The 288,358-nt window shown below is 42.0% G+C and overlaps 3 protein-coding genes and 2 long non-coding RNA genes across 7 annotated transcripts; 3 read left to right on the plus strand and 2 right to left on the minus strand.

The window, feature by feature from the left end:
* Nucleotides 1-1,797: 1,797 nt before the first annotated feature.
* cant1a (calcium activated nucleotidase 1a) lies at nt 1,798-22,660 on the minus strand. The gene is made up of 4 exons (XM_052033154.1): nt 22,489-22,660; nt 14,431-15,091; nt 8,581-8,784; nt 1,798-7,271 (listed from the first exon to the last, which is right to left on the minus strand). The coding sequence occupies exons 2-4, from the start codon at nt 15,062-15,064 to the stop codon at nt 6,901-6,903; spliced, it is 1,209 nt and encodes a 402-aa protein (XP_051889114.1). The 5' UTR covers nt 15,065-15,091; nt 22,489-22,660; the 3' UTR covers nt 1,798-6,900.
* A 163-nt stretch (nt 22,661-22,823) lies between these two features.
* On the plus strand, nt 22,824-55,409 carry cog1 (component of oligomeric golgi complex 1). 2 transcript variants are annotated; one of them, XM_052033149.1, is made up of 15 exons: nt 22,941-23,484; nt 26,058-26,302; nt 30,262-30,443; nt 30,652-30,822; nt 31,689-31,845; nt 34,959-35,169; nt 36,310-37,107; nt 41,176-41,322; nt 44,558-44,719; nt 46,097-46,224; nt 46,342-46,450; nt 47,447-47,556; nt 49,450-49,528; nt 50,103-50,158; nt 54,047-54,263. In XM_052033149.1, exons 1-14 carry the CDS (start codon nt 23,170-23,172, stop codon nt 50,118-50,120), a joined length of 2,832 nt encoding a protein of 943 aa, XP_051889109.1. In that variant the 5' UTR covers nt 22,941-23,169; the 3' UTR covers nt 50,121-50,158; nt 54,047-54,263. The 2 variants fall into 2 exon arrangements, with proteins under 2 accessions (XP_051889108.1, XP_051889109.1); XM_052033148.1 differs by lacking the exon at nt 50,103-50,158 and having other exon boundaries at nt 22,824-23,484; nt 54,047-55,409.
* Nucleotides 55,410-61,684: 6,275 nt separating this feature from the next.
* LOC127579834 (uncharacterized) lies at nt 61,685-66,344 on the minus strand. The gene is made up of 3 exons (XR_007957736.1): nt 66,229-66,344; nt 62,906-63,091; nt 61,685-61,939 (listed from the first exon to the last, which is right to left on the minus strand). It is a non-coding gene; the product is annotated as an uncharacterized LOC127579834 (long non-coding RNA).
* map2k6 (mitogen-activated protein kinase kinase 6) lies at nt 64,649-170,124 on the plus strand. Of its 2 annotated transcripts, XM_052032802.1 has the most exons (12): nt 64,649-65,290; nt 96,456-96,522; nt 103,903-103,951; nt 115,058-115,171; nt 128,456-128,575; nt 130,527-130,643; nt 134,791-134,842; nt 135,502-135,629; nt 139,323-139,400; nt 141,914-142,053; nt 158,199-158,244; nt 169,917-170,124. In XM_052032802.1, exons 1-12 carry the CDS (start codon nt 65,272-65,274, stop codon nt 169,992-169,994), a joined length of 1,008 nt encoding a protein of 335 aa, XP_051888762.1. In that variant the 5' UTR covers nt 64,649-65,271; the 3' UTR covers nt 169,995-170,124. The 2 variants fall into 2 exon arrangements, with proteins under 2 accessions (XP_051888762.1, XP_051888763.1); XM_052032803.1 differs by lacking the exons at nt 158,199-158,244; nt 169,917-170,124 and adding an exon at nt 143,898-144,236.
* Nucleotides 170,125-170,243: 119 nt separating this feature from the next.
* On the plus strand, nt 170,244-194,287 carry LOC127579968 (uncharacterized). The gene is made up of 3 exons (XR_007957749.1): nt 170,244-179,228; nt 189,136-189,250; nt 193,948-194,287. It is a non-coding gene; the product is annotated as an uncharacterized LOC127579968 (long non-coding RNA).
* The last annotated feature ends 94,071 nt before the right edge of the window (nt 194,288-288,358 follow it).

Raw genomic sequence — 288,358 nt, forward strand, 5'->3', positions numbered from 1 at the left:
TAACCTGCTTGAGTTTTTTGACAGGGTGACGAGATAGATTGACGAAGGTACAGCTGTAGATGTCATCTATATGGACTTCAGTAAGGCATTTGACAAGGTCCCACATAATTGGTTAATGAAGGAAGTTTGGATGCATGGGGTCAGTGGAGAATTGGCTGTGTGGATCCAGAAGTGGCTTGCCTGTAGAAGACAAAGGGTGGTGGTTGAAGGGACTTATTCAGGCAAGAGGCCTGTGAGTAGTGGTGTTCTGCAGGGATCTGTGCTGGGACCTCTGCAGTTTGTGATGTACATAAATGACCTGGATGAGTATGTTGATGGATGGGTTAGTAAGTTTGCAGACAATACCAAGATTGGTGGAGTTGTGAATAGTGTAGAAGACTGGCGATGGATACAGGGTGATATAGATCAGCTGCAGATGTGGGCAGAGAAATGGCAGATGGAGTTTAACCAGGATAAATGTGAGGTGTAACAGTGTTGAAGAGCAGAGAGACCTTGGGGTGCAAGTCCATGACTCATTGAAAGTGGCTACACAGGTAGATAGGTTGGTTAAGGCTGCTTATGGAATGCTTGCATTTATTGATCGGGGTATTGAGCATAGGAGTCAAGAAGTTATGATGTAACTCTATAGAACTCTGGTTAGGCTGCATTTAGAGTATTGTGTGCAATTCTGGTCACCTCACTATAGGAAGGATGTCACAGCTTTAGAGAGGGTGCAGAGGAGGTTTACTAGGATGCTGCCTGGATTAGAGGGCATGTCCTATCAGGAGAGGCTGGACAAACTTGGGTTCTTTTCTCTGGAGCGGCGGAGGCTGAGGGGTGATCTGTTGGAAGTGTATAAAATTATGAGGGGAATTGATAGGGTGGACAAGCAATATCTTTTTTCCATTATTGAGCGATCCAATACCAGAGGGCATGCACTTAAGGTGAGAGGGGGTAGGTTCAGAACAGATGTGAGGGGTACGTTTTTTACTCAGAGTGGTGGATGCCTGGAATGCGTTGCCTGATAGAGTGGTGGAGGCAAATTCACTGGGGGCTTTTAAGAGGGGCTTGGATGGGCACATGAATGAGAGAAAAATGGAGGGATATGGGCATTCTGTAGACAGAAGAGAATAGCTATGTCAGCACAACATGGTGGGCCGAAGGCCTTGTTCTCTGCTGTACTGTTCTATGTTCTATGTTAACACCTTTCAAACCCATGACCTCTACCAACTCGAAGGACGTGGGAACACCACCGCTTGGAAGTTGACCTCCAAGCCACACACCAACCTGACTTGGAAATAAATTGCTGTTCCTCCATTGTCATCTGGTCAAGATCCTGGAACTCTCTCCCTCACAGCATTGTAGCTTTACCCACACTTCAAGGACTGCTGTGGTTCAAGATGGCAGCTCAACACCATCTTCTCAAGGGCTACTAGGGATGGGAAATTAAATATTGGTTCAGCCTGCGAAGCCCACTTCCCTTGAATGAATATTAAAGAAAAGATTTTCTATTGCTTCATTCCAATTATTTATTTGGAATGCTGGTATTTAAATTAAATCTCTCAAGTTGAAAAACCGTTTACCTATTCACAAATCTGAATTCAAGTCTTGGCTCTATTGTTTGCTACACATAATATAGTCATAATTCTTTAAGTTTGTAATATATCTCCATTCAGAATAAAGTTACTCTTGGTTCAATATTGGGCTGCAGCCCTGTTGCTGACAAATTTGATTTGGCTAGTAATTGAACATTTTCAAACTTGGTGAAAGTTTTCAAAAGGTGCAGTCTGAAGTGAACAAAGTTAAACACTATCTAAATTGTTGGATGTAGATTTATTGGTGTAGGCATGAACAATTACATGAAGCCATTCAAAAAAAAGTCAACCATACATTCTTTTGTTTCAAATACAGGAGAAATTAGAGCAGAACTGGTGAACAAGTCACATCTATGTATAGGTCACTCTCTCTTTTTATTATTGAACTTTAATTTTAGGTAAACACATTTCTTGAAAAATTCCCAGTGCCTTTTTCACAAACCATTCTTGTCTAAAGATCCAGTGAATAATATTAAAAATTCCTTTTACCGTATTGAAAGACAAAGATACAATAGCCTATGGCAATAACCATTACTTGAATTACAGAAGCCAAAATTAAAATTGATCAACCAGTAGACAACCACTACTACTGACTTACCATAAGACTTAAATGTATTTTCACATCAATCTAATAAGGTGATTCAACCTGGTGATAGACATGATCTATTCCATAACTCAAAAGAACTTAAACCGTAACCATCTTAATACAATTTCCAGAGTCTTAAATTCAAGTCAAAATAAAGATGATACTGGGGTAGGATTTTTACTTTGACTGCAAGCTGTAGTACAAATTGTGCTTTCTTTCTTAAGTGTTATGGTGCAAGATTCACTTTAACTTACCTCTCACTGATGCAAAATATGCTGCAAACAAACATAAGATATCTTTATTAGTTGCATGTACATCGAAACACAGTGAAATGCATCATTTTGCGTAGGGTGTTCTGCGGGCAGCCCGCAAGTGTCATCATGCTTCCGGTGCCAACATAGCATGCCCATAACTTCCTAACCTGCATGTCTTTTTGGAATGTGGGAGGTAACCGGAGCACCTGGAGGAAACCCACGCAGACACGGGGAGAACATACAAACTCCTTACAGACAGTGGCCAGACTTGAACCCGGGTCGCTGGTGCTGTAAAGCATTACGCTAACATGAACAAGCTGTATGGTAAATAAGTAACCTGGTGTACTTATTGAGCATAAAATGGTTTAATCACAAAGAATACACATGATTTTCTCATCTATCACCTGTAAGTAATTCAATTTGATATGACAGAATATTACTTAAACTATGTAGAACCAGTTAGTAGTTTCATTGCTTTCACAAAAAAATTCGATCTAAAGATTTAAATATTTAATTCTTCAACACGTATGTTATCTATTGGAAATAGGAGGAATGGACTGCATGGCCCTTTGAACCTCCTCTACCATTGGTCAAGATTTTGGCAACGCTTTTACCTCAACTCCACTTTCACGTCGAATCCCTATATCCCTCATTTCTCATAGATTACAAACACTTTTAATGATTGAGCAAGCACAGCCTTTTAACATATAAAATTCAAAAAGTTCACAACCCTCTGGAGACGAACCAAAATCCTAAATGGCTGATCCTTTATCCAAGGACTATGCCTTCAATTCTGGATTCAATAGTCTGAAGCAATCTCTTTGCTTGCAGATTTTTAATGGGATTATTTCCATTCTTCTGAACCGGAGGTAATAGGCTCACAATTTTACTTCACAGGACACCCCTCTAACCCCAAATATCAATGTAGTTTTTTTTATTTCAGTGCCTTCAAGACAAGCATATTCTTTAAAAGATAAAGAGACCAAAATCGTACACAGTATTCCGGGTATGCACTATAATCCATGTTTGAAAAATCAGTTCAATTTCAGTGATCATTTGCACTGGTTTGGATGATATTGGACAAACTATGCTGGAAAAACTTTTCTGCTGGAAACCCGGCAGAAAAGCTCCATCATTACTTTTGAGAGAGTGCAACGCCAAATATTAAATACACATACAAAAGCACAGTATATTGAAAGCTACTTAAAAGATCTTCAAGAGCATCTATTCTGGTATCTTGGCATTCAATGGTGATACTCTTACTGAATCTTACACCATCTTCTTTGGAGGAGGGGTGAATGGAGGAAGAGTAGGTTGAAGCCTTACTTGGTTAACTACATCGAGTAGGTCAGAACTTATCAGTGTCTTACTTTCTTACTCTCCGAAACCTTTCAATAAGTAGAAGGCATAAACTGGGACAGTGGTGGAATATTCTCCACCAAAGCCTGGCTCCCTAACTTGAGCCCAACTGTATGTGTCAGGTTTGGGCGGGGGTATATATTGTGTCATACATTCAAGTTTGAGTTGGTTAATGCTTGGATGGCTCAGTACATTATAAATAAATGCATTATTAATACATTTTAGCAAGTCTTGTTTCTTGTGTGCAAATACCACCAAAATTGAATTCTGGCTTCATTAGAACTATTCCACGTAAGAAGAGCATGAAGTACAAGGTATGTTGTGTGTAATACGTCTGTGTTCATGGTGGTTTATCCTGCAAAATACAATAGAGAGACTCTCCACGATGTGAAGCATGAATGAATCCTGATGGTACAAAAATAGTTCTCATTGGATATGTTTTGCAGATTACAACTCTGTAGCCGGAAAGGATGACTCTTTTGTTGGGAAACATTTTTATTCTGTCGATTTGCGTGATGTTAAAGAGTTAACGTGGCTTTGTTTAGAGGAATCTTGCAAACCACTGAAATATGACAGCAGAAAAAGGGGCAATTCATGTTTGAAAAGGATGTACTCAACCTGCAGCAGAGCCTAGTTAGTTGTACATCACATCATTTTAACAAACTGATTAAAAATATAACTGCTTACAAGAAATCAGAAATTATAGACAAATATACAAGCCTCTGCTATTAAGGATATTCCAGTCTTCCAAACCATCTCTGGAAGTGCTTCTCAAGTTAGCACAACAGCTTGTCAATGTGAATGTTACTCAATCTAGAGTACAACTTCAAGTGGAAGAAAATAATCAAAGAATAGATTTCTCAGAGTAAAGATATGCTGAAGGATGTGACTGTGGGAACTGACATAAGGAATGCCCACCATAAAATCAATCAGTTGGCAATGACTTGCCATTACATTGTACCAGAATTTAAACCCAGTCAAAATCTCAATAGCCCCAATGCAAGTTCTGGCATAAACATCGGGAATTGTATTTTAAAGATGTTGGTGAATACTTTGAATTTGACCCAGCTAATTTAAATAAATGAGTCTGGGTAGCAGATCAGAAATTGTACTTGATCTGGGACTAAAAAAAAAATCACTGCCTGAATTGTCAGGTCCATGAATACATGACTGTGTCTTCCAAAGTGTATTAACTTGAGGCTCCAGGATGTTGAAGAAGCTATAAAAGATGCAAAATCCTTGGTTGAGTAGAGGAAAAAGTGCAGCCTTGCAGCAAATTTGTCTAAAACCGTAAACCAGATGGAAGTAACAGGATACAAAGCAATTCAGGAGAGTAATCAAGAGCTGCAAAAGACATTAATCAGCATGGAGAAAACTACAGATTGGAAAACAATCCTGCAATGTTGCAATTTTTGGTGGATTTCCTGAGCATTTTACAAAGCTCAAAGAGAACTTGAGCTTCTGGGAATATCAATGGTCAAACAAAATTGTAGGCTACTTTCTTCTGATACACCAATGCAAACAATTGTCAATGGACCAGTTAATGGCTTGAGAAGAAAGTGGAAGTGAGTGACCTGCACAAGAGAGCAATGTTTGCCTGGACTTAATCAGTTCTGATTGTTGTCTACCTAAAGTATTCTGAAGTGAACAGGCTTTAAAGACATTTTCCCTGTGAAACAAGCAATTGGGTTCAGGCTATGCCAAGGCAGCCTTCATTAACTTGTTGGGTGGAAGAATACATATTAAGAATGGGATACATGCGAATTGCAGCAGCATTCAATACAGAGGTCTCTGTGATGGAGACAGAGTGGGATATGTTGGGTTGGTGAAATGGATACACTGTTATATACCACTAGTTCCCAACTCTGGTTAGACATATACATTGCATTCTGGCAGCAGTGAGAGCAATTTCACCATGACTGCAAGGTGCACTGGCAGCACAGGAGTGTTCTTAAGCCATCAGAAGACTTTTTTCTTTAAATGCTTCTTTGAGTATTGCTCCTTCATTTATGTTTTAATTGGAAATCAAGAATACACACATTCTGTTTCAATTGCACATTCGAGATTATTATATTTACAGCAATGATCAGGCCATGAATGAAAAACATGTGCCCTGGCTTTGATCACATTTGGGTTGGCCACTATTGGGTTAGGTTTTAATTTTAAAACTGAGCACACCATTATTCCCCACCCTGCCTGGATGATTCCAGCTCCAACAAAATGGAAGCTGCTCACCACTCTCTCGATTACATCAGTGCATTTGAGCGCCACTTCATCCACCACCTAAACTTCATTCCTTTCACCACCAGATACAGGCTACATCAGCTACAACTTGCATGCAGCAATTCACCAAGGCTTTTCAACAGCACACCCACAAACTGTCATGGCTCTAGGCTCATGAGAACATTACCAGCTTCAAGTAACATATCTTGACTTAAAAATATTTTGCTATTCCTTATTTGCTGCTGTGTTAAAATTCTGGAACAGCACAGTCGAAGTAGCTGGTAAAGTACTGCATGCTTTATAAAGGATGGGGCAATACTGGCTGAGCCAGTGACACTCATTTCCCATGTACAAATATTAAAAAAAAACATGCTGGTGGAGTTCAGGATTTCCTTTAAAAAAGTCACTGATATTAATGAAATTTTATCCTGCAAATTACTTTGATATTCTACCCATGTGAGATAGTCATTTTACCAATTCTTTCTTGTTCCAACATATGCAACTTCATTAAATTTGAAGTTAACAAATTCACAGATTAACAAAGCAATCAGTATTGATTTGAGTTTGTAGGAAAGGGGACAAGTAAACTGTGGCATGATTGCAGATTTTATGGCATGTAAATACAAGGCAACATCCCAGGTATATATTTTTAATTATGACAAGAAAATTTGAAAAATATCTTCCTTATCTTCAGGAAGAGTGCAGAAGTGCTAATTTTGCAATATCTCAGATTCAGTTTCTTGAATGTAAACAAAGAGGGTATTACAAAAGAACACAACTTCAGATCAAAAGCAACCAAGAACCATTGTAAAGAGGAAACCAACATTGGGAAATGCCTTTCTGAATATTCTTGGAAGCAGTAGCACTTTGATCCAGATCCTTGCACTTTCGATCAGGAGGAATCTTATATGAATTCTATTCCTTCATATTTTATGTCAGCCACTTTTGTTTCCTCTAAAAGGAAGTGTCCATCTAAAGTAAAAGCCATAATGTAAGTAGCTATTTTCCCATTATCTTCCTCAGATTTCAGCGACACAATGATCTGATCGTCTGTATCAGGAATGAACTTGAAGGAGGAGAATCCACGTGTTGGGTTAACCTCTCCAATCTTGCTCACCAAGACCTCTTTGAAATCTTGAGTAGATTTAATAATGAGGTTTGTTCCTCTGTGCTCATCATCTTTTTCATTATAGCGTTCACTGCTGGCTCTCCGTGGCAGAAAGAACCAGCGTTGCAGCCGATCACTCCAGGCAGCAGATTCGTGAATCAGATATCCTGTGTTAGGAAAAGAGAATAATAAGATTTCATTCTCAATCCAGGAGAATCGTAAATCACATTGTGAAGACTCAGTTACACCATACCCTTCCTTTGTAAGCTTCCTAGAAAATAAACTTAATAATTAAATTTAATGACCAAAGTAGGAAGCTTAACAAAAGGAAAATTGTGCTCAAGTTATAAAGCCAAAGTTAACACTTGCTATCAAAAAGATAAAAAGAAAACAAACACCAACAAAGCTATTTTAAAAAAGCCTCATAACTTCAGATTTCACACACAAAACACTATCTCTACAGAGTTAACCAACATTTGAAGGAGATAAGCAATAACCGCTGCATTATATTATATATCTATCAGACCTTGCCTCGAATGTAGCCCCCAAGCAGTGCTGATGACAAAAGAAGCATTGGATAATTGACTAGCAATGATATCAATGATCCTCCCAAGGTGGTTAGAAGCTCCTTTTGGTAGATCTAATCAATACTACATATATAATCAACATTCTGCTCCTGAAGGAGATGCTTTCAATAAAGAAGGCTTATCATTGTTTCAAATAAAAGGAATGAAAAAGGTGCGGCTGACAATATAGCCCTTGAAATAAGAACTGATATCCACCATCAGATTTTTTTTATGGTTGCTTTTCAACCCTCTTCTAAAACATCACAATTGTCATAATTAGCAAAACAAAATAAAGGCTTGTTATTTGGTAGGTGCAATTTCCAACTGCAATCCAGTTCCAAGCATGTTAAGTCTGCCCTCCCCGTCTTTGCATGGAAATACAATTTTAATTTGTTCATTTCTCGTGCAAGGCAGAAAAGCAAAGACAATTTACCCATGTGGTAATTCATGCAGGCAAGCCATGCCAATGGCAATGTTCCAGTAATTGATAAAACAAACTGCAATGAATGCCATGGTTTAATAAAAGTAAAATCTGATTTTTTAGAAGCACAGTGGAACCAAGTTTAAGGAATAGGTTACTTAGTGAGCAATTGGCTAATTTTATTATGTAACTAAACAACCATTTACCCCAGTGATACAGTAGATCACAGCTTTAAAGAGGCTTATGACCCTTTGAGGGCCAGTGATAGGAATACTTGATGGAAATTGGAGCACACCCACATTAATTTCCAATTTCTGGGCATTTTACTTTCATGATTAAGGATTGTTGTTTTCCTGTAAAGGATGTGAGAAAGAGCAATCATGAATGACTAACGCTGTCACACCCTTCACACAAAGCCAAATTACACAACAGGTTTTTCCACACACATGTTGAGTCACCAAAGGCACGAGTCCTCTCAATCTTTCTTACCTGGAGATTTGATCCCAGCAGCTGTGCGGAGGGCATTGTAGTGAGGCACCCAGTTTTCATGATTTACATCACCTTTGTGGCCAATAACTTTAACCCACTCTGGATTTTCATTGACTACCTCTCCTGTGGTGGTCGTCCATTCCTTACCAAGTCCACCTACATAAAGGTGCTCATCTTTTACTGCCAACCATTCAGCTTTGAAGCCTTAAGAAATAACACAGCAGTTCATATTAAGGATTTATACAAATGTTTTGAATGAATGACATACATCAAACATGAATCAGTCTTATCCTTTCACAGATGCTCACTGACTCACATATATCCAGCAAAATATATTTTTATATTTGCACATTAACCAAGGGACTGATTAAAGAGTAAAATGAGAACCAATTGAAAGTAGGTCTCCAATTTACCTTCAAGACATACTAAGTGTAAAAATACAGTTTTGTTTGGTTACTACTGTTAGTTTTGGAATATTGTTACAGTAGGGGTCTCCCATGACTGATCTCATGATACCGTTAAAAATACAGTGAGAAAGCTTTGGTTTAAGGTTTAAACCAAACTGCCTCAAGTAGTTCAAGAATGTTTTCCATGGAATAATTCCACTGTAGAATATTTTTCTGGTCACTATTTTAATTCTCCAGTAAAAACACTTTTGTTTACATAAATCCAATGTGCTGCAGAGTGGTTTTGGAAGGGACCAGAGGTTAGAGACTTCTTATAATGAAAGGGAGGGGGGGACCGCTCAATTTAGAACCATAGAAAACTACAGCACAGAAAACAGGCCATTCGGCCCTTCTAGTCTGTGCCAAAACATTATTCTGCTAGTCCCATTTACCTGCCCCCAGCCCATACCCCTCTTGTCCATGTATCTATCCAATTTACTCTTAAAAGTTAAGAGCGAGCCCGCATTTACCACATCAGATGGCAGCCCATTCCACACTCCCACCACTCTTTGAATGAAGAAGTTCCCTCTAATGTTCCCCCTAAACCTTTCCCCTTTCACCCCAAAGCCATGTCCTCTCATACTTATCTCTCCTAATCTAGGTGGAAAGAGCCTACTAGCATTAACTCTGTCTATGCCCCTCATCATTTTGTAAACCTCTATCATATCTCCCCTCATTCTTCTCCGCTCCAAGGAATAAAGTCCTAACATGCTCAATCTTTCCCTGTAACTCAACTCCTGAAGACCCGGCAACATTCTAGTAAATCTTCTCTGCACTCTTTCAATCTTACTGACATCCTTCCTGTAGTTCGGTGACCAGAACTGCACATAATATTCCAAATTTGGTCTCACCAATGACTTATACAACCTCACCAAAACATTCCAACTCCTATACTCAATACCTTGATTTATAAATGCCAGGATGCCAAAAGCCTTTTTTTTTACAACCCTGTCTACCTGTGACTCTACTTTCAGGGAATTATGTATCTGAACTCCCAGATCCCTTTGTTCCTCCGCACTCCTCAGTGCCCTAACATTTACTGTGCATGTCCTCCCTTGATTTGTCCTTCCAAAATGCAACACCTCACACTTGTCTGCATTAAATTCCATCTGCCATTTTCTGGACCATTTTTCCATTTGGTCCAGATCCCTCTGCAAGCTTTGAAAGCCTTCCTCGTTGTCCACTACACCTCCAATCTTAGTGTCATCCGCAAACTTACTAATCCAATTTACCACATTATCATCTAGATCATTGATATATACAACAAACAACAAAGGCCCCAACACAGATCCCTGAGGCACACCACTAGTACAGGCCTCCAATCTGAGAAACAACCATCCACAACCACTCTGTCTTCTCCCACTCAGCCAATTTCGAATCCAGTTTACAATCTTTCCATGGATACCCATTGACTGAACCTTCCGAACTAATCTCCCATGTGGGACCTTGTCAAAGGCTTTACTAAAGTCCATGTAGACAACATCCACAGTCTTACCTTCATCTGCTTTCTTAGTGACCTCCTCAAAAAATTCCACAAGATTCGTTAAGCACAATCTACCACGCACAAAACCATGCTGACTATCCTTAATCAACCCTTGGCTATCCAAATACTTATATGTCCTTTCTCTCAGAACACCTTCCAATAATTTACCCTCTACTGAGGTCAGGCTCACTGGCCTGTAATTACCTGGTTTACTCTTTGAGCCTTTCTTAAACAATGGAACAACATGAGCTATCCTCCAGTCCTCTGGCACCACACCTGTGGCTAAGGACATTTTAAATACATCTGCCACGGCCCCTGCAATTTCTACACTAGTCTCTCTCAAGGTCCGAGGAAATATCTTGTCAGGCCCTGGGGATTCATCTACCTTTATTCGCTGTAAAGCATCAAGTACCTACTCCTTTTTAATCTCTATATGTTCCATGACGCTAGTGCTTGTTTCCCTTCCTTCCATATCCACGATGCCAGTTTCCTGAGTAAATACTGATGCAAAAACTGTTTAAGACCTCCCCCGTCTCCTGAGGGTCCACACATATACGAGCACTCTGATCTTCTAGGGGACCAATTCTGTCTCTTACTATCTTTTTGCTCTTAATATACCTGTAGAACCCCTTTGGGTTTACCTTCACGTTATCTGCCAAAGCAGCCTCATGTCTTCTTTTTGCCTTCCTGATTTCCTTTTTTAGTATTTTCTTACATTTCCTATACTCTTCAAATACCTCATCCGTTCCCAGTTGCCTATACCTGCTATACACCTCCCTCTTTTTCTTAACCAGCTCACCAATATCCCTTGAAAACCACGGTTCCCTATGCTTGTTACCTTTGCCTTTAATCCTGACAGGAACATACAAACTCTGCACTCTCAAAATTTCATCTTTGAAGGCTTTCCATTTACTGAGCACATCCTTGCCAGAAAATAACTTATCCTAATCCACCCTACCTAGATCCTTTCTCATTTCCACAAAATTGGCCTTTCTCCAATTTAGAACCTCCACTCGAGGACCAGACCTATCCTTATCCAAAATTATCTTGAAACTAATTGCATTATGGTCACTGGACCCAAAATGCTCACCTACACATACTTTTGTCACCTGACCTACCTGGTTCCCTAATAGGAGATCAAGTATTGCAATCTCTCTCGTTGGTACCTCTATATATTGATTTAGAAAACTTTCCTGAACACATTTGACAAATTCCAAGCCATCCAACCCTTTCGCAGTGTGGGAGTCCCAGTCAATACGTGGAAAGTTAAAATCCCCTACTATTACAACTTTCTGTTTCTTACATCGGTCTGCTATCTCCCCAGAGATTTGTTCCTCCAATTCTCTGACTATTGGGCGGTCTATAATACAACCCTATTAGTGTGGCCACACCTTTCCTGTTCCTCAGCTCCACCCATATAGCCTCTGTAGACGAACCCTCCGGGCTGTCCTGTCTACGCACAGCTGTAATCTGTTCCCTGACCAGTAATGACACTCCTCCCCCTTTCATTCCTCCCCCTCTATCACATCTGAAACAACGGAAGCCCAGAACATTAAGCTGCCAGTCCTGCCCCTCCTGCAACCATGTCTCACTAATAGAAATAACATCATAATCCCACGTGCCAAGCACCGGAGAACATTACTATCATGTACAAACCTTTGATCTCTGTCCATACCTGCAGACCTTGCACAATCATTTTCCTCCTCACTTTCCTCTCTAACACTCTGGTTCCCCTCCCCCTGCAAATCTAGTTTAAACCCACCGGAGCAGCACTAGCAAACCTACCTGCAAGTATGTTAGTCCCCTTCCAGTTCAGGTGTAAGCCGTCCCTTCGGAACAGATCCCACCTTCCCTGGAACAAAGCCCAATTATCCAGAAACCTGAAGCCCTCCCTCCTGCACCAACTCCTTAGCCACGTATTTAGCTGCATGATCCTCCTATTTCTAGCCTCACTAGCACGTGGCACTGGCAGCAATCCTGAGATTGCAACTTTAGAGGTCTTGTCCTTTAACTTTGCACCTAATTCCCTAAACTCTCTTTGCAGGACCTCCTCCTTCTTCCTATCCACGTCATTGGTCCCTACATGGACCACGACAGCTGGCTGCTCACCTTCCCTCCTGAGAATATCAAGAACTCGATCTGAGATATCACAGACCCTGGCACCAGGGAGGCAACAGACCATCCGGGATTCTCGATCTCTCCCACAGAACCTCCTATCTGAGGTGAGGGTCCCACCTCGGTGCCAGAGACTCGACCATTACAACTTGTCCCTCGTAGGTCGTCCCCACCAGCAATATCCAGAACGGTATACTTATTGTTGATGGGAACGGCCACAGGGGTGCACTGCTCCTTCTGTCTAATCCCCTTCCCTTTCCTAACAGTCACCCAGCTACCTGCCTCCTGACTTTTAGGTATAATTATCTCCCTGAAACTCCTATATATGTCTGCCTCTACCTCCCAAATGATCCGAAGTTCATCCAGCTCCAACTCCAGTTCCCTAATACGGTTTGCCAGGAGCTGCAGCTGGATGCACCTTTTATAGGTGTAGTCATCAGGGACAAGTGTGCTGTCCCTGACTTCCCACATACTGCATTCGGAACTTCCCACATACTGCATTCGGATTTGTTCAAGGCAAAATTCCAAATCCAAGAGCATGGTACATTAGCAATAATACTGAATTAGCTGTAGGTCATTGGCCCATTCTTGCAGAAACCACACAAAAATATAGTGTTACTGTCACTATCACACATACAAATAACAGCTTGTGTTAAGCAACATTTAATAATCCAAGAATTGACTGCTGGTAATGGTTATCAGAATAACTTAAAATTATTAAGCTTCATGGCAATAAGCTCCGTTTGAAGAAACATACAGCAAATGTTCCACCCGTTTCTTCATTCTCACCTCAAGATATCCCAGGGAGCTCCTGGACTCATTTTTCACTGAGGTATAACTGCACCTCCATTCAATCTTTTCTCTGATTTCCTTATTCTCCTTGCCCATCAAGTTCAACCCTTCCAGTATAGACCAGTTTCTCTCCTATCTTCAAGCTTATTTCTGTAAGGAAGATTACTGCCTATCTCCTGAATATCATTCCATGAACTGTCCATCCAATTTTTTTCCCCAATCCATGCTAGCTCCTTCTTCATGGGTTCCTCTACTTTCTTTTCCAACAATGGTCATCATCCACTTATGAACATTTTGCCTTTGCAAACCATGTCCCATCACAAACATCCATTTCCCCTGTAAAGTCTTAACTATTTTTGTTACCTTCCAAACATACTTCTCACTGTTTAAATTTTGGTCCCTCGACAATATACAAATAGGAGTAGCTACTTGTGTCCAACCTTACAATAAGCCTGGCTCACCCATTAACCTTAGCTGAGATGATCCTGATGGTTCCGCATCTCTAAATGCATAGACTTGGAAATCCTTGTCTTTGTTCACAATGACTTTTTTTAATCCCCCTGCAATAACATCCTCCAATTTATGTTTCACATCACATCTGCTGCTCTGTTAACTATGGCTTACTCCTTTTCCACTTATCCATCGCAATTCCTTTCACTATTGATTATAGAGCTTTCCACCTTTACTCAATACATTCTGAAACTCAGTCTTCCTTTTTATTACGGCTTTCTCCATCTCAGAAAGCCTCAAAAATCTCTTTTCAATTTTTCCCATCTCTTTTTCTTGAAGCAGTGTTAACACTTTGCTGCATTACTGGTTATATGAGATGAAATTATTTTCCAAATAATTTGCTGTTCACTGCAGGTTTTAAGCAAATGTATCATTATAAAAACAAACATTAAATAAACCAATTTTTACTCGGGATAAAGACATAATGAATTGAAAGCTACAGTCTTCCACAAGGCCAGTAGCAATTTATAGTGCATAAACAGAGAGAGTAAATTACTGCAGTACCTTTCTCAACAGTCCCGTCACCATCAGATAGGATTACCCAAGGGACAGCCTTATCCCCGTCAATATCATATACTACTCCTGTCCTGTCGTCCACAGTGTAAAGCTTTCCATTAAATGCTATTAGCTCCGACAATTCCATGCCACGTCCTTTTTCTGACAAATGCGTTTTGAGGATTGAATCATTTTTGTCCCATTCTACAGTCACTTTGTCACCACTGTTTGATAAAATCAGGTAGCCCTTCTTTAAGTAACTGACCCAAGTATCACTGTTCAATTCATTCTTTGAGCTTGTGTCCAGGTCAGCAATCAGCCCGATACGGTATCGGACGCCTTCCAGGGTTTTCTGTGGGGGCGAAAGAGGGTAAGTATCGTTGTACCTGTCCCTTGGAAAATTATCAATCTGCCAGTTGTGGACATTTCGTAGATAAGGATTATTTGGGGAACTCTTGTGAAAATATACCATGTACAGTATGAAAAGAGTGACAGCAACTACTAGTATAGCCTTCCATTTCAGGTGAAAACGAGAGTCTCTTGTTTTTGTCATGGAAGCTATAACAGGAAGACCACCAATGGAAATGCGAAGGGAGCTCATAGAATCATTTCCTTCAGGTAAACCATAGAGGTGACCAGACATGAGGCTGCAACATAGGCGGAATTATACCTGAAAAGAGAAAGGAAGTTTAGGTGAAATAAATGGTAACATTTCTTCATTCGGTATCAATACACAACCAAAATATTCAAATAATGTTGCGAGATGGCCATGAAAGGTGATAATTATATATAATCTCAGTCCAATTGCAGTATTCAGCAAAAGTATTATTTAGAGAATTGTGGTTTCAGCAAAATAAGTTACTTTTACAGTAACTGGCACTACTACACACCACAAAACATTTTCACCACATATAGGAAGTCTATAATAAAACACGTGTCTACTAATACTTAAAGAAATAATTAGTTAAGGTACTTTACACACACTTACAGCTAAGCTTTTCTGTTGACACCTGAAACAAAACCTAATTTTACAATGTCTTCTCAAGTGCAAAAGATGAATTTCCAGCTGTAATATTGACCTACACAAAAACCACATACGCTCTCTGATTTACCAAAATTTGCTTAACGTGGTCTTAAACAATCCATTTCTTTACTTAGATCACTTTAACTTTAAGGATAGTTAACTGAACTATCAAAAAAAAACCAATTTTTAATGATTCATTTGTGTCATCTTTTCTCTTTCTGATGATGGGTCTCAGACCTGAAAGGTTAACTCTTTCCACAGATGCTACCCGATTTGCTGAGTGTTGCAAACATTTCCTGCTTTATGTCTGATAAATAGAACCGACAACCCAAACATATCTAACAAGCTTGGTCTGTTTGTTGAAGTAAGGAAAACAAGAATAACTATAATATATTTATACTGAACTCATGACAGCAGTTTCTGAATGTTAAAAAATGCCTTTCAATCAGATGTACACAACTTAGAAAAGCCTGCCTTGAGATCTAAATAGGCTAAGTATTGATATGACTGTATGCAGTTGTTAGCTAGAAAGCTTCAGTACATTGGAAACCCACTTCAACAGACTACATCTGTCTACAAGACACAGATTTCTGTAACGTCAGACTCGCCCAGGAGCAACTAATAAAAAGGGCTCATTATTCAGAACTCCCTTGGGGTTTTAGCCCTAGTGGCTGAATCCAGCTTTAAATTTACATCAGTTTTTTTTTCTCTCAAAGAAAAGCTTCAGTTCTGTGCTCTGTGCTTCACTCAGTGGTATAACTGTTAGTAATTCACCTCAAGTTCCTAGAAGTAAACGTGCAAACTAATGGTTTGAACTCCTGAAACACTGATTTGCTCTGTCAACCTTTTTGTTTGAAATGAACAGTAAGAAATACATTTGCATATATTGAATAAAACGTGTTTATTCAGAGGAAAACTGTTGATAATAATAGATTTAGTGGTCAAGTTCCTGGTTCAATTTTTCTACATCCGTCAACAGGAAATTGCAGGCTAATTTGCCTTGTAGATAATGGTGTGTCATCAGCTTGCTAGCATTATGGATGTACAAAATAGGAAGGCAAAGACTTTTCAAATTATCAGTTGAAAATTCATACCTGAAACAAAAAACTGTCAATTATCTCATAAAAGTTTGCCTATATTAACCTTGGGTAAAATGCATTACTGAAATTATAGCCTGGAAGTCAGTGAGCATTGCTACTGTGTATTTTCATCACAACTTCCTCAGTTATTTAAGATATTAACCCTTTTACTTCCAAGGGACTATGGCCTCCACTAAAATACCACTGAAAAATAATGAAAATGACTAGGCTTTGCTTTGTGTAATTTGTGGTTCTACAGAGTGATCCATGGCTGAAGTAATGCTGAATACCAGGGAGTAGACCATTCATCATCTTTTATTGACCTCAGCATTGCTTTTTTAATTCCTGCTCTCCACCACCCAAAGAGGTTGTTTCACAAATTATACAAAAGATCACACGTAAACCTGAGACCTGGTGAGTTTAAAGGGAGCACAGGAACCCGTGGCATTAGATGCTGAACGATTGTGATTTCTGAACAACGGGATAGCAGTTTATCAGGGTTTTACTGTCATTAAATTCCCAATTAATTGATTGAAATGCTTGACTTATTTGGCACTTGTTAATTTGTTGAAAAACAAAGCCTGTCAAATCATTAAGTGAACAACAACTCTTTTTTGGGATTAATACATAATTAAAAAAAATATTTTCCATCTCAACAAGTTTCAAAACAAGTTAAAGAGCTTTGCTTAATGATTTAAAAATTTCTGCTATCAGTAAGTTGGAAGTTTTCCACCAAGGAAAACCCTTTTTCCAGAAAGCCCTCAATAACCAATTTTGTGCTGAGACCTGAGCAGCCAACCCCCAAAAGAGGATTTTACATCTTATATTCAATCATGCAAATGCTCAGAAGGTTCATACTAGCTGCAATTTTATATTTTCAGCTCTAATATTTCTCAGATCCCATTCACCCAGTTTGCTCAGTCCTGGTTGCCCCATCTCTTCAGATTACGCTTTCTGTAGCTTTTGTTATATCCCAATTATCCACCTACTCGAGTTAAAGAAGAAAAACTTGCATTTATATATTGCCTTCCTTTCATCTGAAGAAGGGCATTTGTTTTTGAAGTTTTGCCATTGCTAAAATGGAAGGAACATAGCAGCCAACTTGCTTAAAACAAACTCCTACATACAGCAACGTGGTAAGGACAGGAAATTCTGCTTTTTAATGATCTTGATTAAAGGATAAATATTGGCCAGGTCACCAGCAAGATAAGAGCAATTAGATCTTTTACATTCACTTGAGGAACTCATTTAATATCATATCTATAGACAGAATCCCCGATGACACATCACTCCCTCAGTGTACTGAAGTGTCAGCTGAAGTCCGTGGAGTGGGATTTGAATCCACAACATGTGATTTGGAGGAGAAAGTGCCACCAACTGAGCCACAGCTGACACACTACTATAATTAAGTTAACCAAGTAGAAAAAAAATGTCTCTGACCATTCAATTTTTTTCTCATCTGACAAAATGTCAGTTTACAGTTCATAACTCTCTGCATTCTCCACAAAGAAATAAATAACACAAGTGGTTTGTTAATTACTGACTGTCACTAGGAATGTGTAATGTAGCTATTATTGATTAGATCAGTGGTCTTGAACTATTCCAGGCTGGAACTCACATCAAGATTTTAGCTTCCTCTACTTTCTAGAGTGATAGCAGAATTAAGTGTGGAAAGATTAAAAAAAACTTCTCCGGTTCTACTTCACCTCCCTCTGCTCCCCTTCCACAACAGCAGGTAATGCATTTATCTCAATTTCTCCATTACTTCTCTCTCTCCTTTCCTGATCCTTACCCTCACCTCTCCCCTCCTGTTGCAAGTACCTCGGTTTAATTCTTTGAGCACTATTGGTTTACAATCAGTTCAAAGTCTTGTTTTAATTCCTTTCGATAAACAATGTGAATTGCCTTCCTGTTTGATAGTGTTAGGAGATTTCATGATCATATATGAACTGCAGTTAACAGCTGGCAAAGTCTTGGCAAGAAGCTTTGTAAGCAGTCCCAATTTCCCTTTTTGAATTCACATATGGATTGAGCAACTGACTTCAATTTCATAGGCCACGGGGTGATTTTTTTTAAACAGTACTTTCATTTCATTTTCCCTTAGAGTTCAGCTCAGATCATCTCTATTGCATTTCTGAGTAGTATATCTTGCCAGAAAGTTAACTGGAGAAAAGATATTCCAAGTAACCTGCAAATAAGTGGTAATTATAGTATTATCATGGGGCAACCAAATCCACTATTATCTAACTCTTACCCAAGATATAATGAATTAGGATATTCCGGGTTACTAGAAACTAACAAGATCATTTTAAAACTAAATAAATTTGTTCACTCTGGTGATACAAATGTACAGTGTACATTAAAATTACTGTAAGTAACACTAACTTTTGATCGCAACTTACTTGACCCAAAACATGCATTTATGTAGTGGTACAGGGAGTCGTGCATAACAAAAGGGAAGCAGGTAACAATGCTAATGTTACAATAACATGAGTTACTCAAACTGTTGAGCATTTTTCCCCAAGGCTGGGTTGAAGAAGTTGTGATCGGCTGGAGAGGATAGGCCAGTCCTATTTATTCACCAAAAAAGTTACATGTACCCTCGCTTTAGTGAGAAAAGCTCAAATTTCACCTTCCTATAGATTCATAACATTTAAAGGAGTACTGCCATAAAATATGCTCTATTGGTTTTGGTGATGAGGCCATACCTGGAGTACTATGCAAGGTTGGCTCTTTAATTTGAGGAAGTACCACTGTTACTCTGTACTGTTACTGTTTTTACCTGTACTACATCAATGCACTTTGTATTACCTCAATGTAACTGCACTGTGTAATGAATTGACCTGTACAATCAGTTTGTAAGACAAGCCTTTCACTGTACCTCGGTACAAGTGATAATAATAAACCAATACTAGAGGCAGTCCAAAAGAGATTCACTGGACTAATTCCTGGAATGGGAGGGTTGTCATGAGCGGTTGAAGAAGTTGGATCTGTATTCTGTGGAGTTTAGAAGAATGAGGGGTGATCTTATTGAAATGTACAAGATCTTAAGGGGGCATGACAGAGTAGATGTTGAGATATTTCCATTAGTGCACACTCAAGCAAGGGTACATAATTTCAAAATAAGGGTAGGATCATCTTAAAATGAGATGCATTGGAATTTCTTTTCGCAGCAAGTGGTTAATCTCTTAAATTCTCTACTCTAGAGATTGTGAAGTATTTAAGGGAGAGATAGATGAGTTTTTGTAAGGTTGGGCAGTAAGGTCTTTGGGAAACTGCCAGAGAAGTTGAGGCCTGGGCCAAATCAGCCATAATCACAATGGATATTTTTGTTAGACTCCATCTTCCAGCTTGAGGTCTGTAACCCTGCATATCACAAGCTCTTCAAGTACACCGCTGAGAATTTTTTAAATGTGGTGAGGCTTTCTGCCTCTATCACCCTTTCAGGCAGCGAGTTCCAGACCTCTATCAGCCTCAAGGCAAAAACACTTTTCCTCATCTCCCCTCTAATTCTTCTCCCAAATATTTTAACTATGGCCCTTGGCTATTGATTCCTCTGCTAAGGGGAAAGCAGGTCCTATTTATTTACTTTATCCAGGCTCCTCATACTTTATACAGCTCAGTGAAGCCACCTCTCTGCCTCATCCATTCCAAAGAAAACAACCCTACCTTTCCCAATCTTAAAAATCACAATTATCCAGTCCTGGCAACATCCTTGTAAATCTCCTCACCATCCTCTCAAGCGCAACCATATCTTTTCCGCAACCTGGAGACCAGAATGCTATCCGGTGTTCACGTCATGCCCTATCTAGTGCTGTATACAGTTCTAGTATTATCTTCCTGCTCTTATATCCTATGCCTCAGCTAAAGGAAAGCATCCCATATGGCATGTTAACTATCTTTTTGACCTATCCCACCATATGCTGTACAGAGTCAGAGTGATACAGCATGAAAACAGGCCCACTGAGTCTGTACCACTCAGTATCCTGACATTTATTGTACATTTACCTGCCTAGTTACATCTCTTTAAATGCATTACCTCACATTTCTTAAATTCCATTTCCCATTTTCTGAACAATTGATCATAGCATCTCTATTTTCCTGCAAGAACCTTCCTCCTCAGGGGAAACCACAAAAATGTCAGTCAGCCATCTCTTCCTGCTTTTCCTCTTCCACTGAGCTAACTCTGAATTGAATTTGCATTCTCCCTTGCATCACATGGGCTTTTATATTTTTGAACCAGTCTGCTGAAAAGACCTGCTAAAATCTATGTAGATAATGCACTAAACTCATCTACCATACTTATTAAAACATCAAAAAAATTACATCAGTAAACACAAGGTTCCCTGAATAAACTCATGCTGACTGTTCCTGATTAATAAATACCTTTCTAAATACAGATTTATACAGTCCCTTGGAATGAATTCCAATAATTTGTCCAATTCCAATAAAATGTCCACCACTCAATTTTAAATGGCCAGTGATTCACTTTGTTTAAAAAAGGAGGAAGCGACAAGCCAAGTCAGCAGTCCAACAATCTTCTGGCACCACTCCTGTAGCCAGGGGGATTCAAATATTGTAGTTGGGGTTTTAACAGTTTCCTCCTTTGCTTCATTGCGCTACTTTTGCTGAGGAATGAGCCATTTTCCACTTTGGTGTATCACAGAGGTTCTTTCATATTCTATGTTAAGCAGTAATGTGACCTTGAAAATGTTGCACCAAAACTTCAGGCTTAACATTACTTGGAAGTTGAATGCCAATTGGGTATCAAGCCAAGTTGGAAAAAAAACAGGGGATCAGACGGGCATTTGGATCATTTAACAGACTTAGAGAAAATATTTTTGCTTCAAGTGTAGTGATGTTGTTGATTGTGCTCTCAAAAGTTATGAGCTCTATAGTGGGCAGAATCTGCCTACACAGTTGATGAGAGCTGGGTGGATGGAGTTGACAAAGATACAAGAAAGATTGAGATTCAACTCAGATACATATAAATGTCAGCAACCTTTCATTAACTCAAAAGTCATCATGGTTTGAAAGTCAACCACTAACTCCACAGGCACAAAGGATCAGCAGGAAATGTATAGCTTGGCAGAATCACCCAAATTCCAAATAAAATCTAGTCAGGCAGTATCTATGGAGGAAAAGGGATAGCCAAGGTTTTGGGTTGAGTCCCTGTATCAGGGCTGACAGTTTAAAGGACAGATAGTCATACAGATGTGAAGGGGAGGGTTGAGGCAAGAGCAGGCCTTCACACTTTCAGTCCTGATGTAGGGTCTCAACCCGAAATGTCGACTATCCCTTTGCCTCCACAAATGCTGCCTGACCCTTGAGTTCCTCCAGCAGCTTGTTTTTTTTTTGGTCCAGATTCCACTATCTGCAGTCTCTTGTGTATCCAAAATCTGTAGTCCAATGGATAAGCCTTCAATGTTGGATTTTTAAACATAATGATGAAATGTACAGAACAAGTAAACCCGTGTCATCAATCATATCAAGATCATAACGTAAAAGATTTTAAATCTGTCAGTCTGTGCCTAAGGCTTATGAGCATGGGATACAGGTGTTAATTTCCAATGGAAAATATCAGAAAGGTTTAATTGATGTACAATCTATGCGTTAAAGGAAGGGTATTGTTGAAGGGCACGCAGTGCAAGGGGAACTTAAAAATAAAAGCTGTTCTTGAGTTGCAATAAGCAATATCGACTGGCAGGGAATTACACGCAGGTATCAGAGAGCTGACAATCACACATAGACCAGCTCGTATTCTGCAGTAATGGCACAGGGTCTGGGCGATCCGGATTCGCTGTTTTTATTGCAGTTGGGCTTCCTGGTAGAGACAGAAGTTGCCCGAGTCCCGCAGGCCACCGTCCCGTCACCCTGGTAACGCCGGCGGGGGCCCGGGCTCCGGACCCGTCACCTTCCCTGACCACCAACCTGGAAAGCAACTGAAGAACTGCCAACACTTACCGGACAAGGTAGATGAGTGTCACCGTCGCCGCCGTCCCGGAGCTTCACTCCGGCATCAGAGCCGCGAGTGAGGAGCCGTCACGCCGCTCGCTCACCTGTGAAACTTCCGCTGCAGCAACCGCACCGCCCCCATCTCACTCCCCGAAGCAGGGGAGAGCCACCGTCACCGCGCAGGCGCAGCCCGAGCACTGCACCCGCGCATGCGTCCAACGGGAAGCTCCAAGCAAGTCGAGCAGGAGGTGTTGTTTCCGCGCATGCGTCAAGCTGACAGCCCCCACCCCCCCTCCGAGCTGGAGGTGTTGATTTCGCGCATGCGTCAAACTCCAGCCACCTCGAGGGGGAGGTATTGATTTCGCGCATGCGTCGAACGGGAAGCTCCAGCCGAGCTGCTGGTTTCACGCATGCGTAGTCCTTGCCAGGTTCAGTGTCGCGCCTGCGCAGTACACCCAGCTTCCATCCTCCCGGATAAGCCACGTCTCTGATCCGCAGGGAAGATCCTGCGACTTCTGTCCCGGGCCGCTGTTGACAGGATGGTGCGCCCGCCATCGCGTTGTGTTCTTCAGTCGGCAGCTCCGTTGCTCGGGCTGGTCTGACCGTCCTTCAGCGACAGGCGGAGACCGGAGACCGGAGGCCGGTGACCACCTTCCCCTGGGGATCGCCGCCGCCGCAGGCCGCCGAGCCATGGCCGTCCCCGCCAACAGCCTCCGCGTCAGCGACATCCACGACACGGCGTCGCTCTTCGAGCGCTACAGCACCGAGGAGATCCGGCAGGTGGAGCGGCGGGTCCGTGCCGAGATCGAGCAGAAGAAGGAGGAGCTGCGCCAGATGGTGGGCGAGAGGTACCGGGACCTGATCGAGGCGGCCGACACCATCACCGACATGCGGCTGTGCGCCGAGAAGGTGGTGTCCTCGGTGCAGGAGATGTTCGACTACTGCACCCGGATCAAGCCGTGTGCCGCCGGCAGAGCCGCTGCTCTCTCCTCCCGGAGCAACCAGGTAAGTGCCGGCTGGGGTCCAGCTTCCGCCGAGTGCCGGCATCAAGGGTCGCTCCTGTTGCACTGCGCCTTTCACTGTAGGTTGCTTTCCTGTTGGGATTTCGCCTTCTCTGTCTAATCTTTGAGATGGAAGTGTCCAACCGAAAGGAAAGACATCCCAAAGCGTTTTACAGTCAATGACATATATTTGAAATGTAGTCACTGTACTTTGGGAGACTCGCAAACTTCCCCAAAGAGCAACGGGATAAAGACCAGGTAATCGTTTATATGCTTTGTTATGTGGGATGTGGATATCGCTGGCAAGGCCAGCAGTTGTTACTTGTCCTAATTGCCCCCGAGGAGGATGGGGTGACTACCTTGCGGAACTGCTGCAGTTCTCCGGTTGGGTTTGCTGTGCTGGGATTTCATCTGAGAGAACTATGACAGATTTCCAAGTTAAGATGGTGTGCGAGTCGCAGGGGAATCTGCAGGTGGTGCTTTCCCTCGTCCTTCATTTTCAAGGCAGTGTGGGTTTGTAAGATTCTCGTAGAAGAGACTAAACAGATCCCTGTAGTGTGTTTTCTATATGACAAGTGAGGCATAAACGTTGGGTTGGATACTACGGAGAACTGCTCTGCCGTTTGAAATAATGCATGGGATCTTTTTATACCCACCAGAGACAGAAGACAGTCTTAGTTCATTGTCTCATCTGATATGTGCCATCTCTGATAGTGCAACACACCTTCAGTACTGCACTGCAGTGGCTGTACTGTCTCTGGAGAATTCGGAGGCAAGAATTTTATCAACTGAGCTTGTGGCTAATAGGAATTTAACCTGTGCCTCCAGAGGATATTACTATTTGAATGCATCTCCATAGACCACTTGGGCTTTTTCACTTTGAGCAGTATTTCATGTTTATCATTTTTCATTTTGTCTTTTTGATATTGTTTACAGTTCCATACAAGTTTACATTGTTATGGTACCTATTTATAAAAATGGAAAGTATTTCCAGGTGTTGAACCGAACACAAAACTACTTCCAACAATGGTAGTTAAATTAGGAGAAGTGACCTTGTGTGTGGCCAACAAGGGTTACTTCTGAGGAAGCTTTTGAAAGGGTAAATCATGCCAATGGTTTAGACATAGGAGTTAGTCGGATTAAGAATGTTCCCAGGTGAAAGTGAAAATGGAAAACCGAGCAGTATTATGTGTTTGAGTTGATGTTGAGTGACTCCTTAAGTTACGGCAAAGTTGATCATACAGGTATTGTTGTGGCAGAGGTGTGTAATTTCTGAAGAGGGAAAAGGGAATCTTTTCAATCGTGATTCAGTCCTGACCTTGGTCACTGTCTGCATGGAGTCTGCACATTCCACCGTGTGCTCCGGTTTCCTCCTGCATGGGTTAATTGGCCACTGTAAATTGTGCTAAGTCAGTGGTAGAATCTGGGGGGAGTTGATGACACTGTGGGAGGAATTTTTTTTTAAAAAAAATAGGATTAATGTAACTGGAATGCTCTGTCTGGATGGCACGCAAACAGAAGCTTTTCAGTGTATCTCAGTACATGTGACAATAATAGACCAGTTTCAAATGGGTGGTCAGTGGTTGGCATGGACTCGATGGGCTGAAATATCTATTTCCGTGCAGTAACTCTCTGACTCTTGAGTTTGGGTTTAGGAAGGGAATTACTGAATACTTCATATATGGTGGAAGGAATAAGGATACTAAGAAACCACTATTAAAGGAACAGAGATTTTCCTAAAAAAGGTTAAAATTTAGGAGGTTGAGAGGATGGAGGAGCTGAACACAAGGATACTGATTTTAAATTTGGTGTGTTCATGGATGTTGTACCTGATCAGACATTGCCAGCAGCACTTTGGGTAAAAAGAAGTTTACGTACAGGTTGTTGAAAGGTGAACTGACTGAGCGACCCTAATAGTTGAGACTGGATATAATAGAGACATAGTTGAGAGCTTTGGAAGTAGGTAGCATGAGTTTGGTACAGAGGTGAGTGATGAAAGTGACTTGCGTAGTCTGATAGAGGTTATGAGATAGGAAGCTTGCACCATACAGTTGTAGAATTCAGAGCTAAGAATAACAATGGAGCTTATTGCAATTCAAAGGAGGGAAAGTTTGTGGACAACTATCAGGTTGGGGTCCATCTTGCATCAATATTGTATTTGGTTTGTTGTTAATTTGTGAAATTCTTCATCATTGTTCAATACAGTTAGGATTGCTCTGCAGACGGGGAGGTAGTGGACTTGACAACCAAGATGTTCATTTTATAGCAGGTGTTTAACAGGGTGACATTAGTTTTGCAGTATTAAATTGAAGAAATTTCTGGATTTGGGACAGAACTGACGCAGGATAACAGCAGGTAGCTGAGGTTAAGAGATGGATTCTTTGGCCACCAGGAAAGCAGGTAGATCCAAGCAAAAGTAAAAACAGGAAATGTTTGTGATACACAGGTCAGTTTGTATCTGGAATGTTTAAAAAAGGTTATCGTTATCCTGGAAACTTGACCTTCAGATTATTACATGTGTACCAATAACATGCTATGGAGATGCTGATTTTTTTTTCTCCACAATTTCTGCTTCAGGTTCAGCAGCAGTCCCAGGAGAAATTCTACAGTATGGCAGTGCAGATTAAACTCCTTCTGAACATGCCAGAGAAGATTTGGAGTGCCTTAGAATCATCACATTATCTCTATGCTACTCAGATGTACTTGCTATGCTGCCACATTCATAGCATCCTCCAATTGGACTCCTCAGGTTCCCATTACAGTCCTGTCCTGGCACGTTTTCCCATCCTTGTACGACAAGTAGCGGCAGCAGGCCATTTCAGGTTAGCTGGTCATGTACCACTGGCGCAAAGTGTACTATTTTATTCTAATTTGTTTTGAGATCATTCACTGAAAATATTTTAATTTTACTGTGAAATTGCGACCATCTTGAGAAAATTGTTTCAATTCAGATTTATTAGCTTGGGTGGAGTGAGGGGAAAAGTCAGTGGTTTTGAAATTAGACCTAATGGTTGAGTGTGTGGAAACAAAAAGGTGTTTACTATTGCAGAAGTAGAGAAGACTGGGCTTTTGAATGGATCATGAATTTGTTAAAATAATGTTTGAAGCATCCTAACCAATAGAGTTACACAAAACATGGATTTGAAAAACATTCCACTGACTGAGCACTGAGTAAATGCATTAATAGGGAACACTGAGGAGGAGGCTGTTGCTTTATTATTACACGTACAAATGGAAGAAGCATTTTACATGTTGGTACCTATTGTGTAGTTTCTCTAATTGTCTTACATGTGATGGTTTGTCTTTCATCATTAAATGGATATTAATTCATGGATTCTGAGAATTAGTTTTCTTAGGAACTAGGAGACTTGCATTTGTTTTCATGGTCTCTTATACACAGTGGGCTAGATCCCCTTGCTGACTAGGTGGAAAACAGTTGCTTAAAAATAAAACATCCAATTCCATTTCCATTGGTTTCAGAGGAATTGAAGGTCAGGCTCTTTTTTTTAATGGGTCACTGATCTGTGTTGTCATTTTTACCTTTGTTTCAAATGTAGTAATCTGATGAGGGTTGGATAGTTTCAACTAAAGAGAGAGTGGTATCTATGTGGGGAGGTAAATGTGCAATATGCCACCATAGTTCTCAACCAAACCTGTAGCAATGAAGATACTGTAGTAGGGGAGAGGGTGGGCGAAGGATGTGTAGAACAAAGGGAGTGTTTATGATAGGATGAGTTGAAATGGCTTAATTATTGTAATTATCAGCACATTAAGCTCCTGAGTCTGTGTAATGAGTTGAAAATGATAAGGTACTACGAGGCTAGTCTTAACAAGCTGAAGAGGAAAAACTGAGCCAATGTGATTAAAAGAAACCCACAGAAATGGAAACTACTGGAAAAATTAAGCAGGTAGTGCAGTGTCTATGGAAAGAGAGAGGTAATGTTTCAAATGAGGGATCTTTCTTCAGATCTGAGAGAAAGAAATAAGTTAGTCTGGGTAGCAGCAAAATGTGGGTGAAACGGGGGGAATTTCTCTGGAGTGAAGACTTGCGGCATCACCTGTACTCAGTCTGCATGAATGACCCAGGTCTGGTGGCATAAGACTTGGGCTGTGTACTATGTTGCTAATGTGGTCTCAGTAAACTAGGACATGTCCAGCGTGCCAGACTATTGAGAGGAGAAGAAATGGCAAGCAGAAATGTATATTATAAATGTATAATGTAAATGGGGAAGGAAAAGCATGTTATCTAAAGTTAGAGGATTTGACATTAAGTCTGGAAGCCTCTAACACACCTTTCAAGTTTTCTCTTTTGAATAATTAATGGAATGCAAAACATGGGCAACAGGTTCCCCAAGTGAGGTGTTCTTTTTTACCTTGTCTTACAGTCAAACATCATGCTTGGTATCCTTTTCAGGATAACATCAAAAAGCTGTACAAATGAGGTTCACATGGCTAGATTGTAATTTTAGAGTTTTTTTTTAGGGGTTTATGAAAATAGCCAATCAGAGATTCATGGATATTGCCTTGAATTAACTAGCTTAATATCTTACAAAAAAAGTGTACAACTTTGCCATTTTGTTTCTTTATGTCATAACGTTGCTCAAAACTAATCAGAATTAAATAATTTGATTTTAGGTGATCAAATCTGATGGGATTTTAAAGATGGGTAAAAGATGTCCTTTATTTTGGAGAGCACATGGAATTATAAATCTCAGTTCTAACAAAATTACTAACTCATGCTTGGCTTATGAACTAGGTTTCTGCAGAGTTGGGTTTGGTTTAATACACTACCTGATTTTCTGGCATCCTGAGAGTCAAGACTGTCGGTGGCTTTATGAATGAAAAGAACCCAATGCACATAGGAAGTTTGCTGCCAAAAGACATAACCTTTCTAAACAGTACTAGATCATAGGATACATTGTGCTGTACATTTATGATCTTTTCATCTTTATATTAAGAAAATACTGTTTAATAATTACATCTCTATTCCTTCAACCATACTTGGTGTCCATTGGGTGAGGGTTTTCTCTCTCCTACTCATCCATAATACACTCGGGCTATGTAATCCACTGAATACTGTACACAAATCTATTTGTTGTTCTACTCCTTCTCCAACCCACCCCCCCGCCCCCGAAAAAATACAATGACCCATTCTCATTTTCATGTGCTGTTTCAGTAGCTGCTTGTTTTCACAAAAGATTGTCCAGAAGAGGAGAATTAGGCCATTCAGCCCTTTGAGCCTGCTCTGCCGTTCAGCAAGATTATGGCTGATCTGTCAAAGTTGATCCACGCTCTGTAATAAATCAGACAACAGCAGAACCAAGGAATGTACAAAAAGTTCTTTATTGTTTCATGCTAGCGGGAGTGGGGGTACATGGAGGAGCAAACGGTCAGTGCTGCTCTTCCCTGCATGTGGCCTGACTCAAGGAATACAGGTGCTAACAAACTTAAATACATTGTTCTCCGGTGGGTGTCCACCTACTCTCAGGCATACCCATATTTGGGTATGCTTGACCAGCTCACGCTACCATTGGTCAAGCCGAGGCTGCTGTGTGCAGCCAGACAGGTTGACACATCTTTCACGGTTAATCTCAAAGAAGCCTGTTCTTTTGGCCTTGATGGACAGCAACTCCTTACAAGACCAGGTGGCTCAAGCTGTTTACCAGTAGAGAGAGAGAGAGTAACCCTTTATTCACCAGAGCTCCCTTCCCATTGTCTTCTACAGATCTTCTACCTCATTCACCATTTTGCTGCACTATCCTCATACCCCTTGATTCCTTAGATGTCCAGAAATCTATTGTTCATTGTTTTGAATACAGTGACTGAGCCTCCACCAGGGTAGGGAATTCCAATGATTTGGCACCCTTCGACTGAATAAATTTTTTTCATCTAGTTCTATGTGGTCTTTCCTTGACTTTGAGACTGTGACTCCTAGTTCTTGACTCCTTGGGTAGGGGAAATATCCTTTCTGTATCTGCCCTTCAAACCCTTTAAGAGTTTTGCACATTTCAGTAAGGTCATCTCTCATTCTTGGAAACTCTCGTGAATAGAGGTGGAGTCTATTCAGTATCTACCCATGTGACAGACCCACCAAGTGGAACTGGTGAATATTTGCTGCACTCCACCCAGCAAATATGCCTGGTTTTGGTTAAGGACAACAAAATTGTATAATGAAGACATCAACACAGAACACAAGTTACAATTTTTTTTGCCCACTTTTAGAATTTGTTCTTAACTCTAAAACAAAAGCATGTCCAATTTAAAGATCAAATCTCTCTGGCATCTTTTGTTGTCACACAAGCTATCATCATTTGAGAGTTATTTCTCTTTACAAGTTCTCTCATCTTTGTATATAAAGTGCATAACAGGTTTCTGATTTGGTGCAGTTTTAGAATGAATGCAATATTTTTGGTAGGAAATGGCAGGCGATTTTGCATTTCTGACAGTGGAGTTGACATAGAACAACTGAACTGATGTTGGCAGAAGGCAGGTGTATGTTGCACAAATGGACATTGAGACTGCTAATAAATAGTGGATGCAGAATTAAACTTCCTTTTTAATACATGGTCAGCAATGAGCAATGTCTTCAAGTTTTATATGTACCATTTTACTGGATATTAGTCGTATTGGATATCATCATGACCTTTAGTATAAGAATGGAAAATCAAAATATTTGTTTTTATGAAGGTTTCTGAGTTATTAATTGCATGAGATAAAGCTTTATTTTGTTCTAGAATGGAAAGAATATAGTTTCTTCAGTGTGCCTGTTTTTTTTTTGTAGATCATCCATTTTGCAGGAAAGTAAAACACTTCTTAAGGGCCGTGCTGTATCGGACCAAGCTATTGCAGAGGCTCTCTGTTCCATTATCCTACTGGAAGACAGTTCTCCACGCCAAGCTCTCACTGATTTTCTTCTAGCTAGGAAATCAGCAATTCAGCAGTTACTGAACCAACCCCACCATGGTGAGTACCAGTGTTGGTCCCATTTCTGTAGACTGTTTGATTCTAGTCTTTGGATAGATGAAAAAGTGTTGGTTTTTATGACCAGTTACTGGGGTTGATGCCGATGGATTGAGAGTTCTGTTTTACCTTTTTTAAATGGTCGCTTCGAGGAATGGAAGGTTAAATCACATTTTGAGCTTTGTAGAACTTTATTATTGTTACTTTTTAGGAGCTGGTATCAAGGCACAGGTGTGTTCTTTGGTTGAACTGCTAGCCACTACGATGTATCAGGCTCAAGCTGTGTTTTATACCCCAAGTCAAGGAAAAACACCAGATTCTACACTAACCTGTGGCCTTCTCTTTACTACCTTAGAATCCATCACAAGTGAGTCCCCAACAGGTATGTATGAGTCTTTCAGTTTCAGTTACGATTGTCTTCAGACGTGTATTATGTTTATAAAGAGATCTTACCCTTTTGTTTCCTTCTGAATCTAGATTATTGGGCAATGAAAAAAAAAATAAATGAAATTAACTCCGAATGAGATATGGTGTCTAGCCCTGTTTTGTAGGATCCCATACTATTTACCTTTTTGTAAATAACATAGAAGAATCCTTATTTCAATGCAAAATTTTCTCAATATGCTTGTTTGGAAGTAATATCTGTGCTATACAATATCAGACCAAGTTATTGCAGAGGTAACAATTAATTAACTTCTCCGAAGAATTAGTGGTAACTATAATATCGTGTGTAATATTAAACCATGTGGACCAGGTTGGATCATGATCTGGGGTTAAATTAATTGATCTTCACTGAAACGGTGAATGTAGGGAGGAGATAAGTGGTGCCTGAGAAGGGGAAAAATATCCTTGGTTGCTCCTAATAACCATCTGTTGACTTGTTGAAAAAAAAGTTTGTGCAGTGTTTTTTCTGTCCCTGGATCTTCACACAAAGACTGACTACTAGGCCAAGTACAAAAGGAACACCAGTACCAATGGATGGGCATTACTACCTGCATGAGTTTGCACACAAGTCAGCAGCAGAATGTGAGGTGATTGCCCACGCAATGTTGGGGAAAGGTCCACTGCTTAATGACAGTATCAAGTTTTTGAAAATCTTATGTGTGTAAAAACTTGGGTTTAAACTATCATTGTCAGTGATTTAAAAACAAAATCACCAGCATGCGTATTTTAAAATATCAATGAGAATTTGATGCATGTACTGTCTGTGCACAGGCAACTAAACATATCTTTGATTAATCTGTGCAGAAAAAGGAATCACTGTGTTAAAAGAAGAGGTGAAATCTGAGAGTTGGTTCAAGTATTTACCACCTTCCATTGTGAATTTTCAGCCATCTCTGAGGACCCTTGCTCATCCAATAAGCCATGATTATTTGAGAGACACTCTTCAGCAATGGATCAACATGTAAGAAAGTGGGTTTTTATTCATGCTTTGTTGAACTCTGTGAAGAGTAGAAATTGTTATCATTAATATAAATTGCTTTCAGATGGCCTGCCAATATTGCCTTTGAAATCACATGCCCTTAGTTTTCTTCAAGTCTACGAGTGAGAGCATTCAGCTATTTTTACTGCCTTCTCTCTGTTAACTACCTATATGAATCTCAGAAGCTTTTTTTCCAGGTGGAGTGAATATCTTTTTAAGATTAAGGAGTGCTGAATCAACACTTGGAATAATGATGTTAATGCAGTCATGCAGAAGTGGTTGAGGGAAGGGCAGGACTGATGGTGTAATATTCAGCTTCAGATGTGACGGAAATGGAAAAGAGGGAGAGTCACACTATTGATTTGGGAGAACCTCATGGCAGTACTTGGAGAGGATATCCTGGAGGGACTGTCAAATGGGGCATGAGAAGAACTTAGGAATAAGAGAGGGGTGGTCACTTTGCTGAGGTCATGCAACAGGCCTCCCAATAGGAGTTAGAGGAACAGATATGCAAGCAAATCGCAGAAAGGTACAAAACAAAATGTGGGGGATCTTTATCTTTCTCAATATTGACAGGGGATTACCTTAGTGCAAGGGGCTTAGATGGGGTGGAATTTGTTAGTGCATCCCAGAAAGTTTTCTTTTAAGACAGTATGTTGAGAGTCCTACTGGAGTCAGGGCATTACTCAACCTTAGGAAATGAAACTGGTGGAGGTTGGAAGTGTCAGTAGAAGAACACTTTGGGAACAGTTATAATTCTGTAAGTTTCAAGGTAGGTATTGAAAGGGATAAGGTTGCTCCCCAAGTTAAGGTCTTGAATTAGGGTAAGGTTGATTTCAATAGCATAAGAGAGGACTGGGTGACAGTAGATCGGGAGCAGATGCTTCTAGGTAAAATGGCAGCTGTCGACTGAGAGTCTTTTAAAAGAGAGCCAGTAAGAGTTCAGTGCCAGCATGTTCCTGTAAGGGTGAAAAGCAGAGGTGGTAAGATTAGGGAGTATTGGATGACAAAGGATATTGATCAGGAAAAAGAAGGAAACGTATGGCAGGTATAGCCAACTGGGATTGAGTGAGTCTTTTGAGGAATACAGTGTGTAGGAGAGAACTTGGGAAAGAAATTAGAAAGGCACAAAGGGGCTGTGAAATATCCTTGGCAGGTAAGATTAAGGAGAACCCCAAGACATTCTTTTAAGTATATCAGGAGCAAAAGAGTAGCCAGGAAAGAGTAGGTCTCCGTAGGGACTAAAAGGTAATCTAGATATGCAGCCAAGTGATCTGGCTGAGGTACTAAATGAATACTTCTCATCTGTATTCACCAAGAAGAGGAACATGGAAGCTAGTGAGTTTGGGGAGGGGTACTTGGATAATCTGGAGCAGGTCAGTATTAAGAAGGAAGTGTTAGATGTTATGGGACATACAAGGGTTGATAAATCCCAGGGCCGTTTGAGATCTATACCCGGTTGCTTTGGAACCAAGGGAGGAGATAGCTGGGAAAGTTTTGCATCTTCATTAACCATAGGTTGAGGTGCCAGAAGACTGGGGGACAGCTAATGTTATTCCATTATTTAAGGCGGACAGTGGGGATAAGCCAAGTAACTGACATAAGGCTCACCGTTCTGTAATGGTAGGGAAATTACTGGAGCGAATCTTAAGGGATAGGATTTATGTACATTTGGAAAGGCAGGGACGGATCAGGGATAGTCAGCATGCCTTTTTGCAGAGGAAATCCTGCATCACTGTATTGGTTGAGTCTTTGAAGGAGGTAACTAAGAAGATTGATGAAAGCAGGTTGGTAGACGTCTATGAGGACTTTAATAAGGCATTTGACAAGGTTCTGCATGATAGGCTGGTTCAAAAGGTTAAGGTACATGGGGTCCAAGCTGAGCTGGCTAATTGGATCCAAAATTGGCTTTGTGATAGGAAGCAGAGGGTTGTGGTGGAAGGTTGCTTTTATGATTGGAAGTCTGTGACCAGTGGTTTACCACAGGGGTCGGTGCTGGGACCTTTGTTGTTCGTGATGTACATTAGTGACTTGGATGTGAATGTAGGAGGTATGATTAGTTAGTTTAAGGGTGACATAAAAGTTGGTGGGGCTGAGGATAGCGAGGAAGGTCCTGCTACATACAGCAGGGTAGAGATAATTGGAAAGGTGGGTGGATCATTGGCAGATGGAATTTAATCCCAGCAAGTGTGAGGTGATGTATTTTGGGGAGTCAAATAGGGGTAGGATGTATACAGTAAATGGTAGGGAGTTAAGGAATGTTGATGAACAGAGGGAACTTGTGGTTCAAAGATCAGGGTGGTGAAGAAGGCATGTAGCATGTTTGCCTTCACAGGTCGGGGCATAGAATATAAAAGTTGGGATGTTATATTACCTTTGTATATGCTTCTGAGATTTGGGCTAACTATAGTGGGTTTCTCAAAGCACTGGAAAAATACTGTAAATACTTTGCAAAATTCTCCAAATGTGCCCTCTATTGAGACCCTAGTTACACTCCATTGGCTGTGATGGGCAGGCTACATTGTCGGCATACCTAAAACAGATACTCTCTTCCAAGTTCTCTCATTTGAGATTACTTGGCAGACAGTGGAATACATTCAAGGATGCGCTCAAAGTCTCCCTTGAAGAAGTGCAACATACCCACTGACTTGGAATCTTTTGTTGTGGAAATATACACTAAACTGTTACTTCTGTACATTTTTACTGTCTGAAAGCGATGATAATTTAGCTGCTTGCCTGTTTTATGGACCTAGGTAGCACCTATCCTTTTACTTGTTAGTAATATATTGGCACTACACCTGAGTGATATGTTTTGTATCTGCCATGTAGGTGTAGATGTATATTCTTTTTATCAGAAATTTTTCCCAAAGAGCCACTCATAGTCAAAGCCTGTATTTGCATCATTTTAGTCAAACTGGTAAAATGGAATGATGAATATTGGTATAACAATTTGATATTTAAGCTCTTTATGGCAAAAAGTGGTGCAAGAGGGGAGGTTAAACATATGAAAAGTGTGTGCCTTATGTAGAAATTTTTAATAAGATAGATTTACAAATATTGTGATTTGAATCTTAAGACTTTCACTTTTATTAAAGGTGTAAGGATGACATAAAAATGGGAATTGGGAATCTGCTGATCTATGTGAAAAGTCTGAAGGGTCTTGCTGGAATTCGAGATGCAGTGTGGGAACTCCTCACTAGCGAGTCGATATGTCAGAACTGGGAAACTGTTTGCTACCGACTCTTGGAGAAGCCTTTCTCCTTCTGGGAAGATTTCCTTCAGCAGCTCTTCCTTGACAGATTACAGGTAGAATACCTTCAATGTTTACCAAACAACTTTTATTACATTCACATTCAAACTGAATGATAATCTGTTGTAAATAATTCCTAAAACTTTTCAGTTTGCCTTTTCCCTTTTTCATTCTCCAAACACTAAGATCCTATCTTTATGAATGTTTAAATGTCTTTATCTGTGACCTGCAAAGGAATAAACTGCTCCCATTATGGCCTGTTGAGTGGGCGGGTTTCAGTAGCTCAAGCTGGGAGCACTAATGTTTGTTATAATTGCTAGTGTTTGAAAAATCAAATCTAGAATTTTGTTCTGTTTACTACTTGCAATTCCAGTAATGTAATACTACATAAAAAGACACATGGTATTTACTTCATCAGATAATTTGAGAATATCTGCAGAATGTGATGGAACAAATTGGCACAAGAGTGAGCCATCATCTTTGGCCCTGGCAAATGACTCCATTATCTTGGTGACATATTTGACGTCAAGCTGGACTTCCTATCTCATATCCTCCATCTTAATTTTAACATTGGCATCTGCTTCAGTCCATCTTTCTCTAAACCCCTAACTATCTTCTGGATGCAATGATTTCGATGTATTTTTGTCTAGCCTTGCATCCTTCTATAAAACTCAGCCCATTTATGTCTCTACCAGCTATTCAATTTTAAAATTATTTTCCTTGTGTTAGAGTATCCAGGGCCTTGCTTCTTCCTGTCTCTGTAACCTCCTGTGTTGTAACTCTGGCTGCACTCCTGCTTCCATGGTCCCAGTGCCTCTCATGCTGCTGTTTAAAATACTTCTATCTCAAAATGAGAGCTGAGCCATCCACCTCTAAGTCCCATGATCTGGAATTCTCTGAATAAACTTGTCTCTCCCTTACCTTCTCCCCAATTTTTAAAACTCATTAGATTTGGTTGAGTTTTTGGGCATGCCTGCTTGTTTATCTTATGCCTTTGTAAAGAGGGATTTTTTTTTGTTAAGAGTCCCTGTATTAATCTGGATTATTGTTTTTGGTAAGACCAGAAGTCAAAGAAATAGTATTTCTTTTTAATACAATTATCATGTAGTTAGAGAATATCAAAGGAAGAATGTTTTGGGCAATTGGAAAATTTTGTTCTACAGGACACATTACATGAAAAATTGTCTTCTTTCTAGGCACTGACAAAAGAAGGTGTGGAATCCATCTCGAACAGTTCCAAACAGCTGTTGATTTCAGCTCTACAGGAGCTTCAGGCCAAGAACAGCAGCACTGCTCCCAATAAACCTGTTGAGTTTGAATACAATGTTGCTGCATATCTTTGGTCAGAGAGCAATAATGATCTTTTACCAGATACTGCTTGGGTCAGTGTTACAAATCGTAGTCACTTTGTTAAGAGTGGACTTTCCATGAAGGCTCAAGCTCTCACACTTTGTGTTCAAAGTTTCTGTTCAGCACTTGATTCCAAATTAAAACTTAAACTGGATGATTTAGTAATGTACCTTCCACCAGCTACTTCCACTGCAAAGGACAATGTAAATGACTACTCATCCTCACAACTACAGAACTCTGCATTTGACAGGTATGCTGATACAGCTAAGGTGGAAGAGATGCTACAGACACAGTGTCTTGCTTGTGTGCAGTACATTCTGAACTGTGTGAGAGCAGAACTTAAAATGGCAGAAGAGAGGCTGCAAAACTGCACTTGCTCTCCCAATGATTGTAATCTGAATGCCATCCTTTTTATGGCACGATTGTGTCAGTCCATAGGAGAACTCTGCCCTCATCTCAAGCAATGCATTTTGGGCAAGTCAGGTAGTAATGATCTTGTGTGTGAGCTCCGTCCTGTCAAGAAGCTGGGCAAGGGGAAGCTGCAAGAAGTGAAGCCAGCACAGGCTAAGTGGCAGGAAATAAAAGATCAACTGTTGCAACAAAGCACGAGTGCTTACAGAATTTGGAATGTTGCCATATCAAAGGTCAGTGTCTACTTTTACCTGATATTTGTTTGTTTATAGGTGAATTTTACAATGCATTGATATTAGAGAATTTTTACAAAGCAACTCTATAGATTCAAATTTTCATACCTGTGCGTTTTTTTAAAAAAAAAGTGTAATCTAAGTTTAGAAATACTGGTACCCACAAATTTGGTGGTCAGTTACTTGACTTTTTTTGCACTTTTGGAAAGCATGTTTGTCCTGAAGTGTGTTCAGTTCAGTCACATTTCTTTGCTCCTCCAGTGCTGTGCTATTTAAATGATAACTTATGATTTCAGATCAGTCTTGTGCAATTAATTTTAAACTCCGTCCTGTGTTCTTCTGGGCTATCCCTAATTTTAAATAGGTTGTGGGATTCAGGATTAAAATTGTGCTTAAGAGTGGCTACATTGCAGTACTGTAGGGAACTAAAACATTTCTACCTTTTATTGCTTCACTCCTCTGAGACTGTATCTTTAGATCAGGTTTCGGCTTGAACTTTGCGATCATTGGTGAAATAGTACCATGTTGCCAACTTTTCACAAAGCTGCCAAAAAGGTCAATAGATGTTGGTCGCATGTATTCTTGACATTAGTTGCGCACAACCATCAGCTATGGGAGATCTTTGGCATCCAGCAAGAGTGATGATCGTCAAGTAGGCTCAGCCAATTGGATCGAAGAATCTACCATTTACCAAACTAGGAAGTAAAATGTTCCAATATTTAAACTAACTTTATAAATATTAAAGAGAGCAAAATAAAGATGGAGAGATTCACATGAGGTTAAGGTGAAGCTGTGTAATTTGAAATAATTGGAGGAAATGGATTCCACACAATTTTGTTTAATGGCCTGAGCTGTTGTAAAGCAGGAATTTTGGCTTCTTAATGCACTTAAAATCTCAGTAACAACAAAGTTTTAAGATAACATTCATCTTGAATGATTTTTTTATACACATGGTTACAAATGAAACTAACAGAAATAAGAGATATTTGTTCTGTTAGAACAATTCCACCTCTTCCTGCTTGTTATCAAAATCCAGTAGGATACACAATTGATTCTAGTTAGAGATTCCCCTAATGTGCTTTTCACAGCAAGGAGTATTTTATAAACCCTTGCAAACTAGTCAGTTCTGTATCTTGAACATGGTGATTTTGTTACTCTGACTTTATAAATAGCAAAAAAAAAAGAATGCTGGAAGAACTCAAACAGCATCTGTGGAGACAAAAGGTGGAAGGTGATGTTTCAGGTCAAGACCATGCATCAGGACTTGGAGAGTAGAGGAAAGATGCCAGTACACGGGGAGAATAGAGGCTAATAGGTGATAGGTCGATGGAACAGGTGGGGGGAAGGGGAAGGGAGTAGGGAGTGGTGAACAAAGGGAGAAGAAAACTAGCTTGATGGGTGAGCGTGTGTGTGGGAGAAACTAAGTGTGTGTGTTACCTGACATTGGAAAATTGAGTATTCATACCATTGGGTTCTGAGCTATCTAAGTGGAATATTGGCAGTTTTGATGAACTCTGACTATAGACTGTCTGTAGTGCAGGTGGGCAGACACAGTAGTGTAGCGGTTAGCGTAACGATATTACAGTGCCAGCAACCTGGGTTCAATTCCGTCTGCTGTCTGGAAGGAGTTTGTACGTTCTCCCCGTGTCTGGGTGGGTTTCTGCCGGGTGCTCCGGTTTCCTCCCACATTCCAAAGACGTATGGGTTAGGAAGTTGTGGGCATGCTATGTTGGCACTGGAAGTGTGGCGACACTTGTGGGTTTCCCCCAGAACACTCTACATAACAGATGTATTTCACTGTGTGTTTTGGTGTACATGTGACTGATAAAGATGTCTTATCTCTTCAGATGTATCAGTTTAAATACCCATGTTTAACAATCTGCAGTCCTTGCGTGCAATTGGTCTGATAAATTGTACTTATTTTGCTCTGTTATCCCCAGTCTCTCTCCAATTCTTTCTGCTTTTTCAATTCTACATTCCCCAACCCCAGTTCTCATCCCATTCATCCTACAGACCTCTGATCATGTGACCAATTACTAGCCACTGTTAACTTAAATCGTGCAGTATTGATCAGCCTCGTCTTTGTTTGCAATCTTTTTAAGTGACAAACAGACAATTGATTATGTTAATGGCTGCTGCAAGGAATGCAAAAACTGGCAGCTTTAACAAATAGCTACCTGCATCTTGTTTTGGTTCTGCAGCATCTCAGGTAATTATGAAAAACAAAGATTCCAATTGGATTTCACAGAAACACCAGCACGTGCATGGTTTTGCATATTAGCTATACAGTTCTTTTAACATTTGACTTTCTTGGTCAAACTCCCCTTCATGCCTTTGATTATGTTTTACCATTTGATCTAGAAATATCAAAAATGATTTGTTTGATACTACAATGCCTAATGTGCTAATAGAAAGGTATGGGTGATACAAGATATTTTACAATTTATGTGTAACTGAAAATGACTTATTTCTGCTCAAGCTCACCGGATGTGAAAGTGTTCAGTCCAGAACAGAGCATCAGGTACCAATAAAACAAAATGCTACATTACAAGGTTATTAAAGACCATGTAGGTAGATTAATTGGACAGAAGAGCTCCAACAAAAGGAGATTTGATTGATTTTGGCTCAAGCTGCACAATATTTGCAAAGTGTATTATGGCTGTGAGTGGATACCTTTTCAATTAGCTATTGAATAAATCCACATGTTGTAATAAGTGGACATTCTCCTGACGTTGTTAGCTGTTGTGGTTCAAGAAGGTAGCTTACTGACATTCATGGGTAATTAGGTGTTGAGTTTTAAATTCCTACCTTGCCAAGGAAGCACACATCTTGTACATGGATAATTAAATAACAATTGGCACTTATAACTGGTGTTTTTGTTAAACGTGATTAGAATTTTTGTATTTTTTTTAAATTAACTGAGATACCACTGTATAGGATTCGATGCATTTTGGGAAACTTCAAGATTGTAGATTTAAGTAACCTTAAATGGTGCTGTTCGAGTCGTGCCCTGATTTGCTATTTTGCTGAAATTCTGGGTTCCACAATATTGGATCTCTACACAAATTTTGGTTTGGGCTGAGAGTGCTGAGTGCTGTCTTATTCACTCCCTCACACAGACACTCTGTTCTGGATGCACAGACTGGAAAGGAGAGGTGGTGGGGTAAGGGGATGAGCACATGGAATAATTGGTATACAGGGAGTCTGGGCCAGAAATTGTCAGAAAGCAGGGAAAACATAGGATGTACTGGAAAGCCTGTGGAGTTTTCAGGGAGTTACCCTGGCCCACCAGAGCGGGTGGCCTGGGAAACCTGCTCTAATGGCTGGATTGGGCCATATGTTGGTGCCATCCCTTCTCCAACCTGGGTCTGAGAGGGAATGAAGCAACACCATCTTCCCTTTCATGCCCACTGCATACCTCTTCCACATCTGGGCCGTCAATCCCAAGTGCCACCAAATTGCTCCCTGATCCTTGCTGAAAAATGATGGCCGACAGCTGAGGAGAACAGCAGCTGGTTGTCAACAAGAGTTGCAAGGCATCACCATTCTTAATGTCCATAACTTTTTTTTAGAAAGCAGTTTTGATGGAGTTTAAACTTTCTTCCCTCCCCTGCCCCCGAAGCAATACCTATATATTTCAGCAATACCTATATATTTCTGCAAATTTCCATATTCATAAAAAGTTGCGACTGCTCTCCTGCCATGTCTGGTACGCAGCCACAACCCTTTGATGTTATCAATATATGGGAAGCACATTAAAATGAGAAATTTCATATTGTGTTGTATGAACATGATTCATTGGAATTGTATTCTGAGAATGAAAATGGAAACATCTGTGCCATTCTACCTCTTTCCTCCTTCAAGATGTTCCTTAAAATCTTGTATTTCATCCAAGTTCAGTGTGAAATGCTTGATACATTTTATTGAGATAGCTTTAGATGTTTTGCTATGCTAAAGACACATTTGTAATAAATAAGTTGTTGTTGGTTCATGCAAATACTAGTCAGTTTATTTTTTTTTCAGTGATTTAATAGCCTCTTTATTATTTCTGATTTCTTTTTCTTTCAGGCTCTAGTTTCCCGTTTCACCCAAACATTGCACTCTCATACAGCTGGAGCTATCTTATCCACAGCCACCAGCTGGGATGAAATTGAAATTCAAGAGGAAACAGAAGCTGGGAATAGTGTGACATCCAAAATTCGTCTTCCTGTACAGGTTAGAAGGGTTATTTGTTCTTCTCATTCAAATATTTTTTCTTGCACAAGAAAAATCATGTACACAACCGATCACTGAAATCTTTATTAACAACTGATTAGTAGTTAAAACCCTCATTTATATTTTATGGTAGTTTTACCATTAAGATGGAAAATGTAGTAGTCAAATATTTAGGGGCTGCCCACTTTTCCCCTTCCATTTCCCTGGACTACCAGCGCCAATTTCTGCTCCTCCCTCCATACATATTGCACTAATTGAAGGGATGTTTGCTGTTATGAATGATTATATTCAAAATATTAAATTAAGTGGGATTGGTGGTGATGGTATTTTTTTTCTTTTATGCAAATTTTCTGCAGCTCATGTGCAGTGTCCATGTTCAACATTATTAGCACATCCAATCTCTTTTTTAAGACATTTTCCCTTGATAGAGGACAACTCATTTCAAATAAATGGTCACAAAATCCACATGTCCTAATTTGGGTCAGTGTTTTGGTGTTGTGGACATTGGTATGCTAATGGATGCAAAATAATGCATTTTAATTTAACATTCTTGTTAAATAAAAATTTGATTGTAACTATGCCCTGATTACATTGCTGCAGCTAAGCATAAATGTGTATATGAAACATTACTGGATTTCAACTAGCTGTAAAATTTTGTTCTTACCAGTGCAGAATACTTTTAGATTTCCCACCATCTATTTACATTGTATGTTACATAAGGAGCTGCAAAAAGGCTATGATCTGGGGTTATCTGGAAGCAGAGGATAGGCATTTCAGTCTCCAATACCAGATTTGGCCTTTAAACTGGCTCCTGCACCCCACCTGTGAGCCAGTCTTTGTGGGTCATTGGCCAATCATCAATAGCTTCCTAGAGTATTGTGGACCTCCCAGTCGTAATTACTGGGTTACAGTGACTTCCATGGAGCACTGACTAGATTTGCTCTGCTAACTGAGTTGTTTTAAATAACTTGCTCTACTCACCACCTTCCCAAGGAAGTTAGTGGCTATTAAACAACTATCATGTAGCTTTAATAACCTTTTAGCAGAATTTTCCAGTGCAATTGAATTGTGCATAATTTTTCTTGTAAAACTAAAACCATAACCTGCTGATATTATTTAAAGCTATTTTTGGCCCAGAATTTAAGATGAGTCCAAAGAGTAGCATAGGATGTGAACCATTGAATTGTTAATTGGCAGATAATTATTTGTCTATTCTTGGTGTATTATCTGCAGGAATTTGGGAGGGATGGGGGGAAAATGTTCAACAGATAAACTTCAATCCATGGTCTTCAAAAGATGTGTTATTTATAGCAAAGTACAACTGTTACTTGCTGCGGCCAGAATTTGTTGGGTTATTTCTGAGGTAATAAAAGCAGTGCTCATGGTAACGTGAAACCACAGATGGCTGTAATGTAATCTATCAGCATTAGACATGGAGAAGTCTTAAATCCTGACTCCACGTAATAGTGAATTGAAATGAAGATTGCATTAGCAATTACACCATTAGTGAACCCCCCCCCCCCACCGAATAATCAAGATCTACCAGAATAAATCCACAAGGTTTTCAGTTTATACTGATTTCCTTTTCTAGCTACTCTCCTGTCCTATCTGCAAAGGTTTGCTTTGGAAAAATGCAAAATTTATATCGTCAATGAATGCCACTGGTAATGCATTTAGACTACAAAATTTTTTTGAGGCTTTGGGATATCAGGAAGCATGTTATCACAAGTTAATTACAAATGAATAGTACAAATGAAATTGTAGCATTCAGCCAATAAAATATTTCAAGATTTTTGTCCAATAATTTGTTCATACTTTGTGTGAGGAGAATTTTCCTTAATACCAGCAATAGAATGAGTTATTTTGAACCCAAATATAATTTGAAGTACTATTCTAGATTTTTTTCCTTTACCCTTAATTGTCCTTTGCAATTTGTGGTAATTGATAAGTCTTGCTCATATTTTGACCCCAGATATTATGAATCAGCCATTTGGTTGGTTTCTGCACTGCCTCCAGCCCATGGATCCTCTTTCTCGGGAACCAGAAGTGGATGCAGTTGGCAAGCTGCAGTCTTTTAACTAGTGCACCGTGTGATTTACTATTACCTCCTCCAACTTGTATTGTTCTTCTTTGAGGTGTTTTCCATAGCTGTTTCGATACCATTTATTTATTTTTCAATACCATTTATACCATTTCAATACCATTTATATATTTTTATAGAATTGTGAAATATTTTACAGAACATGTGTACACATTTTGACTTATTTAATATGTGTAGGGAGTTTGACTGGTGGACTTTACACTGAAAGAACTGAACTAATATAACTGAAATGACAAGATTATTGACGTACCACAGATTCATTACAGCCTCTAAAGTTTGCTCAGCTTCCTCTTATTATCCACCTCTGCAACTTTTCTGAATCTGCTCCTTGAATTTCTTGTGTACATCATTTTATACTTATTTAAAATGTCCATTGTTTTGTTAAAATTCTGTTTAAAATAACTTGCAATGTTTTGAGCCACTGCCTACATTGTACCAACAACAAATCTGAGATTGTGATTCCAGGTAATTGACATGATCAACCTATTAGTGTGGTTTTTCCTTCTGCCAGATGTGCAAGAAGTGTGCCATCCACTCCACTTAACACTATATGCTTTACAATTTTTTTCTTCAAAAAAGCATAAAATTGTGAAATATTTTACAGAACATGTATATACATTTTGACTTATTTAATATGTGTAGGGAGTTTGACTGGTGGACTCTTCACTGAAAGAACTGAACTAATATAATTGAAACCACAAGGTTATTGAAGTGCCACAGATTCATTACAGCCTCTAAAGTTTGCTTCCTCTTATTATCTACCTCAGCAACTTTTCCGAATCTGCTCCTTGAATTGCAACAGCAGTACTCTCTGCTAAATAAAAAAACCTTTCCTTTTTGAAATAAAAAGTGAGTTGGAAAGTCTATTTCGGACAGTTATATTTTGAATATTTTCCATAGTTACCAGTGGTAATATTCCATATTTTATTCTGTTAACTGGCAATATTGGAAGTTATAAAAGAAAAATTATAAATTTATTTTCCGTTTGTACTTAAGTTTCCATGCAAGTTGGTGACATTAGAGTTCCTTTGGCCATTGCAGTTTTAATACTACATCTCTTGCTTGTTTAAAAAAAAAATTCAATTATTCCAGCACTTCATTTGTTTACACCTTTGTTTTTTTTTCCCTCCATAGCCTTCTTGGTATGTTCAGTCACTTCTCTTTAATTTATGCCAAGAAATAAACCGGGTTGGAGGTCATGCTCTTCCTAAGGTCACGCTTCAGGAGTTGCTGAAGTCCTGTTTGGATGAGGTGCTTTCTGGTTATGAAAGACTATGTTCCACAAATTCTGATAAGGTATGGATGTGTAAAACAAAAAGTCACCAGATCTTGTTTGGTGTTGCTCCAAAATATTGAAAGGAAGGGTCCATTCAAAACTTTGAATCACATTGATTAGCTACTAATTGTAAAAGTACCAAAGGTATCAAGGATTCTTTCAAAATGATGTGGAGCTTTTTATTTGTTGCATCTGTTAATTGCCTAGCTGAAGAAGTTGTACATCCACTGAGTCATTTAAGCTTGGTCACAATAACAGGCCTGATAGTATGAGCATTCACCCTTTCCTGCCATGGTAACTCAACTTGCAATATCTTCCATGTTTGGTTATTTAATGATGACATTTCTAATCCAAAAGCTACTGATATGTCATTATTCAAAGAAAATACAGAAATCAAGCATTCAGTGCAGTCCATTGCTAATTTGATCTCAGTGTGTGAAAGATTTGTGTGTGTAGTATGCATGAAGTCCTGTATTCCGAGTATTACTAACTTGCTGTTCAGTTGCTATACCCATGCACAAGAACAACATCTTTGTTGTGCCATTAAACTCAAAAGTATAAGACTGAAATTTAAAAAATGATTTTCTGCTGATGTGACGTGAGCTTCAAGGACATCAGCTCACTCGGAATTCTTGTTTAGTCATTATAACTGAAGTCAGAAGTGTTGCAGAAACTTTTTTTTTGGTGAAAATGGACTCTCTGTCTTAATTCCAGTAAAGCATTCGAAAAGCAGGAGATTACATAACAGCAGTTTAGTGCCTTTCTAGGCACCTGTTTCTGTTAATTGCTTTGAAACTCCATCCTCTTCTGCATCAAAGAGCAAATATAAAAGACTTTTACAGTGCCAAGTAATCACTCTTTGTTTGATTTGCTGAAGGATGAATGCAGTTTGGAAATTGCTAGTTCCTCATTGCATTGACAGACCTTGTTAGCTTTCCTTGCTCTTTCCAGTTGCAATCTGATCCTAAAGTATTTGAAGATGCTAAAGTCCACAGTGGACAGATAACCATGGTAGAGTATGGATTGAAGATTACTTTTGTTTTTTTTATATTTGTTTAATTCTCCTATGATGCTTGTATTCTGTTTTAGATCTATATAACTTCAATTTTTTTTGCCCTTTCTTGAGGGTTGGTAAGCAATATCACATTGTTAGAAGGATAAAATCTCTCCTGGTGGCCCTTCAGATTTAAATGTCTTTTTCCATGGGGAATTACTGAACTCTGCTATTTTCAACAACAACATGGTTGAGAGACTTTGATTAAGATCCAAACTATTTAAGGATCAAAAGTTTTTTTTTATATACATCAAAAACTTTCTTTGACATAAATGATAGCTTGCTGAACTAACTTTGGAGCATATTTGACAAACATGACTTCTGCCATTTTGTCTTGTTTCAGGTTGACTCTGCATTCCCTTTAACCCAGAACAGAGCTTTGCAGCTGCTTTTTGATCTTAGGTACCTCGGTTCAGTTTTAACAGCTAGGAATGATGAGGTGAAAAGCAGCCGGCACCAGCAAGACCCAAGGTACTGAACTTCTTTGGAAAAAGCCTGGATATTTTGTGCAAAAGCTCTTGGCATTTGAAGAGATGTAAGTAAAACATCTACCAAGACTGATATTCTTCTCTGCTTTTACTAATCTAGGGTTCAAAATGTGGTAGATACTTTGGAAAGCCACATTGATCCATTTGATTTGGATGTTTTCACTCCACATCTTAACAACAACCTGAGTAAGCTTTCTCAAAGGACTTCAGTAAGTAGAACAGCTACATCTGAATCAAATCTTTTGTGTTTTTCAGATTCAAACCTTGGTTGGATTTTTGGGCAAAGCCTTAGTGAAATGCAGTTGTTTAATGGATGAAAGGAAGGGGAAGTTGGTGGAAGTTAGTTTGGTCTGTACTTGGCTGGTCCCAAAATGATCATAGTGAATGTATAGATATATCAGGATGTGGGCTACCCTTCTGAAATACAGTATACTAATGTCGAGATAAAATGTACTGTGGCAGATAATAAATACACAAAGTAAGAAATGGGGAAAAATGTATAAATATTGCTTTAGCTCAATACAAGCTTTGCACTATAGTTAGCAATGCTGGTGATAAATATTGCCAAAGCCATTACTGTTTATAAGTCCCATTACTTAAATGAGTACAGGCTCTGTGGAGGATTTATGGAAAGCTTTTGTAAGCCTGTGTGCTGCTAGATATCAATGTAAAATAAACACATGTACTTCTGCCTCCTTACACTAATCAGTTTTGATTTACCATAATGTTGAAGCAAATCCGTTTTAAAAAAAAATCAGCTGCAGTCATCAGAATTAGCCTTATTTTAGTTCTGCTAATCATGCCATGGTGAAGTAAGACATCTGGAGCACAGCCTCCTATATCAACTCCTGCCCAATATATCATCCCCATTTATTCTGTCATAAATTTGTTTCCTGTCCTCCAGTGCCCAATACTTAAAACTAAATACCTCCTTCCTAAAAACGTTTTCATTGGCTGAAAGTGGGCTTAAAGACTTGTCTTCCTGTTGCTGAAAATCTAATCTCTTGCAACTGTATCAAATCATTGAAATGCAAAACCTTCCAAATCAGGGAAGGGCTGTAATGAACATGTTGAAATGATTTTGTGTCATAATATTTTAAAAGAAAATAGAGTTCTGCAGTGCACAATTTAAAGGGTTGGTTGATTTCAGAATGCTTCCCTTGCTCTGTTTTGAGTCTGACGACAAATTTGGTTCTGTCCTTTAGGTGCTTTTTGGGTTATTAACTGGCACAGAGAAACAATACACCAGCAGAAGTACGACATTTAACTCGCAAGAACCTCATAACATCTTGCCTTTGGCTTCCAGTCAGATCCGGTAAATGAGTCCTTATTGCATTTCCGTGGCAAGCTTGGAAGGGTTTAACTGTTGTAAAGTTATGTGCCTGCTTGTGGGTCCAACTTGAATTGTTAGATATTACCAAGCTATTCGGTATTTAAATGGGAAATAGTTAATATTGCATAGATCAAGTTTGCAATATAATGTTGTTTAGATAATAAAAAGTTTGAGTGTGGACACAGGACCTCCATCTTAGAGAATTGCTTGTAAGGTTTTATTTGAAGCTTTTGTGAAGCATGTTGTTAAAGATGGCAAAGGCAAAATCCTGGAAAGAGAAGAAATCTGAAATAATACCAGAGATGGTAGAAATACATTAAAAGCCCAGTTATCAGACAGGTGCTAGACTTAAATTTGTTTTTATTGGCTGAAAGTTGGCTTAAAGACTTGTTTTCACATTACTGAAAATCTAAAATCCTGCAACTGTCTAAAATCATAGAAATGCCAAAGCAGGTAAGGGCTGTAATGAACATACTGAAATGAAAATTGGTGGTGGTGTTGTTGATAATGGGGATAGTCTTGGGTTACTGAATGAGATTGATCAACTGATAAATTGAGCAGAGCAGTGGCAGATGGAATTTAATCCTGATGTGAGGTGATGAATTTTGGGAAGTCTATTAAGAGTAGGACATACACCATGAATGATAGGACCCTACAGAGTGTTGAGAAATTGGAGGGACCTTGGTGTATGTCCATGGATCCCTAAAGAGAACAGCACAGCTAGATAAGGTGTTGAAGAAGGCTTATGCTCTTCATTATGCAGGATATAGAATGTAAGAGTGTGGAGATCATGATACAATTTAAAAAAATCTTTGGTTAGCCTACATCTGGAGTATTGTGTGCAGTTCTGGTTGCCACATCTCAGAAGGATATGAATGTAGTGGAGAGGGTGCGGAGGATGTATACCAAGATGTTGTCTGGGACGGAACATTTCAGTTATCAGGAGAGAGTGGATATGCTGGGGTTTGTTTTCCTTGGAGTGTAGGAAACAGAGGGAGGACCCAAGAGAGAGAGACAAAATTGAGGGTGAAAAGACAGGGTGGACAGTGAGGAACCTTTCCCTATAACAGGGGTATCTAAGACCAGATGGTACAGATTTAATGTGAGGAGTGAGAGGTTCAGAGGAGATTTGAGATTTTTTTTCACCCAGAGAGTGATTGAAATCAAGAACACACTGCCTGAGGAGGTGGTGTCTGATACGCTCGCAACCTTGGAGAAGTATCTGGATGTTCACTTGAATTAGCAAGGCATAGAAGGCTATGCTCAAGTCCTGGTAAATAGGATTAGTATAGATGGGTACTTGATGGCTGGCACGGACATGGTGAGCCTCAGGGCCTGTTTCTGTGCTGAATGGCAAGTTAATAAAATATCTAATAATGAAAATTTAGTTTGCACTTCCTTCGTGAAATTTTATTTACTTGGGATTTTGTTGCAGTTCCTTCGGGTCTTCCTGCAGTTCTGTAGGACTTGGAAGTTTTCTCGAATAAATCAGAATACCAGTGTACTTAATTGAGAGATCTCAGGACGTCAGTTACTAGAGCGTGCCAGGTGGTGAATTTGGGTTGGCTAATGATGATAATATTCAGCTGCATGTTGACTACCTGTATTTTTGACAACTTTCTTTCAATGATTTTGGTATGGAAATCTATTCTCTGTTTGCCAGTTTGCACACTGGCTGTGGTATAAATTAAGAAATATTCGTAGCTGGTGCAAAGAAGCAAAATCCACTTTCTGTTTCAGACACATTAGTAGCTTACTAATTCAACTAACTTGCATTTTAATACACCATGGGGTAATTTGCTCATTCGTCTTAGTTTGACACTATTGGTTGACTGAACTATACATGTCATCGATATTGTGAATCTGTGATTCCAGATTTGGTCTACTGCCACTTAGTATGACAAGTTCCCGAAAGCCTAAATCATCTGTCCGAGCAAGTGAAGTTAAGAATCAGGTTAGTGTGGACTTTGTTTAATGTTTACTGTAATTATAGATATGGTTTGAATTTTAACTCTTGTACTTTAAAAGTAAAGCACCTGAATCCTTAGTTTTTACAAGTAAGTTTATAGAACCGAAGAAACTTGTTTGTTTAATGACCTGTTTCATCATAATAACAGTGGTTTTAGTGTTCTCTCCTAATCACTGTTACAATGTGTATAACAGTGGGCTTTATAGAAATGGTGGATAAAGTCTACTGTATTGTATATTTTACACGGTGCACAGCCCCATAAAGATATTGCTAATGATCGACTCAATATTAATTTTCTGAAGGTGGTGGAGACCTTTTCTACTCATAACAAACACTATCATCATCTTATTGAAACCAGTCAATAGCTCTTCACAACATCCCTTCATCCAAATGACCAAGACTCTGGGATGATTTTGATCATGTCTTGGTGGCAACGTTAAATTGATCCCGGTGTATTTTAGTTTCTTTAATACTGCACTACATGAAATATAACATATAAGTAAAACTTGCATTATTATTTGTACGATGTATGCAATTTAACTGATTTTTGTAAATTCAGTTTCAGCTGAAGCATTGACCTGTCACAGCTGCAACCTTTTGATGAAGCTTCACTGGGTATTTATAGTCACATGTGCAGCGTATTTAGCTTTGCATTACGTTTGAGTAATCATACAATAAGCAGCATTATGATCAGGTAACCACCAATACCAGTGTATTTGTGATGAGCAAGTGTGAAGTTAGTCAAGCCTACTTAAGGCTAGTTCTGCTAAAAGCACATTGAACTTTGATCCAGCCTAATTCAGAATTAGATATGCCTGTCTGAAAAGAATTACCTTGTATTCTCTGCTCAAATGAATAATGAGTTGATATCAGCTCTGAAGCTAAAGAAGTCCTGTTTTCTGAACAGACTGACATTGAGTTTTCAACTGACTCTGCAGTCTGAAAAAACATACAATTTAAATCCCGGGACCCATTCCATTGGTGCAAAATTGATCTTAAATTGCTAAAAAAAAATAAAAATGGGTTCTATTGAGTTCTTAAAAGAAAAATGTGCTTGGCTTGATTTTCACTTCTGTCTTAATCTCCAGTGACTAGTCTATTTTCTAACTTTAAATTATTTTTGGTTACCATTTTTCTTGGTTTTCTTGGAGTTCAGCAACAATACTGAAGAAAAGGAAAGGCGATTGCTGGCATCTCCTGACAAATGTTTTTTAACAGTTCCTGGTAGCAGTGCAAATTTTGTGATTAACTAAATAAGCATCAAAGTTACAAGTTACAAAAAACTGGAGAGATTATGTCTACATTCATGATTTGGTTGTATTTGCATATCTAGAGTTATTAAAAAAGAATTGCACCATGGATTCACCAGTTCAATTCTTATGATTTTAGTTGAAGTCTTTTGCCATCCAACACACACTCTAAAGGTTAATAGTACAAACATGGAGGGTGGTGTAACTTTTGACATTATTATGCATAAGAATTGTTTTTGTTCTTGAGTAAATGTGAGTTATTTGATAGAGGCACTGATGCTTTACCAAAATTCAAATACACTGGTTTTATTGTTACCTAATTTTTTAAATAATTTTTTTCTGTTGCCCAGAAACTACTATTTGTGGTTTGAGTGTTCTGCTTTACTGCATAGCCATTAAACACTTTAGTTGATCCTGTAAAGAATCACCTGGATGTGGCAAGAGTGACTTGAAGTGATAGACTGATTGCTTGCAGATTTGCAGAAGTTACTGCAGAGTTGGTGCCAGAACAGCTTTTCCCTTTTCCTTTGACTTACAACATAGCAATTTTAATAGTTGTCTGTGGTTGAATGTGCCCAATCCTTCGAGGACTGAATTTTTATATAGCTTTCAAAGTACCCATAACTTTTATCTGCTAATATACACAGAAACACTTAAGTTCTATGAATAAATGTCAAGAGCTGAGTGCCATGAAGTAAAATTTAACGAGGAACCACAAAATTACTTAGTCATTGATCAATCAGGTCAAAATTTTTAACTAAAATGGTTCACATAGAGTTGATAGTCTTTATGGTACTCACTACATACCACACATGAATTATTTGCCGATCAAATTCATTAATGTAATTTATTACTATGGAAATTATGCTTGTACTTTTTGTTCCTGTCCTTGAAGAGTTGCTGGTAGAGCAGCTTGTTTCAATATCCATCAGTGTGCATGTGAGGTGTGTACTTTTATGAAATGCTGAACAGCTGTGACATTAATTTCTAATAGATAATAACACAAATCTGTGTTGACATTGTGGAGGCTCTGTTCACTCAGGGTGATGAAAGGTATTAAACAACTACCAATGTTACAGGAATCTTTTGGATAAGGAGTGTTCTAAATTCAGATCTTTCAGTTTTATGGAATGAAAATGATCACTTATAATAGAACTTTCTAATCAGCATCACATTAGTGATCTGCAGGAGTTCAGACTGTGCTGGACTAAGTCTGCCAGCTGTCCACTCTATCCACGGTCCCCACGTGCCAGGGTCAGATGCAGAAAGGCAATCCCTCTGGCCTTCTGTATCCTTGAGTTCAGCAGCAGTGTCTGAATAGCAACTGGGCTGATTGTTGTAAAGCACAAAGACCCATCCCTGAAACACCTAGAGTCATAGATCTATACACCATGGAATCAGGCCCTTTGGCCCAACTCATCCATGTGGACCAAGTTGTCTATCTAGCGGTTCCATTTGCCTGCATTTGGCCCATATCCCTCTAAACGTATGAGAGAGTTTTGCAATTGGCAGAGCTTAGATGAGGTTTGCATCCATGAGGCCTTTTATTAGTTGAGATATGTGTCTGAATGTCAGATGCATCATTTCAATTTTTCAGTAGTTTGATAATTTTTAGAACATTTACACTAAAAAAAAAATTGAAGCTGCAAATAATTGAAACAATAAATTCACAGGCCAAGAATTCTCATTGAAATCAGTAGGGCTCAGGATTCGAGTGGCATTTTTCTACATTCAGCTGGAGGATCGCCGCAAAACTGGGCCCTATCGTTGAAGTGAAGTGGTAATTCTAGGCTTCCAGATTGAAAATTGTGTGCATGGAACTTCAGGACTTAACAGCCATTCGAACTCTGACAGTTCCTATCTGAATTGCTGGCAAAATTCGCCAAGATCTAGCCCAGCATGCTGTAAATGTGAACCACTGGGAAACGATCTGTATTCAAATGAGTAATAGTTTTGATGACAAAATTACTGCAAAGTTTCATAGCTGGTTCCATTTTATTAGTCTGCAAGTTGCCCTTCTGCTGCTTAAATTGTAATGTACTAAAGCATGTGAATGCATTGTCAAGAAGACTGCATGTACCACTGCTTAAATTTGACCTGCAGGGATGGAGGTAGTGTGGTGGAGGTGACTGCATTTGCTGACAGACATGGAATAAAAAGAGCTATGCTCCAAGTATTAACTATCCTCTGTTTATTACCTTCAGCCAATGGAAATTTCAGTTGGAGCCAAATGGGTTTCATATCTCAGTCAGTCTGTCAGGTGAACAGCTGTGCCCGGCCAGAACAAATCCGTACTTTATAGCTTTTAATGTCATTACTGGATGCCTGAGTGATAGCCTTCACCATTTTGTTGTAACTAAAAGTTTAGTCAAGTGGAGTTTATTGTCATGTGCACAAGTACGGTGAGGTACAGATTCATTGAAAAACTTGCTTGCAGCAGCATCACAGGCACAAAGTATAACACAAAATATAAATTCTACAAGATAGTGAAGAGAAAAAAAGACTGTGCAAAACAAGATATTAGTGCAAAAAAAACACGATCAGAGACAAGTCCATGGTAGTGCAAGTGGTCCGTAGTATTCTGTTACTGAGGTAGGGTTAGGGTTGTGCAGGTCAGTTCAAGAACCTGATGGTTGTAGGAAAGTATCTGTTCCTGAACCTGGTGGTGTGGGACTTCGGGCTTCTGTATCTCTTGCCTGACAGTAGCAACAAGAAGAGGGCATGACCTGGATGGTCATAATAGAAGGATCTGTCACATGATCTTATTTATTTACCTGTGTGATTTCTTTTATTCCAAAAATGAGTCTGCATCATGGCACATCAGGTTGATTTCTGCTTTGCATGTTTTTTGTTAGTAAATAGTGGCAACCATATTACTTCATCTTTTAATCTTAAGGTAGGTGTGCATAGAATATTGTGCTTAGAAACATAATGATCCCTCTAAACTGTGAAAAGAAATCTCTCCAAATCAGTCTAGCAGTCTATAGATAGATGTGCTCCCTCTATAAACAATCTTTATTCAGGGACCAAAGAGAAAAAGAGAAAGATGGTTGAGAATGTAATTGAGCTTGCTGACTTGCAAAAAGTGATCATGGAATTACAGTAGGATATTTGTTGCCACAAGTATTGTTGGCGTAGCGGTGAATAATTAATGACTTTATTTGCACGGTTCCCTATTGTACCTTCTGTCTTGCACAGTAAATGTACATAGGAGGTGGTACTTAAAACATTTTTTTTTCTCTTTTTGTTGTAGATGTTGGTCACAGAAGAAGCAAGTCTAAAGCCTGGCGCCTTATTTCATCAGCTGGCTTCTTTTCAAGATGATGATACATCATCATCATCAGCATCGTCGCTTTTTAAATTAGGGTGGCTATCGAGTATGACCAAGTGATAATGACAGCTTTGGGGGAAAAAAAAACTGATGCAAGCTTTGATGTAGAAATAAATTAATAAATACGAAAACAAAATCACCAGCCATTGACTCTAAACATGTATCGATGTCTGTAATGTACAATTCTGAATTACTGACCAGGAGCAATTGCTTTAATACTGCTACGACTCCATCTGTGGCCGTTGTTAAGATGCATTTTTTTCTATAAAAAGTTACCAGTGTCGTGGAGACTTCAGTATGCCAACTTGGACCTTCAGTGAATTGGAATATATTCAATTCCTAATGACGCTAAATTAAATAACAAAATGGTAATGTGAGCTTGTCTCCAGAGGCAACATTTTAACGAGTGGATTCTTCAGCTGTTCATTTGTGTGGACATTCTCTCTTTCAATGTGCTGTTCTTGGCAGTACATATCCATCAAGTTGCAATCCTCCATTCCATTTGGATATGTGGTCTTATTTTGATTAAGTCCTTTATAGTTCTAATGTTTACATTGCTACCCTGCTACAGGAGGATGCAACAAAATAGAGCTTGCAAAATACCTGATAGAAGTTTATAAAATTATGAGAGGCATTGATAGGGTAGACAGCCAGAATCTTTCTCCCAAGGTAGAAATGTTGAATACTAGAGGACGTAGCTTTAAGGTGAGAGAGGGTAAGTTTAAAGGGGATGTATGTAGCAAGTACTGTTATTGTTTTTACCTGTACTACATCAATGCACTCTGTACTAACCCAATGTAACTGCACTGTGTAATGAATTGACCTGTATGATTGGTATGCAAGACAAGTTTTTCACTGTACCTCGGTACAAGTGACAATAATATACCAATACCAAGTTGTGTTACACACAGTGGTAGGTGCCTGCAATGCTCTGTTGGGGTGCTAGCGGAAGCAGATACTATAGTGGCATTCAAGAGGCTTTTACATAGGCACATGAATATGCAGGGACTGGAGGGATATGAATCGTGCAGGCAGAAGGGATTAATTTGGCATCATTCTTGGCACAGATATCGTGGGTTGAAGGGTGTGTTCCTGGACTGTACTCTTCTATGTTCTAAAAGGTATATGTTGTCTTCCATGTAGCACAACAATAACATTTTTTTATGGTAAATTTAAATTTTTGGGTCAGGCAGAAACTAGACAGCCTTCATTATTAATTAAAAAGAGTGGCTTTTTTTCTGTCCAGAAAAATCAACATTAAAGTTTGTTGCTCAGCTGGTTCAAAGCATTATTTCCTGTGTTCATGGAAATGGTTAGTTGGATTATTGCCGTGATTACCATTTTTGTACATTTGTGCTAGAAGCAGTACAGCAGAGCAAAAGAAAAAATGCACATTAAAATGAAGCTGTGTAATTAGATGTAACAGCCAGTTACTACACCTGCTGTTTAATTTGTGTTATATCCCAGGTATGCAAATTGTTCAGCATTTTGTTACAATCGACACCAACTTACAAATGTCAGTAATACTAAACACTGCATGTTCAAGGTGCATTTCTACAATAGACTTACGCTTGAAATGTTTCCCAAAGAGTCATTTAATCTTGGGAAACTAAATCTTCTCTGATCGTAACATTATAATTTGACAATTCCTGTTCAAATATAGCAGTATTTACTCTTTTAGCTAATGTTAGTTTTGAATTGTGACTTACTTCACATTAAATGTAGCTTAATATATGGTTGGGGATAATTTATTGGTAAATGCCATTGATTTGATGCTGGTAAATATGTGGTCACAGTCAGGAATAACTATGATCTAAAACTGTTGGTTTAGTATAAGAATTATATCTTTCAGATTTTCTGATGAGAGGGAAGATGCTGGGTAAAAAACGTTTAGTATTAAATCCAAATATACAATTGATTAGCTCTTCTTTGGTCAGCTCCTTGGGCCAATGGAAATTTGTGTTTGAATTCAGTCTGGAACCAGTGCAGTCTCTCCTGTCAAGCGAATAGCTGTATCCCTGTCCAGGAGCTGAAAAAACTTTTGTTGGTTGTCATTGTCATGGAAAGGATAATATTGCTTACCAAATTACATTGTTACCATAAAGCCCCATAGCTCATCAATATGATTTCCATTTTAAATAGCAATCCATAATTTTTCATACTGGTTGCACTTTGAAACATTGGGGGAAAGAAATTTGTATTCCTGTTTTGGGTAAACAGTAGGAATGTGCTCGAAAGAGGAGGTTTGGAGTTCAGTGCGTTTTAAATGGAAAAAAAACTTGGACTCTGGCCTACTTTATTAACTTCATTCTTTATATGGTTCTTAATGTGACCCTGATTATATAAATAACTGGAACAAAACATCTTGGACTTGCAAGGACTCGGCATAGTTTGCACAGTCAGAAGAATAAAAACTGTCTTGACAATGGGATGAGTGAACAATCCGTGACTCTCACCGTTTCCCACTGAAGCTACTTCAGATGATTAGTATCCCGTTGTTCAGCTGGAGAATATTCTGACTATCAATAAATTGAAGTGCCAACACAGTGAAGGTAATGTTGGTGTCAACAAATAGAAAACAGACGTCTCGGTAGCTGATTTCCTCTAATGGCATGTACAAGGGAGAAAGATGGCATGTTGGTGATACTGCTGTTGGTGATTGCATGGATATACAAGATATCACTGCTGGAGATAGCTGTTCCATTTGGACAGCTGTAATAGACGTGTAGTGCAAGGTGCTATTTGACACACTCAGCCTAATCCCAACTCTAGCTCTTGATCTATGGTCTTGAAGATTATAGCATTTAAGAATGTGTAGATGCTCCAAACATGACAAGGCTTTCTTCCTTTACCACCAACGTGATGAATTCCGTACCTAAAACACACTTAGAAAATCTCTAACAGGCATGAATGAGGGAGGATTAACCTGTAGTCACAGATACTTGATTTCTAATGATGGGTTGGGCTTGAATTTCTCTCCTAAAGTTTTCCTTTATTAACTGTAACAAGATTACTCAGATCTATAATACAGTTCAGAATTCTTAATGTTTGACTTCTACATGATTTTCTTTTGTCCCAACTACTGAAAGAATTTGAACTTCGAGATGTCCTGCTGGAAGCTGACAGCAGAACCAAGATTTCAGCTCAAATCTTCCCTATGACGTTTGTGATGTTTCCAAAGCTGTATCTTCCAACTACTTCCATAACATTCCTCGTGATCAGAATGATCATGAACGTCCTTGAAGGCCAATTTATCAGTGTATCTCCCCCCGAAATTTGGAATACTGACTGGTGTTTTTCTTGCCTGCAGTATCGCCTGTCTTTATTAATTATTCTTGTTATCTTTTTATCCTGATCCTCCTCTGTCATATTGTATGACTTGGTGGTGACCTATTGCCCCCAACACCACTGCATCTTCCATCCTTAAGATGGGACCTTTACTCAAAAATCAATACCCCATCTGTTCCTCCTTCACGCCAAACCTCCTTATCATCATCTGCACTTAATACCTAAATGCCTGTAACTACAATTTTTCTTCTCTGTTTCCTCTAACTCATCTTTATTGATACCTCCTTAATGTCCAAAATACTGCACTTGTGTATGCTTTCTTGCCAAAAGAATTCCTGACAGACTGTCTTCCAGTAATGCACTGATTTTTTCACTAATAAAACTATCATGCCCATCAAAAAACTGTTGTGCTTTCTACCATTCCACATCATTCTTATGCAGCAGTGTATCTCCCCCCTGAAATGTGGAATACTTGTGTTTTTCTTGCCTGCAGTACTGCCTGTCTTCATTAATTATCCTTGTGATCTTGTTATCCTGATCCTCCTCTATCATGTCAGCAGGCATGGTAGTGCAGCGGTTAGCGTAACGCTTTACAGCACCAGTGACCCGGGTTCAATTCCGGCCGCTGTCTGGAAGGAGTTTGTATGTTCTCCCCGTGTCTGTCTGGTTTCCTCCAGGTACTCCGGTTTCCTCCCACATTCCAAAGACGTACGGATTAGGAAGTTGTGGGCATGCTATTGTTGGCGCCAGAAGCGTGGCGACACTTGCGGGCTGCCCCCAGAACACTCTACGCAAAAGATGCATTTCACTGTGTGTTTTGATGTACATGTGACTAATAAAAAGATAGCAGATATGATACTTGGTGGTGAGCTACTCCCTCTATAGGTTCCTTATAGTTATGCACCCTGGGCTCTTACCCCGACTCCTCTCTGCTGCTTGTTATAACCTTTTGGTCACCTATTTAGGCTTCTAAGGTTCCTATTTCATCTCCTCAATCTTACATGAAATCAAAGCAGCTTAACATATTCATCAGGTCAGGTTACATCTGTGGGAAGAGAAAAAGAATTAACATTTCAGCTTGAAGATCCTTCATCAGAACTGAGAAGGAAAGAAAGGAAGGTTGTTAAGCTGAAGGAAGGTTGGGGGTTGGAGGATGTCTCTGATAGATAAAACTGAGGTGACCATGGGATAAGCTGTAAACAAGGTTATTTGGTTAGTTGGAGAGTGAGAACATAGACAAAAGAACTTAAAGCAGGAGTTGTGAAATGCAGAGCAGGAAGACATGCACAGCAGGTTAGGCTGGGCATGTCCTCCCAGAGGAAGAAAAAAGGCGATTTTAAAAATAAACAAGCTGAGCCAATATCACAGATGATGACTATACAGGCAGAGAAATCAACTCACCTGAAGTTGTAGAATTCAACCGTGTCCAGAAGGCTGCAACGTGCCCAGATGGAAGACTAGGTGCTGTTCCTCAAGTTTGAGTTGGGCCTCACTGTAATCATACAGGAGACCACAGATCGATGGGTCATAATGGGATGGGGGAATTAAAGTGGCAGGCAATGGGAATCTTGGTTGCCCCTGTGGACTAAACACAGGTGCTCCGCAAAATGCACACCCAATCTGCGTGTGGTTTCTACACTGTAGACGAGATCATATTGCGAACATCAAATCCAGTACGTTAGATTAGAAGAAAATTGCTCATTGACCTGATAACCTTGTTTATGGCTTATCCTGGTCACCCTGTTTTTACCCTATCAGAGACGTCTCCCCTCCCCCCACCCTTCCTGCAGCTTCATGAGCTGCTTTTGTCTCCATCCCAGCTTGGATATAGTTTTTGACCTGAAACATTAACTCATGCCTGACTTTCTGAGTAGTTCCAGCATCTCCTGTTTTCATTTTAGATTTTCAGTATCTTCAGTTTTTGTTTAATCAGTCCTACATTTGTACTTTTCTTCCATCCCTTGGGCTCCATTATTATTGTTACATTCAAGAAGTCGAACTGGAGCTGCTTTATTTCACACCTTTCCCTTTTTTACTTAAAAGATAAGCTGTCTTTATCGGTCATATGTAGTGGTCCGGGGGGGCGGGGGAGCCCGCAAGTGTCGCCACGCTTCCGGCGCCAACATAGCATGCCCACAACTTCCTAACCTGTACGTCTTTGGAATGTGGGAGGAAACCGGAGCACCCGGAGGAAACCCACGTAGACAGAGAGAACGTACAAACTCCTTACAGACAGCGGCAGGAATTGAACCCGGGTCACTGGCACTGTAAAGTGTTATGCTAACCGGAACAGTGCAGCTAGCCGACTGCCACAATATTTTTACACCAAACTCTCCAATTAACAAAGTAGGACTGGACGGTATACCCCCTTGTGCCTGTTTCACCATCTATCTCAGGTCCACTTTCACCTCCCCATTCTCATACTTGTCCCATCCCACACTGTTAATTAGCCACAATTCACATGGAAGAAGACTACAGTCAGTAAGTTAATTGGCTATTGTAAATTGCTCCTAGAGTGTAGCTGAGTACAGAGGTGGAGGTAGAATCCGCGGTGAGTTGATGGAGATGTGAGGAAAATAAAATGGGTTTGGTGTAATTGGTAGCCCTTTGTGTTCCTGCTTATTTCCCTCCAGCAGCTGTCTCCAATCTTCACACCCCCTTCCCCCCACCTTACTCCATCTGCCTCTCCGTGTATATATATATATTTTCTCCCCCTCTCTCTGCCTCAATCTTTCATCCACCTGCCACTGTCTCCCAACTCCACCCCTACTCTCCTCCCCTACCTGGCACCACCTGCCTGTCATCTTACACCCCTCCTCAGTCCACCAATCACCTCAGACTCCTGCCCACCACTCCCCTTCCCCCCCCTTTATTCTGGCCATCCCCCCCCCCCTCTCCACTCCCTGTCCTGATGCAGGGTTTTGACTTGAAATGTTGACCATTCTTTCCCTCCCACAGATGCTGCTTGACGCCTTGAGTTCCTCCAGCGGATTGTTGCTTAGTATAGATGGGTGCTTGATAGTTGGCGTGGAAACTGTGTGCTGCAGGGCTTGTACCATGTCAAATGACAGAATGACTATGAGACTGAGCTCGCTCTTGATCTTCACCCACACTTTGCTTATGGTTGAAGCAACTGTCAACAGAGACACATGAAAAGATTCTCACCACTCTGTCACATCACACTACACTCTCAGCTGACTGATCGACAAAGCATTTAAAAAGTTTGTTAAATAGTTTCGATATTATTTTGAACATACTCAAAAGCTTGTCTATTTCTGAATGATTATTTGGCAGATTCAGAAAATAAGATATCTTTATTAGTCACATGTACATCGAAACACACAGTGAAATGCATCTTTTGCGTAGAGTGTTCTGGGGGCAGCCTGTAAGTGTCGCCACGCTTCCAGCGCCAATATAGCATACCCACAACTTCCTAACCCATACATCTTTGGAATGTGGGAGGAAACTCACGCAGACACAGGGAGAGAACGTACAAACTCCTTACACACAGTGGTGGGAATTGAACCTGGGCCGCTGGCGCTGTAATAGCTTTATGCTAACCGCTACACTACCGTGCCTGCCCAACTTGCTGGGGATGTTCCCACAGATGCCACCCTTATTGTTACTCGTCATGTAGTGGTAATGTTTTATTTCACAAATACAGGAAAGGTAGCGAGTCACAAATCTACAATTACAACAATTTCATTTTACATGTTTTTACTTTATGTTGATGTTTCAACAGAGCACACAATCCCTTACTTTTGTCACTCTGCAGCCCAGCTTTAAAATTGTTCTTATAATTTTATTTGCTGCCTTCACGTTAATTTTAAAATATTAAAGTGAATCCTTTAAAACATGAGACTTGTGGAAGTGTTTTTTTAAAATATGATACCTGAAGTGTGGAGAAGGAATGCTTGCCCTGCTTTAAGGCAGTAAACAACCACTCAACATGGGGACAACATTTAATTGTAACCTTAAATAAAAACAGAAAATGCCACAAATACTCAGCAGGTCAGACTGTATCTGTGAATAAACAGAGCTTCAGGTCAAAGACTCTGTGTCAGAATTGTAACCTTAGTTTTCCTTTGCAGTTAAGGAGGTAATAAATAACTAATTATTTGGACTATTTTTAGTTTTAAATATAATTAATAAAAAGGAAAATAATTTTCAGGAAAACTGCATGAGTAATACCACCAGGCAGCTATAAGAGGAATGGTGGTAATGCTGTGGTTAAATTACCAAACTAGTAATATAGAGACTTGAGCACTTCCCACTGCGGCAGCGATGGAATTTCAATTCATAATCCAGAACTAACAAAACAAAGTCAAAATCAAAACCCCATCTGGTTCACCAATATCCTTCAGGAAGGAAATTGCCATTCTTCCTCGGTCTGGTATATATGTGACTCCACATGCACCAATGCAGTTGATTCTTAAGTGCGCTCTGAAATGGCCTTGCACACCACTCAGTTAATGGGCCAATTAGGGATGGGCCATAAGTGCTGGCCTTGCCAGTGACACTCCAATCCTGAAAATTTAATCAGAAAACATGTTTTCATGTGTATGAAATATCCCCATGAGATAAACTGCCCAAAAACAATATGTAAAAATAGCTCTGGCATTGTCCATCATTAGACATCACTATCATTTAATAATTATTGTACTTTAAAAAAAATACACATCAATGTGACTTCCTTCACTTCTGACGGCCCATGGTTGACTCCCTAAATAATGAATCTTGGTCTGAAGGGAGTGCTTGCATTTAGAATTTTGTAAATGGGCTTGTTAACAACCGCAGATTATTTGTTCATCTCCTTCTCTCCAAAGTGACTTGAATGGAAATCTCTCTCAATGTTACAAAAAAAATGGTGGCATGATGTGAATCTATTTAATTCAACTCTAAATAGTATTCACTGACAAGAGTTCCAGATCAATCCCAAACCAGTCCAGCAGAAGCCTGGTTGGAAAGTCAGTAAATGAGGTTAATTGCTGTTATTTCTTATCAGCAGCTATGTTGCAATACCAGCACATTATACCCCTAACAACTTTCTACACAGGATGGCATGTGTACATTGATAAGGATGGTCATTTAGATCTTACCAGGAACATTATCCATAAATTCAGGATTCAGGCCTCTTCTGTTTTTTTTTAATATTGTGGATTATCAAGGTGGTAGGGAGATTGAGTAGGTGCAATCTAAAAGCTCTAATATTGACTTTGATTTTAACTAAAGCATTGCCTTGGCAACAACTTTGATACTGCTCTTCTGTAACTAATACAGAGTCTTCAGTTTATTGCTGTTCCTTTGGGATACAGTCTGTCTTTTTAATGCAGTTTTTATGAGGATACAAATTGCTCTCCTGCAACTATCACTTCCTCTTCCTAACCTTTAGCAATCTTCAGCTCTTCGACTCTGCAATTAGAAAACACACAGCAAACACAGAATCACCTATTTTACACCTATGGAAATGTGTAAATACTTGCATCAACTCACAGTTGCAGGACACTGGACCCAAGTCAACACCAAAGGAACCTGCAGAGACGGGTAAACACAGCCCAGTCCATCACAGACTCATCGCTTCCATCCAGTCCATCTTCACGGTGCGTTGCTTCAGGAAGGCTAACAGTGTCATCAAGGATTCCCGCCACCCTGGCCATTCCCTTTGCTCTCTTCGACCTTCTGGGAGAAGATACAGGAGCTTGAAAGCCGGAACGTCCAGACTTAAGAACAGCTTCTTTCCCACTGCTGTCAGACTCCTGAACCAATCACCTCTTTCCCACCCTATCCCGGTGGTGCTGCCACGTTCCTGGATCCTTAACTCTACCTCTCTCGGTTATTCTATTATTGCCACTTTAATTTTTGTTTGCACAACTCCAGATCACACCACGACATTTGCACCATTCTGCTGTAATTTGATTGCTCCTTGTATTTATTGATGTGTTTATGTATACGATTTACTCTGTGAACTTCATGCGAACAAGGAATATTACTGCACCCTAGTGTACATGACAATAAATTAATCTGAACCTGAAAACCCCAAATGATAAATATCTTTTACATTGCATTGTAAAAAATACATTACTAGGTTTTACTTCCAATAAGGAGACACAAGAGATTCTGCAGATGCTGGAATCTGGAGCAATACACACAATTTGATGAAGGGTCTCGACCTGAAACGTCGACTGTTTATTTCCCTCCATAGACGCTGAGTTCCTCCAGCATTTTGTGTGTATTTATTTCCAATAAATCTATTTACCAAGCCACACACACAAAATGCTGGAGGGACTCAGCAGGTCAGGCGGCATTTATTGGAGGGAAATAAACAGTCGCCGTTTCGGGTCGAGACCCTTCATCAGGACTGGAAAGGAAGAGGACAGAAGCCAGAATGAGGAGGTTGGGGGAGGGGGGAGGAGGCAGGTGATAGGTGAGTCCGGGTGAGAGGAGGAAGGTAGGAGAGTGGGGGAGGGGGAGAAGCTGAGAGGTAATAGGTTGAAGAGGCAAAGGGCTGAAGAAGAAGGAATCCGGATGGAGAGGGCAGTGGACCATGGAATAAAGGGAAGGAGGTGAGGAATAGATGGGCAGGTCATGAGGGCAGGGGAAGCAGGCCTCTTTTCCCCTTCTCCCACCCTCGTGACCTGCCCATCTATTCCCCACCTCCTTCCCTTTATTCCGTGGTCCACTGCCCTCTCCATCCGGATTCCTTCTTCTTCAGCCCTTTGCCTCTTCTACCTCTCACTTCTCCCCCCACCCTCCTACCCTCCTCCTCTCACCTGGACTCACCTATCACCTGCCTGCATGTACTCCTCCCCCTCCCTTCTCATTCTGGCTCCTGCCCGCTTCCCTTCCCAGTCCTGATGAAGGGTCTCGACCCGAAACGTCGACTGTTTATTTCCCTCCATAGATGCTGCCTGACCTGCTGAGTCCCTCCAGCATTTTGTGCGTGTTGCTCCAGATTCCAGCATCTGCAGAATCTCGTGTCTTTATTTATCAAGCCAAATATTTGACAGGAGACCGATAGCACATTTCACAACGTCCATTGGCTATTTTTAAAACATATTTCTGCAAGATTATGCAATGCATACCAAGATGTGCAGGAGAGATATTCAACGCAATCTTATAGTCACTTGAATAATCACCTGATTCTAGATTGCAACACCCACATTGGTATCAGTGTGTGGGTCGTACCGGCCTCAGTGTCCTGAACTGAGTGGAACAAAACTGGCCCAAACAGAAATCAAATCCCGTGCCCGTTATCTGCAAAAGTAACAAACTGCACAAGATTGACGTGATTGGGACGGGAGTGCAACGACATTCAAGAATTACCTGCAAGTTCTGCAATGGATTGTTCGTGGGATCTACTCCAATCCCTTTGCAACTGTTTTAAGCACAATTTTAAACAGCATGTCTTCATATATAATTCAAGGCAACTGGCGTTGAAAGGATAGAAAGTGTATTTTATGAAATATGTTCCTCCCCCTAGTCTGAGATCAATGTTCCTTCTGCAGTTGGACTACAATTCCCAGAATGCCTTCTCCTCCAGCAGGAAGAACGCGATGACACGCTGAGAAGTTTGGAGCTGGTGAACTGAGCTCCGGCCGATCATGTAGCTGCAGCTCCGTAATTACCGAAACGGCTTTTTGCAATTGCAAACCTTCTGCTGTTTGCAGCTTGCTTCCGAGTTGTGCAACCGGCCATTCCCTCTGCACAGCTCGCAGCTGCAAGAAATCGGTCAGGATTCCCAGGTGGATGAAAATTGGGAGGCAGCAAATTTTTTGCATCTTTGTTGCAAAGCTGAAAAGGCAAAGTCTTTTGTGATCCCCTCCCCCTCCCATTCCCAGCAGGGGGAAAAAAGAAAAAAAATGTCGCTGTCAAAAGGAGGTAAGGTTTGCACAGATATATGGGGCGATATCTGAGGAGAATGCAAAAAGATTAACATTTAATGCAAAATGCATTGATGCACCTTGAGCTTTGCAATTTCAGTGCTAAGTTTCAAGGCTTGCAGAGCTGATTGCATTTCCTGTTTTAGCTGAACATACTGAATTTGCATTTTGCAGGCAGGATCTTGAGGCTGGGTTTTGCTGTTCAGCTGGTCTCTGACGTATTTGCATTCCGATTACTGAGCTCAGGGTGCTTTTTTGCAAACAGATCGAGGTGCTTAGGCATTACGTAAGCCGCTGCTCAAGTGGGTGGTGGGGTGGGGGGAAGCGTTTAAATGCGTTGCATTGATAAGCAGAGATGCGTGCAATCGTAATAATTTGGATCGAAGACGTTCCTTTTAAACGCGTACTAGATCGAAAAACTTTGCAAAATGTTCGCCAACACAAAAGTGCAGTGCACAAATCTAATTTGCAAAAGTAATTTTAAAACTTGCAAAAATAAAGCAGCGACTATTGTCGCAGTGTATTTGGAATGCGTAAAAACTAATGCATTTCATATCAAGTTGCAAACTAATGCAAAGTATGCCGCCTTCGAATTTAATTCTGTGTGCGGTAATGTTATTCGCCTCATTCAGTGCCGATTACACATGATACTTGGAACGATTCGAAGAGTTAGACTAATATTAGACTTCGACACTCTCCGGTTTTCTTGCCAGTGTAAAATCATCTCATGTCCGCCGCTATTTGTGTGAATTGGCCATTTATCGCCAGCAAGCACAAAGACTGGGTGCATCTGTCGCCGCCTTTTGCATCTGTTAATGAGATGGTTGTGGAGATATCACAAGCCCCGGCAGTTCTTTGCTGACCGATTGACAATAGGGGAGTGTTGCCTCTGGACACCCTTCGCGGAGACTCCCCGGTCAATTAATTACCACTCACCTTTGACCATCGCTCACAGTAACCCGCATTAGTAATCCGAGCCCTTGTCCTTTCAAATGTGTGTTTAGCAAGGCGCAGGGTGCAAGTGTTGGGAATGCAAAACTTTCCTATTGTTTTGAAGAGTTTGCATCCGGCTCCAATATTAACAAGAGTTTGAAAGAGTAAAGAACCGCCCCAACATTGCGATTCCCTTCCCGCCGCACGCTACAGAGTGACAATCTTCATTACCAGACTCCTTTTTCAAGTAAAATTGGTGCCAGGTTCCGGGCGATTGTAATCCAGTTTTATCACACTAGGTATTTTTTTCAGATTTATTATCACTGACATATATCGTGAAATTTGTTGTTCTGTGGCAGCAGTACAGTGCAAGACATAAAAATTACTATAAATTACAAAAGTAAATAGTGCAAAAGAGGAATAACAAGGTAGTGTTCATGGGTTGATGGACGGTTCAGAAATCTGATGGCGGAGGGGAAGAAGTTGTTCCTGAAATGTTTAGTGTGGGTCTTCAGGCTCCTGTACCTCCTCCCCAATGGTAGTAATGGTGAGTTATGTGCGTGACGGAGCTGGCTGAGTCTCCAACCATCTTTCAGCCTCCTGCGATCCTGAGCATTGGAGCCTCGATACCAGGCGGTGATGCAACCTGTCAGAATGCTTCGAATCATCTTAGAATTAGGAGATAATTATTAGCCGTGACGCTGCAAATGATGGAAACGCCCAGCAGGTTAGGCAGCATCTAGAGTGGAAGGGAGAGAAACATTGGAAAAGCTGGAGATAAATGTGCAGAGGCATGGAAGGGAAGAACAAAGGGTTTAGAGTAGAGATGCTAAATGATTAGATGGTTCTCTTGGTGGGGAAAATCATGCATTGGGGCAAAGTCTCATGGTAAAAGGCCACTCGTTTGAGGAAGAATTTCTTATCAGAAAACATTTGGAATCTTTGGCATTTTTTACCCCAGCCAGGATGCTGAGTAATTTCAGTATATTCAAGGCTGAGGAAGACAAAACAAAGAGGACGAGGCAGGTAAATGTAGTTAAGGCCAATGATTGGATTAGCAGGGCAGAAGCGTAAGGCCTACTATCAGAATCAGGTTTATTATCACTGACATATGATGTGAAATTTGTTGTTTTGCAGCAGCAGTGATAAAAATCTATAAATTATAAAAATAAATAAATAGTGCAGGAAAAAAAGGAATAATGAGGTAGAGTTCATGGATCATTGAGACATCTGATGGTGGAGGGGAAGAAGCTGTTCCTGAATCGTTGACTTTGGGTCTTTAGCTACTGCTTGCCGAGTCCTTAAAAGAGATGACGTTGAATTAAAATGGGATGAGTAGAGACGTAAATGGGACAATAGGTACGTTTTCTGAAATCACTGAGGGCTCGAATGTACCTGGTTGGAAAAATCACTCCTCTGCTCTTCAGAATCATGCCATGAGACCTTGTGCTTCACGAGCAGGCAGGCAAAGTCACAAACAAAGAAGGAAACTCTGGTGCAGCACATCCTCGGTACTGCAGTTAAACGTCAGTCTGGATATTTGTGCTTGGGTCCCTGGGCCGATCCTCTGACTTAGAGGAGAGGGTGGGCGCTCTGTTCCTTCCACTTCAGATTCACCAAATCCAGCCTACCCTTCACACTGTAAGTGGGCCTGTTGCATCAAACTTACCTTGGAGAAGGGAGACTTCCACTATAACTGAGGGAAATCAAATCTGGATCCTGGAGGTGAAGGACAGAGTTGTCAGTAATGGAAGAGGGAGAACTGCTGTAACAGTGAGGGTGACCTAGATTGAGACTGATTTAAAAAATAGAGCAGCATGTTTTAAGTTGTATGTTTAACATAATAATACTTGTAATAGTTGGTAAATCTTTTGTAAGTCATATCCCGCCCATTGCATTTATATATTGTCTTTAACATCCACATGGTGAGCCAGCTGGTGGATAAGCAACAGAAAGGTCCCATAAACAGTAGTGCTATAAATGTAGATAATCTCTTTTGGTGTGTTGTTGGGAGGCAGTAATCTTAACTAGTACTTTTTTTTAAAGATAATGTATATAGAATCATAGAAATTTGGAGGCAGAGGGAGATCACTCATTCTATTGCGTCTATGAAGGGCAAATAAAAAATATTGATACTATTTCTGCAGGTTTGTAGCTTTGGAGGTAATGCTCACCCATGTTTTCTTAAAGATGAGGGTTTCTGCCTCCATAGTTGAGCTGAAATGTCTCACCACCCCAATTCTTTCATCTATTATCATAAGCCCACAGTTATTTAGTTATAGTTAGTATTTCATTCAGAAACTTGCTTGAATTTTTTTGAATCTATCTTGGGCTTGAGTTTTCATTATTTTTGGCTCAATTTAGGGTTTCTTTTGTCTTTTGTTTGGTAAAATTGTCTCTTTGTTTTAAATAAAAGCCTTTAGGCAAATGCATTAATTTTGCTTCAATAATAAATTGCAATTAACTGGGGAATAAAATCATTACTACAATGTCTTCCATTTCAGTTCACATTTTTATTTACCTAGATTGTATCCCCACACCCTGAGTGACACAGACAGGTATTGCCTGTCTGCAAACAAATGTGATTAGTCAATAGTCTGTGCTACTTATCTGCATTTAAAAAGTTGCATTCTTGAAGCAAAATGCATGGTTGGCATTATAAAATACATAATAAGCACAACATTTTATGAATGTTTGTTTGAATTATTGGTTCAAAATAAAAATTAAATCCAACCATATTTCTATTTTCTTCCTTTAACCTCTCATTTGGAGAGTGGTCTGATGCTCATCCCTCTTGGGAATGGACAAAGGTGCTGTGTGCAAGTAGAACTTCATTTATCTACTTTCTTCGGGCCTGATGTTGTTGCTATAAAATCAGTTCTTAATTGAATAAATGATTCTTTGAGTAGTTAAGTTGTAAACACACAAGGAGGATTCAAGATTTTATTAAAGGATTATGAATCTGGTACAAAACATTTCAGTTGAGTAACATCTCAAATGTCTGTTAAGTAATCGTTTCAATTTATTTTTTAATTGTTTGCTTGATTTTACTGTTGGAATGGCTTGGCAATTTAAGAGAGCCCAGTGGTATGAAGAAATCGAAGAGCAAATGTTCTTGGGTTAATGTTAGTGATGGTTCACGTAAAATACTGTGTTCTTAGAATCTCTGAGGATGGCATTGGTACTTAAGATTTAATGTAAAATAATTATAATTAACATGAATGTTTGTAATTTTTTACTATCCTCTGTGAAAGAATCATAGTATTAGATCTTCTGCAGTTTCCCAAAAAACAAAATTGATACATTTTCTCTGAGGCAGATGCAGAGAAACTTTTACTTCATCATGAATCAAGTCTGAAGTGGATTCTCCATCCACTTACAGAATGTGACATCTCCTCTGTCCTCTTGAACACTGCGTAAATTTTCTTTAAGGAATCTTCTCCCAGTGGAATACATAGTTCACTCTTCTGTCATATTCAGTAATTTAGTTCTTAAAGAACCTTATTAACTATCTTTTCGCTGTAAATGCTACATTCAGTACAAAAACCATAGAACAATCCTGCTGAAGGAACTGTCCTAATTGTGCCCTCATCACAGGGGTTTTGATATTTGCAGGCATCTTTCAGCTTGCGTATTCAAATTTGGAAGTAAAGAATGAGAAAATGTTTTGGGATTCTGTCACAAGGTTAAGCTAGCCTATTCGTTATTGCTTTTGGAATTGTATAGGATAAGATACTATGTTCACCATATATGAAAGTATTGAATACACATTCCTGAATATGTATGAACAAGCAATATTGGCATTTGCATTAGCTGTTCTGTGTAATAATTTTCTTGCACTACTATATAGTTCTTCTCCCAATGACCTATTTTCTTACACAGACAGGTTTTAATTTTGTGCTTTTTTAAAATGTTCCAGTAAGTACTGTCTAGTTTTATGTTGTAGTACTCAGTGCTTTTTTTCATAGTGAAAACTCTTCTTGCAGTATTTTAAAACAGTTTCAATTTTTCAAGTGGTTACTACAAATCTGGTCAAAAAAGAAGCTCCAGTAAGTACAATTCAGACTTATTGGTCTCTTCTTATACTGAGGTTTTCTTGCGATGTTTCCACATGAGTGTAAATTAAGTAAAATGATGAATTTGCACGCTTTATATTTGATTCTGTTACTTGGAATCATGATTGTTTTAACTACAGTGTTCGGAATGTTTTAAAGTGGACATTAGGCTGTCCCATTTAATATACTATGACTGTGGAATTAGCAACAATTTTCAGGCAAATGTAAATCATTGGTCTATCTAGGGTACTTCTTACTAAAAATGATAATTCTGCATCTTGTTTTTTGTCATCAGAAATTTTAGCAGGTCTTTCTTTGAATTCTGTCATTTCTTAGTTTGTCAGCTTTACAAATTATATTTTCCACTAGAGAAACATTACCTGCCTTCATCATTTCTTCTGTTTCCCTTAACTTGAAACATCATTCTTCACTTGTAGCCTTTTATTAGTCCATATTTTCCAAAATTGTAATATTAGAAATATTTCTATAAACTTTACACAATGGGTTGTGTTATATCCTTTTCGCTCCAGTGCATTCAAAATTTCTCCATAAATCCGGTTCTCCTACACATTTTTCTAATTAAGATTTTCTTCCAGAAGTAAGAATAGTATTAAGAAGAAAATCTGAAGTTCTTAAAGGTGGAGTTACGTGCATTATATTTTTGTATTGTGAAATTCTTAAAAGACAGATATGTTTAGAATTAAGAAAATGTGGCATAAATCATTGGAATATTTAGGAATAAATGTTTGGAGACATTTATTTTTCAATTGAAAGTTACTTTCAACTTCAAAACCCATTTCTAGGTGCCATTCAGTTGCACAATGTGGTAGCTACCAATTTAGTGGCATTTTCTATAGTCCCAAAAATTTAATAAGATTCCTCGGGGCTTGGAGGATGATATCATTCCCCATGCAGTGGTCATTTTGGAGGATTACAGGGAATGTGGACCATGTCGTCGTGGAAGTGACCAGCCCCACTGTCAATATGTGCTAGTTATCTGAATTTATATCCCCCATCTCCTGATTTCTCTTGCATTCCAACACCCAGTCCCTCCCACCTGTAGATCCATCAATTCATCTTTATGCAGAGGTTTTGTTGATATTACGTTCCTTAATTTCCAGGCAGCAATCATTCCTGAGTTTTTTTTCCTATGGCTGTAACAAAGACAGAATGGGCAATTTTTGATGTCATGAGCACTCAGAAATTGATAGCAACTTCTAAAGCACGGGCAGTTCAAAGTAGAAATCCAGGGGATGCTGTTGTTAGTTGCTTGCTGCTCTACAGTATATGCTGTTTTGCGGTTCTCTCCCCTGTATTTAGTGAAATTATGGGAACTTCAGGTATATACAAAGTATTCTCATCGTAAATTGTCTTGCAAATATTTGATGCTTGAAATCTCAGCTAGTTTTACAGATATCTGAGCACGAATTAGTAACTTCTGGCTCTTTAAAAACAAAACTAATGTGGATTATAATTCTTTTTTATTTTAAGTATTTGCTCCAAGTTTTATTTTGTGCTCTGTAAAATGTTGAACATATTCCTTAAAAGTTTTGCTTTTAGCTCCTTTTGCTTTTAGCAGTACAGGGACTCCCCAGGATACGAATGACTTGAGTTATGGAAATCTGATTTTATGCAAATTCGCCCATATAATTTTTAAGAATATTTCAAGCTAGTAATAATCATAAAATATTTAATAGTATTCATTAATAACTGAATACAGTATATATTCCATTGATTTAATTATTAATAATGTTAGGTTGAATATTCAATGAAATTAAAGAACTGTAGCAAGTGTATGTAAAGCGTTACAATATGGGTAGTTATTGGAAAATGGACATTTCTGACTTATGGAGAAATCAGCTTGCGTTCAGTTCTCAGGAACAGAACCCTTACGTAACCGGAGGACTGCCTGTGTTTGATTGTCCATTATAATTGGCTGCTCAGCATGTTTGCTACTTTACTGTTGCAAAATGCCGGTGATCCTTTTGAACTGAGCTACAGTTGACAACACCGTTAAAAGTAAACATAGACATGTAAAATTTGTTAAAATTTGTGCCATAAAGTTGCTCGGATACTTGATGCAGGTGCTTTTAACAGAGATCGTTGTAACTTTTAAGCCTGTCTAAGTAATCAGGACATTGACGATGTCCATATGACTTTTAAGGGCAGTGCTTCTTCCTCATCACTACCTTCCCTTGTGGAAATAGTTTTCAGTTGACTTGGACCTTATTTTAAGTTTGGTAGTTTGTTCAAGAAAACAACGCTGTGTAGCTTCAGTTATGAGTCCACATACTGTATCTAACAATTTACATAACTCAGAGCTTAATAGGGCTGGGATTTTTCTCACAGAAAATTTGTGTCCAAAATATGGAGCAGTCACAATATATTAGAAAACTCGTCCATGAGCGTATAACTACAAACTTGCTGGAAGTGGTACACATGCATAGACCCTTCCTGATTTAAGCTCCTCTATTTTGTTTCTGGGACATGGTCTAAACCTTTGCTGCAGGTTGCTTTATGTGTATGTGGCCTACTGGAGCATTGTACAGTGAGCAAGGGAATAAACCTCTACCTTCCTGAAAGGAGATTATGCTTTTGTTTTGGTATCTGCCGTTTTACTCAATTTGTTGGTGTTAGTGTCGAAGGCTGAGGTAACTCCCGTTTAAAAGCAAAATATGTTGCTCTTGAATGTCATGAAGATCATCACAAATGTTAGTAAAAGTAACAGCGTCTGTGATACCATAGTCATGGTCATTAAGTTTGGACAAAGTGGAGGATGGTTGAGTTGTTGGTGGTCCATCATCTCAGCCTCTGGGTTTTGCTGTTCAAGGTCCCAGGTCCAACCATCTGCGTTACTTCCCTTGCATAAAGTCAGAAGTGGGGACATTCACTGACTGCTTGATGGTTATGAGTCATGTTAAGTCCAATGCAACTCCTCAGCAGATGAAGTGGCCTAGGTCTGCATGCAGCACGATCTAGACAGCATTCAGACAGGGGCTGATAAGGGGTAAGTAATATACACTCCCTGCCTAACCATGCAGGCTGTAGTGTTTCAAGAAGGGGGCTCGTGATCATCTGCTGTAGTTATGGCAGCAAAACCCAAATTCCATGTATACATCAGAGGTGGAGTGTGTATTTGAGTCTATATTAGGAAGGAATTGAGGATGGCTTTCCACAAACCAGCTGAGGAGGAAAAGATGATATCTTTATTAATCACATGTACATCGAAACACACAATGAAATGCACCTTTAGCCTAGAGTGTTCTTGGGGCAGCCCGCAAGTGTTGCCACGCTTCCAGCACCAATGTAACGTGCCCACACCTTCCTAACCTGTATGTCTTTGGAATGTGGGAGGAAACTGGAGCACCAGGAGGAAACCCATGCAGACGCCGGGAAAACGTGTGAACTCCTTACGGACAGTGGCCGGAATTGAACCCGGGTTGCCGGTGCTGTAATAGCGTTACACTAACTGCTACACTACCGTGCCTGCATTTTAACTTTGAATTCCCTCTGTTGTGCTGGGTTCCCATGTTTGTATTACCAGCTTTCCCTGTTTTGGATAAAGGAGACATATTGGTCTATTCCATTGAATATTGAAGCTTCTAATTTCAGGTAACTCTCACCTCCAGTTTCCCACCCCACCTCGCCCCACAACTCCTTCCAATCCTCCTCTGATCCCCTTTCCCACACCTGCCCCCTCCAGCCCTCACCATCCATTTCCATCCCCCTCCTCCTCCCAGTTCCATCCACCTACTGGCTCCCCCCTTCCCCCATCTGGTCCTGGTTCCTTCTGCATTTCACCTCTCCCCTAGTGGTTCCCATTACACTCCATCACTGGTAGCCTCTGTGTTCCTGCTTATCACCCTCCCCTCCCCTGGCTGCATCTTTTTTTTGTCTGCCTCCATCTGTCACGTCTCCCAACTCCACTCCTTTCCTCCTCCCCTACCTGGCTCAGTCTCCCCTCCTCGGTCCACCAATTGCCTTTGTCTCACTGCTCCCCCTCTCTTTATACTGGCTATTTCCCGGCTCCACTCTCAGTCTTGATGCAGGATTTCCATAAGACACAGGAGCAGAATTAGGCCATTTGGCTCTTCGAGTCTGCTCTGTCACTCGATCATGGCTGACTTATTTTTCCCTCTCAACCCCATTCTCCTGCCTTCTCCTTGTAACTTTTGACGCCCTTATTAATCAAGAACCTATCAACCTCCGCTTTAAATATACCCAATGACTTGGCCTCCACAGCCGTCTGTGGCAATGAATTCCACAGATTCAACCACCCTCTGGCTAAAGAAATCCCTCCTGATTTCTGTTCTAAAGGGACGTCCTTCTATTCTGAGGCTGTGCCCTCTGGTCCTAGACTCTCCCACTACTGGAAACATCCTCTCCATGTCCACTCTATCCAGGCCTTTCAATATTCGGTAGGTTTCAATGAGATCCCCCCTCATCCTTCTAAACTCCAGTGAGTACAGGCCCGGAGCCATCAAACGCTTCTCATACGTTAACCCCTTCATTCCTGAGATCATTCTTGTAAACCTCCTCTGGACCATCTCCAACACCAGCACGTCCTTCCATAGATGTGGGGCAGAAAACTGCTCTCAATATTCCAAATGTGGTCTGACCAAGGCCTTATAAGGCCTGAGCATTACATCTCGACCTGAATCATTGACAATTCTTCACCCCCCCCCCCCCCCCCCACCACAGACGCTGCTCAACCCACCTACTGAGTTCCTCCAGCACATTGTTGCTCCAGATTCCAGTACCTGCAGTCTCTTGTGTCTCCTGGTGTATTTCACTATTTGCCCATGGAAAGAGTCTTGACTGATTTGGAACGAGAACTTCCCTGAGGCAGCTTTAGGCTTCCCACATGGTATTCCTGAAAAGTTGGTTGCCTTGAGGCATTATGTGGACATATAAATGACATTGCATTCCTGTAGAGACGTGTAACTGGCTGAAAACATTTGGCTGTGTTTTTGAGTGATGTCTCACCGGGAGACCTTTTAAGTAATGCAATGTATGACTAACCACTTGGGCAGGTTTCATGAGAGGTTTGTGGGTGGCATCTGCAAGGCAGTCAGATTCAGTAAGAATGCTAATTCTGCTGGAAGATTTTAGAGACGAACAGATGTTACTGGCAACCGGGGCTGAGAATATCGTGAGCAAGTAGAGCAAATGAATTGTAAAATTACCAAGACAGATTGAAACCATGGCTTGTGGCTCTTATTGTCACACTTACAGTGATAGCAGTTTCCATTATTCTCTTGTTTCCTGCTGCCTAGACCACATGGTGATTTACTGCAGTCAAGCTTGTTTTTGTGATGTTTTCTGGATTGTGGAGCAATTTCTGGAACCAGAATATTATATATTTTCTTCCTACGCGCTATGTTTAAGGGTACATTTAAGACTGAGATGTCCATCTTACCTCTTGTATGATAAGATAGACTCTTGACCTCACAATCCACCCCCTAATGGCCTTGCACCTTATTGTCTACCTGCACTGCACTTTCTCTGTAACTGTAACACTTCATTCTGCATTCTGTTATTGTTTTCCCTTGTGCTACCGCAATGTACTGATGAAATGATCTGCATGGATGGCATGCAAAACAAAGTTTTTTAGCGCACCTTCATACAATCTTGACCAGCTAGGTAAATGGGCTGAGAAATAGCAGATGGAATTTAATGCAGACAAGTGTGAGGTATTGCACTTTGTTGCACAAACTAGGGCAAGACTTACACAGTGAATAGAGTCATAGCACACTACAGCACAGAAACAAACCCTTTGGGCCATCTAGTCCATGCCGGCCTGGTTTTCTGCTTAGTCCCATCTTCCTGCACCCAGATGATATCCCTCCAAACCCCTCCCATCCATCTACCTATCCAAGCTTTTAAATGTTACATCTGAACCCGCATCCACCACTTCCGCTGGCAGCTCGTTCCACCCTCTGAATGAAGAAGCTCCCCCTTAGATTCCCCTTAAGTATTTCACTTTTCACCCTAAACCTATGACTTCTAGTTCTCGCCTCACCCAACCTGAGAGGAAAAAGCCTGCATGCATTCATCCTATCCATACCCCTCATAATTTTGTGTATCTCTATAAGATCTCCCATCATTCTCCTGTGCTCCAGGAAATAAAGTCCTCACATATTCAACCTTTCCCTATAACTTAGGTTGTCAAGTCCCAACAACATCAGTCTAAATTTTCTCTGCACTCTTTCAAGCTTACTGATATCATTCCTGTAGGTAGGTGACCAGAACTGCACACAATACTCTTAAGTTTGTCCTCACCAACGTCTTGTACAACTTCAACATAGGACATAGGTTTAGGGTGAAAGGTGAAATATTTAAGGGGAATCTGAAAGGAAACTTCTTCACTCAGAGGGTGGCGCGAGTGTGGAACGAGCTGCCAGCGCAAGGGATAGATGCGGGTTCCATTGTAGTATTTAAGACAGATTTGGATCGGTACATGGATGGGAGGGGTTGGGAGGGATATGGTCCGGGTGCCGGTAGATCAGAATAGGCAGAAAACCAGGCTGGCAATGAACTAGATGGGCCGAAGGGCTTGTTTCTGTGCTTTCTTGCTTTATGACTCTTATGTGACAATAATAAGCTAATTTAACTTACCAATTTCTTCTTGGGTGGGGGGGGGTGTGTGGAGAATCTTTGGGATTCTGTACCCCAGGGAGCTGTGGAGGCAGAGTCATTAACTGTACTGCAGGCTGATGTAGGTAGAACTTTAAGTGTTAGGGGAAGTTAGGCAAGAGAGTGGGGCTGAGGTCAGATCAGCCATGAACATAGCGAATGAGGAGAGAAGATGATTCCTGCCCCAGTCCCTTGGCAGGAGATGTAAGTGCCCAGTGTAGCAGTGTCAGGCTCCATTGTAGTTATTCAGTAATCTGATCTTAACCCCATTCAAGGGATAGGCATCACTAGCACGGATGTCTTTTTATTGCCCATCACCAGATGAGTGGCATACTGGGCTATTTCAGAGGACAAACATAGAACAGTAGAGCACAGGAACAGGCCCTTGGGCCCACAATGTCTGTGCCGAACATGATGCCAAATTAAACTGAATTTCCTCTGCCTGTACATGATCCATGTCCCTCTATCCCTGCATATTCATGTGTCTCCCTAACAGCCACTATGGTATCTGCTTTCACCACTACCTCTGGCAACTTATTCCGGGTACCTCTGTGTGGGGGGGGGGGGGGGGGGGGGGGGGGGGGGGGGGGGGGGGGGGGGGGGGGGGGAATTTGCCCCACACGTCTCCTTTAAACTTTCTCCCTCTCACCTTAGTGCATGTCCTCTAGTACTTTGATACTTCTACTCTGGAAGAGATTCTGACTGTCTACCCTATCTCTGCCTCACCTAATTTTATAAACTTCTCTCAGGTTTTTGCTTAGCCTCTGACGCTCCAGAGAAAACAACCCAAGTTTGTCCAACCTCTCCTTATAGCTCGTACACTCTAATCCAGGCAGCATCCTGGTAAACCTCTCTGCACCTTCTCCGAAGCCTCCATATCCTTCCTGCAATGGGAGCCAGAATTACACACAATTTCAGAGGACATCAAGATCCTACCTTGGCAGTGGAACACTATGGACCACATGAAAAACACGATGATGCTGGAGGAACTCAGCAGGCCAGGTGGCATCTGTGGAGAAAAGCAGGCGGTCAACGTTTTCGGGTCAGGACCCTTCTTCAGGACTGAAGATAGGAAAAGGGAAGCCCAATATATGGGAGGAAAAGCAGAGCAGTGATAGGTGACAAAAGAGGGGAGGTGGGTGGGCACAAGGTGGTGATAGGTAGATGCAGGTAAGAGATAGTGATAGTGTGGGGGAGGAGGGGAGAGCAGATCCACCAGGGGATGGGTCCAAAGGTAAGGAGAGAAAGGGGAAAAAAAATGTAGAAAAAAAGGCTAGAAGGGAAGAAGAGAAGAAGCACTTTGGGGGGGGGGCGAATTACTTAAAGTGGGAGAATTTAATATTTATGCCGTTAGGCTGCAAAGTTCCAAGACAGAAAATGAGGTGCTGTTCCTCTAGTTTGTGCTTGGAATTCTCCTGGCAGTGGAGGAGGCCACGGACTGACATATCTGTGATAGTGTGGGAGGGGGAGTTGAAGTGACCGGCAATGGGGAGATGCAGATCGCGGTTATGGACAGAGCGCAGGTGTTCTGCGAAAGGTCACCTAGTCTGCGTTTGGTCTCACTCTGGACCACATCTTGCACTACCAAGGACTTGTCTCTGATTGTATCATTTTTTTTTATACTAAAGTCTTATTTTTGCACTAAAGTCTATTTTTTCTCTCGCTCAGGAAGACAGAACAGCTCACTCAACTGAAAATAAGTGGATAGTATATAATTGGTTAGCATGAAGATATACTCTGGTTGTTTATCCAGGTCACTTGGACAAAGATAGTCGCAGTGCAAGTCCAAATGTAGCTTCTTCTGTAAAGATGAAACAGACAACATAGAATTATTCTGTACAGAAGGCCATTGGGCCCATTGTTCCAGGACTGCTGTTTGAACGAGTAAACTAATTTGCTGCCCATTTCCCGGATCCTTTCAGTCCTTTTTCTCCGGATTTCTATCCAATTTCATTTTGAATGTTCCTGCTAAATATATTGAAGACATGAATGAAGGGAGTGAGAAAACGGGACTACAGATGAGTTAGCCTAAAATCAGGAACAGGGAAAATGCTGGGATTGGGGATTGAGGGTAACTGGGCACTAATGAAGAAGTATTAAAGGATTGGACAGATTCCGCATTAAATTTTGAAAGGAAGATCACATCTGCCAATCTGTTGGAATTTTTTTGAGGTTGTACCTGGAAAAACAGATAAGGGTGAAGGGTTGATGTGTTCTGTTAGGATTTGCAGATGGGTTTTGATAAGGTGCCAGACAAGAAATTATTAAACAAAAATTAGAGAGCACAGTATTGAGAAATCATTGATATGCACTGAGGATTGGTTAAGAGGCAGTAAAGAGAGTTGGAATAAATCAGTCACTTTCGGGTTGAGAGGCTGCGACTGCTGCAGGATTTGGTGCTGGGGCCTCAGCTGTTCATAATCTATCGGTGATTTGGAGGAAGGGGATCATGTGCCAATATCCAAGTCTGCCGGTGATACAACATTGGGTGGCAGTGTGAGCTGTGAGAAGGGTGCAGAGAGGCTTCAGGGGGATATAGAGACGTTAAGTGAATAGACAGCGACGTGGCAGAAGGACTCTATTGTGAAAAAAAATGAGGTCATCCACTTTGGGGAGAAATAGAAACGTGGAATACTTTTTAAGATGTTGAGAGTTTGAAAGGTGTTGGTGTTCGGAGGGACCTGGAACCTGATGAGAATGCATCTGGAATATTTTGTACAGGTTTTGACTCCCTATTTAAGGAAAGGTGTGAGAGGGAGTGCAGCAAAGGTACACCGGATCGACTCCTGGGATAGCAGATTTGTCGTGTGATAGTCCCACTGTGCAGAGTGTAGTGAATCTTTGAAGTCCTCTAGCCGAGAGAGCTGAGGAGGTTCCGTCACTAAGTATGTTCAAGAAAGAGATGGATTTTGAGATATTAGGGGAATGGGGATTTGTGGTTAAAGCAGGGAAATGGCACTGAGGTAGATGATCAGCCACAAATGGTGGAGCAGGCACAAGTGGGCTGAATGGCCTACTCCTGCTATTTACATTATGATCTTAGAGAGTCATAGAGCTGTACAGCATAGAAATGGGGCCCTTTCAGCCCACCTTGTCCACACCGACCTTGATGCCTATCTAGGCTAATCCCATTTGCCTGAATTAGGCCCATATCTCTCCACACCTTTTCTATCCAAGCACTTGTCCAAGTGCCTTTTAATTGTATCTGCCTCTATCACCTTCTCTGGCAGCTCATTCCAAATAACCACACTGTGTGTGTGGGGGAAAAAAACCTGCCCCTTAGATCTCCTTTCAATTTCTCCCCTCTCACCTAAAACCTATGCCCTCTCATTCTGGACTACCATGTCCTGGGAAAAAGACTCTGAATATCTATGCCCCTCATAATCTTATGAAACCTCTATAAGGTTACCTCTCAGCCCTCAGTCTCCTACGCTGCAGTGAGAACAAATCCAGCCTATCCAATCTCTTCTTGTAATTAAAGGCTTCCATTCCAGGTAATGTCCTGGTGAATTTCTTCTGCACACTTTCTAATGCTACAACCTCCTTCCTGTAGTGTGGTGACCAGACCTGTACACAATAATCCAAGTGCGATCTAACCAATGTTTTTTACAGCTGCAACATAACATCCCAACGCTGCTACTCAATGCTTCGTCAGTGAACGCAAGCATGCCAAATGCTGCCTTCACTATCCTATTCACCTTTGTTGCCGTTTTCGGGGAACTATTAATTTGCACCCTTTGTCTCTTTGTATATCAACATTCTTAAGGACCCTTCCATAGTCAAACACCCCACCCATAATCACAGACCCCACCCACCCGGGTCATTCTCTCTTCCCTCCTCATCCATACAGGAGCCTGAGGGAAGTACCACCAGGCTTAAGGACAGCTTCTAACCCACTGTGATAAGACTATTGAACGGTTCCCTTATACGATGAGGTGGACTCTGACCTCATGATCTACTTTGTGACCTTGCACCTTATTGCACTGCACTTTCTCTGTGGCTGTGACACTTTACTCTGTACTGTTATTGTTTTTACCTCTACTACCTCAATGCACTCTGTACCAACTCAATGTAACTGCACTGTGTAATGAATTGACCTGTACGATCGGTATGCAAGACAAGTTTTTCACTGTAGCTCGGTACAAGTGACAATAATAAACCAATACCAATACCACTGTATATGTCCTGTCAGCATTTGGCATCCCAAAATGCATTACCTCACACTTGCTTGGATTAAAATCCATTTGCCACATCCCTGCCCATCTTTCCAGCTGATCTATGTCCCTCTGTACCCTTAGCCTTCTGTGCTGTGTATGACTCCACCAACTTTCATATTGTCAGCAAACTTAGTAATCAGACCACCTGCATCCTCTATCCAAGTCATTTATATAAATGACTGACAACCAAGTTTCCTGCGGTACACCACTGTTTATAGACTTCTAGTCAGAAAACCAACCCTCCACCACTACCCCCTGCCTCCTACCACCAAGCCAATGTTGGATCCAGTTTGTCTGATCATATGTGCTTTAAACTTCTGGATAAGCCTACTATGGACGTAAGGCTCACCAGACTAGTTCCCTGGCTTATCCCTTCTGCTCATTTTGAATAAGGGAACAACTTTTGCTATTCTCCAGCCTTCTGTACATTACCCAAGGCTAATGAAGATGTAAAAAAAAATCTCATTCAGAGTCCCCACAATCTCTTGCTTTCCGTAGCATCACGGGATAGATCCCATCAAAGCCTGGGGATTTATCCACCTTAACGTGTGCCACTTTCTCTAACACCTCCTTTCTGATACAAACATGATCCACAATATCAGCATACCCTCCCCTAATTCTCCATCCTCTGCATCCTTCTCCCTGGCAAACCTGCTTTGATCACCCTTTCAGGACATAGCATGGGGTTTATCATTTCTCTTGGGTGGTGTGGCAGGTAATCAGCTGAAGCCCACCTCTGCTGCAGGGTTTTGACCCGAAACGTTGACGTTTCCTTTCCTCCCACAGATGCTGCTCGACCCACTGAGTTCCTCCAGCAGATTGTTGAAAAATATACGTTTCCCATTCATTCCACTTTAGTCTTCCTGTGGGCCTGAATATTGGGAAGCCACTCCTTGCTGAGTTTACTTGACGTGCAGGCATGAAGTCTTTATTTTCAATGTGGTTGGTGTTTGTGATTTCTGGCACATATGATGAGCTCCACAAATGAACTGCCTGTATTTTTAATGACTTCATTGCAGAAAAACATTGAAACCTCTTATCCTTTCAAAACTTGAACAACAGGAAAACATCTGAGCCCAGAATGCCATCATTTTCTTTTCCTGCCTGTATATACAAGCCCTTTTGCTTCACCTTTGTCATTTCCCTTTCCTCACATTTGAGCAGTAAAAACTACCTGAGTTACAATGTCTCCGTCATTCACAAAACACACGTCAGATCACACCCCTTTACATTTGGTGATATTTTTGTAATTTCGTGTCGTTTTTGTCGGTTCCTGTTTCCAAATTTTTTTCCTCCAAATATCTGCCTTGATTTTCCTTTCAGAAGTGTTCAATTATACCCCAGACCTCTTGTGTTGTGTTTTCAACTTGCTCCTGTCTCCAAAGTCTAAACATCCTGCTGAATAAGTTGTTCACAGCCTTTTAATCAGAACCTTCTGATGTTAAATGATAACAAAGTTCAAGTGCCGTAAAGCTAAAATCTGAGTTTTTTTTCCCCTTTCCTGTTTCATTAAGCTTCTTGCAGTATAGTTCCTCTTGTTCTGGTGTCTGAACTTTCTTTAGGCGTTGTTTCATTCAGTGGTTCTGTTCTCAGGAAGGGTACAGAGAGACGGGGCAGAGAGGAACTAAAATGCAAGTGAATTGTGCTGGGGGAAGATTGTGAATAACCTCTTTAGGAAGGCCAAATAAAAGGTAGTGTGATTTTTTACATTGATAATATCACTTACCACAGTTTGGCTAGTCCTGTATTATATTTGTGTTTTGTAACTATCTTTTAATCGATAAATGTTGACATCACCTTGCAGCGTTTAGGCCATCTTTCCAGGATTATTTTACATGCAGTGCATGTATCAAATGCACCAGTATATTGAGATCTTGTCAAGCAAGGCACTCGTGGATTGGAAAAAAAATTACCATAATTAGTAATGGGGATGCATTACTAAATTAACCATCATTCAATTGTTTTAAAGTGGAGCAAACAGGTCCATTTTTCTTGTGAATCTAACATTACTCCTGAATTAATGCTGATTTAAAGCTGATAAGATTTATATTATTGATTTTATGCATTATTTACTCTCCCATTCTGGATCAGTGATTATATAAACCTTGTAAAGAGTATAATGTCATCAGTCTGCCCATGGTACTAACTTAGTGCAATCCTGGAAAATGAAGTCAATTAAAAATTGAAATAATTCCTTAAAATAATTATTTTCTGAATGTCAAAATGATTAGAAAATTAAATCAAGATGTCACCTCATGATGTTTGGTAACAATATCTTTATAATTCTGCATATAAAGCAGCTGAAGCAAAATGTCACAAGGTTCATAATAAGTCTTGTGTATAACTGGCCTGTTATTTCTCACTGGAGCTGTTTTTGTTTAACATTTATTAACTACAATTTGTCGCTGTAGTTAAGATGTTAGACTTGCTTTGTTTCATGTTCCAAATAGAATTGGGGTTTACAAAATTGCAACAATGTATGAAACAAATTTGATGAATCAGCATTGTATAGATCAACTGATTAAGTCAAACTTTGCTTAATTAAGTATATTCCAGTTTAAAAATTCACAAATTTCAAGGCTTTAATGCAGTTTCTAAATATAACGTTTAGTAGGTAGCAACTGTTTATTCTCTTGTCGTCTACAAACTGTGGTTAGCATTGCAACTTCTGTGATGCACTCTGCAAGGGTACATCACACTTGATCCTTTTTGATACAATCAACCCCCATGGGTAATGGAAATTCGCCCTTGCAGAATTCACAAATCACTACCAAAAAAGAATTCTGGGATACAGAATAAAAATTTGCTCTTACGAAGTTCACGTGAAGAAAGAGTAAATAAATATAACTTTTTTTTCATCTCGCACTTCTTGAGGCATGTGCAGATGACACAGCTTCGCATTGTGGGAAATTGTGATGTGGACCATTTTCTAGGAATGCAACCTACCCATGACACGGGGATCGCCTCTGCCTATTGTTCCTGGAGTTTTGATAATGGGTAGGACCTGGGGTTCATTTTAAGCTGGCGTGTTAGCCCAACGAGTGTGTCATTGGAGAATAATTAAAGATGTTGATCTGAATACGACAAACTCCATTTGGTGAAAACAAGAAAATCTGCAGATGCCAGAATTCTGAAATAAAAATAGAAAATGCTGGAAACACTCAACTGGTCAGGTAGCATCTATGGAAAGAGAAATGGAGTTAACAGGGTCATAGAGTCATGCAGCATGGAAACAGGCCCTTTGGCCCAGCTGTTCATGCCAACCAAGATGCCCATCTAAGTTAGTCCCACTTGCCTGTATTTGACCCATATCCCTCTAAGCCTTTTTATCCATGTACCTGTTTATCTTAAACCTATGCCCTATAGTCTTGATTCCCTATTTATGGGGGGGAAAAGACTGCATTCACCCTATCTGTGCACCTCTATAAGGTCACCCTCTCAGTCTCCTACACCCCAGCAACTAAAGTCCTAGCTTTCTCAACCTCTTGCTATAACTCAGTCCCTTAAGTCTTGACAACATCCTCGTAAATCTTTTCTGCACTCCTTCCAGCTTGATGACATCTTTCCTGTAACAGGGTGACCAAAATCAAACACAGTATCCCAAATAGGGCCTCGCCAACGTCTTGTACAAATGCAGCATGCCAACTTCTCTACTCAGTGCCCTGACTGATGAAGGCCAACGTGCCAAAAGCCTTCTTCACCACCTTGTCTACCTGTGACGCCACTTTCAGCGAACCATGTACTTGTACTCCTAGGTCCCTCTGTTCTACAACACTCTCCAAGGCCCTACCGTTCACTGTGAAAGTCCCACCCTGATTTGACTTCCCAAAATACAACACCTTGCGCTTATCTGAATTAACGTCCATTTGCCATTCCTTGGCCCAGATCTCCCTATAATTCCTGATAAACATCTTCATTGTCTTCGACACCACCTATTTTACTGTCATATTTAATGTTTCGTATCAAAGACCCTTGGTCAGAAAGTTATTTCTTTCTCTTTCCATAGATGCTGCCTAGAACGTTGAGTGTTTCCAGCATTTTCTGTTTTTATTTCAGATTTCCAGCATCTGCAGCTTTAATTTGAATGAGGTTGTTGAGTTGGAGAGAGAAGGTGGATTGCAAATGGTTTTTACTTTATCTAATTTTAATTTTTTTTAAACACATTAACTGATATATAATAACAGCTGTTATTTTAATTGAATTATTTCATTATTGAAGACATTGAGAAACAGTTGACACAAGCTGTCAAAAGTTTATCGGTACAGTCTGGGGAAGGGTGTGAGGTTCAACCTCCTGGGGCCAGGTTGTTGCTCACAGACACTCTGCTTCACAGGATGGCCACAGCAGTGGGACCTTCAGCTCAATTTGGACCAGGGACAATTGAACTGAAGCTCAGTGTACCCTTGAGAAATGTGGGGTGAGACTCATTGGCCATGATTTGGCACAAGAATGCAATTTCTTTACATTTTGATTCCTTTCATTTGCTAATTTGTCACTAAATTGATATTTTCCATCTTTTATATTTAGTGGCCCAGCCCCTTGGATTTTTTACTTTTGCCTCTTAACCCAAAATAGAGGACTGGACACTGAAGGCCCTTCCTGATTTTGAATGTGAACTGTCAATCAAAAGTACAGTTCCAGAATGGGGATACAAGAGACTGCAGATGCTGGAATCCGGAGCAAAAAAAACGAGCTGCTGGGGGAACTCAGCGAGTCAGGCAGCATCTATGGAGAGAAATGGCCAGCCGACGTTTTGGGTTGAGACCCTTCATCTTGTCTGACCTGGTCCAGATGAAGGGGCTCGACACGAAACGTCGACTGTCCCTTTCCCTCGACAGCTGCTGCCTGACCCGCTGAGTCCATCCAGCAGCTCGTTTTATTCTGCAGCAATTCCAGAATTTTGGGAATTTTCCTGTATGCATAACACCGGAGTCAAGCAAATACCAGGATTCTTTTACATTTCTGAGATGGGTAGATCTTTGGCGGAAGTAGTCAGTATTAACTTATTTGTGTCTGGTTGTTATTTTCTAAAGAGATGGGAATCATTAAAGCAAAATTAGTCTGATGACCATCTCCAAATGTAGAGATTATCTCCAAATAGATTTTCATCTAGATTCCAGCATCTGCAGTCCTTTGTTTCTCCAAATGTAGACCATTTACATTGGAGTGAGACTAATTTAGCTTTTCCTGTGGTTTGTATTCAATTTAGTTCCTCCTTTTTCTTGAGGGTTATGGTCCCACTCATTAGCACATGCCATTCTACACAACGACTGAGATAGGAGGGGGTCCAGGGATTCACTGGCAAATGGCTGGACTGTATATTTCACTGAGGAAACAGAGGTTGGCCGTTCTTTTTCCCTCCCCTCAGGTGCAACGGTTTGATCTGTGCTGAAACTGGTTCAACCAGTAACAGCCCCTTGACTTGCCTTGGATCTTCCAGTCAGGATTAACTGCTTATGGCATCAGCGCTGTTGAATTTACTAAGATGTGAAGAGTGCATTATGTGAAGCAGTGCATTTTTAACACATGTGGCTTGCATGTTTATAATTACATTGCACGGATAAAACTTCCTTTGAGCTTCAGCTGATTTGAAAATCGTAGCTGTTAATGCAGTTTAGAGCAACAGCCAAGCCCCAAATGTGCCAACTGTGATACTGCTTTGGTCACGTGCTCTGATATGTGTATGCTTGCTTGAACACCTAACCCCAGTCAGTAATCAAGGAAATAAAGTGCCACAATGATCAAAAGCATTCTGTTTTCTAGTAATAAATTTCATTGATGTGTTCTGTGAAGTATCTGAGAGGATGTTTTATGCCAGACGTAAAACAAAGGAGAGAGAGAGAAGAAATAGGCCCCCTCTGCCTCACCCGAGTCCACACTGACAACCATCCAATTACAATAACCCTACATTCTCATCAACTCCCCCAGATTCTACTACTTACCTGCACACTAGGGACAATTTATAATGGCCAATGAACTTACCAACCTACATGTCTTCAGAATGTGGGAGGAAATCGGAGCACCTGGAGGAAACCCATGAGGTCACAGGGAGAATGTGCAAACTCCACACAGACAGCACCCGAGGTCAGGAATCAAACCTATGTCACTGGTGCTGTGAGGCAGCGGCTCTACCAGCTGTGCCCCTGTGCCGTTCTTTTAAAATCCAAAACGATCTGCGTAACACTGTCCCCCTCAAGAACAAGGGTACCCTGGAAAACAGGGCTCAATTTGCACATCCTGGGAGCTGCCTCTCAACAAAAGTAGATGTGGATGATGAGATTCACCATCGCCTTCAGTGTGCCAGCACGGTCTTTGGTCACCTGAGCAAAAAAGTGTGTGAAGATCAAGACCTCAAACCAGGCATAAAATTCACAGTCTGTCAAGCAGCTGGGAGCCCTGCTCTTCTATTTCTTTTAGAGACATGGATTCCCTTAAAAAGGCACCTCCAGGTATTGGAGAGGTGCCACTAATGCTGTCACTGCAAAATCCTCCGCATCCACTGGCAGGATAAGTGAACCGATGTCAGAATAACCTCCCACAGATCAACACCTTGGCCTTGAGTCTTTAAGTACATACAGTTGGTTCCTTTGGACAGGCAATGTTGTTCAAATGCTCAATGCCAGACTCCCGAAACAGACACTCTATTCTGTCACATCCTTGAATTACACGAGGGAGTGATTCAAGGATATTCTCAAAGCCTCCTTGAGAAAATGTGACATTGTCATTGACTTGTGGAAACCCCAGGTCTATGACCGATCAAAATGGAGGAGGGACGTCCAGGATGGCACTGAGAATCTTGAGTCTTTTTGGGCCTCTGCATGTTTCCATGGAAAACTGCACAAGGAGCACAACAACGGAACTGCTGTAGAGATGGTCGACAGCTTCAAGTTCCTAGGCATCATCTCACCGGCAATCTCTCCTAGTCCGTCCACACTGATGCAGTGATCAAGAAAGTACATCAGCGTATGTACTTTCTTAGGCTTTCTTCTGAGAAGATTCGCCTTGTCTATGAGAGTTTTCTTGAACTAATACAGGTGCACTATAGAAAATATCCTGATGGGTTGCATTTCAACTTGGTATAGCAACTGCTCTGGACCGTCAGAACCTGCAGAGAGTGGTAAACACTGCCCAGTCCATCACAGGCCCGTCACTTCCTTCCATCCTCTCCATCTTCACGGTGCGTTGCATCAGGAAAGCTTAAAATATCGTCAAGAATGTCTGCCACCCTGACCATCATTGCTTTTCTCTCTTCCTCCTCCTCCTCCTCCGAGAACATACAGGAGCTTGAATGCCAAGGTGACCAGATTCAAGAACAGCTTCTTCCCCACTGCCATCAGATTCCTGAACCAGTCACGTCTTCCACATCCCCTTCCCGGTGATTGCTGCCACCTTCTGGAGCCTTTAATTCTGCCTCTTCTGTTGTTGTCACTTTACCAGTTTTTGCACTACCTCAGTTTGCACGACTGTACTTTGCTTCATTCCGTTGTTTTGCACTTGTTGCTGTGTTTTATTGTTGTAGTTATTATTACCATTACCTGTTTACTCTGTGACCTTCACACGAGGATGGAATTTCATTGCACCCTGGTGTATATGACAATAAACTAATCTGAACCTGGCATCTCCTGTAATACCTATCTGCCTGCCCTGCCAAGCTCTCCTGGCCCACCTGTGCCTGAATCTGTGGATCCCATATTGACCTCATCAGCCATCTCAGAACTGGAGTGGGAGAAGTTCATCCTTGATGTTGAGGGGACTGCTGACAAATTCTGTATGTTGAGGTTGAATTTAGCCCCTGCCTCCATTCCCCCCACCCACTGGGCAACCATTAGTAAACTCAGATGTCAGTCATTCAGTAGTCAAAACACAATTCCAGGAGCACACAACAGGTACCTAGAATCCATTTCCTGTCTCAGACAGTGGAAAACCAAATTAGAAGGGTTTGGAAATGGGTGGCTGATCTGATGCTTTTGGTTCTTTATGAGCAGTTACAGCAATGTGACTCCCTTTTCCCCTCTCCAGTGGATCACGTGGACAGTCAGAGACTTTTTCCCAGGGAAACAATGGCTAGCATGAGGGGACATCATTTTAAGGTGTTTGGAGGAAGATATAAGGGGGACGTCAGGGGGTAAGTTTTTTACACGGAGAGTGGTGGGTGTGTGGAACGCACTGCCGGTAGAGGTTGTGGAGGCAGATACATTAGGGGCATTTAAGAGACTCCTAGATAGCCTCATGACTGATAGAGAAATGGAGGGCTATGTGGGAGGGAAGGGTTAGATAGATATTAGAGCAGGATAAACTATCGGCAGCACATTGTGGGCTGAAGGGCCTGTACTGTTATGTTCTATGTTCTAAGTCCACTCCTTAGTTTTTGGGGTTACAAGTTTCCCCCGAGTATTTATATTGTTGACTTTAAAAACAACACCTCTGGTCTGGAGGGGAACCACTGATGATTATTGTAGAAGATCCTTCCCATCAAGTGGGAAGATCACTGCAGTCTCACTGAAACCAACGTGGGCGGCACTCAAGCTGAGATCAATCTGCACCATCTCAGCCGGGCAGGACATTGTATGTCGATGCCAGATTTTTCTCATCTCAAACAAGCAGGGGAATATGCACCCGATGAGCAAGATGCCGAATTATTGGCATTTCTGAATAGTCTGATGACAGATTATCAGAGATTTGCTGTATCTAGAATATTACCCTCCAACTGGTATTGTCAATGCTACTGGGTTGATAGACTAGAAGTCTAGTTCATTACATTGGAGAATGTGGGTTAAAATACCAGGATAGCTACTTGAGAACCTGAATATGGATCTCTCTTACATTGTTTCCATTTGTTCTCTTTGGAAAAGGAAGTTTGCTGGTGATGTGATGCCAATGTCTTTTGAGGATAGGTTGAGCGAGCTAGGGTTTTTCTCTTTGGAGAGAAGGAGGATGAGAGGTTACTTGATAGAGGTGTACAAGATGATAAGAGGCATAGATCGAGTGGACAGTCAGAGACTTTTTCCCAGGGTGATAATGGCTAACATGACGGGACATAATTTTAAGGTGATTGGAGGAAGATATAAGTGGGGGTGTCAGGGGTAAGTTTTTTACATGGAGAGTGGTGGGTGCGTGGAACACACTGCCGGCAGAGGTTGTGGAGGCAGATACATTAGGGACATTTAAGAGACTCTTAGCCACATGACTGATAGAGAATTGGAGGGCTATGTGGGAGGGAAGAGTCAGATAGATCTTGGAGCAGGATAAAATGTTGGCACAACATTGTGGACCGAAGGGCCTGTACTGTGCTGTAATGTTCTATGTTCAGTGTGATGCAATGTGGTTGACTGAACTTCCCAACAGGGCATTCAGTTTCACCAAATCACTGGTGTATGAGTACTGTCACCATGTAGAATGGCAGTCCTTTGCTACTTGCTCTGCAAGATTAAGGACAGGCAACAACTGCTGGCCATGGCAGTGACTCTCACATCCTGCCTAAGAACTAAGAAAAAAAAACATTGGTGTTGAAGATTTGTTTTTACCTGTTTGCACCTGGCTCAAGATTTGGAAGCACGTGCACATTGTACTCCACTTCTGAATTCTGCTCTGTTGAACTCATTTTAGCCTCATTTCAGCAGTGGGTAGATGATATACTTGCTATAATATCCTAATACAACTGCGGGATGAGTTTCTACTCCATGTCTTTGGTGTTAGGTGCTCTACTTTTAGAAGGATGTTGTGGATTATGAAGATGAGAGAAGAGATTTCCTGGGATGTTGCCGGAGCTGAGATGCATCAGTTGTCAAGAAAGGTGAAGGAACTGGGCTGCAATTGAAAAGAATGGAACAATGATGGGTGTTCAAAATTAGATGATGTTTTTAAGAAGTTAAATAGAGACACTGAGTTATCAAGTTGACCAGAGAAAGACAGCATAGAAAATTAAGACTTGTGACAATTTCTTTAACAAGCTGGCTGGTCATCATGGAGTGCAAGAACCCCAACCTTAAGCATGTAATTTCTTGTGACTTGTAGGGTGCAGTAGGAACTGTGAGAGCATCTGTGAGATGGAGCATTTGAAGCATGTCCATTAACACACACTTGGAGGAACTGTAGACCTGTCTGGAATCAGTCACCATACACTAAACCCACTGATATGTGGCTACACTCAGTGATGGAGTTAATCCTGGGAATGCTGTGACTGATGTCTCTAACTTGGTTCCCAGTCCAGTGCAACACTTGGGAGAAGTTACAACCCGCAAGCTCAATTATTGACACAACATCATTGCAGTTGAAAATGTAGGTCAAGTTCTGCACAGCAGAGACCCTCTGGTGCTAGAAATGACTTTTGACATCACCGCCCTACGTGTTCCCTGTCTAGCTCCAGTCCTCCAAGCTATTGCTGAGCCTTGGCGAATAGGTTATGGATAGGACAAGATCCGCAGATGGCTAACCTCCACACGGTAGTCTTTGCGATAATCCAAACTGTGGCTGTAGCAAATCTCAACCCATGTCACTTTTGAAGCTGACTGGAGTACAAGTTCTTCCTATGAACACTGAGGATTCTATTGTACAGCTTGGCAATTGATGCTAACTAACTATCTAATAAGGATTAACTACTTCCATGGAGCAGTTAACTGCTCTGTTCACTGTTACAGGATAATCCACATCCAGGTGTTTTTGGATGAGTTCCCTCTGGGCATCAGATAGTGGGGCTCAGAGCCAGAGATTTTGTAATTAGCTGGGAAACTCCACACTGATTAAAATAATTTCACATCTGCATCTGTAAAGAGGAGATCACATGAACAAGAGTTGACTGTCTGGTCTAGTGAATTGGCTGCTGTAGCTCCTTGTTTTTGTGACCAACGTTTTTGGAACTTCTTTCTTGATTCTCAAAGTCAAAGTAGAGTTGTCAGGTGCAATGAAAAACTTGCAGCAGCATCACAGGCACATAGCATCAGATAAGCAGCATTCACAAGAAAATCATAAATTAAACATAAATTATACATAATTCTCAAACCAGATTCAGTGTTCACTGTTCTCCTTTATCTGTCTCCCCTTCCTCTGTCCCCTCATCGGTGGCTGTGTGCTCCACTGTCGGGACCCTGTGCTCTCCAAGTCCTTTCCTAACCACCACCACCACCCCCCCCCCCCATATCCCTCCCCTCTTCAGACCTACCGTAAAACTAACCCCTTTGAATCAACAGCCCCACCCCCAAATATTTCCTTTGGCTGGAGGTCTGTTTCTCTTTGGCTGTGTTTCCATGCCGTGTGTGTTAAGGGCCATGGGTAAAAGGAGTCTGTCACATCATCTATGTGTTGCGTTTGAAGACAGAAGACACACTGGTGATGACTGTACAGGACATGTTACCAGGATGTGCAACCAGATGGCAGAGCATTTGATTGATGATCAGAAAAGTTTTTGGTTCAAATCTGAATGGCACCAGTTATGAAAAAAGCTGGTGAGTGTGATGTGCTTCAGGTTTAAGGAGGAGAGACATGGCCTTATTTTTAGACGTGGAGAACTGGGTGTATAGGATACAGAGCTTGCAGAAGACACAAAACACAGAAATGAAATGAGGATAGCAGTGTACTTTAGAAAGACTGAAACAGGCAGAAACATGGTAGAGTAAATTTAACCCTAATAAATGCAAAGTGAAATATTTTGGTTGGAAGAATCAGAAAGGGAATATAAACCAAGCGGCAAAATTTTAAAGGATTTTCAGGAATAGAGATCAAGCTATGTACATAAATCTCAAAAGTGGCAGGGCCAATTAAGGTCTATTTTAAGCATACGGGGCATAAAGTAGCAGGATGCATATGCCACACCTTCACAAAACCCCGGATAGGCCTCAGCAGAAATACTGTGTCCAATTCTGTCCACCTTGCTTTCGCAAGAGAGGTGTTGCATTGCAGAGGTTGGGGATTTAGAGCAGAGGATATCAGTAGAGGGCTCAAAATCATGATTGATTTGGATGGAACAAGTCCACAGAAGCTGTTAACAGAAGAAGGATCAGTAATCAGAGGACATAGATTTAGTGTGATGTGTAAACAAGCTTGGGATTTTGTTTTGCGCACAAGTGAATGATCTGGAATGCACCTTTTCGTGGTAGAATCAGATTAAATATGAGCTATCAAATGGGAAAGGGTAAACACTTTTGCAAGGATGTGGGAAATGTGCTTTAAAGAACTTGCTGCAAGTGGATGGGATGGATGCTTCCTTCCATGTTGGATTACTTGGTGGCTCTATAACCAACCTTTCACTGAGGGAATGTTGAAATGTGTGCGCAATGTCACTTTTGTGGATCAAGTGTTAAACCATCACTTGCTTTGGATGCAAGATGTCTTGTGATAGTATTAGAAAAGGAAGAGGGAGGATTTCTCCTTCTCGAGGCCAACTTTGTTCATGTTACATTGCTATTCACTATTTTGGACTTGTGAGATCTTGCTGTGCAGCAGTCACAATTGGTGGAGTGGCAGCAAATTGAAATTCTCATTCTAATTCCATTGCAGTGAATCACCGTTACCAGCCGCCTGCCCATGGTGTCCAGTAAGTAGGTATTCCTAGGGATGGCAACGGTCAAGAAGGTTGTTCGCTGCACTTCGTTCCTAACCCGGCACTGTGTGCTGACTCATTGCCATCCCAAAATGGCCCCAGGCTGCAGCTTGGGATAATGTTTGATCATGGAAGGCGCAACAATATTTTGAGATCTTCTTTCTCGTTCAAATTTTGCCCTCTTCAAGTTTCCCTTTATCCTCGCCCATGCTCTCCTGAAGATTCCAACCGCTGCTGGGTTAATGTTTCCCAGGTACTGACTAAAATAGATCACGGGTTCAACATGGAGAGCATGAGAGATACCCTCTAACCCTGCGATGGTCAATCCCCGTGTCATGGATGGCAGGAGAGAGGACCTATTTCTGGCCATCTGCAGTTCTAAAGCACTTGGTGCTGTTGTCGTGACCGAACGCAGACCTCTGTCTCAATGCAGTATCTTTATCCAGACTGGTGATTGTATTCGTGCTAACATTTGGGTTCTTCCAAACTATAGGAAGCTAGACTAAAACCTCAACAAAAACAGAACATGCTGGGACACTCAGTAGTTTTTTTTCGCTCCAAATACACTAAAACCTCCACTTGCCAACACAGCACTCCCTCTGAAATAGTGAAACTTCTGCTGACAGCGTTCCCTTGCCTTGACTTCGTTGAGGGAATCAGAGTCATGAGCTGACCACTAAGGCCAGGGGTGGAGAAACAGTGTCCATTGCATGCAGAGTGTGGAGCCTAGCGGTGTTTTGTGTCCCCCTCTGAAATTTGGCTCCATTTAAGACAAAGGGCATTTCTGCTTTTTCAATATGATTGAGTTCAGTTAGTTTAACATCTCCCTGAAATGATGCACTTGAGACAGTGCTGAACTGCTCCATTACTGCTCTGGATTTTCAGACTGGAAGTAGATTTCACAGGGTTGCCCACGACTCAGTGCAGCACTAAAGGCAAGCTCAGATGTCCCTCACTGCAGGGAAGAGACTGATGGTACGGCATTAGAGGCTGGAGAAAGGAGTAGGTGTTCTGTTATTTTACTGCATAACTGCTGTGCTGTGGCTAGAGTTCTATGCAATAACACACAGTGCAGTTGGCAGCATTTCAATCACTTCCAAAAACCAGTAATACCTGAAGTGCTCTTGCAAGATAATTGAGGCAAAAATGTGAGGACCGATAACTCCTGTTGCATAATCTTATTGTTTTAAACTGTGACCCACTTCCTAACTACAGAAACAATAGGAAGCATGATAAGCTGGCTTGTAAAGTCGAGTGATTCAGAGTTTTTTGACTGCAGTGTTTGGTTGCAGTCAGATTAAATATGGAACATTCCATTTCTTAAAAATATGGGCAAATAATAATATAATTAATCAAATATTGGTTAGGTTGCAATTATTCTTTTAAACCTAGGTAATTATGTAGAGTTGGCCTGGCTCTGAGGAGAGAAATAATCTTATATTTATTTCCTTAAAGATTGAATTGCTTAATTGTCAGACTTGATAACTTATATAACACTGGTCAATATTTAGTCTACAGTAAAAATAGAAAATGCTGGAAATACTCAGCAGGTCAGGCAGCACCTGTGGAGAGAGAAATAGATTTAGCACTTTAGGTTGATAACCTCCACCAGCCTGAAATATTAACTCTGCTGCTTTCTCCATAGATGCTGCTCGACATACTGAGTAGTTCCATAATTTTCTGTTTTAATTTACGTTTCCAGCATCTGCAGATTCTTGCCTTTTTGATGGGGTTTGCAAGGAGTGAAGAAACAGCACACCCCTAGCAAAAGACTTCCATTATGGAGTGTTATCATCATTGAATTATACCCCTTCGTTGCAAGTCCCAGTACCCTCAAAGTGATTGTAACTCTGCTTACTTTATCAGAAGCACAATTATGTCTGTGCACCGAAGAGAGTGTGTTGACCAGGTGTATTCCCTGTTTGATGTGTGGAAAGAGGAGCTTTTCATTCAGTGTATCCTGAGTTGCTATAGGCTTGAAGTAACAGGAACGATGTCTTCTGTCTATTTAGCAGCTTTAACGACTGGGTCAGGTCTGAAGGGTACGTGAGGTGAATGGGGGAATCTACAGAGCTTGAAAACACTTTCTTGTTTTTAAAAGCACTTGAAACTGCGATTTCTGCTTGCCCAGAAGGATTGAAAACTCTGCACTCCCTCATGATAAATCTGCCTTCCATCGGAAACTCTGCAGGCAGGAGATGATGGGAGGGGAATGTGATTTGATCGGCAGTGTTGAGCATTTGCGAGAATATCAGTTGCCGGTTGCAGTCACGGAGTTGTACAGCACAGAAACAGGCCCTTCAGCCCAACCAGTTCTCTGCATTTATTTCCATTGAAGTCCACTGTAGTCCTTCAGTACCCTTATTTTAAGTTTAGTTGTTAAAATATAATGACTGAGTCTAACTGTGTAACTGGTAAGGAAAATGCACTGGCAATCAAACAAAATTATTAAGCATGGTACTTTTTTTTTCTTTGTTCTTGCCAAATATTTGGGAGTGGTACGTAGTGGATTTCCTCCCCTCCTGTTTCTTATGTATTTTGGGTCTTCAATGATTGGTGGCTACTACACTGCCTGTTCAAGGCAGACACAAATCCTCCAGAGCCCCAGTGATTTTTGCAAATAACTGGAAATTCCAGAAGTCTGGAGAAATCCTGGGTGTGCCTACAATGTGCCAGTTACTGCAGCTGACTAATCCAAAATCAGCTGTGTCAGTGGGACCTGGGAGGAGTAAATGTGCGAGGCAGCAGCTGATTGCCCCCTCTGTCTCTGTAATTGTGTCTCCACAGGTAAGAAGAAGAACCGAGGGCTGAAGTTGTCAAAGGAGGTTTTCGAGCAGCCGCAGGCAAGTCCCACGTAAGTAACCAACCAATGACGGTCACTCAAAGCTGGTGGTGGGGAGGGAGTGGGGCGGGAGGGGGAAGGCTGTTCACTTCTGGACTGGACTGCCCAGGTTTGTAAATGGAGTGTGGAGATAAGGTGGAAAGTATTGCCTGTAAAGAAGGGAATGGGACCAGCACTTGATAAGTTTGCAGATCTACTGGGCAGTGGGACTGAATAGGCCTACAAGGAGCCAGAATACGTTTGATGGGCCGAACGCCCACTTCCTGCATAGTGACAGTTCAATGATTGGGACTGATCAGGAAGATGGGTTTTGGATAATACTTTGTTCAGTGGAAATGTTATTTCATTGTTATGGTTAATGAAACACCACTGCCATCTCTGCTGTTGCATGCAATCCAGAACAAACTGGTTATCAGTTGCCAAGTTAGACTTGCTCTTCCTGTAAGATATACTCTCCCTGTGAACTGAGATCGTAACTCAAGGAAACAGCCGACCCAGCAACAATTGATCTGCTGGAAGGTGACGGGGTTGTGAAGGGTGGGGATGAAGTGAATCAAAATTGGAAGAATACATCTCTCTACTTCGGTGATTAACTTCCAGCTGATGGATTTAAATGTACTTTCTTCTCTTAAACTATTATCCCTTTGAGAAAGGTTCCTAGAAATTTGGTTTGAGTGCAAATGGACATGGAGGCAGTGTAAGAGGCCCAAGGCATCACTGGGGTTTTCCTGGGGAACACATGAACTGTGGTTATAGACCCAGGGAGCTGCAGAGAGAGAGAGAGAGAGGCCGGCTGGGGATAGAGGTGGGGGGCTGGAAGAGTGGGTAAGTTCACTGATGACTAGAGGTGGAATGATTGGCTGCTGGTGATTGGTGATGGCTGGCAATGGAGGCATTCCCAATGGTGGGGGTAGATGAGTGGATGGTAGAAGGTGGAAGGTTGTAGACTGAGTCTCTTAGAAGATTGCTATTTTTGGGGGGGGGCAGTAAATTAGTGCAGGCCAGTGGTTACGGATATAGTCTAGTGAGGGTCTAGAGCTTTGGGGGAGTGGAGCAGAAGGGGTGGAGGTAGGGCTCAAATGAATGTTTTTACATCGAAGGGGACCTACTTGAATTGGGTTCCCCGCACTGGTCCAGTGCCTACTTGGGCAGGTCCCCTTTAAATCACACTAAAGCAGGACTCGGGTATACCCAGGCAGCCGCCAAGGTAGTGACCAACACAGGAGAGTCCTCCCATGTTGCTGCACGCACTGGGATCTCCATGTGTTGGTGCTTCAGATGCACGAGGGCCTGAAATGAAACTTGTAAGGAGACACAAGAAATTCTGCAGATGCTGGAATCTGGAGCAACACACACAAAAAAAAAGTGCTGGAGGAACTCAGCAGGTAGGGCAGCATCTGTGGAGGCAAATAAACAATCGCCGTTTTGGGCCGAGACCCTTCATCAAATTGTATAATCCCTGTTTTTTTTCATTGATTAGATTCCATTTAGTTTCTTTTTGTTGAAATTGGATTGCGCAACACCTCAAACGTGGGACGAGGCAACCAGATTTCTAACCGACTGTGTTGAAGTAGGGACAGTTCTACGAGACATGGGCTGTGTTTTGAGGGCATTTGTCTCCTTGCATGGTTCCTGCTTAGAAGCCTCTCTGGCTTTCTGGCTCAGGGCTGGCTTTGGAGAGGGTGCAGAAGAGGCTCCCCAGTTTGCTGCCTGGATTAGAGAGTATTAGTTATAAGGAGGAAGGTGCACAAACTTGGATTGTTTTCAACAGTACAACATAGGCCACATGGGCCGAAGGGCCTGTTGCTGTGTTGTACTGTTCTATGTTCTAGAAAGAAGACATTTTTGTAGTTTAAGGTTTCAATTCAAAGCTCGTTGATGATGAGAGGTCATTTAAATTTGTTCCACTTGGAGCAATCCCATGTTGGTTCTCTCCAGGAAAAGGGAAACAATAGTGAGCTCAGGATGTGGGAGCTCTTTAAGGCCTGGCTATGTGGAAGAGTGATTCCCCCACCCTACTGTGTCCCTAAGCTTTACATGGATTACTGGTGAGGAGAGTGGATGATAGCTGACTGATGTGCTCTGAGAGAAAGTTCACCACCAGCCCCTCAACTGACAGAGGAATTGGATCCAGAAAGGTGGGGATGGTGAGGAGAGAGTACAGCAAGTTAGGGATCAAATGGTCTCATAAATTACATGGGGATTGTACCTAATGTGGAGAAACTGCAAATACTTTTTCAGGGCTAATTTTGCCCTGGACAGAACATATCATGCCTCATAACTTGATTTGTCTTTACTGTGATTTAACATTCACCCTGTACAGAATGTGTGCTTTCATCAATAGAGTTTTGTCATCACTTTCATGGAGTGCATATAGTACTGTTGACCAATGGATTGGTAAGGGATTACTTGTCATTAATAGCGACCTTACACTTGAATCTCACACACTTGGAGAGATGGGCATTGGAGAACAGGATGGCACCTGCAGGACGGACTGTGTCCAGCTTTGGTGTTGTGTAGTTAAGGCCTTGGTCTAGTAAAGAATCATGCAAATGAGGTGATATTCACTGAATTAAACACGACTAATTCTTTGCAAGTAGAACTAACATACTTTATTTCAAAATTTATTTTGTGCTGCTGATGTGATATTCCCACTTGACATGATAGTTGTCAGATTTTCAGCTGGAATTATTTTGGGCTTTGGACAGAGTTCCCATTTTACATTTCTCAAATAATACTATAACCATTTCAACAATCTATGTAAAGTGACTCTGCTGTTGAATATTGTCAAAGTGGAGTTTATTGTCATATGCACAGGTACAAGTATGCCCAGGTGCAATGAGAAACTTACTTGCATCAGCATCACAGGCACATGGCATCATAAGAGCAGAATTTACAAGAAAAGCATAAATTAAACATAAATGTATACACAACTTTTACAAGAAAGAACACAATTAGAACAAAAAAAAACAAAGTCCACTTTAGTGCAAAGTGATCAAAGTGGTCATAGTGTTGCTAAACTGCAGTGATTAGGGTTTTGCAGGAGTTTGGTTCAAGAACCGAATGGTTGAAGGGAAGTAGCTGTTCTTGAACCAGGTGGTGTGGGACTTCAGGCTTCTGTACCTCCTGCCCGATGGTAGCTGTGAGAAGATGGCATGGCCTGGATGGTGGGGATCTTTAATGGTGGATGTTGCCTTCTTGAGGCAGCACCTCCTGCAGATACTACCGATGGTTGGGAGGGATGTGCTCGTGATGTATTGGGCAGAGGTCCACTACTCTCTGCAACTTCTTATGTTCTTGCACATTCAATTGCCATACCAGGACCATGATGCAACCAGTCAGGATACTTCTACTTTTTTGATATCATTATAAAGTTAGTTTTGTGCTGTAAATTATGTGAGGAAAGAATAAATTGAGTTTATTATGTGTTTATAAATAGTACATTGCTTGTGCATATTCAATATAAATAGGGCTTGATAATTATTCAGTCCAGATGTGCTTGTACTTAGTTTTCTAGGCTTCCTTTCAAATTATCTTGAGATAAAATACCTGTTGTTTGGAAACCATGATCATTGATATCTTGTTCAGAGTTGCAAACGTTTTGAGACTTCAGCATTTTTTTTGTATGGGTTTAATTCATCCACGTTGGACTGCATGCAGACTTTCTGGTACAAACCAAACGGGTTCAATTTAGAGAGTTCAAGGGCCACTGTTGGGCTATGTGCTGCCTCTCCTCGTGTTCAAGTTTCAGATGTACCGGTTTCATGTGGCAGGTGAAGGGAATGAAAATCAGGTGGGTTTGAAGGGCTGGGGGTGAGTAAGTTGTTGGAACATAGAACGTAGAACAGTACAGCACAACAGGCCCTTCGACCCACAAGGTCTGTGGTGAACACGATACCAAATTAAATTAATCCTTTCCGCCTGTACATGATTCATATTTCTCCATGCCCTGCATATTCATGTATCTATATAGAAACCTCTTAAAACGCCACTATCGTATCTGCTTCCACAGCCCACGTTGGCAGCCCATTCCAGGAACCTACCACTCTCTGTGTAAAAAAAAAACTTGCCCCGCACATCTCCTTTAAACTTTCTCCCTTCCACCTTAAATGCATGTCCTGTAGTATTTGACATTTCTACCCTGGGAAAAAGACTGACTATCTACCCTATCTATGCCTTTCATAATGTGATAAACTTCTATCAGGTCTCCGACTCTCCAGAGAAAACAACCCAAGTTTGTCCAACCTCTTCTTATTGCTCATATCCTCTAATCCAGGCAGCATCCTGGTAAACCTCTTCTGCACCCTCTCCAAAGTCTCCACAGCCTTCCTATAATGGGGCCACCAGAACTGAATGCAATACTCCTGATGCGGCCTAACCAAAGTCTTGTAAAGCTGCCACATTACTTCCTGACTGTTGAACTCAGTGCCTCAACTAATAAAGGCAAGCATGCCATACGCTGCCTTTACCACCTTATCAATTTGTGCAGCCACTTTCAGGGAGCTGTGGAGTTGGATCCCAAGATCCCTCTGTACATCCTTTATCTCTGGGATTCAGTGATTCTCGTATCTTCTTCAACATCCAGTGGTGAGGAGCATTACCACTTTGTTGCTGGGCAGTAGAATGGTGCTGGCCTCCAGGAGATATGGTGAGCTGTTTGACTGCAGAGCTACTCATTTGTATCAGCTTACGGGCACTTACGTTCAGCTTCATTGTTCATAGGCATTTCCAGGTTTGTGGGAAATCGCACCATGGGAATGTGAAAGAACATTGTGGAAACCCTCCCGTTAGAAGTGGGGGGATGGTTGCTGGAGTGTGAGGTGCAAAGTTACGAGCAAAGTGAGATGTACTTCCAGCAGAAAGGAAGGATGCCCATTGCTGCTGTGCTTGTGAGCCTCCTTGTGGTGAGCATGTAAAGTACAGGCTTGAGGCAAGGTGGCACAGTGTTGCAACAGTTCGTGTTGCTGTCTCCACAGCTGGACGTGGAGAGGATGTTTCCAGTAGTGGGAGGGTCTAGGACCAGAGGGCACAACCTCAGAATAACAGGACGTCCCTTTAGGACAGATTTGAGGAGGAATTTCTTTAGCCAGAGTGTGGTGAATCTGTGGAATTCATTGCCACAGATGGCTGTGGAGGCCAAGTCATTGGGTATACTTAAAGCGGAGGTTGATAACTTCTTGATTAGAAAGGGTGTCAAAGGGTTACAGGGAGAAGGCAGGAGAATGGGGTTGAGAGGGAAAAATGAGTCAGCCACGATTGAATGGCGGAGCAGACTCGATGGGCTGAATGGCCTAATTCTGCTCCTGTGTCTTGTGGTCTATAGCTGTAGCAGCCTGGGTTCAATTCTGACCTTGGGTGCTGTTGGTGTGGAGTTTGCATGTTCTCCCTGTGATGGCGTGGGTTTCCTCCAGGTGCTCTGGCTGCCTCCCACATCCCAAGGACGAGTAGATAGGTCAGGAGACACGAGACTCCAGGTGCTGGAATCTGGAGCAACAAGCAATCTGCTGGAGCAACTCAGCGGGTTGAGCAGCATCGGTGGGGGGGAGGAATTGTCAGTGTTTCGGGTTGAAACCTTGCATTAGGACTGGTCAATTGGTTGCTGTAAATTGCCCCAAGTGTAGGTGGGTGGCAGGATAATCCGGAGGCATCCAAGAAAATGTGGGTTACAGGGAAATCAGGAGGAACGGCTTGGATGGGATTGCTCTGCTGGGTGCTGGTATAGACCCAATGGGTTGAATGGCAGCCTCTTGTAATGTAATAAGTAAGTCATGTTTGAAAAGAAGGAAAACAGCAATAACTAAGGAGAAAGTGCAGTGACTTGTGTAGTGTCTGTTTTTCTAAAGTTGTTTTGAAGGAGTCGGAAAACTGACATCTGCTTGGATGTGGCATAGAGATGGTCTTTATTCCTGGAACAATTCCAGTCACCCTGTGTGTCTTGGAGAATATTTATTATCGGAAAAACAAATGAAATGTTTTCTCTCCTCTTCCTGTACTGTCTCTCTGTGGGAAAGTGAAGAGGTACACAGCCCATTCTCTGTCCCCTTAGCAATTGGTTCAAGGACCAGTGGGTACAGATTGGACATTTTGGGCTGAAGATACAAGGGGGAGGTGAGGAAGATGTTACTAACTTGGAGACTGCTGATAGATAGTGAATTCCAGAATGTAAGGCTGGTTGAAGTGAAATCAACCTGTGCCTTCGGAAGGGAATTGGATCGGAACTTGAGAGTAATTTGGAATGGGAATGGAACTGGTGGGGTTGCTCTTCTAGGAGGTGGTATATGGTTGAATGGCCTCTTGCTGTGCTATGATACAACTGATGAAGCTTACTGCACTTTATTTTCAAATAAAACCATAAATGGATACTTATGGTTTAGAGTTTTAGCTCCCTGTGATTTTTAAGCCTCTGAATATTCTCTTCTTGGCAGATGGTAATTCTATCAGAACTCCCCACCATCTTGGAACCTTCTGTCTATCTTCTGACTACTTTAGTCTATCCTCCTTATGAAAGTGATTCCCATCTCCCTACTCTTTGTATCACATTGAATTTTTGTTTTTATTTACCCCTTCCTACTGATGTTTTGCTTCAAAATTTTTGTATCTGGAATAAAATCCTTGGTTCCTGCTTTCAATTTCTAGCAACGGTTTCACGCACTATGGTTCGGAACCTGTTATTGCAGCCAGGCTATTAGCCAGTGGAACTAGCTAGCACTTCATCCAAGCCCTGCTCACACTGGGCACCTCCATTTGATGTCCTTCATTCACCTTGCCCGTGGCCTTGAGGGTTTTGCTCGTTTTTAAAACAACGTTGAAGTATGTTTGCTCAATGACCTGGGAGTTGTAGCAAACTATTGAAAGAAGTTCCAGAACTTGAACAATCGTTCACTTTTCCAGGCATGTTCCAGCCTTCTGGATTCAACATTAATATGAACAATTTCCAACAATGAGCTTGATCAGCATTTGCTATTTTTGTTATGAATTTGCAGCATTCACTGTATTTTCCAATGTAATTTCAGATAACGTTTTCTACTTTACTCCTTTTATTTCTTTTATTTGTTCTATTTCCATTCTCTTTCACTACACACCATTCGTTCTGCAGCTCGAGGTTCTAGCATCTGCAGTTCCTCGGGTCTCTGTCATTCCTGCTTGCCACCCGAACCCTCCTACCCTCTCCCTTCTCTCCTCCCCGTCCTCTGCATCTTCAAACTTCTTTCATCGCTAGCTTTTCCCAATTCCGATCAAAGATCACTGAATTGAAATAATTACCCTGCCCTTTATCCGCAGAGGTTGCCCGAGCTGCTGAATGTTTCCAGCGTTTTTTGTTTTTGTTTCATCTTGACTTGGTTGTTGGGAGGATGTTTGTAGCTGAAACCATTTTGTTTCTTCTCTCTGCAGCCCTCCCAGGGACCTGGACTCAAAGGCCTGCATTGCCATAGGTGAAAAGGTAAGATTCACTCTGTTTCTACCGATGATTTCACACTGTGCCATCACTTTGAGAGCAGGATCATTGCGTAGGCTAACAAGTCATTATTTTGGGGTCACTGCATCACAGCAAAAGCTTTAGAGTAGAAATGTTGTTTTATCCATTTCTTTTGGATCTTTGGAAAATAAATATCACAGTGTATAGAATCCTTAAAATGAAAATAAATCCTGGATGATAGTGTGACGATGCACCTTTAGGAAGTTTAGGAATGGCAGTAATGTGGTTTCAGGAAATGAAAGCCAATAAAACCACAGATGTTGGAAGTCTGAAATAAAAACAGGAAATGTTGGAAAAACTCATCAGGCCAGGCAGCATCTGAGGAAAGAGAAACGGCCAATGTTTCAGGTCTGCGACCCCTTGTCAGCACTGGGAAAGAGGGAGATACAAGTTAGTTTTCAGTAGGAGGAATGGGTGTGTAGAACATTTTCAATTGGGGAATGGGTGTGTAGAACATAGGGAATGTCTGTGATAGGATGAGTCAAAATGGCTTAACCGGGGCAGTCACTAGCACCTTAAGCTAGTTAGTCTGTGTAATGTGTTGTTAAGGAAAGTGGAAATCCATGTGGGATGATTTGGAGTCCGAGATGTTTGCTAAGGAAAGAGATATGGCTGCAGAAACAAGTTTTGGTCAACATCTTATCAAAGGCAGGGAAGAAAACTGCTGAGGGTGAACTGGTCAGGTGGAAATCCTGCCACAGAGTAGAGGAGAACTTCTTCAAGGATGGCATTCGTGGAGAAGTGACGGTGAAATCAACAGTCGCTTCAGGAGTTCGATTGTCTGCCTCTTGTTCTCTGAGGGCAGGTTTGCGTGTTGCTTTATTGGTTCCAGGATTTGTTAGTGCTCCAGGTCAAAACCGAGGTTGGGATTGAAGAACTATGCGTTTCACAGCTTGGGATATCCATCGAGCCCAGTGTCCATCGTGGGCCCAGGCACCCACCACTTCCACTCTCCGCCCTGTTGAGAGAGATGCATGTTTGTCAGTGCACTGTAGATCTGTGATTTTCAACCAGGTCATTGCTTTGATGGATTTTTCCAGATTAAAACCTTGTAATAGAACATATAACATAGAACAGGCCCTTCGGCCCACAATGTTGTGCTGAATAAATCAAGCTAACGATGCCTAATTACATTAATCCCTTCTGCTTCACATCCCTTCATTCTCTGCATATTCATGAGTGTATCTAAGACCCTCTTAAATGCCACTATCATATTTGCTTCCACCAGTCCCCCCAGCAGCGCATTCCAGGCACCAACCACTCTGTGTAAAACAAAACTTGCCCTGCACGTTTCCTTCGAACTTTCCCCCTCTCACCTTAAATGCTTGCCCTCTAGTACTTGGTTATTCTAGTACTTGAGTATTTGTCTGAGAACAAAGACCTGTGGAAGAATTTGAAGTGGAAATTAGTTAAAGAGTAGCGTTGGTTTGGAAATTAACAACTATTGGGTGTTGGGTTCATTGTTAGTTTTAAATCTTAGCTTGATATATTTTTGTTAACTGAGGATATGAAGGGATATGGAGTTGGTCACATCTCAGCTGTGAATGTCAGAACAGGCTCAAATGGGCTGAATGGTCTTGTCTTCCTTTATTATACTTATGGATGTCAGATCTAATTAAAAACCTGTTTACTGCCTCACCTTGGAAACCAGAAGAATTTGGTGCCCACGATACGAAATGCAGGGTAGTACAGTGACATAGTTGGTAGAGCTGATTCCCCACGACACCAGAGACCCGGATTCAATCCTGACCAGCGGTGCTGTCTGTGTGGAGTTTGCATGTTCTCCCTGTGACCACATGGGGTTCCCCCTGGGTGGTCCGGTTTTCTTCATATCCCAAAGACGTGGGTTGGTCGGTTAATTAGCTGTTGTATGTTGCCCCAAGTATGGAGGTGAGTGGTGGAATCTGGGGGGAGTTGATAAGAATGTGGGGAGAATAAAAAGCCTGATGAATGTAGGATTAGTTTTTTCTTTATTTTATTGTTTTAAATTTATTTACAGCATGGTAACAGGCCCTTCCCGCCCAATGAGTCCGCGCCACCCATTTTAAACCTAAATTAACCTACCCGTACTTCTTTTGAAATGTGGGAGGAAACCGGAACACCCGGAGGAAACCCACGCAGACACGGAGAGAATGTACAAACTCCTTACAGACAGCGACGGGAATTGAACTCCGATCGCTGGCGCTGTAATAGCGTCGCGCTGTTGGTGTAAGTGGGTAGTTGATGGTTGGTATGGACTGGTTGGGCCGAAGGGCCTGTTTCTGTGCTGTATCGCTCTGCGACTTCCTGAGTTTTGTTCTGCATTGTGGGACTGGAATATCACTTCAGGTGGCAGTGTGACAGTTCAATGCGCAAACTGTAGGAACAGCACCATTTTGGAACCTTACAGCCTAATGGCATGAATATTGAATTCTCCCACTTTAGGTAATCCTCACCCTCTTCCCCACACCACCATCCCCCCCCCCCCCAACACCGCCCAACATGTTTCGTCTCTTCCTCCCTTTCCTAGCCCTTTTTTCCCTCTCTCTTCTTACCTTTGACCCATCCCCCAGTGGATCTGCTCTCCCCTCCTCCCCCGCACCCGCCTATCACTGTCTCTTAGCTGCATCTACCTGTCACCTCCCTGTGTCCATGCTGCCTCCCCTCTTTTGTCCACCTATCACTGCTCTGCTTTTCCCTCCTATGTATTGGGCTTCCCTTTTCCTACCTTCAGTTCTGAAGAAGGGTCCTGACCTGAAACGTTGACCACCTGCTTTTCTCCACAGATGCTGCCTGGCCTGCTGAGTTCCTCCAGCATTATCGTGTTTTTCTTAAAGTTCTTCTGACCCCTATGTAGTTGCTTTAGCTGCTGTGCTTGCTTTGACCACTTGAGGGTGATGCATCCCTATTCCTTGTCCAAAGCAGAATAGTTCCCGTTTCCAGAATAGTGTGCGCTTTGTTGCTTCTCAGAAGTGCTTTAAGCATTTCTCCATAACCCAAAGTAAAACAAAACTGTCTTTTCAAATTTTAGGATTTAAATCTTTTTGTAGAAGGATAAATGTGCAAGCTGTATGATTGTGTCAGGTCAGGATTTATATAAGATATCTTTATTAGTCACATGTACATCGAAACACACAGTGAAATGCATCTTTTTTGCGTAGAGTGTTCTGGGGGCAGCCTGCAAGTGTCGCCATGCTTCCAGCGCCAACGTAGCATGCGCACAACTTCCTAACCCGTACATCTTTGGAATGTGGGAGGAAACCGGAGCACCCGGAGGAAACCCATGGAGACACAGGGAGAATGTACAAACTCCTTACAGACAGCGGCTGGAATTGAACCCGGGTCATTGGCACTGTAATAGCGTTACGCTAACCACTGTACTACCGTGCCTGCCTACTCTGTGCGTCTAATTGAGCAAAAGAAAGAGCCCAGCTGAGATTTTGCTTATCCCGCCCAGCGTTGGGAAGTCCCTGTAGAATGGAGTATTCCAACATGTCTTCATTCGGAAGGATGTGGAAGCTTTAGAGAGGGTGTAGAGGAGATTTACCAGGATGTTGTCTGGATTGGAGAGCATGTCTTATGAGGATAGGTTGAGTGAGCTAGGGCTTTTCTCTTTGGAGAGGGGGAGGATGAGAGGTGACTTGATAGAGGTGTACAAGATGATAAGAGGCATAGATCGAGTGGACAGTCAGAGACTTTTTCCCAGGGTGACAATGGCTAACATGAGGGGACATAATTTTAAGGTGATTGGAGGAAGGTATAAGGGGGATGTCAGGGGTAAGTTTTTTTTTACACATGGTGGTGGGTGCTTGGAACGCACTGCCTGCAGAGGTTGTGGGGACAGATACATCAGGGACATTTAAGAGACTCTTGGATAGACACATGAATGATAGAAAAATAGGGGGCTATGTGGAAGGGAAGGGTTAGATAGATCTTAGAGCAGGATAAAATGTCGGCACAACATTGTGGGCCGAAGGGCCTGTACTGTGCTGTAATGTTCTATGTTCTGACACCCTCCTGGCCAGCCTCTTTGCTTTCAAATCCCTCTTGGTTTTGCCCCTCTTGTCATTTCCAGCCTCTCAACCTTCCAAGGTATCTGTGCTCCTCCAAATCTATCTTCGATCCATGTTTAATTGCAAATTTAATCAACGCCCATCGCTCTGGAATTTCCTCATGGGCCCAAAGGGGTCAGAGTGGTTCCTTCAGACCCCTTGTTTTTTCAATCATTCTTAGGATGTGGATGTCACTGGCAAGGCTGGCATTTATCGCCTGTCCCTAATTGCCCATGTGGAGGAGCAGTTAACAATCCACCGCACTGAAGGGTCTGGAGTGGCATATGCACCAAACTGGTTAAGGATGGCGGCATTCCTGCTCTGAAGGACATTAGTGAACCAGGCGTAGAGGTCACATGGCACAAAAGCACACCCTGCAGCCCATCATCCCCATGCCAACTATTTGTTTTTATTCCTTCTTTGTCAATATTTTTACTCATTCCAAATAAAAAGTACAAAATGCATGAAACAAAGGAAAATAAAACAAAATGTTACAAAACAAATTGTATTGAATCACACTAGAAATCACAATGCTTCATATTAATAAACAAAAATGATAACTAATTAGTATTGATAAGTTGGAATAATTTTATTATAAAAAAATCTAACTCCACTATCAAAACCGAAGCTGTTGAGTAACATAAAATAAAATAAACTTTATTCATCATCAAAAAACAAACTATATACAACAATAAAACAGTGCAAACCTTTACATTCATGTACGGATCAATCATTAGTGTTACCTTTTTATAAAAAACCCACTGTGTGGCTCCCTGGGGTGATACCCCAATCCCATATTCACACCAATTAAGGGGCTTCCTCACCTGACCCCGCCCCTCCATCTCCAGTGGCAGAAGAACCCTAAACTCTAGTCCTTCCGCACCGAGCCTTTGCGTTGGCTGCTCCCAGCTTCAGTGTGTCCCTCAGCACGTACTCCTGCAGCCTGGAATGTGCCGGTCGGCAGCATTTTCCCCTACGGACGTGCCAACTGTTGTGGACGCTGTGGCAAGGGTTAAGGTCGTGTGCAGGCAGAGATGCTTTGCAGACGGTCTGCAGTCACCCGTGCTGAGCAAGGTCCTTGAGAGCAGAGCTCCTCTTTGTACAGCATGGGAGCCAAGGTTAGCAGGCACACCAAGGCAAGATAAGGATGCAAATGAAGGATTGCAAGGCAATACACTAACGATTGTACAATTACTTTACTAATTCTAAGGTATTATTGACTATTAACATGTAGTTTCTATTGGTCATAACACACATATTAATGGGACGTGATTGGTATTTTATATATGCAAATGAGGTGCTCAAAGATTTTAATTGGTCAATATATATTTAAAAACGACAACCCTTTGTTGAAACTTTAGAACAGTTCGGTGACAAGGTTTGGACTGTTCTCCTTGTGCACAAGTGATTGACAAACGAGTGCAGGTTGTCAGCGTCCAGTTAATCGGTGACAACACTATCAAGTACTTCTCTGCACTAATCTCATTTACGGGCACTTAGTCCGTCACCTTTGACACCTTGACAATTCAAATGCTTGTCCAGATATTTCTGAAGTGATGTGAGGGTACTGGCCTCCACCATGCACTCCGGCTGTGCGTTCCAGATTCCAGCCAATATCTAGGTGCAAAGGTTCTTCCTCAGATCCCCCCCTAAAGCCCTTATTTCTTTCCCCTTACCCTAAAACTACCCCCTCCAGTTTTAGCTTCCTTTGCCATGGGGCAAAGTTTCCTGCTGTCTATCCTATCTACGCCCCTCATAACTTTGTACACCTCTTTCGGGTCCCCCTCAGCCACCTCCCCTCCAAGAGAAACAAACCCAGCCTATCCAATCTCTCCTAATGACAGAAATGCTCCATCCCAGCCGACATCCTGGTGAATCTCTCTGCATCCTTTCCAGAATGGATTTTTATTGCAAATTGTTGAATGGTTACCTTTATTAGCAAGAAATTTTCACTCCAGACTTATTTAATCAATTGAATTTAAATTCCCTCGATTTTGAAACAGGATTCGAACTTGTGTCTCTGGATCCAGGTCAATGACCCATTCATTGCCTGGTTCTCTGGATGCTAGTCTAGTATCTTGACCATAATGCCACTGCATCCGTCTTCTGTCAATGGAAGGGAACTGTGAGCTGAAATGGGCAAATCCTACTTGGATAATTTAGAATTCCCTTCCATAAGGGACGTTGGTGCTGGGACAGCTGCTAGTTTTAAGTCTGGGGCTGGTTAGATCACTGATAACCAAGGTGTTAAAGAAAGTGGAGCAAAGGCGGATGTGTAGAATTAGATCATCAGTCAGCCTTGATCTTATTGAATGGTGGAGCAGGCTCGAAAGTCTGAAAGGCTTCCTTCCCTTTCCTATAAGGCAGGCACGGTAGTGTAGTGGTTAGCGTAACACTATTACAGCGCCGGCGACCCGGTTTCAATTCCGGCTGCTGTCTGTAAGGAGTTTGTACGTTCTCCCTGTGTCTGTATGGGTTTCCTCTGGGTTCTCCGGTTTCCTCCCACATTCCAAAGACGTACGGGTTAGGAAGTCGTGGGCATGCCATGTTGGTGCCGGAAGCGTGGCGACACTTGCGGGCTGCCCCCAGAACACTCTATGCAAAAAATGTATTTCACTGTGTGTTTCGATGTACATGTGACTAATAAAGATCTTATCTTATGAATACCCACTCTGCTGTGATCAGAGGGGGGCAAGATGCTGCAATAGGATTCGTTAAAAACCTGCCAGTAACAATAGCCCAGCAAAGGAATTGTCTTTGGCGTCAGGTAGGGTATCCAACTGGGCCAAACCTCGTCATCCTGCAGGCAACAACTGCATTTGTCCTGTCTTTGACTTGAGAGAATTTAGCAGATGGCTTTTAACATTGTGCTTCTGATTTAAAAGGCAGTAACTTGTGTTGCAGAGTGTTTGCTGATTCTAAGTGTTGGACTCTATGCTAATGTTTACTTTCACAGTTGTATGAACAATTGTTTCTGGGGCTTCTGTTCTTGGATGCCTTGTTTGGTTGTGTGCAAAGTCCCATCCTAGCGCTTGCTGTTGGACGTGGTCTGTGTGGAATGGTACAGCATGCTGGAGTGGCTGAAATTGAGACCAGAATCAGAATCCGGTCTATTATCGCTGACATATGTCATGAAATTTGTCGTTTCATGGCAGCAGTACACTGCAAGAAATAAAAATTACTATGAACCACGAAATAAGATTTCTTTATTAGTCACATGTACATCGAAACACACAGTGAAATAGTGCAAAAAAAGGGATAATGAAGTAGTGTTCATGGGTTCATGGACCGTTCAGAAATCTGATGGCGGAGGGGAAGAAGATGTTCCTAAACCGCTGAGTGTGGGTCTTCAGGCTCCTATACCTCCTCCCCAGTGGTAGTAACGAGAAGAGGGCATGTCCCGGGTGGTGAGGGTCCTTAATGATGGATGCTGCCTTCTTGAGGCACCACCTCTTGGAGATATCCTTGATGGTGGGGAGGGTTGTGCCTGTGATGGAGCTGGCTGAGTCTACAACCCTCCACAGCCTCTTGCGATCCTGTGCACTGGATTAGTACTGAAGGGATGATGGTGTTGAACACCGAGCTGTTATCGATAAACAGCAGCCTGACCAATAAGTATCCACAAAACTATTTAACTTCTGGTATAATGTACAGGCAGATGGGATTAATTTGAATTGGCATCATGCTCAGTACAGACACAGTGGACTGAAGGGCCTGTTCCTGCGCTGTACTGTTCTGTATTTTATGCTTGCACATGGAAAGGGAGGGAATGTATCTGTGGCCCTCTGAGATAATCTGGCCTTGACGCAGTGGAGCTCTGTGGCCTTGAGGGGGCAGCAACAATCCATGAGTACACTGTAAAGTTGCTCATTGGTCTCAGTACAAGTATCACACGGTGCCCGAGCAGAATCCCAACCATGAAATGTTGGGATACAGCAAGACGTGCATAGTACCAAGTCTGAAAAGTGAAATTAGTCACATCAGTTCCTCACGGTGGTGCAGATGTTGAAATACTGCAGCTTTACCAAGCAGTCATTGCATTTTAGTATTGGAATGTACTTCACCGTGAATATTGATTCAGTGCCAGACTTGAGGTGCAGCGTCAGGACTTCTTTTGGCAATGTTGAGTGAGGGATAAATATCGGCCCTCCGAGGGACCAGAAGGGGCCTCTGTTACTGTCTCATCTGAAAGAGAGTGCAGCTGTCCCTCTGGAACCTCAGCCTCGATTTTATGCTCAACTCGTCGGACTGTGGCAGAACCTGGGACTTCAGAGGTGTGTGTGTTTGTGAGATCTGCTGAGCCTCTGCTGACAGCTCCACTCTGGGACAGGTCTGCACGGTTACCACACAGGTTGTGCACTTTACCTGGTCACTAGAGGTTTTATTAGACAAAATTCACCAGTTATAAGGAGCTTGTTATTCACCACACAGGATGATTTACCATTTTCATAATGCTAATAGCCCACATTCTCTATATAATTGTCAATATTTTATACTAGAAGATCAGTTAGCTGCCTTCTTATCTGTTGGACATACTTATCACACTTTAAGGGAGAGTGACTTGGAATGAAAATTGGAATCCATGCCAGCCTTGCTTCAAGGGCCAAATATTGTTTGCAACCTCTGCCTGTCTTTGTTCCCAGGAGGCCTGAACCACAGGGAATTTCTGACCTTGCCCAGCTCTATCACCTAACAGCAATTATCCCCTTATCCTTAAGGGATTGTCAGGTCACCTGGCAGCATAGTGCTTTATACGGGACAAAACTCCTGCCAAGATGAAGCAGCATCTGACACGTCAACTGACTGAGTTATGGCAGGATCTCTGGATGTGAATATATATATAAATAGCTGAACCACATACGTCTTCTGTCAGTTGACTCTCTATTGACAGGTGCCTTGCCTCCGCCTTCGTATTCCTTTGGGATTGGCTTAAACCTTTATATTCTTAAAATGCTGGAATCCATCGCATCTCTAACTCTGGAAACCCTGTCAATTTTCTTGTTCAGATGCCAACCATTCTGTTTGAAATATTTAAAAAGAAATCTTTGCTTCCTTTTGCATCAAAGTGTTTTGGGAAATTAGCTTTCGATAGCCTGTGCTGCAGTATTAGCTGCCCACTTTTGACGGTTGGTGCTATTACTACGTGGAGCCTGATGTCAGGAGCACAAAGTGGGGGTGGTGAGCCGGTGGGGGTACAAGACTAACGCTCCCATTGGTGACCAGAAGTAAATTTGCTGCAGATTGCAGGGAAACTTCTTGAATAAATGAAAATTACCTCTGAATTTCTTTTGATGTTTCGAAAGAGTGGCAAGTCATCATTTATGAACTTCTGAATTAGAAGCAGGAATAGGCCATGCAGCCCCTCAAACCTACTCCACTGTTTAATAAGAACATGAGAGAATGAGAGGCAACCTTACAGAAGCGTTTAAAATTCTGAGAGGCATAGATAAGGTGGATGGTAACAGACTTTTCCCCAGGGTAGGGGAGTCCAAAGCTAGGGGGCATAGGTTTAGGGTGGGAGGGGAAAGGTTTAAAAGGGACCTGAGGGGCCAACTTTTTCACGCAGAGGGTGGTGAGTTTATGGAATGAGCTGCCGGGGAAGTGGTTGAGGCAGGTCCAATAGTATCATTGAAGAAGCACTTCGATAGGTATGTGAGGGGCGGGCTTGGAGGGATATGGGCCGAATGCAGGAAATTGGGACTAGTTGGGTGGGCACCGTGGTCGGCATGGACTGGTTGGGCTGAAGGGCCTGCATCCATGCTGTATTGCTTGATGACTCAAAGATCTGATTGCAACCCCAACTCTGTATTCCTGTCCACCCACAATAACCTAACTCATCAAGAACCTATCTACCTTTATATTTAATATTCAATAAAAATATTTAAGAACTCTGCTTTCACCGGCCTTTGAGGAAGAGAGTTCCAAAGACTCTCAACCCTGAAGGAAAAAAAACTAGATTTATCTTAAGTGGACTCCCTTATTTTCAAACAGTGACCCCTATTTCTAGATTCTCCCACCAGAGGAATCATCCTCTCCATTTCCACCCTGTCCTGACGTCTGAAGATCTTTTAATGTTGCAGTCAAGGCACCCCTCACTCTTCTAAACTCCAGCGGATTCAAGAGCAACCTCAAGATGTTGGAGGAACCCAGCGGGTCAGGCAGCATCTGTGGAGAGAAATGGACAGCTGACGTCTTGGGTCGAGACCCTTCATCTGGATTGGTCCAGATGGAGGACCTCGATCTGAACCATCGACTGTCCATTTCCCTCCACAGATGCTGCCTGACCCATTGGGTTCCTCCAGCAACTTGTGTGTTGCTCCGTATTCCAGCATCTGCAGTCTCTTGTGTCTCTAGCAGATTGAAGCCTAGTCTATCCAACCTTTCCTCATGGAACAATGGGCCGTTCCAGGGGTAAGTCTAGTAAACCTCCTTTGGACTGCTTCCAAAGCATTAACGTTCTTCCTTAAGTAAGGAAACCACTAGTGTATGCAGTACTCGAGGTGGGGTCTCACCAATCCTATATGAAACTGAACCATTACCTCCTAACTTTGCTTTCATTTCTCCTAGCACTGAACGGTAATGTGCTGTGAGCCTTCCTAAGTACTTGCTGTATCTGTATACTAGTCTTTTGCAAATTAAGCATTGAGAAGTCAAGATCCCCACTGTACCTCAGATAGCCTCAAGATCTATTTGTTGCAGTGTTAATGTTGCTATGGATTTCTTTGGACAGAGTGTAGTACCCACCCTTTCTCCATTAGCATCTGGAGAGCACTGCTTGTACAAGGTGTAATATTCCTGTCTTTAAAATTACACCGTGTTATCTGACTGAGGGTGATCGGCCTTGCTGGAGATGTTTGTACTTCATTGGACTCCCAGTGGATGACACACAATGTCTGAGGTTCCACCTGCTTTAATCACCACCTGTGCAGCCCATTTGGATTAGCTGGTCGATTTGAGATGGTAATCCGCTGGTCTGCACTGTGTTTACCCGCCGGCCTGTTTACTGTAGACCATTAAACTCGAGTGTTTGCTTCCACAGAACTTTGAGGTGAAAGCTGACGATCTGGAACCACTCTCGGAGCTGGGCCGCGGCGCGTACGGCGTAGTGGAGAAGATGCGGCATACACCCAGTGACACGCTGATGGCTGTCAAGGTAGGGCCAGTTGGCCAAGTTGTGTCTCATTTGTGGTTCACTTTGAGGGAAGGAGGCCACGGCTTTTGACTCTGGTGCGATATTGTAACTCGAGTTGTGGGTAGCTGGCTGGAGGTTCTTTCACTTGGCCTGGTTCTTTCCGTTGTGCCACTGTGCACCAGGCTCCCTCAGTGTGGAGAACCAGTAGAGGGAGACAGAAGAGACTGCAGACACTGGAATCTGGAGCAACAGCCAAGGGAGGGGACCTCATAGAAACATGTTGAATGTTGAAAGGACTGGACAGAGTAGATGTGGCTAAGTTGTTTCCCTTGGTGGGTGAGTCCAGGACAAGAGGGCACAGTCTTAGAATTAGAGGGTACCCATTTAGAACAGAAATGAGGAGAAATTTGTTTAGCCAGAGGGTCATGGATTTATGGAATTCGTTGCCACATACAGCTGTGGAGGCCCGATCATTGGGGGTGTTTAAGGAGGAGATTGCTAGGTATCTAATTAGTCAGGGTATCAAGGGATATGGGGAAAAGGCCGGGAATTGGGCCTGGATGGGAGAATAGTTTAGCTCATGGTGAAGTGGCGGAGCAGACTCGATGGGCCAAATGGCCTGCTTCTGCTCCTTTGTCTTGTGATCTTGTGATGCTGGAGGAACTCAGCAGGTCAGGCAGCATCTGTGGAGGGAAAGGGACAGGCGATGTTTTGGGTCGAGACCCTTCAACTGGACTGGAACATAGAGGGGAGATAACCAGAATAAAGGAGTGGAGCAAGAGCGAGCAAGCGATAGGTGGGTCCAGTTGGGGACGAGCAGAAATGGGGACAGGGGCTGGGAGGTGAGAGGTGGAGCGACAAAGGACTGCAGATAATGGAATCTGATAGGAGACGAGAGTGGATAGGACATAGACGCCTTGACCATTACTTTTCCCTTCCTGGAGATGGGAGCTGCACCAACTTCCTAAAAAAACTGCGTAGCAAATTAACTCCATTCTGTACCGTACCTTCCTCAAATCTGAAATGACAACTTGAGTAACAACGTGGGCAGTTTTGGAACTTGGATCTTTTGGTTAAGATGCTGGAGGCAAGTCTGCCAATGAGTACCTGAACAAAAAAGAAAAACTTTTGAATCTTTTCAGTGCCAGTTTGCAGTGTAAGCGTTCTGCAAGGTCCAAAACGCTGTGTTTCCTGGTGCAATGCCTGGATAGGATATTAAATGATGATAACTGGGTTGGAAAAGTTGACTGCTTTATTCATTGGTAGTGGGACCCCATGGAGTAGAAATTTGCCCTTGGCTGCATGTTGTAAAGGCTGAACTTCATTGGGCTGGGTTGTGCTTTCTGTTTGCTGATGGTTCAGTGAGGAGCTGCTAGCTGGTATTTGGTTTATTATTGTTACTTGTGCCGAGGTACAGCGAAAAACTTGTCTTGCTTACTGTTCGTACAGATCAATTCATTACACAGTGCATTGAGGTAGTGCAGGGTAAAAACAATAACAGAATACAGAGTAAAGAGTCACAGCTATAGAGGAAGTGCACTGCAGGTAGACAATAAGGTGCAAGGTCATAACAAGGTAGATTGTGAGGTCAAGAGTCCATCATATTGTATAAGGGAACCGTTCAATAGTCTTATACAAGTGGGATAGAAGCTGTCCTTGAGCCTGGTGGTATGTGCCCTCAGGCTCCTGTATCTTCTGCCTGATGGGAGAGAAGAGAGAATGACCCGGGTGGGTGGGGTCTTTGATTATGCTGGCTGCTTCACCAAGGCAGCGAGAGGTATAGACAGAGTCCAGGGAGGGGAGGCTGGTTTCCGTGATGTGCTGGGCTGTGTTCACAACTCTCTGCAGTTTCTTGTGGTCACGGGCAGAGCAGTTGCTATATCAAGCCATGATACATCCAGATAGGCTTTGGTGTTCAGATAGTCTCTGACTTCTGCACTGCTGCATTGAACTGCAGGGGTCAGAGGTGAGCTGGTGCTCGGTTCCTACTGTATCTGATCTGCTGCTCCACTGCAGTCCAGAGTAAGGGCTGGATGTGCTTTGCATCTGGCCCCTCGGCTTTCTCCCAGGGTGATTGGCAGAAGTAATTTGACCCCACTCATTTGAATAGGAACAATGACCCTGAGTGAAAGGTTAGGCAGTTTTCTTTATTTTTCTTTATTTGTTGATGTTTTTGACCAATTTCTACAGCTTAAGGTGCTTTTAATTAAATATTATTTTTACATTTTTTACATTTATTTAAGGCTTTTGAATTGGGTATTCATGCAACTGATTATTAGTGACAATTAAAACAGTTCAAAGGCCTTTTGCAGCAGGGAGCTGTCAAAAGGCTGTCAGGGTGTTTTCCAGCAGTCAGGCTTCAGTATGTATTGCCTGGGGCAAGTCACTGCTCCTGAACCACTCCAATTGGTGGGAAGGTTCTTGGGTGTGCAGGGTGGCCCTCTGGGTGAAGATTCAGGCTGGGCCTCCTTGCTCGGTTCAGGTGGGTGACCATTCACATTGACCCTCAATATTTGGTTCAGGAGTATGGACACCCAGGCCGTAGGCGAGAGCCAGTGTGATCCAGCTTGATAGAATAGTATGGAAAAGTGGAATACTACACATGGTTGCTGTTATATTGTATGTTTAATATGCACAGTTGAGGATGAATTTCTGCTCCTCTGTTTGACCATATCTATCTTCATTGGCACTTTCTTGTCAAGAAATCTTCCAGGAGCTCTCATGGAATGAGCAGTCCCTCCTCCACTTCCTAACAATGTCTGAAAATGATGGAGAGTAAGTGTATAGCCAGCCCAGAACCCTTCATTCAATGAGGTTACTGAAAGTGCTATGCCACTGTGGCTTTGATTCCAGCAGAATATGGTTTAAGATAAATTAAACAATTAGATAATTGAATTGCAAGAGCAAAGGACTGTGCTTGTTCAACCAAGGGATGTTTGTAAGCAGTGAGGAGAATTCTGTCAGCTCATTCATATGGCGCTGGCCAAGAACAACTACTACTTCCATTTATGTAGTGCCTTTAATCTAGTTTCCCCAGACTTTTCAGGGGAGCATCATTAAAAAAATATAGACTCCAAGCCACATAAATATATCTTAGCTCAAGTGACCTAAAGTTTGGTGAGAGACTTTTTGAGCAATATCTTTAAGGAGGTAAAGGAGGCAGAAAGGTGGGGTTGTTTAAGGAAGGAATTCTAGAGCACCAGGGACCTCTGCAGTCATTTTTCTTGTTATAGGTCTCATTGTTTCCATCCTCAGTACAGGTAGGTAGCCTTAAAACAAAGCTATCAGCATGTACTTTATGAGGTAGAAATTTATCCTCGGTAGCATGTAAGGAGGAGTGCGTGTTGTGCTCTGTGGTGAGCTTCATTTCAGAGACACGTGCTTAGCAAATGTGTGTAGGCAGTTCTTGTAGCCCACAGTGTTTTGGATGTGAAATGTTTGCTGTGATGCGTTGTTGACCTGGTCAGGTCAATTGCTAATCTGAGTGTTAGTTCCAGGCTGTCTGATATGGAAATAAGTTTCCTTTCCGATTGTTGTTTATTAGCCTGCTCTTTATTCCAGATGCACTTTATTGGCCTTTTCTGTTTCTCTGTATTTTTCATAAAATGTTCTCGCTTTCTGTGGCAATCACAAGACCAATTTTTCACATTCCATTACCCAAATTTGTCTTAAAAGAGGCAGCTCATAAAAGTGTTATTTATAGCAGGCAGAGGTAATTCAATAAACAACCAGCTTATTACAAATGAGGACAAGCTGGAGACTGCATTTCTAATTTAAGATAACTGCTCTGTGTGGAAATTATGTCAGTAATGCAGTCACATAGCTAATTTTTCTGGTAACCTTTGACTTAAGGGCCAGTATAAAGTCTTAAAAGATGGGGGTAGGAATGGCTTTTTTGAATTTGGAATACTTTTTTTTAAGGGTGTTGTTTTTTGAGTTTTGTGCAATGTTTAGGTTTATTCTGGTATCTACTTACAAAGGGCTTAAAGCTTCTTTGATCAGTTTGTTCCAATGTCTGAATTGGAAATTTAAAAAAAATTGCTGATGCTGGAAATCTGAATTATAAACAGAAAATGCCGGAAATACTCAACGTCAGGCAGCATCTACAGAGAGAGAGACAGGAGTTAACATTTCCAGTCAAAGACCCTCCACAGAACTGGGAAAGCATCTGATAGAGTTTCTCTGGTCCTCATTTTCCACCCTATCAGCCTAGACATTCACAGATTAGCCTTCTCAATTTCTGCCACCTTCAACAAGATTCCACCATCTGTAAGAGTTATTTCCTCTGTCCTATCCATCCCTCACCCAATTATCTACAACTTGAAAATTGGCTTGGTTTCTTACTTTCGCAGTTCTGATTGTCTTTGACTTGGAACACTGGTGCTGTTTCTCTTTCTGCAGACACTCTCTGACCTGCTGTTTCCAGCATTTTCTGTTTTTTTTAGTCTACCTGGTATTTGAAGAAGGTAGAACAGACCACTTATTTTTGAGAGCCAGTTGATTGTATTACCAAATTTACCAAAAATATTGGAATGGACGTCAGGAATTATTTTTATTAAGAAACCAAATTGAACTTGGGTTCATCAATTTTAAAGAAAATACTTGACCAAATTTAACACAGGCAGTACTTTATTCCACCACTGTGAGCTAGTTCTTTGAGGCGTTATTTATTTGTTCACAGGATGCGTGCACATTGCTGGCAATGTTGACAATTATTATCTATCTGTAATTGTCCCTAAAATGAAGAGGCAGTTAAGAGTTGACATCATTGGTTGGTTTGGAGTCACATATATAGGTCAGACCAGGCAAGGACAGTAGGTGTCCAGCCCTGAAGGACATTTGTGAGCCAGAGTTACGTTTATAATCTCATGACCATTAATACCGAGACGAGCTTTTTATTCCTGATTTATGACTTATTGTGCCATTTGTTGTGGAGAGGCAGTTCACATTCTGTTAATCAAATTTGCCATCATTACAAGTTTTGAATTGGACATCATTAACAATTTTGCCCAGTCCGTCGTCACTTGGAGTATCTGGTTCAGCAACTCCTCAAACTTCAAGTCCTCATCCTTGTGTTTGGATCGTCCTGAGGCTTTGCACCCCAGGAAAACATCCCTCTACATTCGTTTCTGCAAATTTGGCCTCTTGTACATCCCTGATTTCCTTTGTCCTTTCACTGGTACCCATGGCTTCAGCTGCCAAGACCCAGGCTCCAGACTTTGCTTCATAAACCCAACACCAATCTCTCCTCCTTTTGAGATACATTTTAGCATCCATTCTCTCTGACCAAGCTTTTGGTCTTGTTTGTAAACCATCTTGAATATGACTCGGTATCAGATTTTGCCTGTTAATTGCTTTTACCCTACTTGTGTCGTGGTTCTACTATTTTAGTTACTCACAGATACACTTTGTTGCTCTATTGCCTACCAGAGGTATCATTAATTGGTTACTTCTGGAAGACCTACTGGGTCATTCATTGCCAGAGTGCCCTATTTTACCATGGTCACTATTTTTGAAGTGGACGGTGACAACTTTTACAAAGAGGCCAAATTACTATGTGAACATATCAATTTTAATAGTAAAAAGCCTTCACTTAATTTTAATCAAAATCCTGTGCTGTAGGATTTTAACCAATTTGGAATGGTAGTTATGCAAGAGATCAGAAAGATAAATCAGCATAGCTCAAAAATGAACATTTCATGCAAACTAAAACTAAGTGGAAGACGCTCCTTATACAGGATGTTGTATCTTTTCTGCTTTCAGCATTCTGTCATGCAAATACAATCTGTATCATATCAGAAGTAAGGTTTGACATGCTCGTTGGTACCAATGCTTTGTCATAATTTTCAGTCCTTCGGATCTATATTTAAATTTCAAATTAAAGCCTTTAGTTATAACCTTTAATAATCCTGCTTGTGTGTTCAGTGCCTGTTTTTAGACTTCTGTATGTTGAAGGCCAAAGAATTGGAGGAATGTGTCTGCAAAGTGCAAAGTATCTGTAAAGTCTTAAAAATCAAAGATTTAATTGAAATGAGGAGACAGTGGGTCCAGGAAAACTGCACATTTCCTCTCTCAAGTGTAGGGCTAATTTTATTCAGATTTGCAGACTCCTGATCTGTGTGGAAAATTGATGGGGGGTGGTGGGGGGGGGGGGGGGGAAGATCTCTTGTTGGCATCTTCTAATGAGTCCCCTATTCTAAATTTTTCTCCACACCAGTAGGGCAGCCATGGCTATCAACAGTTTGTACTGGTCAGCAGTGTTCCATGCTTCCCGTCTCTGCCTTGGAGCTAATCGCTGCAATTCTACAGGCTGCAGGCTGTATCTACTCCATTCTTATGCAAAATTGTATCAGTCACTGTCGCAGTCACAAGGCCACATTACTTAATTTGTTAACCAGCACATTTGAAATTGATTTATGTAAAGGCAGAGCTAATTGAACATAGAGAAACCTTATACTAAGATATAGAAAAGTCTAAAGAATGGACCGTTGATGTTCTACGGAAATAATATCATTTGTACCATGGTAAAGCTGATAGTGGGTCTTAGTAGGATTGCCCACAAATGTGCGCGCGCGCACACACACACACACACACACACAAATTGCAGTGCAACAAATTTGTCAACGCGTTAGGCTGCACTGAATACATAGCTAATAGACCAAACAACAGAGGGTCGATAATGACAATGGCTAGTACATGTAAAGGGACATGAAGCCTGGCATTTGGTAGTGATTAGTTAGCGTGTATAGAATATGGTATGAGCCAATTAAAGCTCTGGTTGGAATGGATTTTCCTGGTGGCTGGGCAGATTCTGCGGTTGCTCGTGGCGGAGGGAGGGTTTAGTGCAGGACTGTTTCTAGGTGGGGATCCGGGCTTGCCTGCAGCCTATCTAGGAGGAATTGTTTATGCACTGCCTCTCCTCAGCTCACACAGCAGCCCAGCACCCCTCATCAAATTCCATATTTGCTTACAACGTAGAAGAAAGCCATTCAGCCCATCAAGTATGTTGGACCACATGTCACTCCCATTTCCCCCATTATTTTTTCCTGTAGCTATTTATCCCCACATCCTCATCAATTCCACCACCTAGCTGTACTGGGGCTCATTTCACAATGGTGCAAAAGCCATGAAGTCAGTATAAAATAAGATCTCCTCTGGAAGTTATCACACCATTTCTTGTAGATTGAAGGAACTCAGCGAAAGACATCAAAATGCTTGCAGAATCATAAGCAATGGCTTAAAGAAATCAGCCAACGACTTACCTGTGAATAACGCTTTAGGGAGCATTGATGACTTCTGAAGTCTGGTTGGAACTGTAATGGAGGAATGGAGGCAATCATGAAGATCCAACCAACAACGTGCAGATGATCTGTGTTTGAGGTGGTTCTTGAATAGAGCTATAAAGTTGTACAGTACGGAAACAGGCCATCAGCTCAACTCATCCATGCCAACCAAGATGTCAATCTAAACTAGTCCCATTTGCTTGTTTTGCCCCATTTTCCTCTAGGCCTTTTTTACCCATTTATCCAAATGTCTTTTAAACATTGTAATTATACCTGACTGCAGCTTCCTCTGGGAATTAATTCTATGCACCCACCATGCTGGTGCTGGTTGAAGGATAAGTTTTGAGGAAACACTTGGATTATCTTCTCCAGTTTTCTTTGACGTGCTGCTTTGGTCTTTCACACCTACCTGAGGCTAACGGAGTCTAGTTTTAATGTGTTATCTGAAGGAATGTGAAGACACAAGAGACTGCTGGTGCTGGAATCTCAGTGGGCCAAGCAGCATCTGTGGGAGGAAAGGAGTTGTCGTTGTGTTGGGTTGAAACCCTGCGTCAGGACTGAGAGGGGAGACGGCCAGTGTAAAGAGGGGAGGGGGAGTGGTGAGACAGGAGTCTGAGGTGACTGGGGAGGGGTTACTCCACTCCCCCTTCCTCCTCTCCCTGGTGCAATCTGCCTATCATCTTGCACCACTCCTTAGTCCAGCAATCACCTCGGACTCCTGTCACACCTCTCCCCTTTTCTTTACACTGGCCACCTCCCCCTTCCACTCTCGGTCCTCATGCAGGGTTTTGACCCGAAACATTGACAATTCCTTTCCTCCCACAGATGTCGCTCGACTTGCTGAGTTCCTCCAGCAGATCGTTTTGTTGCATCTAACAGACTGTACCTTCCACAGTGCAGTGCTCCCTCTGTACCCCACTTGGAGGTCAGCATAGGTATTTGTCTCTGGGGTGGGGATTGAACCCTTAACCTTCTGACTCGGAAATGGGAATGCAGCCAATTGAGCCAGAACTGAGGCTTTAAATTTGGCAGAAAATGGAAGACCTCAAGGAGTCAATACAGAAGATGGGAATGGAAACATAGTGCTCTTTAAGTTTGGTTAGCTAGGGGATTTACGCCACATGTACACTTTATTTTATTAATTGTAAAACATAAGGATCATTGCTCAATGAGTCATTGGAACAGAGTACAGTATTGGACAGTGACTACTGCTTTGTGCTTTCCACCTTTTCACTAAACGAGCACCACAATCTCTCTGTAGCCATTGTCCACCCTTCCAACACGTTAGATGGTAAAATAACATCATCTCGTTGTGTCAGACCCTTTATCTGGTTTTTAATGGAAATTGTCTTATGTTGGTGAGCTGTTAAGAAAACACAGATGTTCTGATAATGGAAAAAATTACGAGCAGGATAATCAAGACCATTCCAAGGTTTAGATCATTGAATAATGAAGAGAACATGAGGGATGGGTGATTTTTTTCTTAAAAAAATAAACAAGGTGACATAACTTAATTTTTGACTGGATGAGGGGGACTTTAGGGCAGTGTCCTGGAGGGGTAGGACCAGGTGATCAGATTATAAACTGAAGAAGCCAAGAATTAGACTTACAAGTGGAATAATATCACACTTTGAATTACCAACCTGCACAGTAGATGGATTACTGTTGCAGAAAGAAAGTTGATTTTCTTCCCAATTCAGACCAGTTAATAGGGGTGGGAGAGGACTCTTAAATTGGTCACATGACAGCGAGGAGGATACAGAAAATGGCTTTTTCTCAGTTGTATCTTTTTATATATACTAACATGAAAGGGAAAGCTTTGTTTTCTCATTCCTGAACATGCATTGAAGGGTCATTGGGCACAGTGAACCTGCCCCATTCACCCCGGCAGTCTAGTTTACCCCGTAACTCTCTTCCTTTTTGGCAAACAAATCCATAGGAACAGGATTACATCATTCAGCCCCTTGGGCCTGTTCCACTTTTCAATTAGTGACTAATTTGCAACTCAACATTTACCTAACTCTGTTGCAAGTCCTCAGTATGCTGCCTGACCCACTGAGTCCCTCCAGCTTTTTGTGTGTTGCTCTCAATATACTTGCCTGCCAGCAATCTATTGATCTCACAACTGAAGCTTCACAGGGATCATAGAAATCAACAGCACAGAAGTGGGCCATTCAGCCCACAGGATCAATGCAGGCCAAAACAAAAAGTTATTTAGTCTGATTCCAGGTCCCAGTCTTCCAGCCCTCACATGGGTACATGTAATGCGGATTCCTTTCTCTACCACCTTTTTAGCCAGTGAGTTCAGTTGGGAAATGATTCTGGATTTCCAGTACCTTTTATCTGTAAATGTGATTTCCTGATTTCACTCCCAAGTTCGATCCTGTTCTGGATTTCACCACTAGATGGAACACCTTCTCTATATCTACCCTTCTGCATCCCTCAATCGTTTCAAGCATCTTGATTGCATCACCCTGCACCCTTTTAAGTTCAAGGCACTGCATACCACATTTCTGTAACTTGTGCTCTTACTTTAACCCTGTTAGCCCCGCCTTTGTTCTGCTTTACAACTTCTAAGGCTGAAGTTTCATTCCTGACATTTAAGGATTCATTAAATAAAACAACCCTGGCCTGGTTCAGGGAGAAATCAATTCTGTGAAATTCCTTTCAGATCTCCAAAAATGAGCTGCAGGAGGTGTGATCACTTGCTTCATTCAGACCCGGGTTCAATCCCGGCCACTGTCTGTAAGGAGTTTGTACGTTCTCCCCGTGTCTGCGTGGGTTTTCTCCGGGTGCTCCGGTTTCCTCCCACATTCCAAAAGACGTACGGGTTAGGAAGTTGTGGGCATGCTATGTTGGCGCCGGACGCGTGGCGACACTTGCGGGCTGCCCCCAGAACACTCTACGCAAAGATGCATTTCACTGTGTGTTTTGATGTACATGTGACTAATAAAGATATCTTAGTCTTAATAACCATTCACTTGTTTTGACCCCCTTCCCAAGGGTGCAGTCTGCTTTACAGCCTTAAGTCTTTTTCCTTTGATAGATTTCTTTTAATAAAAATCTGAAAGGGTCCCCATAATAATGCAGGAACACAAGAAAATAGAAGCAGGAGTCAGCCACAGAGTCCCTCAAGCCTGCCCCATTGTTCTATATGAACTTGACTGATCTACCCCAGACCTCAACTCTGGAGGAGGTGGGGAAACTCTGTCTGATATTGGGAGTGTTTGGCGAAGTGTATTTGTAAGTGCATTTCTCCTTTACTTATGCAGTCCTTCAGGATCATGGACAACTTGCTTCCATTCTAATTCTGTGGGTTCTGAGCTGGCTGGTGGGGCCCACAGACTTCCCCGCAGTAGAGGAGGATGGGTGGGTAGTGCGGGAAGTAGGGCACTCCTACCTTTTCCCCTGTACATAGAGGCAATTACAAGGAAAGCACGTCACCGTCTATACTTTCTCAGAAGGTTAAAGAGGTTCGGCATGTCACCGAAAACAGGTGTACTGTTGAAAGTATCCTGGCTGGTTGCATCGTGGTCTAATACGGCAGTTCAAATGTGCAGGAACATAAAAAGCTGCAGAGAGTAGTGGACTCTGCCCAATACGTCACGGGCACATCCCTCCCCACCATTGGCAGTATCTGCATGAGCCGCTGCCTTGAGAAGGCAACATCCACCATCAAAGATCCCCACCATCCAGGCCATGCTATCTGCTCGCAGTTACCATTGGGCAGGAGGTACAGAAGCCTGAAGTCCCACACCACCTGGTTCAAGAATTATTTCCCTTTAACCATTTGGCTCTTGAACTAACCTGCACAATCCTAATCACTTCCTCAGTATTGCAACACAATGACCACTTTGCACTACAATGGACTTCGTTTTTTTTGTTCTAATTGTGTTTTTCCTTGTAAAAATTGTGTATAATTTATGTTTAATTTATGATTTTCATGTGAATGTTATCTGATGCTATGTGTGATGCTGCTGCAAGTAAGTTTTTCATTGCACCCGTGCATACATGTACTCGACTTTTGACTTTTTTATGCTGGGCTTTTGGGTGCTCTCGACGATGTAGCCTGGGCTTCTCGGTGCCATCCAGGATGCTCATTCTCCATTTTGAGTGGTCATGGACAAGGAATTCCCACAGAATGAGTGAGGAGGCTTTGAGAACATTATGTCCTGGGAATTTCTTGCTGCGTTGGAGCTCAGAGTAGGATGCCTGTTTTGGGGGAACAGTGTCAGCCACATGAATGGAATGGCCTACTGACTGGAGCTCGCTGACGTAACTAGAGCCTCACTCTTGACATTGTTGGCCTTGGAGAGGATCCTGATGCTGCTTCACTTCTGACAGTGAATTCAAAGGATTTTACAGAGAAAGAGTAGTTGGAGGTTCTCTCCAGTGCTGTAGGTTTGTCCTTGTCTCAGATGTACACACACTGTTAGCAGATAGCCCATGAGTTTGGTTCCAAATATGAGCTCTTTATCTTTTTTTTCTCAACAGCCAAAAACTGCTAATAAAAACAATTTACACTTATAAAATCAAAAAGCTGGCAATTAGAAATAAAAACAGAAAATGCTGAAAACTCTCAGCAGGCCAGATAGAAAGGGAAAGAGTTAAACTTTCTCTTTGTCCTAACCCTCCCTCGCCCCTCTCTGATGAGGGTTTTTTGACTGAAATATTAGCACTGTTTCTTTTTCCACTAATACTGCCTGACCTCTGCTGAGTGTTTCCAGCATTTTCTGTTTTTATTTTGTACTCAGTTAGAATTCCAACTTTGCAGGAAGTTGCATAAAGAAAACACAGCTTTGTTTCAAGTAGTAAGGAAGATCTTGATTAGCCTCAATTGGAGTCTTGGATGTTCCCTGGTCTTTGTTGGCGGAACTTCACCTACCCTTTCCACCCACCATGGCCAGTGGTAACTATTTCCAGCACTAAAAGAGACTTCACATCAAGAAAAACAAATATCACGGTTCACTAGGCTCTTAAGTTTATTATGAAACTTCATGGAGTACTTGAACTGTGGTTTAGAATTTACTGAGTATTTTCTACAAATGATCAAGGGAGTGAAAATTTGACCTCTGTTACGTATTGCTAAATCTGTAACACCGTCGTGGCTGGTATCGTGCTTTGCTTTTGAACTTCAATTCCATTGATTTGAGTGGAGAGGTACCCATTAATAACTATGTCGTGCATATCACTGAGGATGTTTCTATCCCAATCAATCAATTGTATAAAGATAGTATCCTCTAAGTGAATAATCCAGTGAGATTTTACTTAAGGAACATGGGCTATAGCCAATTGAGTGTTTATTGAAACTGATTCAATTCAGTATATGTACTGTATATAATGCATTTCCTACAACACTTTGTATGGCATCTATTTATGTGTGTGGGAGTAATTTGTGATTGTCTATAAAAGGTCTGTATTCAATAGAATCTTTCCATAGAGTCACTTTACAGAAAAGCTATTTCTATAGAATGTCTGATCACTTTTTCATCGGTTTTGCTCAATGGCATATTTTAACAATTAGGCAGCGATCATGCCATTAGCAACAGAGTTTTATATGTTAACATTTAATTATAGAATGAGACGGTACAGATGGAAGTCCTTTTGTCCCATCGAGTTGATACCATCATTTTGAATTTTTCCCGTTCCCGTATTGTTCCAAAAAGCCATTTGCCATTCCCTTGCCCACTTTCCCAGATGATCTAGACTTCTACACCAGGGACCCCCAGTTTCACATTACATCCGAGGATCTTGCGATTCATTCTGTATGTCCTATCTCCCTAGAACCATTCTGGTCAATCCCTTCTGTCCACACTCCAAGACTCTGCTTAAAGCTTCACTCTAATTGCTTGTTTGTGTGGAGCAGGCCTTCCTGAAGTGTAAGGAATGCATATTGCTGGTGGTATCTTTCTTTTGACCTCAGAGGATAGCTGCCTGTTGTCAGAGTGTGAAGATCAGCCCTAAACTTATTGCTCCACTTGTCCATCTGGGTTGTAACACCTGACTGTTTTGTCTTTTGCAGAGGATCCGTGCCACGGTGAATAGCCAAGAGCAAAAGCGGTTACTGATGGACCTTGACATCTCCATGCGCACTGTGGACTGCCCCTTCACTGTCACCTTCTATGGAGCACTTTTTCGCGAGGTAGGGAAATCGCCAGACTACACGGAATTGATGCCAAGTTTTGGCGTCAAGGTTTACAGAATTGGTGGCCGCTCATCCATGCGAGATCTAATTAGCAGATAACCCAAATTTCATGGAAACACTATTTATTTTATGTTCTGCAGTCTAACTGTATCTGAACATTGGGCCAGGAGTAAGCTTTTTCCCCTTTGAGCCTGTTCTGCAACCTACTGATCTGTAAATTATCTCCATTTACCTACCTTTTCTGCATCTCCCTTAGTATCAAAAATCCATCAATCTAACATCACCTGCATTTATGGAAGAATGTCCAAGGTTTTCCCTGCCCTCTTTTGGAGTCATACAGCACCAAAAAAGGCCCTCTGGCCCACCATGTCCATGCCAACCATCAAGTATCTACACTACCAAGCCTTGGTGATTCAACTTCTTGTCCAGATCTTCTCGGTCAGTGTAACCACCCCTTGGATGAAAGAATTTTACCTCAGATCCCCTCTAAACCTCTTTCCCTTCAACTTAAACCTCTGACTTCTAGTTTTAGACACCTCTGCCATGGGGAAAGGTTTCTGACTACCTACCCAATCTATGCTTCTCATAATTTACTTCTATCAGGTTCCCCCATCAGCCTTCCCTGTTCCAAGGAAAACTCAGCCGATCCAGTCCCTCCTCATCACTGAAACATTCCAATGCAGGCAACATCCTGGTGAAATTCTGTCCCAGGCAATGTTGTTGAGGAAGGACGTGTTGTGCGGAAGGGTGTGTGGGCTTCACTCCTGAACTGCCTGTTGCTCAGCCTTTTGGACAAGAAGCCCAGTCCTCGACTCTCCTAGTGGCAGGATGAGTTCCCTTCTCTCGACAGTGTCACCTCCTTCAGAACTTCCAATCAAATTAACCATCTGAATCCCAGGGAATACCACCTGTGCATGCTAGAAATGTAGCCCTTTGCATTCAGGTTGAACTCTGGCTCTACTCTCTCTGTGTGTCCTAAGCAATGGAGCGCACAACCAGACCCAGTGTACCAGGTGTGGTCTAACCAAAGCTTTGTTTAATTGCAGAATACCCACCTTCCCCCAAGTTCTTGTTCTGTGGTTATAAAGGGCAACATTAAATTAGCCTTTTTGATCATTATAACCCCATGGCGAGGTGTAGGTAATGATCTGTGTCTTCAGACAACCACCTCAATTGCCCAAAATGTGTCTGGCACTCACCAGTTGAAAACTACTCTGCTCTTTCCTTTTAAGGTCCAAATTGGATGAGCTCATGTTTGCTTATGTCCAAATCCATTTGCCAAAATGTTGCTTATTCTGTTAATATCTGTGATTGAATATTTCTGCCCACACAGCTGCCTGCTGTTGTGTTATTGCCAAGCTGGTATATGCAACCTTTTGCCCCAGGAGCTATGAAAAACATGAATGGTTTTGACCTCAGCTCCAGTGTTGTTGGTTTTTTTGCGCGGAGTATTGTGCACAGTTCCTTTCTTAAGAAAGGATTTACTTGCCATTGAGTGCAGTGAAGGTTCACTCATTGTTCCCATGGTTGGCAGGTTTGCCATACAAGGAGAGATTGAATAGACAAGGTCTGTATTGTTTATAGTGAGAGGAGATCCCATCAAAACATACAAGGGATTGGTGGGCTGGGATGCAGAGTGAATGTTTCCTGGGATTGGGAGTCCCGGACCATGGGGCAGAATTTCAGAATAGGACTGAGATGAGGAGAAATTTCTTGGAGAATGGTGAATCTTTGGAATTTTCTACCCCAAAGGACTGTGGAGGTTCAGTCCCTTTGTTCATTCAGAACAGAGATCGATAAATTTCTGGGCATTGAGGAATCAATGCGATCGTGCAAGAAAATGGTATGAGTTAGAAGCTATGATCTTGATGAATTGTGGAGCAAACTCAAATGGTTTACTTTTGTTCTTATTTATTATATCCTTATATTCTTAATACGTTTGTCACAGGGTGATGTGTGGATTTGCATGGAGTTAATGGACACCTCCTTGGACAAGTTCTACAAAGAAGTCATAGACAGGGGCATGACCATTCCTGAAGACATCTTAGGAAAGATAGCAGTTTCTGTAAGTCCCTTTCTAATATTATTAACTCCTCCTGTGCTTCTTTCCAAGAGCACCCATTGGTGGAACCCACTGTTAAGTTAATGGATGAATGGTTCTGGCAGACTGCAGCGGACATTATTTGCCATTAAGTTTTTTGCACAGTACAGAATTGCCTAGAAAATGGATCTTGCAGTGCTCTTTATCTTCAGCAATACACAATCCAAAATCAAGTTAACCTGGATAAATCATGTTAGTGATCATTTCTGGGCAAAATCACTCCAATCATGAAACTGAACCAGGATCTTCCCTCTTGCAATCCCTATTTCCACATCTGACTCGCCATTCTTAATGAATTGCAGGCTTTTGCTCCTCCAACGGGAAATGGAGCTCAGTGCTCCACGCTGTAAACAGCTCGAGGAGAACCATGTGCTATGTTCTTAGTTTAGTCATAGAGTTATACAGCTCGGAAACAGGCCCTTTGGCCGAACTCACCCATGCTGACCTGTGAAAGTCGACCTGTGCTGTAACAAAACAGACAACAACAGAACCAAGGAGCGTACAATAAGCGCTTTATTATTTAACACTAGCGGGAGTCGCTAGCGGGAGTGAGGGATACAGAGAAAGAATAAACAGTGTAACCTGACCTCTGTACTGATCCCCACTCAAAGATTTACATGTTTGTGTCCCTCCTTTTATACTTAATCTAAAGATGCCTACGTGCGGGGTTGCACACACTTAGGCAGTTGCTTACAGCAAACTTTTAGCAAAACAAGATATGCCTTAAGCACTCCCAAGCACCTGCACATCTTGCAGTCATAAATATATTCACGCCATAGTTGAAGTAAAAGACAGCTGTACATTATTAACCCTTACATTTCCAGTTACCTTTACAGACCCATTTGCCTGCCTGAGCTAGTCCCATTTGCCTCTAAAGCTTTCCTATCCATGAACCTGTCCAAATTCCTTTTGAATGTTCCAATTGTTCCTGCCTCTACCACTTCGTCTGGCAGCTTGTTCCATATACCTACTACTCTGTGAAAAGCTTGCACCTCTTTAAAGTTTTCCTCTCTTACCTTAAACCTATGCCCTCTAGTTTTAGACTCCCTCTCGCTGGGAAAATGACTGTGACCATTCACCCTATCTATGCCCCTCATGATTTTATACACCTCTGTAAGGTAAGCCCTCAGCCTCTTATGCTTCAGGGAAAAAAGCCCCAGCCTACTCAGTCTCTCCCTGTAACTTATGATTGGCAAGGGGGTTCTCCAGACATTGGGACTTCTGTCTGGGCAGCTTTAGAGCTGACGGCTCAAACACCTGCAGAAAAGATTTATGAGAATGTTGCCAGGACTCGAAGGACTGAGTTACAGGGAGAGGTTGGATGGGCTAGGACTTTATTCCTTGGAGCGTAGCAGACTGAGGGGTGATCTTACAAAGGTGTTTAAAATCATGAGGGGCATAGATAGGGTGAATGCACACAGTCTTTTTTCCAAGGCTGGGGAATCAAGAACTAGAGGGCATAGGTTTAAGGTGAGAGGGGAAAGAATTCACAGGAACCTGAGGGGCAACTTTTTCCACACAGAGGGCGGTGGTTATGCAGAACGAGCTGCCAGAGGAAGTAGTTAGGGAAGGTACAATGACAACATTTAAAAGATATTTGGACAGGCACACGGATAGGAAAGGTTTAGAGAGATACGGGTCCAACTTGGGCAAATGGGACTTGCTTAGATGGGCATCTTGGTCGGCATGGACAAGTTGGGCTGAAAGGCGTGTTTCTGTGCTGTATGACTCTGTAACCTCCCAGAGTGCACAGAGTGTGTTACAGCTAGCACAGAGTGTGTTACAGCTAACACAGAGTGTCTCTCCAGATTCGGCTGCTGATCTGCTCATTCAAAGGTTGCCTTAATGGTAACACTCCTAGTAGCACTCCATTGCTGGAGACTTCAGGACAAGGGTGACAGGCCACGTAGGGAGAGTTGGAGATGACGGTGGGTGGGGGGGATGGGTCCACTGAAGGACCTATCCCCAGAGAATCTGCAGCAGCACCACCTTCTTTCTGGACTGCTCTGATTAGCAGCATCTCCTCAGCACCAGGTTTTCTCGGGTTGTAGTAACAGGGGTCAGTGGGCAACCTTCAGCCATGCTTGTGTGCCTGTGTCGGGGTTGTGGAAATTCTCAGCCTCCTGGCTACTGAATCCCTCCAGATGGCCGTTGCTATCTGCCTTATTTAAAGTTTGCTGCTTACCACAGAATCAGTGAGGTCATCGGGGCTCTGCACCTGCAGAAAAGCACCTTCATTTTTTTTTGTTTCAGTGAGTTGAAAGTGACTTCTTCAGCTTTGGTGAAAGTTCAAAATATTGCAGATGCTGGAAATCTAAAACAAGAACAGAAAATGCTGGAAATACTCAGCAGGTCAGGCAGCATCTGGGGGCATAGGAACAGAGTCAACATTTCAGTTGGAAACCCATTGTCAGAACTTCGCATTGTTGCATTGGGCTTTAATGTTTTCCCGTATTGCTGGATTCCCATTGGTTCAGGCTGCAATTGACTACACTCATGCATCCATTACAGATCCAGAGGAAAAGCCAACCTTTTCATCAATAAGATATCCTTATTAGTCACATGTACATCGAAACACACAGTGAAATACATCTTTTGCGTAGAGTGTTCTGGGGGCAGCCCGCAAGCGTCGCCACTCTTCTGGCGCCAACATAGCATGCCCACAACTTCCTAACCCGTGTGTCTTTGGAATGTGGGAGGAAACCGGAGCACCCGGAGGAAACCCACACAGCCACGGGGAGAATGTACAAGCTCCTTACAGACAGTAGCCGGAATTGAACCCAGGTTGCTGGCGTTGTAATGGTGTTACGCTAACCGCTACAATACTGTGCCTGCCTTTAAAAGTTGACACATAGTCAGCAGGATTCGAACCTGCGCAAGGAGACCCCAATGGATTTCTAGTCCATCGCTTTAACCACAGTTCTCCATTCCGTAATATATTGGTCGTTGTGGATCAGGAGAAGAATTTTGTGATGGTGTATGCCTTGCTTCCTGGCAGCTCCCACATGTTTTCCTGATGGGTCTGGGCTGGACATTCCCAGCGGCTTTACTCTGCTGAGGAAAAAGGCTGCTCTCTATTGCTTTGGCATCTCATACTAGTTCATCTCCAGCCACCCCAGCTAAGCAGCAAGGGAAATTAGTTTTCCATTTTGACAGCTGAGTGAGGCTGTCAAAGATCACAGGCTGTCAAAGATCGCAGGCGTAGATCTTTGGGAGCTTCTGTACTGTACATGGCCAGAGGGAGAAACAGCACGTCAACAAAAAACAGAAAGGTTAAAGAACACAGTGGGTCAAGCAGCATCTGTGGAGGCAAAAGGTGTAAATTGATGTTTTGGGTCAAGGCCCTGCATCGGGACTGAGAGGGAAGAGGAAAGATTGCCAATACATTGCAGTCGAGGTTGGGTGGGCTGGGTCAGAGGGTGATAGGGGGAACCAGTTGGGGAGGGGATGATGGGCAGATGCAACCGGGTTCATTCCTTTGTACCATCTACAAAATACATCACAGTTACTCAACTCAGCTACTCCATATGGCATGTCCCAGATTTGTTGCTGGGTCTAAATTCTGGAGCTGCCTGCCCAGGCACTTCGGGAGCACATTCAACAGAAGTTGTACAAGCACACTGCTCACCACTACCTTCTTGGCAATTAGGGATGGGCAGACGCTGGCCTTGCCTGGAAAAATTAACTCCCTTTCTCTTTCCACAGATGCTTCTTGACCTACTGAATGTTTCCACCATTTTCTGCTCTGTTTTTAACTAATTTCTTTTTTTGAGTGAATCCAATTTGGCACTAGTTCTAACTGCATCAAGGTTTTAGTGTGTCAAAAAAGGATGCCATCCAATTTCTAGGCAAATATTTTTTTGTTTCCTTTTCCTGATGGAATTTTAATTTGATTTAATTCAACACACCCTGCTCTAATATAATTAATGAAAACCTGACCCAATTATGGATTTCATCTTCATCCAATTTGGCTGAAGTCTCTATTTTTGCATTAAGTTAATTCTTTCTGTCGACTTTCAATCAGTTGTATCCCATAGCATTCAAAAAACAAATGTTGCTTCTGCACCAGTCTACATTCTCGTGGTCTAATCGCACTGGGCTTGTTTTGCAGATTGTGAAGGCCTTGGAACATCTACACAGTAAGCTGTCTGTGATACACAGAGGTACGTGCCTGACATTAATCCATTTAAGCATTGAACTGCCAATAACAACTTTTTCCTTGAGGGTTTGAGAGCAGGAAGTAGTAATGGAGCAGTCAGACTGTCTATGGGACCATTGATAGAGAGTTAAAAGGTTTGGTCTAATGTCTTCCATTGCATTAAGTGAACAGCTCCCTTCCACCCACCTTATATTAACATTCAGTGAATCACACACAGTGCCTGTTGGGACTCCTAGCTTTTGCTATTGCAGTGGTGGCTGTCTGTTGACAGCCCATTTGCAATATGAGCCCTCGTACCTTGTGTACTTTAGAGTTCCATTATGTTGTTTTGGTCTGTGATTCAAGTTCTACAGGTCACAGGCATGACCAATTTCTTGTGGGTCAAAATAAACTCTTGGAACACCAACAAATAAACTAAAAATGGCAGATGCTGAAAACCTGAAATAAAATTAGAATGGTGGAAATACTCATCAGCAACTGTTTCTCTCATCACAGATGCTGCCTGGCCTTCTGAGTATTTCCAACATCCTCTGTTTTTTTTTATCTTGGAACACCTAATCCTTTTCTCAAAAACACTTTGGTTTGATCAAGGTCCAGTTCATTTCACCAGCTGCGCCTCGGTCTCTTTTGGGAATTCCATCAGCTTGTTGCGTTTTCTTTCAGATGTGAAACCGTCCAATGTCCTCATTAACGTCCAAGGCCAGGTTAAGATGTGTGACTTTGGCATCAGTGGCTACTTGGTGGACTCGGTGGCTAAAACCATGGACGCAGGCTGCAAACCTTACATGGCTGTAAGTCAAAATCTTTGCAGTGTGAAGAGCTAATCGGGGCCAGCCTAGCTCGGAGCCCTGGGCCAGTCTGAACAATGGGCAGGACGATCACTCTGCTGACATTGCGTGGATTTTGAGTTGAAGTGTAATTCCTTGGTTGATGTCAGAGAGAGGAGTTTTGAAAACATCCTTAAAAACTCAGCAGCTTGTTTTGAGATTTTGGTCCGAGGCATGTTGGCTTAGAACAGAGACGCGAGAGAATGCAGATGTTGGAATCTGGAGCAACACACAAGATATTGAAGGAGGGGAGAGTGGAAATAATGACAGAGGCTTGCAGCATGGAACCCCCCCCCCCCCTTCATTCCATGCTCCATCTCCCTCTCCTATTAGATTCCATTATCTGCAGCCGTTTGTCACTTCCACCTGTCACCTCCCAGCCTCTGTCGCTACTTCCACTCTCCCCTTCCCTATCACGTGCCAGCTCTTGCTCCATCCCTTCCCCCTCACCCCTTTATACTGGCTATCTCCCCTGTAGCTTTCAGTCCAAATGAAGGGTCTCAACTTAGACTGTCCATTTCCCTCCACAGATGCTGCCTGTTCCACTGAGATCCCCCACTTTTTGTTGGTTTAGAACAGAACCTAATTCAAGAAATTGCTGGAGTAAATGGGGTTGCGGGTGTTGCACTGAACTTCCAAAGTCAGCTAGTCAGCTCTTCCTGGTTTGTGCTGTTACTGCTGGCCTGATTGGCAATGTATTGTCGGGAGCACATAACAGTATAGCTGTAGCTTCACCAATATAGAGCACATGTGATCATTTCATGACTGCAGCTACACAGAGAGTACATGATGATATAAACAAACTTCACTTAGAACATGTGATATGTCATGGCAGGAGCTTCACAGCACACATGACATTGTAATTGCAGCATCACTAAGCATACATGATAGTGAAATGATAGCAGCTTCACTGAGCACACGTGACTATAATGTCAAGCAGCTACATAGCATGTAACTACAAAATTACATGTGGCAGTGTAATAATGGCAGCTACACAAATAGCTTTGTGATACTGGCTACATGGAGCACCCTTGACCTTATAATAGAACATAGAACAGTACAGCACAGAACAGGCCCTTTGGCCCACAATGTTGTGCCGACATAGCTAATCCCTCCTACCTGTAGAATGCCCATATCCCTCTATTTTCCTCTCATTCATGTGCCCATCCAAGCCCGTCTTAAAAGCCCCCAGTGAATTTGCCTCCACCACCCTATCAGACAACGCATTCCAGGCATCCACCACTCTCTGAGTAAAAAACCTATGCCTCATATCCCCTCGCACCTTAAATGCACGCCCTCTGGTATTGGATCACTCAATAATGGGAAAAAGATATTACTTGTCCACCCTAATCCATGCTCCTCATAATTTTATACACTTCCAACAGATCACCCCTCAGCCTCCGCCGTTCCAGAGTAAAGAGCCCAAGTTTGTCCAGCCTCTCCTGATAGCACATGCCCTCTAATCCAGGCAGCGTCCTAGTAAACCTCCTCTGCACCCTCTCTAAAGCCTCGACATCCTTCCTATAGTGCGGTGATCAGAATTGCATGCAATGTTCTAAATGCGGCCTAACCAGAGTTCTATAGAGATACATCATAACTTCTTGACTCCTATACTCATTATAATGACATGAAATGTCGTCCTAGCAGTTACATAAGGCAGATGTCACATGGTAATGTCCTTTTTTGCACTATTTATTTATTTTTGTAATTTATAGTAATTTTATGTCTGTGCACTGTACTGCTGCCGCAAAACGACAAACTTCACATCATCTAAGTCAGTGATAACAAATCTGATTCTGATGACACCAGCTACACTGAGCACATTATAATTGAATGACACTGGTTGTATGAAGCATGCGTGACATGGTATTTTCATCAGCCACATGTGACGAGGTCATAAGAGGCTACATAAAGCACTCATAATGATAGCAGATACTTGCAGCACTCAGGATAGTAAGGAGAATCTTGCAGCTTTTTAAAAATTAATTGATTTCAAAGCAGCCATCCTCCAGGTCAAGGAGACTACATTCTTCGCTTCTACTCCATTGAGTAAAATTTCTCCACTCTAAGAATCTTGATCTGCAGAGGTTGAAGAGTGAAACACTGCAGCTGGGTCTGTGCCTTTCATCTTCATTTGCTCCAGGGCACAGCTGTCTTTGGGATGGCTAATCGAGTATGGACGGTACGCTCAGATCAAAAGTCCGTGCCCGGTGTTCTCTGATCAAACCAAGAGCTTTCCCTGTTGGGAATCGTGCAGCTATCCATTACTGCTGCCTGAAGCCAGAGCTAATTAGCTGGAAAAGGTGCATGGGCTGAATTTTGAAGTCAAGGACTTATTTCATTTGCCCAAAATGTGCAGCAAAAATTGTGGTTTAGGTGGATTATGTAACCGTGAAACCAGTTTTGACTCCCATATACCTCTTGTTCTTGGGGATGGTTAACTGTTTCGAAGCTTCTTGCAGACTGCCTCAGCAGTTACCACAGACTGCTTCCTGTGGGGAATATTTCAGCTTAAGTCCCACAGCTCTCTGTATACTGGCTTCTAGTCCTGTGGCTCTGGATGCCATTCGGCAGTGGTTGGGGTTGCTAATTCACTTCTCGGGTTTGAATGATCTGCAGCAAACCTGGATTAGATCAGACCACTTGGCATAGGCTGAGCATCCACATAGAGCTTAGAGCAGAGAACATAGCTCAGTATGGCACAGAAAGAGGCCCTTCGGCACATTGTGGCTGTGCTGAGCACAATGCTGAATTAAACTAAATCTCTTCTGCCTGCACATGATCCACATCCCTCCATTCCCTGCACATCACGTGTCTGTCTAACAGCCTCTTAAACACCACTATTGCATCTGTTTCCATCACTACCCTGGCAGTCTCTTCCAGGCACCTACCACTCCCTGTGTAAAAACAAAACTTGCCCCGTACATCTTCTTTGAATGTTACCCCTCTCACCTTAAGTGCATATCCTCGAGTATTTGACATTTCTACCCTGGGAAAAAGGTCCAGGGAAGATAGTTTTAAAGTGAAGAGCAAAATATTCAAAGAGAATTTGAGTTAAAGATTATTTTATGCGGAGAATAGTTAGGAACTGAAATCACTGTCTGGAGGGGTGGTGGAAACGGAACAGTAAGGGACTTCAAAGGGGAGTTGGACTGGCAGCAGAGGGAGAATCATCAGTGGGTCTGTGGGGAGATGAGACTGACAGGACTGCAATGCTGGGAGCTGGCAGAGGTTCAGTGGGCCAAATAGCCTCCTTACACGTCCAAAATCAGATACAGAGTTCGATTTATTTTCCCTTGGAGAAATTGTAGGAATTGGAGAAATTGTGCATTGCAGTTCTCAGAAAACGTGATGACATTTTATATTAAAGTTCACTGTGATAGTTACTGAAAATAATCTGGCCCTTTAATGGAATGGATCAGTGAAATTCCCAAATTACCAGCAATAAAGTTGCTTTTAGCAGCAATGATGTGACAGCAAATTATTATGGGACCCCTTTGATATAAAAAGCATATTTTATTTCCAAGAAAAAAGGTGCGGCTGTCCTCTCATCCAATACTTCTGATGACGGGCATGAGCTGAGAATCTCTTTCCAATGCAGATGTTGTGTGCTTGGGTGCTGAATGTCACCTCAGCAAACCTTGCTTTTTTTTGCAGCCAGAGAGAATCAACCCCGAGGTAAACCAGAAGGGTTATAGTGTCAAGTCTGACATCTGGAGTCTCGGAATCACCATGGTAAGTGTTCACCTGGGAGACCCCGCATCAGGCCTGTGACTTGTAAATTTGTCGCTATTTCATAAGGTAGTCAGTGTGCACACTCTCTTGACAGCTCACTGCCTGAAATGCTGTATTTTCTATCTATCTTGTGCAGTTATTTTTAGGCAGCGGTGTACAGGACTTTGCGAACGAAAAGTTAAAATTAAAAGCAGTTATTAATGCTAAAAGGTTAAAGGATATTTGAAACAAAACAAGTAGCACAAGAGCTCTTGTAACGTCTTGAAATGGGGCCTCCGCGGGCTTCATTTTTGCAAGGGTCCTTGAGTCAATTTTTTCCATGTCAAAAAATACACAAAAATCACTCAAAATGGTAACCGTACCGCCACAATGTTTTAATGACTGGCATCAAAAATACATAAGACTGATAAGAAAGAACAATTAACAAACGTGGAGAAAGAGGAAAATAGTTCTGCCCTTCGTAGGAACAAATGTATGCACATATGTTGGACTTTTGAATTCAATAATATTATGGAGTCCATTTGTATGTCGGGTGTACGTAACCCGAGGATGACTTGTATTCACTTGGAATGAACAATAATGACTCATACCACAGGATCCCTCTATGGGTCCATATTATTATGTGGTTTTCCAAGACTTATTGTCATTGTCAGTTTGTTCCTATTCCCTTTTGAACCTTGAATGGACAATGGATTACTGGCTATGTTTACTGATGCTTTTGATACCTAATTCCATTAGAGGAAGGATGTGGAAACTTCAAAGTGGGTGCAAAGGACATTTACCAGGATGCTGCCTGGATTGGAGAGCGTGTCTTATGAGCGAGCTAGGGCTTTTCACTTTGGAGAGAAGGAGGATGAGAGGTGACTTGATAGAGGTGTACAAGATGATAAGAGGCATAGATCGAGTGGACAGTCAGAGACTTTTTTCCAGGGCGACAATGGCTAACACAAGGGGGCATAATTTTAAGGTGATTGGAGGATGTCAGGGGTAAGCTTTTTACACAGAGTGGTGGGTGCGTGGAACGCACTGCCGGCAGAGGTTGTGGGGGCAGATATATTAGGGACATATAAGAGACTCTTAGATAGCCACATGAATGATAGAAAAATGGAGGGCTAAGTGGGAGGGAAGGGTTAGGTAGATCTTAGAGCAGGATAAAATGTCGGCACAACATCGTGGGCCGAAGGGCCTGTACTGTGCTGTAGTGTTCTATGTATTATGTCACTACACTTAGTCTGGTTCAGAGGATAGAAATAAGTAATTCTCACTTGCCTCTAAAAATTTTTTCTTTTAGCCACTGAAGATAATGCTACACCAGTGTCTAGAACAGGTTGCAAGTCATACAGTTTATTGGGCTGGGGTTCCTGCATCAGTAAGACCAGTGGAAGCTGGACAAGCCAGTTCAAGACATTATAGAATTGTAAATACTGGGTTACCCCCTCAAGAACTTGCACTCAAGTGTACCATAACCTTTCACACAGGGTCGGGATACACTTCGCCCAAATCAGGCTCCAAACCCCAGTGTGGAGTTGTGAGATTCTACGGATTTTGTTTTATTGTCCACTGATCGTGATCATTTTCTTAGCCTGACAGCCACCTGTTAAAATCTTTTTAATATTTAAAATCTGTAATTAACTGAAGAAACTGGTTTGTTTCTGCTGAGAAAACTACTAAATGGCTCAGTGTGCTTCTCTTATGTCATTTTAAATCAGTTATTCACACATTGAGGTTAGGGCACCCCTTTTTTTTTAAAAGACCACAACCATCTTGCAGGAATGTATTTGCTTTGTGGCCGTATCTGTTGTTTAGTTGAAGAAATATTCATGCAGGAATGCTAGAAGTTGGACCAACCCACCGGTTTTTGAAGAGCAAGTTGTGCATAAAAGTCCTTTGGCATGCTGGAGATTGCCTTCCCAGGTCGATGTGACCTTCGGGAAATTGGTCTGGGCATGCTTCCCCTTAGCGAAGCAACAGTCACACAGTTAATGACATTGTTGACTGCACAGTGCATGTTTCTTCCACTGCCAATGGAAATTGGAGCATTGTGCTAAATCCATGGTCACTGTCATAAACTTACCAAATGCCAGTAGGCCGAAGACCCCTTTCTGTACTGCATGACTTAATGACTAGCAGCACGTTGTGGGGGGTTTGGGACTAAGCTGTCAATTGAATGGTCTCCACTGTCCTGCACATGGTGACTTCCAGCCTCATGTTTCATTGGTCACTGTTATGTTAGATAATTCATAGGAGTTCCCTTCATTGGCCTTTATTTTTCCACTCCCTCATAATATGTGTGCAGTCATTACTGGCCCAGTATGTGTGATGTAGGGAGCTCCAGAATTTTGACCCATCGATGGATCGTGGTTAAAAAGATCGTGTAGTTAATGGATTAGTTACTGCTGTGACAATTACGCCACTGTCTCAGTCAGCCCATGTGCATGTGAGAATACTTGAAATTTGCTCACTGCCAGGAACCTCCAGTGCATTAACCCTGCCTGTCTGTATGATCTGTTTAGATTGAGATGGCGATCTTAAGGTTCCCGTACGATTCGTGGGGTACTCCTTTCCAGCAGCTCAAACAGGTGGTGGAAGAGCCATCTCCACAGCTTCCTGCTGACAGATTTTCCAAAGAATTTGTCGACTTCAGTGCCCAGTGGTAAGAGTTAGGAATGTCTCTCTCTTTTGATGCTCTCTAACTCTAGGAGTTTCCTATTCTCTTTCCCCACCATCTTTAGGAAGAGGTTTTCTTTTTGCCTTGGAGTGTTCTAGTGCTGTTTTAGTTTTGATATTTTAGTGCTAACCAAACTGTAACATTTTAAAATTTGAGGCAACGATTTAGTTATTTGTGAATGCGTGTAAAGCAAGGGAGGGTCTTACAGGTGAACGAGAATTGAGCAAACACTCTAATTACCTCAGTTGTCATAGAGTCATGGAGTTATACAGCACAGAAACAGGTTCTTTGACCCAACCCATCCATACTGACCAAGGTGCCCAACTAAGCTAGTCCCACTTGCCCGCGTTTGGCCCATAGCCCTCCAAACCTTTCCTATCCATGTACCTGTCCAAATATCTTTTAAGTGTTGTTGTTGTTGTATCTGCCTCAACCACTTCCTGCAGCGGCTCATTCCATATACACACCACTCTCTGCGTGAAGAAGTTGTCCCTTGGGTCCCTTTTAAATCTTTCCCCTCTCACCTTGAACCAAAAACTTGAGGGCATAGGTTTCCTTTCCCTGGGAAAAAGATTGCGAGCATTCACTCCATCTATGCCCCTCATGATTTTATGCACCTCTATAAGCTCAATAGGCAGATGTAGATGGTGTCCGTAAGGATGTGCATTAAGAAGTAAAATGAGCATCTTACATTGTGCCTCATCATGTCTCAGGAATGAGGTTAAACCAAGGATACAGGCCAACTCAGGAGGATGTTAAAGGTCCTATTTACAAAACAATGGAGGAGTTCTCTCCAGTTTCTTGTCAATGATTATACTTTTTCCCCATTTTCATCCTGCTGTTTGTGGAAACTTGTGACAGTCACAGTACCTCCACCACAGCAGTTCAGATGTCCATCAAAAACTGCAGATGATAGCAATCAAATCAGAAAATGCCGAAAATACTCAGCATGCTAGGCAGCACCTCTGGAAGCTCATTCCATTTACTGACCACTCTCTGGGTGAAAAAGTTGCCCCTCAGGTTCCTATTAAATCTCTCTCCTCTCACCTTAAACCTATGCCCTCCAGTTCTTAATTCCCCAATCTCGGGAAAAAGTGGAGAGAGAAACAGTTAACATTTTGGTTCAAAGATCCTTCATCTTGAGGTTGTGCACAAATGAAAATTTCTTCTTTCCATCCATCATGAAGGTCATCACATACTGAATGATGAAGGATTAGACATGGAAGATACTTCAATTACTATCATAAAGTCATGAATAGCCATAGGACTACCAGAACAGCTGAGGCGATCTTGGTTTAATGTTTGGTCAGCAAAACAGTACCTTCAGTGCTCACCCAGTACTTCATAGCCCATGCTGTGGTCTACCGAAAATGAATGCTGTGGACATTAACAATGCTTTTAAAAAAAATAAATTATTGAGTACCTTGTATTGGCAGAGGCCATTTGATCTATGAGGGGCATAGATAGGGTTAATGCGTACAGTCTTTTTCCCGAGATTGGGGAATCAAGAACTAGAGGGCATAGGTTTAAGGTGAGAGGGGAGAGATTTAATAGGAACCTGAGGGGCAACTTTTTCACCCAGAGAGTGATCAGTAAATGGAATGAGCTTCCAGAGGAAGTAGTTGAGGCAGGTACAGTAACAATATTTAAGACACTTGGTCAGGTACATGGATGGGAAAGGTTTAGAGGGATATGGGCCAAATGCGGGCAAAATGGGACTAGCTTAGATGGGAATCTTGGTTGGCATGAACCAGTTGGACTGAAGGGCCTGTTTCCGTGATGTATGACTCTACAAGGGAAAACTGGAGAAATATTTTTTTTATTTACAGCATGGTAACAGGCCCTTCCGGCCCAACGAGTCTGCGCCGCCCATTTTTTAAACTCAATTAACCTACCCATACATCTTCGGAATGTGGGAGGAAACCGGAGCACCCGGAGGAAACCCACGCAGACACGGGAGAACGTACAAACTCCTTACAGACAGCGACGGGAATCGAACCCCGATCGCTGGCGCTATAATAGCATCACGCTAACTGCTACGCTACCGTGCGGCTTGAAGAACACATGGATTAGTTCAGGTTGATTGAAGGAGCTGGTTGGGCTCCTTCTGTGCTGTAAATTTCTTGGTTTCATTGAATATTCTGTGAAATAAATAGTCTGACATGCGAATGTAACAATTGTTCTCCCAGCTATTTTCTCTTCAGTGGATTTGGCAGATTCCCTCTCAGCTATAAGGTTTGGTACCAAGAACAACCTTTTTTTTTGCAAATACATTTATATTTTTGGCAAAAAATAAAAGTAGAGGTACCCAGTGTTTTACTACATGTCTTGAGGGTGCTGATTTTAATGAATTCATTAAATATACCTTGCCCGTGTTGACAAGTTGATCTTTAGCACATAGCTGAAAATAGTAAGGTTGTTTAATCTAGTTATTGAAAATATCAGCCCCTCCAAGTTAGTCTTTGTCTGATCCTACTTACAGTTGAAAGTAAAGGTCAGAATATAATTTAGGTAGCTATTGTGATTTTATTTAATGTCACAAATTGCAGAAAGTCTTTCACACCACAGTAACTACATTGATTCTTGCATGATTTGTTTTTTTGAGAATAGCTGTTTCATTTCCAACATACATTCAGCCACCTAAATTTGTTTCAAATGCCCCTTTTGTACATATAAGAAAATCAAAATAGTTTGGTACACAGGAACCATTAGGACAAAGTACTGGGTGAAACTATTAATGTTTCAGCTCTGAGGGTCATTGTACTTAAGCATTTCTTTTTAACATTATAAGAAAAATATCTCTACAATACTCCATAGAGCCAAATGTAGAGTGAAAGAATATAGTATTGGGAGGGGTAAGACTGTGAATGTGGTCCTTGATGTTGTTTAGGTTTGCAAGTGGTTAGATTGATGGGAATTGCAATAAAACACAAGAAATTAATTAAACAACAGGCAAAGATGACATTAGACATTTTTCTTAATGGCTGGTTTAGCTGCCAGACCTCAGCTTTTGTGGTCACCTTTGGAAACAATGAACAGCTTGTTCCTAGTAACAGGGGCTAGTTCGCCCAACGACCCACAATGAAGAGGTAAGTGGCTCTGGAATCCATGCTTCAGAGATGCATTTTGATGAGAGGACGGCATCCTGACTGACACAGGGCTGAATTTGCAGTCAAGTAAACTGACTGAATTGATCCATCATTGTGATTATTTGTGGCATGCAGGGGTGCACACACTTTATGTGTTAGTTTGAAGTGCAACTCTCCACCCTTTATCGGGAGGCATTTACAGTGTGTACGGAAATAACAGAGAGGATTCTTAGATGAATCTCCAGCTCTCTACCACCTTTTCTTCAATTAAAAGGATGCCTGGATTAGAGGGCATGTACTATCAGGAGAGGCTGGACAAACTTGGGCTCTTTTCTCTGGAATGGCGGAGGCTGAGGGGTGATCTGTTGGAAGTGTATAAAATTATGAGGGGCATAGATAGGGTGGACAAGCAATATCTTTTTCCTGTTATTGAGCGATCCAATACCACAGGGCATGCATTTAAAGTCAGAGGGGGTAGGTCAGAACAGACGTGAGGAGTAAGTTTTTTTTACTCAGAGAGTGGTGGATGTCTGGAATACATTACCTGATAGAGTGGTGGAGACAATTTCATTGGGGGCTTTTAAGAAGGGCTTGGATGGGCACATGAATGAGAGGAAAATGGAGGGATATGGGTGTTCTGTAAGTAGGAGGGATTAACTATGTCGGCACAGCATTGTGGGCCGAAGGGCCTGTTCTCTGCTGTACTGTTCTATGTTCTATGTAAATTGGTCCTTAGAACCCATCTCTTTGATCAAGCTTTGGTCTTCAGCCCTAAAGTTTTGTATCACATTTTGTTTGCTAAGGCTCTGTCAAGTACCCTGAAATGTTTTATTACATTAAAGATATGATATAAAATGCTGTGTTATTGCAACCCACGAGCGAGTACAGTTATGGTCTCTTGAAGCACGGATTCCAAAGCCATCACTCTCTCTCTCAAATTGAAATGTATAGAGGGATTCCCACTATTTTATTGCAGTTCATGCCAGATGATTCCCTCCCAATGAAAATAACAAAGTCTCTGATGGACACACATTGGAAAAAAACTTTTTTAATTATTAAGGAAATTAGTGCTGTTATTTGAACAGCACATCATCATTGCAACAAGGAGCCAATTAAAATGAGCAATTCCAGCAGGGGATTGTACATTATCCGTGGAGGGAAAAGGATTGATGGGCCAAATGGTAGTTTGTGCTTTAAAAAAAACAAGGTGCTGGAAATTTGAAATAAAAACAGAAAATGCTGGAAGCTCCCAGCATGTCTGGAAAGGGAAGCAGAATTAATGTTTCATGTCAAAGACTCCTTCATCAGAACTGCAAAAGAGAGAAAAACAAACTAATTTTAAGTTCTAGGGAAGGTGAAGGGAGGAATGGGCAGGACAAAGGGAATATTTGTGATAGGGTGAGGCCTGGGTTGCCATAGGAATAAGTTGTGGAGGTCCTCTGGTCAAAGCGGACAGTAACGTGTTGCAATACCGTAACCGGAGGACCTTGTTATCATTTCTGCTGCTTCCTGGCAGCCAGCCAGCCAGATTGACAGGTTGCTCATTTACTAGATGGTAAGCTCAACAGCAAGGGCCCTTTGGGACAAATCTGGGTGTTTGGGACGGTTCAGGCCTTGATGGGACAGAACCTGTTCATTGCAATGGAGGATTGTTGCAGACCAAATTATTAACCTTTAACCCCCAACCCTCTCCTATGCATTGTGCTGGTGGGTAAGACCAAAGGGTGTGTGGCTCAGTTTGAAACTGTTTGCCAACCAAGAGTTGGAGTGTAAAGAAAAAAAAATATATACCACTGAGAAAAACAATGTAGATCATGAGAGGAACTGCTTGTGGGTTGTGATAAGGTAGGCTCAAAGTGTAAGGGTTTCATTGGCACCTTTGCCTCATCTTGATACTTAATCTGCCATGTCTTTACACCATCATCCTCGCCCCATGCATTGCACTCTGATCTGTAGTGCCTCTTGGTACAGACAGCAGCAAATGCTAATTGGTGTGAGAGTTAGAACTAGGCCTACAAACCAGGGTGGTATTTTGTGACGTTGCTGGTGAGTTCTGGTCTCAGCAAGCACACACTTCTATTTAGCTGTACTTGCCTGAAGTCCAATATTTTGTTTACAGCAGAAAGCTGATCACACACTTTGGAAAGATGTCAGGTGCATTGCAAAACTGGAGCTACTTCAGTGTTATAGTGAGTGCAGATACAGCTAGCAACCTTTCCTTTTCAATTGTTGGGTAAATACAAAACCCACATAATGTTAAGCACTGAACAATGTAACAACAGTATACATGCTGCTTAATTCCATATTTAAAGAGTTAAAATCATTAGAGAATATTACAGTCTGTATGGGTTTTCTTTAGTTGCCATTTTCAAAATACCACAATGCGTGAATTTTGTGTTAGCCAATCTAAACTACTAAACAGAAACATGACCTTGAATGGCAGTAGATTCAGAGTTCTAATCAATTCCTGACCAACCTACAGGGAAACTTGTTTAAATCCTTGTGAGGAAACAGCCCAACTAAATATGTATTAAATTGCTAAGCGGAAAATTGTGATTTGTAACTTCTCAGACAGTTAAAATGAGCTGGCGCCTAGCAACACTCAAGAACTTCAGTACACCATTCTTAGATAAGCTACATTTGAACTATAGTGACTGCAGGGATGTGAGTTTGAGATTTATGCTGCTGAATACATATTTGTAGAAGGAAAAGTGAAGATATTTAAGGCTCAGCTCAGTTGTAATGCACAGTTCTCAGAATCTGTGATTCACAATTGACTGTGCGGACTAATCTTACGTAGCTGTATGCAATCGGTTAGCAACCCCTTGTGATGTGAGAAGGGTTTTGACATTTTCAAAAACAAAACAACAAGGTTATGAAGACCACATTCTTCCATGCTGCAAGTTACTCATGTGATCTTTTGTGATCATTCTGTAAAACAAATTTCAAAATAATGTGAACTTAAGCTATTCCCAGTGGACACAGTCCAAAGCAAACAGTCCCTCCACCTTTCGCTGGAAAATTAGGTTCTGAAAGTAAAAGTCCCACACAGTTCATTTTCCATAGAAATCTCAAAACACAGATAGACATGGACTAGTGACACAGCCACAACCATACTGAATGTTAAGTCCTGATGGAATGCCAGTGTTTGAAGCAGATCAGGTTGATTTAAAAAAAAGGTGTGAACATGTACACACCCGTCATTAATGAATGTCCCAGTTAAACAATACCTTAGGTTTAAAATTCTCATCACTTTCAAATCATTCCCTGGATTCCCAACTCCCCATCTCTGTATCTCCTCCTGCCGAATAACTCTGGCCCCTGAAATCTCAGCTCTTAAGCATGCCCACATTTGATCATTGTCTTTTTATTTGATTCCACTCATGTGAAGAGCTTTAATTTTATGTTAAAGTTGTAATCTAAATGGAAGCTGTTGTTACTGAATAGACCTACCTATGTACATAGGATAGAATGGAATATTGTGTAAACTGGGATATAGGACGCTGTGGAATTCATAAAGGTTTAGGATCAAGGGCTATTTATTCATTGGAAAAGAGCATACATTCTGATGTACTCAGCTGATGATGATACATTGGTCTTTAAGAGAAAAGGGAATGCATACCAAACAATTCCTGTGGTGTTTTGGCATGCTAATAAATGAAAGTCTTCGGCCTTTGGATTGTACTTCCAGTACTGCAGTGCACACCTTTTATGCTAAACTGCTTCAAGACATTTCCATTGGACTTTCACTCCTGTTTGCCATTGTAGCATCTTGGAAGGAGTTCTGTTGGATGCCAACATGTCTAAAACCTGCGTCACAGCTATCTGATGTAACTGTAGTTAGCTTTGGTTCTGGGTTCATCGTAATACTATTTGGAGTAAGGCTTAATCAAGGCTTGTCTAAGCAACAAACCAAATGCAAGTTCACTACAGGATCTGACCTTAGCTTTAGTGTGGAGTTCTTGAGTCTACTGTGTGCATGATGAACTGCTACCGTGGTACAAAAGGGCAGGATATCTTAAAGTAAAGGAATGATCTCTTGATGGATTCAGCTGACATCTGTTAATGTTAGACAACAGGTATAGGTGCTGGAAATCTAAATGTGGAAAGAAAAGGCTGGAAATATTCATCAGGCCAGGCAGCAAGTGGAGGGGGGGGGGGGGGGGGGGGAGAGAGAGAGAGAGAGAGATAGGACATTGAGCCAAAATCTATCATCAAAACCTTCCGGCTGCTGAGAGGCATCTAACCAATAAGGCTAAGGTGCAGATTGGGCCTTAATGAATACAAGTGGTAGAACAGGATCAGGAAGCTATTCGAGTATATAAAAATTATGAGGGGGGTAGATGGGGTTGATAATAAAAATCTTTTTCCCATGGTGAGTGTGTCTGAGTCAAGAGGACGTAGGTTTAAGGTGAGAGGTTTAGAGGAGATCTAAGGGGAATATTTCACAGATTGTGGTTGGGCTCAGGAATGTGCTGCCTGTAGAGGTGGTGAAGGCAGATACTCTCACAACATTTTAGAAGCACCTGTACCTTCGGGATTCAAGTAAAAATCTAGAAAGCGACAGACCTAATGTGGGTAAATGGGATTAGTGTGGATGGGTACAGCGAGCAGCAGGAACAAAGTGGGCCAAATGGCCTGTTTCTGTACTGTCTGACTGTATGGACCAATCTTTACATTGCAAGTTGATGCTTCAAGTTCAAGTTTTAGGATTATTGTCGTGGGCATACATACTCAGGCTGTAATGCCATGAAAGTTAGCTTTTTGTAGCAGCAGTACGTACGTTAAGCATGACAACATAAATAGCATAAATTTAAGTTAACGTAAATTATACATAACCTACATGATAGAATAAACAAAGATAAACATAACAACATTAGTGCAAGTTGAGAGAAATATAATCCAAGGTAGAATTGTGGTTTTTCAGGTCAGTTTAAGAACCTGATGGCAGTGGGGAAGAACCTTGAGGTGTGGGTCTTCAGGCTTCTGTACCTCCTGCCAGACAGTGGGGGTCCTTAGGGATGGATGTCGCCCTCCTGAGATGTCGCCTCTTGCGGATGTCCTCAGTGGTGGGGAAGGCTGTGCCCATGATGGAACTGGCTGGGTCCACCACTCTCTTTAGCCTCTTGCGTTCCTGTGCATTGGATCTTCCATACCAGGCCATGGTGTTAGCCAGTGGGAATGTTTTCCACCGTACATCTGTAGACATTTGTCAGAGTCTTCAATGACATTGCCAAATTTCCTTAAACTTACTGAGGTTTGAAGTGGTAGAGTCACACAGCAGGAAGGATCCAAGCTCACTCCTGGTTTCCTTGAAGAGTCTGATGGCACCAAGACTTTGACGTTCAAAACACATGGAAAAAGGGAGGGAAGCTGAAATTCCCAGTCTTCCTGACATCGAGGGTAGAGATTGCAAGCAGAATCTGGCTGCAGATCTTATAGCTTAAAAGATCTGGTGTCAAAGGTTACAGAAATGATAGTCATAGGCCAGGTGGCATGACTTCGAGCTCAGCTGAACATCAGCAAGGAATCAGGACGTCAAAAAGAACAAGACATTTATTAATAACAAAAAAAGCCCAATGGAGCCAAACCTGCCCTAAAATGTCTGCTGATTGCATCTTGTACCAACAAACATCCCTTCCTGACTGGTTTAGTCGTGTGCATTTACCCCGTCACTTTTTAAAGTGTTCCTGTAAAACAGCAGGTGATCTTATCAGGATTTAATGGGAAGTTTTACAATGGGATGATATATCACAAGACTGTAAACAAGATACTGTTGAGCTGTTCAAAGAACTGGAAGAAAGTAACGCCATAAATAATCCAAAGAACAACTGCTCTTGAATCAAGATTAAACTCAAAGGTTTGTTCATGTGGTGTGGAATGTTTTAAGTGTATTGTGCTGAGTGATAGGTATGTTATTCACAGCTTTGGCATAAATTAAGATGCACAGCTGTGATTTACAAACTGAGGAGCTGCCTACAGATGAGAGGCATGGTCAAGTTGAACCTGCGTAGGTGGGGTGGAGGGTGCTGTAGTTACAAAGACAGATGTTTGATATAGTGTTAATAATTAAGTTAATAATTGGAGCGTAGAATGGGGGAAGATAAAGCAAATATCTTTGAAGTGGGGTGCAATAACAACAGTACTGGGACCTCTGCTCAGAAATGTTGAAGAGTAAGACCACAAGAAACTACAAAGAGCTTTCAACGCAGTCCAGTCCGTCGTGCAAACCAAACTCCCCTCCCCTCCATCCACACTTCCCGCTGCCTCGGGAAAGCAGCTAACATAATCAAGGACCCCTCTCACCTCTGTCATTCTCTCTTTTCCCCTCTCCCATTGGGCAGAAGATACCAAAGCCTGAGAACGTGAACCACCAGGCTCAAGGACAGCTTCTAATCCACTGTTATCAGACTCTTGAACAGACCTCTCAAACGTTAAAAGGTGACCTCTTGATCTCCCAGTCTACCTCATCGTGGCCCTTGCATTTTATCTGCTACCTGCACTACACTTTCTCTGTAACTGCAACACTATGTTCTGCATTCTGTTTTCTTTATACCACCTTGATGTAATTATGTGTGGCAAAATCTGTCTGGAGGTCATGCAAAACAAAGGCTTTTTCATTGTATCTCGGTACATGTGAGAATAATAAACCAACACAAAACCAATACCAAATATTAGAAATGTGAAGTGATTTTCTTTTATTCATTTCTGAGCATAGCTGGCAAGGAGAGCATTTCTTACCCATTCTTACTTGTCTTTGAAGTGAATGATTTGCCAGTCATTTCAAAGGGCTGTTAAAGGTCTGGGATCACGTGAAGTATTGAGGTATTGGTTTATTATTGTCACTTGTACCGAGGTACAGTGAAAAACTTGTCTTACATACCGTTCGTACAGGTCAATTCATTACACAGTGCAGATACCTTGAGTTAGTACAGAGTGCATTGACGTAGTACAGGTAAAAACAATAACAATACAGAATAAGGTGTCACAGCTACAGGGAAGTGCATTGCAGGTAGACAATAAGGTGCAAGGTCAAGCAAGGTAGGTTGTGAGGTCAAGAGTCCACCTCATTGTATAAGGGAGGGCAAATTTCCTTCCTGAAAGGATAATCCATATTAGGAAAATCCTGTAGTTTTACTGTTACTATTACCAAAGCCAGTTGTTGTTTTTATCCCAGGACGAATTTGAATTTGAATTCACTGGCAGAAGCAAACAGAATGACTTTTGAAACCAGTGCACAGTACCTGTACATCACTGTACAGAGATTCTTTGACAATACCACTCACCCATTGGCTAATTAGACACTGCTGTTAGCAAATGGAAGTTTAATTCAAAGATGATCAACAGTTGCAGATTTAACATGATAAACCATTGCTTCCAGCTAAACTGCAAAGTTCCAATCAAAATGTATGACTCATTGTGTTGTGATATTTCTAACCCCAGTGAAGAATGTGACTGATAAGCAGTGCATAACTTGCAGCTAATGAAGGGTACCAGTTGCATCAAAACATAATAATTTGGAAGTTCATACCCGCGGTTGAGAAAATATGCTTTAGATGCAAGAGAGATTTGGTAATCCTACTAAAGAGATTTTGTCAGAGATTTTATCCTGTATGTAATTGGCCAGAGTTAATGAAAGTGAAGGTGACTGGATTGTAGATCAGATGGCTATCCAAACCTATTAGATCCTGCCTGATTAGTTAGTGTAAGATCTGGCGTGGATGTAGGAGATGAGTTGCTGGACTAGTATACAAAGGCCTGATCCAGAGAGATGGATTCGAATCCCACCTTGGCAGCTTAGAAATTTAAATTCAAGTAAGTAATTAAATAAGGAGTTTAAAAGGAATGTCACCACAAAATGAAAAGAGTGGATTAGTGTAAAAATCCATCCAACTCAACTAACGTCCTTCAGAGTAGGAAATCTTCCATCTCTACCCAATCTGGCTGTGTGCGATTCTGGACTCACGAACTTGTTTGCCTGTGGTTCAGGGTAAATAATGGATGTATTAAATAGCTGGCCTTGTCTGTGACATCCATATTCCCATGAGCAAATAAATAAGAAAACAGCTCCCCACCTGCCCTTGGTTACTTGGGAATTTCTGATGTTCCCTATGGCCCACTTGGCAGCAAAGTGGAGCATTACTGCCATACAGCTGCATTACGGGAAAAAAAAGTGCTGGAACCTGCAGAGAAATGCCAGCAGTTCCATGCCAGGCTGCCTGAGTTTCCTGCTCATGTCAGGGGATTTGCGTCTGCCACACGTTTGTGGATTTGTGAATTGGAGGGGATCCTGCGGGTGCGGTGTTGCTACACAGCTGCAGTCCATCTTCTCCTGGGTGGCGGGTATGGTGCTGCTCTCGAGGAAGACTTGGCAAGTTGCTGCAATACATTTCGTAAATGGTGCATGCTGTGATTGTCATTTCAACATCTTGTGTCTGGCTGCTACAACACATCGTCTGAGAATCAGGGCTGGAGAATAAGGGAGCAGGTTGGAACAATACGCCTTTTTTTTCTTGTTTTCCTTCTGCCTCACTCCATGTCCTCGTATGGTAAAGAGGGAGGCCACTTCAGCCCATCCATTCTATGCTGGCTCACAGAGAAATCCCAATCTCTAGGGGCAATTTACAGTGGCCAATTAACCTACCAACCTTCCATGTCTTAACTTCAGGTAGAGTCATAGTAAAGAAGGCAAATGCAATGTTAGCATTCATTTCAAGAGAACTAGAACATAAAAGCAAGGATCTAGTGCTGAGGCTTTGTAAGGTGTTGGTCAGACGACATTTGGAGTATCATGAGCAATTTTGGGCCCTGTGTTTAAGGAAAGATGTGCTGGCCCTGGAGAGGGTCCATAGGATGTTCCCAGGAATGAAAGGCTTAACCTATGAGGAGCATTTGATGTCTCTGGGCCTGTACTCGATGGAGTTCGGAAGGATGAGGGGGGATCTCATTGAAACCTACCGGATACTGAAAGGCCTGGATAGAGTCAACGTGGAGGTGAATGTTTCCATTGCTAGGAGAGTCTAGGATCCGAGGGCACAGCCTTGGAATAAAGGTACGTCCCTTTAAAACTGAGATGAGGAATTTCTTCAGCCAGAGGGTGGTGAATCTGCGGAATTTTTTGCCACAGAGGGCTGTGGAGGTCAAGTCATTGGGTGTATTTAAAGTGGAGATTGATAGGTTCTTGATTGGTAAAGGGGGTTGAGAGTTACGGGGAGAATGGGGTTGAACCAAAAAAAACAGCCGTGATTCGATGGGCTGAATGGCCTAATTCTGCTCCTTTCTCGTATGGTGTTTGGGATATGGGAGGAAATTGAAGTATCTGGTGGGAAACCCACGCAGTCACAGGAAGAATGTGCAAACTTCACGCAGACAGCATCAGAGGTTGGATTGAAACCAGGTTGCTGGAGTTATGGGGCAGCAGCTCTCCTATAGCTGTACCACTGTATTAGCCATCACACCCTCCCCACCCGCCCCTAAATAATGTTGGATATGTCTAGGATATTGGTTTAAAGAATATAACCTCACTGTCAGGTAGAGGGCATTGTTTAGTCTTTCCACTGCAGAGAAGATGTTGCTAATTTAACTTAAGTGCTGGTGAGGTTACGTTGTTTGACAACATCAAGGCAATCCTGCAGAAATTCACTCTCTTTTAGATGCATGAGGTGCACAATGCAGTAGCATGTGCATTTCTTGAATCTTGTTCCACTGAAGTCAATAGAATGAACTTCAATCAATAAAATAAAGTTCAGAAGTGGAGCACAAGATGTGTATGTTACTGCCTTGGGATTCTGGTAACTGGAAATCTAATTCATTAATAGGTGATTGGCAAAATCTGAGGCAAAATGCTTTGTCAGTAGTTGTCAGTAGGAGGTTTCTAGCTATCTAATTTACCCTTTTGAACCGGGAATATTCAATGTTCCAATTCTCCAGGTCACGAAGAACAATTACTTTGGTGTTATTTCCACTTGCGGTTTTCGAAGTGCAGGCGTTGCTGAAGTAGGAATGCTTTTTCTGATTCATGGAAGTCTGAGACTGTTTTCATGAATGACTATTTCATTTTGAACTGCAGTTTGCTAGAAAGAGATCACAGGTGAGCGGTGCAGGATGTGCGTTGTGTGCACATCCTCGCCTGCCAGTAGCTTGACGGGTGCAGGGAAGGAAATGTTTTATGGCATTGTACTTCAGTCTCCCACCCCACCCCCATTCAAACCAGAAGCCTTTTCATCTTTGTCCGTGCAATCCTTTACTTAAATTTGGGCAGGCAATGAGGTCAGATTGTTTCCTGACTAAAACAGTAAATGTTTAAAGATATTGAATCTAAAAGTCATGCAACTATGATTTAAAAAAAAATACATAAATCAAGTCGTGGCTGGTGACTGAAAGTCTTTGACCATTTTTAGTATCTGTCCTTGTTTTAGCTCGAAGAGGATGTGCATCGCTCAACGTTGTGCCTCAAGTAAAATCTCCTGCTGAAAGACCTCAGGCTGTTTAACAACCAAACTGCTATACTTCCACCATAATCTTTCTTGTTACGTTCTCTTGTCCTTATCCCCTACGGGCAGGCACCTCACTATACCCACTCACATCAGTGACTATGGTAATGGGAAATGCTGGGTTCATTATTTTCTCCTTTGCACTTTAGCCTCTTCTTCGTGTTCATCTCCTCCTTCCTTCTCTGTTCATGGCTTGTTGTCTTTGATCATCCAGTCGAACCATTTAGATTTCTTTTTTTTTCCCTCTTGCAGTCTGGCAGAGAGTTGATTCTTCATCTTAATCTGAGGATAATTTGTATCCCTGTGTGATTTTCAAACACTGCAAATGAGGACATTCCTGGCAAAATGCACAGTGTGAAAGAAAGGAATTTGACTAAATTGAATAATTCTGCCTTTGAGTTGAAGTTGGCTTTGCAAGAATAGGAGCTATTCAGAATGACATACTCATTGTGTTTTGAAAATCAAAGAACTATAAACGCTGGAAATCTGACGTAAAACACTGGGAACAGTCAGCAGGTCAGGCAGCATCTGTGGAAGGGGAATTAGACTTAACGTCTCAGGTTGAACAAGAAAAGTTGAAAGTTGCACTGGAGTTGGAGGAGGGATGGATGGGACAAAGAGAATACCTGTGATAGGGCGAGCCCAGCGCTGCCGTGGGGATGCACTGTTTCTGACATCACCTGGTCGATAGATTAACGAGGGCACTTGGAGAGAGGGAAAACAAACAACTGGTCATGTTAAAGCTGTGACATGGAGCTCAGATAAATTGCAAAGAACTGAAGCGAACTGGAGAATGTTGGAAAAGACCAACCCATCAGGCAGTGTTATTCATTATGTTTTTGGTTTAACTGAAAGCATGGACAAACCACCTCTGGGTAACTGGCTTTTTGCTCCTGGGGGAATCTGCTTTCTCTGGGAGCTGAGCTGCAAGAATACTGGCTTTCTGGTTTATATCAGGGTATGATTCAAACTTTGCAGATGTGACGCAGCTTGTAAGTGTGGTGAACGGTGAAGAATGGTTCAAGAGAACATGGACAGACACCTCATGATGAAATCCATGCAGTGGGCAGCATGGTAGCGTAGTGGTTAGCGTAACGCTATTACAGCGCCAGTGATCGAGGTTCAATTCCCGCAGCTGTCTCCCGGTGACTGTGTAGGTTTCCTACGGGTACTCTGGTTTCCTCCCACGTTCCAAAGGTGTGTGGGTTAGCAGGTTAAAATGGGTGTAATTGGGTGGCGCAGGCTCATTGGGCCAGAAGGGCCTGTCGCTGTGCTTGCATAAATAAAGTTTAACATTTTAAGAGTGTGAGGTGATAGATTTGGCTGGAACTAATGAGGAATACGATACAACTAAGTGATATTTTAAAAGGGGACAATGACACAGAAGGGGAGGGGGGATGTGTTTCCCAAATCTTTGAAGGTGAAAGGACAGGTGACCAAAGCTGTTCATTAAACACAGTGAATCCTGGGCTTCACGAACGGAGACATGGAACACTAGACACCAGTTTGGCTGGAGGGGTGTCGTTTCTCTGGCTATCCAACCTCAGCGAGTGTGTAAAGCCTTTGCAGGGACTTCAGAAGTGAGTTGGTGAGGCGGTTCTAGGAAGGCGTCAGCAGGAGTGGTTCTCTTTGGAGCAGGGAAAGATGAGAGGTGACTTGGTAGAGACATTTAAAGTGATGAAATGTTCAGATGGAGCACCTAAAGGGAAATGCTGGTAACGGGGCCAGGTGATATTTAAAAGATGAAGTGAGGATAAATGACTTTTACTAAACAGATGGTTTGGGTTTGGAATGTACTTCCTGCTCGGGTAGTGGAAGTGAATTTGGTAGAAAATCTGCAATGAGAATTAGATTAAAAATTTTAAGGAGAAGAAATTGCAACAGTGTGGACAAAGGAATGGGACCACACTTGAGAGGGCAGGAGGATGAGAGGTGACTTGATAGAGATGTACAAGATGATAAGAGGCGTAGATCAAGTGGACAGTCAGAGACTTTTTCCCAGTGCGACAATGGCTAACACAACGGGACATAATTTTAAGGTGATTGGAGGATGTCAGGGGTAAGCTTTTTACACAGAGTGGTGGGTGCGTGGAACAAACTGCCGGCAGAGATTGTGGGAGCAGATACATTAGGAACATTTAAGAAACTCTTGGATAGACACATGAATGATAGAGAAATGGAGGGCTATGTGGGAGGGAAGGGTTAGATAGATCTTAGAGCAGGATAAAATTCTGCACAACATTGTGGGCCGAAGGGCCTGTACTGTGCTGTAATGTTTTATGTTCTGTGTTCAGGCACAGGTCACCCTGTCTAATGGCTTGGTAGTCTTCACTCCTGCCAGTCATTGAGTCAGCCTGAGTGCAGCACAAGCCCAGAACGTCTGCCCAAGACTAGTGGCAGCTCCTAAAGCTCAGACCTGGCTACCAATCCTGTGGTGATTCAGGATTTGACACCTATTGATCAATAGGGAGCCCAATCCCAGTCACGACAAGTGACGGACGTGTAACACAGCACTTCACTAACTATGATGTCTGTATTTCCATTGCAGCTTGAAGAAGAACTCCAAAGACAGACCAACGTACTCAGAGCTTATGGTAAGGACGTGTTGACTAATTCTTACAAACATAAATTGGATTTGCTATACTGAGGACTGACTGCTATGTTGGGGTTCTAGTGATTTCATTTAGCAGACTGATTGAGAGTGACAAAGCTATCATATTTTCAGTTAAACTGAAACATTAACTCTCTTTCCCTTTTCACGTCTGCTGCCTGACCTGATGTCATACAGTGTTGTTACTCTCACCACTTGCGACTGGTACGTTTATGGATTTTTCAGGGTGTACCTTGGGTGAGAAAAGTGAGCCTTTCTAAATGCTATTGGACAGATTATCCTTTGTTAAACATATGTTGTGTGAATCAGCAGTACCGTTTCCTTCTGGTGGTGAAATCAGCCCCATTTGAACTATGGCGTAGTTTCATGTGGCTGTAGCTGGAAAAACTGCAGACAACCTGAACCTACCCTGGTTGGTTCACTTTCCCATTGCTCTGTGTGTGGCTTTCAATGGAATGAATCTTCCAAAGAAATCACAGAGATATCACTCAAGGTTTACTGGTTTTAGGCCCATTTTATACCCAGTTTGGCTTTCAATCAGGTGGACACCATGGCCAAGAAAGCTCACCAGCATCTCTACTTCCTCAGGAGGCTAAAGAAATTTGCCATGTCCCTGGTGACCCTCAGTAATTTTTATAGATGCTTCATAGAAAGCATTCTATCTGGATGCATCACAGCTTGGTATGGCAACTCTTCTGCTCGACACCACAAGAGATTGCAGAGTTGTGGACACAGCTCAGCGCATCTCGTAAACCAGCCTCCCCTCCGCAGACTCTGTCTATACTTCTCGCTGTCTTGGTAAAGCAGCCAGCATTATCAAAGACCCCGCCCACCCCGGACATTCTCTCTTCTCCCCCCTCCCATTGGGCAGAAGATACAAAAGCCTGAAAGCACGTACCACCAGGCTCAAGGACAGCTTCTATCCTGCTGTTATAAGACTATTGAATAATCCCCTTGTATGATAAGATGGACTCCTGACCTCACAATCTACCTTGTTATGGCCTTGCACCTTATTGTCTGCCTGCACTGCACTTTCTCTGTGACTAACATTTTATTCTGCATTCTGTTACTGTTTTCCCTTGTACTACCTCAGTGCACTGATATGATGAAATGATCTGTATGGATGGCATGCAAAACAAAGTTTTTCACTGTACCTTGGTACATGTGACAATAATAAACCAATGTACCAATTAATTTACCAATATGGGGGGTTGATTAAATTCCGGAGAGGCAGTGCCCACCATATTGATGTGACAGCTAATGAGGCAGCAGGCACCCACTCCAAGACACTGCCTCCTCTCTGTATCCAAGTATTGGAGGAAGGGGGTGCTTTTTTTTTGAGTAGTGATATTGAGCTCCCCTGAACATCTCTGGCACTGCTCCAGCAGCATTCAGGAGGTCCGGGTCTATGGTATTGGTTTTGGTTTATTATTGTCACTTGTACTGAGGTACAGTGAAAAACTTGTCTTGCATACCGATCGTACAGGTCAATTCATTACACAGTGCAGTTACATTAAGTTAATACAGAGTGCATTGAGGTAGTACAGGTAAAAACAATAACAGTACAGGGTAAAGTGTCACAGCAACAGAGAAAGTGCAGTGCAGGTAGACAATAAGGTGCAAGGTCACAAGGTAGATCATATGGTCAGAGTCTATCTCATCGTATAAGGGAACCGTTCAATAGTCTTACCACAGCGGGATAGAAGCTGTCCTTAAGCCCGGTGGTATGTGCCCTCAGGCTCCTGTTAGTTTGGTTGGGCTATGGCTATGCCTGATTAGTTAGTATAAGATCTGTGGGTGTAGGAGATGAGTTGTTGGACTATTATCCAGAGGCCTGGACTCCCCAGATCCAGAGATGTGGGTTTGAATCCCACCATGGCAGCTGGGAAATTTAAATTCAAGTAAGTAAGTAAGTAAACACAGAGTTTAAAAGGAGAGTCACCAGCAGCAATGAAACAGGGAGAACAAGCAAACATCACACCGACAGCACCCGAGGTTAGGATTGAACCCAAGTCTCTGGCATATTTGGAGTATTATATACAGTTCTGGTCGCCACACTACAGGAATGATGTGGTAGCAATAGAGAGAGTGCAGAAGAGATTCACCAAGATGTTGCCTTGAATGGAGGGCTGTAGTTAAAAAGAGAGATTGGTCAGGCTGGGTTTGTTCTCACTGGAACAAAGGAGGCTGAAGGGTGACCTTCTAGAGAATTCTAAAATTGTGAGGAGCAAGGATAGGGTAGATAGTCAGAATCTTTTTCCCAGGACAGTCGATAACTAGAGGGCACAGATGTAAGGTGAGGGGAGAAATTAAAAGGAGATCTGAGGGGTATCATCTTGCACAGAGAGTAGTGAATATCTGTAACAAGCTGCTGGAGTAGGTGGTAGAGACAGGTACTTGGATAGGAAAGGTGTAGAGTGATTTGTGTAGGTAGACTTCAAGGTCGGCATGGACAAGGTGAGCGGAAAGGTCCTGTTTCTGTGCTATATGTTTCTATGATTCCATGAACTGTTAATTAACTGAAGTTTCAATAGATTTATAAATTGAAATATTACTTTCCTAACCATGTGTATTATTCAGTGAATATATTACTGAGTTTCTTTGATTTTTAAAATAAAAATCCCAGCCATCCTGCAATTAAATGGGGAGATCATGTCCGCAGAGAGATGCTGTGTTTGAGAATATAGTGCTGTAGCTCTCTTGACCAGAAAAAGATTGCAACAGATGTCCCAGGTGATAGGAAAAGCAAGCATACCATTTCATTTCAAAGAACACTGCATGCTTTGAGGAGAGTATCATTTTTCAAATGTGTTGACGTGTGGTCTCAAAGTGCAGTGGGAAAGTAAATGCTAGAGACTGTCTTGATTTGAGATTACGATCCCAGTGCTGCTTGACACAAGAGCCAGACTTTGCCACTGGCATATCGCAGAACCTGTTCAATTTGGGTAGTGTGGATTCTGGTCATACTGCATCAGACTGGTCCATCTCAATAATTTATAATATGTTTAAGTTTATATAATTACATAATAGAGCAACACAAAATAAATTTAACAATAATGTTTTCTTTTATTTTGCTGCAAATATCTCCTCAAATGATTTGTTAAAATTACCTGTTGTTTGTAATTAAGACCATCCCTGCTTCAGGGTTATTCAGGGAATAGAAATTCACCCTTACAGAATTCAATAATCACTACCCAAAAATTTGAGATATGTAATAAAGTTCGATCTCACGGAATTTATATTTAAAAAGTAAATAAATACAAAATTTATTTGTTTTTCAACTCTCATTTCTTGATGCATGTGCAGATAATGCGGCTTTACATTAAGGACCGTTCTCTAGGAACGCAAACCACCATAATGCAGGGTTTGCCTGTACATGTTTGTAATTATTGTGATGATTGGGTCTGAATAAAGTTGATTCTCATACTTGGCTCAGGTTTTAATTTTATACCCCAAATGGGTGAAGGGTGTGGCCACTGAAACCAACTTCTTAGCTGGAGGAGCTTTCATTGGAAAGGAGTTTCTCCCTGCCTCCATCCTCTTCAGCAGTAGATGGGTGGGACTTGCAGTGGTGACCTATTCTGCCGTACACAGGACTGTTTGTTGTCTTTTCAAGCTTTGTCAGGTCATTTAGAATCATAATCATAGAGTAATACAGCACAGAAATAGGCCCTTCGGCCCAACTCATCCATGCTGACCATGGTGCCTACCAGACTGGTTCCATTTGCCTGTATCTGGCCTATATCCCTCTAAACTCCTCCTATCCATGTACTTATCCAAATGTCTTTTGAATGTTTTGACTGTACATGCCTCAACCACTTCCTCTGGCGGCTCATTCCATACATGCACCATCCTCTGCATTGAAGAAGTTGTCCCCTCAGGTCCCTTTTAAATCTTTCACCTCTCACCTTAAACCTATGCCCTCTGGTTTTTACTTCCCCTTCCCTGGGAAAAAAGACCTTGTGCGATCACCCTATCTATGCCCCTATCTGTTTCTTTAGTTTATAGGGTGGGTGAGGTTGTGGTGAAGTAACCAGCTATGCATCGATCCTGAGGCTGTGTTTAAGTTGAGGAGGGTTGGTTGTTTTAAAGTGGGAGCGAGTTTACCAATTATAAGGTATGCCAGCTGCTATTGATCCTGACGTGATTTGACGACGATCAGATTTTCCCAGATGGAGTAATCCAGCGGGATCTTGACTGCAGATTATAGTGAATGGGATATTGAACATCATGCTCCCTGAACACAAGGTCTGGTGGGCTGATGTAGTTTGTGGGGATGAGATTGGAACAGGTCTTGCCTGTGTTTTCAGGTCAGATGATTAAAATTGGGTTGCTGCATTTCTTGTGAGTTATCATTCTCTTTAAGCACGAAATACCCTCTGTTGTTTCACGGAGTGCAGACTCAGTATTCAGACCTCAGACCTCCTGGTATTTGGCTTTCCTCCAGCCCATGTAAACACTAATAATCTCTGAGTCCCACTTACTAAGGTGGTGTATGCCTGGTACCATTCACACCCTCAGCGATCCCAGGCAGTTACTAACATTGGCCAAATGGCACTGACTGCATTTCATGTTCTCTATAGAACTCTGGTTAGGCCTCATTTAGAGTATTACGTGCAATTCTGGTCACCTCACCAAAGGAAGGATGTCGAGGCTTTAGAGAGGGTGCAGAGGAGGTTTACTAGGATGCTGCCTGGATTAGAGGGCATGTGCTATCAGGAGAGGCTGAACAAACTTGGGCTCTTTTCTCTGGAGCGGCGAAGGCTGAGGGGTGATCTGTTGGAAGTGTATAAAATTATGAGGGGCATAGATAGGCTGGACAAGCAATATCTTTTTCCCATTATTGAGCAATCCAATACCAGAGGGCATGCATTTAAGGTGAGAAGGGGTAGGTTCAGAACAGACGTGAGGGGTACGTTTTTTACTGAGAGAGTGATGGATGCCTGGAATGTGTTGCCTGATAGGATGGTGGAGGCAAATTCATTGGGGGCTTTTAAGAGGGGCTTGGATGGCCACATGAATGAGAGGAAAATAGAGGGATATGGGATTTCTGTAGGTAGAAGGGATTAGCTATGTTGGCACAACACTGTGGGCCGAAGGGCCTGTTCTGTGCTCTACTGTACCATGTTCTATGGTGCTGCATAAACCATATTAAACCTGCTGACTATTCTAAAACAGTTCAAACGTCACTTCTACCATACAGGCATGAATGAGAGTGCAGTTTTAAACATTCCTGATGTGAAAATTGCTTGTTCTGTTGACACCTTAAAGAACAACTTTTTCTCCTGGGGGATGGAGTAATATTTTATTCCCTTTAGAAAAATGTACCCCTGTGGAGTTAATGATTACCTTTTAGTAAGTTGGCATTTACTGGACAGCTTCAGAAATGGCCTCTCACCATTTAATGTATTAGTTCCTTTCACACTTGTTGGTCCTCACATTTCTTGTGTTGGGGGGAAAAGGGCTTTGTTTTCATCATGTCAGATGCCAGAAAAGCAGAAAGACTTGTGACTTGATGGTGAGACATCTCTGTACCTGCTACCTGTCCAAGCTTGCAAATGCCATGCGGTAGTTGGGAAACCTGGGAACAGTTGAATCTTCAGGTAGCAGATTAAATTGTGCTCCACTGCTGGATACCCAGTGTGGTGGCTGGTGACTGCTGTTGACTACGTTACACTGGCCATTGTGAACTGGAGACAAGTCTCACTGACTCAGCCACACTCACTGGACCACTAATGATATACCAATTACCTACCAATTTGGGTTAATCAAACATCTTAACCTTCAGGGGATTAACTAGGCCACACAATGGCACATTGGGTAGAGCCACTGCCTTACAGTGCCAGACACCCATGCTCAATCCTGACCTCACGTGCTGTCTGTGTGGAGTTTGCACGTTCTCCCTGTGACCCTGTGGTTTTCTGCCAGGTGCTCTGGTTTCTTTCCACATCCTAAAGATGTGAGGGTTGGTAGGTTATTTGGCCACTGTAAATTGCTCCTAGTGAGTGATAAAATCTGGGGGGAGTTGTTGAGAACGTGAGGAGAATAAAATAAAAATGGCATTGAAGTAGGATGGGTGGTTGGTGAATGGCACGGACTCAATGGGCTGAAGGGCCTGTTTCCATGCTGTATCTCTCTGTGACTCTATGAGTTTACAGACCTTTTGGTGGATTTCCTATCTCCCACTGGCCTTGAACTTTATCTCATCCAAAACATGCTGCTCACATCCTAACTAGCACCATTCCATTCCACCACTGCCCACAGGCTTGTTGACTATCCTGCCTCCTGGAGTGCAAAGGCCTCAAATTCTGACTATTCATGAACAAGTCCTTCCTTGGCTTTGCCCCACCCCTCATTTCTCTGTAGCCTCCTGCAAGTCTCTGATTTCCCACCGTTGACGGCCAGCTGTGGTCTGTGCCAGAAGTCCTCGCTCTAACCTCCTCCTCCCCTCCTTAAGATGCTTTTTTATAACATGAAATAAAAACAGAATTTTTGGAAACAGGAGGTCAGGCAGTTTCTGCGGTGAGACAAATAGACTCAAGTATTCAGCATCAGAACATTCATCAGCAGGTCTGATGATCCAGCTCATCTATAAATTCGCCGATGACACCGCCGCTGTTCGCAGAATCTCAGATGGCGACGAGGAGGCGTACAGGAGTGAGATAGATTGGCTGGTTGAGTGGTGTCACAACAACAACAACCTCACACTCAATGTCAGCAAGACCAAGGAACTGATTACGTACTTTAGGCAGGGGAAGTCGGGAGAACACACACCAGTCTTCATTGAGGGGTCAGCGGTGGAAAGGGTGAGCAGCTTCAAGTTCCTGGGCATCAACATCTCAGAGGATCTATCCTGGGCCCAACACATTGACGCAATCATGAAGAAGGCACATCAGCGGCTCGACTTCATGAGGAGTTTGAGGAGATTTGGTATGTCACGAGAGACTCTTGCAAATTTCTACAGATGTATGGTGGAGAGCATTCTGCCTGGTATGGAGGCTCCAATGTGCAGGATCGAAAGAGGCTGCAGAGGGTCGTAGACTCAGCCAGCTCCATCACGGGCACAACCCTCCCCGCCATCAAGGACATCTTCAAGAGGTGGTGCCTCAAGAAGGCGGCATCCGTCATTAAGGACTCTCATTATCCCTCACATGCCCTCTTCACGCTACTACCGTTGGGGAGGTGGTACAGGAGCCTGAAGACCCACACTCAACGTTTCAGGAACAGCTTCTTCCCCTCAGCCATCAGATTGCTGAACAGTCCATGAACACTACCTTGTTATTCCTCTTTTGCACTATTTATTTATTTTTGTAACTTACAGTAATTTTTATATCTTTATGTCTTGCACTGTACTGCTGCCACAAAACAACGATTTCACGGCATATGACAGTGATAATAAACCTGATTCTGATTCAGTTCTGAAATAAAGGTCTTTGACTTGATACATTAACTGTCCACAGATGCTGCCTGACCTGCTGAGTATTTTCAGCATTTTCTGTTTTTAATTCAGAGATTCAAAATCTTCAGTTATTTTGTGTCTGTTCTCCTTGAAACCTATCTCTGGCCAAGCTCTCTTCACCTGTCTCAGTATCTCTTCAAGTGCCCCTGAGCTAAATTCTGTTTGGTTGCATGCCTATGGACCGCCTTGGGTTATCCTTCCTACTGTTTGTGTCCCAATGGAAAAGCAGCTGACGTGCCCTTAAGCTCCCCATTTGTGAAAGTGTTGGGGGAGCTCATGGTTTGACCTCAGGTGACTAATTTGCTGAATCACAGCATAATTCAAATCAGCATAGCAGTAATTTATGGGGCAGTCACTGGACCTTAATATAGGAGAGCAACCTCACAGCTCCCTGTGTGTTTGAGACTGGAGAGCATGTCTGAGGGAGTTTTGCATCAGGGCAGTTGGAGCTTACTGAGAGAAAAAAATAATGGAAATAAATCTTGCACAGCGTACTTTAATATATCTCAAAGGTTAGTCATGGAAAAAAAGATCTTGACTTCCAATTAAGCAGACCTGGAAGCCTTGAATCCCTGATGCTTTTACGTCACTGACAGCGTAAATCACTAGGAAATGGTTTTGTTTTGGGTTAGGATTACAGTCTTGTGAAATGATGCGAGCTGCTTGAAGAGGTCATTTATATTGTTAGTTTGAAGTTGTACCATTAGAATGTTGGCTCCACAGGCTGCCTGTAATTGAAGTGTTGAAACTGAACTTGGGTTTGACAGGATTCTGAATAAACACAGCCTCATTATTGATGCAAAAGTAGAGTTTCTGAGCAAGCACTGTAGACTTGGCTGAAAATTCTTTTCAGACAGAAATTCCTTTAAGGAAATCAAATCCAGTTTCCGTCTTCATTTTTTGATATCAAGGTAGTATATTTCCAGATGTGCATTGCAGACAATGCAAAATGGGTTCACCCTCCCCACATTTAAGCTTCCTCATTTAAACTTGTGTCTGGGATTGACCTTGAACTTGTACTTGTGATTTTTATTGTTTTTACCTGGAATGGGAGGACTGTTCTACATAAGAGAGCAGCAGAGGGAGTTCAGGCAAAACAGATTAATACAAGGAGTAGAAGGTAACATCAGGATAGGCCTGATAACGTTAGTGGAAGGACTGCACTGTATCCTGTTCTCTGGAGTGACAGTATTTGAACTGACAGCCTTCTGCAAGGAACATCATGGAAACCAGCCTCCCTTCCATGGATTCTGTCTACACTTCTCATAAAGCAACCAACATAATCAAAGAGCCAATCCACCCTGGACATTCTCTCCACCCCCCCCCCCCCCCCCCCCCAATCAGGCAAAAGATACAAAAGCCTGAAAGCACGTACCACCAGGCTCAAAGACAGCTTCTACCCTGCTGTTTTAAGACTATTGAATGGTCCCCCAGTATGATAAGATGGACTCTAGACCTCACAATCTACCTCGTTATGGCCTTTCACCTTATTGTTATTGGTTTATTATTGTCACTTGTACTGAGGTACAGTGAAAAACTTGTCTTGCATAATGATCATACAGGTCAATTCATTTCACAGTGCAGTTACATTGGGTTAGTACAGAGTGCATTGATGAAGTACAGGTAAAAGCAATAACAGTACAGAGTAAAGTGTCACAGCTACAGAGAAAGTGCAGTGCAATAAGGTGCAAGGTCACAACAAGGTAGATCGTGAGGTCATAGTCCATCTCATCGTATAAGGGAACCATTCAATTGTCTTATCACAGTGGGATAGAAGCTGTCGTTAAGTCTGGTGGTAAGTGCCCTCAGGCTCCTGTATCTTCTACCTGCCTGCACTGCACTTTCTCTGTAATTGTAACACTTATGCTGTATTCTGTTAATTATTTTCCCTTGTACTACCTCAATGCACTGTGTAATGAATTGATCTGTATGGATGGTATGAAAGACAAGATTTTCACTGTAACTCAATACAAGTCACAATAATAAACCAATTCTGAGTCTGTTCTCATAGCTGACAGTGTGCTGAACGAGGCAAGTCAGGTAGAGATGGTGTAGGGTGCATCATTTAACAAATAGTGCCTGATTTGACCACCGCCACTCTCTGCCCGTCCCCTTAATAGAATGCTGGTCTTCCCTGACTTTTTTCCCCTTCTACTCCACCCCCACTCTGACCGCTTATGTCCAATGTTCCTTTCTTCTCTGTCAATCCACTAAGTGACTAATTAGCTCCAAAGCCCAGTCTTGGGAAGGAAACTTCAAGCAAGACATCTTCACGTACAACAATGTGTAGTGCCTGTCCTGTTGAACCTGATGTTTTTGGAGGTAGGGGTTCTATGATGAAACTGGCCATCTGTGTCCTGCTACCATTCTAATCTGATGCACCAAGTAATCCAGTGCACTAACTGATTATTTTCAGCAGTTGTGTGGTTTTTGTCCAGGTTTCTATGTGAATCAGGAAAATATTTGAAAGGGAGGAATAAACTTGAAAGAGACAACTTGTCTTTTACTATATGGCATTCATTTCCTCAGTTAAAATGGAAAAATATTGGCTCCTATGCATTAAACTGGTTAACTTGCCTGTGTTAGGTTTTGTCTTCAGAAAAAGAATGCTCACTTTTTTGCATCAGTTAGCAAGGTGGTAATGATCAAATAGTTCACCTTTCTGATGATTATCTGCCTCTGTCTCAGAAGACCAGGGGATCAAGACATTCCCAGAGATTTGAGAAGAAAATTAGAGAAACAAAGAGCTGGAGATGCTGGAATCTAGATGAAATATCTTCCCCTCCCCACCCCTTTCTGCCTTTCACAGGGACTGCTCTCTCCGCGACTCCCTCCCCACCCATCCCGCTCCCACCCCAATGTTCCACAGATGTATACCTGCCCCTACGCTACCTCCATCAGCTCATCCCACCCAAACAGTCCTTTCGGGTGAGACAGAGATTCACCTGCACCTCCCTTAATATCATCTACTGCACTCGGTGCTCCAAGTGTGGCCTCCTCTACATTGGCGAGACCAAACGCAGACTAGGTTACTGTTTCGTAGAACACCCGCGCTCTGTCCGTAAACGTGATCTGCATCTCCCCATTGCCAGTCACTTCAACTCCCCCTCCCACTCCATCACAAACGTGTCAGTCCTCGGCCTCCTCCACTGCCAGGAGAAGTCCAAACGCAAACCGGAGGAACGGCTCCTCATTTTCTGTCTTGGGACCTTCCAGCCTAATGGCATGAACATCGAATTTTCCCACTTTAAGTAACCCCCACCCCCTTCCCCCCACCCCACCATGCCTCTTCTTTACTTCCCTTTCCTAGCCTATCTCTCTTATTTCTCCTCACCTATTTCTTTATTTTTCCTCTCCTCCTCTTCACCACCCCCCCCCCCCCCTGATGGAGCGCTTGCCTCCGTACCTTTGACCCATCCCCCCAGTGGATCTGCTCTCCCCTCCTCCCCTGCATCTGCCTATCACGATCTCTTGCCTGCTTCTACCTACCACCACCTTGTGCCCACCTTGCCTCCCCTCTTCTGTCCACCTATCACTACCCTGCTTTTCTCCCTATATGTTGGGCTTCCCCTTTTCCTATCTTCAGTCCTGAAGAAGGGTCCTGACCCGAAACGTCGACCATCTGTTTTCCTCCAAAGATGCTGCCTGAGCTGCTGAGTTCCTCCAGCATCTTGTTGTTTATTCATCTGAGAAGAAAGTTATACTCCAATGCAGTGCAGAAGGTGTGCTGCACTATGAGAAGACTTTTAGATTAAACGTTAACTTGGGGGCCTGTCTCGAGATCTGTGGAACAACATGAAGAATAAGGCAATATCTATTCTGGCCAGTGTTTGTCCCTGGATAACCATCAGCAAGTTGGGCTGTTGACCATTATCACCATATATACTGTTTGTAGGAGCTTGCTCTTTGCAAATTGGTTGCTGTTTCCTGGGTTATAACTGGCTATCCTTTAGAAGTTGTTCATTTGAATGTAAGCCACTTTGGAATAACTCTGAGGGCGTGAAGGGTTCTATATAAATGCAAGTCAGCTTAATTTGCTATGATTGATCAGGACATTGATAGACTGACAGTGAATCTGTGTCCCCCGGGTTAGAATTTTAGGTGTACTGTATGAATGAAACTGTTCCTCATTAGCAATTGAAAGTTGGTCAGACCGTTCCTTGAATTCTAACCTTTCTGCTTTCTGTTTACTGCAGCAACACCCCTTCTTCACACTACACGAATCCAAAGAAACAGACGTGGCCTCTTTCGTGAAGCTTATTTTGGGAGACTGACAGATTCCCAGACAGTGTGACGGCTGTTGCGATTGGTCCACCTACACGTTCTACTTTGGGATGAAATTGCAGGATATTTTCTGCCACGGTCGATCTTGGAAATATGTCAACAGTAGCAGAAGTAACTCCAGTCACCGGCAAGGACAGCATGGGGTTGGTGTGGGGTGGGGGTGAGGGGGGGGTGGTTGGGTGGACATTGGCGTAGGGTAAAGGAAAATTATTAGGAAATTGATGCATTTGGGAGAGAGTTCATAGCGCACTCCACTGAATGAGTGGCAGCGTGAAATCCTACGGGAGGGGAGAAACTTCTGCTAAGTATGTTTGACTAACATGCAAAAACAAATAATTGGCAGGAAATTCACTTTTAATTGATTATTTTTAAAAGTTAAATGAATGGTTAGAGAGTGGTGCCTTTCAGCATTAATTATCAGTGGTGACTCACTCTGTGACTATGATAAGGCATAGACTCAGATGGTAAATTGGCCTCTAAAAGGGCCAGTTTAGCTTCTGAAAATGTAAAGATCTGATACAAGACTGTAGAGTGTGTGTGTGTATATGTGTGTGTGTTTTTAATAGGTGCACTGAAAATTGTGTGACTGCAGGCAAACTAGCAGACAGGCACACTCGAGCTCAATTGGGCAGGGGCCTAGGTGGAGCCAGACTTTGGCTCAATGTCTCCCTGCTTCCTGCCTACATGCATTGTGACTTTTAGCTATATGTATAAAATCTGATGTGTAAATATGCGCTTACTTCCATATAGGTAGTGACCTCGGACCCAGAAACAATAACCCTCATTCCCCCCCACCCCATGTTTCAAATACCAGGCAGACTGGATGGAACAGTTAACAACTGTTATATTTTCACCTGCTAGAGCCGCTAAAGTGATAAACTTCACTCCCCCATCCCCACTCCCACCCAACTAAAAATTAATTTAATTCTTTAAAAAGCTCATAGGTTAGTTTATTCAGCCTAATATCACATATTGTGCACATCCTGTAAATTTTTGCAAGTTGTATTTAATGAATTGGTCAGGACGGAGATTGTATTTTTAAATAACGTTTGTACAGGTCACATTTAAGGCTGTCGTAGATTTTAATAAATCAAGTGATTTTACTTGGTTGATTTTTATAAATCAAGGTAGACTTGAACTAATTTTTATAAACAGATAAAGGAACTGAGTATTATAAATCTTCGTCCAACAAGTAGTACAAGTCTTGCAGGAAACACTGGTTACTTTTCACTGTTTCACCTGTCTTTAATAGCTTCTGGATCACTGATCCCATCTCTCGGTTCTTGCAGAAGATAGATCATTCAGTCAGGAATTACTTGTTTGCATTTCAGTCGTCAACTGACGATTGTCATCCTCTTTATTCCTGTGCTTTTGGTAATTATATCTTCCCCACCCTCATTTATTTAACTTCCTTTTTGTTTGGAGGAACTTTTGCCATCAATGGAGCATCCTAATTAATCCTTTGGAGCTCCTCTTTGTCCCCAGTGAGCAGGTGGGTCAGGGAACCTTATTCTGTGGGGAGAGCCCAAGAGTGAATGTTTTTATTTAAACCTTTGTGAAGTGTTTGGAGACCTTGCCTGTTCAAAACAACAATTTTAATGCTGCAAACTCCAGCCGTCCTTTCCCTCCTCTCCTGTGCATAACCCCATGGGCGACCCAGAGTATGATTTACTCTCTTGACTTTGGGCAGATATCCTTCCTCCTTCTGTGAAGTGAGATATGTTCTGCCCTCTGAGATAAGGTACCTCACTTTTCTGAGGTGCAAAGTGAACCACTTTTCTGGACTCTGAACTTTCTGGCAGTGAAGTTATCCTGACACTAATGGACTGTAGATCAGAAGCCTCTTGTTAAAGTGTAATAAACAGTGCTAAGAGACAAGGACTTAGTTAACTTTCTGGAGTGTAATTCTGTGTTCAGCCGGTGGGTATTAAAATCCACTGTTAGAGGAGTTGTGGGTAACCTTTAGTTTTGAATGTATTGTTCTTCAGCTTAGATGTTTTTAGTTCATTCACAAGCCCATAACTAATTACCCATGAATTGAGCAACTTTCTAGGCCATTTCCAAGGCAGTTAAGAATCAACCACATTGACTGAGAATTAAGATCCCTTGTGAATAACATTTGTGAACCAGATGGGTTTTTATGACAAATTAGTAATTTCATAGTCATTGTTACAGATTCTGGATGTTAATTCCAGATTTGTTAATCAATTGAATTGAAAAATGTTTGTGGTGAGACTTGAACTCTCTCCTCAGCATTGCTAGTCTAGGCCTCTGGATTACTAGTCTACTAATGCAACCACTGGCCTACCATATGACCTATTAATGTGCACCCCCTTGCCACAATATGCTGGAAGTTTGTCTTCTGCAAACTTTGGAAATACATAGACATTTTCCATTCCCTTTTTTGATGATGTTCTTTAAAAATTGACCATGTTTAAAAATGGCAACAATAGGACAAGTCTTTAAGAGTGTTCTCAGAAGAGTGCTTTCTGGAATGTACAGCAACTCTACATTCGGAACCCTAGTTTTCTGACCCTACCAGTGATGTTCTACATAAACAGATCTTGTCTAAGGCAGTATTTAAAGAGCCCTTAAAATCCTGCATCAGAACCAAAGCTTGGTGCAAACTTAGATTGTTTCTTTCTCTGTAAAAGTAACCTGTAGCAGAGGAGATTAAGGTTTTAATGTGCCTACCAGCCAGTGTTGGCAGCTCGCTGAACCTTTCTTTGATGCTGTACTTGTATACAAACCCAGAGAATTCTCCTGTTTTCGATGATTGCATCTAAATGTAAGCATAATTTCCACTTTGCCAGATCACAAAGTATTCCAGCCGCTTTAAACATCTGGAGGTAGCAGCAAGCACTTATTTAGTGTAATGACCTGCAGAGAGTAAATCCAGATAGTTGATGTGGTTGAAAAAAATTTGAGATTTAACCAGTCCAGCTGATGTGTGGAATGTTATTTTCTGGTCTCTGCATAGTTTGAAGATAAACAGGAGAAGATTGAGTGGTGCTGTGTCAGCATGGATTTGAGCTGCTTGTATAATGGTTTAAGTGCACTGCCTGAGAGGTCCTGCTTCATTGGTGTAATTCACCGCGGGATGCCTGAAAAAACATGCAATAGGCACTATGTAAATGTAAATATTTTTTCTTTCTAATGCATTGGATGCAGCACAAAACCTAATTTGCCTCATTCCCAAAGACTGATGGACAGGAGATTCTGGTGAAATGGAAGCCTTGGTTTTCCCCTCAGGAGCTGGGACCACTGTCTTGGGTCTTACAAAATGGTGGACATGAGTCTGGCTGGTGGAGAGTTAGGAGACTGGCTTGGAACAGAAGTAACCAAGACTTTTTTAACTGTGTAGTTATCGGTAAATCATTCAGAGATGAAGTAACTACCTGTCTGCAGTTTAGCAACTAAGAAATTACACAAGGTTAACTTTGCTAGAACATTGTTGGTTAACTTGTCTTGAGAACAGTGGTTACAGACTAAGGCTAAAAATGAGGAGCCAGTAACTAGGTTTATGTTTTTGATGTGGAGAGGGACAGTTGTTAGATGGATATATGTTTTCCACATTATTTATACTGTTGCCTTTACATGCAACTCTGTGAATCTATTGTTCAGCCTGAGCCATTAGCAATGCCAAAGTGTAGGGTTCGGTTTGGGCTCTGAAGGTTAAAGCTTGAGTGTGAGATGAAACACTCCAGTTCTGCTCACTCCTCATTGGGCTGACCTCTGTAGTTAAATCACCCGTGGACTCAGGGCTGCCTTCCAAATGTGATTACAAAGAATACACTGGTCATTTAGACTTATTTTTTTCTGTTACTTGAATCTACTTTTCACTAGTTTCATTTCCTTACTGTAAAGTAAAGGGACTTGACTTGTGGATTGATCTATCACTTCAGAAATTGATGCCTTATGTAGGTCAACCTTTTTAAATCGGACAGTTGTGAATGTTTTGTTTCAGTTAGGGTGACCAAGGTGCAGGGCTAAAACATTGCGAGGTCCAGATAACTTTGAACCTGGTGGGGTTCTGCTGTTTCTGAAGTAAAATACTAAGTAGAAATTGAAACTCTCTGGTCCGATATTCTGTGGTATGACAACTCCCCATGGTCCGGCAGATCTGTAGTAATTAACTAATTCTAACTAAGATATAAAATTAACTAAGATCTTCATAATCTGTAGCTAATTAAACTACCAATGCAACTTCTGCGATCTTGGCTGACAACATTTCTGACTTGGGTTACAACCATAAGACATAGGAGCAGACGTAGGCCATTCAGCCCATCGAGTCTGCTCTGCCATTTAATCATGGCTGGTTTATTATTCCATCTCAACCCCATTCTCCTGCCTTCTCCCCATAACCTCTGGCACCCTTACTAATCAAGAACCTATCAACCTCTGCTTTAATTATACCCAATGACTTGGCCTCCACAGCCATCTTGGCAATGAATTCCACAGATTCACCACCCTCTGGCTAAAGAAATTCCTCTTCATCTCTGTTCTAAAGGGATGTCCTTTTACTCTGAGGCTGTGCCCTCTGGTCCTAGACTCTCCCACGACTGGAAACATCCTCTCCACGTCCACTCTATCCAGGCCTTGCAATATTCAGTAGGTTTCAGTGAGATCCCCCCTCATCCTTCTAAACTCCAGTGAGTACAGACCCAGAGCCATCAAACATTTCTCACATGTTAACCCTTTCATCCCTGGGATCATTCTCATAAACCTCCTCTGGACCGTCTCCAGTGCCAGCACATCCTTCCTTAGATATGGGACCCAAAACTGCTCTCAATGTGGTCTGACCAACGCTTTACAAAGCCTCAGCGTTACATCCTTGCTTTTATATTCTAGCTCTCTGGAAGTGAATGCTAACACTGCATTTGCATTCCTTACTACTGACTCAACCTGCAAGTTAACCTTTAGGGAATCCTGCACAGGGTTACGCACAGTTCTTGGAGCCCTTATGTGACCAGGGGAGTGTCCGTAGTTAAAAAGAACAGTTCTCCTGCTTGGAGTAAGATGATCGGGAGTGATTTCTGTGGTCTGGATTTTCTGTGATCAGGCACCAGACAGGTTCCAAGGGTGCCGGACTTAAAGAGTTTCAACCTGTAACGTTTTACTTGCGGTTACTGTTGTTATGGAGGAATAGTATGAGTTAACCCTTGGGTAAGGTTCTGGATTGATAGCCAGAGGAACCAAATACTTTGTTCCCTGAATTTTGCCACAGCTGTAGCCCTGTTAATGTGTCTTTAGTTGATGTGAGGACCCCTTGCCACTGGTTATAGAGCTTACTCCACACTGAATGGAATTTTGTTTTCTCCTTTTACTCAGAGGGTACTTTCAATTGAAAGAGTAAAAGCTTAAATGGAGCTGCCAAAGTCATGTGAGACTATCAGCCAACCCTGGGTCTTCTGTACACACCATGTGGGCAGTAAGGGGGTTTTTAGGAATGCCATTAACTCAACCCACAATCTGCTTCCTGCAAAACTTGAATTTCTACTCCCCAGCCGAATGCCTCAGTAAATTCACTTTGATCCAGGGACTCAGTGAGGTCGTCCATTACTTTTGCTCCCCCATTTTACCCATTGTTTTCCTACCTGACTCGAGGAACCAAAAGCTATTTGCAGCTCTCTGTGTATCTGTATGGTATTTTCACAATTCTTAAAGACTGGATGTGCGATGGTAAATGAAATCCACTACAATGGTAACTACACTTCAAAATTACTTCATTGACTGTTAAATGCTTTGAGACATCATGAAAGGAATAAGTAAGGTGCTAAACAAATGCAAGTCTTTTTTCTTTCTTACCTTCATTAGAAACCGTTAAATGCTTGGTTGATTGAAGGGCCACAGTGCTATTTCTATCTGTCTCCCAATCCCTATTTTGAGAACTGACTCTTCATCATTAAAAATCATGAAGCAATCTGTATGTGATTATCATCAAATTTGTTAAGAGCCAGCAGTTAGACCAGAAAACTGCTTTATTAGTCGGGTTCTGCATGCGAATTTTACTTTCCAGTGAGAAATGTACTGAAGAATTCTTGAGTAGATGGAAGTACCCAAAGGTGTGTGTGTTGCTAGCTTGTCACACTGAACCTGACCGATTAAAACAGAAGACCATTTTCTGTTTTTGTCTTGAAAGTTTGTACTCATTCAGCCCCCTCTTCTGTCCCCACTTCCCACTCCTTATGTACCATTGAACCAATGCTGACTTAGCTCTGGGTTATTAAGCTGTGATTTTTGTCCAACCAGTAGATATTTATTTGGATAATGTTAGACAAGTCAGTGGAGCTATTTCTGTGCTGCTAAAACCCATCTAGAACGTAACTTGGTTTAAGCTCTAACACGTGCCCTTCTGACTGATGACATTTGGCAACTTGTGGAAGGGATAAGTTTAGCCATTTGCTCTCCTATTAAGTACCGTAGCCACATCTCAATCTTGTCTGTCTCTACCAAAAGACTTAACGTTTAATCCATAGTTTGGGATGATTAAAAAGAAAAGCATTTCCAAACACTTAAGGTTAATTTACGTTTGAGATGAGCAGTGGCCAGAATTTCCAGTTCTCAGTGGATGGCTTCCGAATCATCCTGGCATGTATGTGTGTGTGTGCGCGCGTGTGGGGTGTAAGATAGGCTTGTTCATTTAAATGTATATGTTTGCAAAAATACTGCACAACTTGTTTGAGTTTATTATATTTATGGCTGGTGTATAATTTAACTTGATTTATTTGAAGCTGGAGGGCATGTATTACACAGGGGAGTGAGAAAGTAAAGCTGCTGTATTCCTTTCTAATGTCTGTTTGTTTCTTTGGGCAACTGTTAACCATTTGCTGGGGTTCAATGGCTCTGCACTGTAACGGGGTATTGAGTTCGATAGCTAGTGATCCGCTGTGCTGAACGTGAGCCTCCTTCACAAAAGTGTCCACTTTGATTAAGCCCTTCTTCTGATCTCCTTTGCCCCAGGACGTTCAATGTTCCATTGCTTCTGCAGTCAGCTCCATAAGTAAGGAGATCTTCAGGTGGAAGTTACTTTCCCTGCTTTTTATCAGATCTCAGCCAAGTCAAACACACAGTGAGAAGGATTTCACCTTGGAGAGGAAGAGATGAGCACAAGTGCCTCCTGCTGTGGCCTAGCACTCTGTTCGCCAGTTGCGGGTACTGCTGTTTCCACATATCCTAATGATACTGTTGGCCATTTCGACCCATTCAGTATATGCTGGCTCATAGAGTAATTCCATTCCCCAGTAATTTTCCCTGCAACATATTCTCCTCACATTCCTATCAGCTCCCCCCGGATCTACCAGTCATTTACAGTCGCCAATTTTCCCACCAACCTCCACGTCTTTGGGATGTGGGAGAAAGCCAGGCTATCTGGAAGAACCCATGTGGTCACGGGGAGAACATCGAAGCTCCACTCCGAAAGTACTGGAGGTCAGGCTCGAATCTGGGTTGCTGAAACTGCAAGGCAGCAGCTCCACCAGCTGCGCCACGTTTTATTGGAGAGGTCAAGTCTGCAGCCAGCTTGACTCTCCCGCCATCTCACTGAAGCAAGGGCTTGGTGGGAATGGGCAGAGACAGCATGGGACAAAGGAAATGATGCCTGCCACTGAACAACATGCACAACTGAGACCTCACGGGGAGGATGTGTTACAACTGAGCACTATGCAGGGGGACAGGGAAATAGGGAGATGGCGATAAATGAGAAATAATATCGGTCATATAGTTAGTTATTTAGGACAGGTTGAAAGGATTGGAGGAATAGTTTAAGCATCTTAGTTGGGAGCAGACCTGTAGCTGAAAAACCAGACTTTTTGTGCACTGGTGATGCTTCTAGAGTTCAACTTGGTTGCTCAGTGTCCAAGAGGTTTACTCACGTAATGGAATGAAGCAGTAGCACCACTTGCGACAGAACCTTTGTTACAAAGGGCAGTGCAATGGTTTACAATGCTATTTATACACTCATTATTTATTTATGATGTGGACTGGCTGTTGTTGCTGTCGGATCTGGTTATTTTTGAATCTGCAGGTTCTTTCAGGAGTCCAGGAATGAGTTGAAAGCAACTTGGTGCTTCACTAAGTTTTATTGGAAAGGTTTAAAACAAAGAAACAGTCACAGAGCACATGGCACTAGCTTTACTATTAGGAGATGAGCCGAGACAAAAGGAACTAAAGATGAGCTAGGGCCAGGGGGGGAAGTGAGCAAGAGAGAGATTGACAAAAACCGACACTTTTTATACCTGAGATAAGAGGTCCTCCTTAGCTAACAACAGTCCAATCAGGAAACCTATTAGATATCTGTGGCCAAACCAACCAATGAAAAAACACATTCACCTGATGGACGAACCAATAAGCTAGGAAGCAGCCATTCCTTGTTCAGCCATTTGAGGTGCATTAAATACTATACATGTTTTAAAAAACTACATAAAACAGTCAAATCCAACATTGCTGAGAAGGATCCTTCAGTAAAGTCCCAGCAATCGACAAACTTACTTTGAAGCCATCAAGCATTTCTCCCTGCACCGTGCCCAGCGAGCAACAAGGCCAGCAGAAAGGTTGAAGTGGCGCCAAAGTTCTTTCCTCTGATAACTCTGCAAGGTAACAAAATACAGGGAGTCACCAGCATACTACTTTCTCTCAGGGGTTCAGGCAGCCAGAATAATGTGAGCTTGTTCTGTTATGACTTCTCTGAGCTCTGCGTCAATTAATCGGGTTAGAATTGGGGAAACAACTGCCCCGCTTGAATTTATTCTCCTCTGCAGTACTGCAGTGAGCTCTGCAACAGAGACCCTGGCTGGAAGCTGGCACAGACCAGTGCCATAAATGAACTGAACTAGCCTCCCATAGTGAATTTGACACCATCTGGTCATCAGACCATTAGCCCTTGTTCTGCCCTCCAACAGGCAGATTATTTATATTACATAATTGGTCATCTAGCTGGCATTGGACAAGCGATGCCGATGTTGCCACCTTGGAAGTTTTAATAAGCTTGCTGTAAATTCTGTGAACGTAATGATGGGTTTCATCTTTCCCTTGTCAGCCATGAATTAAGTAAGTGGATGTGACACGGATTCCATGCTAATTTTAAACTACTTTGTGTGTACAACCCACGGACTGTTAAATGAAGTGTTGCGTTTGAGTGAGGTATTCATTAAGTTTGAAAATGACCCTTGCAGAAAAATTGAAAGGAATACAGCAGCTTTAAAAGGGGACACTCAAAAAATAAAGTAAGAGAATTGTTTTTGTTTGTTCAGCATTGTACTATTTAGAATGATCAAGTTGTTATTCTAAGGAAAACTTCTTTGAGCCTTTAATATGTCTTAAGTCATGTGATTTCTGACCTCTTGAAGCTGATTGTTTCAGAGCGAAGTACTGTATTGATAGGCTATGGGTTCCTTTTCAAGTTTATGTCCCACTGTTCAAGACGGAGGATTTGGTTCAACTGAGGTGACCAGGGATAGGAACTTAATTCCTCTTGTTTCTGCATGTGCTTTGCCCCTCTGCTGTGGAGAGAGCTGAGCTTACAGTGGCCCAGTGAAGTTAATGGGTGCCATTGTGCCCAATGTACGCATGGCTTATTTTAATTCCAGGACCTCAATCCGTGTGTATAATTTATTTTGTCTGTTTGGAAAGTCAGTGCACAATTTAGCAATGTTACCAAATGAGACTTCAATGCAAACAAAATCCTCCCCCATGGCACTCCTTTCCCTGCCAAAAAAATAGGAAATACAATTTATAAAATCTCTTGGGATATGTACAAAGGGAAATGTAACTTGTGAATTTGAATTGTTGAGATTTGGCCTGATACCCATTGACACTTTCTCAGTTTCATTACTTTGTTGACTCCATTTCCCATTATAGATTAGCTTTCAGCCAGGTGTTTTGAGATAAAGTGCCTGAAATTGGGATGAATTTTGTCCTTGTGCTGCTTGTTCCAGATTATGACTAGAGTGATGAATCGTACCACTCTAATGAGGTGCGGCAACAACTAATTGCGTTGTGACCTTTGGCGTTCCATGCCCTTCCAAAGTTCTTCCTTCCCCAGTGACTGCCAGCCTGCAGTGTGTGATCAGTAAACTAGCCTTGCTTTTCCGCCCCCCTCCCAAGTGTGAGGGTGTTGCCCAGCTAAACAAAAGGCAGGTCTGGCAGTTGTGAACATGCATTGTCAGAGTATAATTCCAATCAGAACTGAGATCATTTGAATGATGACTGACACACAGGAGCTAGAATCATAGAGCAATGCAACATGGAAACAGGCCCTTCGGCCCAACTTGTACATGCCAACCACGGTGCCCACCGAGCTAGTCCTACTTGCCCGTGTTTGGCCCATATCTCTCTGAACCTAAAGCTGATAGAGTCCAATGTATTTTTCTAATCGCAGTAGAAGGGTGAGAAACTCTGCAGTCTTTCGTCTCTGCAGTAAGTTTCAAAATGCCTTGTTTTTTTTTGGAATGGTTCAATCCAAATGAGGACTTTGTATTTTCATTTCCCTTTCAAGTGTCTTGCTAACTTTGTGCTTTTATAACTGACTAATAACTCAGTGCCAGTCAGTGAGTTTGAGGCAGGACCGTATTCCACAGCAGACAAAGGTGTGGTTATGTACTAATTATGCTCATCAAAACTAATCTCAGTCACTTGAACAGCGCAGCCACCATTCTGATTGACAGGGGAATCACCCAATCACCTCTACTTTGGCTGTTTTGTCAACGATACGCACCCTTTTTCCTGATAATTGTCAAGTTTTCAAACCAATGGTTGGCTGAAATGCCATGTCAACTAGACACTGTTTTAGAATGAAATGATAATTATAGAGCTGTAATGAAAGCAGAATGCCAATTGTAGGTTTTCTGAGCATTCCCTTGAAGTTTGTTCCACTAGTGTCTGAGACATTGTGTATTGCTTAAGCTGTGTTCTAGAGCTGCTGTTAACCTTCTATATATACAAAGGGATGAGCATGCAATATGCTGTTTGGACTTTTATTCTGATTACTTTAGCTCAAAGTTGATATGGAAATGATGTGTCATTTGAGTGACTGATTTATATTACTTGAAGGTACAATGGGCAATGTTGCCTCTGCAGGAGAAGCTGATGCACTTGGAAAGGCTGCAGCATAGTGACCCGTGAACCAACAATCTGTCCCAACTCCCATGTTGTCCATGTAGTCAGAGGGAAAGCCTTCTCATTGCTTTTTGGAGCTCTCAGTAATGGGACAGGGTCATGGATGAGATATGATCTCCCTTGGTCTGACTGACAAGTCCTCTGATGGTCAGCTACTCCTTCAGAAGTAAACAGGCAGATTTTCCTCGTGTCATCAGTTCCTTGTTATCTGGATGATATTACCAGCCAAGGCCTCAACCCTTATAGCAGCAACTTGAAGTTTCAAGAGTGCAACATGGTCTTTGCTAATCATGAAATCCTTACATGCTTGAGGTTATCCAGGATTATATTAACTTGCTATCATTTATCATTAAATCTGATCTAATTATTTTTATTCCTGCAAACGCTTCAATCAATCTCAACTTAACTTGATTAATTTGTACAATATTTTTAAAAAACTATCCTGATATTTTGCAGGGCATTAAATATTCATCTGCAACTTTTGCAAAGATTAGGGTTTGGTGCATACATCTTTAAGAAAGTAAAATCTAACCCAGTCCAGGATACCTTCCAGTTAAAAACAATAATCCAGCTCTTCCTTTGTTTTTTCCAGCACTTTGCTGCCTTGTGTCTGAGCGAGGGTGGAAACTGTTGCTAAGAATTAGGATTGCTGTTGGTGAAGGTTGTTTCTTCATTCAGTCCTCTGAACTCCAGAGGATCCTCATTTGCATTCTGATTTATCTGAGGAAGTAAACAGAACATCATGAGCTTGGCAGTATTTGAAAGGAGACAGTGTAATAGGCTAACTAGACTGGGTAGATTATTTGGTTCATGGTGCCAAGTTCAGAGGCCAACTGAAAAGTGAAAAACTGCAGATATTGGAAATTAAAATAAAAATTAAAAAGGCTGGAAATACTCAGCAGGCCATCTGTACAGAGAGAAACAGGGCTAACGTTTTGGGTTGCTGATACTTCATCAGAACTAGGAAAAAACTAAAAATTAAACGTGTTTTAAGTTACAGAAAATTAGCGGTGGGGAGGATGGGATGGTGGTGTAGAGGACAATGGGAATGTCTGCAAAAGGATGGAGACCAGAGGAACTGAAAAACTGGAATAGTGGTGGTGTTGAGTGAGGAAAACATGAGGAACAGCATCATAACTTCCATTTCAGCACATTACAGCCATTGGGACTCAACATTTAATTCAGATAACCTGCCTTTCCAGTTTGTTTCAGAACTAGCCAATTCTGATGAATGGTTATTAACCTATCATTAACTCAGTTTTCCTCTTTCCACAGGTGTTACCTGACCTGCTAAATGTTTCCAGCATTCTGTTTTATTTAAGATTTCCAGCAATTACAGTGTTCGATATCTCATGGCTCCAACATTGTTTTATTATTTTCCTCCCCTGTTCTCATTCATCTTTTATTTATTCCTCCTCCAGACAGACCAGCCTTCACCCTCTGAACCACATGTGTCATTCAGTCTCCCTTGATCTCCACCCTATCATGGACATTCCTTTTTCTGTAACCTAAAGCTTTTTTGATTCCCAGCTGTTCCATAGTTTAGATGCAAGGCTACCAACCTAAAACATTAACTCTTGTTTTTCCATATTTTAAAATAACATGATTAAAGCATCAAAAAAATTAAAGATGAATATCGGTTTCTCTCTCCTCAGATGCTGCCTGACCCACTGAATATTTCTAGCGTTTTTATTTCTGAAGAGATCTGGCAGTCTAGATTGAGGGGTTTAATAGTCCTTAACCCCAATCTACTGCACTAATTCTGGGGTTGTGGGAAGGTTTCACAGACACTTCTGATGTACCTGTTTACTGCTGGGTACACACACCAGTTGGGGTGTGTGGCAGCACGAAGATGGCGTACCTCTAGCCTCTGTGTCACACCTATGCTGATCATTGGGAAGTAAGAAAGGGCGTTTCCTGTGTGAGGTGATAGGCAATATCATTTATAAACATAGAAAACATAGAACAGTACAGAAAAGGAACAGGCCCTTCTGCCCACCATGTCTACGCTCACCATGATGCCACTTTAAACTAATCCCATCTGCCTGCACATGGTCTATAATCCCTTTATTCCCCGCTTCCACCACCTCCCCTGACAGTGTGTTCCAGGCACCTACCACTCCCTATGTTTAAAAAAAAACTTGCCCTGCAAATCTCCTTTAAATATTTCCCCTCTCAACTTAAAGCTGCGCTCTCTAATTTGACATCTCCACCCTGGGGGAGAAGACCCTATCTATTACCTTTCGTGGTTTTAGATACTTTCATCAGGTTGCCCCCCCCCCCCCCAGCCTCCCAATTTCTCTTGCATTGTTAAGTTGCTATGGCAACTGTATGGTTTGGGGAGTCAAGCTTAGAAATTCCATTGTACCCAAAAAAGTGAGCATAGGAGGGGAGCAATAATGGTCATTTCTGGCCTGGTGTAAAACACCTGGGCATTATTGATTGGGCATTGCCCATTTTGAAGTTCCATCGTGCAGCTCCGTCCTCCGTTCCAGTTGAGCTCAGGATGACCAGTGGTCCTGCGCCTGACCATGTCACTCCTCTGCCCAAGTTCAGGACATGGGTGGAGAGTGACTCTTGCACAGATGGATAGACGACTGGGGAGAATTGGGGATGCAAACACAGGTTGATGGTGAGACAACATACTGGGGAGGGGGGGGGTGTGTGGAGAGCATGGAGATCAGAGAAGGGTTTTCAAAGGATGAGGGGTGGGTAGCTGTCTTAGCTGATGGGGCTACTTTATCATCACTGTACTGGAAAAAAACCCCACTGTTCATGAAATGCCTGACAGGCACTTTAGAGACAACATGACCCAAATTTCTATGCAAAGCTCAATAAAAAACTTTATTCAGGCACAAGGCAGCAAAATCCTGGAAATATTGGCACAGGCTACTGTCGGCAGAGCTTTTTTTATTTCAAAAATAAACCTTATAACAAAAAATATAGAAGTACAATAGAGAAAAAACAGTGCATGTCCCTACATTTGTAGTCCATACATTCACAGTGTTAACATTAGTTGTGTTTGCACGTTTTTATGTACAAGGCACCATTGCCACCTGTATGGCCTCCATGTGTGATACAGTAGTTTGAGGGGCTTCCACAATGGACCCAGCCCCTCAATGTCCAGTGGCAGATGGACCAGCGAAGTTGCAGAGACAGGCAGAGCCTGTTAATCGTAGTTTAAGCTTTGCACAAGTGCAATCCAGGACATCCTGAGCCAATGCATAGCAAAGTGTGAGTGAATTGCACATTTAGAGGGACAGTGCTAAATACCACAGCAGTTGCATCTGTTCTGAAATCACAGTGTGTGTGAAATCGGCTAAACTAGTGCAGAAGATCAGGGGGTTTAAATATAAATAAAACATAGCATGCAATTGCACTTCCATGATATTTCCACCAGTGTAAAAAATCGTTTGGCTTGAATCCAGTCCTACCTACACAGCTAGCCATACTCCTGATTATAACAACAGGGAGGTCAAATATGTCTGTTCGAAGCAGGTCTTCAAACTGAGCTTTTTAGGTGCACAAATGTTGTTGGTACTTCTTAAAACTTCTAGTGTATTTAAACATACTTAGTTTACAAAGAAATTAATTAGTGTACACCACAGAAATTAATAAATCAATGCAAGTTTTATTTAAGTGATGAGGAATCAGGTTATTCAGAGATAATGTATTCAACACTTATTTGCAAGTATTTTTTTGGGTACAGGCATTTTTAATAAATGTGGGTCAGGTTGCCACTCTCAAAGCAGTCAACTAATAATTTTTAATTTAAGGTAAAGGAGCCCTTTCTGGCTTGTTACATGGTCCTGTTGGTCCATGGAAGAATGTGCACATGTGACTATGCAGGTGAATTTAGACAGCAGCTAAAATTGTCACCCAACCAATAGAGAAACTTGACCTCTTGATATTAATGAAACCAAGCATTGAACAATCTGCTGTGAAGCAGCCAGAAGATGGTGCTGTTAGAGCGCACACAGTATTGCTTCATTGACCATTGTCTCCACAGAAACCCATGCTCGTTAAACATCTTCGTAGATCTCAGTGACTAATGCTATTAATACCTAGCTTTGTACCCTGGCGTAGATTAACGTTTGAGGTTCTGTGCCTCGGGGTTAAAGTTCAAAACATAACTGTAAAGGCGAACAGTGAAGTAAATGGCAATTCCACCAAATTGTGCTTTATATGGTCAACCAAAAGCCTTTTATAAACTCTGTAGTGTTATAAAAACAAAAGATAATATCAGGAAATTAAATCAGTCTGCCTTGAGTGTTGTATAATAAAAACGAAACTCTGAAATTTTGACTCCATTATGACCTGTTTGAATTTGCTACATGCAGTGGTGAGATACCCAGTTGTCTGTCACTGCGGTCCTTTTGGAAAGGACATATGTTTTTATAGATTTCTTTAAACCCATTCTGTGTAGGTTTTTAAATTCTCTTGTTGGCTTTCCAGTATTTATATAGTTCAGTGAAATCATTCACCCTTGTTCTATGAAAAGCCACAGAGCCATGCTTTGGTTTAATAACTAATGTGGCGCTGGCTTTAACCTTCATCCAGGTTCACTATGCTGCAGATTCCTACTCATTGACCTTTGAACCACTGTGCAGCCAACCAAGTCTGTGCCAGTGGCTATTTGTACATCATATCTGATTGTTGCTGTAAGATGTTTGTAAAGAATTATTACTGATTTTGGAAAACAAATATATATTCAGGTTGCTCATTCTAATTGTGTGCAATTGTACTGATTTAACTCAATAAAGAGGTATTTTTCCACAATACCACATCACCCGGGATATTTATTGCTTAGAGTAAGAAACTAAGAACATTGCTCAGAAATAGTTTTCCTACCTCAGATTCAGAAGGGTCAAGACTCCAGAAAACTCCAAGCGGACACTTGTTGTGGTAATGCTGCCCTGTCAGAAGGACCTTATCATCAAGTGTTAACCAAGCCCTGATTCCTCACCTATAATGGCATTATTCTGAGGTCGAGGACAGTTAACTCTTCATATCGGCTCCAGACAAGAACAGTTCAACTGGTCCCAGTTCCCCACCCTCCTGCAAGTTCTCTCAGGTGCTTATCCAGCTACCTTTCGAATGCTACAATTGAATCTGTCTTCGCTGCTACCCTGGTTGTGCATTCTAGACCTTCACCACGTACAGTGTAAAGAAGTTTTTTTTAATGTCATTTTAGGTTCTTTCGTTATCTTTATTCCACCTGCTCTATTTCTTAAACCCTTTGCTAGTGGGGACAGTTTCTCTCCAACCACTGTGTTCAAATCCTTCACGATTCCATGATCTCAGCTCCAAGGAGAACAACCCCAGGGTTTGAAGACCCTCTAGAATTGTTCCAGTAACTCTCTTCTGCACCCTCTACATCTTTTCTCTAGTGTAGTGCCGTTGGAGTAGGATAATGCTTTCCTTGCTCTTGCGTTCTCCCTGCCTGGAGTTTGACATTTATTATTATTCTCCTCAATACACCTCTATGCTGCACGCCAGCGACCTGGGTTCAATTCCGACCGCTGTCTGTAAGGAGTTTGCACGTTTTCCCCGTATCTGCGTGGGTCTCCTCCGGGTGCTCCAGTTTCCTCCCACATTCCAAAGACGTACAGGTTAGGAAGTTGTGCTCATGCTATGTTGGCGCCGGAAGCGTGGCGACACTTGCGGGTTGCCCCCAGAACACTCTATTGCAAAAGATGCATTTCACTGTGTGTTTCGATGTACATGTGACTAATAAAGAGATCACATCTTACATCCAAATCCAGATCATTGTTATGGAGCGGTCTTGTTACCTACTGCATACTAACTCTTGTGTACATTTCCTCCAGCCTTACAATCTTCCACCGCTGGGGAGGGCTGATTTCAAGACTGTAAGACAGGACCTGGCAAAGGTAGATTGGGAGCAGCCACCAGAGGGGAAAACAACATCCGATAAGTGGGAGGTGTTTAAAGGCGAGATAGTAAGAGTTAAGAGTCAGCATGTCCCTGTAAGGATAAGAGGCAAAGATGATAAGATGAAGGAACCTTGGTTAACAAAGGATATTGAAGATTTAATCAGGGAAAAGAAGGAAGCACAGGTAGGCATAGGAAATTGGTACTGGGGATATAGGAGAGAAGGAAGAAGTTAGAAGGGCAAAAGGGGGGCATGAAATGGCCTTGGTAAGCAGGATTAAGTAGAATCTTAAAACCTTTTATATGAGAAACAAGAGGGTCGCTGAGGAAGGAATAGGCCTCCTCAGGGACATACGGAGAAATCGATATATTGTCAAACTAGGGGATACGAGTGGGTTCCTAAATGAACATTTCTCATTGGTGTTCACCAGGGAGACGGTTGTGGAGGCTGGAGAGTGCGTGGGGGTGGGGAGGACTTCACTGATATTCCGGAACATGTTTGTATCAGGAAGAAGGAAGTGTAAGAGATATTGACACACATTAAGGTGGATAAATCCTCAGGGTTTGACGGGATCAGTACCAGGATGCTGAAGGAAGCAAGGGAGGAGATTGCGGGGGCCCCGATGGAGATTGTTGCATCTTCGTTAGCCATGGGTGAGGTCCCAGAGGACTGAAGGATAGCTAATGCTGTTCCCTTATTCATAAGGGCCAGTAGAGATAAGCCAGGAGACGACAGGCCAGTGAGCCTTATATCAGTAGTCAGGAAATTATTGGAAGATATTCTAAGGGAGATGATTTATGTTCATTTGGAAAGGCAGGGAGCAGGGTAGAACAGTGGCAGATAGAATTTAATCCGAACAAGTGTGAGGTAATGCATTTTGGGATATCAAATGCTGGCAGGGCATATACAGTAAATGGCAGAGACCTTGGGAATATTGATGTCTGGAGAGACTTTGGGGTACAAGTTCATCATTCCCTGAAAATTGGTGATGCAGGTGGCTGGGGTAGTGAAGAAGACATTTGGCATGCTTGCCTTCATAGGCAAAGGCCTTGAGTATAAGCATTAGGGTGGCATGCTGCAGCTGTACAATACATAAGTTAGGCTGCACTTGGAGTATCGTGTACAGTTCTGGTCACCATACAACAGGAAGGATGTGGTAGCAATAGAGAGAGTGCAGGGGACATTCACCAGGATGTTGTCTGGAATGGAGGGCTTCAGTTACAAGGAGAGGTTGCATAGGCTGGAATTGTTCTCACTGGAGCGGAGGAGGCTGAGGGGTGACCTTCTGGAGGTGTGTAAGATCACGAGGGACATGGATAGGGTAGATAGCCAGAGTCTTTCTCCCAGGGTAGGGGAGCCTAAAATTAGAGGGCACGGGTTTTAGGTGGGGTGGGGAAGAGAAATTTAAAGGAGATATGGGAAGCGAGTTTTTTTCACAGAGGCAAGTGGTTTTATGGAACAGGGTGCCAGAGAAGGTGGTAGAGACAGGTACAATTACAAGGTATAAAGGCATTTGGACAAGTATTTGGATAAGAAAAGAGTAGAGGGATGCGGGCCTACTGAGATTGATCTAGATGGGCATCACGGTCAGCATGGACAAGTTGGGCCGAAGGGCCTCTTTCTGTGTGGTACAGCTCTATGACTATACTATTCCGTTCCATTATCTCGCCCAGTATCTTTCAGCACTGCTGCGACTCTTTTTATTTAATGGCTTCCAATCTTTGACTCGAAAGCTTTAGCCAGAATCATACTGTGTGCAGCATCAAGATACAAATGCTAGAATCCTTTACAATCCAGTATAATTATCACTAAGTGACCCAGCACTGTGCAAAAATCTAGGCAGGCTATCCAGCTAACAGTGTTGAACTTTGGTGACAATGAGGGGTCTTGCTATGTGAAGTCGCTGAAGGAAAGCTGCAATTAATTTCTAGGCAGACACAGACTTCACACAAAATGCAGGAGTCATTATTGAACATTTTTTTCCCCAGAGAATGACTGGAATGTTCAACGAGTGCCTCTCAGGGCCAAAGGGGGCACAGGGCACTTGCACTTAAGACGGACATAATGATTAAAGTCTGATTAGAATCGATTAATTGTTTGCATTCTGATCCCTGTACAAACAGTGGAGCCCTGTCTAGCTGAGATTTGCTGGTTTTTAACTGGAGAATCACTGGATAACCTGGTGTTGGATGTGGCCGTATTGATTCTAGAGCTGCGGACAGGAAAGCAACAAGAAAGGTAGGTTCCTTTTTAATATGTAGAGCATAGAACAGTACAGCAGAGGAACAGGCCCTTCGGCCCATGATGTTGTGCTGAATTAATTAAACTGGTAATTAAATTCCTAGCTAAACTAATCCCTTCTACCAACACAATGTCCATCTCCCTCCATTCTCTGCACATTCATGGGCCTATCTAAGAGCCTCTGAAACACTTCCATTGTACTTGCCTTCACCAGCACCCCAGGTAATGGTTGCCAGGCATCCGCCACTGTCTGTGTGAAAAACTTGCTCCGCACATCTCCTTTGAACTTACCCCCTCTCACCTTGAATGCATGCCCTTAGTTGGTATTATATCTTCCTTTGTTTATAGTTGCTTGTAAATGTTATTAGCTTTTAATTCATTTTTTAATAATGTTTATTTATTTTGTAAAGTTATACAGTTTTAAGCATTTTAAACATCTCAGTTTCAGAGGCATTTAAAACTAATGGTGCTTGAGCATTTACAATGCCGGAGACTGTTTCAAGCTGCCAGTGGTGTTTTGGGATGGGGTTTCCTCCGTGTGCTGTCAGTGTCCCTGCTGGTGTTGAGGTTAAGTGTGCCAACAAAGAGATCATGTGGATATGATAAGTCCATCCGTGAGGAGATTGTGGATGTCAATTCTGTCTGGAGGAGACTGTGCCAGTCTCATAATATGAGGGCTTATCTGATGGAGACACAGGAGACTGCAGATGCGGAATCTGGAGCAACACACACAAAGCGAGAGGAACTCAGCGGGTCAGGCAGCATCTACGGAGGGAAACGGACAGTCGATGTTTCGGGTCAGGACCCTTCACCTGAACTCTTTATCTGCACGAGGACTTATCCGATGTTTGGCCTCAATTCTAATTTATTGCTCAATCACCACAACCCTTGACAAACCTACGATCTGAAATACTCTGTGCCTCTGACTTGAATATATAGGTTGACTTGTTCCTTAAGTGGTCTCTGGGGTAGAGACTGCACATCCTTATGAGAGAAAAATTATGTACTTCCCCTACCAACAAAAATATCCCAACAGTATTTATTGTATTAAGTGGAAGTGAGCTCACAGCAAGCTTCAGGCCTGAACCATGAGGCACCTCACAGACCTGAAGAGCAATAGTGTCATCAGGGTGCGAAGATACCAATTAAGATTAGATAAGATAAAATATAAGATAAGATACCTTTATTAGTCAAGTGCATTGAAATACACAGTGAAATACATCTTTTGCGTAGGGTGTTCTGGGGGGCAGCCCACAAGTGTCACCACGCTTCCGGTGCCAACATAGCATGCCCACAACTTCCTAACTCGTACATCTTTGGAATGTGGGAGGAAACCGGAGCACCCGGAGGAAACCCACACAGACACGGGGAGAAGGTACAAACTCCTTACAGACAGCGGCGGGAATTGAACCCGGGTCGCTGACGCTGTAAAGCGTTATGCTAGCCGCTACACTACCGTGCCTGCCCATAAAACTTGATATCACCCCAGATGGGACTCGAACCCACAATCCCTGGCATGCCAGCCCCAGACCGTCCATGAGTCCAATGGAAGGAGATGTGAATGAGGAGGAAATTTGGGAAGGGGGTTGAGATGTGGTAGAGGTTTGGGGATATGGGCATTGTTGGCAGCCTGTGGTTTGTGTTTGAAGCTGGAGGACCATTCTTGGTTTTGTTAAGTTCAGGAAAATATTTATCCGCTGAAGACCATTGGTTTGGCTGCCATTCACCTGGGAGCTCCAAGTCAAATGGCAGAGACCAGGATTGGTCTCCATCCAGTATTCCAAACGGGCCTGAAGCAGGTCTTGGCCCTCAAACTGCAGAATTGGGAGGGGACGTGGGGAGGGGAACGGCTCTGGAAAGCCCTTGGACAAGTGCAGAGCCCAGGACATATCGGGCTCTTCAACTTGGAATACAGGTACTGGGTGAGCCACTTGTCAAATCAGAATTGGGCAGACGGAGTGCATCTGATTTTTACGGGTGTCGATATGTTAAAGATGATATCCTTGGTCACCATTGAGGAATCCAGCACACTTGATTTAGATGTGATTACCATAGTTAAATACCAAAATGGAAAGTACTTATTTGTTGTCCCCTCAGTCTCAGTAAGTGCACACATTTGCCAAGATAAAAATAAAAAAATAAATGTTGGCATGCGGTATGTTTAATCTGTAATTATAGATTGGTTTTATCAGATAGATATACTTGGCGTAGTGGTCTGATTATATCTGTAGCAGCAAGTTTGAAATAGCAAATGGACGGCCCCTTCTCCTAAAGGTCCAATTTGAACCAGGTGTGGCCTTTCTCAGTCAACAGGCTACTGCTCATGTTGGACGAGACTCCGCTGTGTGGCCCACACACAAGAACTGATTTCTACAAGGCTTTTATTGTTTCTTGTTGAAAGGCGAATACCAGAAAACTTTAATTTGTCAACCCTTAAAGGCATTTGGCATGGCGAATACAGTGGTCCAAATTGCATAATTGCCAGCAAGGTTATTTGAAAAATGCAGGTAAATTATAACGTTCTTTGAAAATAATTTGCCGTCTTTGCACGTCGCTGGTCTCTGCGAGGCTTGGATCACGTAGGCACTTACATTCTTTCCATCAAGTGGCTGAACTGGGAGGTTTAAAACTCTGGTTTAACTACAGCACTTGCTGTGTTTGTATTGCAGTCTGTTTTGCAGTTAACTGTATAGGAATGGGATTAGGGAGGGGTTTGGAGGAAAGAATTGATCCTTTGGAATTCCATGTCCTTAGAATGATGTGAGTGATGCTATCATCCAATGGCATTAGCATGCAAGATGTCAGCACATGTTCCGAGAAGCAGGAATCTAATACCTCTGGCAAACTCTTGTTTGCAAGGAGTTACATTGAATTTACAACCCAAAAATACACCACTTGGTCAATAGGTCTGTGCCAGTGTTTGCACTTGGTGTAAACCTCCTTCCAATCTGCATTATAGGAATGTTTATCCAGGTATTGGATGGCATAAGACGGGCTAATTGAAAGATGAGGGATATTCCAAGTGTGATGGACAATGGGAGCATACGTTCAAGTTCAAGTTTATTGTTGTCATAGGCATACATACACAGGGTATAAATGCCATGAAAATTAGCTTTTTGCAGCAGCTGTACAGTACATTACAAGCATGACAAACATAAGTTAACATAACCTTAAATTAACATAAATTATACAGAACCTACATTTGGGCAAAAATAAACAACAAAATAAACATAACTATACTAGAGCAAAATTGAGAGAGAGGAAAAGAAATATAGTCTGAGGTAGAGTTAGGGTTTGTCAGGTCAGTTCAAGAACCTGATGGCAGTGGGGAAGAAGCTGTTGTAGAACCTTGAGGTGTGGGTCTTCAGGCTCCTGTACCCCCTGCCTGATGGCAGCAATGAGAAGAGGTCATGGCCCGGATGGTGGGGGTCCCTGATGATGGATGCCACTTTCCTAAGACATCACCTCTTGTAGACGTCCTTGATGGTGGGGAGAGCTGTATCCATACATAGTGTCCTAAATCAATAGATAAGAGAAATGAAATGAATTACAGAGTCAAATTGTGTGATATTCCTGTCCATACCAATCACTCAGCTGTTATTTAGATTTCTAGGAATACAGTAAAACTCTGATATTCCAGCAAACTTGAAGCTTTGATGCTGAACTGGCAGATTTTCCAGATTATTGGTTATTACTCCTAGTAATATACCAACACACTTTTCAGTTCACTTTAAAAAAAATGTTGCACATTAGTATAATAAATTTTCCGTGAACAAGGTGAGGTTAGAGATAGCATGGGAAACAGGTCCCTGCTAAGTTTAAAAGGAGCGTGATGGGGTTCCGGTGAGTTTAAAGGGAGCACGGGGAACGGAACCAGGTGAGCCAGATGCTGAACCTCTGGGATCTCTGGAAAGTCCGACACTGCGAGGTTAAAAGACAATGTGGAGGTTGACTAAGCATCACTTGGATGCTTGAGACATTCAAAATGAAGCTTGCTCCGGTCAAGTTGAATTTATTGTCATGTGCACAAGTACGGTGAGGTACAGTACAATGAAAAACTTGCTTGCAGCAGCATCATAAGCAATAGGTACAGACAACATACAGAATATAAACTATACATAACATTATACCACACAGTAAGTAAAAAACAGTGTAAAAACAAGACCTTAGTGAGAAACAAAAGGACACAATCAAAGACAGCTTTCAGAGTATTTAGGTATTTGGTAACCAGGTAACCGGTAACACCTTACCAGCTTAGTGTTTCTAGGATTTTCTGTTTTTACTTCATTCGATGTGAATGTTGGCAGTGGCCCTGAAGTGACCTACAGGCAACAGAAAACTTAATGAGAGACTTGGGATTTTCAATGCAAACAAGAAGGTTGCAGCACGAACATCTCATTCAGGTACAGAATCTACAACCGACTGATTAGGTAGAGCCCTGCTCTTCTGTGTAAGGATTGCTTATCAGACTGATGTTAGGAGTGTAAATCTTGGGAATGAATGGCACTTGTGTCCTGTTGCCTCAATCAATTATTCCCACGTCTGCCCAGTTGCAGAATACGTGATGATGTCAAAATATCAAGTGTAATCAAATGAAAGTACAATTGATTAATAAATGTCTACTACATTGTCTTCTCTGTAAAATATTTTAAAAAGTTGTCATGAATGCCATGTCTTTTCTTGCAACCCATCAGGTACCAAATGGAAAAGTACAGCTATAATAGTGGGACTCTATGCTGAGTCTGGTCACAGCGAGAGGTCAACAGGAGGACTGAGAATATATAACGTCCTCACCAACCTGTGGGAATCCCCGGCTTGTGACTGATCAAAATGGAGGAGCATCCGGGTTGGCACTGAGAACGCTGAGACTCCTGGATGGAAGTATAGACGGTCCTGGACAGAAGTATAAACTCCCTCAACACTCAATCAGCCATTCCATTAGATCTATATTCTTTGGAGTTTGGAAGAATGATCTTATTGAAACATATAAGATCCTTAAGGGGCATAACAGGGTAGATGTTGAGATGTCTTCATTAGTGGGAGAATCTCAGCTGAGGGGACATAGTTACAAGACTGGGGCTGCTATTTAAAACTGAGATGTGTGGGAACTTTCTCTCACAGGGTCTGGTGAGTCTCGGGAATTTTCTAGCCCAGAGGCTTATGGAGGCTGGATCATTGGGAATGTTTCAAGAGGAAGTAGGTAATGTTTTGAAAGATCAGGGAATTGAGTGCTCAAGGGAACTGGCACAGAAGAAGAGATGAGGCCTGGAGAAGATCAGCCATGATCATATTGAATGGTAGGGAAGGCTTGGAGAGCTGAATGGCTTACTCCTGCTCCTAGTGGGCAGGCACGGTAGTGTAGCGGTTAGCATAACGCTTTACAGCGCCAGCGACCTGGGTTCAAATCCTGCTGCTGTCTGTAAGAAGTTTGTACGTTCTCCCCATGCCTGCGTGGGTTTCCTCCAGGTGCTCCGATTTCCTCCCACGTTCCAAAGACCTACAGATTAGGAGGTTGTGGGCATGCTATTTTGACTCTGGAAGCGTGGCGACACTTGCGGGCTGCTCCCAGAACACTATGCAAAAAGATATATTTCACTGTGTGTTTCGATGTACATGTGACTAATAAAGAAATCTTATCTTATTTTCTTATTTACCTGGGGCTGAGATGATTAAAATCCAACCAACAACCTTTGTTGTAAGGTGTGATGCCAGCAAGTGGAGAATTTGTCCCGTGCGTCCCATCGACTTCAATTTTACCTCAGCTCCTTCATATTACTGTTGTGATGCCAAGGACGGAGAGCCTCACCACATCTTTCCTTTTTATGTAATTCTGTGTAATTCCTTTTTGGTGTGAAATGATAGTCCAATTTAAGATACTCGCTAATTATTCAAAGCTGTGAGATATTCAGGTGGAGATCTTCGAACCATGAGCAGTTAATGTAAATTTGGGTTGAAGTTTCCCTCAGTCTACTTTCTGTCTGATACTGTCCCCAGTACTGTGCAAGGTTGGTAATATTAGGAATAGTTCTGTGTTCCCAGTGACAAACCACATGTGCAAGGGATGCAAGGTACAAAATTAAGGTTTTATAGCCTTGTTTTCTTTGTTATCTCACTTCTGTTTGGGCAGCCTTCAGTTAAAAGTCATTTTACTCATAACTCTTTGTGGCAGAATTCTACCTCTTGCAAGAAAAGTTATAAAATGCCCCCTCCCACTTTAGCGACTTCCCAGAATCTTTGTTAAAAGGGAGGGCAATCATGTTTTTTTCATAAGCATCACTGTTCAATCAAAGACCATCAGAACCGGGACTTTTAATATAGTTGTAAAATAAAAGCTGTGTGTTTAACTGAGTTTCTAATGGATGCTGACAGAAGTACTGAAATCCAGATAATCTCAGCAGATTTCCTCCCTGGTGCGCAGACAGAGTGGAAGCACTTAATGTAAATTTGGGCAGAGTTTTCCTCAGGCTATATTCTGTCCAATACCATTCAGGACTGCCCAAGTTTGCTTATATTCGGAATAATCCTGTGCTCCCAGTGGCAAACAGCATGTGCAAGGGATGCAAAGTGCAAAACTAAAGCTTTAGAACCTTGTTTCCTTTGTTCTCTTCTTTCCCTTTTGGGAGTTTAGAATTATCCTTGTGGATTTTAAATTTGATTTAGGAACGTCCAACACATGGAAATCTATCACAATGCTTTAGAGCTCCAATCCAATCATCACAGCCTTGGACTGCCTGAGGGGTAGTACGTTATAACCACAGAATGAAAGGAAGCTGAAGCTTTTGAGCCCCAGTGTACCGAATATTACAACCAAAGCTTAACTAGCAAAACTATTCCATTTGGAACTCCTACTGCTTGTCGAGCTAGTACATGCACTGAGAGAGGGCATGGTCCTTAAAGGTTTTATCAGAAATGGGTTGAATTCTGTATCTGAAACACAAATGTAGCTGCATATTAATGTGCTGAAGTTACTTGACTGAGGTAGAGAAATATTGGTTCCGAAATCGCATGTGGCTGAGCTGCTGCAGAGGGTGGTAGGAGGCAGGGAGGAGTTCTGCAGGGGAAACATAGTGTCTCAGCTTTACAAGTTGTCTTTTTCAGACTCAGTACCTGGAGCTCAGCATGTTTGCAGGCTTAGCTTCCACTTAGGGAGGGCCACACTTTACAGGAGGCCATGATCCATTATTGCACATGGGTAGCCTGCAGATGTGGCTGAGAGTTGAGTTGTGAGTGGGGTTCCGATCCTTTTCCCCAAGGAGTGTCCTGATCCCATGGAGGTTGGAACTCATCAGGCACAGGATAGGTGGGGAGAAATAAAGACACCGGAGAGGTAGAGATTCAAGATAGTCATAAAAGATAGGCATTGGACACAGAACATGAAGTAGAAATTGAGATACAGCATGGGTGTGGAGACAGGACAGACACAAGACACCCATAGAGACATGCGTTAGAATATGAAGATAAAGGAAATGAATAGAGACATAGATGCAGGATAGGTAAAGAAACATAGGATTGATATAGAGACACAGAAGAGGTCAAGAGACAAAGCAAAGGTAGAAAGACAAGATGCACCTAGAAATATGAGGCAGGAAGGAGAGATGAGATAGGTTAAAAAGTACACTACAGCTTAGGAGATAGGTATGGATGCAGGATTGGTGAAGAGACAGATGTACAGTCCCGGGAGAGGTGTTAAGGCACAGGAAGGTGTAGGGACATGAAAGAGACATAGAGACACGGGAGAGGTATGCAGAGCCCAAACTAGGAATAGAGAGACAGGGTAAGTACGGGGACACAGGAAAGATAAATAGAACAAGATAGGTACAGAGACCCAGTGTAGGTATAGAGACAGAAGAAAGGCATACTGTGATTGTTGGCATTATAACACAAAAAAGAAGCATGAATGTAGTTTGAAATTATATGACAAGTCGATTAATTTACTCTGAATAGAATTGATCAGTTGTGAATAAGACCTGCTTGAACAATGGATCCACGACAGCATCATGTAATATGATCATCAGGAAGAGTGAAGGTTTAAATCAAGTTTTATTCCTAAACTTAAGGTAACCAGGTTATGACCGGATTGGTGATGATGAGAGTCTCTCAACTTCCACCTCTGTGACAACTCCTCCTGACAATGAACTCCTATCTACCTGAAACATCCATCTCTTCCTTTATGTCAGGGCATCTGAGCCCTCATAGGCTCTCATAACCAATTAGTGGGGGTCAGTACCCTAGCAACAGCACAGGGACTGGCCAATCAAATTACATAGTTGACAAATGGGCAAATCTCAAGCTCTCTCTTTGGCTGACCCTAGCAACAGTGGGCCAATCAGTAGCACTGTACAGCTGTCTGCTCCCTTGTCTGTACTAAATGTCCAGAATAATAGGAATACAGAAACAGGATAGACATGGAGCCATAGGATATGTATGGAGACATGAGACTGAGATGGGAACACAGGATGAGGGCAGGTATGGACAAGGAGACACAAAGTCATTCGGACACAGGTAGGTGGAGAGACACAGGATAAATAGAGCAACAAGTTGGGTATAATACACAATAGGTATGGAGACAGAGATTAGACACGGAGACACAAGATATGTATAAAGTCACAGGACAGACAACAACACTGAACAGGTATAGCAACATAAGAATGGAGAGGCAGGTTAGCTATAGAGACATAAAACACAGTTTAAGCACAGAGGTGCTGGATGTGTAGAGGGATAACACCCAAGTGTAGAGAAACAGGGGCCTCTATTTCCTGCAGTGTCTCTGGTGCTATCATACACAAGTCAAGGATTGAGAGCTTCAAGTTCCTGGGAGTGATCATCACCAACAGCCTGTCCTGGTCAAATCATGTAGATGCCACGGCCAAGAAAGCTCACCAGGGCCTCTACTTCCTCAGGAGGCTAAAGGAATTTGGTTTATCCCCTTTGACTCTCGCCAACTTTTATTGATGCACCATAGAAAGCATCCTATCTGGATGCATCACAGCTTGGTACAGCAACTGCTCTGCTCAGGATTGCAAGAAACTGCAGAGAGTTGTGGACACAGCCCAGCGCATCACGGACACCAGCCTCCCCTCCTTGGACTCTGTCATTACCATTCACTGTCTTGGTGAAGCAGCCAGCATAATCAAAGACCCCACCCACTGGGGTCATTCTCTCTTCTCTCCTCTTCCATCGGGCAGAAGATACAGGAGCCTGAGGGCACGTACCATCAGTGACCTACCTCAATGCACTCTGTACTAACTCAATGTAACTGCACTGAGTAATGAAGGGAAGATCCTGCCTGACCAACCTATTAGAGTTTTTTGAGGAAATCTCAGGTAGGGTGGATAGGGGAGAGGCTGTGGATGTTCTGTAATGAGACTTTCAAAAGGCCTTTGACAAGGTCCCGCACAAGAGGCTGATTAATAAGATGACAGCTCATGGAATTACAGGTAGGATATTGGAATGGGTGGAGCATTGGCTGGTAGGCAGAAAGCAAAGGGTGGGAATAAAGGGATCCTGTTCTGGTTGGCTACCGGTTACTAGTGGTGTTCTGCAGGGGTCGGTGTTGGGGCCGCTTCTTTTTTCTTTGTACATTAATGATTTGGATGATGGAGTAAATGGTTTTGTGGCTAAGTTTGCAGATGACACCAAGATAGGTGGAGGAGTAGGGAGTATTGAAGAAACAGGAAGGTTGCAGAGAGACTTAGATAGTTAAGGAGCATAGGCAAAGAAATGGCAGATGAGATTCAATGTTGAGAAATGTGCCATTGCACACTTTGGAAAAAGAAATAAATGGGCAGATTATTATCTAGATGGGGAGAAAATTCAAAGTACAGAAGTACAAAGGGACTTGAGGGTTCTCGTGCAGGATACCCCAAAGGTTAACCACTAGGTCGGACCGACGGTAAAGAAAGCGAATGCTATGTTGGCATTCATTTTGAGAGGTATCGCGTATAAAAGTAGGGAAGTGTTGATGAGGCTCTATGGAGCACTGGTGAGGCCTCATTTGGAATATTGTGTGCAGTTTTGGGCCCCATACCTTAGGAAGGATGTACTGATGTTGGAGAGGGTTTAGAGGAGATTTACGAGGATGATTCCTGGAATGAAAGGGCTTACATACGATGAGCGTTTGTCGGCTCTTGGACTGTACTCACTGGAGTACAGAAGAGTGAGAGGGGACCTCATAGAAACATCTAGAATGTTGCGGCTAAGCTGTTTCCCTTGGTGGGTGAGTCCAGGACTAGAGGGCACAATCTTAGAATTAGAGGGTACCGGTTTAAAACAGAAATGAGGAGAAATTTCTTTAGCCAGAGGGTAGTGAAATTATGGAATTCTTTGCCACGTACAGCTGTGGAGGCCCAATCATTGGGGGTGTTTAAGGAGGAGATAGATAGGTATCTATTTAGTCAAGGTATCAAGGGATACGGGGACAAGGCTGGAAATTGGGGCTAGATAGGAATAGTTTTTAGTGTAGCTCATGGAGCAGAATCGAAGGGCCGAATGGCTGACTTCTGCTCTTTTGTCTTGTGATCTTGTGAATTGACCTGTATGATTGGTGTGCAAGACAAGTTTTTCACTGTACGTCATTACAAGTGACAATAGTAAACCAATACTAATACCAATGCATGATCAACTGAACCAGCAGAGGCGGATCTTCAGTGTAGATCCAGATGCAGTCTTCCTCAGGGGGCAAGCAATGTATTCAGTTGAGGTGGTCACTGCCTGTAGCACATGATCACCCTGCAAGGATCTCCAGGTTGCAACTGTAAGTTGGAATTGGCAAGGAGAGAACAGGGAAAGCAAACTCCAGTGGACTCTTCCTCCTGTCAAACTGCACCTGTTAGGATACATTATCATCCAGTGATGTCTGCATCACTTGTGTCTCGGCAGGTACTCACGCCTGAGGGACTGGCCACTGCTTTATCTGTCTGGCCCCGAAATGATGGCAGCAACAGAAACGTTGCTGTAAGAAGATCAATGCTGAAGGTCTCAAGGACCCTGCAAGGATAGCTCTTCTCAGACACGGTCTTACAGATAACTGGACAACCCCCAACCAACAGGAGCCACAGTGTTCACAGTGACTGGACTACCCTGAAGTCCATCATAATTGACTCCTGTGAACTCATCAAACATGACTTCCCTTTCAGAAACCACAGTGACTTTGTTTGATAGCATTAAGCTTCTCTGTCACTCACGACTTCTTCCTTAACTATAGACTTCCAGCATCTTTCCGACAACAGATGTTAAGCTTATTGGTCTGTAGTTTCCTGGTTTTTGTCACCTCCCTTCCAAAATAAGGGCATCACATCTGGTGATTTTCCGATCTGCTGGCAACCACCCAGAACTCAGTGAGTTTTGCAAAACATCAACCAACATTTCTACTACTTTGCAGCCACTTCCTTTAAGACCCTTGAACATAGACCAACGGATCTTGGTGAGTTGAATGCCTTTGGTTTCATTAGCTTGTCCAATACTTTGTCACTTCTCATAGGAACGACTTCAAGCTCTTCCCTCCTATTTGAGTCTAGCCTATCGGCTATTCATGGGATATTTACACTGACTTCTACCGTGAACACTGAGGAAAAGTAATGGATTGAATTGTCTGTCATTTCCTTGTTTCCTGCTATTAACTCCCCAGTTGCACTCTCCAGGGACCCCACACTTACCTTGGCCACCTGTTTCCTTTATTTAAATCCATACAAGCTCTTGCTGTTTGCTTTTGGCATTAATTGCTGGTTTTCTCTCAAGATCAATTTTTTGCCCTCCTTATTGGCTTTTTAGTCTCCTGATGCTGGTTCCTGAAAAATTCCCAGTCTTCTGGTCTACCTCTAGTTTTTGCCACTTTGTATGCTATATTCTCCTTAACGTCCTTGATGAAGGCAGACGTCAATGATAAAAATTTACCATCACCTTCCGTGCACCAACTGTTGGTACGTTAATTGATGACTGTAAGTTGCCCCTAGAGTGTAAGTAGAATCTGGGGGGTAGTTGATAGGAACGTAGAGAGAATGAAACATGGATTTAAAGTAGGATTAAGGTAAATGGATGCTTGGTGGTTAGTGCAGACTCATTGGGCCGAAGGGCCTTTTTCCATGCTGTATGTCTCTCTGATCCTGATTGTATGACTTCTGGAAACTCCAGTCCCATAATGGTTCAAAATGTAGAAGGACTATAGAAGTTGAGTATAGAAGTTGGGATGTTTTGTTGCAGTCATACAAGGCATTGGCGAGGCAGCATTTGGAATATCGTATTCAGTTTTGGTCACCTTGCTATAGGAAAGATGCCATTAAGGTGGAAAGTGTGCAGAAGAGATTTACAAGGATGTTTCTGGGACTTGAGGGACTGAGTTACGGAGAGAGGCTGAGCAGGTTGGGACTTTTTTCATTGGAGTGTAGGAGAATGATGGGTGGTCTTACAGAGGTGTATACAATCTTAAGGGACATAGATAGAGTGAATGCTCATTGTCTTTTTCCCAGGGTTGGGGAATCAAGGACATAGATGAGAGGGGAAAGATTTAAGAGGAACCTGAGAGGCAACTTTTTCTCCCGGAGGTTGGTCAGTGTGTGGAATGAGCTGCCAGAGGAAGTGGTTGGGGCAGGTACATTAACAACATTTAAAAGGTACTTGGACAGAATCATGGATAGGAAAGGTTTAGAGGGATATGAGCCAAACGGGGGGAAATGGGACTAACTTAGATGAGAATCTTGGTTGGCATGGACCAGTTGGGCCAGAGGGCCTGTTTCCGTGCTATGTGACTCTATGACTTTGCAGAATGGCATTGAAAATCTTGAGTTCATTCATCAGAAATACACAGAGATCCAGTGTAAAGAGCATTAGAAGTCCACCAACTCCCAAACTACCCAAAGAGTCGATCAAGCACCACCTGCCCCACCTGTGGCAGTTTGTGGGTCTCATCAACAAAGTCAGAAGCCTCAGAACCGAGTGGAAGGAAGTTATTCTTGACTGTGAAGGACACCCTGACAGAGAGAGAGAGAGATACAGGATAGGTATAGAAAAGAAGGTTAAGATTTATGCAATAGTTAGAGGAAGGTACTATAAGGATAGAGATACAGGGCAGGTATACCCACACATGAAAGATAAAGTGGGATAGGATGGTGTAGGGACATAGGATCGGTATGAAGATGCAGGATAGATATGGAGAAACCAGATGGATATAGAGATGCAAAGTCACATGCAACATATATAGACACAAAAGAAATATAGAGATACAGGACAGGTGCCAGGGCACAGAATAGGTATACATACACAGCTAGGTTATGGAATCATGTAGGTACAGAGATACAATATAGAAAAGAAACATAGAAAAACCTACAGCACAATTCAGGCCCTTTGGCCCACAAAGCTGTGCCGAACATGTCCCTACCCTAGAAATTACTAGGCTTTCCCATAGCCCTCTATCTTTCTCATCCCCATGTACCTATCCAACAGTCTCTTAAAAGACCCTATTGTATCCGCCTCCACCACCGTTGCCGGCAGCCCATTCCACGCACTCACCACTCTCTGAGTAAAAAACTTACCCCTGACATCGCCTCTATACCTACTCCCCAGCACCTTAAATCTATGTCCTCTTGTGGCCACCATTTCAGCCCTGGGGAAAAGCCTCTGACTATCCACCCGATCAATGCCTCTCATCATCTTATACACCTTTATCAGGTCCCCCCTCATCCTGTCGCTCCAAGGAGAAAAGGCCGAGTTCCCTCAGCCTGCTTTCATAAGGCATGCTCCGCATTCCAGGCAGCATCCTTGTAAATCTCCTCTGCACTCTTTCTATGGCTTCCACATCCTTCCTGTAGTGGGGCGACCAGAACTGAGCACAGTACTCCAAGTGGGGTCTGACCAGGGTCCTATATAGCTGCAACAATACCTCCCGGCTCCTAAATTCAATTCCACGATTGATGAAGGACAATACACCATTTGCCTTCTTAACCACAGAGTCAACCTGCGCAGCCACTTTGAGTGTCCTATGGACTTGGACCCCAAGATTCCTCTGATCCTCCACACTGCCAAGAGTCCTACCATTAATACTATATTCTACCATCATATTTGACCTACTTTGCATCCTATCTATGTCCCGCTGTAACTTCTGACAGCCCTCTATACTATCCACAACACATCCAACCTTTGTGTCATCCGCAAATTTACTAACCCATCCCTCCACTTCCTCATCCAGGTCGTTTATAAAAATCACAAAGGGTAAGGGTCCCAGAACAGATCCCTGAAGTACACCACTTTTCACCAACCTCCATGCAGAATACGACCCTTCAACAACCACACTTTGCCTTCTGTGATCCAGCCAGTTATGGATCCACATTGCAATGTCCCCTTGGATCCCATGCCTCCTTACTTTCTCAATAAGCCTTGCATGGGGTACCTTATCAAATACCTTGCTCAAATCCATATACACTACATCTATTGCTCTCCCTTCATCGATGTGTTTAGTCACATCCTCAAAAAATTCAATCAGGCTCGTAAGGCAGGACCTGCCCTTGACAAAGCCATGTTGACTATTCCTAATCATATTATACCTCTCCAAACGTTCATAAATCCTGCCTCTCAGGATCTTCTCCATCAGTTTACCAGCCACTGAGGTAAGACTCACTGGTCTATAATTTCCTGGGCTATCTCTACTTCTTTTCTTGAATAAGGGAACAACATCCACAACCCTCCAATCTTCTGGAACCTCTCCCCTCTCCATCGATGATGCAAAGATCTTCATCAGAGGCTCCGCAATCTCCTCCCTCGCCTCCCACAGCAGCCTGGGGTACATCCCATCCGGTCCCGGTGACTTATCCAACTTGATGCTTTCCAAAAGTTCCAGCACCTTCTCTTTCCTAATATCTACATGCTCAAGCTTTTCAGCCTGCTGCAAGTCCACACTACAATCCCCCAGATCTTCTTCCGTAGTGAATACTGATGTAAAGTATTCATTAAGTACCTCCGCTATTTCTTCCAGATCCATAACACTTTCCCACTGCTGCACTTGATAGGCCCTATTCTTTCGCATCTTATCCTCCTGCTCTTCACATACTTGTAGAATGCCTTGGGGTTTTCCTTAATCCTGCCCGCCAAGGCCTTCTCATGTCCCCTCCTGGCTCTCCTAATTTCCTTCTTAAGATTTTTCCTGTTAGCCTTATACTCTTCCAGATCTCTAACATTACTTAGCTCTCTGTACCTTTTGTAAGCTTTTCTTTTCCTTTTGACTAGATTTATTATAGCCTTTGTACACCACGGTTCCTGTATTCTCTCGTGACTCCCCTGTCTCATTGGAACATGCCTACACAGAACTCCACACAAATATCCCCTGAATATTTGCCACATTTCTTCCGTACTTTTCCCTGAGAACATCTGTTCCCAATTTACTCTTCCAATTTCCTGCCTGAGAGCCTCATAATTCCCTTTTTTCCAAGTAAACGCCTTTCTAGTCTGTCTGTTACTATCTCTCTCCAGTGCTATCGTAAAGGAGATAGAATTATGACCACTATCTCCAAAATGCTCACCCACTGAGAGGTCTGACACCTGACCAGGTTCATTTCCCAATACCAAATCAAGCACAGTCTTACCTCTTGTAGGCCTATCTACATATTGTGTCAAGAATCCTTCCTGAACACACTTAACAAACTCCACCCCATCCAAACCCCTCACTGTCTGGAGATGCCAATCGATGTTTGGGAAATTAAAATCTCCCATCACAACAACTCTGTTATTCTCACACCTTTCTAGGATCTGCTTCCCTATCTGCTCCTCAATATCCCTGTTACTATTGGGCGGCCTATAAAAAACACCCAGTAAAGTTAGTGACCCTTTCCTGTTCCTAACCTCCACCCACAGAGACTCCGTAGACAGTCCCTCCATGACATCCACCTTTTCTGCAGCCGTGACACCATCTCTGATCAACAGTGCCACTCCCCCACCTCTTTTACCTCCCTCCCTGTCCTTTCTGAAACATCTAAAACCTGGCACTTGAAGCAACCATTCCAGTCCCTGAGCCATCCAAGTCTCTGTAATGGCCACCACATCGTAGCTCCAAGTATTTATCCAAGTTTAAGTTCATCTGCCTTGTTCACAATACTCCTTGCATTAAAATAGACACATCTCAAACCTGTCTGAGCACGTCCCTTCTCTATCACCTGCCTATCCTCCCTCTCGTACCTACTATTAGCTTTCTCCATTTGAGAGCCAAATACCTCTTCCCCAGTCTCTCCAGTTCGGATCCCACCCCCCAACAAATCTCGTTTAAACTCCCCCTTAAACTTCCTATAGATATGGAAATTCAGGATAGATATGTAAATGCAGGACAGACTAAAAAGCATAGCATAGAGACAAGGAGCATGCATCGTGATCGGTAAAGGGACAGGATAAGTATAGATGTACCTGATAGTTATCAAGAGGCAGGATAGCCACAGGGATATAGGATGTGCATGGTAACCGAAGGACAGGTATAGAGAAAGGACGGATTTAAAGACATTAGATGTGTATAGGGATATGAGATAGATGCAGAGGAACAGGAAATGTAAGGAGATACAAGATAAACACAGAGACATGAGATATTTTGAGGGATACAGGGTAGACGTAGAGACAAAGTACAATTTTAGATGCATAGATTGTTATAGAGATCCAGGTCAGGTAGAGATATGCGGTAAAAGTACAGAGGCATATTATGGGTTTTGAGACACGGGTAAAAGAAACATTTAGAGAGGCAGGGAAGGTACAGGTGCATTTTATTACTTCAGGGAATGAGTTAGGGAAATTTTCTCACATCCTCCTCTTTAGAGAGAACGAGGACGAGAGGAGACATGATAGAGGTGTACAAAATATTAAGAGGAATAGATAGAGTGGACAGCCAGTGCCTCTTTCCCAGGGCACCAATGCTCAATACAAGAGGGCATGGCTTTAAAGTAATGGGTGGGAAGTTCAAGGGAGATATCAGAGGAAGGTTTTTTATCCAGAGAGTGGTTGGGGCATGGAATGCGCTGCCTGGGGCGGTGGTGAATGCAGGTACTTTGGTCAAATTCAAGAGATTACTAGATAGGCATATGGAGGAATTTAAAACAGAAGGATACGTGGAAGGAAGGGGTTAGATAGTCTTAGGCGAGGTTTAAAGGTCGGCACAACATTGTGGGCCAGAGGGCCTGTATTGTGTTGTACTGTTCTATGTTCTATGAAAGGTGAGCCCTAGCAAAGGAATGCTCTCCTCTGTAGGATTAGGCTTCTGACAGAATGTCTCTTGGTCACACGGGGGCAGCAACTTCAAGAAGATTCCATGTACTAAATAAGCAACAAGAAGTTCCAAATTTGCACAGAACGGAAAAGCATGTGAAAAAGAATCCATTCCCCTTACATGTCTCCCAGTTAGAGGTGATCACAGGTCTGGTGCTGAAAATAAAGTTCGGTGAAGAGGTGACTAGATGGAAGATCCAGGATAAACAGAGACCTCCTAAGTTCAATTTTTGGAAACACTGGAGATTTATACTTTTTTTCAATGGCTAAATGGAAACTTGGAGCTGAGACAAGTTTCACATTCATACTTAAAATACTTGACAGGGTATTTTGCTCTAGGGGATGGGACAGCTGAGATGCAATAGATATAAGCAGGGAAAGTTTGGATCAAGCCAGATACTGCTTCCAAATCCATGTTTCACTCCTCTTGGATTTACATGTCACCTGCAACTGATTGAAGGAAATTCTGTTTTTAAACCTTAGTTGCAATGTCCCATCAAAGTGTTTATTATTAGACTATTCTTTGTATTAGGCTGAAAGAAGGGAATGAGAATAGTTTAGACTTGGCACAGGTCTGATAAGAGGTATTTGACTTGTTCTTATTCCTAGTGCAATTTGGTGATGGGAAGTAATTCCCTTGATAAATTAATACTGAGTGAAAGGAAATGGAAGAAAGGTAAAACAATACAATAACATTTTAATTCTCTCTGCACTTCTTCCTTCAAAATTCTTTCTTTATATTTACATCTTTTTTGATTTGTTTTTGTGATTTTTTTTCCCGTTTATAACTCTATATCCATATTCACAATGAAAACTGGCTATGTAAACATGTCACATTGTAATTGCACTCTGCTGCCAGCAGTGGTGCAGCAGCCTGGGTTTGCATCTGCCAGCTGACACTGTCCAGAATCTCTCTGCTGAGGCTGTATGGTGCTGAGTTTTCTTCTTTAATTATGAGCTGTAATACAAAGTTGAAGTGTTTTATAAAAATAAGGACAGTCTGTCTCGCTTTAAAATGTGGAATGAATTTTGCCTGCATGCCCCTGTCCAATAATTTCCTGCCCTTTAAACTTTTAAATCACACTTGCTCTTGACCTCACTTGCACAGCAGCACTGGATAAGGACTAGACTTGGCAGGGATATCACTAAATATTTTTGTTGAATCTTTTTGCTTTGATTCCAACACTGCATGTGTAGCCAAGCTCTGTTACTGCACCCTAAACTCACCTTGTATTCTCGCCAATGTGCAATCTGTTAATTTGCAAAATTTATTAGGTTTGAAAAAGTTTAACATATAACACAGAACATGGCTATATAAACAGTGGAGGAAATATTGTAGAAGCAATGTGTCAAGCATAATTTTACAGGAAAATGTATTTGTCAAACGTAGGAACTTATGAATTAGGAGCAGGAGTACGCCACTCAACCCTTTCTGCTTGTTCTGCTGTTTAATATTATCCTGCTGATCTGATTGTAACCTCAACTCCACATTCCTGTCTCTCTGTGGTAACCTTTCACCCTCTTGGTAATCAAATATATATTTACCTCTGCGTTAAAAATACTCACAGACTCGGTTCCACTGCCCTTTGAGGAAGTGTTCCAATCCTCTGAGAGAATAAGTTTTTCCTCATCTCTCCCATAAATGGGTGACTCTTTTAAATAATGATCCATATTTCTAGATTGTCCCACAAAGGAAACATCCTCTCCATGTCCACCTTGTCAAGACCTCTCAGGATATCATATGTTTCAATCAAGCCTCCTCTCTTCTAAACTAACAAGTCCTGAAGATGGGTCCTGACCCGAAATGTTGACCGCCTGCTTTTCTGCATGGATGCTGCCTGGCCTGCTGAGTTCCTCCAGCATCATCGTGTTTTTCATCTAGATTCCAGCATCTGCAGCCCTTTGTTTCTCTTTCTTCAGCAAACACAAGTCTTGCCTGCCAGCTTTTCCTCATAAGACAACCTACCCTTTCTAGTATTAGTCTTATAAACCTTTTCTGAACTGCTTCCAAAGCACTAATATCCTTCTTTAAATAAAGAGACCAATACTGTACACAGTTCTTCAGTTGTAGTCACATCAATGGCCTGTATCAATGAAACATAACCTCCCTACCTTTGTACTCAGTTCCCCTACTAATAAGCAGTAACATTCTGTTAGCTTTCCTAATTACTCTACCTGCCCACTAGTCTTTTGCCAATCATTAGGACACCCTGACCTCTCTGCATATCAGAACTCTAATCTCTCACCATTTAGATAATACAGCTTTTATTTTCCCTGCCAAAATGGACAGTTTCACACTTTCCCACATTGTTCTCCATTTACCAGACCCTTATGCACTCATCTAACTTATGTACTGTATATCCCTTTGTAGCCTCCTTAGATTCTCTTCATAACTTATTTACCTGCCTGTCTTTGTATCATCATACCTGTTGCAACCATATCTTTGGTTCCTGCATCCAAGTCATTTTTATAATCCGTGAAAACCTGAGGCCCCAGCTCCAATCCCTGTGGCACACCACTTGTTACACCTTGCTCCACGGAGAGTCCTGGACTCAGCCGGTTCCATCTCAGGTACAGCTCTCCCCAGCATTGAGGACATCTACAAGAAGCGATGTCTCAGGAAGGCGGCATCCATCATCAGGGACTCTCACCATCTAGGCCATGCCCTCTTCTCGAGAAGCCTGTAGAGCCACAAGGTCCTACAACACCTTCTTCCCCACTGCCATCAGGTTCTTGAACCAACCTGGGACACCTTAACACTATCTCAGACTATATATTTTTTCTCTCGCTCAGTCTTGCACTAGTGTCGTTTATTTTGCACACATGTAAGTTATGTATAATTTACATTAATTTAAGTTTATATTAACTTATGTTTGTCCTCGTCTTGTAAAGTACTGTGATGCTGCTGCAAAATGCTAATTTTCATGGCATTTATACCCTATGCATATACGCCTATGACAACAATAACAAGAAGTCCCAACACTTTATGAAAAGTCTTCTGGAAATCTAAATGTAGTACATCCACAGCACATGTTACTTCTTCAAGGAGTTCCAATAAATTAATGAAACATGATTTCCCTTTCAGAAAACTATGTTATCATTGCCTGACCACCTTGAATTTTTTTGAAGATCACACTGTAACATATTTCATAAGAGCTTTTAACATTTTATTGTCAACAGCTAATTCTCCCCATGTTTGCCTGGGTTTCCTCCGGGTTCTCCGGTTTCCTCCCACACTCCAAAGACGTACAGGTTAGGAAGTTGTGGGCATGCTATGTTGGCGCTGGAAGCATGGTGACACTTGCGGGCTGCCCCCAGAACACTACGCAAAATGATGCATTTCACTGTGTTTCGATGTACATGTGACTAATAAAGGTATCTTATCTTATCTTATCTTATCTTATCTTATCTTATCTTATCTTATCTTATCTTATCTTATCTTATCTTAGCTTAGCTTAGTTTAGCTTAGCTTAGTTTAGTTTAGTTTAGTTTAGTTTAGCTTAGTTTAGCTTAGTTTAGCTTATCTTATCTTATCCTATCCTATCCTATCCTATCCTATCCTATCCTATCCTATCCTATCCTGTTGAGTAAATGATATGGTAACAAAAAATAGTCAACAAATTTGGGGGAATTTTAGATTTTGCGGTTTATTGTTAATATTTGGATTATAAAAATTTTCTTAATCATTGCATTGGAACATTAAAATTTAAATTTAGTAGCTGTTCAGCATCCAACTTACAACTGGTTTAGTTTCTTTATCAAAGTTTGCAGCTTTGCAAAGAGTAGATCAGGTTCCATTTCAGGACTTAGGCACAAGAATATAAATGGGTTTCCTGGGCATTATGGAGAGAATGTTGCATTGTCAGAGGTGCCGTCTTTCAAATATTTTGCTAGTGGATATGAAAAAGCCCACAGCACTACTTGGAAGATTAGTGAGGAAACATAGAATTGTACAGCACAGAAATGGGTCCTTTCAACCAGCCTTATCCTTGCTGAACGATGCCTGTCTATGCTAATCCCATTTGCCTGTAATAGGTCCATATCTCTCGACGTCTTTCCTATCAAGGTACTGTTGTAATTGTATCTGCCTCTACCACCTCCTCTGGCAGCTCATTTCAGATAACCACCAACTTCTAAGTCTCCTTTAAATCTCCTTTAAATCTCTCCCCTCTCACCTTATACCTGTAGCTTCCAGTCCTAGACTCCCCTGCCCTGGGAAAAAGACTCTATCTATGCCCCTCTTAATCTTATAAACCTCTATAAGGTCACTTCTCAACCTACTACGCTCCAGTGAGAATCAATATCTCCTAGTAACCAAATCCCTCCATTCCAGGCAACATCCTGGTGAATCTCTTCTGCACCGTCTCTATTGCTACCACATCCTTCCTGTAGTGTGGTGACCAGAAGTGCACACAATACTCCAACTATGGTCTAAACAATGTTTTGTACAGTTGCAAAATGATATCCCACTCTTATACTCAATGTCTCATTCTATGAAGGCAAGTATACCAAATGCCTTCTTTACTACCCCAGTTATCTGTGTTCCAACTTTCAGTGAGCTATGGAGTTGCACCCCAAGCCAAGAAAGCTCACCGGCGCCTCTATTTCCTCAGGAGGCGAAAGAAATTTGGCAAGTCCCTGTCAACCTTTACCAATTTTTATTGATGCCCCATAGAAAGCATCCTATCTGGATGCATCAGGGCTTGGTATGGCAATTAGTCTGCCCGTGACCTCAAGAAACTTCAGCGCATTGTGGATACAGCTCAGCACATCATGGAAACCAGCCTCCCCTTCATGGACTCTTGTCTATACTTCTCACTGCCTTATTAAAACAGCCAGCATGATCAAAGACCTCACACCTTGGACATTTTCTCTTCTCCCCTCTCCCATCAGGCAGAAGATACAAACGCCTGAAAGCACGTACCACCAGGCTCAAGGACTGCTTCTATCCCACTGTTATAAGACTATTCAATGGTTCCTAGTACGATCAGATGGACTCTTGACCTCACAATCTACCTCGTTATGGCCTTGAATCTTATTGTCTGCCTGCACTACACTTCCTCTGTAACTGTTACAATTTATTCTGTATTTTGTTATTGTTTTACCTTGTACTACCTCAATGCACTGTGTAATGAATTGATCTGTGTGAATTGTATGCAAGACAAGTTTTTGACTCTACTTGGTACATGTGACAATAATAAATCAATACCAACCAATTCCAATTCTGTTCATCACTGTTCCTGAGGTCCCTGCCAGTTACACTATATGTTACACTGTACACTTTACACTACAGAATTTGACTTCCCTAAGTGCATTACAGGCATCCCTTGTGTTATGGAGGGGTTGCATTCTGAGAAAATGTCCCTGAGAATCAATACATAAATGCAAGTTTGTTCTTCCTTCACAAACAAGCTCATAGTGATGTGTCCTTAAGCATGATACATATTATCTCTGTGTCCGTGTGTGCTCATCTTGTAATCTAATGGACAGGAGAGTCTTGTGGTGTGATTTCTTTGCATAAGTATTACTTTTTATAGACAGTAAGTCTGCAGCAAGTCCAGAAGTTTTAATGTGTAAATAGTTTTAAGGATTCTCTCTCTCAAATTAACTTTGACATCATAGAAGAAGTATGCTGTGTCTCACTGCATTTTTGAAGACTTTGCATTGTTCTCATTTAGAATTGACTGTAATAAGATAATTATAACCCTCAGTTTGCAGAAATCTTAATCTATACATATTTTCAAGGATCATTGTTATTGTGTCTGCATAAACTATGAATGTATTCCATAAAAATGAAATAAGTAACTGTCTTATAATATTGAAACCTATTATATTTAAAACAGGCATAGGTCAGGCTTTGGAAGTAAAATCCTAAATATTGTTATGTGGTAATTATAAAAGCAACTACAATATCAGAAGAAAATTACATCAATTTATGAATGCCCCAACTGAATCTATATTCATTAACATATTCCAGGCAGATCCATAGCTAAATAAATTGCTAATGTAATATTTCAGTAACATTTTATATAGTGAAGGGCAAAATTTCAGGAATTCATACAGGAGGGAATAAATTTCCTGTATGTTTTTCACACAGTCTTGTGGAAGGTGCAGGGAAAAAAAATGATCAACATGTCCATCATTCAAAATTCCAGAACACAACAGTGGACCAATAGTGGCAAAGCAAATTGACAGAACATTGATATCAAATAGTGGTTAACATGGCAATAAACACCCAGCCCCTAGAAATCATGCCAGAACTGAGCATTTGTTTGCCTTTGTTATGGAAAAAAAATGTATTTATATTGCTTTTTGTCAACACCTGCTTCCACAACATATATCTATTGTCATGAAGTTGTGCTGTTAGCCACCTGCCACCGTTGACGCACTTTGTTTTGACGCACATCCTTACCCCAACACTCACTCCAGGCCCTTGTCCACACTGAATCACTTCACTCCATCGATATTTTTAGCTCTTGGCTGTGTGTACTTCCCAGTTGACACTGAGCTAGAAATATTGTCTGACTTCCACACAGCCGAAAGGATTACCAAGTCTTCCTTCCTCCAAACATGAAAGGGCAAACCAAAATCCAGTTTGTATGGGAAACAGCCATCATTAGTCAGACAAATAGATTTCTCACTCTTCCATGAGGGTTAAGAGATTGAAAGGACAAACAGGAATTATTTGATGTGTTTTCCCCACTTTGTGAACTCAACAATGTCAGGAGGGCTGTTTCTGTTATTCCGGTGTGGTGAGAAATTGTGAATGAAGTAAGAAAATTGGGAAGGAAGATAATCACTACTGGATTTTCCCATGCAACGTAACAAGAAAGAAATGATTATCAGTTTGTCATCCTAGCTTGTTAATCATCCCAGAACAGAAAAACACATTAAAAGATGTGATGCAATGCCATATTTCTGCGCACGCAACTGGTGGCTTTGTGTGTACCTCTGAGATGCCTGTACTTCTTCTGTGTTGCAGTAAGTCCAAAGCAGCAAGGACTGACTTTTCTCTGCAAAGTCAGAATGCTGGAAGTGCTGGAATCCATGTAATGATGTTAAATAAAGACAGAAAATGCAGGTCAGGAATTATCTGTGGAGGAAGAAGCAGAGTTTACATTTCAGGTTGATGAATTTTCATTAGAACCAGACAAACTTACAGACAGCAGGGGCTTCTTAAGCAAGTACACAAAGAAGGACGGGAGTGATGTCGGTGGAGGGAAGAATCAAGCAGCGAGTAAGGCTTGCACGAGGTCGAAGGCAGGAGGAATGAGAAGTGAGAAAGGATGATGGTGCAGGGCTAAATGGGATGTTAATGAGACAAGTAAAGAAACCAAGGATTGGTGTAAAGGAGATGTAAGGACTGAAGCAGTGTCATTTTCGCAAGCCATTGCCTGAAAGTGGAGAGCCTTTTTGGTTATATATAAATAAGTTTATACATAAACTCTTTTAAGTTTATGTGATATCGGTTCCCTCCCACATCCCAAAGACATGCGGGTCGATGGTTAATTGGCCACAACTGTACATGGGTGGGAGAATCTGGAGGAAGTTTCTGGGACGAGGTTACATGGAAAATTAGTGGGGAGTTGTACGGAGAACCAACATGGATTCAATGGGCCAGACTGCTTCCTACCACATTGCCAAGGAAAATGGAGATATGGAAAAGCGTGACTAAAGAAAGTAAAACGTTCTGGTATTTCTTTGTTGTGTACAAGTGCATCTGTGGGCACAAGAGTTGACCCTTGTCTTTGAATATTCAGAAGGATTTTACAGATGCTTTGCAGTGCTGTGTAATTTGAGTCTGGAGTAGGCAGGGTGAATCTGCCTCTGCATAACTCTGCACAATCCCATGATGGATGAAGTAATTTGCATTATCTGACATGCGACCATAAAATAATTAGAGAGTTTGGCAAGGTAGCTGCAGGGAGGATGTTTTCCATGGCTGAACTTGGGATCACGGACGCAAAATAAGCTGTGGGCCATTTAGGACAGAGATGAAGAGAAATTCCTTTGGGCAGAGGGTGGCCAGTAAGATTAGGCAGCTTGCCATCAGTGGAAGAGCAACAAACTACCCTATGATTAAAGATCATTTAGAGTCATAGAGTCATACAGCACAGAAACAGGCCCTTCTGCCCAACTGGTCCATGATAACAAAGATGCCCCATCCAAGTTAGTCCTATTTACCTGTGTTTGGCCCATATACTTCCAAACCTTTCCTATCCATGTACCTATCCAACTGCCTTTTACAAGTTATTTCTTATAAGCCATCCATATCCATTTGTCCATTGGTGATTTAAAAGGGAGCTCCTGTTCTAACTAGAAAACAGTCATGCACTGCACGCTTTCTATATCCTAATGACAAGAGATGTATGCCTGCTGTATCTTTGATCAAACCCATCAGATGACGCACTGGTACAAAACAAAATCCCTTCCTTAAGAAGAACATAATATACAGAGAATTACATCTTTAATAAGTGATATTTGCTCTGCAATAATATTATAAAGGACCTGACTAATTTAAAAAACATTGGGCCTTGCTTTCCATCCAAGATATTATGAGACATATCCTTGTCTATAAATAACACACTAGCCATGTCAGAGAACAGGCAGCAGCATAGCAATAACTGGAAAGTGCAGAATTCGGAAGAGTATGGTGTCATTTTTTGGCTTCCAGAAGTGTCGCAGGAAGTAATTTTAAAACGTCTGCAGGGAAAAAAAATTGTTGACCAAACCACTAAACTTTTCAATTGGCTGTGGCATGTGGTCATTGCATCACGCAGTTGAAAATGTCTCTTAAATGACATCCTGTATGCTAAGGTTATGAAAGGCAGGATGAGAAGCTTATTTCCCACTGATCACTTGACTCTAGCACTGCATGGTAATAACATGATGCATAAAAGCCTTTATCTTCAATTGTTACAGGCTAATAAAACTATATAGTGATGAAATATGCAGCAGAGTTTTGGGGCACTTTCTGTTTCTTGCCTGAGAAACCCAAAAGTCTTGTCCATTTATCGATGAATCAAAATGTTGGGAAGAATTAGCTGAAAAACTTACAGCACAGGAAGGCTGAATATTTGAGGAACTGGTTATTATGGCTCTTCCCAATCAATGAGGAAATTGAGTTTACTGAATCACAGAACATTGCTGAAGGGTTCAGTATGTTAAAGGCAATCATGGTTTACCATTGCAATTAAGAAACAGTGCTGAGTCCTTTTTATTTGTAGCCAAACAGCAGAACAGTTCTGCCCATGCTTAGGTTCATCGATGCAAAGTTCAACAGGAATGATGAATATATCTGGTTGGAGTAGGTTTCAGGTTCCTAACCTTAAACAACCATCCTGTGATAATTTGTTTCTTTGGTAACCTTTAAACCTACATGTTGTGAATATGGTTGTCAATGAAAGTGCAATACGAGTAAATAGAGTGGTAAAGAAGGTGCATGGTATGCTTGCCTTCATCACTAGGGGCATAGAGTACAACAGTCAGAAGCCATGTTGCAGTTGTATAAAACTTTGGTTAGGCCGCACTTGGAGTATTATGTGCAATTCTGGTCACCCCATTACAGGAAGGATGTGGAGGCTTTGGAAAGGGTGCAGAAGAGGTTTGCCATGATGTTGCCTGGGTTAGAGGGCATGAGCTATAAGGTGAGGTTGGACAAACTTGCATTGTTTTCTCTGGAGCGTTGGAGGCTGAGGGGAGACCTGATAGAAGTTTATAAAATTATGAGAGGCATAGATAGGGTAGATAGTCAGAATCTTTTTCCCAGGGTAGAAATGTCAAATACAAGACGGCATAGCTTTAAGGTGAGAGGGGGAAAGTTTAAAGGATGTATGCGGGGCAAGTTTTGTTTTACACAGAAAGTGGTGGGTGCCTGGAATGTGCTGCCAGAGGTGGTAGTGGAGGCAGATATGACAGTGCCATTCAAGGGGCTTTTAGATAGACACATGAATATGCTGGGAATGGAGGGATATGGATCATTTACAGGCAGAAGGGATTAGTTTGATTTGGCATCATGCTCTGCACAGACATCATGGGCACTGTGGTTGGCAGAACCTCAGATGGTGATGAGGAGGCATATGGGAGTGAGATAATTCGGCTGGTTGAGTGGTGTTGCAACAACAACCTCACACTCAATGTTGGTAGGACCAAGGAATTGATTGTGGACTTCAGGAAGGGGAAGTCGGGAGAACACGCACCGGTATTCATTGAAGGGTCAGCAGTGGAAAGGGTGAGCAGCTTCAAGTTCCTGGGCATCAACATCTCAGAGGATCTATCCTGGGCCCAACACATTGATGCAATCATGAAGAAGGGACGTCAGTGGCTCTACTTCATTAGGAATTTGAGGAGATTTTGTATGTCACCAAAGACTTTTGCAAATTTCTACAGATGTACGGTGGAGAGCATTCTCACTGGTTGCATCACCCCTGGTATGGAGGCTCCAATGTGCAGGATCGAAAGAGGCTGCAGAGGGTTGTAGACTCAGCCAGCTCCATCACGGGCACAACCCTCCCCGCCATCAAGGACATCTTCAAGATGTGGTGCCTCAAGAAGGTGGCATCCATCATTAAGGACCCTCACCATCTGGGACATTCCCTCCTCTCGTTTCTATCATTGGGGTGGAGGTACAGGAGCCTAAAGACCCACACTCAACGTTTCAGGAACAGCTCCTTCCCCTCCGCCATAGGATTTCTGAATGGTCCATGAACCTATGAACACTACCTCATTATTCCTCTCTTGCACTATTTATTTATTTTTGTAACTTATAGTAAGTTTTATGTCTTGCACTGCACTGCTGCCACAAAACAACAAATTTCACGACATATGTGGTGATAATAAACCCATGCTGTACTGCACCATGTTTAATATGCTGCTTATACCTTATTAAAATCCAAGCACTAAGCATGAATTAGCACTGGAAATACAGACTGGGTGAAAATGTGAGATTAAAAGCCTCTAGTTTTCTTTGGTGTTCATACAAGCTAAGTAGGAAGGGCAGTATTCTTTGATCCATTTAATTAACTATGCAGACCTTAAGGCGAATCAATTCTGTTTAATTTGAATATGTGCTTGTTAGAGTGAACATCCTTTTTTGATCTGTTCAATGTCACATCGCAGCAGATTTAGCTCTTATTTTTCAAGCAATTTATGGTGTGAATTTGGCAACAGGTGATCAGGGAGCAGCACTGTCTAATTTAGCAGCAGATCCCAATGTACTTCTCAGGTGGGTAAACAGGCAGAAATTGACACCAAGCCAGCAAAGGTTACACTGGGTCACTAACGTAAGAGTAAAGCACTGCACAGCTGGAAATTGTTTCAAATATGCAGGAGGTCAAGTAGTTTCTGTGGATGGAGATAAACATTTTAGGTGGCTGACCTTTCATGGATGCTGTCTAACCAGTTGAGTATTTGCAATATTTTCTGGTTTTATTACCAAATTTTTGTAACCAAGAACTTTGTCACAAGGAGATTCCTGAGTGAGAGGGGAAAGTTTTTCCTGATGCCTGTGGCTTGGCTACCATCGAGGAGCTGCAGACTAGGTTATATTTATGTTTCAATGCAACACACAAGAAATGCTGGAGGAACTCAACTGATCAGGCAGCATCCATGGAGGGAAATAAACAGTCGACATTTTGGCCTGAGACCCTTCATCAGGACTGGAAAGGAAGAGGGCAGAAGCCAGAATAAGAAGATGGGTTCTAGTTCTAGTTCTCTTGACAGTTCTAGTCCTCTTGCCAGGATTTAAAGGAGATTCAAGTTATCATTAATTCCCACGAGAAACTCTTTGGCCATGGAGTCTATCTCTGAAGCAATATAATTAATCATGAACCGGATACTGAAGGTTGAAATTATGGCCAGAGAGGGAACTTGTTTTGGACTGGTAGCTACCTGGAAACTCCTTGGTTAACCTGACTGTAGCAGATCAGTATTGTACAACAAAACATTGTCACTAATAACAGCATGCAGTCATGGACGGCCACCACTGCAGATCTTTGGTGGCTAATTAATTACTTGTTTTTGTAATCACTATTCCTTTCATCTCTGAAGGGTCTTGGCCCAAAACATGGACTGTTTATTTCCCTCCATGGATGCTGCTTGACCTCCTGAGTTCCTCCAGCACTTTTTGTGTATTGCTCCAGATTCCAGCATCTGCAGAATTTCTTGTGTCTTTATGTTTCAATGCTTTGTTTTTATCCCTTTTCACACAAGAAATGTTGTCCTCTGTCACTTGGAATAACGTTGAGGTATTAGTGTGTGGGGTGCAAAAGTAACCTTGTAATAAATTCCACCATTCAGACAATGAACAAGGCACAATTGATGGGGGTGAAGCAACATTCGAACAAACCTCCTGCAAGATCTTGCCAGCACTGGCGGTGACTTGCTTTAAGCTGACAGTAGAGGATACTGAATTACATTTGCCTCCGAGTGTAGGCCATTTTAGATCAACATTAATTCTCTGTTGGTAGTGAAAAGGGCAGTATGTTCCGTGTAATGACCTTAGTAAATTTGTTGAGGTAGCACAAGTGAAGAATGCAGCCAAAGTCAACAGCCTTGCAGAAAGTGCAACAATATCACAGGATATGGAACAACACTAAGACGCTGCAGTTAGATTTTTGCTTGTGATACACTTACCTGCTGATCTAGTCTTCATTATGGAATTATATTTTAGGATTATTATGGTACAGCAGGAGGCCATTCAGCCATTGAGTCTAGGCTGGCTCTTAGTAGAGCAATCCCACCCACCCCTACCCTTCTTTTCCCATAGCCCTGGAGTCTGGTGTTTACACTACACTTTGTACCATGAGACCTCTGAGTGTCTCAGTTTAACTCTGACAAATGTGTTGGCCTTGAGATTTTGCTTAGTTCCACAATTCACAATCCCATTCACAATCTTAGCAACTATTATGGACAAAACACTAAATATTACAATTCTAGATCAATAGGTGGAAGCTAAGGCAGCAATAGTTCTTTTTAACGCAGTGAAGTCTGATCTGTGCTCGACTCCTGAAGGCTGGAGGATGCCAATTCCATTGTTACTGTCAAAGGGGAATTGGATAAATTATTGAATGGGAAAGAAAGTCCAGAGCTCCGTGTAAAGAGCAGGGAAGTACGGCTAATTGGAATGCTTTACAGCTTGACGCCTAAAAGTTCTCCTGTGTAATTTGTTCTTAGAGAAGAAAGGTCCAAGCACACACAATGAGAAAAATGGGCAGGCACGGTAATGTAGCAGTTAGCGTAATGCTATTACAGTGCCAGCGACCCGGGTTCAATTCCGGCCACTGTCTGTAAGGAGTTTGTATGTTCTCCCCATATCTGCGTGGGTTTCCTCCGGGTGCTCTGGTTTCCCCCCACATTCCAAAGATGTACGGGTTAGGAAGTTGTGCGCATGCTATGTTGGTGCCGGAAGCGTGGCGACACTTGCGGGCTGCCCCCAGAACACTCTATGCAAAAGATGCATTTCACTGTGTGTTTCAATGTACATGTGACTAATAAAGATGTCTTATCTTATCTTATCTTATCTTCAAATATCATTTGAATCTGAGTTATAGGTCAGGAATGCAACACTGCCAACAGATACGTTAAGTTGGTAAAACTACCAAACAGTTTCCTTCCAACCAAAAATCAGATTAAATGTTTTAATAGAAAAAACACCAATCCTGTTACATTAAATATTTGGTCCCAGTGAGGACAATTCTGGACTTGCACAAACTTTTAAATAACAAAGACAATAGGTTATTTACCCACTCAGTGGATCTATTTATGCAATGTTATTGCATTTTGTCGCACTCAGAAAATCTGGAGGATTTCTAGTAATTTAAAATAACAGTGGTCCTTAATTTATTAAAGAATTTATATTGTGAAATGCAGCATTTCTTACAGCAGCCTTCTCTACAGAGACAGGCAGATTTTCCAATAGGTTCTGTACTAAAACAGTGTATAATCAACACTCAAAGCAATTAGTTATACAGGTCCTCCACAGGTAATGACAGGATTCCAGTCCTGTGAACAGTTCCTAACTCTGACAGTTCATAAGTCAGAAATGCAGCTGTGAACAGAGTTCCCACCCGGCAGAAGATGCCTGCAGCCCTACAGACACTGGCAAATCCATTCCATTGCTCTCCCAAGTGCGCATTGTTTCATAAGTTGGGCGTTTGTAACCCAGGGAGGACGTGTATTTTACAATTTTTAAAGTGGTACCAATCGAAGTTACATATTGTACAGAAAATAATTTACTGAAAGATCATTGAGGGTTTAGAGCGCTGGTATTTTTTCATCTCAGTGACATGTGTGATTTGTGTCTGCATCCAGCCCAATGTTTGCAGCCCATTTGAAACACCCCTCAAACTTCTTGCTGTTTGGATCCCAATCAGACAGCTCCAAGCACAAGTTTGGAACAAGTTGGTCCACCATGGCATGAGCTGGTTTGTGTGTGGAAATAGGAAAAACTCACATTGGCCCTCTCCTGCATTTAAAGCAAGTGACTGAGTTGATAGTGTGCTGGAAATGCTACAGTGGGAGCAGAAATGCTCCCTAGACAGCACAGGCTTCTGTCACCCTAAGCAAAAGAATTAAAATACACAGAGGAGATTGTGTCTTGTCATCACAAAGAGCCAAAACTAAAATACTGCAGATGCTGAAAACCTGAAATAAACCAGGATATGTTGGAAATACTCAGCACACAGGCAGCATCTGTGGTGAGTTGTTGAGAGAGAAGGTAATAGAAAGATCAGTTGAAACGTAAAATAAGAAGTCTACTTTGGAGGACAAACTCTGTCACTCACTTAACAGTCGAAATTGCCTGATTTGATGCTGTAAATTATGTGTTTTCTACGTAGTTTGAAAGGTATCTTGAACTTGCTTTACAGTCCAGGTTGGAGGCTAGTTTTATTGTAATACATTCATTGTTTATTGATTTTTAAAACATGAGAAGTTGAAACCAATCTGCATTTTTTGGTATACAATTAACATTGGTGAACATTCCTGTGTCCACCCAGTCAACCCCCATTCCCAAGCTTTCATGAGTTTTCATGTTTTGAATTTGACTCGGTCGTGCATGCCGTGAATGAATTTTCTCAGAGCTCTTGGTGGGAATGGATGATGAACAAGGCTGGAAGACACTGGCAAAGATCCATCACTGACAGGATGGTGTTTATGAATTAGATCCTGTTTTCTTCCTCTTTACAAAAGGGCCGCTCCTTTCCAGGTGCTTCTCTTTGTCTCGATCTTTAGACCTAAAGGAGCTTCCTTTTGCTCTGTGTGTGAACAAAAAAAAATCATCTAAAAATTAGCTGTAGAGGAAAAGAGCTGAAACAGATCAGGGGTCACTTGGCACACCTGTCCTTGAGCTTTCATGACCTCTGTGAGAGGATAGTGCTAGATCAAGCCAAGGCACTATGTTAGAGGAACTGCACAAAACAACAATGATTACTCCCTGAAAGACTACTCTAAATATTCTAAATTTGTCCAAGTGTCACAAGGATATCCAGTGTTCAGCCTAAAATAGCACTGATGGGTATTCAGTAAACATACTATAATGTCCATGGATTTCTCTATTTTAAGCTTGATACCAAGAGGGAATTAAACATTCCACTGGATGTTCTAACCTTTGGTAACAATTTCATGATATCTTGTTTTTTTTTTAATTACCGTACACATTGTTATGCAACCTCTTTACTTTGGCCACTCTATGAGGTATGTGTGGCATGTCCGGCAATTTAGCTGTTGTTTTCTTTGGTTCACTTGTTGAATGGGAATCTCAGCTGTGAACTGCTGGATTCGGAGGGGTAATTTGGAAAAGTAAAGTTGACAATGAATGGTTGATAGAGAGCTACCCAACAGAAAGAAACTATCTCTGCGTGCCTTTGTGTCACAAGATCACAAGGGTGCAAACCTTCACGGGGAGGAGCCCATTATATATGTGTCCCATACACACAGAGTTCAAGACTGGAAGGTCTATCACTGCATGTTTACTGGTTTTGATGAGATCATTTATTGCATCTATCCAGAGAGATATCTGGAGAGCTGTGTCCAGTCAGGGAGATGAGAAGTAGAGGTTGCTGTGCACTTCCACAGGGATGTACTGCTGCAGGAAGAGGTTTGAAATCATGCAAGAGCTTCCTCATGACCACATAGGTAGTGGCACAGCCAGTGATGACCTGGGCAACTCGAAGACGAGGGCAACTTGAAGACCCTAACAGTGTGTGGGCATTAGGGCAGTTATCTGCCAGAACAGAGGAGAAATGGACTGCTTGGAAGGCCCTAAACTGCTTCTTTATGCAAGTCAGACTTCACCCAAGGTCTGATACAGTTAAATAAACCTACTCTGTGATCCTTGAGACCTGTGACTGCATTGAGCTGCCCTGTAACAGCTTCTGATCCACCCCTTGCATGAAGACAACCTCTGCAAATTTTGGGATTTTGCTGGGGCCAACTCATGAAGTTTACATTGTGCCAATCAGTGGAAAGTTCCATGACTTCAACAGAATGGACACAAGAAAAGACATTGCATCTCCATGGAATACAGTATGAAAACAATAGGCTACTGTTGTTACTTCCCAAGAGTTGGACATAGAACTCAGGTCAAAGTCATAAATGAGCCACAGATGCCTTTCCCACAGTTGAATTGATTTATGGTTTAAGAATCATTTCCATGCTGCATAACTCCGTGACTCTAATCACATCCTTTTAGTGTTCACAAGCACCAGGTTAGCTCCTTGATTACTATAAAGTTGGAAGATAGTCTACATGTTGGAAGACAGATCCAGGCTTAGTAACACTACAAGAGTTCTCTCTTGAGCTGATCTGTTTGAAATGGAATCATGCAATATTATAGCATCCAATCTATATTAGAGCTTTACTTTTACTAGTTTAGTCCCTTTTCCCCACTCATTCCCCAACCACCTCGATATTCCATTCTTTTTTTGGCCAACTGCCTAATTCTTTTTCAATAGAATTTAAGGAGTCACCTTCTACATTATTTAGTGGCAGAGAGGCACACTTTCTAACAATACTCTCACTCCCCTTTCAGTCTTCAAGTGACCCTTTTAAAGTTGAGCCAGCAGTTCTCTGTATTGACAATCAATTAACTATCAGCTCCCTTTATAATCATGAAGATTGACATCAGGTGACCCTTATTCATCACTTTCACCTTCAAGGTGAACAGGCCCAAGATTAGAACATAGAACAGTACAGCACAGAACAGGCCCTTCGGCCCACAATGTTGTGCCGACATAGCTAATCCCGACATGTCAACTACCTTTTCATAACTATAAAGCCTCACATTTGGGGAAAGAATTACGTTCTACTCTAAATAATGGGTGCTTTTGAATAGCCACCTATTTGTGCTAGAGGAAGAACAAATAAAAAGGAGGGTGGGGTCTGTTCTTGCACATGTTTTTACCAATAAGTTGGGGAGGAGAGTTGTCACTCAACAATGATCAGGCACTCTCAGTGAAATTTGCACTCTGTAAGTTGATCAACTAAGACACATTGTAGAATCATTGCCAGACCAGGAGTAGCATTATGCAGCTTTCTATGTGACTCAATCCTTTATCACTCCCTGGGGTTCGACCCTGACATTTTCACCCTGTGGTGTCTCCTCTTCAACAGTGTGTCAAACTAGGATGAATATTATTCTGTTAGTTTGTGATGGCTTTAGATTATCTTCTACCACTTACCCATTATATTTTAATAATATCCCTGGCTCATCACAAAGAAAAGAACATAGTCTGTCTTGTCAATAACCTACTGTACATATCCAATTCATCCACTGGCTATGTTTTGTACAAATAGAGGCAAGGAGCAAATATAATTGGGACCTGCAGGATAAATTTTATAAGCCACAGGATGAGTTACTGCATTGAAGGACACTTGAACTTGTATTTATATATACTGTATATGACTTGTACAAGTAAACTGATTATATCATTGTTTAATATGAACCCAAAGCCATTTGCTTTTATTGTTAAGTAAAGTGAAACTGGTGACTGCAGATTGCTTCATTTGAGTTTAGAAACTGACTTGTGACCTTTTAATTGGATTAAAATAGTATTGTGGGTGGTTAGGATACTCCTTGTGAGTCCCATGAGGGTTCTCTTGTGAAGTTCACAGAACAGCATTGCCCGGTTTCCTTGTGTAATGCCGTGACGTGACAGTTTTACTGCAGTATTCTCTTTGAGCTGTTACAGGTTCTTGCAATGTGGAACCCTCTAGTTGCAGTTACATTCTTTTGGCAGATGGTTGCCTGGGAGGTCTCTTAGGACATGAATGTATTCTCTGGATGTTGGAACTTTAGGGAATCCTGCAATGTAAGGAGTAGGCCATTCAGCCCTCTAGCTTGCTCCGCCATTCAATAAAATTATGGCTGATCTCACTTTGCTCAAGTCCACCTTCCTGCCCTTTCCCCATAATCCTTCATTCCCTCACTGATTAAAAATCCATCCATCTCTGCTTTGAACATATTCCATGATTCAATCTCTAAAATTTTCATGGGCAAGGAATTCCAAATAATGCTTTGAGAAAAGAAATTATATCTCATCCCAATCCTAAATGGACAACCTCTTATTATGATACTATACCCTTTTGTCCTAGATTCCCCCATAAGGGGGAATAACTTCTCAGCATTTTGTTAAGCACCTAAAGCATCTTAGGTAGTTCAATAAGCTTGCCTCTCACTCTTCTAAACTCTAATGGTGCTTTGGCAAAAGACCCAACCCCCTACTGACAAATTAACTTCCACTTTGGAAGTTCAAGAACGCATGTCGGTGTTTGCTCAAGTGACACCATCCAGCTGACTAACAATTTGAAGAACCTTTCTGTCCTGACACTTTAGTGAGCTTGATGTGTGACAGGCTGCTTGATGCTTGAAGGACCTAATTATCATCATAGTGGATAATAAGTATCTCATGTGACATTTGGACTTTACTTGCATGATTTATACAAATCATTGGTTAGACTACAAGTTGCCAGTAGGTAGGATGCCAAGATTATGAAAGGGTACAGAAGAGGTTTACTAAAATTATACAGGGGATGAGTGGCTTTAACAACAACAAAACTTTTGAGAAACTACATTCTTCTCATTGGAACAGAAAATGTTAGAATGGTATCTGATAGAGATTATTGAATGGTTATGATAAGTGAATGGGATATAATTATTTTCATTGGCTAGTCAATTTGGGTCGTATAACTTGAGTTCAATATCAAGAAAGGGAACAAGTTTGACAAAATATTCATCTGCTGTAGCACCTCTCAGTACCACTGGGGTCCAAGTCTATCTTTAATGTCCAAGCCAATGATAAACATATGTCTTTAGCTTTCAAATACCTTTGTCACCAAGAACATTGCACTGTTCGAATACCTATTTGACATTGATTTAAACAGCAACAACTTGTATTAATGCAGCATTTTATCAGCATGTTTGGTGAAAAGTTTCTGGCAGTGCTGATGATAAGGGAGTGCCAGGGTTTTGGCTGAATGAAGATGAAGGAATAGTAATAGCCAAGTCAGCCATGAAGATGGTGACACTCTCCTGTGCCTGCTTCTTTTCTAATTGGTAGAAGTTGTAGATCTGGGAGCTGCTGAGAGATAAATGTCATGTGAACCTATTCAAACACTTTATGGACCCCGAGGTGTAATATGAAGACTTTGCTGGAATGAAACCTTTATAAAATACTGAAAAGTCCTTTACCAAATGAATATGTGAGGAGAGGACATCCATGGATGTGTTGGATCTTTTATCACATGCTGCTTCTCCTGGTGATACAATGTATGACAATGGAGGTACTCTAAGCAAGGTTGTAGATCGATTGTATAGTGTCTAAACAATGTGATCCAGCTTTTTGACTCTTGTGTCTAAGTGACCATTCTAGTGCACCTATAACAACTTCCATTTATGTAGCACCTTCAATACAAAAACATTCTGTGGTCCTTCACAGGAGTGGAATCAAACAATAAATTGTTGCTAAGCCACAAATGGGAATGAAGTTGATGACCAAAAACTTGGTTAAAGAGACAGATTGTAAGGAGGACAGAATGGTGGAGAGTCACCACTTGGTAAATCACCACTGTCAGTGGCTGCATGATTAACTTTTGGGACGATCAAGAGGGCAGAAGTAGAATGTCAGAGATGTCAGCGTTATAGGGCAGCAGGAGGTTACAGAGATGAGGAGGGGTGAGGCCATGGAGGGATTTGAAAACAAAAAGAATGAGAATTTTAAAATAAAGTTGTTGCTTAGTAGAAGCCAGTATACGAGAGCAAGCACAGGTGAATTGATGCATTCGAAGTGGGTATAACGGTGGAATGAGTAGAAACATTCAATTTACAGGTGACAGGATCACGGATGAGGATTTTGGCTGCAGATGAGCTGAGACAAGGGAAGAGTTGAACAGTGTTGGGAATAGACAGTCTCAGTGAGGGCACAGATATGTGGTCAGGTAGTCAGCTTGCAGATGAATATAACTATCAGGCTGTGAACTGTCTGGTTCAGTTTCAGACTGATCACATGTTAAGAGATAGAGGCAATAGCTCGGGAACAGAGTTTGTGATGGGTATCAAAGACCACGTCTTCATTCTTCCAATATGTAGTTGGGATGGGAGGTGATGCACTTCTGCGGCCATTCATGCTGGGGTTCCATCTGCTCCTGATGAAGAGGCTCTTGGTTTTCAGTACCATCCCTGATGTCCCCCTCAGTTTTGATTTGTTACGGCCCAAGGATTCTCATGATCTAGAACACAGAATGCTACAGCACAGTACAGGCCCTTCAGCCCACAATGTTGTACCGACATTTTATCCTGCTCTAAGGTCTATCTAACCCTCCCCTCCCACGTAGCTCCCCATTTCACTATCATTCATGTGTCTATCTAAGAGTCTCTTAAATGGTGAGGATGTTACGTTTTTGTACAAGAAGGCTTTGAGAACATCTTTGAAGTGTTTCCTCTGTCCAGCAGTAATCTTTGGCTGTGCCTGTTGTAGGAGTCTGGTGTCAGACTGTGAATGAGGTGACCTGCCCATTTGAGCAGGCTGAGTGTAATTATCATATCTCCATGCAACGTGAGAGGCCATTTCAGCTTATCTCGTCTCTGCCAATTCATGGTAATCTCACAGTAATTTTCCCTGTAACCTGTTCTCTCCACTTCCCCATCAACTCTCCCAGATTCTATAACTTACTTGTGCACTAGAGGCAATTTACAGTGGACAATTAATCTACCAACCTGCACACCCTTGAGATATGGGAGGGAAGCTGAGCAACTGACAGAAACCCATGCAGTAAAAGGGAGAATGTGCAAACTCCACACAAATAGCACCGGAGGTCAGGATTGAACCTGGGTTGTTGGAGCTGTGAGGCAGCAGCACAACCATCTGTGCCACGGTGCCATCCTCTATGCTGGGGATGCTGTCTTGAGAGAGGACACTGATGGTGGTTTGCTTATCCTGCCGATGGATTTGGAAGTTTTGTGGGTACAGTGTTGATAGTTTTCTCTGTGCTGTGTGGTGCCTGCTGTAGGTTTTCATACAGTATGAACATTTCCCTTTGAACTGTCTGAACTGCACCACAGATGAAACAGTTTATGATGAAAGAAAGATAATAATCACAAAAGCAGAAGGAAACTATAGCGAGGGTTGCGGATGGGGTCAGTGACACCCCATTTATCATTGTGTACCCTTCTGATTGCCGCATTACGGGAAGGATGTGGAGGCTTTGGAGAGGGTGCAGAAGAGGTTCACCAGGATGTTGCCTGGATTGGAGTGTATGAGCTATAAGAAGAGGTTGGATAAGATTCTCAAGAGTATTTGAGGCTGAGGGGGTGACCTGATATAAGTAAATAAAATTATGAAAGGTATAGATAGGGTAGATGGCCAGAGTCTTTTTCCCAGGATGGAAATGTCGAACACTAGAGGGCATAGCATTAAGGTGAGAGGGGAAAAGTTTAAGGAGATTTATGTGGAAAGTTTTTTTACACAGAGAGTGGTAGGTTCCTGGAACACACTGCCAGCGGAGGAGGTGGAAGCAGATACGATAGCAACATTTAAGAGGCATTAGGACAGGCACATGAACAGGGAGCGAGTGTGTGGATATGGACCATGTGCAGGCAGATGTGCAGTTTAAGTTGGCATTATGGTTGCTACAGGCATGGTGAGCCAATGGGCCTGTTCCTGTGCTGCAGTCAATCTACGTTCCATATTCTTGTTATGTAGAATGGGATTGTAACTTGTAATCTTGCATATGAATTCCTTAATAATTCTAATGACTAACCTGTCACATTATGAGGTGTAGGAACAAAATTTTAAAGTGTATACATTCTTTGTGTTTAATTTGCGTTAAGATAATTATTGGGCTTTCTCAAAGGGTTTAATTTTGCACATGGATAACAACACACAAAACCATTGAAATTAAAAGAGGAAAGGCAGGAGGTTTAGAGGGATATGGGTCAAACACAGGCAAATGGGACTAGCTTAGATGGGCATCTTGGTCAGCATGGAGAAGTTGGGCCGAAGGGCCTGTTTCCGTGCTGTATGACTCCATGATTCTACTCCGTAAACTGGGTAATAAATCCATGGAGAGAGAAAGAGTTCACACTTTGAGTGGATGGCTCTGAGAACTTGGACTAATTTAATACCATACAATATCATTAAATGAATTCTTCTGAACTTTTCAAAGTTAATTAAAAAGTAGAGCTGGACAAAGGTTCACAAACAAAAGATCATTTCGGAATTTTTGGGTTTCTGATTTAGTTACAGAAATACTATTCTCTCATTTTATTTCATTTCTTACATGAGGTTATCATTGCAGACTGTCTTTTTAATTACCCTAAGTTATGGCAAAGTTTACTCATTCATGTTATTTTTCCATGATTAGGGGTTTTCCAGATAAACAGACAAATGCCTCTTAAAACAGAGTAGTGTTAAGCTTTCCATTGCCAATATTGACACCAGACTCAGATGTCTGGGATTTTGAGGAGGCTGTTAATTCAAACAGGAAGGGCCCCTCAAAACTCACTGCAATCTCTCTTCATTCTCAGACCTGGATATTTAGGTCAGCTGAACTCAAGTGAATTGTGAATCCGTATTACACTAACCATATGCCTAAAGGGACAGAGCTATTATTCTTAAACTAGACACGAGGAAAATGACTTCCAAAAGAGTGCAACAGATGAAGGTATCGGCTTCTGAAAGTGTTTCGGTTTTGAAGGTTATAAAGTGAAGTGGAATGGTCCAGTTAGTTCCAGGATACGAGCCAGCAAGGAGGGGGTTACATCTGGATTGGATATCAAATTGGATAATCAGAGAAAGTGAGGAGGCATTGACGATGAAGTAAATCCTTAATAATTAAGGCTTAAAAGATAAAATTAATCATCAGTGTTGTTGCTGGGACAGCATACATTTTTAATGGCCTCAGGTAAATCTTATAGAATCAGGTAGAACAATTTTTTGTTGGGCTAAATTCAAATAGAAATGAGGAACAAAACCTTCAGAAGAGGAAGAGAACAGTGCCTTGATGGGAGCTTTCTCTCAGGTACTAAGCTGACTGTGCATTTCTGTTTTTTACTTGCTTTAAGATCTGAAGGTCCGGCATGTTCAATGTTATTTTTGTTGCTGCACTGAGCAATGAACAACATCATTCATTGTCATAATCCAATGAAAGGCACATCCACTGTGTTGCATGCATGGTGTCTCTCTCTCTCTCTCTCTCTTTCACACACACAGACACAGACACACAGACACACAGACACACACACACACACACACACACACACACACACACACACACACACACACACACACATTAGCAGTGTGATTTTTGACAGCTTATTATGACTTTCACACAAAAATCAAGTGTTGCACCAACAATAAACACTCTCCAATCTGTTTATCTGATCATCAACTCCATTAAGCCAATTTTGCCTTGCAGGATATTGCAGATGAACCGGAATCTTTAACATAGTTAGTGGAAAGTATATTGTGGGAGCAAAAGGAAAGCGGAGTGTATGAGCTGTTAACACTGCAGAGCATGCACCCAGCATCCTGTCCTAAACTTCCTGCTTTAGTCAGCTTGGAAAACAACCCTGGAAAACGTGCTTGACTCCAACCAGGCAAAATATTGTAAACATGCACCTTCTTTCATAAGTGTCTAGCAGTGAATTGCTCATCACAAAGCCTTTTCCTATTCAGGTCGCAGAGGTTCATCACGGTGCACTTTAACTCATTCTGCTCTTCATTGTGAGAAAGTCTCACCATTCAGAATTAAAAGCACCAACACTGTTACCACTTGTGTACTTCTCTGAAGCTGTTATGGCACTTTGGGAGCACCATATCAGAGTAGGCACAGGGCAAGACTACCTCTTAAAATCTGACTCATTGGGAATTTCTTTTGGCTGAAAATTGACCAGCTTCTGCAATATTACTCACCTGGTGTCATACTGCTGAAATAGTGAAGAGCATTCATCCTGCAAGATCTTTACACTGAAAAGACCATTCAGCCCAAAAGATCCATGGCTGTGTTTACCCTTCATGTGAACCTCCCATTTACTTCACTTGATCCATCAACGTTTTCCTTTATTCCACCTCTCTCATGAGTTTATCTAACTTCTCCTTAAATGCAATTGTTCTGTTTTTGGCATTGCTCTTTGTGTGAAGAGTATCAATACGGTTACAGCCAGGGCTATTTTGAGATTGTAGATAATTCAACTTTTCGTAAAGTTGGAACAATCAAAGGTTGCATTTGGGAAAAATTGAAGGCCAATTATGTTATTTCATCTTAAACTAATGTTATCACTTGAAAGGAATTACTGAACTTGCAATGAAATATTTTATGTATAATATTTATGTAAACTTCAATTATTGTCTAATGTAGTAAGAAAATTGTATAAGTATGTATAGTAGGTATGTGAAGTATGTATAGTATATAAAATTGTACAGTAAGAATTGTATAAGTATGGATAACTATGGCCAGACTTTGGATGAGGAATTGACTGGAGGGTGGATGCTGTGTGACTTTCAGATGGATACAATTACAGACTTGTGTGACTTCAGATCAGAGAATAGTATGTAAGGTGTTGAGAAGTCTCAGTGTTTTGAGAAACTGTGCAGCTTCAAGGAAATTGGCAGTAAATTTTAATGGCTGAATTAATATATACCCCATAGAGGAAGCTGCAACATATGGTGTCCGTTTTATTTTTGATTAGGGGAATATTACAAGTTCAAAATGGCCTTGCAAACAGAGGGAACAAAGTTGGACAGCTATTTGAACCCCACGTATGGTAATATTTTAGTGGTAAACAATTCAAGCCATTGAGCTGATGGAAACAAATTTGGGCAGATTTGTAGGGAGTGTAGAAATCTGTGGTTGAGTACTAATTTTTTTTTGCTGCTGTTTTAACCCTTTGTTCTTCTGTTTATTTTATCTTTTGTTATTCCCATACCCTTTTTGTCCTTGGTACCTTGCTCAGTCTTTCAGCCAAGCGATGAGGAGCTTCATATTTCTCCACAGTTATTATTAATGTGATTTTGGTTAATCTTTTGCCTTGCCGAGCTGCCCGTTATCCATCGCGTCATCAAAATGGCTCTCAGCTTGAAGAGTCTCTCACTGGTGAAGAGATAGTAAATGTACTGTGTTGAATGGTTTGGGATAAGTAATTATTGATACTGGTTTATTATTGTCACTTGTACCGAGGCACAGTGAAAAACTTGCCTTGCATACCGATCGTACAGATCAATTCATTACACAGTGCATTGAGGTAGTACAGGGTAAAAACAATAACAGAATACAGAGTAAAGTGTCACAGCTACAGGGAAGAGCATTGCAGGTAGACCATAAGGTGCAAGGTCATAACAAGGTAGATTGTGAGGTCAGGAGTCCATCTCATCGTATAATGTCAATGTCGTTCAATAGTCTTATCACAGTGGGATAGCAGCTGTCCTTGAGCCTGGTGGTACGTGCCCTCAGGCTCCTGTACCTTCTGCCTGATGGGAGAGGAGGGGAGAGAGAATGACCTAGGTGGGTGGGGTCTTTGACTGTGCTGGCTGCTTCACCAAGGCAGCGAAAAATATGTTCAAAAAATATGACTGTGCTGATTATCATTTAGTGTAAATCTCTGTAGTTGCACATCTCAATGCTTTGATTGGCTAGATTATAATTTGGCGGGACTCTTGAAGGACCAATCACACTGTCAGCCTGAATATTTAGTTCTTTGACTCATGGTGAATGAAAAGAAAAATGAACACTGCCAAACCTCTGTTGCTGTTATTCGGAAAAAAAACTTCCCTGATGGCTCAGTTCATTATAACAGACCATAAAACACCAGAGAACAGCAGTTTTACTGCAGGACTCAGAAAAAGGTTAACAGCTCCAGCCACGTCATGAGATAAACTAATCATCACTCTGGAGAGGTGGTGGGTTTTGATCTGAGTGGGATCCTCAGTTAGTGTCCAGTGGTACAGACTGAAAATCTGCTTGGTTGCCAATGGCAAAAGGACAGAGCCAGGAAGACCCATTTCCTGTTGCTTTGATAGGTTGCACTTCACCTCAGTTAAACCCTAACTTTATGCTCAATTTACGGATGTGAAGGCAGCAGAGGAAGATGATGCATGGCTAAGCGAATGAAAGAAACCAGATTGCGCCGCAGTTTAGAAATGTATTCTGTTTACAGATGTCCCAATCACAATGGTGTTATTTGGTTTGTCGTATTATTTACTTTGTAAATATATGGGCATATGGTGTTGTTTAACGTTCTAAATTTTACAGAAGTCTGAGATTAGTGGTTTGGCAGTGATATTGAATGGCAACCACCTCACACTACAGTGGCTGCTGGCTCTAGCCTCCTGCCAATGCTCCAGTATTCCTGTCATAGTGGCTTCATTTCAGGGAAAAATGCAAATATATCCACATTTTTTATTGTGACTCCATTTAGCTGCTGTTAGCTTGGAGGAGGGACATATGATTATAGCTGCACTTTTATGAATGGGATGCTTTAGAAGTGCCAGTGAACTAACTCCATTTTAATGTATCTGATTTGTTGAATGGGAAGGGTACATTATACATGGTGCATTGCTTCTGCCCTCTCGCCAACTGTGTTTACAGTCTGGGCTGAGCCCTGATGACATTACATCGTTGAAATGAGATGAAGCAGCAATGCAAATCATATTTTCCACCCCTGCTGTCATAATCCTTTCCTGTGCTGATTTGCAGCTATCTGGGGACCCAGGCCTGCATTTCCTGTTGTTACCATCTCTCATTTGTGCCGGGATGTTTTCACAGAACCACCATAGGATTAGATGTGACCCAGTCTTTATTTAATCTGGAATAAGAATTCATTTTCTCACCTGATGCAATTTCTCGTCTATGCTTGTTTTCCTTTCTTGAATGGAAAACTACGGAAATTGAAGAAAAGAGCCATTAATAATTGCAAAAGTATTCCCCATGTATGGCATTTTTAAGTCTACTGTTAGTAACACTGCTTTCAAGGAGATAAACATGGAATATTGTCCAGAGTTTTGTAATGCAAAGCTACAGTGATTTCTCTGCTAATTTTACTTCAAGCACCAACCATACTTCTTATTGTTACAGTTTGTCAACATAACTATCTTGAACAGTGACCCCCTCCCTTTTCAAACTCCCATCTAAATTTGTGTGTATGAATTCTCTTTCAGCAAATAGTACATACTTATCACTTTCTGAAGACAGTCTGTATTGTGGTACTGATAGAAGAATACACTGGTGCATGTTACATTAGATACATTGTACATACATTGGGAACAGGTCAGGATATCTTGTTGATGGATTTACGAGCTTTGATTTGGAAGATGACATCCTACATAGCCAACTGGTCAAGAAAGTAAAAGCCAAGGATGAAAAATGGATCAGTAACAGAAAGCAAAGGGTAATGACATATGCAATAGAGTTTTACAGGAACTACGCTTGCTTTAAAATATAGATAAGTGATTTAGACTTAAATGTAAGGCCCATAATTAAGAAGCTTGCTGTTGATATCAAAGTTGGCAGCATGGTTTGTACTAAGGTATAAAGTTGTTGGTGGAAAGATGCCAATGAGAACAAAACTGGCAAATAAGATAAGATATATTTATTAGTCACATGTACATCGAAACACACAGTGAAAAGCATCTTTTGTGTAGAGTGTGCTGGGGGCAGCCCACAAGTGTCGCCACACTTCTGGTGCCAACATAGCATGCCCACAACTTCCTAACCCGCACGTCTTTGGAATGTGGGAGGGAACCAGAGCACCCGGAGGAAACCCATGCAGACATGGGGAGAACATAACAAACTCCTCACAGGCAGCGGCCGGAATTGAACCTGGGTCTCTGGCACTGTAATGGCGTTACACTAACCGTTACACTACCGTGCCTGGAGAAGTGTGAGGTACTGCTTTTCAGGAGGACTAACAAGACAAGGGAATAAAAAGTAAAGGGCAGGATGCCCAGAAATGTAGGGGAACAATGGAGTGTATCCCACAAATTCCTGAAGGTTGCAGGACAGTTAGGTAAGGTAGCAAGAAGGCATGTGGAATAATTGCTTTTATTGGCTGAAGCATGGAATATAAGAACAGGGAGTTCACACAAGAACTGTGTATAATGTCAGGCCACAGACAGACCACTGTATTTGTACACAGTGGTCTGCCTGTAGCCTGACGTTATACAGTTCACACAGTTCTTGCATGAACTCCCTGCTCTTATTCTCCAGAATGGCACAGAGAGGATGCAGAAGATTGTAAGGATGTTGCTAATGCTGGAGATCATAGTTACGAGGAGAGACTGCCTCGGCTAGGGCTGCTTTCTTTGGAAAAAGATTGAAGACATATTTAATTGCGGTGTATAAAATTGTGGAGGTGTAGACAAGGTAAACTCAAGGAACCTAGTTCCCTTAGCAGACAGGCTGGTAACTGGAGGGCATAAATTTAAGTTAATTAGTTGGAGGATTGGACCCTAATCACTACAGTTTAGCAACACTATGACCTCTTTGTTCACTTTGCACTAAAATGGACTTTTTTTGTTCTAATTGTGTTCTTTCTTGTAAAAAATGTGTATAAATTTATGTTTAAGTTATGTTTTTCTTGTGAATGCTGCTTCTATGATGCTCTGTGCCCGTGATGTTGCTGCAAGTAATTTTACATTGCACCTGTGCACACATGTACTCACGCGTATGACAGTTAACCCGACTTTGACTTTGAGTTATTTTGCTCAACAAATTGTGGGGGGTGTGGAACTTGCTGCCTGAAAGGATGGAGGTAGCAACCCTCAACTCGATGAGCACATCAGGAGGCCATGAACCAAGGGTTGGGAAGTGGGATTAATCTCAGTCAATTTGGGGTCTGCATGGGCTGACTAGTCTCCTTCAGTGTTGTATGTCACTATGAGTCTACGATAGAATCAGGGTAAACAGTTCATTTGAATTTTAAGATAAAGTTTCTTTATTAGTCACATGTACATCGAAACAGACAGTGAAATGCATCTTTTGTGCAGAGTGTTCTAGGGGCAGCCCGCAAGTGTCGCCACGCTTCCGGCACCAACATAGCATGCCCATAACTTCCTAACCTGTATGTCTTTGGAACGTGGGAGGAAACTGGAGCACCCGGAGGAAACCCACACAGTCATGAGGAGAACGTACAAACTCCTTACAGACAGTGGAGGGAATTGAATCCGGGTCGCTGGCGCTGTAATAGTGTTATGCTAACCGCTACACAACTGTGTCTGCCCTTTGAAAGGATCTGCAGCTCAGTTATAGGGTAGATTGGAGAATTTTTCTTACTGGGGCTTGCACTTGTACTGTTCAAGTGTTTGAGATTGGCAGTTGTAGAGTGCAGGGCACAGCTGGTAACAACTGAGTTATATTGCAGGTAATGGTCAGTGGTGTTTGTCTTATTAACAATGGTCTGACAATGGTCATTTCCTGGGAGAGGAACCACTGAAGGTTTGGTTAAATGTATAGGCTGGGCTCTGTGTGTGCCCACATCTTGATACTGTTCCAAAACTATGGAAAAGTGGCAGGGGTCTCCCATGGAATCCTGGATTCAAACAGCACAGAAAGAAGCCCTGAATGGTTCCCCTGCTCTCTCACCACAGTCCTGCAGATTATCCTTTTTAACAAGAGTTTCAGGATTTAGGCCCAGCAACAATAAAGGATCAGTGATATGTTTCCACAGCAGGACGGTGTGCGACTTGGAGGGTAAGTTGTGGGTGGTGGTGTTCCCATGTGCCCGCTGAGGGTACGAATTTGGGAGGTGCTGTTGGAGCACCTGGGGTGAAAATTACATTTCATTCTGTGGATGGTACTCACTGCAGCCACTGTTGCTCCAATTGTGGAAGGAATGAATGTCTAGAGTGGTTGAATGAACATTTAAGGTGGTACTACAGTGTTACTAGAGAAAATAGGGGGCTATGTGGGAGGGAAGGGTTAGATAGATCTTAGAGCAGGATAAAATGTCGGCACAGCATTGCTGGCCAAAGGGTCTGTACTGTGCTGTAGTGTCTACGTTCTATGTTCTAAAATCTTCAATTATATATGGTCATCTTGCGTATAAGACTGTGCCTTCAATGTTCATATCAGGAAGAAAGCAGAGATAAGAGTTTCTTATGTAGCATGTGGTATATGTACAGAAGTGATATTCAAGGGACTAAAGGTGGACAAGTCACCAGGTCCTGATGGACTGCAAGGTAGGGTTTTAAAGGAAGTGGCTGCAGAGAGCAAACTCATTGATTGGTATTTTTCAAAACTTGCTAAACTCTGACGGGGTACCAGAAGACTGGAAAACAGCCAGTGTAACTCCCTTGTTCAAATAGGGAGAAAGGCAGAAGGCAGGGAACCACAGGCCAGTTAGTTTAACAGCTATTATTGGGAAGAATCTAGAGTCAATAATCAAAGAGGAAATAGCTAATTATTTTGGAAAGCTGAATTATAATAAAGTCTAGTCAACACGGTTTGATGAAAGGTGATTCTTGTTTGAAAAAAGTGCTTGAATTCTTTGAGGATGTAAAAGCGAGGGTTGATAGAGGGGAACCTGTGGATGTGGGGTATTTAGATTTCCAAAAGGCATTTGACAAGGTGCCACATAAGAGGTTGGTAGATAAATTAAAAGCAAATGGCGTCAGAGGAAGTGTGTTAGAATGGATTGAAAATGATAGAAATTATAGATTATAGAAATTATAGAAAATCTTATAGAAAACAGAGGGTTGTAATAAATGGGTCCTTTCAGACTGGAAGGAAGTAACCAGTGGAGTACTGCAGTGATCAGTTCTTGGCTCACAGTTGTTCACTATTTACGTTAATGATTTGGAAGAATGAACAGTATTTGTCAATGATACAAAAATAGGTGGAAGAGCATGTTGTGATAAGGATATGGTGATTCTGCAAGAGGATATAGATAGATTGAGTGAGTGGACAAATGACTGGCAAATGGACTTTAATGTGGGTAAGTGTGAGGTCAAACAGTTCAGTAAGAGAAATCAAAAGGCAGATTATTATCTAAATGGAGAGAGACTGCAAGTGAGTGAAATACTGAGGGGCCTAGGTGTTCTAGTGCAATGGATCACAAAAAGCTAGCAGACAGGTCCAATAAGTAGTTAGTAAGACAAACAGCATTTTGGCCTTCTTTGCAAAGGGGTTGTAGTTTACAAATGGGGAGGGTTTGTTGCAATTGCACAGGGTGTTGGTGAGGCCTCACTTGGAATACTGTGAACAGTTTTGGTCCCCTTACCTAAAAAAAAGATGCAGTAATGTTGGAGGCAGCGCAAAGGAGAGTCACCAGGCTAATTCCTGGGATGAGAGTCTAAATTGTTTGGATCCGTATTCCTTGGAATTTAGAAAAATGAGGGGTGACCTTATTCAAACATATAAGATCCTAAGGGTGCTTGACAGGCTAGATGTTGGGACATTTTCACCAGTGGGAGAGTCTTGAACAAAGGGATAGAAGTACAAGGTTAGGAGCCGCATTTAAATCTGGGGTATGTAAAAATTTCTCCTCATAGAGGGTGGTGGATCTCTGGAATTTTCTACCCTAGTGGATGATGGAAGCTGGATCAGTATATATTTAAAGTGGAGGTAGATAAATAGGGCAGGCACGGTAGTGTAGTGGTTAGCATAATGCTATTACAGCACCAGAGACCTGGGTTCAATTCCGGCCGCTGGCTGTAAGGAGTTTTTACGTTCTCCCTGTGTCTGCGTGGGTTTCCTCCGGGTGCGCTGGTTTCCTCCCACATTCCAAAGACGTACGGGTTGGGAAGTTATGGGCATACTATGTTGGTGCCGGAAGTGTGGCGACACTTGTGGGCTGCCCCAGAATGTTCTACGCCAAAGATGTATTTCACTGTGTGTTTCGATGTACATGTGACTAATAAAGATACCTCATATCCGATAGCATGCATTTACACTAATGTCTTGTTTGGCAAAGTCTTTTGTTTTTTTCACTGTCTGGCAAAATTTATGTATATTTATGTTCTGTGTGTTGTCTGTACCTACCTGCATGTGATGCTGCTGTCAGCAAGCTTTTCATTGTACCTGTGCCTCACTGTAATTGTGCACATGACAATAAACTCGACTTGACTCGATAGATTGAGGGTGAGAGTGATATGGAGAAATGGCACAGGAGAGGAGTTGAGGCCGGCATAGATCAGCCACGATCATATTGAATGGCAGGGTGTGCTTGAAGGCCCTGATGGCCTACTGCTCCTCCTATTTTCTTATGTTCTTGTGGCAGGTTAACTGTAATACAGGGGTCCACATTGTGCTGTATTTCCTCTTTAGCAACATCATGCTTTAAGAATACCTAAAAATAAATGGTAACACTTTAGTTTAATTGTATGCCAACAACTTTTTCAAAGAGACACTCTATTAACGATTATGAAGTTTTGTAAAAGACATTAAAATTATTGAATATTGTTATTCTTGTTGTTATATATTTATTACATTAATAGACATTTCTTTACACTGCAGCGTGTAGGAGATATGTTCACTACCTCCCAAGGCACAGAGTTCAAGTACTAATCGTCCTTATTATCTCCAGGCCTAACACATGACTGGCAGCTACAGAATGTGGAAGTTATTTTGCAGGTGTCTTGGCAACCAGAGTATGGGTAAGAGAGAATGAAGCCAAGAATCTTCGATCACACGAGTTGCGTGTGACTTAGCAGCTAAATGCCAACATTCACTGCCGATACCCTTTCAACAAACACTCTGAGGGCAGCCTAATCTGTCTTCAATCTGTTCCCTGCGCAATGCAAAAGTTTTAAATAAACTTCAGCACGACAGAGGCTCTGGTTTGCATTGCAAGGCTCAAAAACAAATGCTTTTTTTAGAAATTGTTTCAAAGTATTCTGCAATTTACATTTAGCAAAAGGACAATATTGGAAAGAGCAGTCTGAAGAGAAAAAGTCGCTGCATTTATAAGGTGCCTTTCATGATCCCAGCTCAACCCTAATATTTTACAGATGATGAAGTATTTCTTTGAAGTGCAGTCACTGTTATGAAGTGGGAAAATTGGCAGCCAATTTCCACACAGCAAGATCCCACAATGTGACCATTTGTTTTAATGATGTTAACTGAAGGATTAAAAACTGGCAAAGAGAACTGTTCCTCTTCAAAATAATATCACACTCTGTTTTAGTAAGATTATTGTTGTCTTAATAGTAAGGTCAATGTGGACTGACGACCCTTCCAAAATAAAAATCCACAAGCCTACAAATACAAACAGGTTTGATTCTCCATCAATTCGCAATGCCAAGACTATTTCTTATCTACCCCTTCTTGGCTGACAGATCGTTCACTTAAGTATGTATTAGGCTCAAGTCTACAAATTTGTTCCTTGTTATTCGGGTCAGACAAAGAAGCAACATTATAAAACAATTATTTCCAGATTTTGATCTGATATCTTGATAAAGCGAGAATTCTGACTTAAGTTGAAAATGTGAGGGAAAAATAAAATGCTGCAAATGAGGATTCAAGTGAACACAAGAAAGGAATAGTTATGAAGATTCTGGGGCACATTATCCATTCATATGGAGAAAAAATTAATAGCTCACACTTGTTTAAAGACTATAAAGGCACCATGAAAGGAAAGGCCCCATTGTGTCTTCTTGAGCATTTTCATGACGTGTTACTTCACCAAAGTAAGTAAAAGCTCATCAGTAATAATGTCCCATCCGCACCTTACACCCATGTCAACTCCAGCTGTGCTTATACTGTACCATTAAGAATTGACTTGGGCATTGCTGAACCTAATTTGCGTTTGCTTGGCCATCATTTGAATTCTTAGAACGAGATGGATTTACACTTCTGTTCTTGTACATCTAACTCTGCTTTAGGTGTTGAACCTTTACTGGATCATTGACTGTTCCCGCAGCACCATCTACATTACCGACACAAATTACAGTGCGTGGCATCTCTTGGCTAGAGCAGTCCTGAAGGAGAGGCATTGATACCTTACTGATCCTGAAACCTCAGTCACTGTGGCAGTAAAATAGGCTTCTTGTGGAGAGCCTGTGGAGGGAGTGAGTTGGGGGAGGATTCTGATGGGAGGTAGGGTTCGAGGAGGCTTGGGGTAGTTGACCCAGGAATGTTGGGTTGGTGAAGTGATTGAGAGTGGGATGGATGGTCCAGGCTGAGGGATTGTTTTGGGAAATGATTGCAAGGTGATTCAATATCAACAGCTAATGCCTAAACGTAAAATCTACTCCTTTGAAATCACATGTTGTCATGGCCATGTTCATGTTCAATTAAAGTAATAATTTTGTGATATCCAAAGATGCTCAATTTATTACAATCATACCCCAGTCTATTCTCGGTAATGTACCCTGTGACCATTCATCTATATGCTTTATACAAATAATACCTTACATTTTACAATGCCTTGGGAGCTTTACTAAAATGTTGCCGTTAAATTATTTTGGTTGTGCTAAGGTTGAAATCAAACTTTGGCGCAGATTGGCAGCATTAAGTGAATTAGCATAATTCATTTGTGGTATCATAGAATTACTACAGCAAAGAAAGAGGCCATTTTTCCCATCCATTTGGTATTAGAACAGGAATCAAGAATGAGGGAATCAAGACCATCCATTCATGCTGTGAGCACCAACATTTTGAAGACAGTAACCATTTGTTGCCTTGATAATTTAGGATATTGCTCTTCCTTCATGCAACTTATTTGGATTGAACCCAGGTTTCCCAATTCATCTTGTTCCTTTCTGTACATTATTGTATGAGCTAATTGATCTCAAAATTCTTCAGCTGAGATCTTTCCTGAAATAATTTACCTCAGCACACTTCCTTACTTTTTGTGTACGTGGGGAAATTTGCATCGGTTGTTTGGTAAGGTTCATCTGCAGCTTGTTGAACTTGGTTAGTCTGTTACCATGACAATCTTTAAAAGGATCCATGTAGACTTGAAGCCAAAAACATTCTCCCAAATTTGCTTGGGAGAACAGCAATTTGAATCATTTAAATGCTGATGTTGAACTCATCAAGTAGATGAAGACATTTCTATTAAAGTTCGCTTTGGTCAGTCTCTGGCTGGGCATTCAGAGTATAAAAATGTTTGCAGTAAAGCCTCATTTCTCCATGGTGGATTTGAATCATTTCCTTCCATCATAGATATTATTTCATCAAGCTGCTTTCTGAGCTACATTATCAGGCATCGCAAGCCAAGAATTCCAAGCTCCATTTAAATTGTTTCGATACTGGAGGTGCCTGCACGGATCTATGTTCCTTGTGGTGTGAATGTTATGTGCAGAATGCAATCTCCCTTGGGCTCTTTGTTGTCCATTTTCCCTCAGCGCCAATTCTTTGAACTGCTGACATATGCAATGCTACTTGGCAATTCTTCTCTGTGAGCTAAATGCCAATTTGCACATATTTGGCGCCAGAACCATTCCCACACCTGTGACTGTTGTCTGGGTCTTACACGCCAAGGGGAGCGAGCCCTGACATCAAGCCCCTGCTGATCTCATTGAAGAGTGGCTGCTGGTGGGTGCCAATCAGGCTGCAGACATTGCGAAGAGGATCTCAAGTGCTCACCTAAACTCAGCAGGGAAGTGGAAGTGACAGCCTAATTATCAGTACCAGCGAGCATATTTTTAGGTTCAAATCACTCACAGCTTTTACGTGGGAGTTGATAATTACATGATTAAGAGCACCACAACAAAGCAAGGGCCTTAAGCTATCAGACTGAGTTCACACTGTTTGCAAATTGCCTATTCAAGATATGCATCGTCTTCTTATGTGGGCTAAAGTCAGACAAAAATTGATTAGCACTACTGCTTATTTTGAAAAAAACAATCAATGGACAAACTTATTCTGAAAAGTGCATGGAATTTTATTGTTTTTGGGAGGGGATACAGTTGTCAGGAGGTGGTGTGTTGTGGAGCCTGCTCAGACTGGCACCTCCAGCTTGCTTGGCATTTTTCAGGTGGTAAGGTGGATAACCACCAGTGTGAGTTAGGTGTGGAGCAGACTGCCCGTAAGTGGCCCACTCAGACCCAAGGGATGAGTGTAAAGGGGTGGTTGGTGGTCGGCATGGACTCCGTGGGCTGAAGGGCCTTTTTCTGTGTTCTGCTTCTCTGTGAGATAGGTATTGGAGGAAAAAATAATTTCCAGGAATAGGTAGAAAGAATGTGGGAATGGGATTGATGAGACCGCAATGAGTCAGCAGCATAATGATGGGCTGTATAGTCTTCTCCTCTGCTACAAAGACTCTGATTGTAAGTAAGCAAATGAAATGCGCTCTGCTTAAAAACTGGACAGCTGAGCTGAGAGTTCCTGCTTTTGGCGGTTTGTAGGAAGGAATTGAAAAGGAAATTCTACCATTGATTTCTATTCTACTCTTCAGAAGTTGCCAGATAAGCTTCTCAACCAGGACAGTGCGCAGGTCACAGGTATGTCAGTGACCACGGTACAAAATCTACAGGAGCACCTTTGACAAGAATTGAATTGGAGAATGGTGGGAGGGAGGGCAAAACTACCTTACTGAGAGATTTAACATATTTATGGTGAGTTTAATTAAATATTTATTAGTTAGGATCCTGAAATTGCCTTGAATTTTAAGCCACAAACCAATGATTATACTATAAGAACTTAAGAAAGGGTTAGGGACCCCCACCATCTGGGCTATGCCCTCTTCTCATCGAGAGAAGGTACAGGAGCCTGAACAGCCACACCTCAAGGCTGAACAACGGTTTCTTCCCCACTGTCATCATGTTCTTCAACCAGCCTGAAAAACCATGATATGAACTCAAACTATAATTTTTTTCCTTTTCTCTCTCAATCTTGCACTGGCGTCTTTGTTGTTGTTTAGTTTGTCATTTATTTTGCACACGTGTAAATTATGTATATTTTATGTTAATTTAAGTTTAAGTTAACTTCTGTTTGTCCTCATCTTGTGCTGCTGCTGCAAAAATCTCATTTTCATGGCTTTTGTACCCTGTGTATGTCTGCCTATGACAACAATAAACGAACTTGAACTAGAAGCAGGAGTACCTCTTCAGCTACTTGCAGCTTCCCTCCCATTTAATAAGATCATGGCTGAATTTTGACCTCGGTGCTACATTTCTACATTATCCCCACCTTTGTTGTGGACACAGCCCAGCGCATCACGGAAACCAGCCTCCCCTCCACGGACTCTGTCTATGCCTCTCGCTGCCTTGGTGAAGCAGCCAGCATAATCAAAGACCCCACCCACCTGGGTCATACTCTCTTCTCCCCTCTCCCATTGGGCAGAAGATACAAGAGCCTGAAGGCATATACCACCAGGCTCAAGAATAGCTTCTACCCCACCGTGATAAGACTATTGAACAGTTCCCTTATCTGATGAGATGGAATCTTGACCTCACAATCTACCTTGCTATGACCTTGCACCTTGCTGTCTACCTGCACTGCACTTCCCTGTAGCTGTGACACTTTACTCTGTATTCTGTTATTGTTTTTACCCTGTACTACCTCAATGCACTGTGTAATGAATTGATCTGTACGAACAGTATGCAAGACAGGTTTTTCACTGTACCTCGGTACAAGTGACAATAATAAACCAATACCAATACCTTAATATCTAAAAATCTATTGATTTTTCTCTTGAATATGCTCATCTAACTGAGCTGGCACAGCCCTATTGGGAAGAAAATCAGGCCGATGTTATCTTCAACTCAGGAATGCTGTGTTCAATGTCGATTGAGAATGATTCAGGTGTTGTGATTAACTTGTGTTTCAAGTGATGTCTACAAGCTGCTCATTTCTCCAGGCTGGGATGCTAGTTGAATATGATATTATCCTAAGGCTCCCTAAATCCAAGGCTTCAATTTCAATTTTGCGCAGGAATACACATGCAATTTCTGATTATCTGGGGTGCAACTTGCTAATGCAGATGACTGTATTTTCAGCAACAGCTTTTAGGCTTGAAGCTTAATTGAGAGGACTAGTCTTACGTCTGGAGATGTTAATAGTGACTATTCAGAAGCACCTGTTTCTATGTCGATGCCAGTGATTTGAAGTCTGTTGCACAACTTAAACAGGGCAAGATAAAGCAGCACCAGCCAGTGCAGATATTTGGAACAAGTCTGCCAATAACTCTTGCAAAATAATGTCTAGATTTCCAAATGTTGGATACAACCAATTTTGGAATGTCTTTAGAGATGTGATAGAAGTTCCTTATGAACACAAATTCTTCCTCTATTAAAGGGAAAGAGCAATTGTATCAGGCAGTAATCTTGTGACAGCTGGAGATAAAAATCCTGTAAAGAATTCTAATTATATTGATTAATTATACCCATTGCTTATATTGTAGGTGTTCAACTTGACTAAAAGCGTCTGACTAACAGCACAGGATACTAAGTTAACTGGCCTTAAAATGTCTTTCAATTGTGGATAAATTCCAGTTTAATTGAGAATATTTGATTGAGTTTTGTGCCTGACCAACAGTACAGGATACTAAAATAACTAGCCTTAGAATATCTTTCAACTGCGGATACATTCCAGTTTGGTTGCGAATATTTGATTGAGTTTTTTGAGGAGATAACTGAGAAGATGGATGAAGGCAGAGCAGTAGACATTGTCAATATGGACTTTAGTAAGGCAGTTGACAAAGTCCCACGTGGTAGGCTGGTCCAGAAGAGTCCAAGGTGAGCTGACTAATTGGATTAAAAATTGGCTGGTGATAGGGGTCAGAGGGTAATAGTGGAAGGTTGCTTTCTGATTGGAAGTCTGTGACCAGTGTGTATCAAGGGATTGGTGCTGGGACCCTTGTTGTTTGCGATATGCATTAATGACTTGGATGTAAATATGGGAGATGTGATTAGTATATTTGTAGAAGACATGAAAGATAGCGGTATTGTGGATAGCGAGGAAAGTTGTCTAAGGCTACAACAGAACATAGATCAGATGGAAAATTGAGCAGACCATTGGCAGAGGGTATTTAATCCTGACAAGTGCGAGGTGATGTATTTTGGGAAGTTAAATAGGTAGGACATATGTAAATAGTAATGCACTAAGGAACAGAGAGACCTTGGGGTACAAGTCCATAGTTTCCTGAAAAAGGCAACACAAGTTGATGGAGTGGTGGAGAAGGCATATGGCATGCTTGCCTTCATAGGTTGTAGAATATAAAATGTTGCAACTTTACACAACCCTAGTGAGACTTCACTTGGAGTATTGTATGCAGTTCTGGTTGCCACACGATAGGAAGGATGTGTTTACACTGGAGAGAGTAAAGAGAAGATTCACCAGGAAGTGCCTGGATTGGAGGACTTCAGTGATGTGGAGAGATTGGATAGGCTGGGCTTGTTTTCCCTGGAATGAAGTGAGCCGAGGGGTGACCTGATGGATGTACAGTATATAACAGGGGAGATAGAATCTTTTTCCCATGGTAGAGGTATCAAAAGACAAGAGGGCATAGGTTTAAGGTGAGAGGAAGAAGTGTTAAAGGGGATTTGTGGGGAAAGTTTTTTTCGTACAGAGAGTGGTTGACATCTGAAACTTGCTGCCAGAGGAGGGAATGGAGTCAGATCCTATCACTGCATTTAAGAGACATTTGGACAGGCACTTAAATAGGCATAGTATAGGATGATCCGGACCTAGTGTGGGTAAGTAGGATTAGTGTAAATAGGCAAAAAGGTTGGCATGGACATAGTGGGGCCGAACTGTACCGTCCTGCCAACATCAAGTTCCCCTCTATACTAATCCTGTTCACCAGCACTTGGTCAGTAGCCTTTTGGTTCTCCTTTGCCAAATTCAGATATTTTCCCATTCCTCAGGCTTATTGTTCTTTTTGGCAATATTATAACCCTTTTCCTTTGATCTAACACTGTCCTTAGCTTCTCTTGTTAGTCACAGCTGGACCTGATAGAACATAGAACATTACAGCACATTACAGGGCCTTCGGCCCACAATGTTGTGCCAGCATTTTATCCTGCTCTAAGATCTATCTAACCCTTCCCTCCCACATAGCCCTCCATTTCTCTATCATTCATGTGTCTATCTAAGAGTCTCTTAAATGTCCCTAATGTATCTGGCCCCACAACCTCTGCAGGCAGTGTGCACCCACCACTCTCTGTGTAAAAAAACTTACCCCTGACATCCCCCTTATACCTTCCTCCAAACACCTTAAAATTATGCCCCCTTGTGTTAGCCATTTATCGCACTGGGAAAAAATCTCTGACTGTCCACTCGATCTATGCCTCTTATCATCTTGTACACCTCTATCAAGTCACCTCTCATCCTCCTTCTCTCCAAAGAGATGATTTCCTTTTGCTTCAAAGGGAACATCACTTGAAAACTGTGTATGAATCTTTTAAATGTTAGCCATTGCTTGTTTATTGTCAGATTTTTCAATGTATTACCCTGTTCAATTCATACTTCTGTAGTTCATTTTGTTTAGATTTAAACCTTCATTTAAGATTGAAATCAAATTATTTTTTAATTTCTATTTTTAAGGATCTTGTCCCCTTTAATTTTTATAATTTTCTATCATATTATAATCACCCTCCCTAAAGCTCCACTAACTGACAAATAATTAATTAACCTTTTTCCATTGCAGGTTTCTTATTGCAAGCACATCCATTTAGGGTGTTTAGGGTCCAATTCTCCTGTCTGAATCTCAGTGCAGTTAAACCTGTGAGGCTTCTGCAATTCAAGAAGGACATTCTCACTGAAATCTGTCACCAGTTGGAAACATGTCCACTTCAGAGCAGGGTAAGAACTGCCAATAGTGTCCAATGTCATCTACTAATCTGAATTTCATATTAGTTATGTGTTACAAAAAACAAACTGCTGGAGGAACTCAGCAGGTTAGGCAGCACCTGTGGAGGAAAATGGACAGTTTGGATGAGACCCTTCATCCAGTCCATCAGATAAATGTTATCCTAATTTGTAAATTGGTTTATTATTGTCACGTACCGAGGTACACTTAAAAAACTTTTTTTCTCATGCCATCCATACAGATCATTTCATCACATCAGTGCACTGAAATAGTACAAGGGAAAAGCAATAACAGAATTTAGAATATAGTGTTACAGTTACAGAGAAAGTGCAGGGCAGGCAGATAATAAGGTGCAAGGCCAAGACGAGGTAGATTGAGGACAAGAGGTCTGTTCAATATTCTTATAACAGTGGGATAGAAGCTGCTCCTGAGCCTGGTGGCACATGTTTTCAGGCTTTTGTATCTTCTGCCTGATGGGAGAGGGGAGAACGGAGAATGTCTGGGATGGGAGAGGTCTTTGATTATGTAGGCTGCTTTACCAAGGCAGTAAGAAGTGCAGATGCTGGCCAGTGTATGATACATTGCATTGCATCTGTCCTGAAACTGTCAAAGCTTGTCCTGAATAAGGCTTAAGATTGATCTTGTCCCCTTCACAGGGTAGATGACGAGATTGCTTCTCCACATGGAACAGCCTACAGCTATGTCAATCCACATCCCTGATGACTTTCCATTCATTAGGGCTCTGATCTTGTTCCGTTGTCTGTCACTCCTGTTGCCTGTAGCACTGATGCTACACAAAATAACTTCTGTATCATCTGCAGTAGTTGTAATATTGTGCAGCTTTCCTTCTGAGAAACTCTTTCTCTCCGTGCTAATGCTGCATTTGAGGCTACATTCCCATCTGTGTCTTGTGTTTCATTTTATAGGCTACTGCCATGTACCCTTTCTTCCAACATGAACAGCGAGTAAGACAGCGTAATACGCAAACAGTGAACAAATTGAGACTAAAAGTGCAACGCACACAGGAGGCTTGAGTGCTTGTCTTGTTTTGGCAGGTAAAGCAGAAAATGGCCACTCAGGTATGGACAGACTTCCCAGGCAGTCTGGAGGTGTATAACAAGGTGTGTGAATCCTTCACCTCACACATCGGAGATGATGCAATTGCATTACTTACTCACCAGCTATGTAGCTCTGCAGAAAGCTATGGATAACTGATTTGCAGAGGCTGGAAGAACTCAAACCACAGTTGTTAGGGATATGAGTAGCAGTCAAACCCTTTAAAAGAACATCTGTGTGTGGAAGGACTGCTGGTGCTTCAACTGCATCCTTTAATTTGTCTCTGAGTGATCCTGAAACTCTCCAAATTACAATCCACTGATCAGTCTTTCTTTGTGAGGATGTAATCGTTTATGGTTTCTCCAAGCTTTTGATTGTGTTTGGTGAATTTATAGCTCTCAGCTATTTGTAACCACTGTGGCTTGAAGTATGCTTCCAATCTCTGAACTACCTCTGCAAATAAGTTATCTACAGCTTTCTGCAGAGCTATTTGGTTAGTGAGTGCAAACTACAGCTACATATAGGATGCCAATGCTTCGCACTTCCACCTTGTACATACTCCCAGGTTGGCCATGAACCCTGCTCATGCTTGAGTTACTATTTTGCTTTCCTGGCAAAATAAAGTCATGGTAAAGTCAAGCATCAAGTGTGTTTGTAGTTTTACTCTCAGCTTGTTCACTATTGTTGCACTATTGTTTCAATTTTACTTTAAAAATTGATTGGTGCAGCTTTAAGAACAGGAAGTGCACAGTCGAAAGTATCTGCCTGGAGCTCACCCTTTTATCTCTCCTGCTGGAGCCAGGCAAAATGGTCTTACTCAGCTTGCAGTCAGGAGATTCAATACTAAGATTGTTTTTTTGTTATAATCATGGAGTTTTCACAAAATTCACAATTTTGTCTTTAAAGGCACCACATTGTTTTCTTCCCTGATTGTTTTACTGATATTTAAAAAAAAGTTTCCAGTCCTTGTTGCCAGTTGTAATAAGACATAGGAGCAGAATTAGGCCATTCAGCCCTTCGAGTCTGCTCTGCCGTTCGATCAAGGCTGATTTATTTTTCTCTCTCAACCCCACTTTCCTGCCTTCTCCCTGTAACCTTTGTCACCCTTCCTAATCAAGAACCTATCAACTTCTGCTTTAAATATACCCAGTGACTTGGCCTCCACAGCCATCTGTGGCAATGAATTCCACAGATTCACCACCCTCTGGCTAAAGAAATTCCTCCTCATGTCTGTTCTAAAGGGAGGTCCTTCTATTCTGAGGCTGTGCCCTCTGATCCTAGAGTCTCCCACTACCGGAAACATTCTCTCCACGTCCACTCTATCCAGGCCTTTCAATATTCAGTAGGTTTCAGTGAGATCCCCCTCATTCTTCGAGTACAGGCCCAGAACCATCAAACGCTCCTCATATGTTAACCCTTTCATTCCCAGGATCGTTCTTGTAAGCCTTATCTGGACTCTCTCCAACGCCAGCACATCCTTCCTTAGATCTGGGGCCCAAAACTGCTCACAATACTCCAAATGTGGTCTGACCAACACGTCATGAAGCCTCAGCTTTTATATTCTACTCCTCTTGAAGTGAATGCTAACATTGCATTTGCCTTCCTTACTACTGACTCAACCTGCAAGTTGACCGTTAGAGAATCCTGCACTAGGACTCGCAAGTCCCTTTGCACCTCTGATTTCTGAATTTTCTCCCTGTTTAGAAAATGGTCTGTGCCTTTACTCCTTTTACCAAAATGCATGACCATACACTTCCCTACGCCGTATTCCATCTGCCACTTCTTTGCCCATTCTCCCAACCTGTCCAAGTCCTTCTGCAGACTCCCTGCTTCTTCAACACTACCTGCCCCTCCACCTACCTTTGTATCATCCACAAACTTGTCTACAAAGCCCTCAGTTCCATCATCCGGATCATTAACATACAACGTGAAAAGTAGCGGACCCAACACCGACCCCTGCGGAACACTACTAGTCACCGGCAGCCAACCAGAAAAGGCCCCCTTTATTCCCACCCTTTGCCTTCTGCCAGTCAGCCAATCTTCTATCCATGCTAGTACCTTGCCTGTAATACCATGAGCTCCTATTTTGTTTAACAGCCTCATGTGTGGCACCTTGTCAAGGGCATTCTGAAAATCCAAGTAAACAACATCCGCTGACTCTCCTTTGTCTATCCTGCCTGTTACTTCCTCAAAGAATTCCAACAGATTTGTCAGGCAAGATCTCCCTTTAAGGAAACCATGCTGATTTCAGCCTATTTTATCATGACCTCCCAAGTGGAAAGAGAATCAGTTAATATCTGAGTTTGGATATACCTGTGATCCTGGGTGGATCTAAGTTGTAAAGGGTGGAATTTCAATTGGAATCCACGTAGGATGATTTGAAGCTGGGGACATTTGTTAAGGAAACAGATGTGCCTGTGAAGGTGAATTGTGCTTAACATCTTATCGAAGGCAAGAAACAGAAACTGCTGATTGTGAACAAAGCAAAAGAGACAGACAGAGGTCCCGTTGGAGAGAGGAGCAGAACTTCGTCAACATGGGCAGTCCTGAGAGAAGTGACAGTAAATGGAAATCAAAATCAAGATTACCCATCTATGTTCAAGTTACATAAACTTTTATCTGAAGACTGCAGCTATGATGTAATTTAGTACTGATGGACACATTTGTCTCTGATAGGGCGTACAGACAAACACTTACATCAGAGAGCATTTACATTCTGCCTTTTTCTACCTTTGGACATCACAACGTACATCACACCAAGTACAGCACATTGCAAATGTGTTCAGTGTTGTACCTGGCATTTGGACAAAGTGAATGCACACTGTCTTTTTCCTAGGGAAAGGGAACTAAAAATTAGAGGACATAGGTTTAAGGTGAGAGGTGAAAGAGTTAAAAGGGAGCTGAGGGGCAACTTCTTCATGCAGAGGGTGGTGAGTATATGGAACGAGCTGCCAGAGGAAGTGGTTGAGGCAGGTACAATAACAACATTTAAAAGACAGTTGGATAAGCACATGGATAGGAGGAGTTTAAAGGGATATGGGCAAAATGTGGACATGTGGGACTAGCTTGGTGGGCACCATGGTCAGCATGGACGAGTTGGGCCATGCTGACCATGACTCTCTGAGATTAAGCTAAATATTTTAACTGACTCCTTCACCCAATTCCCAGAATAAATTATAAATTTTGTTTTAATAATGTTAATACCACCTGCATGGCCCAGGGCTGATCCTGACTTGGCCTTCCTCAATCAAAAAAAAATTCATCTAATCAGGAACTTTTCCCAATTTACCGCCGAGTGCTTCATACTTGAGTCTCCCACTTACCCATACACGGATAGGTTCTGTATACAATACTAGCACTGATTTTCTGTCTGATCACTTCATGCTCCACTACATTAGCTTGGATTGTATGGCCACAGATCCCTGGAGGCAGAAGAACAGATTGGCAATGCGGTTAACAAATCATTAGTGTAATGGCCTTCATTGCAAGTGCATAGAATGCAAGAGCAAGGAAGTCAGACTAGAACTACATGAAAGGTTAGTTAGACCGTGGTTTTTAAATGGTTTGTAGTTCCAGTTCATCAGTGCAGATATGCTGTGAGGATGATGAGGAGATCTCAGTGGAAGTTTTCAGTGACCAAAAACTTTAGTTGTGAGGAGATTGACGAGGTTAGTATTTTCTTGAGGTGGGATTTAATCGAGGTGTATAAAATTTTGAGAAGGCCAAAGGAGGTGGACAGAAAGGTGAACAAGTGACCTACCCCGGACATTCCCTCTCCTCTCCTCTCCTCTCCTCTCCTCTCCTCTCCTCTCCTCTCCTCTCCTCTCCTCTCCTCTCCTCTCCTCTCCTCTCCTCTCCTCTCCTCTCCTCTCCTCTCCTCTCCTCTCCTCTCCTCTCCTCTCCTCTCCTCTCCTCCCCTCCCCTCCCCTCCCCTCCCCTCCCCTCCCCTCCCCTCCCCTCCCCTCCCCTCCCCTCCCCTCCCCTCCCCTCACCTCATCAGGCAGAAGATACAAAAGCCTGAAAGCACGTAACATCAGGCTCAAGGACAACTTATATCCCACTATTATAAGACTACAGAACATTTCCCTAGTATGATAAAATGGATTCTTGACCTCACAATCTACCTCGTTATGGCCTTGCACCTTATCATCTGCCTGCACTGCATTTTCTCGGTAATTTGTAACACTTTATTCTGCATTCTGTTATTGTTTAACCTTGTACTACCTCAATGCACTGTTGTAATGAAGTGATCTGTATGGATGGCATGCAAAACAAGTTTTCTACCGTACCTTGGTACATGTGACAATAATAAACCAATTTACCAATTTACCAATTTTAAGAGAAAGGCCAATAACTGGGAGACATGGATGCACTAGAAGAAACTTGAGGGGAAATGTTTTCATCCAAAGAAATATACGGTCTTGGAACTCAGTGGTCTACAGGTTGGTAAAGGCAGAAACTCCCATAATTAAAAAATACCAAGGTTAGCTCCTGATGTGCCATAACCAGGGACAAAGAGTTGGAAAGTGGGAACCACCCTAGATAGTGGAGACAAAAGATACTGCAGATGGTGGAATATGGAGCAGTGCACAAAAAGCTGGAGGAGCTCAGCAGGTCAGGCAACATTTATGGAGGGGTCTCAACCCAAAACTTCGACTGTCCATTTCCCTCTGTAGATGCTGCCTGACCCGTTGAGTTCCTCCTGCTTTTTGTGTGTTGCTCCAACCTTTCTGGCCGGCATGGACGTTGTGGACTCATCCTATGCTGTAACTTTCTATCACTGTCTAATTATGAGTTGAGAGATTCAGATTTGATTGAGTTCAGCTGTAACCAGTGCAGCTGAATGTCTGTTCAGCATCTGGGCTCTGCTTATTTTCTCATCGCAACCTGTTACATGGATCAGTTTGTGGCCGCAATTTGTAAATTTACACACATTACTCACCATTTAATAGTCAGGAACATCACACTGTGTTCAGACATAATTTGAAGATAAAATCAAGATTTTACCAAGAGCCACTCTCCCATAAAATGACAAGTTGTAAGCTTCATGCATTTTTGTTTCCCCATGTACAAAACTCTGTAACTAAACGTGCCTGTGGCCCTTGTATCACGATTTATTGCTACTATGGAAGAAATTTTTATTTGGACCAATATCCTGTGTTTACCTTGTCAGAAAAGCCAAAGATTTACAGAGTTATTAGCAAATGTTATTGGGACTTGATGTTATAATGCAAGACAATAATGAGTAGGTCACTAAAAGAGGCAGTTGTTCCAATTAAAAATTGCAGACTTATGATGCAGCCTTGTATCACTCTGATATCTCAGTGATAATGCTGGAGTTCTTCCTTTATGCAGTTTTGTGATGTCATCCCTACGTCCCATCTACTACCTGCCCTGGTTCTATTTGATCTGGTATATGACCTTGGTGTACAGACTTATGTGACTCTGCTGCTGTTCAAGTTATGTTGCTAAAGCAGCAGACATATTCAACATAAAAAAAGTTTTCATTGTATGTCTCAGATTTCAGCACGCACAATATTACTGCATCACGCCACCACCATTCCTATTTTTACAACTGGTAGTTCAGGCCAGATGTTAGATTTTTGGCCTGAGATATGTGAATTGGTACAAATTGTAACTGGACGGATTTGGAGACCCACTTGTGCTGTACCTTACTGACCCCAAGTCAGCTTGGGTTAGATTTTCCACTTGTTATGGCTAGTGCTATTAGCACTGACATTAATGTATTTTCCAGTCAAATTTGCAACATTATTGCTGCTACTACTTTACTTAATGACCACCTACATTTTCCACTAAGCAACAAAAACCAGTGGTAAATGTTCAAATCATGCAATACATCTTCAGTTGAGACATTAATTGCGGGTGTAACAGCTTTACCAGACTCCATGACAAATTTTCCTCTACTAATTCCAAAGCTATTGACCGAGCTTATTAAAGTTTGCTTTTCACACTGTGTCTTGAACACATGCTGTGTGATACTGCTAACCATTGTGTTTGTTTTACATTCTTTTGTCCATCATTTTAACAAAAGTATTAACCTGGTCGTATGACTCCAATGCAACAGTGGAAATATATGGCATTGTAACGAAGATCAATATTAATACTATTTGTTACAAATTCAAGGTGTTTATATTAGAATTAAATCTGAATCAAGAAATTTATGTCAAAGAAAAACACCATCTAGGTAAAAGAAGTTGCAAAAGAATTTAACATGTTTTTATTTACAGCATGTTAAATTCTTACAGTAATTTAAGCATGTTACTGATATCTAGTTACACTGGGAAAACAGTGAAATAATGGCCTCATCTGCTTGGTGATAGTCAGACTACAACTATTTCCATTTATATAGAGCCTTTAACAGCAAAAAATCCAAGCACTCCATAGGAGGGTTTATCAGAGAGAAATCATGCTGAGCCACAGAAAGGAGATGGTAGAAATCAAAATAGAAAATGCTGGAAATGTTCGGCAGGCCAGACAGCATCAGTGGCAGGAGAAACAGTTGACACTTCAGGTCAATAATCTTCTATTGGAAGGGAGGTATTAGGGAAGATAATTAGTAGCTTGCTCGAGGACACGAGATTAAAGCAGGACATGAAGGAAAAATAGAGAAGTAGGGATGTGAGGAGGTTAGAGGAAAGAATTCTAGAGCTTAGAATCTTGTGAGCTGAAGACAAGGATGGCAATAATGAAGCGACTAAATTGGTGAACAAGAGTCCAGAAGTGGGGAGGTGCAGATATCTCGCAGGTTGGAGCATGTCACAGAGAAGGAACGGTGAGACCAGGGAAAGATTTGAAATCCAGAGCATCGAGGAACAATGACAGTTACTTCCCTCCAACCATTCGGTTCTTGAACCAACGGGCACAACCCTAAGCACTACCTCGGTACAGCAACATTGTGACCACTTTGATCACTTTGCACTACAATGGACTTTGTTTCTTTTGTTCTAATTGTGTTCTTTTTTGTAAAAATTGTGTATAATTTATGCTTAATTTACGTTTTTCTTGTGAATGTTGTGTATCTGATGCTATGTGCCTGTGATGCTGCTGCATGTAAGTTTTTCACTTCACCTGTGCATACATGTACTTGTGCACATGACAATAAACTTGACTTTGACTTTTCACTTTGAGGTGTTGCTTAACCAGGACTACTTCAGGTCAATGTGAGAGGAAAACAATGTAGGGGTAGGTGCAGGAAAAACTTAGCTGAAGGAAGTATCTGTTCACCTAGTACTTAGGGGCCTGATTTGAGGCACCTGACCTGCCCTGAGTGTGGTTGTAACCTCAGAGCAACTACTTAGACCCAAAGCAGTTTAAGGCCAGGCTTCAAGATTCGCAGTCCAGAGAACATCCTCCTAAAGGTTCTTATCTTCCCACTAGATCAATGGCCTCCTTGAATTGTCCAATACAATAGGAGGAGTGCAAGGCCAGAGAAGATCCTTCTTCTGGGCAGCAGTATGTAAGGCTCCTCCCTCTCATTCTCATCACTATCCCTTCACCATTGGAAATATATTACCATTCCTTCATCATCTCTGGGTCAAGATCCTGCAACTCCTGACTCAAAGGCACGGGAGAGTACCCTTGCCACACACACTGCTGCAGTTCAAATAGGCAGCTCTCCACCACCTGTTCTCAGGCAGCTAGAGGTGGGTAACAACTGCTGGCCTTCCCAGCAGGACTCGTACTCACTCCAACAAAAAGAATTCTCCTTGTCTTCAAAATGGTTGCAAATAGTCATCTATCCAAGACAATCTTTCCCTTCCACCTGAGAATTGATCACTCCCCAGGTGCATGGAGCAGATAAATCAGGTGTAGCATCTGCTTGACAGACAACTGTTAAATTATACATAACCTCCTAAACCAAACAGGAGCCAAGTCAAGCTTATGTTATCTGTGTTTTTTAGGGTTTCATACACAGGCACTAATGTGTTTCCTTCTGCAATTCAGTGGCTGTACGAGGATGAGAAGGCAAAACGTAAGGGAAGTTTGTGGGTGCTACAGTACAGAATTGATGTGTTTTGACCTTGAATTTTGTCTATTGGGATGATCTAGTCTTCGCACAGTTAGAGCACAGATTAAATATTCCATTGTTAGGAATTGTGACTGAGCCATGAGTTCAGTCCATGAGAATTGCAAACAAACCAGATCACCCTTTGCATGTAAAATTAAAAACTTCAGCTGGGAAATTACTGAGGGCAATGTTATTGTTCAAGAGTTTAATGCGCTCATATCAAATTCCCCTCTCTGGTATTTTAAAGGATGTATTAACCAGTTAGGAACATAGACACAGCTCCTTAAGCTGTTTCCACCTTTCATTAGATCTAGGCTGGTCCGTATTTACTTATCTGCCTTGGATTTACCGCTCTTAAGCCTTATCTAACAAAGATATGTCAGTCTAGGTTGAGTTGAAGCAACATCTGAGGAACAAGCTCCAAACTTCCATCTTCCAAGTGCTTGTTGCTTTAACTCAAAAATGGTCCAGTTCTACACTTAAGATCATGTCCATTTGTTTTGTAATGTCCTCATCAGAGGAAATATCTCTACCTAACCCGTCACATGCCTTCATCATTTTAGCCCACAGTTTCCTGGACTACACTTTCTCCCACCCTGTAAGAACCATGCTATTCTTCTGGTCTCTTTCACATCTGCTTTGCTGATACTACCTTCCACTGCATGGTGTCAATACGTCTCAATTTATCCCCAATAGTGGATCTCTACAAGCACAATTGATGGGACCCTCAGCATTGTTTGTCCCATGTACCATACTTCTGTTCTTGCTTCTTCCCCTCAGGGCCAAAGGAGATTCCAGAGAAATGTGGGGGGGGATAGGCTACAGAGGATTTATAAAGCGAGACATTGTGTAACTGTGTGCAGGGCTGCTGGGTGAATAGAATTGGGTGTGAGTTAAAGCACAAGATTAACAGAGTTGTGGAAGATCTGTTGGAGGTAGATCATCAGGACTGAGTCAGGTCCAGAGGCATAAACGGCATGAATGAGGGTTGGCACAGCAGAAGAGTCTTCGTAGGTTGGGGCATAGAATGTAAAAGTTGGGATGTTATGTTGCAGCTTTTCAAAAACACTGGTTAGACCGCACTTGGAGTATTGTGTGAAGTTCTGGTCACCACACTATGGGAAGGATGTGGAGAGTGCAGAAGAGATTCATCAGGATGTTGCCTGGATTAGAGGACTTTAGTTGTGGGGAAAGATTGGATCAGCTGTTTTTCATTCCTGGAGTGGAGGCTGAGACCCTGACCTGACAGAGTTTATAACATTATAAGTGGAAATAGACAGGGTAGAGAGTCAGAATCTTTTTCCCTGTGGTAGGAGTATCAAAAACAAGAGGGCATATTTTTAAGGTGAGAGGAAGGTGTTTTAAAGAGGATTTGAGAGGAAAGATTTTCACAGAGAGTGGTTGATATCTGGAATTCGCTGTCAGAGGAGGTGGTAGAGGCAGATAGCATCATTATATTTAAGACCCATTTAGGCAGACACTTAAATAGGAAAGGCATAGAAGGAAATGGATTGAGTGTAGGCAAATGACAGTAGTGTAGATGGGCAAAAAAGTCAGCATGGATGGGGTGGACCAAAGGGCCCATTTCTGTTCTGTAGAAGTCTATAACTGTATAAGAGCTGGAGCATATATAGTGTATGATCATCTGACAATATCCCTGCCTCTGATCAGCTAGAAACAGGCCATCTTTGGAGTATCATGGATGTTTGGCCTAGACCCCAATTTGGCGTCAAATATGAAGTCTGATTCATATTCATTCCAGGAACAGGGATTAGTGGCTAGAAAACAAGCTTTGTAATGAGGATGATGGCTTCAGTCTTCCCAATACTTATCTGGAAGAAATTTCTGTCCATTCAATACTGAATGCTGGACAAACTGCACAATAAGGTGCAGGAGAGGGGTTGCTCAGGTAAAGCTGGAAGTCATCAGTATATAATGGAAACTCTTCCCTGTCTAATAACATGAGAAGCCCTACACTTGGAGGCCCATTCTGTCAATGCATTCAGTGACTGAGAAATGAGGTGCTTCCTGCAACAGATCCTGATGGGAATTGACGCTGCGTTTGTGGCCAATGTTACTGAAAGGCAACGTGCAGATGGGAATTAAAAGGGAGTCATGGATAGGTCTCTGGGGGACACAAGAAGTAATGTAGTTTGAGTTGATGGGTAACTACTGCAGGTAACTACTACAGATGTTTCTTTTGTCAAAGTAGGCACCCTCCCAGAGTATGCCTGGCACAGGATAAAATGTGCGAGCAAACTGTGCAAGTCTCATGGTTCAGTAACCAGCTCATTACTAAGCACGTGCCACACATTGCCTCTGTGTTCATTTCCCTCGCTGCCAGCATATGATGTATGTCTTCCAAAATCTAATTTGTACTCTGTCCGAAAACTGTGCCAATGACAAGTGTAAGGCTGCTGTGAGTGGTTAAGACTCTCTTGGGATTCAAGTGGTCTTTGTCAAGTGAACTGGACACGTTATGAACTGTGTTACAGTCACATTACTGGATGAGTTGTCCATGTATATAGAAAGAAGAGAAGGCACTTACATTTATTTTGCACTTTTTATGACTTCAAGATGTCCCAATGTACTTTACATCCCATGAAGTGTTTCTGAACCATCCCATGAGCTTTTACGGGAAAATATTGGCTGCAAGCCAACAAAGCAAATATTAGAGTGGGTGATTAGAAGTTTGGTTAAAGAGGATCTTAAGCTGGGGAAGCAAGAGCTTTAGGAAGGAAATGCTGAGCTTGGAGCCTGGAGAACAGGCCAGAGGTGAAAGAACACTGAGTTCTTGGAGGGTTGGAGCACTGGAGGTGATTATAGAGCTGGGAGAGAGCAAGACCACAGAGGGGGTTAAACACAGCTGGGAATCCTTAAATCAAGATGTCAGTGGAGCAGCAGCCAATGCAGGTGAGGATATTGCTGTTGTTTTGTTAAATTAATAATAATAATAAAAAGCATGACTTTAGATTCTGAAGGTTCTCACCACCCTTCACGGTCCTCATAATCATCCCATGACTGGTCAAAACTATCTCCCAGCAAATAATGTGAGCGCAATGTTTATATTTGAAAACAAGGTGTAATCAGCATTAACTCTTATTTCTTTTGGAGAGCTGGGTAAAAAGACAGGAGACGAGTTTAAAAAGACAGGAGATGAGTTTAAAAAGACTTTGCAAAGCATGTAAATTAAAAGGTACAGACTGAGATGTTTCTGGCAATGTGTCAGAGGTCAAGGAAAAACAGAATAGGGAGGAAAGAGATAGAAAAAGGAAGAGAACATCATCTCAACCATCAACTGTCATGGGAAACCAAGCAACAAATGCAGACATGTCCGTCTGGAGTTCATATAATACTGCTGGTGAATTCTACAGACTCAGTAATATGGGCTATTTCCCCTAATCAGGCATACGTAGTTACTAGCAGGCTTCCCAACCGCAGACAGAATTTACTTTCCACATTCAGCCTCTGGAAACATTTCTCTGCTCCTTGCCAGGAACTGCATTTAAAAATTGTGAATCAGGCATTTAAAGATCTATGATTCACTTTAACTTCAGCCTGGGAGGTAAAAACTTTAGTGATAAAAAACACCAGCTTCAGGGCACCAAGCTTTCAAGTGTGCCCAATGTAGCTAAAAGCACTGACAGTGACATAGGAAAACACAGTCAGCTTCTGGATCATGGGCATCATTCAGTGGATGTTGTATGAGGACCCTTGGTTTTTATGACAAGTGTGTGCAAGCAAGACTAAATACTTAACTATCAAATCCCTTGGAAATTTAAAGACTTCTATTTGATCTTCGCTCCACCTTCGTTTCTCAAGAGAAACGAGACTCACTTTGCTCAGTCTGATATAAAGGCAAACGATTGCACTAAATCAATATACTAAGTACAGGGTTCACATATCAGATCCACAGTTATTTGATGAACAGACAAGAAGAGAACAAACTAAAGAGGAGACACAGATGCTGTGGTATGGAGCAAAGAGCTGGAAGAACTCAGTGGGTTGAGCAGCATCTGTGGAGGCAAAGCGATGGTCGACATTTCAGGTTGGGACCCTGCAGTTGTGTAATCGCCTGCTGGTCCCTGCTTCACCTCTCCCTCCCATCTCTTTATATTGGCTGTCTCCCATCTACACTCTCAGTCCTGCTGCAGGGACTCGACCCGAAATGTCGACCATCCCTTTGCCTCCACAGATGCTGCTTGACCTGCTGCAGTCCTCCTGTAGTTTTGTTCTTTGCTCAAGAACAAACTAAAGACATTCTATCTCTACCCTCAGACTGTTACAACATGCTTCCTTCCCAATCATAGAGGTTTATTGTACGAAGAGACCATTCAGCCCGTTGTATCTATGCCAGTCGAAAAAGAGCTACACAACCTAATCTAACCTTCCAGCACCAGTTTGAGGCTCTGCAGGACATGGCCATTAAGTACACATCCACAGCGCTTTAAATGTGATGAGAGTTTCTCCCCGTCTCACCCCTTCAGGAAGTCAGTCCCAGACTCTCTCTCACCCTCAGGATGAGAAAATATTTCCTCACCTCCCTCTCATCCTTCTACCAATTAATTAAAGTCTTGCCCCTTGGAGTTTGGCCCCTTAACTAAGGAAAATAAATCCTTCCGAAGTACTCTATCAGGGCCCTTCATACTTTTATACTGCTTAATTAAAATCAATTAACTCTGAAGCTCCTGGATCAGTGTGAAACATAACAGTAATTTTATAACCGGTACATATTTCTCCCTTCTCGTCACATAGACATATTGAGATATAGAGGTTCAGGCAGCATTTAGAACAACATGTACATACAGGTGCCCATCCCTTTCATATACAGATTCATACACAGGAGTATTCATCATCCTTACATGCATGTGCAAGCATTTAAGCAGATGTGAGATTACAATATAGGGGAAAGAATTGGATAAGATTTCTTTATTAGTCACATGTACATCGAAACACACAGTGAAATACATCTTTTGCGTGGAGTGTTCTGGGGGCAGCCCGCAAGTGTCGCCACGCTTCCGGCACCAACATAGCATGCCCACAACTTCCTAACCCGTACGTCTTTGGAATGTGGGAGGAAACCGGAGCACCCGGAGGAAACCCACGCAGACACGGGGAGAACATACAAATTCCTTACAGACAGTGGCCGGAATTGAACCCGGGTCATTGGCGCTGCAATAGCATTACATTAACTGCTACACTACCATGCCTGCCCAAATCCTTAACTGTCAGGAGTGGGATTCGAACCCACGCCTTCAGTGGAGACTGCAACCTGAACGCAGTGCCTTAGACTGCTCGGGATGAGTGGATGAACTGAGACATATGCAGCATAAATGTTGACCTGTTGGGCTGAATGGTCTGATTCCATGTTGCAGACTCATTGCATTTCTCTGCACATTGAAGCAATGAAGGAAATATAGTGAGATACTTTTCTTTCTTCCAGGATCTTGGGTACCACCAGCAAAGACTGGAGATTGTAATGCTTGCCTTTGCAAGCCTGATTTGCAGGGCATCAGACCAGGTGCCAAGCTGTGGATGCAACGATGCTGTTTGTACTCTGGTTGGCCTTGACTGATCCTCTGGAAACTGGCAACCTGAATTTTGCTGCCTTCTTCATAAAAGTTGGGGAGATGGGATTGCTTTAGGGGTTTTCCTGCTGGGAGAAAGCCACCAGAAAATTTGTTTATGCGTTATGGACAGACTTTTTTTATGCATTTAGTATACATTTGGCCACTTTCCTTGAATGATTTTGCTGAGTAAACCTTTGTTAATTCATCATTGTTCTGCTCTTATTTTGACATCATACCATACGGTGGAGCAAGGCGAGGTGCAGTTTTGGGGAACTTTACGTATATTGGATAATTGAAATCAGCATCAGGAAGCCTGTGAAGGGGGCCAAACAATGCTGATGCAAGTACAGGCTACAATCTTCCCTCTCTGGGTAAGTGTATATGTTGGAAGAGAAACGCCTTCAGATCCTAGGGTGAGAAACAATAGAACTGGACCCTGAACTGCTCAGTGATCCACACACATCTTTAGTGGGGACGGCTTTCCCCACAGAAATGAAAGTTGCCATATTGAGAAGCCATTCCTATATTACAGGGGGTTCACCTGCCTCTGAAGTAGGTCTTCTCCTTTGTACCTGAACGGGGAAATAACAACTCTCACATTTGTAAGGAACAGCTGAAAATGTGTGGTGTTGTTCAAGCACCAATGTGAACAACTAGATCAACCATAACACCTTGCTTTGTTAACAGGTTACAGACCCTTAACTACTGAGACTGTCCAGGTTGTTCTATTCTAGAGTCCAGTGTGTTGGTGGTCTAGTTATGGGGAAACTGTTACTTTGAGTGTGGTATAACATTTGTTTTGATGGGTACCACTCTCCCTACCAAGTTGCAGGATCCTGGGTTTAATCCCCATTCCGGAGACTAGACCATAAATATCAAGCCTGATACTCCACTGAGTACTGAAGGAACGCTGCACTGCCGAATGTGCTGTCACTTGAATGAAATGTTGAACAGAGCCTCTGCCTGCTCCCTAAGGTGGGTGTAAAGGATTTTATGAAGTTATATCAAGGAACAGCAGAGAAGTTTCACCAGAGTCCTCAGAGATGTTCTGAAAGGGATGTGTAAGGAACTATATAAAAACAAAGTTTTCAAATTTAACAAAGCCTCCCTCAGAGCTGTATTTTTATCCAGATATGGAGATTTTAGCTGGAATCAAATTTTCAGTACACCCAGCTGTAAACCTATTTTAACACAGTTGTAAAGACAGGTGTGTTATTCAACTCTTCTGACACAAATAGTTCTAAGTATTTTGTTCATTCACCTTTAACATAGACTTGCATTTCTAGAGCTCAAAAACACTTTATAGCCAATGTGAGGTTTCTGAAGCACAGTTGCTGTTTTAATGCACAAAACACAGTGACCAATTTGCAGAGAGCAAGTTCCCACAAACACCAATGTGATACTACATACCCGGATAATTTATTTTATCAACAACATTGATAGAGGGACAAACATTGCTTAGTGCACAAGGAATAACTCTGTTGCTTTTTGGTGCCAAGGGTCTTTTAATGTCCTCCCAGGACATTAATTCTACCTCTGACGCCAACCCTCATCCTACCTCAGCAACGGAACACTATGGAACACTGCAGAGACCACCTCTCGCACTACCATGTTGCTCAGTCAGCTCCATCACAGGCACAACCCTCCCCACCATCGAGGACATCTTCAAGAGGAGGCGCCTCAAGAAGGCGGCATCTGTCATTAAGGCCCCTCACCATCCAGGATATGCACCCTTCTCGTCACTAGGTACAGGAGCCTGAAGACCCACACTCAGCAATTTAGGAACAGCTTCTTCCCCTCCGCCATCAGATTTCTGAATAATCCATGAACCCATGAACACTACCTCATTATTCCTTTTTTTTTGCACTATTTATTTATTTTTATAATTTTTTAGATCTTTATGTACTGCTGCCGTAAAACAACAAACTTCACATCATATGTCAGTGCAATAAATCTGATTCTGATGGACATCTCTGAATTTGTCTTTTTTTGCACTGATGCCTTGTTTTACACAGTCTTTTTCTTCACTGTCTTGTATAATTTATGTTCTGTGTGTTGTCTATACCTATGTGCCTGTGATGCTGCTGCAAGCAAGTTTTTCATTGAACCTGTACCTCACTGTACTTGGGCACATGACAATAAACGCAACTTGACCTGGAGAGCAGAATGGGCACCAGTTCAATACCTCATCAGTAAGACAACGCCTCCAACCCTGCAGAAAACAGGGTGATCCAAACCACTGCAATGGCTAGATCTTTGTGATGAACTTTCTTGGAAGTTAGTTCTGAATCTCATACATCCAGGACAGGAGGTCCCATCACAATGCTGCCAGGGATGCTGCAAACTGAGACCAATGGAACAGACAAATCCAAAGAAAGAAAGGGTGGATAAGCAATATCTTTTTCCCATTATTGAGCAATCCAATACCAGAGGGCATGCATTTTAGGTGAGAGGGGGTAGGTTCAGAAGAGACATGAGGGGTACGTTTTTTAGTCAGAGAGTGGTGGATGCCTGGAATGCATTGCCTGATAGTGTGGTGGAGGCAAATTCATTGGGGGCTTTTAAGACGGGCTTGGATGGGCACATGAATAAGAGGAAAATGGAGGGATATTGACATTCTGTAGGTAGGAGGGATTAGCTATGTTGGCACAACATCGTGGGCCGAAGAGCCTGTTCTGTGCTGTACTGTTCTATGTTCTATGTTCTAACATTTCAGTTGGTGCAGCAAAGTTCCAGCAACCCAGGTTCGATCCTGACCAGCTGCGATTAATGCGTGAGAGGGATTTCCCCCCAGGTGCTCCAGTTCTGTCCCACTTTCCAAAGACATACTGTTTGGTCGGTTAATTGGACACTGTAAATAACCCCGAATGTAGGTGGTTGGTAGGGGAATAGGATGGAGCTGATGAGCATGTGAGAGAGGATTGGTTACAGAAAAGTAAGTGGGAGAATGGGATTGATGGAACTGTACCGTGAGCCTCTAGTAACATGACACTTTCCTTCAACTGATAGGACAGTGAAATTCTATTTGAAATGGCCATTCAAAAGGCTGAGTGGCCTCCTTTTATACTGCAGGAAAATATAAAAATAATTTCAAATGGAATTTCACTGTCCTATCAGTTGAAGGAAAGTGTCATGTTACTTGAGGAGAGAAGCGAAAAAACAGATGAGAAATTGTAAAACATGTAGCAAAAGGGAAAGGAAAGAATCTGGTAGTAATAGAAGGGAATGCTAACATATGTAATAGACAGGGGCAGACAAAACAATGTAACAAGGGCTGGTAACCGAGACCAATGGAACAGACAAATCCAAAGAAAGAAAGTCCCAGTTCATCACATCAATCGCTCTTTTGATCAACAGCATTTCCCAACAGGTTTCTAAACAAAAGAAAAATTGAATTATTTCCTAAGTTCAGAAATACTTTCCAAAATTGGATTGAATTACAGTGATGAGACAGATAGTAGTGACATGCTAGGCATGACAATTGGATAAAGGAGCCAAATAATGATGCCTTTGGTCATAACAGTTGTTCTTGTGTGATTTCTTAGAGATGGTTTGTGATTTTCATTCATGTGTGGAAGCAGGGAAGATAACTGTAAATGTTTAAATATGTGAGGCCTGTTTCTCTGCCTCTGAAAAGAAGAAACTATTTTGTAAAAATAAGAGCTGATGGCCTGTACTGCAGCCAACAACATGTAGATTTGTGTCATAAATAAATTAAGGACTAGTAACTCTGTTTAAACATTTGATCAGGGCTCTAAATCATTGACTTGTAAAAGTTATCAGAATCAGGTTTATTATCACTGACATATGTCATGAAATTTGTTGTTTTGTGGCAGCAGTACAGTGCAAGACATAAAAATTACTATAAGTTATAAAAATAAATAAATAGTGCGAAAGAGGAGTAATGAGGTAGTGTTCATGGACTGTTCAGAAATCTGATGGTGGAGGGGAACAAGCTGCTTCTGAAACACTGAGTGTGGGTCTTCAGGCTCCTGTACCTCCACCCTGATAGTAGTAATGTGAACTGAAAGCAAAATTTCTTGCTGGGTGTGATGGGCAGGCTTCTCTGAATTGTCCATCCTCAAGCTAAAGCATGGAGACATGGACTCACAGAATCGTAAGGCACAGAAACAGGCCCTTCAGCCCACCACATCCATGATGACCTTTTTGCCTATCTACACTAATCCCACTTGCCTGCCTCAGGACCATATCCTTCTGTGCCTTGCCTATTTGTTTGTCTGAATGCCTCTTAAACAAAGTAATTGTATCTGATTCCACTACCTCCACTGGCAGCACATTCCTGATATCAACCACTCACTGTGTAAAAAAAACTTGCACCTCAGATCTCCTTTGAAACTCTTTCCTCTTTCCTTAAACCTATGTCCTTTTGTTTTTGATAGTGCTCCTTTGGGAAAAGAGATATCAGGTATGTAACATAAGTGAAGAATCAATAAAACAAGCAACTATCCATCTGTCGAGATGTTTCCATCAATCATTGTCTGTCAAAAGACCAACTGAACATTCTTTCCTCAACAGTGCACTTAACAATGCTGCATTTGTAACACTGGCGTTCTGAAATCCTAGGGGAATACTGGAAAGATTGTTGCTTCGAGAGGCTGGTCATGGCACACAACAGCTCCAGCCTCCCACACAACCTCAGCCCACTGCAATTCATCTACAGCCAAATCAGGTCCATGGTGGACATGGCCCTACATGTCCCTGGCATTTCCCTGGCCCTACACTCATCTCTGGAGCATCTGGACAGTAAAGTCACCAACGTTAGACTATTGTTTATTGACTACAGCTCTGCCTTCAAATTGTAATTCCAAGCAAAGTCATCTCCAAACTCCTAGACTTGGGACTCAAGACTTCTGTTTGCAACTGGATCATTGACTTCCTGACCAACAAACTGCAATCAGTAAGAATAGGCAGCAACACCTCTGCCACGATTATCCTTAACACTCGTGCTCCAGAGTCCCCTACTCTACTCCCTATACACTCATGACCGGATGGCCAGATTCTGCTTAACTCCATCTCCAAATCTGCAGATGATACCACTGCCAAATCTCAAATAACTATGAGTCGGAGTACAGGAAGGAGATAGGGAGCCTAGGGATATGGTGTCATGGCAACAACCTTTCCTTCAACGTCAGCAAAACAAAAGAGCTGGTCATTGACTTCAGGAGGGGGAGCAGTGCACATGCTCCTGTTTACGTCAACAGTGTTGAGGTCGAGAGGGTTGAGAGCTTCAAGTTCCTAGGAGTGAACGTCACCAATAGCCTGTCCTGGTCCAACCACGTAGATGTCATGGCCAAGAAAGCTCACCAGCACCTTTACTTCCTCAGGAGGCTAAAGAAACTTGGCATGTCCCCATCGACCCTCACCAATTTTTATAGATACACCATAGAAAGCATCCAATCCAGATGCATTATGGCTTGGTATGGCAACTGCTCTGCCTGTGACTACAAAAATGCAGAGAATTGTGGATACAGCTCAGCATATCACAGAAACCAGCCTCCCCTCCATGGACTCTGTCTGCACCTCTTGCTGTCTCAGTAAAGCAGCCAGCATAAGCAAAGACCCCACCCATCCTGGTCATTCTCTCTTCTCTCCCCTCCCATCGGGCAGAGATACAAAAGCTAAAAAACACGTACCACCAGGCTCAAGGACAGCTTCTATCCCATTGTTATAAGACTATTGAACAGTCCCCTTGTACGATACAAAGGACTCTTGACTTCACAATCTACCTTGTTATTACCTTGCACCTTATTATCTGCCTGCACTCCACTTTAAAAACATTTAAAACTTTATTTATACAGCATGGTAACAGGCCCTTCTGGACCAACGAGCCCGCACTGCCCAATTACACCTCTGTAACTGTAACACTTTATTCTGCATTCTGTTATTGTTTTCCCTTGTACTATCTTGATGCACTGTTGTAATGAAATGATCTGTATGGATGGCATGCAAATCAAAGTTTTTCACTGTACCTCAGTACATGTGACAATAATCAACCAATTTACCATTTATCATTGCCAGTTGGTGCTCTGTCCTGTGTTTTACTGTGTTCCAGTTCCGGAGGAGTTTCAGTTATCATTTCGTGAGAAAAGTTTGAATATTATGAGGAATTCATTTCACACTTGGGAGACTCCTCCAAAACAGCAGAGTAAGCTTAAAACAGACAAAAGCAAATAACAGAAAGGAAGAGGTGAGCATGTCCCCATGATTGTGTTGCAATAACTAGTGATGTCTTAAAAATATTATCAGACTCAAAAACAAGTCAACCAATGCTGAGAAAAGTACTTTTGAGGGGCAATCAATGAAAAATGTGGAAGAATTCAGCCAACTAATGCAAGCTAACCAATCAATGAAGAGAAAATTACAAGACAGCCAATTGATGCAGAGAAAATTATGAGCTAACCAATAAGCACACTCTGGTGAAGCATAAAAACAGAGAATGTCGGCTTTACTTAGGTTTGACCGATTGAGCATGCTCTATTTTTCTGTAACATATTCTGCATCTGCAGGTTTTTTTTTGCTTCTTGCATTGCTCAGCTTTGAGTTGTGTGCTCAGCTCTAGTCCATGAGGTGTGAGAGTGATGTTCAAGTGCATATAGCATAACTGTGAGGCTGGTGGCTAGTTTCAATGCTATCAGCCCTGACTGTAAGCTGTTTGGAGATTTTAATACAGAACAAACCCAGTCACTGGGCTAAATAGGCAGAGGTATTTGAAATACCATGCTCCAATATAATGGCACCAGTCCACTTTCTGGCCCGAGTGGATGTAGACAGATTGCAAAAGAAATCCCACCAGGTGGAAACCAGAGCAAGTTCCAAGATAGCCAGACAATGCAGAGCAAGTTTCAAGGGGGCCAATCAATGCAGAGCAAGTTTCAAGGGGGCCAATCAATGCAGAGCAAGTTTCAAGGGGGCCAATCAATGCAGAGCAAGTTTCAAGGGGGCCAATCAATGCAGAGCAAGTTTCAAGGGGGCCAATCAATGCAGAGCAAAATCAGCACTCTCAGGTGAGACATTAAAACAGAATGCTGGAAATACTCAACCGATAATGAGAGATTATTGATCTGAAGTGGAAACTCTGATTCCTTCTGCACAGGCAGCCCTTGTTCACCCAGCAGTTTCCAGATGAGTGGTAGATGGAAGAGTATTGCTGGGGAAGGGATGTGGAGTAGGCAGGGGATGAGGACTAGTGAGCGAACTTAGCTTGCCAGTTAGAAAGAGCACGACCCTGCAGGGAACCTTCCAGTGTAACTGGGGGCCTTGGGGTTGCCTTGGCTCCACTTGGTCCGACAAAAATTGGTTTACACTTAACCAATGGGCCCTGTCAGAATGAAGGCCAGCTGCTTCTTCCCAACAGGGAAACTATAATGATTCCCCTGTTCAGACCTCAGACAAAACATCATAGTGTCAAACAGCACAGAAACAGGCCCTTCAGCCCACTGACCAAGCACTCAGTTACACTAATCTTACTTGATTTGCCTTCCATTCCTATCAAATAACCTCAGATTCTATCACTCATCTGTACCTTTGGGCAATTTACAGTGGCTAATTAACCTACCAACCCGCATGTTAGTGGGATGTGAGAAGAAGCCAGAACACCCTGAGGAAACCCATGTGGTCACAGAGTGAATATACAAACTCCCCACAGACAGTGCCGGAGGTCAGGATTGAACCCAGGTCACTGGAGCTGTGAAGTAACAGCTCTACTAGCTGCACCACTATACCACCTGGTCTCCATTAAGATGAGAGATAAGATAATAAAAGATATCTTTATTAGTCACATGTACATCGAAACACACATTGAAATACATCTTTTGCGTAGAGTGTCCTGGGGGCAGCCCGCAAATGTCGCCACACTTCCAGCGCCAACATAGCATACCCACGACTTCCTAACCCGTACGTCTTTGAAATGTGGGAGGAAACTGGAACACCTGGAGGAAACCCACGGAGATACGGGGAGAATGTACAAAATCCTTACAGACAGTGGCCAGATTTGAATCCGGGTCGCTGGCACTGTAAAGCATTGCACTAACCGCTGCACTACCATGCCTGCCCACATTTATTCCTGTCCTGCCTGAAGATGGTGGGCACCCAGCTGACCAATCCCAAACTCAGCAGCCCTTAAATGGACATCAGTGGGAGCGGGATAGAGAGGATAGGGCAAGGACATGGAAGGTCTTAACATGTAGATTTAAATCTTATTTTCATGTTGCCACCAGACCAGGACCTAAAATAAGGAGGCAAAAATGAATGATGGGTGAAGGGGATGTGGTGCAAGCCAGGAAACATGAATTGAAAGAACAGCGACTTCCCTTCAACCATTAAGTTCTTGAACCGACCTGCACAACCGTAATCACGACCTCAGTATAGCAGCACTATGACCACTTTGCACTACAATGGACTTTGGTTTTGTTCTTATTGTGTTTTCTCGCATAATTTTTGTATTATTTACGTATACTTTATGTTTTTGCTGTGAATGTGCATCTGACACTTTGTGCCTGTGATGCTGCTGCAAGTAAGTTTTTCATTGCACCTGTGCGTACACGTACTTACGTGTATGACAATAATCTCGACTCTGACTAGAAAGCTGGGCCTTTTAACAATGTAGCATGAAGGCTGTTATGAAATAATGTGAAGTTTGATGTGTGAAGTTGTTGAGAGAATTTGTGGAGTGTTTCCTGAACAAGAGGTTTATGTTGTTTGCCACTGTGCTTTGTGTGTATGTTAAATGATGTTTACTGAACATTCTGGCCGCAGTTAATTGCTCTGACAATGGAAGAGCAGCTGAGAGTGTTGCTAAAACAAAAGTCCAGGGAAATGGGTACTTCCTTTCACTTCCTGTATTCAACTTAATGTAACTGGAGGCCTCTGTACCAAAGCAAGGGTACTAGTCTGCCATATGGATCTCAAGGGATCAAAGGAATTGATGGGAAACTCTACTAAAGCTGTGAAAATCAAAACAAATACTGCAGATGCTGGAAATCCAGAAAATGCTGGAAACACTCAGTGGGTCAGGCAGCTTCTGTAGAAAGAGTTAACCTTTCATGTCAAAGAGACTTCATCAGAACTGGAGACACAGGAGACTACAGATGCTGGAATCTGGAGCAACACATGAAGCGCTGGAGGAACTCAATGGGTCAGATGGCATCTATGGAGGGAAATGGACAGTCAACATTAAACGTCCATTTTCCTTCATTGAGGCTGCCTGACCCGTTGAGTTCCTCCAGCGCTTCGTGTGTTTCATCAGAACTGGCCTTGTTTATTGTCCTGAAGAAGGGTCCTGACCCGAAACATTGACTGCCTGCTTTTGTCCACAGATGCTGCCTGGCCTGCTGAGTTCCTCCAGCATCACAGTGTTTTTCATCCAGATTCCAGCATCTACAGTCCTTTGTTTCTCTGTTTATGTAAAGTTGGCTGTCATGGAATCTTAGAAATTGTACATTGTGGAATGAAGCAATTTAGCCCCTTGTGTCTGTGCTGGTTGAGAAAGAGGGACCCAGTCTAATTTCTCAGGTCAATGGCCCCACGATTTTTCTGATGTCTCTTCTAATCCTTCTACCAAATATTAAACTTGTGTCCCTGTGATTTTGACCCCTTTGCTAAAGGAAATAGGTCCTTAATTTTTAATATACTTGGGTCCCTCTTAATGTAATACACCTCATTTACATCTTCCCTCAGCCTCCTCTTCCAAAGAAAACAGCTCAGGTGTATCCAACCTTTCCTTAGAGCTAATAACTTTCACATCCTAACAATATTCTCTGATAAGATAAGATAAGATCTTTATTAGTCACATGTACATCGAAACACACAGTGAACTACATCTTTTGTGTAGTGATTTTGGGGGGGCAGCCTGCAAGTGTCGCCATGCTTCCGGCGCCAACATAGCATGCCCATAACTTCCTAACCCGTACGTCTTTGGAATGTGGGAGGAAACCGGAGCACCCAGAGGAAACCCACACAGACACGGGGAGAACGTACAAACTCCTTACAGACAGTGGCCGGATTTGAACCCGGGTCACTGGCGCTGTAAGGCATTGTGCTAACCACTATGCTACTGTGCCATTTATGTTCTAATATGATTACCAGAGTTAGTTGCAGTACTTAACCTGTGGCCTAACTAATGTTGTGTACAGTTTTAGGGAAGCCCTCTGCATATATAATCAATGTCATAGCTAAAAAAGAAAGCATCCAATGTGCCTTTGTAATGAATTTATTGTCCTGTTACCTTTAAGGATCTGTGAACACGCATTCTAAAATCCCTCAAATTGTGCACAGGGACATCTAGATCTCTCTGCATTTCAGAGCTCTGTAATCACACACTATTTATATAACATACTTTTTAATTTTTCCTGCCAAAGTAGATAATTTCACCCTTCCCAAATCCAAGGAATTTTGGATTATCATAACTAACACATCAGCTACACCATCAGCTACATTGTCGAAGTCCTTAGAACTCAAAGACCCGTTAGCCCATAGCTCCAACAATTTGCTTGGTACCACTGCCCTGGTGATCGTAATTTTCCTGAGTTCCTCCTTCCATTCTAGATCCCAATTAAGAACTATTTCTGGGATGTTCTTTGAATCATTTGTAGTGAAGAATGAGGCAAAATATGTTTAATTTATATTCCATTTCCTTATTTTTTCATTATTAATTCCCCAGACTCAATTTCTATTGGAAAAAGAAGTACTTTGTTGAACCTTTTTTATTTATCTATAAAAACTTGTTCTCATAATTTTTCACAATGTAGAAGGAGGCCTCTTGTACCATTGAGTCTGTGTTGCTCTCAGAACAATCACATCAATCTTATAACCTCATTTGTTTCTCTGTAATCTATTCTCTCTCATACACCCTACAACTCCCAAGAATTCTTCTACCAAAGAAACAAAGGACTGCAGATGCTGGAATCTAGATGAAAACCACGTTGATGCTGGAGGAAGTCAGCAGGCCAGGCAACATCCGTGGAGAAAAGCAGGCGGTCAATGTTTCGGGTCAGGACCCTTTTTCAGGACTCATCAGGATTCTTCTACCATCCACCTACACTCTGGGGCTGAGGAAGGTAATTTACTGTAGCCAATTAACCTACCAACCAGCACTTCTTTGGGATGTAGAAGGGAGCTGGAGAATCTAGGAGAAACCCAAGCAGTCACAGGGAGAATGTGCAAACTTCATACAGACATCACCAGAGGTCATTCAAACCCGGGTTGGGGGGGAAGAGGGTACTGGAACTGTGAAACAGCTGAATTACCCGTTGAACCACTGTGATTGTACAGTGATTATGTTTCTGGCCAGCCTTAACACATTCTCTAACTTTTCCTTCTTTATTCATCTTTTAGTAATGTTGCTGTTTTTTGTATATTCTAATCAGTTTGCAGACCTGCACCCATCTTTGCACAATTATATACTTTAAGATTGATACTATTTTAAACTTTTTTTAGATAAACATGGACAATGGGTCCTTCCCTTGGAGGTTTCCGTTCTTGGAATGTTTCTATTCTGTGTATCCTGAAAAGTCCTCTTAAATAAGTCTTCCAATGCATCTTGACTGACTGATCCTCTAACTTAATTTGCCTCTTAACTTGTTTTCATGTCCTCATTATTGCCCTTATTTAGGTTTAAAGCACTGGGTTTGGTCTCGTTCTTCTCCCTCAAGCTGCACCATAAAACTTGATTACCAGGAACAATTCCTCACATCTCATTTCATAACTAGACTCTACATAATAGTCATACAGCACAGAAGCAGGCCCTCTGCACTGACCAGATGCCAATCTCAACTAATCTCATCTGCCTGCACATGGTCTATATCCCTCCATTTCCTGCCTGTTCATGTATCTGTCTAAACACCTCTTAAATGTTGTTATCATGTGTGCTTCTAGGCACATACTACACTGTGTAAAAAAAATGCTTTGCAAATGTCCTTTAAAGTTTCCCCTTCTCATATTTAACCTATGCCATCTTGTATTTGAGAGTTTCAGCCTAGAAAAAGGGCTCAGACTATCTACCCTATCTGTGCCTGTCATGATTTTATATACCTCTATCAGGTCACCCCAAAGCTTCCGACGCTCTTGAGAAAACAGTCCAAGTTTGTCCAAATTCTCTTTATAGCTAATTGACTACAATGCAGGCTATGTTCTAGCAAGCCTCTTCTGCACCCACTCCAAGGCCTCCATGACCTTCCTATAGTGTGGCAACTAGAACTGCACACAATACTCCAAATGTGGCCTAACTAAAGCCTTATACAGCTGCGACATGACTTCTCTGCTTTTATATTCAATGTCTTTTTAAATCACCTCTTAGCTTTGAACTGTCTAGGGCTGATTTTGTATTAATGTCCATTTTAACATGAAATTACTGCATTGATACCATATCATCGAGAGTACAGACACACTAAAATGCTTACTGTAGGAATTTCAACTTGCCAAATATTACAGTGAACCTCACCTTGGGCAATTAGAACTCCCGCTGGAACCTGGCAGGGTACTGAGGTAAATTGGGGCAAATTGTGTAATCGTAGTTTCTTATGTAGCCACAAAACTGGCAAGATGGGAAACAGCCTTATACAGAGGGATCTTTGTTGTAATGAAGCAAGGATCTTCACCTGCTCTCACCCATGCTGCTGCAATGGTTCAAGGGGAATTTTGTTTGTATTGGCTAATGGGTGTTTGCTACTCAGGCTGCGGCGCCCAGAACATGCATGATCCCAGTGTGACTGCTCTCCTTGAAGGTCACTACTGACTCCATCAGGGAGTCATCAGCTGCAATGTTTATTGGCCTCCTGCAACAAACTGGTTGTGGGCTCCTCCACATAGTACAGAATCAATAGATTCTGGCATGGTTCCGGAGGACTGGAAAATTGCAAATGTCACTCCGCTATTTAAGAAGGGTGCAAGGCAGCAAAAAAGAAACTATAGACCTGTTAGCCTGACATCGGTGGTTGGGAAGTTGTTGGAGTCGATTGTCAAGGATGAGTTTACGGAGCATCCCGAGGCACATGACAAGATAGGCCGAACTCAGCTTGGTTTCCTTAAAGGAAAATCCTGCCTGACAAACCTATTGCAATTTTTTGAGGAAATTACAAGCAGGCTAGACAAAGGAGATGCAGTGGATGTTGTATATTTGGATTTTCAGTAGGCTTTTGACAAGACACATGAGGCTGCTAAACAAGATAAGAGCCCATGGAATTACAGGAAAATTACGAGCATGGATAGAGCATTGGCTGATTGGCAGGAAACAGTGAGTAGGAATAAAGGGATCCCATTCTGGCTGGCTACCGGTTACCAGTGATGTTCCGCAGGGGTCCGTGTTGGGGCCGCTTCTTTTTACGTTGTATATCAACGATTTGGATTATGGAATAAACGGCTTTGTGGCTAAGTTTGCTGATGATACAAAGGTAGGTGGAGAGGCGGGTAGTGTTGAGGAAATGGAGAGTCTGCAGAGAGACTTGGATAGACAAGGAGAATGGGTAAAGAAGTGGCAAATGAAATACAATGTTAGAAAGTGTATGGTCATGCACTTTGGCAGAAGAAATAAACGGGCAGACTATTATTTAACTGGGGAGAAAACTCAAAATTCAGAGAAGAATCCATCTTATTATACTATGGGACTGTTCAATAGTCTTATAACAGCTGGACAGAAGCTGTTCTTGAGCCTGGTGGTACGTGCTTTCAGGCTTTTGTATCTTCTGCCCAACGGGAGGATTAGTGTTTTTCATCTAAATTCCAACATCTGCAGTCCTTTGTTTCTCTGAGAGAAGAATTGTTCTCAGAACAGAGAATGTCTAAGATGGTTGGGGTCCTTGATTATGTTGGCTGCTTTACCAAGGCAGAGAGAAGTGTAGACAGAGTCCATGGATGGGAGGCTGTTTTTCGTGATGTGCTGAGCTGTGTCCACAATTCTCTCTTTTCTTGTCTTTATTAAGGTTTAATCAAACCATTAATAGCAAATTGAGAAAAATAGGCCATTCTCAACAAAAGTGCTGGTTTTAATGCCAAGTTCAAGCTCTATTGTATTCAACATAAGGTAAACCATAATGTCAAGAACCAGAGCTTTGATTTAACTTCTCAAATTAGTTTGATAGTTATTTTGATAACTACATCCAGTTTTATAATCATGTGACCAACACGGCTCTGCTGTCCAGTTGCATTCTGGCTCATTAAGACTGGCCAATAATCTGGTCCTTGTGTGCTTTGTCTGGGGGTTGCCCACTCCTGGTCTGTCACTGGCTCTTCTTGCCTGCTGAGAGCAATTTCACTGGTTCTCCCCAGCCTTTTAGAACCCACTTACTTAGGTCATGTTTCCTAAAGGTCCTTTTGCTTGATAATAGATTTTTTCCTTGCGAGTGAATAATTTTGATACAGTTGCCATGGTACCAGAAACAGGAGTCAGGTTAACCCCCACCCTTTATAAAACTCCCCACCATCCTTCACTAACCTTGTCAGAGCTTGTTTGCAATTGTATCAATGTGATGTGAATTGTTTTCTCTCCAAGTCTATTTTTGCACCAGTATCCATCACATTAGGTTTATTAGTTTGGTGGACATCTGACAGTTCAAAAGTTCCATTCATATGCCTTGCAAAACAACAGTGAGTCCAATCCACAGACCTGAGCAGACAATCCATGCGACACCCTGGTGTGGTGTATTGGCTCAGCCAATATCATAAAAACAGATCCCCTTGTCATTACTTCAGTGCCATTTGTGGATCCTTGTTTTGTACAAAATGGCTAGTCGATGTCCGCATGTTAAAAGTGCTTAATTGCTTGCGTAGAACACTGATACGTCTTGAGATTGTCAAAGGCTATTGTTTCGTGACAAATGATCAGCGTTGGCCTGGCTGTTTGAGGGACCTTTCAGCAGTACAATTGTTTTAAGTACATACTAAAGGCAACTACATTAAGCAATTCAAAACACAATGCAAAATACAATTATACAGCATGACACAATGGGAACTGGCTATGTAAACCTGTCACATTGCAAATGCATCCTTCCTTTGCAAGTATGTGTACTTTTAAATTGGCGTGGTTATTTAACCCTTTCCATATAGCTCAGTATTACAGGCATGTCTTTTTCTAAGCATTACAACATGGTTTATAATAATATGACGGTCCTGTTGAACATTGTCTGTCCAGCAATAGCCTACCACCCAAGGTGCACCCACTGTTGGTGCACCTCCTGTTTGTACAGCCACAGGGTCCACCAAGTCATCTGATGCTCCACATGAAAGGAGAGTGGGATATGAAATAAGGTGCAATGGCAAAGGATTAGCAGAAGTCGAAGAATGGCAGCAATATGCAACCTTGTGTTACACATGGGAAAACCAAAAATACTGCAGATGCTGGAAACCTGAAATAAAAGCAGAAATACTGGAAAAACTCAGCAGGTCAGTCTGCATCTGTAGGAAGAGTAACAGAGTTGACATTTTCGTTGGGAGACCCTTTGTCAGAACTGGGAAGGAGACTTGTGAAGCTGCAGGGAAGGTGTGCGGGGGTGGGGAGGGGGGTGTTTCTGATGGAGTAAAACAGGGGTGTCCATGGGGACGAGGTGTAAACAAGATGATCTGGTCGATGAATGAATGGAACGTGTGAGTTTGGGCAACATGGAAAGAGAGATCTAAGGCAATACCCAAATGCCTTGCTGTACGTGGATTTTATCTTCGCTCTCTCCAACATTGCACGTCTGCACTGAGTAGAAATTTTGGAAAATCTCAGCAGGTCGGGCAACGCTTGTGGAAAGAGAAACAGTTATTGTTTCAGGTCTGGGATTGACAAAAAGAGAGTAATGATTTAGTTTGGGTAGAGAAGTTGGGGATGGGTGAGGAAGGAATTTTTCTGACTGGATGAAATAATGTGGTGATTAAGAGGTGATTAAGATCAGACTGAGCCCTGACCTGAATTATTGTCTGTTTCTCTTTCTCCAGAAGCCCTCTGACCTGTGGAGGTTTTCCAGCATTTTCTGTTTTTATTTCTGATTTCCAGTCTGCAGTTTTTTGTTTTGATTTTTCATGTCCTCGCTGAAACCTGGCTTGGAGAACAGCAACCATAGTGTCAGCTGTGTCTGAGGTAATAGCACCGACACCTCTAAGTCAGAGGTCATTGAATTAAGTCCCAGTCCAGAAATCTAAGCATAAGAATCTAGACTGATAATCCAGTGCATTGCCAAGACAATCATGGAGGTGTTATCTTCTGGATTAGGCATTTACCAATTACTATCTGATCCCTCAGAGAGAGATAGAAGTCCAATGGCACTATTCTCAAGAAGAACATGGGAGTCATCCCAAGTATCCTGACCAGCATTTATCCACCATTCAGCAACTCAAGCAGATTATCAGTTCAGTATCATTTTGCTGTTTTTGGGAGTTACTCCACAGAATTTAACTGTTGCATTTGGTTATATAATACAAATTATTTCAATAGATGTGTTGTCCTGAAGTTATAAAGGTATGATGTAGGGACAATAATTTCTTTAACAACATTAATCTTCCTACCATCTGGGCCATGCCATCTTCTCACAGCTACCATTGGGCAGGAGGAACAGAAGCCTGAAGTCCCACACCACCAGGTTCAAGAGCAGCTACTTCCCTTTGACCATTTGGTTCTTGAGCCAACCAGCACAACCCTAATCACTACCTCAGTGTAGCAACACTATGACCACTTTGATCACTTTGCATGACAAAGGACTTCTTAAAATTCTAATTGTGTTCTTTCTTGTAAAAATTGTGTATAATTTCTGTTTAATTTATGTTTTTCTTGTGAATGTTGTGTATCTGATGCTATGTGCCTGTGATGCTGCTTCAAGTAAGTTTTTCATTGCACCTGTGCATATGACAATAAACTTGACTTTGATTTTGACTTTGTATTTGACTATTCATGTTTACCCTGGGGACCAACTACTTCTACTTCACTTCTTCCATGAAGATTTCTGCAGCAGCGTCAGAGAACTGAGGAGCTCTGGCCAGTCTGGTAAACTGCTCTTCATGGACCAGCTGTGAAGAGAGATCCTCCCCTAAGTCCTGCAAGTTGCTTTAAATGGTGATTGACCTCTCTTCTTCCAAAACAGAAAGGTATTTTCAAGTTATCACCTTTGTCCCTGTGTCAGAGAGTGTGAATTAAAACCTCACCCAAAAGACATGGTTACATAATCCACTTTGGTTTAGTATTGAGGGTATGCTGGCTGTCAGGTGTGCCTGAACTATATATTAAACTAAAACTTCACCTGCCTTCCCGAGTAGATCTAACGGCTTCTGTGGCATTGTTCTAGGAAAAGCTGGGAAGGTCTCCCGGAACCCTGGTCAACAGTTAGCTCACAACCAACATCTAAAACTAGTCCTTTGTTTCATTGCCTTCAGTAGGTTGTATCTGTCTGTATATTGCCTTTTGCATTTTGTGCAATATTATAGAGATAAACATTCAAAAGTACTTCATTCTCTTGAAAACAAGGAGAGGTTCTATCTCAAACTTAGACAAATTATTCAAAAAATTGATTAGTTTGCATAAAACTAAAGCCAGCTGATAGGTTAGCGTGGAACTGTTTCTCTTGGCTGTAGAGTCCACGACTAGAGCCTATAATTTGAAGAAGACAGCCAAGTGTTTCAGGAAGAAAACTCAACAACACTTCCACACACAGATGGGAGTAGAAAATTGGAACTCTCATCTGTAATTGCTGGTTGATATGGGGCAATTAATTTTAAATCGGACATTGTTAGATATTTTAAAAACAAATACTATCAAAACATATGGGGAAAAGGTACACGGCCATAGATCAACCATTGTTTCATTGACTGTGATTTCATTTTTCTCCCTTTCTTCCTCACTATCCTATGCTTCTGGTAAGAGATGTATAAAGTGGAGCTCTTAATGCAGTGTGATTATGATTGGCAGCCCATCTAACTAAGCAGTAAGTGAAAATGATGTCTCATCCATCACTAACCAAAGCCGTACCTGTACCGTATGTAACATGGGTTGCAAATGATAAGTTTTGCTTTAAATCCTTCACTCACTTGGGACTAGCTGCTCTCTGGACTGCCACAATGTTTTGCAGAGAGTTCCAGAGAAAGTCTGTGGAGATCCTCAAACAAATATGCATATATACAACTTTGAGTTTTTCATTATATTGTGTGTATCAATCTGCATACTCTGCAAAGGATCTTGTCAGAGGTTAAGAATCCATGAAGCACACATACTTTGCAGTATCCCATTCCAAAATCCTCCCACGCATTTATGCGTTTAGCGTTCATGAAGTGTGAGCACTCTGCACCGCCTGCAAGCACATTTAATAGCTGCTATTTGCATGCATGGTCACACTAGCTCTTGAACTGAAGGACATGAGAAAGTTAAAGATCTGAGTTTGTGTAGCACCTTTCACATCCATTTCAGGTTGTCCCAAGGTGCTTTACTGCCAACAAGTATTTCTGAAGTGTAGTGGCAGTTATAATACAGGAAGTGAGGCAGGCAATAGTGCAATGCAAGATCCCACAAACACCAACTACAAAAATGACCAATAATTGGGTAAGGGAAAATACTGACTTGGTAGCTGCTCTTTTCCTTTATGTCCACCTCAGAGGGCGGACTGGTTTAATACCTCCTGTGAGTGACTTGGAGTGAGGGTTTGATTTTCCACGAGTCAAGAGTGCAGCAAACGTTGCCACACTGACTGCTGCATCACATCAGTAGCTTTTGCAATAGCCCGCATTCCTTTTCCGCACATTCACCTAATGCATCCCAGCAAAATGAACCCTGCTAATGGCAATGAAATGTTGTATTACCATCTGGGTTCTGGTGCTTCATCTTAAAGGAATGCATTTAACAATATTCCATTGAAGAAGCTGCAAAGAGCCATTGAACCATATAGCATTAAAATGGTCCTTCAGACCATCGTGTCCACACCGACAACCAAGCACCCATTTACATGAATCTGTCTTTACTCTCCCCACATTCCCATCAACTCCACTACACCCAACCACTCACCTACACACTACGGGCAATTTGCAATGGCCAATTCACCTACCAACTTGCACATCTTTGGGGTGTAGGAGGAAATGGGAGCACCCGGAGGAAAGCTATGCAGACACTGGGAGAACGTGCAAACTGCACACTGGAGGTCAGGATTGAACTCAGGTCACTTAAGCTGGGCCACTGTGTTGCCCCACAGATCTGACTGCTACCTCACTCAGGATTAATTTCCAGTATATATCATGATTATGATGAAGATTGCTCTAAATGTTCTTCAAAGTTTAGCTATAAAATTCCAAAAATACCTGTCCAATTTTCTCTTCACTTCAATATAGAATCAGTAATGAACAAAGAGGGAGGAGAGTTAAATGATTTGACTTAACCTGCAGGAGGTAAACAATTGTTGAGCTCATCTTCAGAGACTTGAGAAATCCTTTGTTCAGTCCTTGATCAGCACTGTGATTGCTGGATATTTGTTCAAGAAAATTATTTTACTTCTGTAACAAGTTGTGCCAATATCTTGTCAGCTAATAATGTTGTCTGTACAATATCTTCACAAGAGACATTCACAGAAAAGTAAGATGTCTTACCAGAAAACCTTGCAAAACTTTGAAAGACCTATTCCAAAACAATACAAGCTCTTACTCCCTCTTCAGCTCTCATCACCAGTACTGCTCTCCAGCTGAGTGTTTGCTTTGTTTACTTTTAAAAGCATTGAGTCAATAGTGTGGAAAAGTTCAAATGAACATTTTTGAAAATTAAGTTGTGAAAAAACACTTGCAAACAACGGAATCAAATTTTGTTTGCAACAAAGGCTGGTTAGCACTGGTTTGTTCCTTCCCCGACTATTGCCAAGACAACAGGATAGGGTTTTAATCCACCAGTGAATTAAATATTTGGTTCACCTTTAGTTAACCTTGTACTGAATTCTACAGGAAAACAGCACTGCTGCACCAGCCACAAAGAAATATTTTTCAAAATGTCATTGCAGTATTGACAGTGCCCCCCCCCCCCCACCCCCCATCCGTTTCCAGCCTGTGGCAGGTTTTTGCAATGAGTCAGTTTTTCCAACACTGGACATTTTGCTCCATCTCCTCTTTCCAGTGCTGGCAGAGAAGGAGCAGATGTTTGACCCAGATTGTATAACTTCTAGGAAACTGCAGACAAAAGGGATTTTTTTCCCCTCTCTCTAAGCGACTCAGAATTAAATAAAATATTTTTATTATTCTTTTTGTTCCTGGGAGAGTTTCATATTTTTTCCTTTTTTTTAAAGAGAAGAATTGCTACGTTTTTTAAAAAGGACCACAAGATTGAAGCAACACATCTACATTCTAACCATTCCACTTTTTCCCTGTAGACAAAGCACAGCAAGATTCAAAGGATATAGGAGCATTTATAAGGTGCCTGTAAGCAGAGAATAGAACTGTTTTTTTCCAGCAATGATATTGCTCTGCTGGCAATTTAATAGAGGCTTCAACCCATTTAAGTTAATTAGGTTAACACCTTCATTAATACAAAGAGGAATGTTGTAGGAATGGATTAAATGTCATTTAGCACACACACAATCTTTTCTAGGATACTAAATTTTCAGAAAGTGAGTAACCTTTTGTTTTGATTGGCTGCTGTCCTCCTGGCCAGGTTAGATCAACAGTGCTCATGGGTAGGTGAGGCCCACGGCAATGATTGAATGGCAGTGTCCATCCAGGTCCAGATGGTATGCAGCTTGGAGGTGAACCTGCAGGCAGTGGTGTCCCCATGTGTCTGCTATACTTGTCCTCAGTGATATGGGTCATGAGTTTGGGAGATGCTGTTGAAGTTGCCCAGGTGAGTAGCTGCAGCTCACACCACAGCCATGATGCACTGGTACTGGAGTGAGTTAACATCGGGTTGCTGGAGAGGGTTACCAGCAGACTTCTTTGTGACCGCCTTCAGCAACAGCTGAACACGGCCTGTACTGTGAATGAGTAGTGTTTGGAATGACTGAACTACAGGACAATTTGCCCTGATAGCAACACCAAGGACAGTAGCACTAACAATCTGCTGGAGGACTCAGTGGATCAAGCAGCATCTGTGGGAGGAAAGGAATTGTCGACACTTCAGGTCAAAACCCTGCATCAGGACTGGACTTTGTTTGTTGCTCTAGATTCCAGCCTCTGCAGTCTCCTGTGTCTCCCGCAATAACTTCAATATTACTCTTTGTTTTTGATGGATGAATACCTCTCCCAACTGCCTGCAAGCTGCAGTATTTGCTGTACAGATACAAATAAAGCATGTGTAGCTGTATAACTACACAAGGGAGAAAGAAAGGGGTCCATTTCCAGCACCTGAATTTGAAGACTCTGGTAAAAGATAGTATACCTGGCAAGGCAACAGGCAGTGAAATAAATCCATACATTGTTTTCAACGAATATGTACTGAATTTGCCAATAGAATGCAGTGCTTGTATCTTCCTCCACTATTCTCCATGTAATCCTCCCTTTGTGATCCTTCTCTGTTCATAATGAAAAGTAATGCATTTCCTTGGGGGGGGCTTACAACCCACCATGGGTGCAGGGATCGATGATAACGACCTGTCATCGTAAAGGAATACTGCCTTGAAGAAACGCCGTCACTACAAAGAGCACAGGCTCTTTTGAAGTCAGGTGCAGATTGCTTGGCAGAGTTTCAGTGCCCTGTCTCTGAGATATTTTTGAACCATTAATGTCTGGTCATAATTATCAGTAACCCAGAGCACTGAAAGGTGAAAAGAGCAGTGTTACCTCAAGCGTGACAACTCACCAGGACAAGCCAGCACTTAGACTGTAAACTAAACTCTCTGAAAATGTCCCTTTTATGATTGTTATTCTGGTAAATGTAGCCAACTTGTAATGCTGTCTATTAAGTAGGTAAAAATGATGTGTTGTAAACTTAACAATAATAATGGCTAGGTAAGCTGGGGTTTTCTCTGGCAGTGGAGTCTTTAAATTCACTGTAAGACTCCCAGAGATAAAGGAAATTGTATTCTTACTGAATCAAAGGAGTCCTTAGTCCTATCATTTGGAACAACAAGAGCTGGTAGTTACTTTGCAATGCATGTTAACGTGAGATGGCCTGATTTCACATCTTTAAATGGAAGATTTCTTTATCAACAGAGCTGTTTCCCTCTGAATACCAAATTGCACTATCTGCAGTCGTGTTGTTTTAATACAGATGTTACCACAGTAGCATTCCATTTCTTTCGTATTGTGATGACTACAATACAAACACACCCTTGCATACCGCCGTATAGCAGCTGCTAAAATATCTCAACATCTGCCAGGAAAATATGATCTCTGGACACAGTTACAGTTAGCATTTCATCAAAGCAAATGTGTTATAGTGGATTCCAGATAAACGCGCAGCCGATCCAATCGCCATTCTGATCCAAGTGTCAAATTCCAACATGTAAAAACCACTTCCCATTCATCCCCATTGTATAAATTTCCCGTTCCAAGCATAACATTTCAATCTGAAATCTTCATTCCAGCATAACATGCGAATTTTTGGTGCTCAACACATAAAATACAGACAGGCCACTGCAGCTTTTATACTGTGCTTGCAAAGTCTAATCCCTTTTGTGTAAAATATAGGATTAATTTTAGTGATTTTTCTGTCTAGACTAAATTAATATATGAATGATTAAAGGTCCAAAGCACAAAGATATAAATTAAGCTATTTTTAATGTGAGTTCACAGAGAGCCTGTTCCAAGTACAATAACTATTGGCAAATAAGTTGTGCGTTTATTAGGATTCAAAATTATAAACAGAATACCTTCTACATAACTTAATCCTACTGCATGTATTACTTTCCACTATGATCTCTTTTATATCTCAATCAAAGCAATTTCACCATATGGACCGGTTCCATGGCCTGAATTCACCCTGTCACATTTAAAAAAAATCACTCTTGGGATGTGGGCATTGCTGGCAAGATCAGCATGTATTGCCTATCCCTTACAGTCCCTGAGGAGATGGAGTCAATCACCTTCCTCAATGACTGCAATGCTCTGTAGGTACTTGCACTGTGCTTTTGGACAGCGGCTTCCAGACCTTAGATCAAACAGATATTGAAAGAATGGTGATGTATTTCCAACTCATTGTGTATGAATTGGAGAGGATCCTACAGATGTTGTCCTTGTTCTTGGTGGTAGCGGTGGTGGATCTGAGGAAGCCTTGATCAGTAACTTGGTCAGTAATCCAGTAGACATGGATTGGTGAGCATGCCTTATGAGGATAGGTTGAGTGAGTTAGGGTTTTTCTCTTTGGAGAGAAGGAGGATGAGAGGTGACTTTTTAGAGGTGTACAAGATGATAAGAGGCATAGATCGAGTGGACAGTCAGAGACTTTTTCCCAGGGCGACAATGGCTAACACGAGGGGGCATAATTTTAAGGTGATTGGAAGAAGATATAAGGGAGATGTCAGAGGTAAGTTCTTTACACAGAGAGTGGTGGGTGCGTGGAACGCACTGCCGGTAATGGTTGTGGGGGCAGATACATTACAGACATTTAAGAGACTCTTAGATAGACACATGAATGATAGAGAAATGGGGGGCTATGTGGGAGGGAAGGGTTAGATAGATCTCAGAGCAGGCTAAAATGTCGGCACAACATTGTGGGCCAAAGGGCCTGTATTGTTCTGTAATGTTTTATGTTCTATGTTCTAACTGCACTGCACTTTGTAGATGGAACACACTGCATCCATGGTTCAACAGTGGTGGAGAGAGTGAATGTTGAGAGCAATGGAGCAGATGGCGTTGAACTTGTTCTTTGCTGGAGCTGCATTCATCCATGCAAATTCCTTCCGACTCTTGACTGGTCCCTTGTGACTGTAAACACAATGAAAGGAAATGTACACCTGCTGCACCTAACACCAGTCCATCAGCGACAGCAAAATGAACACGCAATTATGCATGTTTGAAAAATATTGAATGCAATAAGACCTCATGATCAGGGCTTTACAATAGGGTTTCCTTTGGAACTAGCTGTGTTTACTGGAGAATGGCATTAATATAACTTTTAGCAGGGTGGTTAAGCCAGGCTACTTGATGTACTGGTGGAGTTGGGAGACATCAGTTGAGGACTCATCTAATTTTCAATTTTAAAAAAGATGGAATAGCTTTGCATATTTTAAGGGACAAAGACCACAAACCAATAACCAATAGAACACTGTGAATCTGATTGTTAATATGGTGGTTTTTATGTTACTGTACATAGGGTTTTTGGCAATCCCATTAGGAGTCATAGAGATATACAGCCTGGAATGAGTTCATCAGCCCATTGAATCCACACCAATGTCTATATTTTCCCCGCATTCGCATCAACTCCACACCCTCCCAAATTCTACCACTTATCTACACACTAGGGGCAGTTTACAGTGGCCAATTTTACCGACCAACCCACGTGATTTTGGGATGTGTGAGGACACACCTGGAGGAAACCCAATGCAGTGTGAAATCCACCCAGATAACATGGGAGATCAGGATCGAATCCAGGTCCGCTGGAGCCGTGAGTCACACCACATCATATCAGTGCAGCTCTCATCATTCAGGGTGCTGATACAGGGTTTCGACCCGAAACGTCGAGACTTCCCTTCCCCCCACAGATGCTGCTCAACTCGTTGAGTTCCTCCAGTAGATTGTTTGTTGCTCCAGCTCTCACCACATTGCTTGTGATTATACATTGCACTGATACAGGGGGCTACAGGAGCATGAGAGCAAGGAGGAATTACTTCAGAATTTAGAGAAGAAAGATTTATGAGTGATAGAACATAGAACAGTACAGCACAAAACAGGCCCTTCGGCCCACAATGTTGTGCCGACATAGTTATTCCCTCCTACCTACAGAATGCCCATATCTCTTTCATTCATGTGCCCATCCAAGCCCCTCTTAAAAGCCCCCAATGAATTTGCCTCCACCACCCTATCAGGCAATGCATTCCAGGCATCTATCTGAGTAAAAAACGTGCCCCTGACATCTGTTCTGATCCTACCCCCCTCACCTTCAATGCATGCCCTCTGGTACTGGATCGCTCAATAATGGGAAAAAGATATTGCTTGTCCACCCTATCTATGCCCCTCATAATTTTATACACTTCCAACAGATCACCCCTCAGCCTTCGCCGCTCCAGAGAAAAGAGCCTATGTTTGTCCAGTCTCTCCTGATAGTGCATGCCCTCTAATCCAGACAGCATCCTAGTAAACCTCCTCTGCACCCTCTCTAAAGCCTTGACATCCTTCCTATAGTGAGATGACCAGAATTGCACGCAATACTCTAAATGCAGCCTAACCAGAGTTCTATAGAGATGCATTATACCTTCTTGACTCCTATACTCAATACCCCGATTAATAAATGCAAACATTCCATAAGCCTTCTTAACCACCCTGTCTACCTGTGTAGCCACTTTCAATGATTCATGGACTTGCACCCCAAGGTCTTTCTGCTCTTCAACACCGTTAAGGGTTTGTCCTTAAGAGTGTACTGCCTCTTGACATTAGAGGCAACACCTCTCATTTATCCGGGTTAAACTCCCAGTGTGATGTACTCTTCAAGAATGAAATATTTATTTCATATTGGCTAAAGTTTGCGAACATCAAATCGAGACATTTACCTGATGGATATATTGTACAATTTTTACCTTAGACTCCTGGCAAGTGCCCTTTCCGATTAGAAGTTTAGACAGTGCTATAATACTATAAATGGTCAGAAAGTGCATGCACAGTACCTGTCACCTGATTAGCACACAGTTTCAACAAGGGAAGTAGCCCACCTAAAGTACAAAGCCCAGTATTTGTTGTCTTTTCCTCGCTCGCTAGAGCAAGACTGTATGGAAAAAGACTTAGACATAAGAGATTCTGCAGATGCTGGAATCTGGAGCAACACACACACGGTGCTGCAGGAACTCAGCAGGTCAGACAGCATCTATTGGAGAGAAATAAACAGTCGACGTTTCAGGTTGAGACCCTTCATCAGAACTCATCAGGACCTGATGAAAGGGTCTCGACCTGAAACGTTGACTGTTTAATTCTCTCCATAGATGTTGCTTGACCTGTTGGGTTCCTCCAGC

This window comes from Pristis pectinata, chromosome 18 (assembly GCF_009764475.1).
Source record: "Pristis pectinata isolate sPriPec2 chromosome 18, sPriPec2.1.pri, whole genome shotgun sequence".
Taxonomy (NCBI): Eukaryota; Metazoa; Chordata; class Chondrichthyes; order Rhinopristiformes; family Pristidae; genus Pristis; species Pristis pectinata.

What these genes read in the sequence shown, in the direction of transcription:
- cog1 (XM_052033148.1), top strand. Translation starts at nt 23,170, where the DNA reads ATGGCCGTCCCCGCCAACAGCCTCCGCGTCAGCGACATCCACGACACG. An exon ending in TCTCCTCCCGGAGCAACCAG is followed by an intron (nt 23,485 to 26,057) that starts GTAAGTGCCGGC and finishes TTTCTGCTTCAG; the next exon opens with GTTCAGCAGCAGTCCCAGGA. An exon ending in AAATTCGTCTTCCTGTACAG is followed by an intron (nt 41,323 to 44,557) that starts GTTAGAAGGGTT and finishes TTCCCTCCATAG; the next exon opens with CCTTCTTGGTATGTTCAGTC.
- cant1a (XM_052033154.1), bottom strand. Translation starts at nt 15,064, where the DNA reads ATGTCTGGTCACCTCTATGGTTTACCTGAAGGAAATGATTCTATGAGC. An exon ending in TGACGGGACTGTTGAGAAAG is followed by an intron (nt 8,785 to 14,430) that starts GTACTGCAGTAA and finishes TTATTTCTTAAG; the next exon opens with GCTTCAAAGCTGAATGGTTG. An exon ending in TGCTGGGATCAAATCTCCAG is followed by an intron (nt 7,272 to 8,580) that starts GTAAGAAAGATT and finishes TTCCTAACACAG; the next exon opens with GATATCTGATTCACGAATCT.
- map2k6 (XM_052032802.1), top strand. An exon ending in CAGCCGCAGGCAAGTCCCAC is followed by an intron (nt 96,523 to 103,902) that starts GTAAGTAACCAA and finishes TTCTCTCTGCAG; the next exon opens with CCCTCCCAGGGACCTGGACT. An exon ending in GCTGTCTGTGATACACAGAG is followed by an intron (nt 134,843 to 135,501) that starts GTACGTGCCTGA and finishes GTTTTCTTTCAG; the next exon opens with ATGTGAAACCGTCCAATGTC.